The 288,358-nt window shown below is 40.2% G+C and overlaps 2 protein-coding genes and 2 long non-coding RNA genes across 11 annotated transcripts in view; 2 read left to right on the top strand and 2 right to left on the bottom strand.

Annotated features, from left to right (window-relative positions):
- Positions 1-9,952: 9,952 nt before the first annotated feature.
- On the bottom strand, positions 9,953-14,604 carry LOC134295663 (uncharacterized). The gene is made up of 2 exons (XR_010002281.1): positions 14,306-14,604; positions 9,953-10,235 (listed from the first exon to the last, which is right to left on the bottom strand). It is a non-coding gene; the product is annotated as an uncharacterized LOC134295663 (long non-coding RNA).
- A 38,089-nt stretch (positions 14,605-52,693) lies between these two features.
- On the top strand, positions 52,694-158,414 carry traf3 (TNF receptor associated factor 3). 6 transcript variants are annotated; one of them, XM_062968499.1, is made up of 13 exons: positions 52,696-53,143; positions 56,341-56,399; positions 103,469-103,588; positions 112,135-112,383; positions 115,526-115,577; positions 118,460-118,564; positions 120,280-120,447; positions 123,951-124,031; positions 126,963-127,037; positions 138,798-138,890; positions 142,543-142,683; positions 146,282-146,456; positions 148,493-158,414. In XM_062968499.1, exons 4-13 carry the CDS (start codon positions 112,142-112,144, stop codon positions 149,062-149,064), a joined length of 1,704 nt encoding a protein of 567 aa, XP_062824569.1. In that variant the 5' UTR covers positions 52,696-53,143; positions 56,341-56,399; positions 103,469-103,588; positions 112,135-112,141; the 3' UTR covers positions 149,065-158,414. The 6 variants fall into 6 exon arrangements, with proteins under 6 accessions (XP_062824572.1, XP_062824569.1, XP_062824571.1 ...); XM_008115748.3 differs by lacking the exon at positions 52,696-53,143 and adding an exon at positions 53,737-55,833; XM_062968500.1 differs by lacking the exon at positions 52,696-53,143 and adding an exon at positions 53,737-55,074.
- A 28,697-nt stretch (positions 158,415-187,111) lies between these two features.
- On the bottom strand, positions 187,112-192,243 carry LOC134295569 (uncharacterized). Its single transcript, XR_010002197.1, has 2 exons — positions 191,241-192,243; positions 187,112-187,405 (listed from the first exon to the last, which is right to left on the bottom strand). It is a non-coding gene; the product is annotated as an uncharacterized LOC134295569 (long non-coding RNA).
- A 9,240-nt stretch (positions 192,244-201,483) lies between these two features.
- amn (amnion associated transmembrane protein) overlaps positions 201,484-288,358 on the top strand; it is a 129,796-nt gene continuing 42,921 nt past the window's right edge. Inside the window, exons 1-7 of one of the 3 annotated variants that reach the window (XM_062968510.1) lie at positions 201,484-201,584; positions 218,351-218,469; positions 218,558-218,602; positions 272,608-272,695; positions 276,824-277,059; positions 279,304-279,441; positions 284,053-284,161. In XM_062968510.1, coding sequence (XP_062824580.1) covers positions 201,542-201,584; positions 218,351-218,469; positions 218,558-218,602; positions 272,608-272,695; positions 276,824-277,059; positions 279,304-279,441; positions 284,053-284,161 — 778 coding nt within the window. In that variant the 5' untranslated portion in view covers positions 201,484-201,541. Of the gene's footprint in view, positions 201,585-214,486; positions 214,578-218,350; positions 218,470-218,557; positions 218,603-272,607; positions 272,696-276,823; positions 277,060-279,303; positions 279,442-284,052; positions 284,162-288,358 lie in introns of those variants that run through there. The other 2 variants (XM_008115746.3, XM_062968511.1) reach the window with 2 other exon arrangements.

Here is a 288,358-nt window from a genome sequence, read left to right on the forward strand (position 1 = left end):
GTTGAGATCTCCCCATGGCTTTGGAAACCCACTGGGTGACCCTGGATAAGTCCCATACTAAGTATTAAGAGGTCTTGTGATTGGTTCACCTTAGGATTGAAAATGACTTAAAGGCTCACAACAACAAACATCAAATGTCACAAGCCACCCCAAAAGCCCATGGGCATATGCTCCAAGATAACGTAGATGAAAATAATAATAATAATATTTTTAAATTTATACCCCGCCACCATCTCCCTGCGGGGACTCGGGGCAGCTCACATTGTTACAAAAAGTAACAACACAAATAAATTAGCACAATATACACAGATTAAAACACAATAAGGTAATAAAACAAAAGTTAATACAAAAGTTAATACAACAGTAATAATATCAAACAACCACCAATACAATTCAGTCAAACTTCATAGGTGGGGGGACTGCAGCAGCAATATAAAGATACAATCATTAGATTAAAATACCCAGATAAGAGGGACCTAGTAAAATTCAGAATATAATTATAATGAGGCTGGTCATCCAATGGCTGTCTCTCCAAAAATCAAGTCATGTCTGGCCACAATTACAAATGAGAACCCAATGCAGTTATAATATCCTAAGCCCAGTTTATGAGATCGTAACTAATTGCCGTTGTATGCAGAAAAACATATATGGTATGTTTCATATCGGTACCCACCAGAATCTCACCACAAAATGTATGAGTTTGGATGCTTTATAAAATTGCTTGTCAAGTCTCAGGATGCCACTGTACTCTGAGTCTCTAGTTGGAGGAATAAATCTCAGGAGGAGAAGCACTGGGGGGAAATAAAAGTCTGATTTGTATGTGAGATGCTTTGCATAGCCTGGGCACACATTTCTACCTAATTCTTAGCAGTGAACCAAAAAGTCAGTAGTGAGAACTGAGGAGAGAGCTTGAGGTGCAGAAACTAGTCCCAGTTGAAATAAGGCAGGTAGCAGAGCGCCAGGACTGTGAATCCTTGTGTAAATGCTCGACTGGCAACAGTAGGGTTTGGAAGGAGGAGAATGGAAGCAGCTTGTGGAGAAAGCTTATGTCACCAGTCCTGGCCTCTGGTAGTCATCTAGACTTTCAACTCCCTCTTTACAGGATTTGAGAACTAGTGGTCTGAGCTTTGGACTATGACTTTGGAGAGGAGGGTTCAATTCCCTGCTTAGCCATAGCAACCCACTGGGTGACCTAGGACAAGTCACACAATCTCAGCCTCTGCGATAGGAGGCACATCTATACTGACCAAGTGATGTGGCTGAAAATGGCAGAGGAGGAAGTGAATCAAACATGCACCGGGTCACACGTAAACACAAGAACAAGTTGAGACCTGAATGGAGCCGGCCCTAGGTATTTTTCAAGTGTAGGTGAACAGAATTTTGGCACCCCCCCCCCAAACCAATCACTGAAAAATAAAAGTGTTGGATAATAAGGAGGGATTAAGGAAAAGTCTATTAAACATCAAATTACATTAAGATTTTACAAATTAAGCACCAATTTGGCCCCATGTAAGCCACCCCGAGTCCCCTTGGGGAGATGGGGCGGGGTATAAAAATAAAATTATTATTATTATTATTATTATTATTATTATTATTATTATTATTAAACATCATGTTTTACAAGAAATCAACAGAAAAAGCAGTATCAACTGCGCCCCCGTATGTTTTGCGCCCCAAGCGACCGCTTAATTCGCCTTATTGTTGGACCGGCTCTGGACCTGAACAATACTTATGTGCACCAGAGTTCGACTCCCATCAAGTTCCAAGATTTGCAGAATCCGTGGCTTCACATCCATGGAAATTCTGGGGTTTTTCTTCCAGTGGACCTTTAATTGGTTTCGTTGTGTGATGTGGTTTGTATCTACATGTACTGATGTGCATTACAGGCCCTGTTTGGGAGTATCCCATGATTTTACTTATTCCATTTTAAGGACTCTTGTGCATGTTCCAATGAGTGTCTGTGCCTTCAACCCATGTTAAGTGGTCAATGTAGATGTGCCCAGGGTTGCCTTCGGGTCACTATAAGCTGGAAATGTTTGGAGAGCACACTGCAAGAAGGATTAACGTGTGGCTCAGCTGCACACGTTGTTCTTAACCTATCAGGTAGTTTGGCACTTTGAACAAACAAACAGTATGCAAATGAACTCAGTGCTCTGCTTAGACATTTTCAGGCAAGAAGGGGGGGAAGCTGAAATGACATATACACACACTCCTCCGGATGGGAAAATTGTGTTTGTTTTAATAATGACACACAGAGGCAGAGAAATTATGCTGCATCTGGAATCTTCTGTCCAAAACATTTCTCACTTCCCAGTAATGCTGGCCTGATGAATCCCAAAAGTTTAAGGGCATGAAAATGGCATTACTGTATCTGCATTTGGTGTCCTTTTGCATAATCTTGTTTCTTTCTTTTTTTATAAAAAAGCTTGATGCTGTTTTTAATTTAGTTTGGCATTTAGCTTTGACTGTTGCTTTTTTTAATGAAGAGAATGCAAATTGCCTTTGTTTGATAATGTTATTGATTGAATTGTCCCAAGTGAATCTGTATGCTTCCCAGCTCATTAAAGCTTGGACTGCATTGTTCTTTGCACTCTCTCTCTCTCTCTCTATGTGTGTGTGTGTGTGTGTGTTGGGTATATACACATATACATAAACATACCATAGTAAACTTGGTTCCTGAACAGCTTCTGCTGTTGTGTTAGAAGCCCAATACGAATAGCCCTTTGATCTCTATGAATAAAAGGATGAAAATGACTTGATATTTTCATCGAGGCAATTCAGAAATAAAGGCCTGAGTATCAAATCATAGAATATAGTATTTTTTTAAAAGCCCTCCGTTTTTACTTTCTACTCTTTCTTTTCCCATCAAACACTCTATATTTTTCATCTCAAGTGTGGATGGCTCAGAGTCCTGTAAATGGTTTGGACTAAGATGACTACCATAGCAATCCTACAATGAATACATTGTGGTACCATTATTAGGCCAAAATACATTATGCATGTTTTTGAAGCGGGTTTCTTCCTCAGGAATGGATGTAAAAAGTCATTTTAGGGGACGAAATGTGACCAAGAAGGGTCATAGAGCTACATCTTTCTTGAGATGTTAAAGCCAAGTTCAAAATGGTGCTGTTTAAGATGGGGAACTTCAAAGCTTTTGTAATATATGGCCTAAGAAGGTATCAACATAATGTGGTATTTTTATTTTGCTTCATGTTCTGTTTTGTTTATTTAGCTGCATGACCAGCATGCACTGGATCTGAAGATAGTGAGTTCAGCTGCATCAGGGGAATCCTGAACTAAAGGGAACACAAGGACAGGGACTTGCTCGTTTTTGGTAGAATCATCTATATATATAAAAGAGTGATGGCATCAGGGCAGCGGACAAAACAACAAAACTGCAGGCCCCCCAACCTCGAAATTTGACAACACAACCCATCATTCACAGCTCTAGGTTGATACAACAAAAAGAAAAGAAAAATAAAGTCCTAATTACAGGGAGAGGAATAATAGTTTTTATCCAATTGCTGCCAGTTAGAAGGCTAAGCTCCGCCCACTTGAGCAAACCTGAGTAGGTTTGCTAAGCTCCTAGCAAACCTACTCAGCCCAGGGGATAGGAAGACTTAGGCCTCACTTAGGCTTCTTCCACAGATTATCTGATTTTAACTGGATTATATGGCAGTGTAGACTCAAGGCCCTTCCACATCTATATAACCTATTTAGAATCTTATATTATCTGCTTTGGATTATCTTGAGTCCACACTGCCATATAATCCACTTCAGTGTGCATACTAAACATAAAGACAACCATAGAACAGACGTTCAATACCACCACTACCTCAACAATTTCTCACCAACACCACCAGACAACGCCACAGCAACGCGTGGCCGGGCACAGCGAGTAGCATAATATAGTTGAAAGAGACCATCTAGTCCAACCCCTTGCTATGCAGGAAAAGCGCAATCCTCCAAATAAGGGAATACAAGTTGATATTGGCAATCACTGGGACATGTTACCTTTCACTGTGCCTAGGAATGTCTCCAGATGCGTCAGGCTTCTCAAGGAATTCATTGTATTCTGCCTACAAAAGGGCTTGTAGATGCAGCCTAGATTTCAAAGGAACTATATTTGTTTCTAACAATGGAGGGAAAAATACTGCCTTGCCTCCCTTTTGTGTCCGAAATGCCTCGGGGGCAGTGTGGCCTTTATCTTTATCAAACCTCCCTCGCATACTATCTAAACTCAGCTTTAACGTTTCAAGAAAGATGCAGCTCCATGACCCTTCACTGCCACATTTGTTCCCCCTAAAATGCTGAATGAAGACATCAATGAAAATATATGTAATGTATTATTGAAGGCTTTTATGGCCGGAATCACTGGGTTGCTGTGAGTTTTCTGGGCTGTATGGCCATGTTCCAGAAGCATTCTTTCTGATGTTTCACCCACGTCTATTACTTCACAACCTCTGAGAATGCCTGCCATAGATGTGGGTGAAACATCTGGATAGAATATTTCTGGAACATGGTCATACAGCCCAGAAAATTCACAGCAACCTTATTTAATGCATTTTTTTGCCTTTTGGTTGGCCTAATGAAGCTATTGCCCCAATGCATAATTCTCAATTGTTGACCATGCTGGTTGAAATGCAGTTTTACTAGCGCATTAGCCTTTTCTGCCAGAGTGCAGGCACCTCAACAAACTACAAATCCCAGAATTCTACTGAGCTAGGGCAGTTAACAATGGTGTCAAATTGCATTAATTCTACAGTGCAGATGCACCCTTAATTTGGGTAGGTTGTGGTTTTTGGTCAATGGGCTGAACTACCCAGCATGCTGAATCTTATCTCACAAATATGTCTAGCCCTGATGGGGACATCGACACTGACCACTCAAGTCAGTGTGAAACTGGCAAAGAAGGATGCCATTTCAGTGTGCAGATAATTAGATAGGCAGTCCTGGGACCAGCTGGAGGCTTAGATGGTGCTTATGCACACCATAAAGGCTGGTCTCATACCGCTTCCAGGATCTACATAGGATCCATTGGGTTGACAGCTATGGAGAATATGATTTGTTTTATACCTATTTTGTTGTCTTAGATACACATTGTATGCATGTTTTTGCCCCCCCCCCCCGAGCTTGAAAAAGTTACTTTTTGGATCTAAGATCTTTTTAATCAGGTAGGCGTTTAAAGAAGGTTTTTAAGATCAAGTCAGGGGGTGCTGTAGTTTCAGTTTGAATATGTTTTGAATCAGTTTTATGGATTTTAACTGATAATTTTTAATTAATACAAGCCACTTTGAATATCCTTTGAGGAGAGAAAAAGTGGGGTATAATCATCATCATCATCATCATATCTACAACTTTCAAAATCTTCCAGCTAGAGTGGCCACTGTCAATGCTAACTGGGGATCCCCAAACTTAGTCAGGGTGAAATCAAGAAGTGAGGCTTCCAAATTACTATCAGGCCTGAACCACAGCCTCAGCTCTTCATTTATTCCCAAGCACAATTTAAGGTGCCAGGCTTCAAACCTCTAAATAGTTTTTAGGCATCTCATTAAAAGACTAATTTTATTTGTCCAGGGCTTTTTTGGTCTTCTGTTCCATTATTAATCATATAGTCCTGCTGCTGTGCTCTCTATATTTTTATTTATGGTTTTTGTTTTATTTGTTTACTGGGCTTTTAAAGCTCCTGCTAAAGAGCAAGACAGCAAATCCCTAAATGAGTCATTGTTCAAAGCTATTGAATACTAGATCTTTTGGACAGATCCAAAGGGCATTTGCTTCTCATGCCCAGTTTGTAAACTGTATTTTGTTTGGCCCTGTTGCAAATAGAATTTTGGACTTTTCTGGATTACAAATCCCAGAATCCTCACAGCCTCATAGGGCTTGGCTTCCAAACCTTTTATAATTTTAGTTTCCCTTCTCTGGACACGTTCCAGCTTGTTGATATCCTTCTTGAATTGTGGTGCCCGGAACTGGACACAGTATTCCAGGTGAGGAATAGAATGGGACTATGACTTTCTCAATCTTGACACTATACTCCTCTTGATGCAGCCTAGCATCCATATTTGACTGTGGGTTCATTGTTGTTTCATGCTGTCTACGGATCATCCCTCCCACCAGGGATTCCAAGAAGAACAATGTGAACCCAAGATCAGGGATCTGTCCACACTTTACAGTTATATCACTTTGATATCATTTTAAATGTCATGGCTCCTTCCTATGGAATCCTAGAATTTATAATTTGGAATCAGAGTATCTGCAAGAAACCTCTAGTTCAACATTTGAATTATAGCACTAGAACTCTCTATCAGACTATACATTACAGAATAGGATGGAACGATCAGGTTAAAGGGATATGAAATTACTATAAGTTTGTTGTGTGAATACACTGTAGGGCTAGGATTATTTTAATGATATACATATATGTAAGTCATGCTATGCATGCAGGATGAATTATTCAGAGTAATGTGACATACCTTACTCATAATGGCAGAAACAGAATTGCATTTTAGATATCATTGCACAATGACACCAAATCACTAATATGTGTTGCATTATGTTGCTATTCTGTAGCATGTTGGCATAAAGTAACATTGCATATGCATATTTACCCTATCCCGAGGAGATGTTTTATTGCATCCAGGTTTGGATGAACCTAGGTTTAGGGAATTTATTACCAGTGTTTTTTTCATTGCTCTTCCTGGGGTATTCTGGGAGTTATAGTCCTAACATTCTGACTATATCTAAAAAGCTATTCATTGGAATGACTTATACTTGAGTCAGATGTGCTCTCAGCCTTAAGGCAGGGGAGCATTTTACATGTAATATTATTAATAATATTATGATGTAATACAATGTAATAATAATTATAATTCAATATTATAATTTTATATTTATATTACATGCAATATTACTAATAATATTGCAATATAGTCGTGTAATATAATATATTGTATGTATATATACTTGTAAACCGCCTTGAGTCCCCTTCGAGGTGAGAAGGGCGGGATATAAATGTCGCAAATAAATAAATAAATAAACAAACTCTAAAGGCCACATTTGTCTAGTCTACACTCTGATCTCATATAAATTATCTGAATATCAACCAGTGGATCCTTCTTGACCTTCTCTCTATCTCCACCCCGAAGGAGCCAGCTGCTTGGATGTTGCTCCAGGAAAATCAAAATGAGAGCATTGCCCACCCACAAGAATTCTTTCTTTCAGTCCCCACATTTCTAGTATTATAGAACTTTGAAAATTCAGTTAAGCATTTAGAAGACAGTTTGGGTATCGAAAGAGATGGGACATGCATGCACACTAACCAAATGGATGGCGACCACAGCAAATGCAAGATTTCTTTTCATTAATTATTTTCAAAGTCTCATTTGCTGAAGTGCCATAAATTTGGAGAGTGAAAGGGAATTGCATGGTGAGATGGATGTCCTTATCTCCTGCCCAATAACTACTGCCCTGACTAAATGATGCAGAAGAAGGAACACAGAAGGGAAGTTACCAGCCTAACCATTCCTTCCCCATGTTTCCCAGACCATCTCTCTTCATCCTCCTGTGAGGAGCTGAACTTAAGACTTTATTGGGAGACATGAGCCAAGAGAACATGGACGAGGACCAGGCAAGAGAGCTTAACCTTCCTGCAAGCCATTCCTGGATGATGAATATCTAGTTCAAACATCAGTCCAGAGGCTAAACATAGATCTTCAATCCCTTTGCAGTCTGGATGAAAAACAGGCGTCAGCTCTCTAAATTGGGGAAGAAGCTAAAAACATGCTCTATGCATGCAGTAATGAGCATAGACAAGAGGTTCAGACCAGAGCTAAAGCGAATTAATTGCCTATTCTTTTGATCTAACGGAGATGTATGTACCAGCTTGTTTGCTTATCTCTGATCATATCCATCACTCTTCTGGTGTTATCATTAAAAGGCCTGTTGTGTCAAGTTTTGGATAAGGGTTTGTAGTTCTCCCATTTATATGGTTAAGATTAGTTTTTCACTTGCTGTTTTGATACTGCTTTAACATATTTGAGCAGTGACTTTCCTTCTCCTCCATATGATACAGCTGCTATTCAGCTGCAGTCGAGCTCCCCTGCCCCACACCGGACCTAATTAGAGTACAGGATTGCTTGGTAAAATCAGTGTCTTTTGTGCTGACAGGCAAGCAAAGACAGATGATCAGAGCTACAGGCTCTAGAGGAAGCTTGCTCTGAAATGTGAGGGAGAGTGTGACAGAAAGTCATAAATGATGATTCATTTACATACCACTTTGGATGAAGAAGAGAACCTCAGGCAGCACATGTCAAATGAACATCCTGAGAAAAGCACAGGGAACAGCCATCCTATGTGGACAGCATGTGCCCCCATCTAACCTTACCTCTCTCTCCTGCCCTATCTGTCATATGGGCTGTGGTGGCAAAACACTCGCACTGTTTGAACAAGCAGGTAAAATGAATACATTGTTTTTAAGAAGAAAGGTGTTTCCTGGAGGCTTCTGAAAAACAGTGTTGAGCAGTAACCACATGACTTGTTTTCAGTTTTGCTGCACTTAGAGAAGCACTACAGGGTAGTTGATGAAATGTCGGTGGACAGGAAAAAAGTTTTAAAGATGGGCTTAAGCTAACCTTAAAAACTGTGGTATAGACACCAAAAACTGGAAACCCTGGCCCTCAAGCATTCTAACTAGAGGTCAGCTGTTACCAACAGTGTTGTGGAATTCGAAAAGGCATGAATGGAGGGTGAAAGGGAGAAACATGTCAAGAGGAAGGCACATCAAGCCAACCCTTGACGGAATCTCTTTTCTTCTGGAAATCGATGTCCTCATTGCAAAAGAACATGCAGATCCAGAATAGGTCTCTAGAAACACCTACGGACCCACCATCAAGACCCTACACTTGAAAGGCAATCATACTCGGCCATGAGTGAAAGCCTAGGATGATGACCACAGAGTAGTGGTTGAACATTGGACTATGGCTCTGGTTTGATTTCCTAACTGGGACAAGTCACAATCTCATGGAAATCTGAAAAAATCATGCCAAAACTACATCTACAGTTGGTGCTTAATCAAGGACTGCTTGATTCGTGTCTACACCAGCTGCTTAATTGTCTGCGATGCCAGCCACACACACTGAAGCAAGCCCGTTGAAACACCATGTTAGTGTCCTGAAGGTCTAGTTGAGCCACTTCTTTGTTCTCTGTGTTATTGACACCACTCCTTGCCCACCATGAAGCTCTCTGCAAGAGCCTGGCCATTACAGTTGGTCTACTGAGGCCATCATGGAGCACTTGTACAATCAGTAAGGAGAGTATAGGGTGATCTCTCCCCCCTTGCTGATCAAATGGTAATCCTGTTCTGACCTTAGTACAAGTGACTATAATGGCCAAGTTCTTTCAGGGAGCTCCATGACTGGTAAGGAGCAGCAGCGGTGACACGAGGATGACCCATCTCCTTTCTTGATCAGTGCAGGGAAAGAGTGATAGTGGAAGTATGTGTGTGGACAGTTGTCTAGATGGCTGCAAGCTCTGGAGACACTCCAGTGTTTCTTGCAAAATCTGAAGTACAGTATTCTCTGACTTTGCTTAGTGCTGAGTAAAGTCAGGTTAAGGGATAAAAATTCTGGATTCTTACTGGAATCATGTGTTCTGAAGACAGCCAGTGCCAGCTTCAAAGAAAAACTGTGATAGACTTACTATAGGGTCACGGATGCAGTTAAAAGCAGGTTACGCTACCACGTGCCATAGGGTCACCATAAGGCAGAAATAACTTGAAAGCACACAACAAAATGTAGGGTACAGACAATTTCAGAGGAATATGTTTAGATAGAATAATATAAGACCCTCTTCCTCCTCTAATGTGTGTTATGTGATTTCAAATCTGCTAAAATCGTGGGTTCAAGGCCTGAAGTGCCAAGTTCCCAAAGGACCAAATGAGACACAAAGGGGCTGAAGGCAAAATCAGAGACTTTATTCTCAATGGCCAGAGAGGATGTCAGCAGAGACAGCACTGCAAAGAACTGACATATCTCAATGCAAATGGACAGAAATATTTTAGCACTTTGTCAGCAGTTTGAAACAAAAGACTTCTGTTGCCCTGAATGTTGATTGGTCCAGATCGTGGCTGGCTTGGATCTACAGGCTGGTTGACTGGGATGCTCTGCCTGTCATTGGTGCTGATTGGTCCCCAGGTTTGGAAGGAAATATTTGAAGGCTTGTGTTTGTTGATCTGCCTACAAGAGGGGCAAGATTGAAAAGGTGAGGGAAGCAATAATGGGCTGAAATGCGTCATAATATTCCAACTCTGTTTAATAAAATGGGTGTCATTTCAGAGATATAAAGAGGTGTTTAGGATACTGGTCTTATCAGTGGAAGCCCTGGGGGGGGGGGGGGAGTCCGGTTTGCTGACAAGTACAAGGAAGTGTTCACAAGAATAAATCAGATCATATCTGGGAGTAACAGGAAAAAGACCCCTAAGCTTGGACTGGATGACGGAAGGATTTCTTTCTTGCAAACATTACAATTATTTGCTTGCTTGCCTTTTCCATCTTTTACCTAAGGTGAGAACCAAGTGGTTGGAATTCTAGAAGCAGCGATAGCCAAATATATTTCGTTCTCTGAATGTGGAAACAAAAATCGCCAACTGAAAACAAGAGGGAGGTATCAGAAAACTAGCACAAGGGAAGGAGATAAGGAGATCCCAATATTTGCATGAAAAGGGGAAAACAACTCCCCCACCTCCCTGTTTAATGAGGATGGAGCATGCTCAACTGGCGCAGAATGCTTTGAAGAGATGGCGATGAGAACAGGATGTTACTCTCACATTTGAAGTGGCAGCAGCTGCATTTGCATTTGCTTTGAGGGAAAACACCAGGCTTCATTTAGATACAGAATGCCAATATGCATTGTATATGGGCTACATAAATCTTACAGCTGAAAGAAGTGAAATATACTTTGGCTAGAGGCTTGAAGCTTGAATTTTGGACAAATCATTTCAAGCCCATATGTGGCTGCCCATCTCTGCTTGGCATCTCCCAAACATGAGCAGCTGTATGATCATAATTTCTATGGTTTCTTTCTCTCTCTCTCTCTCTCTCTCTCTCTCTCTCTCTCTCTCTCTCGCTCTCTCGCTCTCTCGCTTTATCTATAGGCTTCTCCTACAGATCTAGGTTTTGCTTTGTTTTTTCAGCTGTCTCCCACAGCTTCTCTGCCTGCTCCGTGTCACTGTAGGGATACAATTTGACCAGAAAGCATGCACATATCCTGGTGCATTTAGGTTATCTCTTCTCCAACGCCTGGAATAAAACAAGCCAGCTTCCTTCTATCTCAACCTGGTCTTCTCATGGACATTTCGTTACTTATTATTTATGTATCCTTCAACTCTCCCAATTTGGTATAAAAAATAGTCCCAATTACAGTCAGCCATCTTCACAGGACTTCTGTGAAAGTGAAACCTTGCAAATAAAATAATTACTACTTTTTAACCTTAGAGAACACCTAGTTGATTGGTGTACCTAGAGCAGTGGTTCCCAACCTGTGGTCCGTGGACCACCAGTGGTACCCAAGAACTAAAATATTGTCTGCGGCCTCACCATTACTACACCATTGCAACAAGAGCGACTGGTCTCACGAAACCCTCTTATAACACCAAGGCAAAGGGGTTGCTGGGAGGGGAGAGGCTGAGTACACACGAAAGGTGTGACAACAAGCCTCCTGACTGCTGCATTTCCTCCTCCCTCCCTCCCGCTAAGTGGAACCATTTCATGTGGCGCTTGGAAGCAGGCGCCTTGGTGTCTTAGTTTTTAGGCCTGTTTCTGGGGTTATTTGGGGTGCGGATTCAGAAAATTGCATTGGATAGACCACATCAGCTCTACATTATTAAATATGGTTTTCTGTGGGAGAGCAGATGACAACTACTGGATGGCATATATTCTGTATCAGAAATTAGAGTTGATGTAGTCTATCCAATGCAATTTTCTGAATCAGCACCCCATATAACCAAACCAAATCTAAAGTTGACCAAAAACTGATTTGTAACCCTTTTGGTACTAATGCTGGAGTGTGGTCCCTGGCCAAAGTGGTCCTTGGTCAAGGTGGTCCCTGGTCAAGTGGTCCCTGGTCAAAAAAAAGGTTTGGAACCACTGACCTAGAAATTCCTAGAGAAAACGTTTTTAATCAAATCCGCAAAAATTAAAAATGCTAATGTGGGGGGATAAATATAATTCTTTGAGAGCCCACATTTTCAGCTGGTATTAAATGTACCAGTTTCTATCCTGTTCTCACTTCCCCCTTTCCCCCTTCTTATTTGAATTACAACAAACTGAATTGAAACTACAAAAGTAATCTAGTTGGGTAGGGGGAAGGGGGCAGGTATTCATCCTTTCCAGTAGGCTGAGGCCAAAGCAAACGGTTGCAGCCTTTCTTAGTTTGTGTGTTCTTTCTCATTAATAACCTTTGTCATCCGAGGTGCACATGCTTGGCCACATGTGTCATAGTGTTCAGGTGTGAAATCCTGACGAGTATGTTGTTTCGTTAGCACATATGTGATTTGGACTCCTAGGTGAGCCAGATGAGGTGGAAGGAAGTATGTGTATATTTGTGGACATCTTTAGCCAGCAATTTTTAAAAAATGGCTGTAGTAATTAGCAGCCTCCATTGTGTGAGAAGAGCCATACAGCTGAAGATTACGCTCCCTTTGTTGCATTATGTTACTTACATTTCCTAACATTCTCTTTGCTGTTTATCTGTCATATTTGCAATGCTCCGGAAACAAAAGAAATGAATGCTTTTCTACTCATTTCCAACATTATTACATTTGGTGGGCACTCAAGCAACAGGGTGAAAGTGTAGCAGACCAGCTTTTTAATGCTGTAGTATGTTTATGATTTTACTCCTTGGAGATGTGGGAAAGTCCTTGCAGTAGTTTCAAATAGCTTGGCAGACCTGGAAGACAATAGTCATGTGTGTGGTACCGGTTTCTGCCACTTAATCTGTGTTTTTGTACCGTTTTGGATGGCATAATACAGTAAACCCCCCTCTGGTATGAAAATAACAGTGAAATGAAAGGAAAGTGGCAACAGCAATCATTTCATCACCCGATTTTCAGTGCTCGGCTGCAGGCCCTGGCAGGCTTAGCTGCTTTGGGCCTGCACGCCACAAACGCAGTCTCTTTCCAAGGAGAGTGCACGTGTGGCATTCAGTCCCAAAGCATCTGTGCCTGCCAGTGCCTTTCTGGGCCTGAAAGGTTGTGGAACAAGGCTGCCCGGCAAACGCGATGGAGGGCAAGCCCTGGCAAGCTGTCAGCGAAAGCGGCACATCCAAGCCCTGCGCCAAGGATCCCATCGTGAGTCTGCCTCTACCTCTGATGAAGAGACCTCAAAAGTGGCACAAGGTAGGTTTCCTGATTGAAGGGGGAAATGACACCAAGAAATGGTGGGGGAGCTGGTTAGTTTTTCACCCTGAGCGCAATCCCTCTTCTCTCTTCTATCTCTGTCTTTGGGGATGTCTTCAGCCCCAGACAGGGAGTCCTTTGACCCCATAAAGAGGCAGACCCCATAAAATGCCTCCTTAAAACGCGCACTGGCAAGGGGAGCCTGGGAAATCCACCCATTGCTGCCAATAGAATGAAAATATTTGTATTTTCGGATGTGGAACAAAAGGCTCATTTGGAAAGGCGCCTGTTTTGGGGAGAGGTGCTCAAAAGCGAAAACGAAGCCTTACAAATGAAACAAACAAAAATGGATAGCAATTCTATACAAATACACTAAGACTGGAAGACATTGAAGGAGGGCTGGGTTTTCATGCCTTCGAATATTTTACATATGAAAACTGTGGTCAAGCAACATCAGAGTGTGATCAAGATGGCAAAAGTTATTAATGAGGAAGAGCAAACAAGCCATGAGGGAGTGCAGCAGTTTGCTTTAGTCTGAGGCCTCTTCTACCCTACCATATAAAATCCAGATTATCTACTTTATATGGCAGTGTAGACTCATATAATCCAGTTCAAAGCTAATTATCGTGGATTATCTGATATGTTAATCTGGATTATATGGCAATGTAGAAGGCCTGAGTGTCTACAGGGAAGACCAAGATTTTGCTCTTTCCCTCCTCTCCTCTCCTTCCTACTGTTGCACTTTGAACTCATTTTGAAGCAACTGCAGTAAAAACGAGGACAAGTGGGGAAAGTGGGAGGAAGAAAAGAGAGAAACCCAAACAAATGAAAAAGTGGGAGGATATAGGATTAATCAGGACTGCCCCTGCCAAATTTAACTGAGTTAATCCTGTTGAATGTAGTGGGACTTACTTCAGAGTAGACTTGTCTAGGCTTCGCCTCTGCCAGATTCCATCCAAGAAGCTGCTTTTTTCCCCTTGGCCTGAATTCCTTGGTCATGCTGGGGGAAACCGGTGCATCTATTTTCTTCCGTCAACTGTTGGAGGTCATGGATATTTGTTTATTTTTAAGCAGACTCCCAGGCACCCAGACGTTGTGGTTGTCGGGGGTTTCCACACAATCTCATAAAATATTCTCTCTTTCACTTTCCCCCCTAGAGTTTCCGCCTTGCTCTGCTCCTTGAAGCTGACAGCAGTTTCTGTCATTTATAACAAGACAGATTAAAAACAACAGTAAACTCAATTTTAAAAAGCCAGAGTGTTGGCCATTAAAAAGGAAAAGGATAATGAAACATGTCAACAATCTGAACATATACTTGAAAGTGTTGTCTGGTAGATTCCCTCCTGAAGAATCCCTTATTGTAGACGATTAAATCACACAAAGATAAATTCCACTTCCTAAGTATAAATATGAATTGCTTGAAATAGATATAAATCAGTATTTTTAGGCTGCCGAGTCTGGTGCCACTTACCAATTAATTTCTTATTTTGAGTACAGCAGCTTCCTATTCCTAGGATGGGTATGGACACTATACTTAGAATAAAAGCTGAGTGTTAACAGATCTTAGTTTAGCTGAGTGTCTGTTACAAGCTTTCCAACCCTCTTCCCTAGTCAAATTTATGGTCTAAATCCAAACTATAGTACAAATCATTGAATCAACAGGATTTATTAGTGTTAAGTTACCAAGATCCCATTGACTCAGTTGGATTTTCTCTGACTGAAACTAACAATTAGATTTATTCCTATAGTTACTTTTTGGCTCAAGTCTACTCATAATGAATTAATTCTGAACAGAGTTTGAAAACAGTGGATTACCATGATGGAAGGGGAATTCTGGAAGCTGTAGTTTTTTAAAAAGGAACTTTTCTTAGCTTTGTTCATAGACTTATCAGAGGATTTGCCTTCATCCTATGTCATGATCACAGCATATAACATTCTTGCTAACATTTCACAGATGAAAACTGGGACTTATGGGGCCAAGAAGCACCATCAGAGTGTAGTTAAGATGCCAGAAATTATAAATCAGGAAGAATGCAGAAGCTAGGAACTATATATATTTTTAAATCCTCTAAATCAATATGTTTCACGTATCCATCATATATTACAAAATGTCCTTTGATGTTGTTCACATTCCCAACCATAATAAACCATTGCAAACAGTGTCCCTCTGCTACTAATGGTTCATTTGATTTGGTTTTATATTCTGTTTGACAAACCTCCAGGAGGTCTTAATACCTTAGTCACATCTATTTATCTGTTGTTTTTCTTCTTATGCCAAGGCCCATAGAGGGATTTTCAGGGACAATCTAGGTTTATAACTATTCCTTATTCTCAATACAGAAGGTCTCACAAAATGAATTTTGAAATCTTTGTTAACTCTGAGTTTATCCTACCATTAAGTATCCATGCCAACCAACTTGTTCCCGACTGTATCTTTCCAACTCTAATATTTTTTTTATTTCTCAGCACCACCAATTCTTCCATCCAAACCAAACAGCAAGCTGCAAAATACAATTTCAAACCTAATCCTCCTCTTTCCATTGCATTCTGTAATACCTTGTATTTAACATACAAACTTTGATATATATTTTTGCCGTTGCTTATATGTTACACCAATTGTCAAAACAGGTATTGTCTAAAAGAGGCATATCATTGTAAGTAAACCATTCATTTATATCCCATAGATTATCTCCAACAATGACGGATTTAATTTCTGCCTTCTTAATTTCTCTCCATGTCTTAACATAGTTATTTTGAAACAACATATAATTAATATTCTCGATGCTAATATGTAAGCATTTAACTTTCTGCTCACTTTTAAAATTGGTTTTGTTCACCAGTTTATCAACTTGATCATCTATAGTCATATTCTTCACTAATATTTTTGATCTTTAATCTGCCAATGCACATTTTTTTCAAATTTTCTCTGTTAACACATTTATATCTTCCAAAGAGTTTTCCAAAACATTTACCAAATGCCCTTAACTTCCCAATTTCCTTTTTAAACTCTTATCCCCCAAATTCTGTTATCTTGTCTTATATCTGTGTTCACTACTTCAAGAACCAAAGTAAACAAAAGTGCAGGCAATTGACATTGTTGTCTTGTTCCTTTTTTAATCTTGCAAGGTTTTGTCAATTCGCCATTAACTATTATTTTGTTGTTTCTGTATGATATAGATTAATTTAACCCCTTTCATAAAATTATCTCCAAAGGACCTATCTTCCAGAATTCTAAATACATAGGAAAGTTCAGTTCTAATTGTTCAATCCTTTTTCTGCATCTGAGAAAATCAAATCAGCTTTCTTCTTGTCATGCTGTTCTAAATATTGAAAAGTGGTATGTCAGTTCTTTGGAGTGCCTTCTATCAATCTTTGTTTCATCTGGCCTTCTGGGAAGCTTGACACGCTGGATTTTGAATTTGCGGTTCTTGCAGAAATTGAAATTACACAACAAATAGATTTGATAAAATGAAGGCACCTTCATCTGGAAGCTATCGCCAATAATTCTTGATACAGTAGAGTCTCACTTATCCAAGTCTCGCTTATCCAAGTTTCTGGATTATCCAAGCTATTTTTGTAGTCAATGTTTTCAATATCTCATGATATTTTGGTGCTAAATTCGTAAATGCAGTAGTTACAACAAAACATTACTGCGTATTGAACTGCTTTTCTGTCAAATTTGTTGTATAACATGATGTTTTGGTGCTTAATTTGTAAAATCATAACCTAATTTGATGTTTAATAGGCTTTTCCTTAATCCCTCCTTATTATCCAAGATATTCGCTTATCCAAGCTTCTGCCGGCCCGTTTAGCTTGGATAAGTGAGACTCTACTGTATTTCTTAGGGAGTGAGAACTGAGTGACATAGCACGGGTAATACTTGGAATAACAATGGCAGAAAAACTGGGTTTAATCTAACTCAGGTCAAGACAATCTAATGTCTTGTTCTGAATTCAACTACAGTTCCCATTATTCCTGACTATTAACCATACTGGCAGGGACTTATGAGAGTTAGTGTCCCATGCATCTGGCAAGTACAATACTTTCTTTATCTAACTGAAACACAAGGGAAGCCTGTTTGAACGTCTGCTCTGTAGCAGCAGCCAAGAAATATATTTCATGTAATTTTTAGCCACTTAGAAATTACACTCTTGCATCTGTGAAATTTTATCAAGCAGAGTAGTCTGGGGCTTATTAAAGCTTGGCTTCAGTTCTGATAAAATCCAGCCCACAGTGGCCTACTGTGATATGTCTGTGAAGTACTTGGTGAATGAAATCTTTCTGGCTTTGATATCTGATTGAATTCAATTGGCCCGTCATATCTGCAGATTCTGTATCCAGGGATTCAACCATCCATGGCTTGAAAATGTGTATATAAAATATTTTTCCTAAAACCAGATTTTGATTTTGCCATTTTATATAAGAGACAGTATTTTACTACACCATCTATATAATGTGCATGATTAAGACCTAGTTAACAACAAAACCACTGGGCCAAATCACACCAAATTTGGCCACAATACATCAACGGAAGGATAGACCCCACCACATTTAGGCCCCATCCCCTTCATGTCCTAGCAACCCCTCAGCCACAGTGGCACCCAGGGGACAGGCAGAGTTCTCTTAGACCTCTTCTACACTGCCTATACAATACAGACTATCTGATTCGAACTGGGTTATATGGCAATGTAGACTCTAGGCACTTCCACACAGCTATATAACCCAGAATGCCAAGGTATATAATCCACAGAATCTGCTTTGAACTGGATTATCTTGAGTCCACACTGCCATATAATCCACTTCAGTGTGCATTTTAAACAGCTGTGTAGAAGGAGCCTCATATAATCCAGTTCTAAAAAGATAATATAAGATTATAAATATACATTACAGTCTCACTTATCCAACATAAACGGGCCGGCAGAACGTTGGATAAGCGAATATGTTGGATAATAATAAGGGATTAAACATCAAATTAGGTTATGATTTTACAAATTAAGCACCAAAACATGTTATACAACAAATTTGACAGAAAAAGTAGTTCAATGGACAGTAATGCTATGTAGTAATTACTGTATTTACGAATTTAGCACCAAAATATCACAATGTATTGAAAACATTGACTACAAAAACATTGACTACTAAAAGGACGACTGCGTCGGATAATCGAGAACATTGGATAAGTCAATGTTGGATAAGTGAGATTCTACTGTAATATGAAATAATTACTGTGGTATAATAATACAGAACAATATAATCTCTAAAAATGGGACAGTAAATAAAGAGCAACACTCTGAAAGCAGGGAAATTGGGAATTCCAGAAGGGAAACAATCAGAGCCAGCTAACACTTCCCAACAAAGGATTCCCCCAGGCAGGAAGCAGCCAGGCTTTGAAGCTGCAAGGCCATTAAATGCTAATCAAAGTAGCTAATTGCAGCATTCATACCTGCCACACTGAGACTATTAATTGTTATTCAAACTGGCCAACCAAGGATTCCGCAAGGTAGAAAGCGGCCAGGCTTGCAAGCAGCAAGGCTACTCAATGCTATTCAACCTGGCCCACCAAGATTTCCCCTAGGTGAAAAACCCCCAGGCTTTGAAGCCATGAGGCTACTCAGTCCTATTCAACCTAGCCTAGTAAGGATGTCCTATGTAGAAAGCAGCCAGGCTTTTAAGATTCAAGACTATTCAGTACAATTCAAGTTGGCCAAACAAGCCTGGCTACAAAGGAAGTAGCCAGGCTTCAAAGCGGCTCTTTGATTGAGGGTGCTACTCCAGCTCGCCAAACAAGGATTTCCATAGGTATAACACAGCCAGGCATTGAGGTTGCAAGGCTATTCAGTGCAATTCAACCAGATCAACAAAGGATTAACCTTGGTAGAAGGCGGCCAGGCTTTGAAGCAGCGATACTACTCTGTATCATTGAAGCTGACCAACCAAAGATTCCTCTAGGTAGCAAGCAGCCAGGCTTTGAAGTAGTGAGGCTATTCATTGTAATTCTAACAGCCCCAAAAACTATTCCCCTAGAACGTAAGTACCCAGCCTTCCAAGCAGCCTATTCCATTGTATTCCAGTTCACCAAACAAGGATTCCCATTAGAAGAAAATGGCCAGGCTTTGAAGCTGCAAGGCTATTCACTGCTATTCCACCTGGCCAAAAAAGGATTCCCATAAGCCACAGCAACCCGCGGCCAGGCACAGCTAGTTGTATATAACAGGACTGAGACACCTACAGATTTTGGTATTCAGGGCGGGTCCTGGAACCAAGTCCAAGTGGATACTGAGGGCCTACTGTAGGTGACCAGGAAGTGTCCAGAGTCTCTCCTGGTTGTATTTATGCAGATAATGCTCAAAGTGTGGACAGACCTCTGGGGAAAGTGGCTTGAATTAATTGGGGTTTTTTTTTTTTTACATAGGGGTTAGAATTAAATTAAATTGCATTTTCTACATACGGATTAGAATTAAAATCCAATCAGCCACACACAGGAAAACCAGTGAAACCATCTAGACCCTTTCAATGCCTTTATAATAATTGATCCCTCCTTCCTCGCCCTTCATGTAAATGCTCTCCATTGAAAACATTTCTCAAACCACTGGTTTACAGAGGACTGAGGTCTTAGTCTTGAGTACAATAGACACAAAGGGTTAGCCTGGTGTAGCTACATTTTGCAGGCTTATAAAGGCATCCATGTTGTCCCTAGCGTACTGGAGTGTGACCTCTGAGACACATCATACCCTCCAAATGTCCTGATTTGTCATTTTCAACGACTTTTAAAATGTCCCAGTTTCTCTCTTCTGTGGCCACTTCCCCTCTTTGTTCTGCGTTTACTTCAATTGCTGCAAACTGAGGCCATTTCCACACTGCCCCTATATCCCAAGATCTCATCCCATAGTATCTTCTTATCCCAGATTATCTGGCAGTGGAGACTCATATAATCCAGTTTAAATCAGATAATCTGGGATTAGATTCTGGGATATGGGGCAGTGTAGAAGAGGCCTGAGTTCCAAGTATAGAAGTTGCTTGCATTCAGTTAACATGGGTCCTTCCCAGTCATTAATAACTTTGCTATCACACAATTCTTTTTGTGATCTGTGAAAGGTTGGAACGTATGACACTGCTCAATTTCTAATGTTGTTCTTAGTCCAAAAACCTTTCATCACTCTTGCTGTTCTATACAACAATGGCTTCACAGTTGTAAGGCACAGTGAACACTTTGCCTGCACCATTTCCAATATTAATCCCTTGCAGGAGAGTCTTTGAAAGAGAATTAAGAGAGAAGGGAAAGTTGTGATACGACTGAGATAAGTGAATTCCTGCAGTAAACACATATTGATCTAATTTTTCCCCCATGACTGGGTTCCTCTTCACTTTATGAATGCTGATGCAACATAAATCTCACCATCTTCCACCCCAAATAATCATTTAACACTTAAGTAAAGAGAGCACACTCAAATGTATAACCCTAGCTTGTTTTTATACACAAATAAAATTGCACTAAGCAAACAGCTGAATTGGCTCAGAATTTACCTGATGCCTGCCTTTTAATATTCTTTCCTTTCACAGTTGCTTAATGTAATTTGTATTTACAGGATCTCAAAATTAATTTGGAGTCTTCTTAATCATCTGCTCCTGAGAGCTCTGACACTTGTTTTGCCTTCTGTTAGGGTCAAAAAGAACAACTGCAGCAGAACTGGGGGCCAAATTTCTGCCCTGGGGTGTATACATTGTCCAAACTATTGTGCAAAATGAAAAAATAATGAAACCAGAAGTGTGTATAAAACTACTTCTAGTTTTTTAAAAAATATATAAAACATGGCTCTTTGGTTGTTGGAAAGGGCAAGGTGTGCCTGCAACTGTTTAAAAGTGAAAGTGTTAGAGAACAACTGCTTCTCCTGAAGGGTTTAAAGAAAACTTCCTGGTATTCTTCTTGGGATATCAGGAAGTTTGAAGGACAAAAATGTAAAACCCCTCCCGCTTGGGATCAATAAGGATGCATTTTCCATCTCTATTTGGATTTTTGAATGGAAAGCTTGACTCTGTTGCCAACGAATCCCAGTTTGGCAAGGACCATCCCAATTAACACTGTGTCATCTCACTTTCTTAGCTGCTTTTAAAATGTCCCACTTTCGCTCTCCTCGGACTTTCCCTTTTGTGTCTTCCGTTTACTTCAAATGTAAACTCATTTCAAAATGGAAAAAATAGTTTGCATTTGGTTAGTGAGAGAAGAGGACAAGAGGGGCAGAATCATGCCTTTTCCTGTCGACCCAGGCAAAAGGAAACTTCCACGGCCTCTCCTAGCTTGTGTCTTCCCCCTTTATATCCTCTCAACCACACTTTGATGTTGCTTGGCCACACATGTCCTGCTTTTCATCTAGACCAGGGATGGGCAAAGTATCTGGGATGCAATTATGGTTGTGAAGGACAAATTGAGAACATTGGCCCTTAATAAGAATTCTGTCCCCAGTGAAATTGTACTTCATTCTCCACTGCAGAGAGTGAGACACTGCAAGTCACTCCCAACTTGAACTCTTGTATTCCTTGTATTCCCATTTGCTTTGATGAATTTTCATTAACTTTTATTAACTACTCCTTTTCTTTGGATACCTAAAATCTGGTTGAGAGCCTGCATCAGGGGACGTGTGTGTTTCATGCAGCTACATTTCCATAGCTACATCTCTAAATGATACCTACCAAACCCACCATGTAAGCCTCACCAACAAAACCTTTTCCAGTTTGTCAGAGAAGAATGGGATGAAGCAGCAATAGTTTCTCCATACCTCACAACCTCTGAGGATGCCTGCCATAGATGTGGGCAAAACGTCAGGAGAGAATACTTCTGGAACATGGCCATACAGCCTAGAAAACATAAAACAACCCCAATGTATTCAGTTATTTTCTTTTAACTGCAAGGATGACGCTTGCAGAGAAATCCCAAGGACCCTTTTACGGGTATCTGTTGCAGTGTGCCCAGCTAAAGTAAACAACTGAATATGTTGATGCTGATTTCCTTGCTGTCTGACAACTCAGAAATGGCCATGTTCCAGGGGCTGCATGGCTTATAAGGTGAGCTTGGGTTATTGCATGGTTGGAAGAGAATTTCCAGAAACACAATTAATAAAAAAATAAGTTGTGAAGTTTTAAGGTTGATGTATAATATCATAACATATTAACAGGATGTCAGGCATTATTTCTGAATGCTCCACTGCATCATCACCTTTGTGTCAAATGCACCACCACCTCTGCATCACTGGAGGCTCTCTCAGATACTCACTTGACTATTGTGCCTTCTCCGTTTGGATCTGTATCTCTTCTACTCCCCACCCATGAGGTGTTCCCAGAAGGCAAAGCAACAGCAGACATTTTCAAAATGCTTGGCCACTTTTGAAAAATTCTACCAAACAGAAATTTTAGGTCAAAGAAGGTAGAGCCAAGAAAAGGACATATGAAAACCCTATCCTACTTAGCATGATCAGTGACTTTGCTGAGCTGTGTAATTCTGAGAATTGTCATCCGTCCATCTTCAACGTGAGCACCACAAATAGTGCTTATGGGAACACTGATTTTTGTCACTACCTTGCATGGCCTTCAGCTTGGTGGGCCAGGCTCCATATGAAGTATTATGTCCAGTTTTAGATGGTGCACTGTAAGATGGATGTAGAATAAACAGAGTTTATACAGAAGAAGGTAGCTCAAAATTATGAGATATGGTAGATCAAAAGGTTCAGTCCAGAGAAAAGAAGATGATGAGAAAGCAGGAAAGTGGTCTTCAAGTATTTAAAGAGTTGTAATGTAGAATATATGTTAGCATAAAACAAGAGTTAAAAATTTGGTTATATGCTGATTTGTTTTAATGAACCTGAACAATTCCATTTTGACAATAGCTGACATCTCACCCATAGCTTGTATTTTTTTAGCCCTGTCATTCCTGCTATGCTAGAAATGCTGTTAGCTCAATATTAAGTGCCTAGAAGAATAGTGCCCGGATCTGCTTTAAAAAAGGGTCTGCGGCTTATTCCAACATAATGGCAAGGGCTCCACAGCCATTTTTTTTTGGGCCACAATAAAACAGTGGCTGCCGAAAAATGGCTGCTTTCAGTTTCTTTTGGCTACACGTAGAGTGTGGGAAGAGAGAAGGGAAAGGATCCCAGAAAGAGTGGTTTCTTAAGCCCTTGCCTTAAACCCAGGTCTCCTTGAAAGACAGAAGGGAAAGGATCACAGAAAGGGTGGCTTCCTAAGTCTATGCCTTAAAAATGATGGAAAGGGGAGCCTCCAATGGGCCAGATCTTCCCGGATCTTTCGGTTGCCAAGCAGAAAATGGCTTTTTTCCATTAGCTGATTTTGGGAAGCCCCCAAAAATGGATCTGGGTACCCACCGCATTTTGGATACTGAAAATGGATCACAGTTCAGATGAACTGCACAATCTTAGTGCCTAGTGCCAACGACCAAATGTTATGGCTACATACATTGCCAGATCTTGAAAACATCCTGACAAACAACAACAATCTCTGGCTACATTCTGTGCTGGTCACTTAAGTCTTAGATAAGAACTGTTATGTGCAAGGATGTTTCACAGGAATCTACTCCACATTTGTTGAATGTGGAAACAAACTGTAGTTGATCATGGTTCCATACTACAGTAGCCACTTCAAACATGATGTTATGCACAATATCAACTGGCCTTTATAGTCTTTGTATAGTACTGACAACAATAGCTTTCTTCAACCCAAAGCATGGCAGGGATTTTTTTTTTTAGCATTTGCTAATTTTATCCAAGACAGAAGCCTATGTTGAAGGGCTTTGTTGCTGAAGAACAGAACTGTAATGACCAGATCATTTGGAAAGTGTTTGAGAAGCAAGTTTTTCTTCTTGTTTCTCAAACACAATAGCAAATAGCTCTGGTGTTTTGCCTGTTAGTTGCTATGCCTTTTTCGATGGGTTCCAGCAGACTAAAACTGATGTAGCTTGGTTTGTGAAAAGAAATGAAAATACACTGGTTTTCAGAACCTTTTATTTTGTTTGTTGTACACTTTCTGTTTTTTTCAATTTGTTATAGAAATTGAATGTCACATTGATACATTCTGCCACGTAGTTATAAAACAGCAGATGGCATTTTTAACACAGAGTGATGGTTGCGCGGCATGTTTGTTTGACTTCAGCTACTTGCTGGCAGTTTTCTAATGTGCTGAAGTCTTATCTTGGGGAAAAGATAATCTGTTTAGCTTTGTGGTGGTCCATCTATTGCTCCCCATGGAATTCCATTCCAGCAGTTTTCACCAATTTGCAACAAACTGACAACCTCCTAGGATTTTTGAATGCACATAAATTGTTGTTTCTGATTAATTCTCAGACTTTCAGCGCCATTCACGAGAATTGGGCATACACAAGTGGTCATAACTTCATGAAATAAAATCAAATGTGCATTGAACTTGGGCTGTCCATCATTCATTTCTTGGCCTTGGAAAGAGGTTTCCGAGAACTAGGATACATTGCAATAGCTTATAATAGAACAATCACAGTACATAGAGGTTTACATCTCTACAGGACTTGGTTCCTGGTTCTCTGCTGGGCTGCAACATAACCTGGTCTTTCACTACATTCCTCTCCTTCTGACAAGATTCTTTTCTCAAAGAGGAAATATCATGGCAGCTAGCTCTATACTCATGTACTATATTTCTCGTGTCAGACGCGAATTGAGAATACAGTTATAATGTATTAAAAACCCCACAAAGTTAAAAATGTATTATTATATTAAATTTCCTTTGACCAGAAGCTGGCCACTTGGAGTGCCTCTGATGTCACTGTAGGAAGGTCCTCCATTGTGCATGTGGCATGGCTCAGACTGCATTGTAGTAGGTGGTTGCTGGGATTTATAATTAACCCACAATCAAAAAGCATTCTAAACTCCACCAACGATGGAATTGAACCAAACTTGGCACATAAAACTTCCATGACCAACAGAAAATACTGAAAGGGTTTGATGGACATTGGCCTTGAGTTTTGTAGTTCACCTCCATCCAGAGAGCACTGTGGACTCAAACAATGATGGATCTGGACCAACCCTGGCACAAATAATATACCCAAATGTGAACACTGGTGGAGTTTGGGGAAAATAGACCTTGACATTTGGGAGTTGTAGTTTCTGGGATTTGCAGTTCATCTACAATCAAAGAGCCCCTTGAACCCCACCAATGATAGAATTGGACAAATTGTGCTTTTCCTGTTTCCAAAAAGGAAGAGAAGGACAAATGAAGAGATATTCAGTCTTGGTCTTTGGCGATCCCTCTGATATCCCCTCGTGACCCTCCATAGGGATCCCGACCCCCAGGTTGAGAACTGCTGCTATAGAGGGAGGAAAGGAATTCCAATGTCTGCAGCAACCTAAAATAGGCATACATAGGCATAATGTTAATGTACACCCTGATATTTATTATCCAACAAATTTTGCAGTAGCTTTGAGGGCAGTTTCATGGTACAGAAAGTAGAGGACACAACAAGGAGCCAGCTATTTGGATTTGATCCTAACCAACCAAGATGGACTGGACAATGACGTATATATAGATAGTGTGACCATTGTCCTCTTCAGATTTGTTATGTAGATGATAGGGGAACTTAAAAATAATCAGACACACACTCTGTAATTCAAGAAAGTTGGTTACAGTAAGCTTTGGGTGAGATCCCATGGCTAGAAAGGCTCGAAGGAAAAGGACTTCATAATATATAGAAGTTACTTAAAGGGGGAATTTTGAAGGCACATCCCAATGGGGAAGAAAAGCAATAAAGAAACAGAATGAATATACAGTAGAGTCTCACTTATCCAAGCTAAATGGGCCAGCAGAAGCTTGGATAAGCAAATATCTTGGATAATAAGGAGGGATTAAGAAAAAGCCTATTAAACATCAAATTAGGTTATGATTTTACAAATTAAGCACCAAAACATCATGTTTACAACAAATTTGACAGAAAAAGTAGTTCAATACGCAGTAATGTTATGTTGTAATTACTGTATTTATGAATTTAGCACCAAAATATCATGATATATTGAAAACATTGACTGCAAAAATGGCTTGGATTATCCAGAAGCTTGGATAAGTGAGGCTTGGATAAGTGAGACTCTACTGTAATTTTTTTTCAACTGAACTGATATTATAAAAAGACATGTGAGAAATGGAACTAGGGGAAAATCACTCAAAAGGAATACAAACCAGTACTCAGTTTTGTTTTGTTTTTTTTTGGGGGGGGGGGGGAGACTAGAAAACTAAAGCTAAGAATGAGGGTTGTTTCTGGGTTTTGTTCCTTTTTTTTTTTTTTTTTTTTGGTTAGAGGGCTATATTCTGAGAAAGAGAAAAACCAAGAAAATCATAGATCCACAGCATAGAAAAGAGGCTGAAATTTTAATGGGGGCAGAGAGAAGGCCAAATTGTTCAATACTTTCTTGCCCTTAGCCCATAGAACAAATGATGAAGTATGTGGATTTCATCCTTATGTGTTGTTGAAGGCTTTCATGACCGGAATCACTGGGTTGCTGTGAGTTTTCCGGGCCATACAGCCCGGAAAACTCAAAGCAACCCAACTGCATCCTTATGGTCCCTTTCAACTTGTAAGATGCCGTAATTCTTTGCCTATGTATACCTCTAATAAGACGAGTCCTTTAAGATTCTCTACAGAAAGACAGCAGAAGCCCTTCTTCAGCTCTCACCCCATCCCCAAATGTGAATGCTTGTAGTGGGGCCAGAAAATGGGGTCAAACAGGTGTCATTATAACAGGTGAAAGACTCAAAAGAGTGCCTCACCATCAGCCCAGACAAAACTAGAAAACCCTTTATTAATTTAGTCCATTTACAACAGAGCTTGAAACATCAGCATTTAAAAAAATCAATTTCAGTTCCAAAAATGTTTAAATTAGTTCTGGACATCTTTAAACTGTGAAATTAATCATTGCATGTTAAAGAAACTGTACCAGTTTGCAGGCCAGAGTTTGAGTTCTAGGCACAACCTTGTTAGAGTCTACCCAAGGCCCTCTCTTATAAGCCAAAGTATCCCTGTTATAAGCAAACATTTCCAGGCTTGCAAACCGAGGTTCCTTTCATTAGAAAACCTTCTCAGGCTTTAAATAGCTCCTTATCTCCAATCATTGATCAGGAATAAGGGCAGAAGAGTAACAAATAAAGAGTTGCAGCACACTGTTTGATGTCAAAAAGTTTAATGAGTATGGACCTTAAGTTAAAAGCAAAATGTGAACTTGTTTCCTTCCCTTATTCAACCCCTCTAACAAATTAATATAATACATTATTTTAAATGTGTTATTTATAAGTTCTATGAATAAGTTCTTTCTGGAAAAAAATTCAAGGCATTTTATGATCTGAAATAATGGCGCAGAACTATCATGACAGATGTGAAATAAGGTAATGGTAAGGAAGAAAAAACTAAATAGAGATACTGGGTTTTTCATATCATCATATAATGAAGCTACATCTGGACTAAGAGGAACCTAAAGTATACATTTCTAGGAAGGGGAGAAGCAAAAGGCCAATTGGTCCCAACCAGGCTGATGGTATGGATCTCTTGGGACCTTTCTTATCACACATCTTTAGCACTATGATTTCACTTCGATTGTTGTGAGTCTAATGTGTCAATTCCTCGGATTTGAAGTTAGGGAGTGTTTCATAGAAGTTTATCACATGTGACGGCATATTGTAATTATAGCAGGAAAACAATGTCTTTGCCTTGAACTTATGCCATTACTCCTTTCCCAGTGTGCTCTCAATGGAAAACAGCCTGGATAACAGTTTTTTTAAACAAATAGTCCATCGATGACTTCCTTTGTAAAAGAAATCCTTTTACAAAAGGTCTCCCACCAGGACAGCAGCGGGAAAGGAGCAACGTCAAGTGATAGATCCAAGGCAAAGGTGTTGTTGAACTGCTGTGATTCCGATTTGCTTGACTCATTAAAATCCACAGCCGGAAAGCTGTAGTGCTTCAGCAAAGTGCATCCTGTGAAATTCTGTGGTCTGTAGTTTGATGAGGCACTTTTGTGTGTCCGGAGTGACTTGAGAAACTGCAAGTCTCTTCTGGTGTGAGAGAATTGGCTGTTTGCAAGGACGTTGCCCAGGGGATGCCCTGATGTTTTGATGTTTTACCATCCTTGTGGGAGGCTTCTCTCATGTCCACGCATGGAGCTGGAGTGGATAGAGGGAGCACATCCGCACTCTCCCCGGATTCGAACCGGCAATCTTTAGGTTAGCAACCCAACCTTCAAGTCAGCAGTCCTGCCAGCACAAGGGTTTAACCCATTGCGCCATTGAGGGCTCCTGTGAGAAACACCTAATTGTTTCCTCCCAAAGATACAGCGGTGGGACTCTCCGAAGGAGTGAGGCATACAGCCCTTTCTACCAGCAGAACTATGAGGAGGCCTTGCAGGTTCCTCTGCTGCAGGTGGAATCCGTTCAACGGCATTGACTAAGAAGTAAGTCTTGAGCATTGACTAAAACTATTTAGCTGTTTGTGATTCCTTTATTTTATCGCTTTTAAACTTATTTATTATGCAGTGCTTTTGACACAAAATAAATAAAAGCATTGACTCTCCTTCTCAGGAGGTTTATAAACAGAGGCTGGATGGCCAACAGTCAGGAGTGCTTTGATGACATATTCCAACATGACAGGGGGTTGAATTTGATGGCACTTGTGGTATCTATCAACTCTGTGATTTTGTTCAAGCAAAATAAACTAACATTTGCCATGTGTCATTCAATGGCATCAGATCTTTCAATGTGTATTTTATAGATCTCATTAGGACAATACAGGAAATGTATTTTTGGAAATATCCTCGATCAGCTTTGCTTAGCCAATGTGATGTGGAGCAACATTTGTCACTTCAACGATCAACAGAACCAATTCAGCTAATTCACCTGGCTAGACAGATGGTTGCCACTTTTTCACCCTCCATTCTCTCCTCTCCCCTTTTTTTCTTCTCTTCACTTTCTCATTCATTTCTTTTTCTATACTTTGTAATGTTTCTTTTAAAAAATCCATTAAAATTAGGTATAGGAATATCTCGAGCACGTATCCAAACACAAAGATGCTGTCAAAACTATTGGCCATCTTCATATCATACTTATTCCGGATTCTTTGCTATATCTTCCTTACAGCATTTTTCAAGGGGGAGATTTATTCTCACTACTTAATTTGAAATCTAGTGTCACAGGTGGTTGCCTAAAACAACATACTTGTCATACATCTTTGTTTTCTGGTTGCTGGAGCAGAAACGTTTCTCTGCCTTTCTGTCTGGCCTCTGTCACAGTGGTTGCACTCTATTTACACTGTGAATTGTGAGTGTTGCATTGCCACCATAGTTTATTTTGTTCTACCTCTACTTGAATGTTTCACTTCAGGCTTGTCTACATGTGACATTTCCCCCTCTTATTGTCATTGCTTGGAAAAGAGATGGGTTTTAACTCTTATTGTTTTATATTTGCCTGAGCATCCTTTGAGGTTTCATTGGCTGCTAGCCTAGAGATCCCGGTGTAATGGTTTTGCTTTTGCTGATCTTGATGATTTAACTAGGGCTAGATGTGAGTTCAACTGATGTGATTTCATCTAGCAATTAATATTTCTCCCTTTAATTTGAAGCTGTGTAAAATATTTTCTGCCTTAGGGTTATGCAATGTATGGTCCATAATTGCAACGCAACACCTAAGGCCATTTTTGTAACTCCTCAGACTCTGGGTGAATCCAGAAATAGATACATACAAACATTTTGCATTTTAAAAAAACATGTGGATTTGCCACCTTTGTGTTAAAGATTGATGGGAGCATATAAAGACTGATATAAAAGATCAGAAAATTACAGGCTTTGTTGCAAATTCTTTCTTTGCAAATTTATTTTAGAGATCCATATACAAACCATTTACTCCATAATATTTTCTCTCAGCTTCTGATATGAGCCGACACTTTTTATACCAGCTCTCTGGGTCAGTTTATTTTATCCCAGCAGAAAACTGAAAAGAAGACGAACAAAATCTGGGACTTCTCAATCACTTTGGAACCCTAGTAGAACTATTGCCATTGCTTCTCAGAAAAGTTCTCTTTGATCCCTCATCATATAGTATCTGATCTTTCATATGCTCTTTGAATTGTGCAGGTTCTTTCAAAGGATGTGATGACCCTAGGGGTGTGCCACTATTAACATTTCCCACCTCTTGACATTGTCCCTTAAAATATCCTATTCGTTTTTTCCTTTTCTCCCATTCCTTACATATTTCAGACATCAAGGGACAGGGAGATGCAAGAAAAAGGAACTTCATGGCTGTCATCCTAATTATGTGATGTCACAAACCAGACTTACAACACAAAGTATTGCAATTCGCATTCATTGTCATGGCACTATTACACAACTGCAAATACCACCCAAAAACTTACCTTAGAACAGCGTTTCTCAACCTGGGGATTGAGACCCTGGGAGGTTGAGAGGGGGGGGGGGGCAGAGGGGTCACCAAAGACCAGTATTTTCTGTTGGTCATGAGGCTTCTGTTTGGGAAGTTTGGCCCAATTCTATCATTGATGGGGTTCGAGGGGCTCTCTGATTATAGATGAACTATAAATCCCAGCAACTACAACTCTCAAATGTCAAGGTCTATTTCCCCCAAACTCCACCAGTGCTCACATTTGGACATATTGAGTATTGGTCTAGATCCATCATTGTTTGAGTCCACAGTGCTCTCTGGATGTAGGTGAACTATAACTCCAAAACTCAAGGTCAATGCCCACCAAACCCTTCAGTATTTTCTGTTGATCATGGGAGTTCTGTGTGCCAAGTTTGGTTCAGTTCCATTGTTGGTGGAGTTCAGAATGCTCTTTGATTGTAGGTGAATTATAAATCCTAGCAACTACAACTCCTAAACAACAAAATCATTTTCCCCCAAACCCCAAACCCCACTAGTGGCTGTGGCGCAGGCTGGTGAGCAGCCTACTACAATAAATCACTCTGACCATGAGGTCATGAGTTCGAGGCCAGCCCGTGGCGGGGTGAGCACCCGTCAATTAAAAATAAAAATAAAAAATAGCCCCTGCTCGTTGCTGACCTAACAACCCAAAATATAGTTGCATCTATCAAGTATGAAATAAGGTACCACTTATAAAGTGGGGAGGCAAATTTAACTAATTTAGGACGTTGGATTGAGGAAGTGCGGACACAGTGGATGATGAAGCAGCTGCTCCCCCCTGTGGCCAGAATGGAACATCCCCTCAGGAGAAGGTTAATAATAATAATAATAAAAAAACTTTATTTATATCCCGCCACCATCTCCCCAATGGGGACTCGGGGCGGCTTACATGGGGCCATGCCCAGGACAATACAATATAGCAAAATATAAAAACAACATATCATAATACAATTACAACAATACAAAAAATAATCATGTACAGTACAACACAAAATCAAAAAGCAATATAACAGGGCGGGCCGCATGGACACTCAGTTAAAACTTGGGGTGAGAAAAAGATAAGAATAAAACCACGGGGAGCAGAGACATAAGATAGCAAACAGTCTGGAGGATAGATGATGGGGGGAGTAACAAAAAAGTGTGTAACAGTTACTCTCCGGAAGCACACCAGAAGAGCCATAGAATCATTCTCATTATTAAAAAATAGAATCATTCTCATTATTTTTGGGACAGAGCCCTTTCTGGTTGACTGCCTGTCTGTATGTGAGGTTTAAATCTCAGCCAGTCTGATCATTTAATCTTTCCTCTCAGAAGAACAATTCTAAACAGGCTGAGTTCCTTCAGCAGTTGGACGTTCTGTTTCAGCTTAGCCAAATTTCTGTTGAAGTTGTTTTGCCACCACAAGCACAATATAATATAAACAGTATTTTAAAATCAGTAGGTGATTCTCTCACTTGTTCAATAGGTTGCTAACAATGTTATACTACACAAGCAATACACTGTTCATTCCTAACTACCTGCCAATAGCTTACATTACTTTTTGCATATCACTGCACTAGATCCTGGCATTTTGCCCATGTAGAGGAATCTTTTCCAAGTCGGGTAATCAGAGAGTTTAGTAAACAGGGGTTGGCATAACATTTTTTAGAATAAAAAATAGTGCAGGAAAAGGCTTATAATTGTGTGCATCCTAGTCTGCTGAAGTAGTGTAATATTATGTTAGTTTCTATGCAGTGGACTTTAGCTTGCTATTGACCTATTGTGCCCTTTAGCTGAGCCAACCCTAGACTTATGCTGAGCTCCAACTACATTCTTCTGTAACACAGAATCCCTTAGCAACCTCCCCTCAGTCTCCCATGGAAGTATTCTTGCTTCCTCTGAGAATTTAAAGCCTATCCCCTTCCTAGCCCTACCAATTTTCACTAGAGACTTGGCTAGCTCTGCCTTCAATGATCTTTCAAATGTAGCCCAGTGTTACAGCAGCGAGCGAATACTCTCACCATTATAATCAACACAGTTGCTCTGCCTTGTTTATTGACTAATCTGTTATCTACAAACATCAAGACTGTTGTTGCTTCTGTCTGTGATGAACACATTTATTTGACTGTAACTCTGAAAAATGAACCTTTTCTCGCCCACTAATACAAATTTGGTAGATTGTTAGTAAATCAAGCACACTTTGGCATGTAGTTCAGCTTAGGGTTACTATACATCCTCTTTTTCCAGGACACATACTCTGTTTCAGAGATAATGATTTTTTTAAATGTCTGGGTTTTTGTACAAGATTCTGATAGAAGGAAACAGGTGATCATGTAGTAATTTCTAAGGAGGAGGAAGACAGACATGAGAGTGCAAAGGAAGCCCCCAAAGCAGCCAGCCTGGGCAGTGGGTGTGACTGAGGTACTCATCAATTTTCAACTAGATCAGGGCCATAGATATGAATGGGCTGTCATCCTCCTGCATCCTAAAGGAGAAGCTTGTTAGCATGGAGAACGGTGAAGAAGAGAAAGCTGTTCTCCCACAATGCTGGGATGGAGCCCAGTCTCAGGGAAGATCTTGTCTTGTCTGTTGGACTGACCCAACTAAAGAGCTGAAGGGCTTGATGCAGTCAATCAGTAAATGGCTTCCTATATCAGGAGAAAGGTGGGATATGGTAACCCTAGCCTAAGTCCACTTTCAATCATGAGAAGGAAGGAGGAAAGAATTGGTATATCAGAAGTGGGTGAAGAATCTCGGGTCTTCCATACATATATTTTGAACTTTGTTCCCACCATCTCTGTCACTGGCCATGCTGGGCTTTGATAGTCCCACATAAATCTTGGGCTCAATTTCTTTCTACAGGGAATAATAGAAACATGGAGTTGGAAGGGACCTCATGGGCCAGCAAGTCAAACCGACTACTCTGTGCAAGTTCTCCAGCTAAACCCTCCTTGTAGGTTATAATGAGTATTTTTATGTTGGGCTGAGATGGTTGTATTTCCCAGCACTTCCATCAGATTTTGAGGCAATTATAATTTTAGCTTTCATTTCAGATGATCCTTCTTCTTGATAATTCTCTGCCTTTCCAATTCAACATCTAGCCTATGAGGAAATCTCAGGTCGTGATCTGTTCTCCACCTATTCTCCCATATTTAACCCTTTGCAGAGAAAATATGATCATAATCCTGTTTCTATATTGCATTTTCTCAAACCTCTCTTAGGACTCACACGGCAATGCAAAAATATTCCCTGCACATTGAATACTGTTAGGTTAGAAAGAGGCTTTGAGAAGACATCCCCCGACATAGAGATTTCTATATGTGTTCTCTAGCCTGAAAAAACATCAATTTCTTAGTGTACTCATAGCAGTGGACCCTTGGTATCTGTTGGGCTTTGGTTCCAGGGTCAACTAAACTCCATGGAGACCAAAATCCATGGATGACAAAGTTTGATTATACACTGACATAGTAAAATGGTGTGCCTTATATAAAATGGCAAAATCAAGGTTAGTTTTTTGTATTTTCAAAAATTATTTTCAAGACATGGGTGATGGAATCCCTAGAGGCAGAATCTATGGAAACAAAGAACCATCTCTATGGTAGAAAACAGTCTGAACAAAACTTGGATCACTTCACAATTATTTTGCAAAGTATGTATTTCACTTATGTTTCATATCTATTCTATTAAAATGTACATATTTACTTTGCAATCTTCAGTGTAATTTGCTTGGAAATTATAAATTGAATTTATAATTTTAATAGTCTTGCTGCTAGTAATTCACACAGTAATTTTCACAAGAGAATTGTGGGAAAGAAGCAAGGTACAATTGGATGGGAACTCCAATTCAACATAGGCACAATTCACTCAAAGAAACACACTTAATTCTGTGCCAGCAAATGTTACCTTTTTAGACTATAACTCTTAAAATCCTCCAGTGAGACACTGCTTCAAATAAATGTCAGGTCCATACTGGATTTCAGTATCATTGAGTGCATATGAAAATTTCACCATAAAGAAGGGGTGAGTGGGATTTGAGTGATTCACATTTTAAGATGAATTGACTTCATTCACATAAGCACATAACAGAAATATCCTTTGGATTTTTCACTTTTTCAGTCTTTGTGCTTCTAAATCTTATGAACTCAAAGGTCTTGCAAATAAAAAGTGTGCATTAAATAGAAATGCTTTTGTGCAATGTTTACTCATACTAGCTTTTCATGTAGACTTGAAAATCGTTATCTAACAGATGAGGAAATGGGATAGAATGAATCTGTGTGAGCAAAAATGTGAGTCAGAGATGTATCCAGCTATATTTTAAGGTGGTCTATAGTTGAGCAAAAGCATTTGTGTTTACTGCCTGCCTTTGTTAGACATATTTCGTCCTCTGATCCAGTGACTCCATGGAATATTGTCTCTCTCTACTGCTTCCTATTTGGCCTTCACATTCTTCCACCTCCACTGCTTTCCTCTTCCTATTTGTTGCAAAAAACACAAACAAGATGGTAGAATTATAGAATCATAGAATTGGAAGAGACCACAAGGGCCATCCAATCCAAGCCCCTGCTATACAAGAACACCCAATAAAAGAGCCCCTGACAGATGGCCATCCAGCCACTGCTTAAAAACCTCCAGAGCAGGAGATTCCACCACACTCTGAGGCAGCATATTCCATGGCTGAAGAGCTCATGCCGTCAGGAAGGTTTCCCTAATGTTTAGGTGGAATCTCTTTTCCTGCAATTTGTATCCATTGCTCCTTCTCAATGTGACGTCCTTTCAAACATGTAAACATGGCTATGATGTCCCTCTCAACTTTTTCTTCTCCAGGCTGAACATACCCAGCTCCCTAAGGCATTCCTCATAGGGCTTGGCTTCCAGACCTTTGATTATTTTGGTCACACTTCTCTGATCATGTTTCAGCTTGTCAATATCCTTCTTGACTTGTTGTGCCCAAAACAGGACAGAGTATTCCAGATATTGTCTGACTAATGTAGTACTATTACTTCTTTCATTCTAGACATTATTACTCCTATTGATGCAGCCTAGAATCACATTGGCTTTTTTAGCTGCCGCATCACACTGTGGACTCATGTTTAGTTTGTAGTCTACTAAGACTCCTAGATCCTTTCCATATGTACTGTTTTCAGCCCAGGCGCCAACCATCCTATATTTGTGCATTTCATTTTGATTGTCTAAATACATTTCATTTTTTCTGCCAAAATGTAGTAGTACATTTTCCTCCAGGTTATTGTCTCTTGGCCTTTTGTTAGATTACATAGGTCATTAGGCTTGTCCCTGCATAATGTCCACCTCTCTTAATCAAGCAGGGACAAGCCTAATGACCCCTCCTTCCACTTCTGTCTTTGCAAACTGGATTTGAAGTACAAAAGTAGTTTACTCTCAAATAACTTAGACAAGAGCAAACTTGTGGGTTGTTCTCATTATTAATTTTTGCCATCTAAACCATATCCTGACATTGCTTGGCCACACATGTCTAAGTTCTGTGGGAAAATGGGAGAGCAGGGGTTATCCTGAAAATCCTATGATGAGACAACGGAAAATGAAACAAGATACAGGACTGGTAGATAAAACTCCCAGGTCAGGCAGGACTCCATGGTAAAAGGGAAGAAGAACTGACGTATGCTGCTGCTGCAGCAACATGGGAAGCTTCCCGTGTTGCATACAGATCAACGGGGGAAGCTGAGTGGTGGGTGATGTGGGATGAAGAAACTCCATCTCTTCTGCAAAAACAAGGCTAGGAGCAAAATGTGGCACAGACCATGTACTCTTAATATCAAAAATTAGAATAAAGCTAAAGAACACTAAACTAACATCATACCAAAAAACAACCAGAAGAATATCCTGCAGAATTTAACGATATCAGAATTTAGTACAGAGCTCTGGACTAAAGCCAGGGACACTGTCAGGGAGAAAAGCAAAAAGACACTATTTCTGGCCAACAAGAAAAAGAAGCCTCAATGGATGAGAGATTATATTCCTTACAGAGTTAACTACGGAGATGAGAAATAAAAGTAAAGGTGACAGTATTACAGTCAGAACTCTGAATTTAACTATACTATGACTTGTATGCAGGGACAAAGATAACTACTATAATAATCAGTGCATTGTAATAGAAGTTGACAACAAAAAAGAAAGAACAAGAGACATCTCAACAAAATCCAAGGCAGGAAAAGAAGATTTAAATCAAGAATGGGATGCTTGTATGACTAGCAGGTGAGCACGTTATATGACAAAGTATAAATAGACTGAAGTGTTGTGGCCCAGCCTCCATTTGAGCTGTTAGGTGACCCTGAAGTAAGGCCCATTCAGCCTGTGATTACCCCTGCACCTGCCTTGCTAGAGGTACAGCCAGAGTTTGTCACTGCACCTGCTTTTCAGAGGATTCTGGATTTGGGCCTGAGATGCAACCAGAGTCTGTCCCAGTGGATGCTGGGACTAGACACAGAATGGTTGCAAGGAGACAGTTTGAACTGCATTCCTCTATGTAGTCAAGGCCAGGCCTTCTGATGCCAGATGGACATTCCAGTTCGGATGCTGAAAATGATAACAGGGGAAGGGCTAATGAGCTTGACAGGAGAGGAGCGATAACTCAACACCAGACAGAGAGGGAGTTTGTGCTGCTTTTGAAGCGAACTAATAAACACTATTCTCATGCTTTGAGGCCTTGAATTTCCCTTAAAAAGATCTGCTTTCTCTGACACAGTCAGAGGTGGCAGCATTGCTAATCCAAGAGAGAAAGATCTTTGCTCCATGTTCCTGTGTATTCCTGCAACCGTGTATCTTGCTTCAAGTTCCAGCCTCGCTTCGGCCTGTGAATCCAGTTGACCATTCCAATGACTTTGCCGTTTGGATTTCTATTCTAGCCAAGACCCTCGCCTTGTGTTCCAGCATTGACTTTATACCTTGGACTATCTTGGAGTTTGATCCTGCATTCTAGTCTTGTTTCCTGTGTGTTCATTTGACTCATGCCTTAGAATTAATTTTGTTTGGACTATTCTTGATACCTTTCTTGGGACTAACTTTGATATCCGGTTTGGACTATGTTCTTTGAGTGACTTTTATAGACTCTTGTTTCAAGATTTTCTAGTACTTTGCTCTTGGGGATTTAAACCCATTTTATTGACTCTGAACTTTGATTTTGCTATTGCTTGCATATAACCCTCAATAAACAGTTTGCTTGCTTATATTCTGGGGCTCCAGTGTGGTTTGAGGTGCCTACATAGCCTAGGGGTGCAACATGAAGTACTACATAAAAGAGATTTTTTTTCATGTCAGAAGTGACATAAGAATTGACCTTCTGCAAGGACATTGCTCAGGGAATGCCCAGATGCTTTGATGTTTTATCATCCTGTGGGAGGCTTCTCTCATGTCCCCACTTGGGGTGCTGGAGCTGACAGAGGGAGCTCACCTGCTCTCCCAGAATCGAACCAACAACCTGTCGGTCAGCAGTTCTGGTGGCACAAGGGTTTAACCCATTGCTCCACCAGGGGCTCCAATAAAAGAGTCTAGTCTAGTTCTAACTAAAATCTGTCAACAAGTGTGAAAAACAAGATAGGAAATGCTCTACATAAATGCCAGTTTCCCCCAAAGGAAACCTCAGAGAATGCAGTTACTAGAGAACCATTGCAAGAAAAGTGGTGCACAAAATTCTACAACACCTTTACCATATATGGAGCGAGAAATGCCAAATGTTCAAGCAGGGTTCAGGAAAGACAAAGGCACTAAGGATCATATTTCAAACATAGGTTAGATAATGGAGCACATCAAATAATTTCAAAATAAAATCAGATTGCCTTTTATACTATATCAAGACCTTTTATTGCTTTTTGATCACAAAAAGCCCCCCCCCCCCCCCGAATAGGGACTGTGATCAGGAAATGTGATGTCCCATGGGCCATGGAGTCCTGATCCCAGTGCCATTGTGGCTGATGAGGAGGAAAACAGAGGATTTTTGCCAGCTCACCAAGAGCCGGAATCTTTCCAGATGCCTGATGTTGATGTTTCTTCCTGAGAGCCCATTACGGAAGACCTTGACCAGGCCTTTCCCTCTGCCTCCCCTCCTTTTCCCAGGAAACAGTCCTATGCGGCGGGCAGGAGCGAGAAAGAGCAGGTTTGGAGGAGCTTGAGAATAGCAGCTAAACAAGACGCTAATTAGCCATGTTCCCCTGGGAAACTCTAGGGAGGAACGCATCTGGAGGAAGATGTGTTTCGTTCTCCTTTCCCTTGGGAAAGGAAGCTGGACACCTGCTTTGCAGAGAAATGAAACCGGGATAAAAGTGCCCGACACGTACAATTCCATGCGGAGTCAACAGATCTACTTTGGGAGTGATTTCGTGGTTCCAGCCAAGTGTGGACTTCGCAAAGTCCGCAACTCCAGTTCCTTGCCTTGCCTTGTCTAGCCAATTGTTCAAGAACTATCTTGCCTTGTTTCCAGCCTTGGACCTTGCTCTTAGAATCAAGCCTTGTTTTTAACTTTGTTGTGGACTTACTCTGAACTTTGGAAAGAATTTGGACGTTTCCCCACTCTATTGCTTGTAAATAGAGTGTGTTTCGGTTTGGATTTACAACTTTGGACTCTAATATAAAATATTGGACAATATAATTTTGGACTATTTCTGACCTTTCCTGAAAGGTCTTATATTGGACTATATTTCCTACTTGCTTTTATTATTCTTACACATTTCCTTAATAAAGATATTAGATAGTTTTTGGCCTCCGTGTGTCGATTCTTAGTGCTCTCGTTGCTCTGGGCGTGACAGGAAATCAGAAGCTTGGAAGGATAGCTATGAAAGTCTGCTGGAAAATAGAACAATGTTTGGTAAGGTAGAAGGTAGTAGGAAAAAAGGAAGACTGCATCTCACATGGATAGACTCAATCAAGGAAGCCAAGCTATGGTCCAGATCCTGCAAGATCAGGCTAGGGCTGACGGGATGACTTGGAGGTCTCATTCATAGGCTTGCCAAAAATCAAAGTCAACTTGAAGGCAGCTGACAACAACAATAAAAATATCAGCAATGCCTTCCTCCTTAGGCTTTCAGTCTGAGTGGCATAAGGAAGCCACCCAAGGGAGAAAAGTATGAGGAGAGAAGAGGGGATGATTATTGATTACATCTATCAAAAAAAAATTTAATGGGTTTTTAATGGGCAGATTAATTGGATTTGATGTGTTTTTATTTAAGAATATGTAAATCATAATAAACCATATTTTCTAAACTACCTTATGTCCTGATACTATTTTTAATTATCTCGAACTGTTTTAAACTGATGTAAACACTCTTTTTTAACTTTGGCAAATTAATTAATATTCTTTTAGTCTGTTTAAATTATTTTTCACTGCTTTAAATTTTTCCACATTTTAAACTGATGGTATTGTACACTGCTTGAAATTCCATTAAATAGAGCAGAATCCAAACAAAAAGAATTGAGCTTAAAAAACAAATGGGAGAATGGACAAATCACCAAAGAAAAGCACATATAATCAGTATTTCCAGGAAGAACATGAGAAGGACTATACCTTAGGATAAGTTCAAGCTTCAAGAGAGGTTCAAATCATTTTTTTAAAAAAAGCTTTAAAAATGTTTGCAGCAAGGAGAAGAACAAGGAAATGGTAGGCTTGCTGTGCTGAAAGCCAACATTAGTGTAGCGGTTTGAGTGTTGGATGATGACTCTAGTGACGAGGACTTGACTCCACAGTTGACCATAGCAAGTCACACACTCTCAGCCCCAGAAAACCCTGTTAAAAGTTTGGTTCTCCTTAGGATGACCATAACTTGGAAATGATATGAAGGCACAGAGCAACAGCAACAGCAGCAACAGCAACAACGCTTGAAAGAAGTTTGGTGAGAGGAAGAAGGTGAAATTGCTTAACACCTCCTTTGACTCTCTCTTCTACTGAAAATAGAATAAATGACACAAGGAGAGGGCTACACGCCAAGATAAGTAAACAGGCAATAAGTAAAGAGAGAATACCTCTCAACTTTAAATCACTTGTGGTCCCTATGGCCTTATGAACCACATCCAAAAGTATTAAAAGAACTTGCAGATATAATTTGTGCTTTATCACTGCTCCTGATGAGATTTCCCCAAGTGCCAGGAAATCAATTTTCAATGAGGAAATGAATAATGGAGAATATTCCTTCCACCCCTATGCAATACAGGCATGTCAATGTTAACAAAGCCTTGGGCAAAGAATTCATTTGTACAGTCTTTTTACATACTCACTCCCCTTTTTCTTCTCCTTTGTTAGCTGGAATCCTATTATAGATGTGGGTACCTTCCTGCAACAGTAAAGGTAAAGAGCAGCTGTCTCCCAAATCCCGTTTTAAAAACATGGGCGAATTGCAAAGAAAGAAAAAAAAGGATGGCAGATAAGCCTCCCTCTTCCGTTATACCTTATTTTTGTGTGCTTTCAAGTCATTTCACGGCAATCCTAAGGCAAACCTATCAAGGCGTTTTCTTGGCTATATTTGTTTAGAGGATTTCACTTTGCCTTCCTTTGGGGCTGAAAGAATGTGACTTGCCCAAGGTGGGTTTTGATGGGTGACCAGGGATTAGCAGAATGCAGTTTAACAGCACTTGAACTGCCCTGGCTCAACGATATGGAATCATGGAAGCTGTGGTTTTACAAGGTTTGTAGCCTTCTCTACCAAAGAGTGCTGGTACCCCATCAAACTACAGCTCCAAGGATTCCATAGGATTGAGTCATGGCAGTTTATTTACAGTATTTATACCCTGCCCTTCTCAAGGGGACTCAGAGCGGCTTACAGAACACACATACGGCAAACATTAAATGCTGATTATACTGTTAACAAGAACAGACTACACAAACAGAGGTAAAGGCAGCTTTTCCCATCTTATTTCTGGCATCTTGGAGGCTGTTGTCGACTCTGGTCATGGTGTGTGCGTGGGCACGCTATTGTTCCATCTTCCATGTCGAGGAGCTTTTCCTTCTGATCGATGTCCTTAAGGGCACCTTTTATTATCTCCCTGCTACTCAGATTTCCACTTTCGACCTGCTGGGGCTAACGGCAGTGCTTACCCCAACCCGGGATTGAACTGCTGATCTTTCGATCGGCAGGATTTTTCTATTCAAACCATTATAGCACATGCCAGTTGCGCGTAACATGTTAAAAGAGCATGGATCTATAAATTTGGCTCCCAGAATGGAAATCCTAAGGACATTAGAGATTGGTGAAAAACAAATAATTCCTGGATGTATTTTAGAAAAAGATTTCAAATACTCTCTAGAAGGCCCATAGCCTGGATTTTGATTCGGGGGGGGGGGGGGGCTGAGTCTGAGTGAGAGAAGATTTACCCTAGCAAACCTTTTGTATTGTAATCTCAATACCCTCATGCATATGGGATATATTGAGCATGCTGATCAGATCATGATATGAATAAACATAACAGTTTAAATAATAAATGTAAAGCCTTCTCGCAGACCACCCTAAGAATTTCGGGGGGGGGGGGCTACATGAGAAAGTTCAAAATGTTTTTGTTTACTTATATAAGCCTTTCCTAACTTTTTATATATTCACTAGCTGTGCCCGGCCACACGTTGCTGTGGCGAAGTATGGTGGTATGGGAAATAAAGTATTGAGGAATTGGTGGTAGTTAAAGTAAAGGGTAAAGGTTTTCCCCTGACATTAAGTCCATTATAAATGGGTTATATAGCTGTGTGGAAGGGCCTTGAGTCTGCACTGCCATATAATCCAGTTAAAATCAGATAATCTATTTTATAGGCAGTGTGGAAGAGGCCTAAGTGAGGCCTAACTTTGCCTGTCCCCTGGGCTGAGTGGGTTGCTAGGAGACCAAGTGGGCGGAGCTTAGCCTTCTAACTGGCAGCAATTGGATAAAAACAATTATTCCTCTCCCTCTAATTAGGACTTTATTTTTCTTTTCTTTTTGTTGTATGAATGTAGAGGCATGGATGAGGGGTTGTGCTGCCAAGTTTAGTGTTTCTGGGATGTGTAGTTTTGTTGTTTTGTCCTAGGCCGAAATTTCATTACCCTTTTATATATATAGATATTGTTAGTTTTGAATAAAACAGTTGCTTAAAACATGTTGAAATTGAAATGCTCTTGCTCTTCTTTTCCTGGTGCAGGAACCTATCCTTATTTTTCCCATATTATTTTTCCCATTTTATTTCTATTAAAGAAGTAATGCCCAGAAACACATCTATTTTGTTTTCTGAAACTGCCTAAATTAAGATACTATAGCAGAAATTGAAACATTTATTTTAAAATCCTGATGTTTTGAAAGGGATGTGCCCAGACTTGTTATTTCCCTGCTTGTATGCTTGTTATATCCATCAGGAAAATCCAAAATAGTGGAATGCAAACATAGAAATAATAATATATTCCTAACCAACCACATTGTGGGAAGCAGCACCCGTAAGCCCCCATTTACCTTATGGTGGGTGGGCAAGAGAACTTTATAGAGGTTGAATATTCCTTATCCAGAAATCTGAAATGTTCCAAAATTGTCTGCATGGGTGGCTCAGATAATGAGACCTTTGCTTTCCGATGCACACAATAATTATAAATAGCTTGTATGAAATTACCTATAGGCTATGTGCATCAGGTGCATATTGAACATAAATGAATTTCATGTTTAGACTTGAGTCTCCAAGGTATTTCATTATGTATATGCAAATATTCTAAAAATAATAATAATCCAAAACCCAAAACACTGCTGGTCCCAAGCATTTCGGATAAGGGTTACTCAACATGTAGTATCTTTAAAAAACACACACATTTCTCATATAGTCTACAAAAGCTCAGTCAATGATAAATTGTCTTTAGATACTATAGAACTCTTTGTTGTTTTTGTTGCAAGAATGTTTTCCAGTGGAGTGTTAGAGAGACCACAAGCAGAGATTCAGAGGCGAAAGGAGGGCACGGCATTCAACAAATGTTCAGAAAAGCACTTCTATTGTTACTTCCCAATAGCACTCCAAGCAAGCAAACAGTTGTTAAAGATTGTGTGTGAGACAGTGGAGAACCAGGTTGGTGAACTGGGGGAGAAAGAATGAGTGTGCAAAGTCCTGGATCACCCATTCTTTGATTTCGCCATGCAATGTGATTTTGCTTAAGGCCTCTAACATGTGTTCCTGTATCCATTTATGCTGTGCATTATTAAGTGTTCTTAATATGCTTTTGATCCATGATAAGTTATCTGTGTAGATGTGCCCCGAGGCTGTCGTACTTTGGCCATATTATGAGACAGCTTGCCTCCTTGCTAAAGACAATAATGCTTGGTGAGGTATAAGGCATCAGGAAATGAGAAAGACCGCATGCCAAATGGATGGCCTCATCCACGGAAATCCCTGAATTTGCAAGGGCTGCTGAGGATAGATACTAGGGAGATTTAGAGGTCCTGGACAAATCAGTCTAAGCGTTCTCTAGAAAAGGATGACTAAACTGAAGTTGTCATACTTTACCATGCATGCCTTCCTATAAAAGACCATGATTCTTGATGAGCAGAAGGCAGCAGGAGAAAGAGGAAGACCCCATTCCCAATGGAAAGTTCCTGAGTTTGTAGAGGGTATTGAGAATAAGGGGACGTAGGGCCCATCTACACTACTGTATAATGAAGTTTCAACTATATTGAACTGCATTATATGAGTTGCCATATAATGCAGTTCAATACAGTTAAACTGCATTCTGTGGCAGTGTAGATGGGCCCTTAGAGGTCTCTCCTTCATAGGGTTGCCATAAGTCAGTTACAACAACCACCAAAACTGAAAGTACCCTGGGACTGTTGTACTTTGGCCATATCATGAGACAACATTCTCCTTCTGAAAATTATCATGCTTGGTGCAGTAAAAGTCAGCAGAGAAGAAGATGATATGGTGGGATTTCTTCTGGAGGTTTTTAAGCAGAGACTTGATGGCCATTTGTCAGGAATGCTTTGATCGTGTGTTCCTGCAAGGCAGAATGGGGTTGGACTGTATAGTCCTTGGGGTCTCTTCCAGTGCTGCTATGATGATGATGATGATGATGATGATAATAGATTCTGTATTCCAACATGGCAAAATGGGATTGGACTGGATAGTCCTTGGGGTCTCTTCCAGTGCTATGATTCTATTATTATTGTTGTTGTTGTTCTTGTTGTTATTGTTATTATGATACACTCTCTCAGCCTCCACCCTTCAGCTGCCCGTGTCCATTTGTGATTTGTCTCATAGGCCTCAAGTGTGTTTCTAATGACCTGTTATGAACCCGAAACCTTGCAGGCTGCTTTGAAAAGTGGCCTGAGCAAAGGCAGCTATTGCAAATCAATCCAATTTTTTTATTTGTGTTCCCAAACCTCAATTCCTTTTAAATCTATCCCTCTCTTCTTAGCTCTCCCCTTTACTCAAACCCCCATTCCATTCCTTTTACTATACTCCCACAGCCTCTTTTCTCCTTGCCTAAACCCCCCTTAGCCTGCTATTATTATTATTATTATTATTATTATTATTATTATTATTATTATTATTATCATTATACTTTATTTGTACCCCGCTAGCATCTTCCGAAAGACTCGATGCGGCTTACAAAGGCCAAGGCCTCAACACACAATATAACAATACAAACAAAGGCAAATTAAAAGAATTAAAACAGTATAAACCACAAGCAATAACAATACGCTAAAACACAATAGAGCTGGGCTGGGCCAGAGTAATGGGTACAAGATTAAAAGTGCTGATGTGACAGGTGATATATAAGGCTTATAGGGCAAGTGCAGAGTGCGATATGCGATCTTAATTCTAATAAAGTGCTTATGGGACTTGGTATTGGAGATTTCCTATTAATCTGGGAAGGCACATTGGAACAGCCAGGTCTTCAAGTTCTTTCTGAAGACTGCCAATGTAGGGGCCTGTCTGAGATCCTTGGGGAGGGTGTTCCAGAGTCGGGGGGCCACCACAGAGAAGGCCCTGTCTCGTGTCCCCACCAACCGCGCTTGCGACGCAGGCGGGATCACGAGCAGGGCCTCTCCAGATGACCGAAGTGAACGCGTGGGTTCGTAGACAGAGATGCGGTCACGGAGGTAGGATGGTCCCAAACCGTTCAGGGCTTTGTAGGTAAGCACCTGCACCTTAAATTGGGCTCGGAAAATGGCAGCCAGTGGAGCTCCTTGAACAGGAGGGTTGACCTCTCTCTGTAAGGGGCCCCAGTTAACATCCTGGCTGCCGCTCGTTGGACCAGTTGGAACTTCCAAGCCGTTTTCAAGGGCAGCCCCACGTAGAGCGCATTACAGTAGTCCAGTCTGGAGGTGACCAATGCATGGACCACCCCGGCCAGATCAGCCTTCGCGAGGTACGGTCGCAGTTGGCGCACGAGTCTCAATTGTGCGAAGGCCCTCCCAGACACCGCCGACGCCTGGACCTCCAGCGTAAACAATGAATCCAAGAGGACTCCCAGACTGCGGACCTGTGGCTTCAGGGGGAGTGTAACCCCGTCCAGCACAGGTTGCCACCCTATACCCCGTTCAGGTTTATGATCGACCAGGAGGCCCTCTGTCTTGTCGGGATTGATCTTCAGCTTGTTCCTCCTCATCCAGATAGACACAGTGGCCAGGCACTTGTCCAGCACCCGAGAGGCCTCCTTGGAATTAGGTGGAAAAGAGTAGTAGAGTTATGCGTCATCTGCATAGAGGTGACACCCAACTCCAAAACTCCGGATGACCTCTCCCAGCGGTTTCATGTAGATGTTAAAGAGCATGGGAGACAGAGTAGAACCTTGCGGGACCCCACAGCTCAAAGGCCAGGGGTCCGAGCAGGCGTCTCCCAGCTTCACCATCTGGGATCGACCCTCCAGGAAGGATCGGAGCCACGACAAAACTGTGCCCCCGAGACCCATCCCAGAGAGTCGTCCCAGAAGGATACCATGATTGATGGTATCGAAAGCCGCTGAGATGTCCAAGAGAACCAACAGGGTCACACTCCCCCTGTCCAGCTCTCTACGGAGGTCATCCACCAAGGCGACCAAGGCTGTCTCGGTGCCGTGACCAGGCCTGAAACCAGACTGTGACTGATCTAGGTAATTGATCTAGATCTCTCACACTCTCTCAGCCCCTTTCCTGCACCCCTTCCCCTTTCCTCTTTTATAAACCAAGAGACTGTACTAAAATTCAAAGCTTTAATCAATTTCAATTTCTTTGGTTTCGATTGAGCCTATTGTTGGCTTTCTTTTAATTTATTTAATTAATTTCAATTTCCTTTGGTCTGGTTGGGCCTATTTTTGACTTTCTTTTTTGTTTAATTAATCTAGATTTCTCTGGTCTGATTCCTCTTCTGAGTTTGAATGGGCTTCATTCAAAGTTAATTTTGATCCTTGTCGGTTGTCTTTTTTTGGATTTCTTTAATTGATTTTGATTGTGATTTCCTGCATGGCAGTAAGTTGTATTGGATGGCCCTTGCAGCCTCTTCCTGCTGCAACAACAACAGATTGTGACTTCCTACATGGCAGAATGGAGTTGGATTGCATGGCCCTTTCAGTCTCTTCCAGTGCAATGATTCTAATACTACTACTACTACTAATAATAAATAGATTCTATGTTCCTACATGGCAGAATAGTGTTGGACTAAATTGATCTTGCGGTCTCTTCTAACGCAATGACTCTAATTTTGTTGTTTATTCGTTCAGTCGCTTCAAAATCTTCGTGATCTCATGGGCCAGCCCACGCCAGAGCTCCTGTTGGGTTGCCAGCCCCAGTTCCTTCAAGGTCAAGCTAGTCACTTCAAGATCCATCCATCTTGCCCTTGGTCGGCCCCTCTACCCTTTTCCTTCAATTTTCCCCAGCATCATGATATTCTCCAAGCTTTCCTGTCATTTCATTATGAGGCCAACGTATTTCATCTTTGCCTCTAATATCCCAACCTCCATTGAGCAGTCGGACATTATTTCCTGGAGTACAGGACTGGCTGGTTCTTCTTGCGGTCCAAGACACTCTCAGAATTTTCTTCCAACACCACAGTTCAAAAGCTTTAAATGATTCTAATTAGGATGATGATGATAATAATAATAATAATAATAATAATAATAATAATAATAATAATAATAATAATGATAATAATAATAACAGATTATTGTGTTCCTACATGGCAGAATTGGGTTGAACTGCATGGCCCTTGCAGTATTTTCCAATGCAATGATTCTAATACTACTACTAATACTACTACTACTAATAATAATATATTGTAAAATATTATTATAATATAACTAGAAAAGCTAACACAATAAAAGGATTTAAAGATCGAACTGCAAAGACAAACCAGTAAAGGTGGCTCCAGTGATGCTCGGCACACTGGGTGCAGTGCCTAAAGACCTTGGCCAGCACTTGAAAAGCATCAGCACTGACAAAATTACCATCTGTCAACTGCAAAAGGCCACCCTATTCGGATCTGCATGCATTATTCACCGATACATCACATAGAATCATAGAGTTGGAAGAGACCTCATGGGCCATCCAGTCCAACCCCCTGCCAAGATGTAGGAAATTGCATTCAAAGCACATTGTCCTAGACTTTTGGGAAGTGTCCTACGTGTGATCCAATACAATAGTCAGCATAGTGATCTTGTTTGTTGTGTACTAATCTTGTTGTGTATCAAATAAAAATAATAATCATAGATTGTGAGTTTCTATATGGCAGAATGGTGTTAAACTGCATGGCTCTTGTGGTCTCTTCCAATGCAGATTCTAAGAACAACGACAACAACAACAACAGTAACAATAGATTCTGTGTTCTTACAGGGCAGAATGTAGTTGGACTGGATGGCTCTTGCAGTCTCTTCCAGCAGGATGAATCTAATAATAATAATAATAATAATAATAATAATAATAATAATAATAATAATAATAATAATTATTATTATTCCTACACAGCAGAAAGGGATTTGACTGCATGGCCCTTGTGATTTCTTTCAATGCACATGATTGTAATCATCCTCATCCTCATCATCTGTTTCCAAATGACAGAATCGGCTTGGATGAGTTCCTGCATGGCAGGAAGTTATACTGGACGGCCATTATTCTTATTACTATTATTACTATTATTATATTTATATTTATTTATGCCCTGCTTTATTTCTCCAAAGGGCACTCAAACCCTTTAGGTCTCTTCAAGCAGGATGAATCAAATAATAATTATCATTATAGTTTGCGAGTTCCTACATAGCAGAATGGTGTTGGATTGCATGGCCCTCATGGTCTTTTCCAATGCAGATTCCAACAACAACAACAACAACAGATTCTGTGTTCCAACATGACAGAATGGGGTTGGGCTGGATGGGTCTTGTAGTTTCTTCCAGCAGGAAGAATCTAATAATAATAATAACAATCATCATCATCATCATCATCATAGTTGGAGAGTACCTACAGTACATGGCAGAATGGTGTTGTGCTGCATGACCCTTGCTGTCTCTTCCAATGCCATTTCCAACAACAACAACAACAACAACAACAGATTCTGTGTTCTTACATGGCAGAATAAGGTTGGACTGGATGGCCCTTGCAGTGTCTTCCAGAAAGAAGAATCTATAATAGTATTTTTTTCGTGTCAGGAGTGACTAAAGAAACTGCAATATAATAATAGTTTGCGAGTTCCTATATGGCAGAATGATGTTGGCCTGCATGGCCCTTGCAGTCTCTTCCAAAGCAGATTTCAACAACAACAACAACAACAACAACAACAGTAGACTCTGTGTTCCTACATAATCCTACAGTGTCTTCCAGCAGGAAGAATCTAATAATAATCATCATCATCATCATCATCATCATCATTATACAGTAGTTTGCGGGTTCCTACATGGCAGAATGGTGTTGGGCTGCATGACCTTTGCTGTCTCTTCCAATGCCATTTCCAACAACAATAATAACAACAACAATAACAACAACAGATTCTGTGTTCTTACATGGCAGAATGGGGTTGGACTGGATGGGCCTTGTAGTGTCTTCCAGCAGAAAGAATCTAATAATAATAATAATAATAATAATAATAATAATAATAATAATAAAAACAACGTATGGATTGTCGATGTTGCAATCCCAGGGGACAGCAGGATTGAAGAAAAACAACAGGAAAAGCTGACATGATATGAAGATTTAAAGATCAAATTGCAAAGACTCTGACACAAGCCAGTCAAGGTGGTCCCAGTGGAGATCGGCACACTGGGTGCAGTGCCTAAAGACCTTGGCCTGCATTTAAACACAATCAGCGTTGACAAAATTACCACCTGCCAGCTGCAGAAGGCCACCTTACTGGGATCTGCACGCATTATTCATTGATACATCACACAGTCCTAGACACTTGGGAAGTGTCCGGCGTGTGATCCAGTACAACAGCCAGCAGAGTGTCTGCTGTGGAATCATCTTGTTGTGTTTGAAACAACAACAACAACAACAACAACAACAACAACAACAAGTTTGCAAGTTCCTACATTGCAGAATGGTGTTGGGCTGCATGGCCCTTGCAGTCTCTTCCAATGTAGATTCCAACAACAGCAGCAACAACAACAACAGATTCTGTGTTCCTACATGGCAGAATGGGGTTGGACTGGATGGCCCTTGCAGTGTCTTCCAGCTGGAAGAATCAAATAATGATGACAATAATAATAATAGTAATAATAGTTTGTGTGTTCCCACATGGCAGAATGGTGTTGGGCTGCATGACCCTTGCAGTCTCTTCCAATGCAGATTCTAACAACAACAACAACAACAACAACAACAACAGATTCTGTGTTCCTACATGGCAGAATGGGGTTGGACTGGATGGCCCTCGTAGTGTCTTCCAGCAGGAAGAATCTAATAATAATAATAATAATAATAATAATAATAATAATAATAATGTCAGTAGTGACCTGAGAAGCTGCAATATAATAATAGTTTGCGAGTTCCTACATGGCAGAATGGTGTTGGGCTGCATGACCCTTGCCATCTCTTCCAATGCCATTTCCAACAACAACAACAACAACAACAACTGATTCTATGTTCTTACATGGCAGAATGGGGTTGGACTGGATGGGCCTTGTAGTGTCTTCCAGCAGGAAGAATCAAATAACAACAACAACAGTTTGTGAGTTCCTACATGGCAGAATGGTGTTGGGCTGCATGACCCTTGCCATCTCTTCCAATGCCATTTCCAACAACAACAACAACAACAACAACAACAACAACAAAACAGATTTTGTGTTCCTACATGGCAGAATGGGGTTGGACTGGATGGCCCTCATAGTGTCTTCCAGCAGGAAGAATCTAATAATAATAATAATAATAATAATAATAATAATAATAATAATAACAACAACAATAAGAAGACTCTGGCAGAAACCAGTGCAGGTGGTGATGGGCACACTGGGTGCCGTGCCAAAAGATCTCAGCTGGCATTTGGAAACAATAGACATTGACAAAATTACGATCTGCCAACTGCAAAAGGTCACCCTGCTGGGATCTGCACGCATCATCCGAAAATACATCACAGTCCTAGACACTTGGGAAGTGTTCGACTTGTGATTTTGTGATATGAAATCCAGCATATCTATCTTGTTTGCTGTGTCATAATAAAATAATAATAATAATAATAATAATAGTCAGTAGCGACTTTAGAAGCTGCAATATAGTTTGCGAGTTCCTACATGGCAGAATGGTGTTGGGCTGCATGACCCTTGCAGTCTCTTCCAGTGCGGATTCTAACAACAACAACAACAACAACAGATTCTGTGTTCCTACATGGCAGAATGGGGTTGGACTGGATGGCCCTCGTAGTGTTTTCCAGCAGGAAGAATCTAATAATAACAATAATAATAATAATAATAATAATAATAATAGTGTAAGTAGTGACTTGAGAGACTGCAATATAATAATAGTTTGTGAGTTGGGTTGTTGTATGCAGGGCCATAGCCAGAAAAAAAATTCGGGTTTTTTTTTTGAAAATTTCGGGAGGGGGGGAGTTTAACCCCTAGCACACACCCCTCCCTGCTACAAACCTGTCAATATCTGCTTGAGATAGTGCCTGGAGGCAGGGCCGTAGCCAGAAAAAAATTTCGGGAGGGGTTTTGAAAATTTGGGGGGGGGGGGGGTTTGAACCCCTAGCACACACCTCTCCCCGCTACAAACCTGTCAATATCTGCTTGAAATAGTGCCTGGAGGGACTCTTAATGTTTTGCGTCTCATAGACTTAGCATGGGGATTTGGTTAAAAAGTTAAAATTCATGAATAAACCAGGTTTTTTTTATAACCTGAAAAATTTCGGGGGGGGTGAACCCCTAAAACCGCCCCCTCGCTACAGGCCTGCCTGGAGGGGCTCTTAATGTTTTGTGTCTCATAGACTTAGCATGGGGATTTGGTTAACCAGTTAAAATTCATGAGTAAACCAGGTTTTTTTTATAACCTGAAAAATTTCGGGGGGGGGGGGTTTGAACCCCTAAAACCGCCCCCTCGCTACAGGCCTGGTTGTATGTCTTTCGGGCTGTGTGGCTATGTTCCAGAAGTATTCTCTCCTGACGTTTCGCCCACATCTATGGCAGGCATCCTCAGAGGTTGTGAGTTTGCGAGTTCTTACATGGGAGAATGGTGTTGGGCTGCCTGGCCCTTGCGGTCTTTTCCAACTCGAGGATCCTCTGAGGCTATTTTCCAGGGGGAAAGTCCCTGGGTTTTCAAGGGCTGTTGATGCTGAGGAGGCCAGCGGGGCCTTGAGGTCTCTCTCTCTCCTTCCTAGGGTCGCCATAGGTCAGTCCACAAAAGCAGCAGCAGCAGCAACAACCTCTGAAGCCCCTTGGTTATGAGCCCCGCTGCTGGCGAGGAAGGGAAGGGTTTGAAAAGGCAAGGCAGGGAGCGCGCGCGAGAAAGGCGGGCAGGCGGGCGGGCGGGCGCGCGAGGGGCGGGCAGTCTCCGGGCCCTGCTGCTCCACCTCCTTTGGAGCCAGACGGAGGGCTGAGCCGCAGAAAGCGCCGGCCAGGGCGAGGAAGAGGAGGGCGAGGAGGGAGAGAGAGAGAGAGAGAGAGAGAGAGGGAGGAGAGAAAGAGAGAGAGAAAGAGGAGGCACCGGCGGCGGCGGGGATTTCCAGCCTGGGCTGCGGGAGGGCGGGAGAGGAAGTGCGGGGCGGGGTCGGAGGGGCAGCGCACCAGGGACTTTCCAAGCCGGGGCCAAAGCAAGGCGGCGAAGGCGAAGCGAGGCAGCGGCGGCGGCGTCGTGGGGCTTGGAGCGGCTGCGGGGCGCTTTGGAGGCGGCGGTGCCGGAGGAGAAGGAGGCGAGGGCGGAGGAGGAGGAGGAGGAGGAGGCCGGCGAGGAACCCCTCTCTCCCCCTTCCCCTCCTTTCTTTCCCCCAAAGGAAGAGTTAAGTCCGGGAGGGAGACCGTTTTGGGGGAGGGATTGGAACAAAACGCTGCCTGTTTCTTCCCCAAGGCTGGTGGGGAAAATGCACCTTCTCAAAAAACCTGTATGTGTTGTATGTATGTGTGTGTGTGTGTGGTGCACATTTACGCATTCCTGCATTTCTTGGCCCGGGAAGGGAGGTGTGTGTCTGGTGCGTAATTACGCATTTCTTGCATTTTGCTGCTGGCTGGAGAATGGCTTTGGATTGAGAGAGAGAGAGAGGAATAGGTGGGCTGAATGGAGGGGTTGCATTATTTAGAGTGATTAATAATGCTATTTGCTGGGGAGGTGTGTGTGCTGTGCGTATTTGCACACGCCTGTATCTGTTGGATGGCTGCTGTTGGCATTGCAAGCTGGAGATTGCTTCTGGAGGGGATGGCTGGGTTGCATGAAGGGGCTCAGGCTGTGTGTTATATTATTACTACTGTTATTATATTATTTGGAGGGGGAAGAGGTGTGTGTGGTGCGCAATTACGCATTGCATTTGTTGCTGGCTGCTGTTGGCACTGTTAGCTGGAAACTGGCATTGGAGGAGGAGGTGGGAGGAATGTGAGGTGCATTACTATCATTACAGTAGAGTCTCGCTTATCCAACATAAACGGGCCGGCAGAACGTTGGATAAGCGAATATGTTGGATATGTAAGGTGAGATTAAGGAGAAGCCCACTAAACATCAAATGCAAGGTGAGATTAAGGAGAAGCCCACTAAACATCAAATTAGGTTATGATTTTACAAATTAAGCACCAAAACATCATGTTATACAACAAATTTGACCGAAAAAGTAGTTCAGTATGCAGTAATGCTACGTAGTAATTACTGTATTTGCGAATTTAGCACCAAAATATCACGATGTATTGAAAACATTGACTACAAAAATGCGTTGGATGATCCAGAACGTTGGATAAGCGAATGTTGGATAAGTGAGACTCTACTGTACTATTATTAGAGTTGCTGCGAGCTTTATGGGCTGTATGGCCATATTCTAGAAGCACTCTCTCCTGTCGTTTCTCCCACATCTATAGCAGGCATCCTCAGGTTGTGAGGTCTGTTGGAAACCAGGCAAGGGAGGTTTATATATCTGTGGAAGGTCCAGGATGGGAGAAATAACTCCTATCTGTTGGAGGCTAATGTGAATGCTGCAATTAATCACTTTGATTAGCATTGAAAAGCCATGCAGTTTCAAGGCCTGGCTGATTCCTGCTTGGGGGAATCCTTTGCTAGGAGATGTTAGCTGACCCTGATTGTTTCCTGTCTGGAATTCCCGTTTTCTGAGTGTTCTTTATTCATTGTCCTGATTTAATAGGTTTTTTTTAAAAAAAATACTGGTGCCAGATTTTGTTCATTTTCATGGTTTTCTGCTTTCTGTTGAAATTGTCCACATGCTTGCAGATTTCACTGGCTTCTCTGTGTAGTTGTGAGAGTGGTCCAGCACTTCTGTGTCGTCAAATAATATGCTGTGTCCAGATTGGTCCATCAAGTGCTCTGCTGTGGCCGACTTTTCAGCCAGGCCTTGAAGCTGCAAGGCTTTTCAATGCTAACCAAGGTGATTAATTACGGCATTCACACTTTCCTCCAACAGGCAAGAGTTCTTGCTCCCACCCTGGACCTTCCACAGATACATAAACCTCCCTTGCTTAGTTTCCAACAGATCTCACAACCTCTGAAGATGCCTGCCACAGATGTGGGCGAAATGTCAGGAGAGTAATGCTTCTGGAACATGGCCATACAGCCCGGAAAACTCACAGCAACCCAGTGGTTCTGGCCATGAAAGCCTTCACAACATTATTGATCTTATTTGGAGGGGGACGAGGTGTGTGGTGCGTAATTATGCATTTCATTTGTTTCTGGCTGCTGTTGCCACTGTTAGTTGGAGACTGGCATTGGAGAAGGAGGTGGGTGGAATGGATCATCTAGGTTGGCTCAGGCTGTGAATTGCATTACTATTATTACTATTATATTTATTTGGATCCTGCTTTCATCTCTAGGATGAGAAGCAAAGTTGCATGGAGAGGCTCAGGCTCTGTGTGTTTGTGTGTGTGAGAGGGGGGGGGGGGGTTTGGAGCCATGACTGCTGCAGGAGGTGTGCCATCCATCGTTGCCTTGAAGTCATGTCTTGGAGAGAAGGGGCTGTGATAAAAAATATATATAAGGGGTTGTCTCCTTGTCCTCATGAGGAAGGGGATACAAACCCAGAGAGAGGTCCTCAGGCTCCTGCCAGCTTGTGTGTCCATTTGGAAAGACCAGCAGGGGAAAGGGGTTGGTGCTAGTGCTGGTATTCGCCTCTGTGTGCTTATTTGTGGTCCAAGAATGTGTGGGACCCCCCTTTTCTCCCCATGTCGTGACTCTGCGCAGCTGCTTGCCCCTGCTTGCCTTTGCTGCCCCTCCACGCTTTTGGCTCTTGCTGCTCTGCCATGGCTTCAGTTCCTTGCTGGGGCTGCTGGGGCTCCTCATGCTCCCCTTGCCTCCCTTGTGGCTGCTGGTGCTGGGAGGTGACTGCTTTGCCTTAGTCTCAAGGCTGTTGCTGCTTTTTCTCCCCCCTCGCCTCTGCTTAAAAAACCTTCCTGCTTTAAGAGACAGAAGATCTTGCAAGACCAAACACACACAGGCACAAACCACCCACCCCTCCAGGTGTTGGAGCGTGGAGCTGCTCTGTAAGTCTTTCCGAGACAGAAATGTTGAGGTCTTGTGTCTGTCTGTGGCTGGGGTTGGCTAAGGGAAGCATGCTTTTCCTTTTCATGCTGTGCTGAAAAGGTGTCTTTGCATGCATCTGTGTGTGTGTGTTGTGTGTGTTTGAATGCAGAAATGCTCTCCCTAATTCCTAGCTCCCTCCATATGCAGTCAGTGTGGGCGGAGGGTCGGTTTTAAAGGGGAAGTGTCTGGTCTGGAAGCATATTTGGTGGGGGGTGGGCTGCTTTATTCACTTGTGGAAAACTCTCTTTCATGGTATCAACTTGGCATGTTCCAAAAGCTTGTTTTGCTTGTGAGTGCATGGATGCACGAACAGGTTACATTTTCCCCCATTTCGCTCCATGATAGCTGTGTAAGACAAGGAGTGTTGCGGGTAAAGTATAGGGATGGATGTAGGATAAATATAATGTAGGTTTAGCCATACTGAGAAAACCTTTTGTTTTTCTATTGTATTGTTTATTTTTTCATAGGGATAGGATTGTAGCTGGTCCAGAAGAAGGAGGAGGTTGCTAAAGGGAGCCGCAAGAAGGTAGTACGGCCTTATATTACAAATTTGTTTGCTGCTGTAACCCATCCTGCTTTTAGATGTGCATGCATGGTTGTATTACATCTAGAATGTTGATCCATCTACCGTGCTGTCATGTTGCATTGCTGTCAAAGGGAATTGCTTTAAAAGTTTACACTGAGTCATTCTACTGCAGATAAATCTATTAATTGTTAAAACTGCAACTGCTGTTTAAGCAATAAATAAATGTTTTTATTTGGTTGGTGTATTTGTTCATTCTTAATGAAGCAGGCAGGGAAGCTGCAAATGGATTGGTTGCAAAGATGCATATTTAGATAATGCTAAAGGTATAGTTGAACTGAAAAAAATAATACTGCTGCTTGCCATTCTGGTCATGCCTCAGTACTGGGATATTGCCTGTATGTGATTTGAATCGATTACATAAATTTCTGTCTTTTCAAGTCGCCTAAATCTATTACCACATCTTGTGTAGCGGCAAATTAGATAGAATGTAGAATGCATTGTATGTTTGGGATATTGTTCATTTGCGTAGTGGAGGAGGGGAGAACAGTTGTTGATCTGTAGTGAAAACTGTATCTTGCTCATCCTTATCGGTGCTGTGTTTGTGGAATGTACTATTCAACTCAATTCTGCCTGTTACTGACCTCATTGATTGTATTTTTATTGATATCTTGGAAGTTAGGATTTCACCAATCCTAATGTATGTCCATAAAAGGGAGATAAGTCTTTCTGGCTTATGCTATTGAATACAGTAGCATGAATGGTTTTGAACATGGATTCTGTCACTGGCTATATAGTAAAAATGTTCATCTGAATAGGTACTGGTTGTACATGGACAACAAATGGTTTCATCTTTGTTTGCTAGATCTTTAAGTTTATTTTTCCATCAAGTAGACGTTTCTGTTTCATTGTGGAGGTATAGTTGATGGCTTTGAAACATGATTTGTTTTTTCTATTTAAAAACAAACAAGGTAGTTTTGCAAAGTTATGTTCTGGTTTGAAACATCGGTGGCTAAAATGTACCCATGTGCATTACAGCATAGAGTGCTTATGGCAAAGATGTTCTACGTATGAGGCAACATTACTTTCATGTCTGAATGTGTGATTCCATGATCGTGCTGGGAAGCCCCTGAAAGTACCGGCTAATAATGGAAACAGTGATCTTGCTTGAGGTTAGGCAGCCAAAAGTTATCTTTGTACATAGGTTTTTGCATATGCTATTCAACGTCAAGTTGTACCAAAGCTATATCAGTTTGGTATGTCTGCTAAAGGCATATTACTGAATTGCATCTTGGTTGAATGTACTGCTTGCTACTGAGGCTAATGTATATAATCCTCGTGGGAATTAACCCTAAACTGATTGGGTGCTGAACGATATTAAAAGCCATGGTTTTTCCTGGAATCCAATCTGTAAGAAAATGATATTTCATGGCAGTTTGATGCAAAAATTCTAAGGGTGGATCAGGAGGGCAATTTTCAATGTTCCGAAGGAGGCATTAGAGTCCACAGAAACGCATGCATTAGCGTCATTTCGTTTCCAATGGATATGGAATGTGTCACCAGGCTAAAAGCAAGAACTTTGTGGTTTTTCCCCGGATGCAGTGTGTGCACTCAAGCCTGATCCTATTCCGCCAAAGATCTAGTCCAGAACCCTGTTCCACAGAGTGACAAACCAGATGCATGTGTGAGATCCACAAGCAGAACAAGACGGCAGGAGCCCTTTCTTGCTCTTGTTCCCCAGCAACCAGTGTTCATGATCTTGCTGCCTCTGATCCTGGAGGTCGTATGAAGCTGTCATGATGGCTGGAAGTCATGAATAAAGCCATATCTTCCATGAATTTGTTTGTAGACATTGGCGAATAAAGGCAAAGGTGTTGAATTCCAGATTTTTCACAGAAAGAAAGCATGTGTGATTATGAGAATTCAGGCTATCTGGATATCATGTGAGCTCAGCATTTGTATCCAAATGTACACAGATGGTTTCTACATTGCAGTATAGACAAATGAAGTATGATGAACAGAAACAGCACGCTAAGCATTGGTGGCAATAGGTTGCACTGATCAAAATATGCACATTGAAGTTGCCCATCAGAATATGCTCTTAAGAATTTTGGTTTTAGTTCATTTATTTTTTAAGTTGGATACTTGGATTACAGCTGTTCAGAAAATCAGTGCTAGCTTGTGTAAGTGACAAAGAACATGATTAGCTGATTTTGTAATTTAGCTCCTCAAAACTTGAACCTAACACTTCTTCAAGGGGTCCTATATTGCAAAAAGAGCAGAACAATCAGTTCCCACTTTTATGACAGATTTTATTGGGCCTGTTTCTCATTGAGTATAAAATGAGGATATTGTCCTCATTTTTATATGTATGGCAATGGCAGCAAGAATGCACTTGTTCTGTCTCCAGACCCAGTGGGCAATCACATATGGGCACAATATTCGCATAAGGCCCATTTGTGTGAAGTGTGTGGCATACATGGCTTAAATACCCCCAAACCACAGATCTTATCTGATTTTGGAAGTTATGTCAGCCCAAGTTAGTACTTGAATGGGAAACCATCAATGAATATCAAGTGCAGTAGGCTTTAGTTTGGAGGGGGAAAGCTAGCAAAATCACCTTGCGTATTCCTTGCCTAAGTAAATCCTTTGAAATGAATGGACTTGCCATAAGTGACTTGAAGGCACACATTCCCATATAGTCCTCAGTTGTGTTGCCAACTGGAACTTTATAGAGCTTTAAGCAAATATTCCCAGCTGTGGACATCCAGTGGGCCTATAAGTATGAATTTGCTATGCTTGTTATGCCTATGTTTTTCTGGTACTGTAGTTGAATTAGTTTGAACCAACTTGTGCCTGATGAGAACTATAGATTTTTAGTTAACCTGTGTAGTGTACCTTCAGGATTTCTTCTACAGCCAAATGATTATTCTTTAATTTGAGGAGTTTCCTCACAGGAAAATGTAACACATTTCAATCTTTTGGTAAGAAAGAGTCAAAGGAATATACAATGTTTTGTATTTCAAATTGACAGAAATCTATACATGACTGGTAGACAAGAACATGGAATACCACTTTAATGGAAAAGGTGCCTGGAAGGCATCGGAGATAAGACATTTTCTGGGATATATGGTTCTCTTTCATTCATCCTATACACAGTATGGTCAAGCTGAAGGACCAACAGATTCATATTCTCTATTCTGGAAAGGTATCTGCGGAAGATAGAAGAATCAATGCAATTTAATATCACATTACCTGTCATGATTCAGTGATATGGAATCCTTGGATATACAGTTTGGAGAGGCACCAGCACCCTTTGCAGACAACGGTTAAGACCTTGTGACACTACAGCTCCCATGATTTCATAATCTTGAGCCATGGGAGTTAAAGTGGTGTCAAACTGTATTGATTCTATAATATCAAATGCATCTCAAATTTCCATATCTCATTTTTAATCATAGACCACTGGTTCTCAACCTGTGGGTCCCCAGATGTTTTGGCCTACAGCTCCCAGAAATCCCAGCCAGTTTACCAGCTCATAGGATTTCTGGGAGTTGAAGACGAAAACATCTGGAGACCCACAGGTTGAGAACTACTGCCTTTGACTATACTGCTGAATCTTTTGTTTTTGAAACAAGACTTGTATTAACTTAAAAAATAGAAAACAATGTATTAACTTCTTTGGATAAAATATGTTGTGTTTTTGTTTTAAATATGTGCAGATACTGCAACTAGTTGTAGTAAAACCAGGCAGGAATGTACATAGTTATGTCTATGATCCATGGCTCAGTGCTATGGAATCATGGTAATTTTCCAAGGCCTTTTGCTTTTTCTTCCCAAGAGTGCCGGTGCCTTTACAAACTCAAGCGCCCAGGATTCCATAGCATTGAGCATGGCAGTTAATGTGGTGCTGACCTGCATTAATTCTACAGTGTAGATGCAGCCTAAGATAACCAATGTCTATCTTGTTTAGTGAAGTAGCTCTTGATGACCATTTGTTTTGCAGGAAGACAGCTCTACCTGGGATTCTGAAGGTGTCCTACAGAAGCCTAAGTTGTTTTGCAAATGAACTTGCTATTAAGTCCTGAATCTACTGATATATTGTGGTCATTCTCTACACAAACGTAACATTGTTACTCTGATAAAGGCCTGTGCTGTGCTTGGGCAGCACTGTACTTTGTGTTTATAACTCCACCCCTTAGTGGAAAGTCTTATGCACCTTGTCATCATATGATGCTGCATGATGGGAAGGGGTATTTGTCACAGTGGAATTCTTTTTGGCTTTCCTTATCCGTGGTTTTTTAAAAACTGGATCCACAAGGAAAAGGAAAGCAAAAAAAAAATCCACTATGACAAATACCTCTTCCTATCATGCAGCATCATTTTTTTTTTAAAAAAACTCTGAAATCTTGCTTCATTCATGACTAGCAAGTGTATTCACATATTGCTGTGTAAGCTTTTGAAATCTGAAGGTGAGTGGGTGGATCATCTCATTTGTGTTAATTTTAACTTGCTTCATCCCTAATAATTAGGATTTGTTGTTTATTCGTTCAGTCACTTCTGACTCTTTGTGACTTCATGGACCAACCCACGTCAGAGCTTCCTTTCGGCGGTCACCGCCCCCAGTTCCTTCAAGGTCAAGCCAGTCACTTCAAGGATACCATCCATCCAGCTTGCCCTTGGTCGGCCCCTCTTCCTTTTTCCTTCCATTTTCCCCCACATCATGATATTTTCCAAGCCTTCCTGTCTTCTCATGATGTGACCAAAATACTTCATCTTTGCTTCTAATATCCTTCCCTCCGGTGAGCAACCGGGCATTATTTCCTGGAGGATGGACTACTTGGATCTTCTTGCGGTCCAAGGCACTCTCAGGATTTTCCTCCAACACCACAGTTCAAAAGTATCTATCTTCCTTTGCTCAGCCTTCCTTATGGTCCAGTTCTCACATCCATAGGTTACTATGGGGAATACCATTACTTTAACTATGCAGACCTTCATCGCCAGTGTGATGTCTCTACTCTTCACTATTTTATTGAGGTTGGCCATTGCTGTCCTCCCAAGAAGCAAACCTCTTCTGATTTCCTGGCTGCAGTCTGCATCTACAGTGATCTTCGCACCTAGAAATACAAAGTCTGTCACTGCCTCCATATTTTCTCCCTCTATTTGCCAGTTATCAATCAGTCTGGTTGCCATAATCTTGGTTTTTTTTTATGTTTAATTGCAGCCCGGCTTTTGCGCTTTCTTCTTTCACCTTGGTGATAAGGCTCCTCAGCTCCTCCTCACTTTCAGCCATCAAACTGGTATCATCTGCATATCTAAGGTTGTTAATGTTTCTTCCAGCAATTTTAACTCCAGCCTTGGATTCGTCAAGCCCTGCACGTCGCATGATGTGTTCTGCATACAAGTTGAATAGGTAGGGTGAGAGTATACAGCCCTGCCGTACTCCTTTCCCAATCTTGAACCAGTCTGTTGTTCCGTGGTCTGTTCTTACTGTGGCTACTTGGTCTTTATACATATTTGTCAGGAGGCAGACAAGGTGACTTGGCATCCCCATACCACCAAGAACTTGCCACAATTTATTATGATCCACACATTTGAAGGCTTTAGAATAATCAATAAAGCAGAAATTAGGATGAGTTACAGCAATTTCAATTTTCTTTCTCTGTACCTTGAATTGGACATACAACCCAATATAATTTTTCAGTCCACATCTGAAATGCAAAACCATTCTGGTTTTTGTGAATTCTTATTTTTTCTAGATTATTCTAGTTTACTAGTTTTATCTCTTGCAAATCATCCTGGGTTAAATGTCAATCCATTTTTAGGTTGTGACCTACAGGTTGAGGTTTACTTCTCTCTAAATGGCCTTTAAGGAGTCAGTATAGGCAAAGTCATGCTGTGACCATTGCAGTAAAAGTAACCTGTAGAAATATTGTCATTTAGTCAGTTCTTCATGAAAATTACTTCTGAAACACAACATCACATTTGCTCCCTTCTTACCTGATAGAACTGATAATAAAGTCTACCTTTATGTCATTTATTAATATTTTTAATTTATGTACCACCTTTCTTACAAAGGTGGGTTACAAAAATAAGTTTAAAAACATATCCTGCCCAATGTAAAACAATTAAAATCATATATAATCATCCCTCTATATTTACTGGCTTTTTTAAAATGTCAGGAGCGACTTGAGAAACTGCAAGTCGCTTCTGGTGTGAAAGAATTGGCTGTCTGCAAGGACGTTGCCCAGGGGACATTGCCCAGATGTTTGATGTTCTACCATCCTGTGGGAGGCTTCTCTTATGTCCCTGCATGGGGAGCTGGAGCTGACCGAATGAGCTCATCATGCTCTCCCCGGCTTCAAATCGTTGGTTAGTGCCACCAGGGGCTGGTGTTAGGGGCACAGGACCACAAGAGTGAAAAACTGTGAAGAAATTTCTGAGTTTTTTAAATCTGAGATAACACTTATCTAGCTATTTCTAGGTTCCTCCAGCATGGCTTTATGGTCAACTTCTGCTGGAAGCTAGCCATAGAATCACATTAGAGACGTAGAGCAGTGGTTCTCAACCTGTGGGTCCCAGATGTTTTGGCTTTCAGCTCTCAGAAATCCTAACACTTGGTAGACTAGCTGGGATTTCTGGGAGTTACAAGTCAAAACACTTGGGAACCCACAGGTTGAGAACCACTGACTTAGAGAGTCCTAATTTCTCTAGAAATCTCTTGATTTCCAGCATGACTAGAGGAAGTTGACTGTAGAATCATTCTAGAGAAGATAGACATTCCTAGGAAAAAGATTTTTAATCAAATCCCCCCGAAGCCCAAACTGGAAATGTGGAGGGATGGCTGTAATCATTTTAAAATCATTTGAAAACATAAAAAGATTAAAAGATATGTCAGACATGCCCAATGAAAAGAATGCTTATGCATCAAAAGCTTGCTTAAATAAAAATTGAACCAGGCACTGAGAAGGCTCTCCCTTGTCTCCTCACCAAGGAAGCCTGTGCGAATGATGGGACTAAAGCTAGATCTACACTGCTATATACTTCAGCTTCTGATCCCAGATTATCTGCTTTGAACTGGATTACGATATATGAATCTACTTCCATATAATCCAGTTCAAAGCAGATAATCTGGGATCAGAAACTGGATTAGTGTAGAAGCGGCCTGAGAGAAAGCCTTCCCCATGTAGATTCTGGCAGGTTGGGATAGGGAGGTAAGGTATCTGTATACTGTCAGACGGGCCATGAGGAAGATGCGTCAAGCCAACCCTGGCCGGGTCCGCCTTCCACCTGGAAACCGATGCCCTCATAATGGAAGAACATGCGGGTCAAGAATAGGGCTCAACAGTCATCTACATATCCACCGCCAAGACACTACACTTGGAAGGCCATCATACTCGGACAAGAGATCGCTTAAAGGAAATCAGACTATTCCTCCCTATACTAGATAGTCTGGACCTAAACCATATCCTGGAACTAACAAAGTGCAGATAGATCCTAAAGAACTAGTGATGCTATCTAAAGAGAGTGGAAGTGAGTCCAATAATTAATACCCAGCTTGGGGTATTTGGAAAGTTAGTTTTAGATGCCATATTATTGGAATGAAAGAACTGGATTCGCTTCCGCCCCAGCATATTAATATTAATATTCATTCTTTGAAATGAACTAATGCTGATGCTGAAGCATTGGTTCATTTAAAGACTTCTTTCTTCCAGCAAGCTATCTGCAAACTATATTGTACTACATTAAAACCAACATAATTGTAAGGCAGAATAAAAGTGACACAGGGAGATAAGTATGGAAAAAGGAAGAGCATTCGCTACTTGTTAACCCTTTTGATAAAAGCCCTACAGAAGTACAAGACTTTGCCTTTGTCTAAACCCATCAAAGGCAAAGATACTTCTTAACCATGTACCTGTCTCATCCAATATCATGTATGTCCTTTAAACCACATCGGAAAGAGGATGAAAACTCGCACAGAAGTCTCTGAGGAAGACAACCATCTATAACTCAGGATAAAAAGAAGCAGAAGTGCTTCAGTCTTTCAGGTACTTTCTATATCCCATAACTCATTATCATGGTCAGTCTTTTGTGGCAAAGTACCCAATTACTCTGGGTCTAAATGCCTTAAGGGCACTAGATACTATTTGACCTTAGAAGCTAGACAGCTCAACCCTGCTTAGTACTTGGATGGGAGACCACCAACACTGACCTGGTGCTGTAGGCTATGTTTCAGAGGAAAGAATTGGCAAAACTATTTTTGAGTTTTCCTTGCCTAAGAGAACCCTTTGAAATGTATGGGTCACCATAAGTTGACAAGTGATCTGAAGGCACAAGCACACACTCTTCCTACATGAACTTTTCAGAGAAAAATGTGGAGGTAGCTGAGAAATAAAGAGGAAATTTTCTCCAAAACTAACACAGCATTCAACTTTCAAGGTGATTTGGTTTTCATTCTTGCAGTAAGAAACAAACAAATAGCTGAAGCCAGATTGCGCTCATTTGAAATTAATGTCTGGATTAATTAATATGGATCCTCCAGAATATCAGCAGACCTTGAACTTGTCTGTTTCTGAAGAGCTTCCTCTACACTGACTGTATTAAATATGGCATATCCCAATTAAGATGATTATGAGAAAAGCATCAAAGATGGTCCTCTCTTCAAACACTGAAAGGGCAAGTTTGTCTTTTAAAGAACCCTTTCTTGCAGAGAAAGGCCAAAATTACAATATGAATTTACCCTCATTTTTAAAAGCTGGCACAGTTCTGCCTATTCTGTTGATGATTAAGATTGACAGTTATCAGCTTTTGTGGCATCAATTAAGAATAAAATTATCCAACATATGGTCATAAACCCTCTTATAATTCAGATTTGCAAAAACGGATCCCAAAATTTTCATATGATTCCTGTCTTTTCTGAGGCTGCGTTTGAATTCCGAATATGAACTTATACTGTATGCATTCGTTTGGTTATTGTCAGTCATAGAATCGTAGAATAATAGAGTTGGAAGAGACCATATGGGCCATCTAGTCCAATCCCCTGCCATGCAGGAAAAGCATGCTGTCAATAAACCATTTTTCAAAAACTCAGAGTTCTTTGCTGAACCAAGAAGGTGGTATAGAGGTAGAGATGGGTCTTCTCAGTGCTGTCTTGGACAAGGTCTGATATGGTTTGGAAAAAATGGGAAGGCAGATAGTCCAGTGGACATCTCCTTTTAAGGATGTTGACCAAAATATTAACAAGCTTTAACTGGAAAAGGTATTGTCTTTTCATGTGACACCAGTAGTGTTACCTGGTGTCCAGAGGTGACACTAATGTTCACAATAACATGAGCATCTATAATCTTGTTCCTTTGCATTCCATATATACATTTCTACTGTCTTTGCCTGATGAAGAAGTCTGTGAACTTCAAAAAGGCATAACTGCAGTTACGATTTTCAGATGTAATGTAGTAGTTTGAACATTGGGTTCCAACTCATGGGAAGGCATTGGCTAACCTTGGGAGAGTCACATCATATGTTCAACTTGGGGCCGCCAATAGTTGGAAATGATGGAAGGCACAAAAAAACAAACAAACACCTCTCCCCTGGTACAGTCTTTGAATTTGAGAGAGGAAGTAAAGTGAAGAAGAAGGATGATAACATTTTAGGCAACCAAACAAGAAGCTTCAAGTATGATCCAGTTTCAAGTATTCAAAGGAGAGAAAAAATGAAATAAAGGAGATGGTTGACAGATACTACCCGGTAAATAGGAGACTTCCGTTGTGTTGCAATACATCCTTTGTGGAGCAATAGCTGAATTTTTTCTCGCTTTGTGCATTTCATAGAGTTGTACACTATAGAACAATGTGTACCCCAAGGCTGTTTTTTCAGCCCTCAGTCATTTCCTCCAGTTCACCCTTAGATTGCACCTTTCCTGACAAATTTCTGTTTGTGTGTATATTGCCTTTCTTGGAAACCTGGAGTGGTTACATGCCTTTTAAATAGATCATAGCTCTTTTCCCCTTGATTAACATAAAGTAACCGGTTTTGCATAATCAGAACTGAATGTCAGGTTACATTTGTTTTTGTGTTTTTAATGTAGGGCTTTTTGCAAATTGCATGGCCCTCAGTTCAATCATTGCCAACCCTTATTTAAAGATATCTTGGAGAAGATTGCTTCTTTTAATGCAGCGGGTCTTTGGTATCTGCTGGGCTTTGGTTCCAGAACCACCAGTAGATAAAATATCTGTTGGTGTGCAAATCCTATTATATACAGCCATATATAAAAATGGTGTGCCATATATAAAATGGCAAAATCATTTGTTTTTGAATATATTAACATTTTCAAACCATAGTTAGTTGAATCCATGAATGAAGAATCTGTATATACTGAGGGTCAGCTGTGCTTGGAATTGCTATCTGTAGATTTCTTTTAAGACCACAATCTTAAATTGGCATCCATATTTCAAAAATATTTGACACCAAAATGGAACTGAAGTAAATGAAATGAGAAATTGAGCCCACGGGCCGTCCTGTCTGATAGCACTAAAGAGAAGAAGGTTTTTTGTGTGTGTCAGGAGCGACTTGAGAAACTGCAAGTTGCTTCTGGTGTGAGAGAATTGCCCGTCTGCAAGGATGTTGCCCAGGGGACATTGCCCGGATGTTTTTTTTTTTTTATGTTTTTACTATCCTTGTGGGAGGCTTCTCTCATGTCCCCGCATGGAACTGGAGCTGATAGAGGGAGCTCATCCGCACTCTCCCCGGGTTGGATTCGAACCTGGCAGCCTTCAGGTCAGCAACCCAACCTTCAAGTCACAAGGCTTTAAACCACTACACCACTGGATGTTATTCAAAGAAATGAAAGGAACACCAAGAATGACATGGAAACCAGGATAAAAAAACTGGGAGATGGTAAAAGTAACCAAAAAGTGACATCTTCCTGTTTTCAGAGAACAGTTTTCATAGTGTTTGGCCTTACTCAGAGAGGAGCTCTGATCTTATGCATTTTGCTACGGTTGTGACAGGAACTGAATTGGTGCTTTCTGGGATGGTGTTAGTGGTATAATTGGGTTAATGGCAATCATTCTGATGCAGCTGTTTGGTTATTAGACTAGGCCTCTGGGATATCAGGATTCAATCCCTGGTTAGCTATGGAAACCCATTGGGTGACGTTGGGCAAGTCATAGTCTCTTGATTTCAGAGGAAGGCAATGGCAAACCTACCCTGAACTAATTTTTGCCAGGAAATCCCATGATAGGCTTGCTCTAGTCAGACTAATAGCATGTAGGAGTGCAGCAGCAGCAGCAACAAATTGGGTTAATTGAACAATTTTCATTTTTATAAAAGCACATATTTTGATCCAATAAGTTATTAACAGTTTTCATTTTTGTTAGAATGCAAAGCCATTAATTTCTTTGTTGTTGCTCTTCCCTGCTGCTATATGCCAAGTGTGTGCTGGAACATGTAATTTCACTTAAAAGCTGCTCTGAAGTGGGACATAGTGCAACGTGAACATTTGTACCAATTCCTGCAATATTGCCATTCTTGCTATTGTATGTATCTTAACTTCTCTCCCGCTACTGTAGAAACTAGTAATGATCTCTGGATTCTTTGGTGGCCTTTGTCCTGGTCATAGCAAGAGGTAATAATCTCTCCAACTCTTCTTGGCCTTTACTGAAAGAGACTTTCCATCAAGAAAATAATTACAGAGTGGTATTCATGATTTTAGATTTTTAATGAGCCTGTTGCATGTTCATTGCTTTGAGTAAAAGTACTGTATATGGCTTAATGTTTTCACTATAGAAAGCTCACAATCGGAAAATGTGAATTAGCTGAGGCTTACAATCTGAGAAAACTGTCGAAGTTAAGACTGAGTAGAACCTTGTCTAATAGCTCTTTTGTTTTCTGAGAATTTTTTTAAAAAATCTTAGAGAGTAATTGCATTATGAAATCATCCATCTCTCGTCCTGAAGAAACAAGATTCAGTAGAACATTTATCATTCTGAGAAACTATCACTGGCTATTGTTGATTTGCTTTGTGTTAGAGCCATTTTTAAATACAGCTAGAAGAAGGATCTTTGGAGACAGTCTCTGCAACTGGTTCAACATTGGTTGGAAATGTATATGAGGGTCAAAGCTAATAAACACGGAAGAGTCTAAGAATTTGAGACTTGTCAAACTCAGAAGGTCAATACAGACTATACCATAGGGCCTTTCCAGTTACATTTTATGTGCCATGGCTGTGTCTTGTGGAATTCTGGGCTTTGTAATTTGGCGAAGTAAAGCTCTCTGATCAAGGAATCTAAATCGCTGTCTGTAAACTGCAAACACTTAAAGGCTGCAAATGTTTTAGAATTTCACATTTTGAATCTCTCAGTGTTTCTGTAAAATAATGCCATGATGTCACTAGCGTGATGTGAGGTGGTGTGGATTACTCTGGGTGACACGTTCAGAGAGGGTGAAGGTGTCCAAAATATATGAAATTGTGCCCTTTTCCAGTACAGATTGCCTCTTTAAAGCTCTTTTGCAAAGTCCCTGCATGTACATTGTTCTCCTTGATGCCTGTTAGCTCCCTTTGCACTCCATAGCCCAACTAGAAAAAGGTCCTCTGGGGCTCAGATGTTATAGTAGATAAAGGTTTTCCACTGACATTAAGTCTAGTTGTGTCTGACTCTGGGAGTTGGTGCTCATCTCCATTTCTAAGCTGAAGAGCCAGTGTTGTTCATAGACACCTCCAAGGTCATGTGGCCGGCATGACTGCATGGAGCAGCATTACCTTCCCACCAGAGTGGTACCTATTGATCTACTCACATTTGCATGTTTTCAAACTGCTAGATTGGCAGAAGCTGGGGCTAACAGCAGGAGCTCACTCCGAATTCGAACCGCTGACCTTTCAGTTAGCAAGTTCAACAGCTCAGCACTTTAATCCTCTGCGCCACTTGGAGCTCATGCTGTGGAGCATCATAATAAAGACCTCGTTCTTGATTCCTTCTTCTATCTGCCCCTCCTGCTCTTCCCTTCCATTTGTTGATAGTTGCCAGGGCAAAAGAGTGCTACAGAGAGGGGTGTACAACGTGGGTAGGGGTGATGTGAGGCCCATTATATCAGCTGCTGATTTGGAGTGCAGTGAGAAAGGCCTTTCTGCAAATGGCATTGTATCCCCTCACCTTGATCCTAAAGTGTGGATTTAGATAAAACTTTCACATGCTTGAAATTAGAGGCTGGTGCACACCAGGTTTCCAAATGTGCAGAAAATGTAATACATCTTCCAAGTTGATATACCACCTTCACTTCAGAGCATTTTTTTCCTGCATAGTGGTTTATTTTAGTATGTCCACTCTGGCCCATTATATCAGTGATTTGAAGTTCTTCAGTTGGGTGCCTGAAGTAATGTTTGCATTGAATTCTTTGACAAAAACAAGGCAATGTAGTTTTTAGCAGATTAAAGGCAGCTACTGTGGCTGGGAAACACTATTCATTACTGAAAAGCAGAACTCGGGCATTTATTATCCTATCCACATGGTAGCACACTTAAAGAAGTGAATGTGTGAAGAATTCAGTAAAGTGGTTATCAGGTAATTGAAAAGACTGAGTGAATCATTTGGGAGAAATGCTTTATCCTGTATGGTGAAGTTCCTTAGTAGAAATATTCATGGCAGTGAAGACAATGCTTCCAGTTCTAGCTGCAGAAGCAAGCACACAGGTGAATAGGGAAGATGTTAGTGCAGGAGTCTGGAAAACTGAAAACAGACAAATTCAGAGACTACTGTAGTCTCCATTTTTTTTGCCACATTGTTGAAAATATATTGAGCCTATAGGTCAGGGGTGTAAAACGCATTTTCACCGAGGACCACATCAGCCTCATGGTTCCCTTCAAAGGGCAGTTTTTTAAAATCGTAAGACTATATAAATGTAACTGTTTCCTTTGCATTGAAAGCCTTGCAAGCCTTGCATTTGGCACGTGTGTTGTAGGTGGTTGAATGAAAATGTGTAGCTTCTAGTTCTTTTAAATCGGTGCCTAGCATTGGAAGCTGGAAAATGAGTTTACTTTTCTGCTTAGCAGTAGGCTTGTGCATTTCAGTTGAACTTCTATTCATTTCTGCTGGCTGGATACTAGTAGACACCCATATCCATTTTTGTGCACCTCCCGAAAACAGGCGTGCAACTGGATGGAGTTTTCGGACTGCAGTCAATAAATACCGCTAGATCCAGTCCATTGGTGGCAATGGAGGGGGTTTCCCAGGGTCCTCTTCCCATCATTTTAGGCAATGGCATCATTTGTCCTTATATCCTTAATTAAGACCTGGATTAAAAAGTATTAGAGTTAAAATACCACTCTTTCTGCAGTCCTTTCCCTTTGGTCTGTAGAGGAGACCTGGGTTTAATGTTTCCCTAAAACTGTTTCTACTTTCTACTCTAGAGGAGACAGGCGGCAGCGCATGCTCTGTCTCCCTGCTTTCCCTACATGCAGCTTTCCATTAAGGTATTTTAAGGAGGCTGCACTACAGGCCCTGCCTGGCTTTCCCTCTCTAATGCCTTTTTACTTTGGGTTTAATGCTTCCTTAAAGCTGTTTCTACTTACTACTCTAGAGGAGACAGTTGGTAGTGTGTGCTCTCTCCCTAGACACAGCTTTCTATTAAGGCATTTTAAGGAAGCTTCCCACTGGGAAGGAAGAGCAATGACCTGGAGCTGTCCTCTGGGCTTCCTTTAAAAGGCCCTCTCTTTTCTCTTAATTTGCTTTTACACTGCAGGCCCATCTTTCTCCTTCGAGTTTAGTGCTTTCTTAAAGCTGTTTTTACTTTCTACTCTAGAGGACAGGTAACTAAATTTTCTGAGGTCAGGACGCAACAGTTATCCCAAATAGGGGAGGAGGAGCCGTGTCTGGCTACCACGTGGTCCCATTGTGCACGGGCCCTTGCCGTTACAGCTACCTTATAGAACAGAAGAAGCCGGTTTGGCCGAAGTAAAATAGCTAAAATGGATCTGTGCACAATACTACCTAGTACTTACACCTTGTCTGGCAAAGATAAAGACTTCATATTTCTTGCCAATTTCAATATACAATCTTTGTTTTGTTCCTTTGCCTAGGTTTATATTGTACCTTATTGCCAAAGCCTGAAGAGAGCTAACAGCAAATTTAAAAATAAAAATGCAAACACACTACAGCCAGTTAAAAATCAGCAAATTAAACCAAGAATAAAAGCAGCCAAGGGACACTCAAAGAGAATAACCAAAAACCAGAATAGCAATTAAATGCTTCTAGAACAATATGAATGTTTTTGAACATTAAAGGATGAGAATGACATTATTCCATCATCATGATAAACTTTCATTAGGTTTTGAAAGTTGTTATACAAATTGTTATGCACAGAGCTGGTTATAACCCATAAAGCCCTGTATAGCTCAAGTCCAGGTAATTTGAAGGGCCATATCTGCCTATATGCTTGTGTCCTGAGATCTTCTGTGAAGGTCCTTTCAGCTCTACGTATTTTAACTTTTCTAAGCTGTCTTGAGTTCCAGAATAGAAGGAGGAGGAGGAGGTGGTAAGGATGATTTATTACAGAATCAGTTCCACAATGCAGGTGCTACCATATATAGGTTTCCATAGATGGTGGTTATTTTCCCTAAAACATGTTGTGGGTTGTTGAGATTGTGTGCTTTCAAGTTGCTTTTTACTTATAGCAACCCTAAAGTGGGGTTTTCTAAGGCTGAGAGTGTATGACTTCACCAAGATCACACAGCGTGCTTCCATGGCCATGAGGAGGATCAGACCCTCATCTCCCAAGTCATAATCCAACATTAAACCACTACATTCTGGCAAAAAATTATTCTAATACTTACAGGAATTTCTAAATTAGACCCACTGAATCAATAGCTGAATTGTAAGTCAACAGTTATTCAGTCAACCCCACTAAGTTCAGTCCTGCACATTTATGGGTTTGACCTTTGTGAATGTTCTCTCTAGGAATCTCTAGGCCATCCAATGCAATTCTGTAGTCAGCTTCTGACAGAAGGTGGTCATAGAATCACTCTGAAGGACCTAGAGGTGTTCACTCAAAGTTTTCCCATTTCAATGTGGGTCCTGCGCCCCTAATGCCAGCTAAAGTGTAGGGTATTTAACAGGATCTATTCTGATTTGGACTACCAGTTAGATTTGAGTCTAGGTATGCATGAAAAATATGTCTGTAGAGCAAAATGTTGTTCTGTGGCCATGAAGCCTCTTTTAATCACAAACCACACGCTGTCCAAATTATCCCGTGCAAGAGTTTATTAAAAGCAGAGTATAATAAAAGCTGGATATATGAGAAGCAAGTAAACATACAAAAGGGAATCAAAGTTCAAAAGGTTATTTCAATAGACTCCAAAAGTACAAAAATCCATTCAAAGAAAGTCTTGAAAACAATTCCACTGAGATATTCAAAGACAAGGTACACAAATCCAATGCAGGCAATACTATGCCTCACAAGACTAGGATGTAGGAACAATGTGAAAACTTGAATACATGAATTCCATGGAACCGAGAGCTCTTCCCCTGAATGGAATGTTGCTTTCACAAAAATTATACTAACATGAACCACTTTCTCTAAGTCATTTAGAGGAGTGAATCTGTCTTAATTCTCTGTTTCCTCAATTCGAATCTCTTTGACCTCAACAGAAATTAGTTTCCCACATTTCCCTCAGTCTGAACTTCTGGCAAGTTCCCATGGAAATGGATATCACTTTCACCGTTCTCTTGGGAACTGCCAGGAGATTTGAAACCATCTCTCTCTGGGCCACTTCCAGTCTCCTCTGGGCCCCCTGAATCTCTCTCAGCATCCCCTTCCTCCTCATCTGAACACTCAGATTCTGACCAGGCCACAACACAAAGAAATTCCTTCCTGAACCAATTAACTTCTAGCTTTTCTGCTGTTATTTAATACTAGAATAGCACTAGTGCAGATTTTTACCATTTTAAGCACCTAGACTAAAAACCCCAATTATTTTGTTTTCCTGAATCAACTGTTACTGTAAGTTCCTTACCAGTTGTGCTACTCTTCAAATCTTGATTTCCAGTGCCTTGTTGGTGAACCATCCTTCACATGGAGACTTGGAGGATAATGGAAATGTAGATTTTTTTTTTTTCAGGACTAGAGCATCAGCTGAGTACCAATAGTCTCTAACTGAAATCTTGTTCATTTTGAAGGCTCTCTTGATGGCTCATTCAGCATGCACCTGAGGACAAATATGTGCTTTAAAGCATAAGGTTGAAGGATCTCGTGCCTTGCAGTTCTTCACCTCCCTGAATATATATCATTGACTATTGAGGAAGTAGCTCCCAATGAAGAAAATGGATGTGTATGGTCAGAAATATTTAATGGAATGTGTTCATATGTAGTGACATACATACATGTATATGAAAGTTGATATATATGTAGTTAAGAAAAGAAAGTCATGGACTTTATGAAATCTAGAAACAAGAGGTATCGATGTTCAGATGTGATAGAATTACAACATTTGAACAGGTAAGAAAGTCTTTGAAGTGCCAAGACAGTTTAATATGAATCCAGTGTAGAGTTGGGAAGTGGCCCTTTTCAAGGCACTTTCCTCAACTCCCATCTCTACAGCACACATCCTATTGAGACCCTTAACTTGAACAAGAGGCTAAGCAGTTCAAGTTTTTGGTAGGAGTCCATTTGATCTGCTAGACTAGAGGAATGGAGGATGACACATCCCATGAAAAATAAGCCTTCAATAAAGCCCTGTAAATGAGAAACTCAATAATGTGGATTATAATGGAAGAAACAATTTGAGGACACAACGTTTTCTAGAGGCCATCCCGTGCTCTGTTGTGTGATAGGTACATAAACATTCAAGATAAACAATGTCTGTAGGGAATGTTTCCTGTTTCTGTAGAACAAAGTAGCAGTGTGTATTTTCATTGGATGATGTGTATCCATGTGTCTATCTGACTTACCGCAACCACATGGATTTCATACAGTTTTCTTGGGAAAGGGATGTTCAGAAGTGGTTTTATCAGTGATAGTAATATAAGAAGGGGAGTGATTTCTGATATGATGCAGTTTTCATATTGACGATTTATGCCTGTGCTTATATGTTGCATTTTCAGGATATACCCATTCCATAATGATATATTGTGTGTGTACAGAGTTAACAGATTAATTTGGAAAACACTGAAAGGTTTTTCAAGTGGAAAACGCTAGAGAGATTTGTTGTGTGATATATTGGGTTTTTTTTAAAATGAAAGGTCAACAATACAATCGTATCTGTTCAGTGGTGGTAGACAAGCCTGGTACTGGTTTCAATAATCATATAATTAGATCAAATCTTCTTGCAATATGGAAGAGATACAAAGGTGGTACAGAAAACCCCTTTATGATTACGTCCATTAGAAGTGGTCTTAAGGCCAACATCCAAAGAGGAAATACGATTTTATAGGAATTATCTATTTAAAGAAAATGATCATTGGATCCTAAAAGGGAGGGAAGAACTAGGTATTAGTGATTGGTTTTGGTTATATTAATTACGCAATAGATTTACAAAAGATGCTAAAGTAGGGTTTGAGGAAAAGAAATCTAAATTGGAGTGCATTCTTCATATGGGAAATAAGGATCTAATCTCCAGATTACATAAATACATTCTAGGATCCATTAGAGAGTATCTCTATAAGATATAAGTCCAGAGTTATTAACTAAAATGGACAAAACCCATAGAGGGGTCTGCTGGACATGCAAAAATCAGAAGAGTACTTTTTTCCATGTTTGGTGGTCATGTCCGATAGTATTACAATTTTGGAAAGGGATAATTACAGAAACAAATAACGTGCTCACCAATATGGTTAAGAAAAGCCCAGCAATGTGCCTTCTATGTCTACTCAAAGAAGGTATTTACCAGGAAGATAAAGAAATATCTCAATATAGCTTTGTAGCAGCAAGAATGGTTATAGCAAAATCTTGGAAGGAAGATAAAGAATTACTCATGAAAGATTGGAGAGAAAAATTAATAGATCGCATACAAATGGCCAAGCTGCCTAATGAATTTTGAGGTAAAAGTAATGAAGAATTTTCAAACAAAGAAAAATAAGAAAAAAATAAGGCAAGTGCGAAGAAGCCAGAATGGATGTCCAAAGAACTTCTAACTGGGCTAAGACTCAAAAGAGATATGCACAAGAAGTGGAAAAGGGGAAATCACCAAAGAAGAATTCAAACGAATAGCCAACTCCTGTAGGGAAAAGGTTTGCAAGGCTAAAGCGCAAAATGAGCTCAGCCTTGCTAGGGACATTAAAAACAACAAAAAAGGTTTTTTTGCTTATGTCAGTAGAAAAAGGAAGAACAAGGAGGCGATAGGGCCTCTGTGAGGAGAAGAAGGGGTCATGGGGACAGGGAAAAGGCAGAACTACTTAATGCCTTCTTTGTCTCAGTCTTCTCACAAAAAGAAAGCCATCCTCAACCTCAGCAACATGGAGTGGACGAAGGATTAGGGGAAATGCAACCCCAAATAGGGAAACAAGTCATCCAGGAATACCTGGCCACTCTAAATGAATTTAAGTGCCCAGGGCCAGATCAACTACATCCAAAAGTATTGAAGGAACTAGCTGAGGTTATTTCAGAACCACTGGCAATCATCTTTGAGAGTTCTTGGAGAACGGGAGAAGTCGCAGCAGATTGGAGGTGGGCGAATGTGGTTCCTATCTTCAAGAAGGGAAAAAAGGACGACCCAAACAATTACTGTCAGGTCAACCTCACGTCGATACCAGGCAAGATTCTGGAAAAGATTGTTAAGGAAGTGGTCTGCAAACACTTAGAAACAAATGTGGTCATTGTTAATAGTTAACATGGATTTATCAAAAACAAGTTATGCTAAACTAATCTGATCTCTTTTTGATAGAGTTACAAGCTGGGTTGATAAAGGGAACGCTGTGGCTGTAGCATACCTAGATTTCACTAAGGCCTTCGACAAGGTCCCCCATGACCTTCTGGCAAGCAAACTAGTAAAATGTGGGCTAGACAAAATTACTGTTAGGTGGATCTATAATTTGCTAAGCGAATGAACCCAAAGGGTGCTCACCAATGTATCTTCTTTATCCTGGAAAGAAGTGACAAGTGGAGTGCCGCAGGGTTCCATCCTGGGCCTGGTTCTGTTCAACATCTTTATTAACGACTTAGACGAAGGGTTAGAAGGCACGATCATCAAGTGTGCAGATGACATCAAACTGGGAGGGATAGCTAACACTTCAGAGGTCAGGGGCAGCATTTAAAACGATCTTAACAAACTAGAGAGATGGGCCGAAACTAACAAAATGAAGTTCAACAGGGACAAATGCAAGATATTTCACTTAGGCAGAAAAAAATGGAATGCAAAGATACAGAATGGGGGATGCCTGGCTTGACAGCAGTATGTGTGAAAAAGACCTTGGAGTCCTTGTGGACAACAAGTTAAACACGAGCCAACAATGTGATGCAGCAGCTAAAAAAGCCAATGGGATTTTGGCCTGCATCAATCTGAGTATAGTGTCTAGATCCAGGGAAGTCATGCTCCCCCTCTATTCTGCCTTGGTCAGGCCACACCTGGAATACTGTGTCCAATTCTGGGCACTGCAACTGGAGGGAGATGTTGACAAGCTGGAATGTGTCCAGAGGAGGGCAACTAAAATGATCAAGGGTCTGGAGAACAAGCCCTATGAGGAGCAGCTTAAAGAGCTGGGCATGTTTAGCCTGCAAAAGAGAAGACTGAGAGGAGACGTGATAACCATGTATAAATGTGTGAGCGGAAGTCATAGGGAGGAAGGAGCAAGCTTGTTTACTGCTGCCCTGGAGACTAGAATGCAATGGAACAATGGCTTCAAACTACAGGAAAGGAGATTTCACCTATACATCAGGAAGAACTTCCTCATTATGAGAGCTGTTCAGCAGTGGAACTCTCCCGGCCTATGGTGGAGGCTCCTTCTTTGGAGGCTTTTAAGCAGAGGCTGGATGACCATCTGTCGGGGGTGCTTTGAATGCAAATTCCTGCTTCCTGGCAGAGGGTTGGACTGGATGGCCCATGAGGTCTCTTCCAACTCTATTATTTTGTGATTCTATGAAATGGCAGCTGGCCTTCACATATCTTAGAAAGAAGGCAAAAGCTGACTTTAACGATGCCGCAAGGGAAACTATTAAGGGGACTTACAGGGTAGGTATTATAAGGTATAGCTATCATAATGAGCACGGATGGAAGTCCACTGTGGTGGATGCACGGGTGGTGGGATGGAGGGAATGTGTTGTCTACTATATATGTCTCTGTTTTTGTATGTAGCGTGCTTTGTTTTTTATTAATGTATATCACTGCTTCTCTTTTGTGTTTAAATAAAAATAAAAATGTTATTTAATGGAAAAAGGGGTTAAAAAGACAAGGCTGGAACAGATCCGTCCTTGAGTTCCAATTTGGTTCACTGATTTCTCCAAAAGACTAAAAGACTAATTATGCTTTCATCCAGTGGCCTTCCAGGTTTTTTATGGCATGAGCCTATTTAGAAAGTCAGAAATGCTTCTCCTATGGCTTAGTTACTGGTAGGAAAAACTTTAAGATGAAATATCATGACCGTTTGTATATAACCTTTTTGCTTGCTCACCGCAAAATGTCGACCCCCATGCTCTGATTCTCAGAGTTCAGCTCTTGATCTGATCATTGTTTTTCAGGAGAAGGCCTTAAGGAATCTCTGTAGTTTACATTTTCATTCACAGACACATTTTGGAAGGATGTATTATATGCCCACATTTCTATTCATTTCGTGCCTTTGGGAGTTGCTTTTAATTGTTTCTGCATATTAATAGTAGGCAGTTAAAAATGAAGCTTTGCCAGTTTGTATCCCAGTAGGAAATGCCTGAGCATTGAAAATCCCACTGAAAACAAGATCGGATTTTTAACAAAAAGAGACACTGTATTATATTAATCCATTCTGAATATATCAGGCCAACAGTATCTGCGGGGGATTGGTTCCAGGACCTCCTCCAGATTCCAAAAACGCGCAGGCCCTGTTAAAATGACATAGGGTGAAAGTCAAGATGGGAGAGCCCAAAGAACGTGGTGCGCCAGGTGGTTAGAGCTTGTCACCATTTTTAATAAGGGTTTACTAAGCATCGTTTCAGATAATCAGTCTCTTTGCAAGCCAGTCTACAGCCCCTATTGAAAATGGTGGAAAGCAGCAGTAGAGGAGGTGGTAAGGCCCAACAGTAGCTTACTTCTACCTTGTGAAAGAACCCTGGCACATTGAAGGCAAAAGTGGACAGTTGGCATGCTACCACTGCAGATTCAAAAGTACATTTGTGTACATCTGAATTTAATGGAATCAATCTGTGGACTGCATGCCCACAAATGCAAACCTAGTGCATATGGTAGGATCATGTATTTTGCTGGACTGATTTTTAAAGTTAATAGAGTCTCTGGGTTGTTGTGTGTTTTCCAGGCTGTATGGCCATGTTCCAGAAGTATTCTCTCCTGACGTTTCGCCCACATCTATGGCAGGCATCCTCAGAGGTTGTCCATACCTGTGATCCCAGCCATGAAAGCCATTGACAACAAATAGAGTCTCTCTCTTGCACTGTAAGGGGGAAATTTCCTAATATGAAAAATTTTGAGCATGGCCTGCATTTTATATAAGGGAAGGCTCAAACATTCAGAAAAGGAGGGATGCAGAGTAGTTTGATTTGGTTGCAGTTCAGCACTATTTATGTACCAGAAAGTTCTCATCACATTATGTACACATCATGCATTATCTACTCAGTTAAGAGCAGCCCATGTAAATACATCTATATCCAACACTTTTTTTCAAGAAACTCCAAATATATTAACATGTGGTGAAAAGGTAGTGTACCCAGTGTTTGCTGAAATTGCATACATGATTAGAGCTGGAAAAACTACCTGCACCCATAATCTACCTGTTGCATTTATGTGAAAACTGGGGTTCTGGAAGTCAACTGACAGTACAGAAAGCAGTCCTATTGCAAAAATTCAAATCAATAAAATATAAGTACAAATCCTCCCAAAACAGGAGGCTTTTTTTTTTTCGTGTCAGGAGCAACCGGAGTTGCTTCTGGAGTGAGAGAATTGGCCGTCTGCAAGGACGTTGCCCAGGGGACGCCCGGATGTTTTGATGTTTTTACCATCCTTGTGGGAGGCTTCTCTCATGTCTCCGCATGGAGCTGGAGCTGATAGAGGGAGCTCATCCACACTCTCCCCAGGTGGGATTCGAACCTGGCAGCTTTCAGGTCAGCAACCCAACCTTCAAGTCACTTAGTCCACTACGCCATCTGGGGGCTCCTACAGGAGACTGACAACATGTGATTTCTTTTACAAAATTGACATATGGTTTGGCAGGAAACCACAAAGTGCACTATAGTCAATGGCAAAAGGAATTGAATGGACTGTAATTCAGTAGGATGATCAGAATCATTTTCAGTTTAGTTCCTTTTAGTTTTACTATAATTAGTCAGTTTAATACCCTTGTATTAATTAAAGTCAAGTATATTTAACATGTGTATATGTAATACGTGTATATTGGATTTCATTTGCTGCTATTCAGTAGATTTTAATGATTCATGTTTAAACATTTTATCCATTCCATATATGTTGAACTAATGTTTAAATATTTTTGATGTTAAAAACTTAAAGGGAAAAATAAAAATAACTGATTATTGGTTCCCAGCCTTAGTCTTCTGAAGGATCTTGGGTGGCTCAGTGCTCAATCCCTCCTATCTCCTCTGTTTTATCCAGGTGATGTAACTTGTTCTTGTGGCGTTTTATCCTGTATGTTTCTCTACATCTACTAACAGGAGTCATGCATGATCCAAAGTGTAAGCAGGGGAGAACAGCAGGGTAGTGATAGCAAACAGCAGTTAAGTTCTACATGATACTCTGCAGTCAGGGATCTAAACTTCTGGCAGTAGTCTTATTGATTTTTGTAACATCTACATCTTTCATAACATTTATATTAATACATGGAGTGCTGTTGCTTTAGGCTGAATTGGTTCTTTGGTTCCATTTCCATTAAACTTTCGATGCCTGACGCAAGGGGTCATCTTTACCCTTCAACTTTTTATAATGTGCAAGTAGTGGCATTAACAGTTGCATTTGGATGCTAAACAGATATGCTCCTGGGGGGTTAATTATGAACAAATTCACAATAAAGATTTCAGAGGGCTTCAGATAGGTTTCAGAATTGCTCTAGGCATCTGAATTGCTCTAGTAGATCTGAACCCATTTCTGCTGAAGGCACCTAGAGCTTCAAGTGTTTACCAGATGCATTACTTTCTGTTAGACTATGCCGTTGGGTACCTGCAGGCTGTTCTTTGGACTAAGATGGAATTTTTGATTGTACCCACTTCATTTATTTGCCACAGAGAAAGTGAAAGTGTTTCTTAGTTTGATATAATGGGGATCTTAAATTTGATTTTGCTTGAATACAGTACTCAAATTAAACCCAGATCAAACTAGTGATGGCACCAATTTTTACCAATGGTTGTGGTAATTTGTGCTAGGTTTTGAGTTCTTTCAAGAGCATAGAAAGTGCTCTTTCTGCTTTACTGTTTACATGAGGAGACATGATAGCCATATATAAATATGTGAGGGGAAGTCATAGGGAGGAGGGAGCAAGCTTGTTTTCTGCTGCCCTGGAGATTAGGATGCGGAACAGTGGCTTTAAACTACAGGAAAGGAGGTTCCACCTGAACATCAGAAAGAACTTCCTCACTGTGAGAATTGTTCTGCAGTGTAACTTTCTTCCCCAGACTGAGGTAGAGGCTCCTTTGGAGGCTTTTAAGCAGAGGCTGGATGGCCATCTGTTGGGGGTGCTTTGAATGCGATTTCCTGCTTCTTGGCAGGGGGTTGGACTGGATGGCCCATGAGGTCTCTTCCAACTCTATTATTCTATGATTCTATGGCCATGTAATGTTTGAATCCAAAGGGAAATGCTTCCAACCTTATATATTATGATATGCACATACATATAGTTGGGAGTGTCCTACTTTTTTGTTCAGTGGGATCTACAGTCCTGGGTAAGTGTGTATAAGATGGCAGTCCCTTTCTGTTATGATGTCTGAAGTGGCATTGATAATTGTACTAAAGCCTCCTTTGTCTTATGTTCAATACTAGTTTTTTTTACCAGTAGACATATGTTCCATTTTGGATAATGGAAAACCATTTATGGATATCATTAATTATTTTATCACATTGGATATAGCTTTCCCCACTCTTCTTTCTGTCTGCTGATTGGGAGTTGGAGAAGAGATGTTAGACTGTGCATGATCTCTGGCTTGTGTTTGCCAAAGGTGGCCACAGAATCAGTTGAACACACTTGTAGTTGGGCCAGGGTTTGTGGCATTTGAGAGCAATGAATGAGAGAGCTATCTTGGATTACAATGTTTATGCCCTGTGGTAGTCTTCCACGTACTGACTGACCTGGCCTTTCTTACCTGGTTTTCCTTTAGCTAAGAATGGGTTATCTTCCTGGAGTTTTTTTTTAATTACCTTTCAGACATTTCCTTTGGATAAGATAATTTGGTATCAGTTGGCTAGAGAAGTTTCTCCAACTATGTTGATCTCAAGAGAAATTGTACTATAAATCACACCATCCCCATCCAGCAAGGCAAATTATCATGCTAGTTTAAAATGTTAGGATTTGTTTTCTAACACGTCTTGGGTGATGTAGGTAATGCTAGGTTAGTTGCAGTTTATTTTTAAGCTTTTAAATGAGTTATTCTCAGCATTGGTACTACTGCTACTACTTTACTTTTTTGTCCAGGATTGGGACATTGTGTCTCACGTGATTATCTAAAACAGTGATGACCTGTATGAATGTATAAGCACACTCACCCTCCATTGGACTTTGCTATTTTTAAACCCCCCCCCCCCCAATGTCTACAAGGAGGAAGTGAGTAACTTATTGGTGAATTTTGAATGAATTTTGGGGTCCTGGAAAGCTCTGAAACAGCCTTGGCAATATACTTTCCCCATCCTCAATTTATAAGATGTATTAGTTGGGCAGTGTGATCTTATCCAAAAAATTGATCTGACAGTACTCATTTGTAGACGCTAGTTGAGAAATCATTCTGCAGGGAATCTCAGCACCAGTAGAGTGTGTCCTTGCTCATCCTGAGCAGTTCCTTCATCCTCCTAAAATTTATTATTTTATTAGCTTTGGAATGCCTGCCTTCATCCCATTTGTACTGATTTTAAATATTTTAAAGGAAGGATTTGTGGTCATTTAGGATCTTCGAAACCAGTGGAAAAAGCCCCGCCCTTAGTTTTATAATATAATATGTTTATATCATTTTTAATAATATAATATATTGTATATACATATAATATTAATAATATTATGTTATACAATATAATACTAATATAATATAATAATATTAATTATATGTTATATATTACATATTATGTAATAGTATAGTGGTATAGTTCAATATAGTAATATATAATGCTAATATTGTGTTATGCTAATAATATAATATATTGTATGTACATACAGCTGCTCTGAGTCCCCTTTGGGGTGAGACGGGTGGGATATAAATGTAGTAAATAAATGCAGTAAATAAATAATTAATTTTAGACTTAGGCTCGGCCAAAGTCTGAAATGACTTGAGGGCACACATCAACAACAATCCTAATTAACTTGAATATCTCATTGGCCAGTAGCAGGCCCACACTTTCCATTGAAATCCTGATAGGTTTATGTTGATTAAAATTGTTTTCATTTTTAAAATTGTATTGTTTTTTCGTTGTTGTTGTTGCACTACAAATAAGACATGTGCAGTATGCATAAGAATTTGTTTTTGTTTTTTTTCAAATGATAATTCGGCCCCTCAACAGTCAGAAGGATTGTGGACCGGCCCTCTGCTTCAAAAGTTTGGGGACCCCTGATCTAAAAGCACCCGAGTGGTTGTTGTACTTCCTTCTCCTTGCTGCTATTTATTCTAAAAGTGGAGGCTTTTTCTTAGATCCAAGGGTTTTCAAGAATTCCTGTTTTGCTTTAAATTGTATTTTTGAAAGCTGCTTTTTATCATTTTAAAGCCAGTATTGTTGTCATGTGTTTTGAATTGTTTCCAACTTATGGTAACCCGAAAACGTGGAGGCAGTGACAGACTCTGTATTTCTAGTCGCAAAGATTTCTGAAGACACAGACTGCAGCCAGGAAATCAGAACCCGTTTAATTCTTGGGAGGAGAGCAATGACCAATCTCGATAAAATAGTAAAGATTAGAGGCATCACACTGGCAATGAAGGTCCACATAGTTAAAACAATGGTATTCCCCATAGTAGTCTATGGATGCGAGAGCTGGACCATAAGGAAGGCTGAGCAAAGAAAGATAGATGCTTTTGAACTGTGGTATTGGAGGAAAATTCTGAGATTGCCTTGAACCAAAAGAAGATCCAACCAGTCCATCCTCCAGAAATAATGCCTGACTGCTCACTGGAGGGAAGGATATTAGAGTCAAAAATTAAGTATTTTGGCCACATCATGAGAAGACAGGAAAGCTTAGAAAAGATAATGATGCTGGGGAAAAGGAAGAGAGGCTGACCAAGGGCAAGGTGAATGAATGTTATCCTTGAATTGATTGGTTTGACCTTGGAGGAACTGGGAACTCTGGCATGAGCTGGTCCATAAGGTCATAAAGACTTGGAAGCGACTGAATGAATAAACAACAACAAGGCGACTTTATCATGATTTTTTAAAAGATTTGTTCAGAGAGGTTTGAGGCTGAGAGAATGTAACTTGCTCAAGGTTTCAATGGCCTTGTCTGTGTATGAAATAGTCTCCAGAATTGTAGTATTAGAGCATGGCACATTTGCTGGGGGGGGGGGGGGGGGGGAGAGAGAGAGAGAGAGAGAGAGAGAGAGAGAGAGTGAGTGAGTGAGAAAGAAATGAATCCAAAAGTTATATTTTCCAACTCACTTTATCTCATTTTAAAAAATGCACTTGCTATTTTACTTTGACAACCTAATGGATATTATTGGCAGGACCAGTTACTGTAAGTAGTTTTGCTTATGTACGAAAGCCACATTGAAACGTGATGTGATTTTAAAATTGTTTTTGTGCCCTCTCCCACATATTGCATGGCACATTCCGTGTACAAATCTGTTTTTTAAATCGATGTTAATGTTACTCCCTGTATTTCATAAAATATATATTCATGGAAAATATCACAAAATCATAAAAATAACTATTTAAAATAGCTTGTAACAGATAACAACCTCTAAGGAAAAATGCTGTAGGAGTGTTTCATAGTTGAGCATGATGATATATTAATGCATTGTGTTGATTTAGGCACTAGTTGGCAGCATAGTTATACACACTGATGAAAGGTGCTGTAAATGTGAATGAGTCTGGTGCTGTTTTGCGGTACACTTGGGATTCTGGGGCATTCAGAACTCTGCTAGTGAAAATCATTTTACTATAACTGCTCAGTTGTTGCAGAACTTTGCTTACTGCTGGTGGCACAATGCTATGGGCAACCTCTTTAGTTAGTATTATATATAGTATATGTATGTATGGGTATTTGTGTGTGTGTGTGTGTGTGTGTGTGTGTGTGTATATATATGTATGTATATGTATGTATGTATGTGTGTGTGTGTGTGTATGTATATATATTTCAAGTTGATAGTTGACTAATGGGTACCGTATGAATTTCATAGGGTTGTGAGTACTTCAGTGACCGCAAAGTAAAATTTCAGAATCCAAAATAATTGACTAAAAAACCAACCCATGTCTCTTGCTTTACAGCAACACATGATAGTGTTTGAAAGCCTTTTTTCAAACAGGAGAGAACTTAGAGTGTACATACACTTAGAATTAATGCAGTTTGATACCATTTAACTGGCATGGCTCAATGCTATGGAATCCGTGGAGTTTGGTGAGGCACCACCTCTATTTGGAAGAGAAGGCTAATGATTTGTAAAGCTATAGCTCCCAGGTATACAGACCAAGTAGCCACAGTAAGAGCAGACCACGGAACAACAGACTGGTTCAAGATTGGGAAAGGAGTACGACAGGTCTGTATACTCTCACCCTACCTATGCAGAACAATCATGCGATGTGCAGGGCTTGACGAATCCAAAGCTGGAATTAAAATTGCTGGAAGAAACATTAACAACCTTAGGTATGCAGATGATACCATTCTGATGGCTGAAAGTGAGGAGGAGCTGAGGAGCCTTATCACCAAGGTGAAAGAAGAAAGCGCAAAAGCCGGGCTGCAGTTAAACATCAAGAAAACCAAGATTATGGCAACTAGACTGATTGATTACTGACAAACAGAAGGAGAAAATGTGGAGGCAATGACAGACTTTGTATTTCTAGGCGCGAAGATCACTGCAGATGCAGACTGCAGCCAGGAAATCAGAAGACATCTACTTCTTGGGAGGAGAGCAATGGCCAACCTCGATAAAATAGTGAAAAGCAGAGACATCACACTGGCAACGAAGGTCTGCATAGTTAAAACAATGGTATTCCTAGTAGTAACCTATGGATGCAAGAGCTGGACAATAAGTAAAGGAAGATAGACGCTTTTGAACTTTGGTGCTAGAGGAAAATCCTGAGAGTGCCTTGGACCGCAAGAAGATCCAACCAGTCCATCCTCCAGAAAATAATGCCTGGCTGCTCACTGGAGGGAAGGTTATTAGAGGCAAAGATGAAGTATTTTGGCCACATCATGAGAAGACAGGAAAGCTTGGAGAATATCATGATGCTGGGGAAAATGGAAAGAAAAAGGAAGAGAGGCCGACCAAGGGCAAGATGGATGGATGTTATCCTTGAAGTGACTGGCTTGACCTTGAAGGAGCTAGGGGTGGCGACACCGACGGGGAACTCTGCCGTGGTCTGGTCCATGAGGTCATGAAGAGTTGGAAACGACTGAGTGATTGAAGAGAGAGCGAGCTCCCAGGTTCCATCGAATTGGATCATGGTAGTTAAAGCAGTGTCGAACTGCCTCAATTCTATAGTATATATGCATACTAAGATCTAAAGTCCTGGTTTTGGTGTTAGGAAAAATGGTTTTGGAAAGGCAAAAAATAGTTTGGGAAGTTGGAAAGGGAGACTTGCCACATCCCAGTAAATACCATTGCAAATCAATTTGCAATGTCTTTAAGAATCTGTTTAATTATATGTGTCTACGAAAGTCAGTTTTACTGTAAACTTCTTGTTCCTCAAGTGCCTTTGCATGCTGCTTTGATTGTATACTCACCGAGGAAGACTGCAATGCAGTATTTAGTGTGAGCTGTAGTATATAACTGTTAAAAACTAGAGTCAAGGGTACATTATCACCATGCGTTAGTATATTAAAAAGCTTATTCTGGGCTTAAATTGAGCTGTGCAGCTCACAAAACATGATGGAAATGCGTGTCATGTCTTATTGTGGACATTTGGGGAGGGAGGCAGAATTATTTGTGAAATATTTGGAAAGATTGTTTCTGATTCAGTGGGGTGGTGTTGTCCAGGGGATATCCAGACATGGTGGAAATGTCCTAGAGGACATTTGGGTACATCCTGGAGCATAAAATATATTTCTCATAGCCACATTGGACCCACCTCTATCCTAGACAAGTAAATCTGTGCTGGGTTCTTGCAGAAAGGTTGAATTAATTGCTTTGATTTTACATGAACAACCAAATCCATGAGGGAGTGTGTTCAGGTATCTACAACTCCCTTTTTTGCCCTTCAGAAGCATGGACAATTAAGCTGGGCTACTATGCTTACAGTGCAATGGTTATAGTTGGAAAATTGGCTCAAGATAGTCTTTTAAAAAGCGAATAAAATGAGAAAACTTGCAATATTAAATCTTATATTATAAAGTGGATATGATTTTGCAAAATCAGAATATGCCTCTTTTTAAAAATTACATTCTTGCTTTGATTCTAAGTGCACCATCTTGTTACTTCTTCTGTTTCGGTGGTATTTAACTGAGCACCTTTGACCGTGGAGATTGTGTGTTCACCTGATAAAGGAGTAGTGACCTTGTTATGCACTCTAGGAATCCTGCTGGATAGGGATAATTGTTCTTTCGGTTTGGGTTTCGATATGCTTACGACCAAAAAGAGAAGGAACAATACAAGTGCCCAGTAAACAACTCTCTTCTTGTGCACTCTTCCCTAACTTCATTCAGTATGTGAAGGAGAAAGAAAGACCTATTACCTGAATAATCTCTGTGTACTGGGCAAAATGCAAGAATTGCTTAAACTGGTACAGCTGTAAGTGTGATTTGGAGCCATGGTATTACTAGGGTTCCAGATTGTGAATGAATATATAGCCTACCCTTTTATTAAGTTCAACTAAAGGATGAGAATAATATCAGATTTTTCTCTTCCTTGCTGAGAAACTGTCTTTACACATGTTGAGAAACTGGAGGTGTGCATTTTGTGCATCTTAGGGGGTGCATTTTGTGAATTTTTGTGGAAAAGTTTAACAAACAATCTTTGTAAAAATGCACAGCTGTTACAAAATATTGCTTCTTTTTCTGTTGATCCTTTCTAACAGATTGGGAACATTGTGTTCTTCCCTGTTTTTTAACCACTCCCTCCTATATCATTCATATCTGCATTCTGTGTACATAAGCATCTATGAACTGGTGCTCTGTCTAGAACTTACTTTTGTGTCAATCTTTCTATATGAAAGGTTGACAAAGCACTTCACAGGATTCGCAGTTGTAGATTTCCAGTCTCTGGTTTACCTACTTAAAGCTGGTAGAGCTTCATGGAGGACTTAAATAAGGGCGTTCTTGAAAAATACTCCACAAAATAGTTTTAAAGTATGGCAGTTCTTAGGGGGTTATTTGTTTTTTGTTTTAAAAGGAATTCCCTACTAGAGAGGCATATAGGAATGTTAGCTGCCTTCTTTCAAGCAGCAAGATTGTGTGATTAATTTTGGAGACTTAATTCTTCGCAGATTTGATTAATATGCACTGTCTAGGAGTCTCTAAGTTCTCCACTGTGATTATGATCAACTTCTAACAGAAATGACTGTAGAGTAGGCATGGGCAAATGTCAGCCCTCCAGGTGTTTTGGACTTTAGCTCCCACAATTCCTAACAGTCTACCAGCTGTTAGAAATGGTTGAACTCCAAAACGCCAGGAGGGTCAAAGTTTGCCCATGTCTGCTGTAGACTCACACAGATGGACATTTTTCTAAGAATTTTTAGATCTTCCATTGTGGTTCTGTGGTTGGCTTCTGGCAGAGGTTGACCATAAAGATTCTAGAGATTCTTAAGAGAGGTATTATTCCAGGTAAAAGTTTTTTATTTGCAATTTCCCCATTTTTGTGGGGGTCCTGTTTTCCTAACCCCCACAGAAGTGGAGTGCCTACTGTACTCTCTTTATACATGTTCAAGAATTTTTTATTTTGTTGATTTTTTTCAAAAAATACCAATATTTTGTGGTGCACTTTATTTAGGCATATTAATTGTTTGGAAAGGAAAGGGTAGTAAAGAAATACTCTGAATATATAAAATTACAAATAAGGCTCTTCTATCCAGGCCAATGTCCGTTACTGTGTCCGCAAAGGGAAAGAAGAAGCGGTCACAGTGCCATCTTTCCACAGTTCCAGTAGCAGATGAAGGGCCCCTCTATCCCTACTGCCATCCCTTTTCCTTGTGGTTCATGTCTTCTTACATTGTAAAACTGAGGACAAGTAACTGTTTTTATTACTCTTTCACTTGTCAAGCACCATGTACAGTGTTGGCAAATAAACAGACGATAGTAATACCTGCGTGCACATTGACCTCATGTTATCCTCAGAGGGCAGGGTTTGGTTCCAAAATTACGGATTTTGATATGATCTCTGGATTCATCAAGGATCATTCTGCTCAGGGGGCCATCACTACCATTTTCTCACCCACACATTCAAAAAAGTGCTTTCACCACTCTGCTAGAGTGGTTCCCTTTGTGATAAAAGTTAAGGTACTGTATTTTCACTTATCAGAAAACGGAGCCATCACCCTCTCTGAGTTGAGCAGCAAAAGATGAGAGTGTAGTCTCTCTTGGGAGAACTTCAAACAACCACGGACCCCCTTCTACTTTCTCAGTGCTCCTTTGAAAGGAAGCCCCAATGACCCACTGATGCTCACCCAGGCATTCAAAAAAGCCAGGCACAGTTCCTTTGTCTGATAAAGAGTTCAAGTTCCATTCTTACATTGGCCTGTGAAAAAGTCAATCCAGGTTTTTTTTGGGCTGACTTTTTGATTAACATTTTTAGAGTACAGTCGGTCCTCAGTATCCACAGATTCAATCATCTGTGGCTTGAAATATCCCCCACCACTCATTCCAAAAAAACAAAATTTGATTTTGTCGTTTGCCATTTTATTTTGTTAATGTCTGCAATAGGACTTGAGCATTCCATGGATTTTGGAACCTTTTTTTTATAAGAGTTAAAGTACCGTTGCCATTTTGACCTGTAGAAAAGTTGACACAGGTTTTTTTTTTGAGTTGATTAAAAAAATAGGGTATGTTTAATGGCTTTGTATACTATCATTTAGCATATTTTAAGAGGCGATTGATTATTCCTAATTTGATTTGATGAAAATGAATCCAAGCTGATGATCAAACCAACTCTAAAGCACCAGCGGAATTTCACCCTGAGACTCAAGTCTTATTTTAAAAACAGGTTATTTGAAGAAACCTGGGAATCCTGATTAACACCAGCTAAAATAGATGTAGCTGAGGCAGCGCATTTATTATCGTCTATTCCCTTAGCCTCCACAATGCTGTATGATTGGCAGGATGCAAAATGGCGGATGTCCTCTGGATACCTTTTGATCTGGCAGTTTCCCAGTTAGAAGCTGCTACTTATATGCATCCTGCATATCTTTCACTTCCTTGTATAGCTTGTAATGCCACCAGACAAATCCCCGTCAGCAGAAATCCCCACAGACTTTTAAGTGGCTCTGACTGTATTGCAAGAGCAGCTTAGGGAGGGCTTCATGTTTGATTGCCTTAAAAATTAGGGGAGGAGGGACATTATACGTCCAACGGCTGTCTAATGCATTTTATTTTAAAGTCCCTGGCTTCAAACTTCGGTTGGCAACCAGTACTATTATCCCATTAGTATTTGGTAGCACTGACTCCTGGCCCTGAAGAAGGAATAGGGATTCTATAAATAAAACAGTAGTCTGATTCAATGGCACACTTACCTTTTTTTTTTTAAATGATATTTCTTGAGAGATTTGAAAAGACTTTTTAAAAAAATTACAATTCCCCAAATCCCCCATCTATTAATAATAATAAAAAAAGATTCCGTGCTTTAATTATATGGCAGGAGTATGATTGAGTTGCTTAAGTCCATTAAAAGGATTTTGATTAATTCAGTATACAGATGGGTGAGAATTTTGTGTGCTTTTTTTCTGAGGAGAACTTTTTGAAATGTGCTGATTTCTTTCTAAAATCAGCAGAAGGTACTTGGGATTTTACAAAACTGAGAGAAAGGGAAACTGGCTGGCTGAAATTTTTGTTTGGCCCATTTTAAAAATAATAATAATATAATCATAATTTTATTTTTATACCCTGCCCCATCTCCCCGAGGGGACTCGGGGCGGCTTACATGGGGCCAAGCCCAGACAATAAGCAATATAAAACTCAACAATAAAAACAAATCATAAACAAATAAAATCACATATACCAATAAACAATAAACACACTTTGATAAAAACGTGGGTTGGCTCCTAAAAGGGGTAGTGGGCCAGAAAAGTGCAAATAGTTTTGTAAAGTACAGATTAGGAAAGAAGTAGGTACCAGGGACTATTATCCCATTAAAGTGTTGGAGGAGGCATACACCTAAGACTATATATGGCTAAGGAGTAAAAATCCTATAAAAATAGAATGGATAAAGAGGGCAATCCCAAACTAAGGAAATCAGTTTCCAAAAGCCTGTTGGAAAAAAAGAAGAACTTAATGAACATTCATAAATTTCTTCATTAATGCCATGGAAATGACTTGATTAAAAAAATATCTCAATGTGCTAAAAGCAATACTGGCAGATTTTTATTTATTTATTGTATTTGTGCTTCAGCCTTAAGCCAGAAAGGCTCTCAAGGTGGTTTGCAAATTGTTAATTTGGTACAATACAGGCTACATTTCAGAGGAAGGAATTGTTAAACCCACCTTTGAAAATCTTATGAAATTCATGGGATTGCTATAAGTTGACAGACAACTTGAAGGCAAATAACACATAACAAGGAAAGGCCGCGGTGGAGAGCATTACTGTGTATGCTCACGTATAAATTGGCTTTGTGTATAAGTTGAGAGTAGGTTTTGGGGTCAAAATTATGGATTTTGGTATAACCTGTGTATAAGTTGGCAGTGATTCTGCAGAGAGGGGAAAGCAGCTCTTGGCTGCCACCACCACCATTTCTCCATCAAGTTGTGCAAAAAGGTCAGAAACAGTGGAGAGCGTAGAAGGTGTTGGTGCTTCTTTTCAGTTCTAGGACAGACTAAGCTCTTGCTTTTCAGCACTCTGCTCAGAGAAGGGGATGATTCCTCTTTTTGATAAGGCATAAGGTACAGTACTCACCTTGGCTGTTGGATAAGTCGACCTAGGTTTTTTATTCAGAGAAACAAACATACAATCAAACAAACACATATACAGAAAGACAGATTTCACAAAACAAAAGGACCCCTTATTAAAATACATTTTCTTAATATAAAAAATAAACCCAGAACAACTCTCAAACTCAATCTAAAACAATAATTCTAACCACTACCACTCCATACAACCCTACTAAACATACCCTACACATAGAATAGAAAAAATAATCTATAAGTCTCACACTCTCTTCTCTTGGTTTTCATTTACTGTTCCCTTGAAATATTCTTATATATCCACCCTTCTACTTTGCATGCTTCTACATTCACCTCATCTAAGTCGGAAAACCATCTTCAGTCTTTCTTGAGGTTTGTCAAGGAAATAAATCAACATCGTCAATTTGTCCACCTCAGCTCACATATCTTCAAAAGTCAATTTTCATACATCAAGATACAGGAGTATTTCCATTTCTGGTGAAGACTATTCTCTCTGTCATAATCAAATAGTAGTCTTCCATGTTTTCTCTTTAAGTCAGTGGTTTGCAACCTGTGGGTCCCCAGATGTTCTGGCCTACAACTCCCAGAAATCCCAGCCAGTTTACCAGCTGGTAGGATTTCTGGGACTTGAAGGCCAAAACATTTGGGGACCTACAGGTTGAGAACTACTGCTCTAGGTGATCATCTAACATCCCCAACGAATTAAAACTCTGGTTTTATTGTAATTTTAGTTTTTACAATTCCTTCTGACATTATATGTATTTGACTCCAATATTTCTGAGCCTTTTTACAAGACTACCACATATGATAAAATGACCCAACCGTTTTCTCACAGTTTCCTCCAAGGCCAGAGTAGTTCGTTTGCTATGTTTCCATTACTGCTCCAGAAGATATTCTTCTCAACCTTAACAATCACTTCCTCTCGTATTATATCATAAACCCCCGTGCTTTCTGTAATCAGGTAGCTATCATGGGGGACTAGCATTAGGGGACAAACAAGTGTAAGGTCCTCATGGGCTCATGCAGCTAGTTCCATGGATCTTCACATTTTACTTTGGTTTAATCATTGCTTATTTGTTGTAGCTCTTCCTGCTGAAAATGTGCTTGAGGTTGCAGAGCAAACGTTTCAGGTTTGATCAAATAAGTAACTACCCCTGCTGGTTTAGTAACAAGTCAATATCAGACATCATTATAGTTTCAGTAATAATATTCAATGCATTTCTTAGCCTGTATTTTTGTCCTACTTAGTTCTTGGTCTGGACTGTTTGTGAGTATATAAACTGTGTCCAGAATCCCAAATCCTTCAAAATCCAAAATTGGCCACATGGTGGCTGACGTAGTGACACCTTTACATTCAAATGGTTCAATGCATAATGGTTTCATGCACAAACAGAACACTTCTGGTCCCAAACATTTCTGATAAAGGATATTCGAGTTGTGTAGGCTAAAGAGATGGTGCTGGGAGAGCTCAGTGTCCTTCTCATTCTACCATCCTTATTTAGAGGAGCTAATTTTTCCCTTGCTTTCAGTAATTATCACAGTTTGTGACATCAACAGCAATTACACTAGTTTCTGGCCTTGTATCAAAGTTTTTTGTGTACCTAACAACCAACTTCGCATTAAGGAGCAGTGCAAAATCTATTATACTCAACTGCACATTAGTGATGGAAGCAGAAAGCCAATAATAGAGGCTATGACGGAAGGGGCTGGGCAAGCATTGCAGCCCAGAAAATGGCATGAAGTGGGAAATTATGGGCGAAAAACTATACAAAAATGATGCTTGTCTTTGATACAAGGCAGATAGGGAAAAGATATTGAGAAAAGCTGTAATAGAGATAGGACAGTCAACTAAGGAAACTGAATAGGGTTTTGGGGAGCTGCAAATGATTAAATAGTCAGGGGTTAATATGTGATCTAAATGATTCTTAATAAAATTCTTTTTCTTTATTGTTTTGGGTTTGTTTTTTTTTTGCAATTGTATGTCTTTTATTACTAAGTTTGATAGATCAACAAGATGATAGTGATCAGGATGGAGATAATAATAGTAATAATGTTACCAGCCGTTCGAGGCAGGGAGCAACACAGTCAAAACACATCAGCATAAAATATCTACAATAAAATATATTAAAATACATTAGTATAAAATACAAAGATTACATTACAGTAAGAATAGAATGTAAATTTAAATGCTCTTGTCACAGGTTTTACAACAAATCCAGAAAACAATACACCCAGTTGTCCACGTAGGGGTCACCTTGAGTCACAAGTACTCAAGCCAGAGAGTGATTGAGAGGGAGAAAGGGACAGAGCCAACCTGGAGAGATGATCCATCATAAGGGCATACAAAGTGAGCAGTACATCGTATACGCCACACAAATTCCCTCAGTCCGGTTGACATTTTGCGCCCTGGTAGGTATGAAATATACAGTAAAATGCAGATTCCAAGAGAAATTGAGTGATAGAATGGTATTTTTACTCATTCAAAGGTGTACGTGGGATTTCTGTCCTAATTATGTGGCATTCCAATTTTTGAATCTATAATGAAATAGAATCTTATGCATGTGTCTGTGGCAGTCATAATTCATAAAAGTGCCTTAACGTTTTTGGTTGTTGTCCAAGTTGCAGTTCTGGATTTTAAGTTGAATTTCCCCAACCTAGGGGAAGGGTTCTTTCAAGCAAAAAAAAAAAAAAAAAAAAAAAAAAGAGTGGATAGCCACACTTGTGGAGTCTGAGAATGTGAATCTGTTTGGTTGTCATTTTACTAGGTTGTAATCAAGAGGTGAAAATTCCGTTGTGCGGGGTTCTGGAAACAAAATACAAAGGCTTGCCATAACTCATCAGGAATTTTTTTTTAAAAGGCCACAAAACAAGAGTGGGCTCTCTGAAACGTTGCCTTTAAAAATTCATGAAGCAGCAAATGAAAGGTAATAAAAGAGGATGTGGCTAAGGTACTAATGCTATGATTAAAAAGAGTGGGGAGATGGGGAAAGGATCCAGCAGTCATACGGGTAAGATTGCAAAGTTAAATCAGTGGAGTGGAGGAGACATGAAAGCAGGAGTGCTTTGTAGTGTTGTTAGATGCTATTTATTTATTTATTACTTACAATGTTTGTATCCTGTCCTTCTCACCCAACAGGGGACTTAGGGCGGCTTACAATAAAACACACATTTATAAAAATATAAAATACAGCGCAAATCAATTTAAAGTAGTTAACTAATTAATCACAACAACATTCATAAAATATAATAATAAATAAGCAGATGGGTTCAATCAGGTCTAAAAATACGAGTCTGTCATTTGAGTTCCAGCACACATAATAATAGTTAATGCTGCTATTGTTGTTCAAAGGCCTGGTCCCACAACCAGGTCTTAACTTTCCTACGAAAGGATAAGAGGGAAGGAGCCTGCCTGACTTTGCTAGGGAGGGCGTTCCATAGGCGGGGAGCCACTACTGAAAAGGCCCTGTCTCTCGTCCCTGCCAGCTGCACTTGTGAGGCTTGCGGGAGCAAGAGCAGGGCCTCACCTAAAGATCTTAAACTTCGAGGTGGGTCGTAGTGGGAGACACGTTCGGACAGATAAGCTGTATGTATGTACAATAGAGTCTCACTTATCCAAGCTTCGCTTATCCAAGCTTCTGGATTATCCAAGCCATTTTTGTAATCAATGTTTTCAATATATCGTGATATTTTGGTGCTACATTCATAAATACAGTAATTACAACATAACATTGCTGTGTATGGAACTTTCCTCACCTTTTAACACTACAGCTTCTGACATCTTGTTCATTTGCCATATCTAAATTATAGCCATGTACTGCACTTTCGATCTTTGGTCTACTTTTTCAGCTACACTTGATCTCTTTTATTCTTCATTGACTTAGCTCCACCTAGCATATAGTTTTGTATTTGCAGGCTAAAAAAGGGACAGTTTTGTTTTTCTCAGTGTTCTGCATAGAAGCCTTGTACAGTGAGTGGAATCTTGCTTATCCAACATAAATGGGCTGGCAGAACTTTGGATAAGCGAAAATGTTGGATAATTAGGAGGGACTAAGGAAAAGCCTATTAAATGACAAATTGCGTTATGATTTTACAAATTAAGCACCAAAACATCATGTTTTACAACAAATCGACAGAAAAAGCAGTTCAATACATGGTAACGTTATGTAGCAATTCCTGTATTTACTAATTTAGCACCAAAACATCGCAATGTACTGAAAACATTGACTACAAAAACATTGACTACTAATAGGCAGACTGCGTTGGATAATACAGAACGTTGGATAAGTGGATGAGCGAGACTGTACTGTATTAGGTACTGACTTTGAGCAGTACTGGATAACAAAGGAGGGCTATCTTGATATATGGCTGCTAAGTTTCTTGGGGGAGAGAAAACAGAAAACTAGGAAAGGGCCATGAAATTGCTGTTATTTTTAGGCTTAAAAGGGGGCAGGTAAACAGGACAAACTCTGATTCCTCATAAGATTCCTTTAAAAGGTCTCTAAGAGGGTGCATAAAGCTCTATTTTAGGGTATAAGATATGGATCCAGGCAGCACTGTATATACTACATACTTTTCTATATTAAAAACAAATAAGTCTGAAAAGATGTTATCTGAAGTTATAACAAAAAAGCAGTATTTAAGGATATAAGAGGAAATGTACAGGAAGAAAGTTCCTTATTTGTCATTCAATATAAATAGAGCAGACATGTTGTTTTCTGAAACAGGGGTGTTGCAGATTTCATAAGGTCAATTAGATTTGCTCCTTGACAGAAGTTATTTTCTGTAATTGATAGGGTTGTTCTTCAGTACACAGTCCTTGCTGTGCAATTTTTGGTAACTGGAATGGAAAAATATTCTAGGTTCACACTGGTTAGTCCTAGACAAAATCATATGATCACAGCTATGAGTATTATTGTTTCCACCCCTAATCTATATAATTTAAAATAGTAGGTCACTTTCTCTATTTTAATTTCTGCTTCTCTGCACTGTAAAGAGTATGGTTATAAACTAACTTAGTCCTTTTACTATGTTTTCCACTTCAAAATGGAATATTGATTTTGTTGCTGGAAAGCAAGAAACAGTTCCTAACAAGGAGACCTTTTCAGGTTTTGACTAAATAAACTTGAGTGGATACCCAAGACAGATAAACTTCAGTGCACACTAATGGGGATTTGGTTAATCAGTTAAAATTCATGAATAAAACAGGGTTTTTTTTTTTTTAAAAAAAATCTGAAACCTGTAGCCTCCCCGGCTACAGCCGTGGATAATTGTTTTATTTTAGGAGAATCATAATGTGATATATATTTCAATATATCATATTTATTTCAATGGCCACCTTCAGAAGCTACATAAAACATATAAATATACATTTGAAATTTGAAAGGGCAACACCTAATTATGTAATAAAATACGCATATGAATACTTTGAAGATAGCATGAGAAGACATTAAATAACAAATCCAAAATCCACAACCAGTGATACCTTTATTGGGTCATCCTCAAGGTATAAAATACATTATGCAAGCTTTGAAAACTTCACTGGCTTCTTCACCTGGCAAAGGTGTTAAAAAGCAGAGAACATTGAGAAGACATGACTCCTTAAAAATACAGCAATGCATAGTGAGTTAAAAGAGGAAAAGAGGAAGGAAGCATTAGAGGTGCATAGACTCTATTAAGGAAATCAAAAATTTGCAAAACCTGAGCAGGATTATTGATAATGAGTATATTTGGAGGTCTCTTATTCTTAAGGTTATAATAAGTCGAACTTGACTTGATAGCAGTCAGCAACAAGAGACACGTAATACTGTATATCAAATCATTTATGTTCCAATCATTGTACCCTGTTTAAAGTCTATACACACTGATAGGAGATTTTTGCAGCTAGAAACAGTTTATATAATTATGTATTGTCCTTTTATATGTATATGTATGTTTTTTATGTAACCCCTGAAAAAAAACATAGAAATATATTTGGGCCATAACACACTAGGGGTTTTCTGAAATAAAGCCACCTATTGAGAACTTTGAGATAAGTTTCCAGGTTTTCCTTTGAAAACAACAAAAGCCTTATATAAATTTTCTTCTTTCAAAAATGGTACGAATACTGTAATCTTTCTGACTAAGCTATTATTGATGAGATGAGTCAGTCTTTAAAGGATGTGAATATTGTAAGTCATTTTAAAGTTTGTAACAGTTGAAGCCCAATATGCCAGTTGGGTCCAAAAGCAAATTTTCAGGTAAATTAAACTCAGCATGTTGAATGTGTATCCATCTTTCAGCACAGGTGTGCATCTCTATGTGTACAGTTGCCTTCAGGATGTTTGTTGACTTATGGTGGCCCCATGAATCCCATAGGTTTTTCTTAGCCAAGGAATATTTAGATATGGTTTTGCCACTTCAGTTGTCCAAAACATAGTCTACAGCACCTGGCATTTATTGGTGGTACCCCAGAAGTGTACTAATTAGTACTGACTCTGCTTAGTTTCCAAACTCAAACAGGATCTTTTCTCACTTCTTAAAGCTTTGGAGTTTCCTTACAGAGGAGTCCTGTTATGGTACTTGTAGCAGTAATCAGGTTATGGATCAATGTGGCCAGGCTTAATTTGTCTTCCTTAGAACAGAATGGAATAATTTACACCAATCAGCAACTTTAATCTGTTTCGCATGGAGGAGACCTAGGCTTCCAGCTCTACTCCAGGCTTTAGAAGTTCTCCTGGTCAAAGAATTGCCAAGGCCCCACAGTCATATATGTCAGTAGGGCTATTTATGTAAAAGGAATGAAAAATATTGTAGGTCTATACAAAATGATTGAGCACTCTCCTTTTTGCTCCAAGGCAAGTGCAAGGAAACACACATTAACCTCAGATAAAATCTCTCAGTGTGCTCCTCTCATTGATGCATCCTTTTTGTTTTAAGTGCATTCGTTAGTGGGAGTATTGTAAGCTTAGTATAAACTAGGGGAAGGATCAAGGCTTTCTTTGAAGAATTTCAACTGTTTCATTCCCTAGAACGTACTCATTTCAGTTAAAAATTCTTTTGTTCTTCAAGCCAAAACGTTGAAAGGGAACTTGCTGGTCAGAAGAAAAAAGCCCCACTATATCTGTTGGCATGAACTGTAACCTAAAATGTTCACACTCGGAACATCAAGCCAAGTAATTGGGAGTATTGAAAACTTGCCACTGTACCTGTAGCTCCATACAGTTATATGGCGGGACTAAGTAGGGGAAGGGGGCCTAACCTCTGCCCACAATGTGAATTAAATTTCATTCAAAGGCAATCATTAGAACTAAAATGTGGGATGACATTTTGTGCTCAGCAGCCTCTAGAAAATTATATCCTTCTATTCCCTACTGCCCAGTTGGAGAACCACTGCTAAGACCAATAATTGTGTTTTCAATTAATAAGCTTAAGTTTCCAGAGTAAGCTTTTTGTGATGGACAGTGCCAGAGAAGGAGCAATATTGCTAGATTTGTTTGTTTTTCACAGCAGTGACTGAAGGTGTTCTTCAAAGGGAAAATTGCTGAGGGACAGCAAGAAAAGAAATGTCAACTGTGACAAAAGCTGTGTTGACTACAACAGCTTAAGTCCTCAATAAGGAAGCAGAAACCTCCCATACAAATTTCTTCATTCGGTTTTAGTTAGAAATGCTTTAGAAAGGTTTTGGTAAACTAAAGGAAAAGGGGAACCAGATCTCACAGATGCTTCAATGTGTATTGATATTCAGATAATAAAACTTGACTTTATGTAGACATTGATGACTATAGAAAGGAGGAAACCTGAAGAATCAATAGGCTAAAATACAGGTTTGTAGAACTGAATTTACGCTGAAGGATCATAAAATCTTTAAGGTATTCAGCTATCTCACTTTGGTTCTCGGTTCCAATCTATAACAAGCCACGAAAGTGACTGGGTGATATCAGATCAGTCATTGTCCTTAACATTGAGAAGTCTTGAGAAGTGACATGATAGTCATCTTAAATTCTCTGAAGGGATGATATATAGAAAATGGAGCAGGGTTGTTTTTTGCTGGTCCATTGACTAGAATACAGACCAATGGGTCCAAATTACAAGAAAACAGATTCTACTTCAACATTAGGAGAGACTTTTTTATTGTAAGAGCTATTCCTGATGGAATCAACTGAGGCTGGATCTACACTGCCCTATATCCCAGGATCTGATCCCAGATTATCTGGGTATCCCAGATTATCTGACAGTGTAGACTCATACATTCGGATGCTGGGATATAGGGCAGTGAAGATCCAGCCTAAGGTTCTGAGAAGACATCTGCAAGTTCTTTGATAATCCTTGGTTGCTGTTAATCTGGTCCGGAAGACTTGAATTCATTTAAAGTAACTAGATCTGCAAGTTCCATAACATACAGTAGTGTAGTAAAATGGTGTCCCTTATATAAAATGGCAAAATTAAGGTTTGCTTTTTGAATATTTTTTGCGGTGTGGTGTGTGAATATTTTCAATCTATTGATGGTTGAATCAGTGGATACAGAATCTATGGATATGGAAGACTGCCTGTAATTTACAAGACTTGCCAGGGTTTTTTTTTGCAAGCATTTAATTCAGTCTTGCAAAAGCTAATAACAACAACAACAAACTTTATATACTGCTGTATCAGAGCGGTTAACCCATGGTAAACATTCAATACCAAAATATATCACACAAAATGCAACAAACCAATAATAACATAACATAATAACATATAATAACTAAAACAAGCTAAAACACTTGTTCAGGCTCACTTTTTCAGTTCACAGCATTCTTAAACATAACATCAGGCTTTGCAATTTGCATAGTAGCCTGATGTATCTTTTCATTTTTTTAGTCAAGCAGCGAAGATGCATTTCTTGTGACAGTTTGAGCTGTTTCCCTTACCAAAAGTGGTTCTGACTAAATGTGCAAATAGAGCAAAATTAAGGTATTACATTATTGTGAAACAAGACCCTTTGAACTCAGATTCTACTAGTGTTAAGTGTGATTTTTTCTATTTTGCAGCTTGTAGCTGTTAATTTTGCATTCATGGCCTTGGAAGCATGTCTTCATCATGGACTTTCCCAAAAGATGCTGCGAAACAGATATGCAAAGCAGTGATACTGCACAATCGCATGATCTTGTGATTTCCTTTCATAACCTCCATCCCTCTACCTATCATTCTTGTTCTAGAATTATCGATGTAACTGTGCTGTTAGTAATACTGTGGCCAATTTTTAATTAAAACAAGTCTGTTCTGATATGCTTGCCAAGTACAAAGTACATTTTGGCATCATATTGAAAGCTGTTGTAGACATATACATTTTGCAAGCCTTCTAGTCCCTTTTTCTCAGTGTTCCTATAATGCAAGATGTTTCCAACAAAAATGACAAATACTTGATGCAGATTTCCCTATCTGGAATACCCATCCACCAATCTGTTTCCAATAGAAATTAAAGACTTATGCACCAGGTTTTGAAGGCCTGATAGTTTCCGAGGAGGGAGAGATATGAGATCTGTCATGGTCCTGTTGATGGAAGCCATGTGACTCTGATTTCATTGGAATGGGGAATTAAGTCTGGGGTTATTCAACTTCAAGATGCTATTCAAGATGCTGTAGCTCTATATGGGGGCAATGTTCAATTTATTGTAGGAAGTAGGATTCTAGGATTCATGCATGATTGTGAAGAGTACAGAGTTTGGAACGGTCATTTTTTCAGGGCTACCTTTTTTCCAGGTTCTGGAATACAGATGTTGTGTGAAGCCTTCTTCCTAAACCTATCCCCACTATTCTTCCCTCTTATGCCAGTATCAATAATGAAACGTAACAAGCAGTGATGGAAAAGTGTACATTGGCCTTCTATGCGATGTATATCATGACTAACAAGTACTAGCTAAATTTGAGGAGAGTTGTTAGTGGAGAATATGCTTGGAAACTAAGAGTGAGCTTGAAACTCTAATAGCTGTAAAATTAAATCCATTCTTCTATGACATTTTTGGATGTTGTTGCCCTATTTCATCTTTTTATATAAGATAGTAGCATGTTGAGGCCATCAGAAAGGTCCTTGCATGTATAGGTTATCAATTTTCCAGCAAAACTGCTCTAGCACATCAATCAGCCAGGGACTAGTAACCACATTAGTGCCTATTGACTAAAATTGTGGGGTTTTTCCCCCTTGCCAGTGACCAGCAACTGGCATCTCAGACCAGCACATTAATAGGGATCACCATTTTGAGCAGCATTGTTCTAGCAGTGTATTGCATAGCTTCTCCATCAGCTCAGCCTGAAAATGATGATGATGATGATAATTATATTTATTAATACCCTGCTTTATCTTACCAAAGGAGACTCAAAGCAGCTTGACATAAAAGCATTAGTATACAATTTAAAATATGCAAATATACAAACATTAAAATAGACTTAAATACGAGCAGCACTAAAACATTCACAGTTAAAATCCATCAAAAACATATTCAGAGTTAAAAACCACAGCACCCCCGACTAGATCTTAAACACCTTCAACTTTGAAGGCCTGTCTGAATAAAAAAGTTTTAGTCTGCAAAATCTTTTTATCATTCTATGCAGAATAATATAGACTAGTCGAACTATAGCTTCCTTTGCTCCACTGGAATTGTTGCTTTCGAAAGTTAGAGCAAAATCAGATGGTCTGCTGGTCTCTTCATTCTAGGGCAGTGAAAGATGGTGGGCTGTATCTCAAGCTTCTCTTTTGTTTCAACATTTTTTAGAACCAGTTCCTAGAGTTCCCTGAGTCCCCTCGGGGAGAAGGGCGGGGTAGAAATATTGGAAATAAATAAAATAGAGCTAAGCTACTTCTCTGAGTTAAGAGTCCTCCAATTAAAAAATAACAACAGGGTGCAAAAGTGTTGGCAAATCCTTGCATTCCATTTTCACAGTGTAGTGTTCTTCAAATTAACTTTTATTCTTAGTATGGTGAGGGTCTCTTAGGGATTAGAAATAGACAACAGATTCATGGATTGCGTGTTTGCCTCTAAGGCAGTTGTGTACAGTTGATAACATCAGGAACTCAAGTCAAAAAGAGTCTATTTCATTGTTTTTCGTGATTTCTAAACTTGAATGTCATTTCAGGCTTGATAGGGAAGTGAGTTGATGCAATTTTACCCCCAAATACAGCCTTTACCAAGGTACAATAGATTCTTCCCATTTAGAAATACATTTTCATGACAATGTATGTAATAGATGGCTCTAATTAATTTTTCTTTGCTTGCATGCAAGTCTACAAGATTTTGAAACTCTTCTGATAAAAATATCTATATAGCATTTTAAACCAATAAATATAAAGGATAAGATTGGGGACATTTTAAATTAAGCCTCATAATATCTTGGCAAGATTTCTGTAGTCAATGCAGTACAAAAATAATTATTTAAGGGGAGAGTAATAAGAAATGAGCATACTTGTGAATTTTTATGGGGGATATTCATGTGGTCTGATTGTTTTCTCCACAGAGTGTTCTGTGATTTTATTGTAATTTATGTTATTGTTAAAGCTGTCTGAATTTTGGAAGTGAATATAAATTGGCTTTCTTTTCCCTGTAGGTTGAAGAATCCATATTTCACTGCATCAAGTTGGAACTGCATCACTGTTCATTCTTCTGTTACGTTTTCTTTTCTGTTCAAACATAGATGTCCTTGCCCTTTATCTTTTCCATTTTACAGGTAAGCTGGTAAATGGCAGAAAAACACAACATTAATGTGTGTGTTGTGTGTATGTGTGTGTGCTTTCAAGTTACATGTTGACTTATGGTGACTCCATGAATTTCACAGGGTTTTCTTAGGCAAGAAATACTTAAAGGTGGTTTTGCCAGTTCCTTCTTCTGAAATGAGCTTACAACATGCCAGATATTTGTTGATGACCTCACATCCAAGTACAGGCAGTCCTCAAGTTGCAAATATTTGACTTACAAATGGATGAGACAACAGGAAGTGAGAGAAATATACCCCTCGTAAGGGAAATTCTCTTCTGGAAGAGTTATCTTGGGGAAAAGGTGCCTCCATTGAAGCTTTATCACCAATCCTTGTGCCACATTTCCAAAATCTAATTATCACAGGGACAGAAAGTGAGATGAACAATGGCACAGGCAGCAAAACAAACACCGGGGGGGGGGGGGGTGTTTGTATCTTCGGAACTGTTTGTATTAATCAGACCCTGCCTAGCTTCCAGGATATGATGGGATCTGGTTTCTTTAGGGTATTTAGACCCTAATATTATTAATACTTAGACCTCAACTAGATGTGATATCATTGACATCTTTACACCTGATTGGCTGGCCATGTTTTCTTTAAAAATAAATCCAGAACTTTCTTCCCCATCAAAATGGCAGCCCTTGATTTGAATTGAATCTGTGGCGTGCGGGCCAAACAATTGACCCTTACCTTTGTTGCTTTCTAATTCAGGTCCTCTAACTCCTGATATTGAGTAAGTGTTACAAACCCTAATAATATAGCCATAGTTTTGAGTGAAAAATTTGTTTGTTTTATATATTATCCTTGTGTGGGCTAATGGTGGTAGCTTCCCCTGGAGAAATTTGTTGAAACTTTTTCAGAGTCTGGGGAGGAGCTTTGTGTGGGATAAGAGGTGCCCATCAGAAGTAACTCTTTGGAATTTCTCAGAAGTATACACAGTGCAAAGAAAGAATAACTTATTTTAGATTCTCAATGTTGTCCAACTCTAACCAATTAATCAATTTCATTACAAGATGAGATCAAAGGTATGGCTAACAAACACAGCTTGAAGGCATATAGCTCTGTTTCCCCTGTTGATTGTTCTTTAGCTTCTACGTTAAATAACAGGCTGCTTTTTCGTAAGAATGTAAGAAAAGCCCAGCAGAATTGTCCCAAAGGCATGCTGGGAAATTCACCATTGGGAAGCCCAAAGACATAATATGAGGTCACAACATGCTTATATTTACCAGCAACTTTACCAGCAACTGTGCTGCTTCCTCTGATCTTGAAGGCTCTGAAGATAATATGCTCATCCTCCCAGTGATGAACCTAACCTCCATAAATTGATCTTATTTTCTTCTGAAGCCTTTCAAGCTGCATCAATTTTGGCTAATGGTTGTTAAGAATATAGCATTATTTCTTGCGATCCTTCCAGAGCTGTTATCCCTTCACAGGGAAGGAAACGTTCCAGTCTCCATGTAATTTTTCTCAGTTGAGGTTTTAGCACAGTTGCTTTAAGAAGTTGATCCTTCAGTTCCAAGCATTAGGTTAGCAGTGGTTCACTATTGTTGCAACCTGCTGTTGCAGGGAGTACAAATAGCACTACTTCAACATTAATTTGTTCAAATTAACATGTTAACATGGCCTGCAGGGATATTGTCCTTTTCATTTCAGATAATTATCCCTAGCAGTGTGGACGTTTTGTTATAATGAATATAATCTGTTGGTGAATGTATGATCCCATTGTCCTCATTTTGAGTAATCACATTCTCACATATTTGTATTATTGGGTTGCCAATGTCAGTTCATATCTGTAGAGACTGCAAAGCACATTAATCTGTGGGAAGTCCTCCCTTTTATTTTATTTCATTTTACTTTTACTTTCACCTTGAAATCAAGAATCTAGTATTGCTTTTGGGCATAGTTCCTCATCTCTTGGGCAATATGTCTTGCTTTTTTCTGTCTTCTAGCAAACTCTTTAGGCTGTCAATACTGCTTTCCGTTAAGACCTGGCTCGCAAATATGCTTTCTGGCTGCTGCCAGAAAAATCAATAGCCAATATATGTCATTTCATAAAATGGAACCCTGAGGAGTTGTCTGTTGAGTTGATATGAAACATGGTCTGTCAGAGTACAATCCAGCCTCCTAGTTTACACAAAGCCCTCGTAGACTCTTCTCAAATTTAGTTCGGTGGCCCTGTGACATTTCAAAACACCAACAACATAACATAACTTCTCTAAATAGAACTATTTTATCCCCTTTTTCTATTGTATTGAGTAGCTTTTGCCGTGACGTAAAATGCTGCTATTTGGGGTTTTTTTAATACTAAAATTCTGTTTCTTTCTTTTGAATAGGGCATAGCTATTAAATCTTGAATGCCTGTCCTTTATCTGTCCCTGGCACCTTGTGCTCTCTTAATTTTCCTTAAACCATAAATGATTTCTTCATCACCTTCTCAAATAACCTTCTCTTTCCCAATGTATGCTTTATTCAGGAGTGGTAAAACTTGTTAAGCCCATTCTTATTTCTCATCTCCTCGGGTGAATTCTCAACCACCTCCTGTGATGAGTTCCTAAACCACTCAGTGACCTCTGATCAGACCCAACCTAGATGTAACACACAGTTCTACATGTGTGTGCAAGCTCACTCACCTATCTTTTTTGTGCTTTTCCCCCAATAAGAAGTAAACCTGAATGTTTACAGTAGGGAATAGGAAAATTGAAGAGGATGCTTAAGCCTATCACTTTGATGTGCTTTAGTTTTTTTTAATTGCTAGTGTCATCTCGGAAAAGATAGTTCAAATTGTGAATTTATAATCTGCTACTCAATTCAACCAAGCACGGGTATCAAGATATCAACAGACCTAATCAATCAGTGTAACAGTGATTAAATGTCCAGGCAAAATCAAATAAATTGAATTTCAACAGGGATAGATCATAGAATCATAGAATAGTAGAGTTGGAAGAGACCTCATGGGCCATCCAGTCCAACCCCCTGCCAAGAAGCAGGAAATCGCATTCAAAGCACCCCCGACAGATGGCCATCCAGCCTCTGTTTAAAAGCCTCCAAAGAAGGAGCCTCCACCACAGTCCGGGGAAGAGAGTTCCACTGCCGAACAGCCCTCACAGTGAGGAAGTTCTTCCTAATGTTCAGGTGGAATCTCCTTTCCTGTAGTTTGAAGCCATTGTTCCGTGTCCTAGTCTGCAGGGCAGCAGAAAACAAGCTTGCTCCCTCCTCCCTATGACTTCCCCTCACATATTTGTACATGGCTATTATGTCTCCTCTCAGCCTTCTCTTCTGCAGGCTAAACATGCCCAGTTCTTTAAGCCTCTCCTCATAGGGCTTGTTCTCCAGACCTTTGATCATTTTAGTTGCCCTCCTCTGGACGCTTTCCAGCTTGTCAACATCTCCCTTCAACTGTGGTGTCCAGAATTGGACGCAGTATTCCAGGTGTGGTCTGACCAAGGCAGAATAGAGGGGGAGCATTACTTCCCTGGATCTAGATGCTATACCCCTATTGATGCAGGCCAGAATCCTGTTGGCTTTCTTAGCAGCCGCATCACTCTGCTGGCTCATGTTTAACTTGTTGTCCACAAGGACTCCAAGATTTTTTTCACATGTACTGCTGTCTAGCCAGGTGTCCCCCATTCTGTATCTTTGCATTCCATTTTTTCTGCCGAAGTGAAGTATCTTGCATTTGTCCCTGTTGAACTTCATTTTGTTAGTTTCGGCCCATCTCTCTAGTCTGTCAAGATCGTTTTGAATTCTGTCCTTTCTTCTGGAGTGTTGGCTATCCCTCCCAGTTTGGTATCGTCTGCAAACTTGATGATCATGCTTTCTAACCCTTCGTCTAAGTCATTAATAAAGAATGTTGAACAGAACCGGGCCCAGGACAGAACCCTGCGGCACTCCACTCGTGACTTCTTTCCCTTTGGGTGTAGAGAGCCAGCATGTAGAGAGCCAGCATGGTGTAGTGGTTTGAGTGTTGGACTATGACTCTGGAGACCAGGGTTCAATTCTCCACTCAGCCATGGAAACCCACTGGGTGATTTTGGGCGAATCCCATAACTGTAGCCTCAGAAAACCCCATGATAGGTTTGCCATAAGGTTGCCATAAGTTTGAAATGACTTGAAGGCATATATAACAACAACAGAACTAAATTTTTGAAGGGAAAAAGAAGTGCACAAACGTAAGATAAGAGACACTAGTTAGACAACAATATATGTCAAAAAGGCCACTGAAGTTCTAATAATAACAACAGTAATGTAATAATAATAATAATCATCATCATCATCACACAGTCCTAGACACTTGGGAAGTGTTTGACTTGTGATTTTGTGAAACGAAATCCAGCATATCAATCTAGTTTGCTGTGTCATAATAATAATAATAATAATAATAATAATAATAATAATAATAATAATAATAATAATAGATAGTTTAAATTCAGTTGATAATTTTGTCTTAGAGCCAGTGTGGTACTGTGGTTTGAGTGTTAGCCAAAGACCTCAGAGGACCAGAATTTGAATTCCCACTCAATCATGGAAATATACTGGGTGAGTCACACTTTCTCAAGGAAAGCAATGACAGACCTCTTAATTGTGCTGAGAGGTTCCCATGATAGGTTTGCCATAAGCCAAAGTCAGCTTGAAGGCAGATAATGGGAACAACGCTCTCATCTGAATTTTGTAGATTAGCTCTTACATAAATTCAGTTTATCCAGTGGATCTACTCAGGTTGAAATTAGCGATTCTATGTAACCCAATGATTTTCTTTTATTTCTCAATTTTTAGTAATTTGTAATACAAATGATACAAGAGCACACGTGACTTTTAATCTAATGTGTCTCAAATTGGCCTAAATCAGGAATAAACTTGAATATGAAATTATGCCACTAGGGATCTGTGTGTTAAAAATGCCTCAGTTTAGTATGAGACAAGTCTCAGATGCCTTGTCAATTTAATCTGGTTCTTGCAAAAATGTTCATGCTTCAAATGTCAACTGGTATAAAAAGACAGTTATTTATTTGATTCTAACACCAAGTAGCAATTAAGTTTCATATTTTTATTGGGTAGCTAAGCAATCCTGATTTAGGTGAATTAGGTAAAAGGATTAATCTTAAGTGAGGTTAACCAAATTAAGGAGCCTAATAGAAAGTGTGGGAGGCTGACATATAATTGGGAAGCTGACAGATTTTTTGATGAATCCTACCGGTATCAGAAATGGGGCTGAAAAATGACTGTAGCCAGCATGGAGGATTTGTGGAGCTGTAGCTCAAGTGAGTAGGAGGCTTGAGCAGAGTAGAGATTGATGTGTATAGGTGAACTAAATCATACATTAACCAGTTCCATTGTTTACAGTATTTCTATCCTGTATTTCAATTTAGAACATTTTACCTAGAGCTGTCTTTTATCAATGAAATGGGTATTCTTGCAGATTGAATTCTTTTCGCCACACCTGTTATGGGGTTGATGGAACCTTGGGAGGAAAATCGGGACATCCGTGTTGTTGGATGTTCCAAATTTCAGGTAGTCTGAGCAGAATTCTGCTCACATAATTTTATGTGATGCTTCCAGGCTGTAAAACAATTCTACTGGAGGAGGCTGCCTCTTTCTCTGTTGCCTTTTTGCTATCAGGCAAAACCTATTTTTATTCAGGTGGGCCTTTGTCAACTGACCTCACTTACTTCGGATACAATTTTTTAAATCTAGGGGGTGCTAGATTTACTTTTTTGGTCTAACTGTAAATTTATGCTTTTATTTATGTTAAGCCCTCACTGAATTTTTACTACTTAATTGTAAGTCCATTTTGGGAGGCAAGACAGCATACACACATATATGTGCTGATTTCTGCTCATACTACCAGTAATAATACAGTAGAGTCTCACTTATCCAACATAAAAGGGCCAGCAGAACGTTGGATAAGCGAATACGTTTGATAATAAGGAGAGATTAAGAAAAAGCCTATTAAACATCAATGTGTATGATTTTACAAATTAAGCACCAAAACATCATGTTATACAACAAATAAACATCATGTTATAAAGTAGTTCATTACACATTAATGCTATGTAGTAATTACTGTATTTACGAATTTAGCACCAAAATATCCACAATGCATTGAAAACATTGACTACAAAAATGCGTTGGATAATCCAGAACGTTGGATAAGTGAGACTCTACTGTATAATGTTTTGGAGTAATAGCCCTTTATCTGCTGAAGTTAAATACCAACCAAATGGATCATCCTGTCTCAATATAAATCTTATCCTCCTCCCCCAGATAGCCTGAATAATTTTGTTTTAAATTTTGTTGTATGTTCACACTGTGTTTCGGTCCCTTATAAGCAATGTTTAACATCACTATCTTTACTAATTGTATGAGGTCTTATATTGCTGAAAGAAAGCATAAAATAGATTGCCTTGAAGGGTGTTGCTCTCCATTTTTGAACAGAAGTTGTGGAGTTATCTCTAAGTGCTATAGTTGTGTGTTTCAGCATGGCAGGAAGTTGGACTAAATAGATCTTGTGGCCCCTTTCATTGTATTATTTTAAGTACAGTCCTCCCTCCACTTTTGTGGGGGCTGTGGCTAAAGTCCTATCCAGTAAAACCAAGAATTTGAAAAGAATTGTGTGGGGTGGCACTCCCACAGTCCTACCATGGTCTTAAGGAGAAGAGGAGGAGCTGGTACCATACACTACTTCACTTGCCTTGCAGATTCGGTTCCTTCGGGAATCCTCTCCTTCCATGCCTTGTGTTCCTGGTACCTCCTTCCTTTGCCCAGGTGAAACAGAATTTCATGTCATACGTGAAAAGAAGATGAGTCGAATCTGCAGGATAACTTATGTGATTTGCGGGGCTCATTCCTCTACCCATCTGTGTGCCTTGAGTATCTATCTTGTTACAGGCAAATGAAAGGAGGTATCAGGTGAATCAGAAACGCATGGCATGCCTGCATCCCAAACAGCAACCCTGCTCTCTTCCTGAGGACGGGGCTGCTGTGCGAAGGTGCATATAGCAGCCCCAATCTTGGGAGGTGTGGGTGTTAGACAAGCTTACAAATAATCAAAACCACGAGCATGAAACTTGCAAAAGTGAAGGGATGACTGCATTATCAAATAGTGTTCAGTCAACTGTCTGGCATTCTCACTCCATGCAAAACCCTGGAAGTGGAAAAGGAGGAATCATGTATTAATTCTAAACCAGATTGCCAGAGTGGCTCCACAATCATTTCAAAGAATGGAATATAAATTAATCAAGAAACTTTTATTTATGGAAATCTCATAGTGATGGATGTGGTTGCTCTCCTGTTTTCCCCTTCAAAATCTGATTTGTATTGAAGCTGAGAGTGTTTGCTAGGTTGGAGTCAAAGGGAAGGCATATTGGTGTCAGGAGAAGGATGAGATGGCAGCAAATTTAATTTATGCCCTCTAGCTGTCAGTTGTAAGAAGATCTTGTTATTTTGTCTCTTAGGAGCTGGCCAACCTTGATCTAAGATCAAGGCTTTCTGGGTTGACTGGGATGTAGAAATGGGACGGGAGAGAAGACTAGTGACAGAGTTATTGCACAGACATGTACAAGAGGTAACTGGGTCACATGTTTCTGCAATACTGGTATCTTGACAGCTACTGTATTTCAGTCCCTTAACACCACCGATTTGTAATCAGACAGAAATACAAGACTAGTGATGATATTAAGAGTGGGTTGCCACTAATTGCTTCTCCCTGTCATCAATAATGACTCCAGTTTTGAGAACTTGATGAGATGAACAAGCTAAAATGTTATTATGATCTTTCTATATACAGTAGAGTCTCACTTATCCAACACTTGCTTATCCAACGTTCTGGATTATCCAACACATTTTTGTAGTCAATGTTTTCAATACATCGTGATTTTTGGTGCTAAATTCATAAATACAGTAATTACTACATAGCATTACTGCATATTGAACTACTTTTTCTGTCAAATTTGTTTTATAACATGATGTTTTGGGGCTTAATTTGTAAAATCATAACCTAATTTGATGTTTAATAGGGTTTTCCTTAATGTCTTCTTATTATCCAACATATTCGCTTATCCAACATTCTGCTGGCCCGTTTATGTTGGATAAGTGAGACTACTGTATAAGTTTTTCTGATATTCTTGTGTTTCAGTAACTTTACCTCTGAATTTCATTGAAATGATGAGATTTACAGAACTGTTTGACTAGCCACCCAGCAAAGGAACAAACTGAATAACATCAGGTCAAAACCCTTATATCTTACCTGTCTTATAGGTTACTTCCCATTACATTTGTTGGTTGATGAACCTACATCTGTGAACTTGTTTGTATATAATACAGCGTGCTTCATATTTTTATGTGTTCATTAGTTGTCAAACATGTAGTATCAATTGTCAACATGAAAATATATAGATATCAGGTTCAACAAATCAATTCTTATATGACTCTGAGATATATTAGTCTATATCTCGTTTCAGTCTTCATGCTTCAAACAATTCTGTATTTATATATTGATTAATTTGTATTGTAATATTTACCAGTTGCAACATGGACACAAGCAAGAAAACAGACCCCCCAGTGTCTGTGGAAACAGTTCAACAAAAGGCAAATGTTGAGCGCAGTCCGGTACCATCTGTTTATATACCGGAACAAGGTGGCTACAAAGAGAAATTCGTGAATGCTGTGGAGGACAAATACAAATGTGAAAAGTGTCGTCTCATACTGTGCAATCCAAGGCAAACAGAATGTGGTCATCGATATTGTGAGACCTGTATGAATGCTTTGCTAAGGTTAGTATTCCTTGGTGTTTTTACTGTTATTAAATTTATCTATCTTCCACTTCCTCCACCTTAAACCCATCACCCCCCCCCCCCAAAAAAAACCCCACAAGGCAGCTTATTAATTGAATATGGCACTGCTAAAATATACAAAAAAGTAAGCATTAAAATACAGTTTCTACTGTTGATTGTATTTTAAAAAATTGAAAGCATACAATTAAAAGTAATAAAAAGTAATTAAAAGCAATACAGCTCACTATTAATTGTTTCAGTAATCTCAAAAAAATCATCCTGATCTCAAGTCTGAATCTTGTTATGTTTATATTCTACAGTAAAAAGATGGGGAAAGAATAGCTGTCACACATATAAGATGTCATTTAATTGTATTTCTGATTTGTTACTGATTGTGACACTTGATACATATTTTAAGCATTCTGAGATAGAAGTTGACATTTTCATACCTGCTGGATAGATAGAAACAACAATGTCAGTGTTGTAGAAGTGTGAAAGTAAAACAAAGAGGTGAAGACATCTGACACAAGGACTTTACAACAACCCTCAGCCTTTTGAATAATGGATTTTAATGTTGTTTGAAACAGTTTTTAATTGCCAGCTGTCTCTGTTAAGGTCATTGCACAGCATCTAGTATTTCTGGATCAATTCCTCTAAATACACAAACACCAGGAACATACACGGTATAGGCAAGTGATGCTCCCGTATCTCTGTCTACATTGGTTTGCTCAGAGAAGTTAACTTTTTGAACTACATTATTCCAAATAGCTATGGCGATTTGGGGTCTTATAGTCTTAAATAGTAACTTTTCTAGACTCATTAAAAATAGAGAGCTTTCATTTTGTGAAGTATAGCTGACCAGAGAAAGGAGGGAGAATAAAAAATTTAGGTGGACTAAAAAAATAATAACATTCACTAGTAGGAGCAATTCTTATGAATTAAATTGCTGTCTGCTCTACCTTTCCTGCTGTAAAACATTTGGGTTCTATCAAATAGGAAAGTGTATCATTGTATGCATTTACTAGGCCAAGAATTTATATCCAGAAATTTAAAAATAAACTTAAATAATATGCAATGTGGAAAGCACAAATGTTCTGTGAGGAATTTGCTACTGAAAATCCTCCTCTTGATGTTTTGCATACGGTAGTCTTTTTCTAATATTTCTTTTCAATATTTTCCATTACTGTTACCAATGGGCTTTCCTAAAAATGTTAAAATGAATGAAATATGTGTCATGATGGTGTTGAATTCAGAATTGTAGGTGGAAAGCAGTTGGTGCAAGTCATTCCGTTGTCAATGCCCATATATGCATTAGCATATAACGATTATGCTGTATAGCTTTTTACACTCTGCATGGGTCATCTGAGGATACAGATATGAGAACCACTGAAGACAGCTGAATGGAGATTATGGCTCAGTATGCAGCAGCAGTGTAAAAGAGCAAACAGGATGCTTGAATGCATTTAATAAGGACTAGAAGACAATGACACTAGATCTGGTGTTTGTTCTAATGCAGAATACAATTTCCAGCCTTATCCTCCTTTGAAAAGGAACTCAAAAAAGGGAGATTTTAAAAACCAAGAGAGATGATGCAGATATATGGAACTGTGTTGTTGCTCTTATAATCACCACATTGAGAAGAAGAGGATTAAATTTACTAAAGTAGTCAAGCACTGTAGTTGACATTGCTGATTATGCATAGCATAGTAAAAGCAGTACATGTTGAGAATCCCGTATGTGGAATTACGATATCCAGAATAGTGAAATCTTTGCTTTCTGTTGGTTCAATGTTTGTTTATGTGCAAAATTGTCAAAATATTATATAAAATTATCAGACTATGTGTATATGAAGCACATATGAACGTTGTGTTTAGATCTGGGTCCCATCTCCAAGATGGGGCATTATGTATGTATATGCAAATATTGGTATTCCAAAATCCAAAGCATGAAAGTACATTAAACCTGTAGAATATAACAAAAATTGCTGTTGCACTCTGTACAACAAATGTGCTGAAACAACACACTGCAGAGCAAAAGACAATTTGACAACCTGTGTGTTGGTATCTTGAGAAAGAGCAGAAGTGTTAGATGAATAAAGATTCCCTGATTTTAATGATGATGTCCAGGTGTCAAAATCAAGTGACTTTCTTAGTTGAGAGAATATCGTCCACATATACAGAGCTTGTATGCCCCAAAGGCTAGGCAGAATAAACATATTCCACCCTCACAAAGCCTTTGTATTTCAAACATCAGGTAAGAAGCATATTTCATCTTAAATACTAGATTCAGTTCTAGAAAAGGGATCAAGAGTTAGATTTCAATGGTGAACATGTCCAGAATCAAAAGGATGGGTCTAAAGTACCAATGTTAAAGTAATTAAACCTTTGGAGAGAAGCATTTCACCATTTTAGAATAATGCAGGGAAAGGAGGGCCATAAGAAGACTGGGGAACCATCAAAAGATGATGTTAGGAGGAAGGGATAAAGGCCAGATTCATCCCTATGGCCTGAGGTTCCCTAACCTTGGAGTAGATAAGAGGCTTGCGTTCAGTGTTAGATTTCTCTATACGGATGTTATTGTTATATCCACAACCAGCAAGTAATGGCTTAGTGCACTATTGTATGAAGTGCTGCAACAATGTTGTTGAAAGGACAATGCTCCCAGGTTCCAGGTAGATATGCCTATGATCGAGGTGGGTTAAAGTTGTTTATTTTATGGTATTGCTTGAACAATACAATTAAGTAATGTTAGCAGAAATTTTCATCTTTTAGTTTCTTAAGCTTCCAACAATAACAGTAAATCATTTCATTCCTCTTATGACATTTTAACATTGTTAATAAATATGTAGGCACAAAAAGGGGTAGTAATACACAGTGTAAATGATAAGGCTAAATTAAGTGCTATCCTAGCTAGAGATGACCGATTAAGATGAATGAGACGTCTTGGCCATTTTCAGTGAGTTATGGTTGGATGCAATATCTTCTGTCCTCTTTGTATGTTACTTGATCTCCATGAGCTACAAGATCCCAATGTTTATTGACCATAGAACTCTGTGTGGTTTGCTATCAGCATTTTCTAACATATATGAAATGTTACATCTATGCACTGTTTGGTATAAGATCACATTTTCTCTTTCTTCTAGTTGCACAATTCCAAAATGTACAGCATGTCAAGAAACAATAGTGAAAGAGAAGGTATAGTTTTCCCCCAATTACTTCTTGTGCTCCTATAATAATAGTGACTCTTACTGTGTTGTTTTGCTTTGCAAACTTCATAACATAGATCAAACAGGAAAGTGGCTTTTCTTGTTATGTAAATACATCTTTAGCTTTCTCAGGGTTACTTCAAAATTTTCATGAATACAGTTTTTACAGAATGGCTTTTTCATAATTTGAATGCTTTTGCCTTATGTCACATTTTCCCGTCAAACCACAAGGCATGATATCTTCATCTATTTGAGGATTGCAGATAATATGAAGTTTGGTTAGGTTGCCTTTTTAAAAAGTAACAAACAAATAAACTGAATGTCTTCAGTGAAATAAGACGGAATGACTTTTTATTTTTTTCAGTCTTGCCTAGAGAATTCAAAAGTGTACATACACAGTGACCCATAGATCTTTGTTTTTATCAGTTATTTTTCTGCAAAGTTTTTATATTTGAACTAATTTTTTTATTTCTTCCTGTCAGACTGTACAAACGATACCTTTTCATACTTTAGGCATGCTAAAAGGAATCTTTATACTCAAAAGTCTTTTATATTAACAGTATCAGAAATTTATTTTTTGCTTGTAAGATATGATAAGATTCTTTAAAGAGAGAGACAGTAGGAGCAGGTGGAATCACTTAGTTGAATAGCTTCGACAAGTCCAGAGGTGTACAGATCAGAATAGACAAGGCTGTAACAATAAAGAAATTGGTACAGAAGATCCAAGTAATTACATGTGAATTGGGGTGGGTTAATGGTTGAAAGATTTATGGGTTCCAGTAAAACCAACTTGTGAAAGAGCCACAAAGCCTCCACTATTTAGGCTTGGATAACTTGGATAACTACATTCCACGTGTATTTCAAATTCCTTCTTCCCTCATTATTTCTGAATAATACTAAAACCTCTATATTCTTTCTTTGATAGACTGCTTTATATTTTGAAAGCATGGTTAGGCTTTTTGTGACAAACAGCATTTAGGACATTTTAAAAAATGTTCAAGCATTAAAACATATTAAAAAGAGCACACCTCTTGCATGGCCCTCTATCCCAGTCAGTCAAGGCTGAAGGCCTCTTTAAATAGGAAGGTATTTGCTACAAGCAAAACAATAGCAGAATGTGGTCCAACTGAGCTTCAGAGGGGAGGTCACATAGTCAAGGAGGCTCTCTCCCATGTCTCCATCGGGTGAGCCTGTGAGAGTGGTGGGATGGCAAAAAAAAGCCCTCTCCCAAGTATCATAAGACTTGAGAAGACTTATATGCGCAAATGATGGGCTAATCTGAACCTAAGACTTATAAGGCTTTATATAGGTCATAAACAGCACTTTGAATTGTATGATGGAGAAGCCCAGGAAAGTCCTTGTTTTTCTGTGAAGAACATAAGACTGTGGAAAAAGCCCTGCTAACAGATAACATCAACTCCACTATCCTTTTTCTGGTTGTGACTGACCAGATGCTAAAGAAAGTCATAGACAGAACATGAAAAGAAGCAGTCCTACCCCTTGTTTGCCTTCCAGGAACTAGTATTTAGAGGAACCCATTTTAATCATGTACAGTTATATTTCTGTTCATATCATTAAAGTCAAGCTACTACAAAAGTAAACTGACATATGGCTCAATTTTCTGGATTAAGGAATGTGGCAAGGAAAAAAAAAGCATATGATAATATTTGCACTCCAAAGCTTGAAGGCTGGAGGATTTAGAAATGGTGCTGCTTCTTCTATGCCTAAAGATAAAGCTTAACTGTTTATTCACTGACATTTTGTAACATCTTCATTTGTGGGACAGTTGATTTCTTCCCTCTTTATCTGCTCCCTGTTTCTTAATTAGTCTTGTAACTGAGCTGGTCATTGTTGCGTTCCTGCAAAAAAAAAAAAAAATGTTTACTATACATTGTCACTGCCTTGTTTCATCTCTTCTTTGCTTGGTCACTCATGGCAAATTCTTTCTATTACTATGTATAGATTTTATTACATTATGAAACTGTAGGGCATGTATTGAGAATCTGTCCTCATATGGTATGCTTAAATAAAGTTTTAGCGTTGGGTCTATGTGGTCCAACAACCAAAGGGTTGGATTTGAACCTGGAAGAATCTGTGGTTAGATTTCACAGCTACTATATTCTCATTGGCTTTAATTTCATTTTGAAATAGAAGTGAACTATTGAGATAACTGAAAAACAGTGTTATGATATAAAATGCAGTATGAAGTGATAGGAGCCAATGGTATTAATGCTACATTGTACACCTGGTCTGCTTTAATAACTGAGAATCTCATAGAACATGGTCAATAGCAGCCTTTTGTGTTTGTGATATTAGATCCTTTCCTTCCATTGATTTCTTGGAAGCACTGTTAAAGAATTATGGCTTCACATTGCACTCTAAAATGAAGCTCGTGCCTTTTTGTGCATTAGCTTCTTGCACTTTTATATTGCTAATAAAAAAGCGAATAGTATCAGCAGAGCAAAGAATGCTTAAAATTCAGACAATCTTCAGTCTTTGTATAGACACAGCAGAGAAGAACATGATGTAAATAAAAATGTATTCAGCCCGAGCTATATCAGACATCACAGCAATACTTGTCATCTTGCTGTGTTTGCAGAAATCAAGAGGTTTTTGTTGAGCAGATTTATGGCCTGTCATCCTGTGGTGACAACAGCAGTGACTGCACCAAGAACTGGAATTAGCAGATACTTTTAGATTGTTCTAAAATACTTATTTCTTGTGAAGATGTGTTTTTTATAAAAATTGAAAAGACTAAGTAGTTCAGTAAGCAACTTAGCAATAACACAATCCTTGCAAATATACCAGACAGCATTGGCGTAAAGAGTTGACCCCTTGCTATAACTCTTGTTGAATGTTTCTTAATTCTAGATATTTAAGGATAATTGCTGTCGGAGGGAGCTTCTTGCTCTTCAGATATTCTGCAGAAATGAAAATAAAGGTTGCAGAGAACAACTGACCTTGGGACAATTACTTGTGAGTAGTTTGATAATCTGCGGTGGTTTCCCATTTTACAGAATGGCATGCTTTATGTTGGTTTGTATTACCTGATTCAGAGGTAGATATTATACTAACCAGCAAGTGTAATGAATGTTGGAATATGTAAAGCAGTAAATGACATCTAGATTTGGAATATTCCAAATCTTCACAATATTCTTTGTCTTGGCGAAATATTCATTCGAATAAGGAATTGGTAGTGTTTGTGAGAGTTGTACAGTCACTATCAGTGTGATCCCAACATTTCATTCTCCTGTTTTCTCTTACCTGGTGCAGACCATCTCAGGTCATAGTCCAGCAATTTGCTGTGATTTAGATGGTTGAATAATTCAGTTTTTTATGATTCCAGTACAGACTGTTCCAGTCTGCAGGTTACATGTAAATCAGAATGTAGTAATCATTTGACTGTCATGATCAAAATGTTCCAAATATTCCTGTGCAGATCTTAGCTTACAAAAGTATCAAAAGGCACAAAAGTCATTTCATAGTGTGTAGGGTAAAAGTAAAGGTTTTTCCCTGACATTAATTCCAGTCATGTCCGACTCTGGGGGTTGGTGCTCATCTCCATTTTTAAGCTAAAGAGCCGGCGTTATCCATAGACGCCTCCAAGGTCATGTGACCGGCATGAATGCATGGAGCACTGTTACCTTCCCGCCGAAGCGGCACATATTGATCTTATCACAGTTGCATGTTTTCAACTGCTAGGTTGGCAGACGCTGGGGCTAACAGCGGGAGCTCACCCAGTTCCACAGATTCAAACCACTGACCTTTGGGTCCGCAAATTCAGCAGCTCAGCGTTTTAACCCACTGCGCCATCGGGGGCTCCTATTTCATAGTGTGTTCTTGAAATTAAACTGTTAAAATTACTTAGGCGATCCCTCGTAGTTCGAGGACGATTGTCTTCCATTTCTGGTGTCTTGGGGGTGGGTCTGTAGGTGGCTGAAGAGACCTATTCTTGATCTGCATGTTATACCAGATACACATACACACACACACACACACACACACACACACACTTTCTACAACATTACTTAACGGCATTGAAAAACTAATCAAATACTAATGTAGAAATGGGAAGGAACAATTTTAAACTTCAATGCATACAAAAGTACCAAAGACAGGCCAATTTATCATTTTGTTCTGGTCTGTTCTGCCAGAGATAGTGTAGGGCAATGTCTAATAGAAAACAGGTGTAGATTTCATGGTTATCCTTGGATAGTTGAATGAGTCTATATATTTACACATAAAACATAGAGTAACTGGAATGCTTGGAAGAGAGGAAGATTGTCTGTGTTGTTATCATTTGTGTGGGATATAAATATTTGTTTTCATTTACATTTTTTAAAACATCTTAAGACTTTTCACTTTATAGTCAATGCTGAAGTGTTAGGATTAGCATATAACACTTTCAGACCCATTCTTTTAAAAAGTTTAAATATCTGGTTGGGTAGCAAGTTTTAAGCTCCTCACCACCACCACCACCAGTTTTGAGGTTAAAATGGTGGTAAATGTGTTCTGGAAAAAGCTAACGTGAGAAAGAGGGTGCTTTGAAAGGTTTTTCTTTGTTTCTTGTTCTTGGAAGTCTGCAAGTTATCCTTTAATAGGTTTGGCCAGAATTATATGTGATAATTAAAATAAAGAGGGGTTAAAACAAAAACAACAAAAAACATTTATCTGGAAAATATTTGTTTCAGACACATTTGAGAAATGACTGTCTATTTGAAGAACTACCTTGCCCTCGTGTTGATTGTAAAGAAAAAATCCTGAGAAAAGACTTGCCAGATCATGCAGAAAAGACCTGTAAATACCGGGAAACAACATGTAAATATTGTAAAAGCCAAGTTCCAATTATTATGATACAGGTACGTATTATAACACATCATCATCATCATTATCATCATCTCCTCCTCCTCCTCTGTCTGTCTGTCTGTCTGTCTGTCTATCTATATGTCTATGGTGAAATGAGGAAGTATTTGTGTCAGAAAAGTTTCTGTCATAACCGAGGTCTGTTTAGCATCTTAAGTACCCCAGCTTTCTTAAATCTGTCCCAATCCCTTACCCAAGGGAACATGGTTTCTATGGTCATGCATAGCGACAAACAGTGATTGAAGCAACTGAAGATTCATAAACCAGCTTCAAACTGTGGTTTCAAAACATTATTTGTTACTGATGGTTTTTTTAAATTATTTGTTGCCTCTTTCTGGGTTCAAATATTAAAAGAAACCAGTTAGACTGCATAAAGCATTTGTCTCTTTAACTAGGAAATGTTGCCAGAAAGACACTTGGATTTTACAAAATATTTTCAGCAGATGAAAGGCTGTTCTCTTCTAATTAGAGGAAGCCAGCTGCTTGCTTGGAGGCTTGTCCTTTTGGTCACAAGACTGTCCCCACGTATTTTCTGTCACATGAGGGACTATCATTTTGGTGACTGTCAGGACCCAGGCTGCAGAACACCAATAACCATGCGCAGAGGCCAGACTCTATCTAATATCTTTATTAAAGAAATATATAAAAACAATAAAAACAAGTGAAGAATATAGTTCAGAAGCAGACCTTTCAGATGAGGTCAAATATAGTCTAGAAATGTATTGTCCAATATAAGATATTAGAGTTCAAAGTTTTAATCCACTTGACCGAAACACACACTTTGCCAAGCAATAGTGTGGGGAAATGACAGAGTCTTTAAAGTCCAATGTAGCTTGACAACAAGGCTGGAAAATAAACTTGATTCTTGGCTAGATCAAAGACTTGAAACGAGGCAAACATGAAGCATGAAACAAAGTCCGTGGCAAAACGTGAAACAAGGCAGGCTTGAAACTTGATCCGGGAAGCAAGGAACTGGTTACGAAGTCCACACACGATCTCTCTCCTCAAGCTGATCAATTGACTCCGCAAAGTTCCCCTTGCGACAAACACCTATATCGGGTCTCGTTTTCCCGCCAACAGAACACTTTCCCTAGAGAACGAGAAGCGAAACCCAACTCTGTCCAGATGCATGACTCCTTAGAATTTCCCAAGGAAAGCAGACCTAATCAGCTAGTTGTTTGGCAGCGATTCTCAGGCTCCGGCGATTAGCCTCTCTGACTCCTCTATCTCTAGTATAATTGTCCCTCCGGGAAAACGGGGGGGAGTTCTGCCCAAGGCCTGTTTGGCTGAATTCTTGAGGGCAAACATCCTCCAGGTGGAGAGGCTCCGGCTCTGGCTGAACCGGCGAAAATCCCATGTTTTCCTCTTCGTCTGCCACAATAGTACTAGGAACAGGACTACAAGGCCCATGAGTCATCACAGTGACTCAAAATTAAAATGGAAAAAAGCAAGCATTCATTTTCCTTCTTACAAAAGGGGTTGTATTGGAAACAAAGCTATACAAACTACATGTTTGTGAATGTGTTCGTTCTATTTTAACTCAACTTTGCATGCCCTGGAGAGGAAGAAATTCCCTTTGTGATATGAAGAACTAGTAGTAAATTAATTTTCAATTAAAGGAATATATATTATTTTTCTCAAGAATGCTACTTTAGGGCATTGATTCTCAATGCTCCTATTACATTAACTTAGCAACAGGAGAGAGTGTAATTACCAAATCTCTGTGGCAATGATGGGCAAAATATAGCCCTTTAGGTATCATGCAGCTTTGGGAAAATACCCTCTTGGCTGCAATAATCGTGGGAGGCTTTCTGCAGTATGATGTGCTCTTTTTTACTGTCATTTTTAAACATCAGGAGGATCATGTATTTAGCCTTCTGGAATCCCACAGAGTGGGGGCAGTCCCCCATCTCTGGAAGTTGCCCATTTCTTTATTATGTTAGTGTATGTTAGCTGTTCTTCTTGAATGTACAAGTAAGTTAAGTGATTTTCCCCACTTAATATGGCACTTTGAGTAGCCACACTTTCTGCAATGAATAGCAAATCTGCTTAATAGTAAAAAGGAAGCAGCAGGATCCCGAGAGGTAGTTTGCATCCAGTGCTTGTATTCAAACAAGTCAGACCATCCAATATGTACTTTATAGCCCCCATTGTATTGTAGAGTATCTCTCTCCCAACATCACCATTGGATAAATTCATCTGGTTTTCATTTCAGTGTGAACATAACCTAAATTATACTTCATGTACAGATATTGCCCCCCCCCCCCCCCCCGGTATTTGTGGTGCCGTTTGGGAAAAACACATACAGAAATATATATGATGTGAAAAGTGGGTTCATTTGGAAAATAGTCACAAAAATTCTTGATGCAGTGTGATGTAATAGTTTAAGAGCTGGCCTATGACTCTGGATACCCTCCTTTTGAACCTCCACTCAACTATGAAACCCAATGAGATGACCGGTCACACACTCTCAGCCTCAGGGGGAAAGTAGTGGCAGACCTCTTCTGAACAAATCTTGCCATGAAAACCCTTAGGGTTGCCATAGGTTGGAAATGACTTGTAGGTGCACAACAACAAAATCCCAAATCATACATTTCAAAATGCATATTTTGAAAAATGTGCATTAATGTACCTATGGTATATCTTTTTTAAAAGCCATCAGCAAAAGATAAGGTAGATACAACTGGTGGAAAAATGTGAATACAACCCATTATGTTAAGGAGTGTCAAGGCTTCTTTGCTAATCAAATAATATGATGATGATGTATAGTTTCATGATCACATGGAGTTCTCATAGCTGCTTTATGACAGGGAGCTCTTCGTACATGGAGCTCTTTCCAGTTGTCAAACTTCCAGCACATACATCTTTCAATTTCTTTGTACTGTTCATATTTATTATTTTTTAAAGTATGTACATACAGTATTTCCCTTTTTAATAGGCATTTGGCATAGAGATTGCATCAATAAAGATAAAAATATCAGTGGAAAAACACAGAAAAGTTTAAAAAATAAACAAGGTTGTCCAAATCCCATTGTAGAACTCCCTTTTTTCTCCTGACAAAGCAATTAGTAGAGAAAGACCACATTTGAACACAACCTCACCTGAAAGTATTTCATGCCATTGCAGGAAGCTCTCAGAGGTGGCTTATCCAAAACTTAATGTATTTCCTATGGGCTCTGTGCAAATTATGAAAAATGTAGCTTGAAACTGCAAATAATGCAGATCTGTCAACTAGACATGGAAGCAAGATTGCCTTTGGATAATTATGTTTTATGAGAATAGCGTGCACCTTTATGGATGGTTGTCTGCAGGAAAATAGTGTTTTTGTGCTTTATAGAAGGATGAAGTAAAGAAAATTGTGTCTACATGTTGTTTGGTTCTTAAAGAATTTCATAACCCCACCAAGATGTAGATTATGAAGTGGAATTATTTTAACATTATCTCTGGAAAGTGTTATGGGCTTTCAGATGATAGGATGTGATATTTTCCTGTGCCTTAGAAACATGAAGATGCAGATTGCCCTTGTGTTATGGTTACCTGTCCTCATAAATGCAGCGTTTCAGCACTCCTGAGAAAAGAGGTAAGAGATGTTGTAAAGTCATTCATAACAATTTAAAATATCCTATATTTCTCAGCTTTGAATGTTCTTCTTAGCAATGCTCCATGAGAATTTTGCCAGAAATGCCTTTAATCTCTTTGAGAAGCAAGCAAAAGAAATATTTTGACTGCTGAGATCAATGCCCAATATGTTCTAAAGTGTTGGAATTGTGTTTCAGATTTATAAAACAAAAACAAAAAAAACCCTTTAATGATGGCTTCTATTTTTTCTCCCCTCAGTCTTACTGAAAGCTGAAATTAAAATGTTTCCTTATTGCAGTATCAGAGAGGAAGTGATTGGAACCTTATAACCCTAGCAGCATCTAGGTAACAATTTAGAGCAGTTAGGAAGTCTAAGGCATCACTGCAGTGAACTTAATTTGTGGTTTGAGAGCCTTTAAAACATTAAATAGACAGATGCGAACAACAGAGTTCATAATTGTCAGTATTCTATTTGAACTTGGGAGTGCACTGTCTTGTTTTTTTTAAAAAAAATCCCATTCTAAGATGTTTTGTGTCTGTTATAATATACACAGTGAGAAGCAGTGTGGTCAGAGATCCCGTTTGATGCAATGGTTTGAGGACTCAATGAAACCAGGGTTCAATTCAATCCATATTCGGCCATGGAAACACACTGGGGTGACCTTTGTATTAAACAAAAGCAATGGCAGACCTTTGAATAGACTTGGCTAAGAAAATCATATGACAATGGCACCATACGTCAGAGTCAACTTAAAGTCACAACAGCAACTTAGTGTGCACAATATATCTCCTGCAGCATTCTGTTTGATCTGTGGAACTGTTGTCACCGGGAAGAAAGTTAAGACACATCCATCTCACCATTACAATAAAGGAGGAGTGCCACTTTTTGTATCATGCATTGATAACAATAATGGAAATTATGATAATTATACACTATTTAGAATACAGACTCAGCTGTAGTTGAAATTAAGAATTATGACCACATAACATGTTTATGTTTAGGAATATTGTCATGGGAGAATTGGAGAGTTTGAAATGTAGCTAACTTTCCTGCTTTCAATTCATACCTAAATATTATTTTCCCCACCCCAGCCCACCCCTGAAAATAAGCCTAGATAAATGGAAAAATATCTTTTGGGGAAATGAGAGGAAGGGTTAAATATTCCATTGTCCTGCTCACTAATTCTCCCTTGCAGTTACACCATATGTGACCATATCATGCACATGTGTTTGGGAAAGATAACAGCCAAGGTAGTGAAAACAACAGGAATGAAGTTCATTGAGACTAAATTTGATTTCTGGTATATGAAGAGGCATGTAATTTGCTGCTTATAATGATTACTGCGGTTGATTTTCATTGGTGTTGCATCCTTTAGTTTATTGTTTGGAGGTTGGAGAGAGGACCATAAAAGATGCTAGTTAGATGTTTTTGAAATACAGTGTTAGACAAAATCTGACGACTATACCTCATATATAAATCGAGGGAAGGTTTGGGAACCAAAATTACGGATTTTGATCTGGCCTGTGGATAAGTCAAAGGTTATTCCATGGAGAGGAGAAAGTGCCAGAGGTTTAGGGGAAAGATCAGCATGTTCTCTGATTGTGCTGAAGCTTGGTGAAACTAAGATACATCAGGGAGGTCTTCCGGTGCTTTGAAAAATGTCCTGCTATTTCTTACCTTCCTTTGAGTCCCTAAGCAACTGTGAGAGAACTAGAAAGGGAAGCTTATCAGCAGCTTAATGCCTTGTTTTGCAACAGGATGCATGAGTATTTCCCTCAATGAACTGGCAGGAGGATTTGTGAATGCTCAGACTGAAAGCACGTTTCTTTTTTAGAATGTGTTACTTAATTGTGCAGCCATTGAATAGTAGATTTACCATGCATAAGTCAATCTGCTACATAAAGTGAGTTCAGATTTTGGGACCAGAATGATGGATTTTGATACAAAACATTGATAAATCAAGGATCATTTTGTAGTACAGGGACAGTGCTAGTATTGTCTCAGGCCAATCTGCCCTTGGCCATTGCCACATCCCTGTCCAGGCATTCAGAAACATCATAGGAAATGCCATGGCAGATCACCTAGTTGTAATAGAACCAGCAATAGTGAGAATATGACCAATGCAAGTTTTAAAACTTCTTGTTGTTTATACAAGTACCAATGCTCTCCAGGCTTTGAAATAGGTAACATTCAGTCACATCCCGAAGTGTTTTCTAGAAGGATGAGAACCATAATTTTCTCTGTCTGTCCCTTGGCATTTTTCCTCTTCTAGTCTGTCAATAATTTGCTATGGTCTAATGGTAGCTAGCTTAATTCTCAGAGTGGCAAGTATGAAAGAACTTTCTGCTGCTGAAGTACCACTTATTTCTGTGTGCTGCTTTGATAAATATGGGATCTGTTTGTTTCATGCAGTATCTGTTCTAATTGTCTGTTCTGGTCTATATTGTTATCACTGGAATTTTGCATGACAATGTTTGCTGAAAACAATCAGTCCTGGATTTTAAAAATTGGAATGTTTCTTGGAGAGGGAATGTGCATTATACAGTGAAGCCGTTATCAAAAGTGGTTGGTTCAGTGAGCCATGACAAGTGTCCCTTTTGAAAAATTGGTCTTTTATCTGAAATCAAAGCTGCATGAGAAGCATACTTGAAATCTGTTTGAAACAGATCAAAATGATGATATGAGGTTTCACTGTAAATGTGTCACTTTGCATATACTTTCTATGGGAATGTTGGAATGTTCATGTGCTCACCTGTGTATGTGTGTACCCTCAAATTAAACTGGAGGTAATATGAAAACCTGTTTTTAAAATGAAAGCTAAAACTAAAACAAATACCACAATGCACATCTGTATTGTGTGTCATATATTTTTGAACCTTATTGTGCATACATTTACCATTTTAAAAAACTCACATTTTTTTCCTGTTACAGTTGAATGCCCATTTGTCAGAATGTATTAATGCCCCAAGTACCTGTAGTTTTAAGCGTTATGGCTGCACTTTTCAGGTCAGTATATAATGATTTATATACTTGATGAAATTCTGCAATGTGAAAAATGAATATTATTAATAGCTATCTTAGGCTGGACATGACGTTTCTTCTTATCCTTTAAGAGAAATACATCCAATTGCTTAAGTCATTTAAAACTGTGGATTGATTTATTTTATTCTTTTTGACCTGAGAAATTTAAATGTGTAAAGAAGCACGTTTCTGGAACATGCTAGTGATGTTTCAGGATTTTGTATTCTCTATTAACACAACCAATTTATTTAATTTGAAATATGAAAAACCATTTTAACCCCTCAAGAAGGGAGACTGTGGTTATTTCAAATGTTTCAATTATATGCTTTTTTTCTTTGAAGAAAGTCCCTGCTGCTTGTGTACAGTCAGCCACTAAAAACTGTTGTTGAACATATTCTGTTACTATGCATTTCACTGGGGTACATGCATGCATTTACTCTTTAGTGCAGAGCTTTCAATCAATGTTCCTTGGAGTTTTAGGGTTCTGTTAGAGGTTGCTTAAGGTCACTAATAAAAACTTGTGTTTGCATTGGCCTGAAAATTATTCCAAGGTTTCATCCAAGGGTAAAGATGCTTAGAAAGGCTGTTTTAGTGGGTTGTGCTCATGGAAGTTCAGTATGTTAGCCTAGGATGCACCCTGTAATATTCTTAATTCAAACCTGTCCAAACATTATAGTTATAAACACCACTCTGCAGGAGTCATTGCAGTGATTATTGAAGAAAATGTGCTACCTTGGGTTGTAAATGAATCACCTGCCCTGGGTCCAGCTTCAACCTTCAGCTTCAAGGCTGATGACAGGGAGGCACTTGCAGAGAAAACTATATGGAAACTGGGGTTAAAAATAGAAAGTCCAGTTGTAGAATGACATATATTAAGGACAATAGTTGTCTGGCGCAATCTAGTAAGGAGAATGTCCTTTTAGGGAAATCTGGGAACAGCAAGGTTTTGTCTGTACTTGGTGTTCTTCACTTCTGACCCTGGTAACCACAGGCAGGGACCTAAAGAATCAGTGAGCCTCCTACTTTTCTGCATCCATCTCTTGTGTCTCATCTCAGAGTGACTTGTATAGACATAAAACTTCATCATTCCTATCTTGTTTCATCCTGAACTTTACTCATGGGCCACCACTTTTCAAGACTTACCTGCTCTACAAAGCCAGGCTGGCAGTGAGCCTAACATCATCACTCCTTGCAGCCCCAACGGTCTCGTAATCTAGTGGCAAAGCTGCAGGTCCTCTATGTTAGGAAATGAGAGATGGCTAGAAAATAGCAGTGGAGGCTCCAGGCCATGTGAGTCGGTTCTGGTTTAATGTGTTTGGAAAGGGTAAACCTGTCCACACCTGTGAAAAACACACAAAATTATCAAGCCATAATAAACGTAGGTTACTATTTAAGTGAGGTTGTTTCCCCTTACATACATTACTTTTTTTCACTTCCAGTTTTTTTTTCTACATCTGACTTTCAGATAGAGAAAACCCAGCAAGTGTTTGGCATCATTATCAGGATATGCACAAAGAGCAGTTCTTGTTTTAGGAAGGTTGCTAAAGCAGTATTTCTTAAGTACTAATTTGAATTGCAACCATGATTATTTATTTATTTGCATTTCAAACAACTTTTACAATAAAATAAGACAAAGCAATGAAAGCCCTTTGTGTGCCCATGTTTTTTCTTCGTGTACTCTGTGAATGCACACTAATGGAGAAGCTGCGCCTGCGCAGGTTCCGACGGAAACTCTTCCAAGCTGAAGTTCAAATTTTGGCGGTAACCACGCCCCCCTTCCCAAGGGGCATATAAGGCAGCCCCAGGCGCCCGCTCTCCAGTTCCTTTTTTTCCGCCGCAAGGTTCACTTCGGACTCTTCGCATGTCTACTACTCGTTTCAAGCGTTGCACGCAGTGTGCTGCTAAAATTCCTGACTCGGACGGCCACGCCAAGTGCCTCTTCTGTCTTGGCGAGGCTCATGTGGTCAGTACCTGCCGTTTTTGCCTAGCTCTCACGGCTCAGGCCAGAAAGAACAGAGCCGCTAGGCTTAGAGCGGCGCTCTACGAAAAATCTCTCGCGCCAGAACCGACTCCGTCGACGTCGGGTACGTCGGCGTCCTCAGCTTTGAGAGCTATGTCGGCACCACCAACTAAGCCTCCGGCAGCCAAGGCTTCCTCGGTCTCGTCCAGAGCGTCCAAGACCTCCAGGGCCGCTAAACCGGTCAAACCACCGTGTACTGTGACGACGGCGACCGTGTCGACCCGCTCCGGAAAGGTGGGACCTTCCTCGACGTCGAGCTCTCTGGCTTCGGTGACCTCGATCCGCTCTCGTATCGGTTCCCCTCCGTCCTCCTCTGCTATCAAAATAGCCTTTAAAAGGGCTCACGAGGAGTCTCGTCGAGCGCAATCCGACTCAGCTGTGGTTCCTCCCACACCTGGCAAGTCCTTGAGGGTTGCATCCAAGCAACCGCCGGCGAAGAAACGGCTAACTCAGCGCTCCTCCTCCTCGGCCTCCTCAAAGAAAGTCCCGCCATCTTCCTCGACAACTTCCTCGAGAAGGTCTTCTCCTATTGTACCAGCCCAGAGGCCTAGAGATGTTTCTCAGTCTCCATTGCACCCCCTGTCTGATGGGGAGCTGCAGGACTCACCCCACCACTCTACCCAAACGGTGGTCAGGGTGCCGGTGCCGGAGCCCCTTGCGCCGCCTCGCTCGTCGCGCCAACAGCTCTTCCCTCCCACCTCGACACCGGAGCGTGGCAGACAAACGGCTCGCCTGGCTCGGGCAGCCCAGGCCTCAGCCTCTAAGGACCTTCGGCCTCCGGCCCTCTCTTCCCGCGAGGCCTTGCCTCCTCCCGAGACTGTGCTGTCTTCTCCCCCTCAGTCCCCCCAAGGGGCTGAGGAGGAAGATGCTGATGTCGACCGCCCAGACTCTGTCCTCTCGGCCTCGGTGGTCTCTCTCGGTCTCGACCTCTCTCCTCCCCACGACGCGTATGAGGCGGACCCGCCTTCTCCTACTGACAATGTTCGCGCTTTCGCTGAGCAAATGGTCAGGATGGCCGACGCCCTGGGTTTGGAGATCAAGCAAACCTCCAAAGCAGTGTCTGACCCAGTCTTCAAAAGGGTGCAGGCCCAAGCTCCGCCGGCCACGCTTCTCCCCTTTCTGCCTTATCTGTTGGACGTTATCCAGGCCTCCTGGAAAAACCCTTCCTCCATTCCTCCGACCTCGAAGAGGATCGAGACTTGGTACCGTACCGACGATGATACCCTGGAGTGGCTCAAACACCATCCCGACCCTAACTCCCTGGTCGTTAAGGCCTCTCAATCCTCAGGTCGTCAGTCGAATACTCCGGCCGACAGAGAGGGGAAGCGCTTCGACGCCGTGGGTCGAAAACTTTATTCCGGAGCCCTTTTGCTTTGCCGCATGGCGAATTATGGAGCCTGCATGGGTGCCTACCAACAAATTATCTGGGAGAAGGCGCAGCCCTTCTTCGCTAAGATGTCGGACGAAGACCGCTCCGTCCTCACTACCCTCCAACAGGAGGCAGACTCGCTCGCTCACCACCAAATACAAATGGCGAAGCATACAGGTGATACTGCGGGTAAAATGATTGCCCACGCGATTTCCATTCGCCGCCACGCCTGGCTGAGGTCTTCGGGTCTCTCCTCATCTTCCAGACAGGTCATTGAGGACCTTCCCTTTGACGCGCTCGGACTGTTTCACGCCGGTACCGATGACAAACTCAAGTCTAATCATGACTTTAAAATTCTTGCGTCTAAATGTGGCGACCAACCTCAACCTCAGCGCACTCGCTGGTTCCCGCACCGTTCCCGCCGTTTCCCGCCGCAATCTTTCAGACACCATTCTTTCAGGCGGCCTTCGGGCTCGAACAATCAAGCCCATCACCAACCTCGCCGGGGACCTCATCCGCAAAAGCAACGCGGTCGATCCACCCCTGCTCCTCCGCAGCCTAATCGGCGTACCTGACGCCAACCCCTGCCAAAGCTCCTCGCCCGCTACCGTTGTAGAGCCCACGCTGCCTCGTCCCTTCGGTATCTTTGCAGACCGACTAGCCCCTTTCTACAATCAATGGGACTCTATTACTTCAGATGCATGGGTTCTCCGCATTGTCCAAGACGGCTACGCCTTAGAGTTCATGGACCTCCCTCCTACAGGTCACGTTCTCCACTCAAACCCTTCCCCAGAGATACTGGCCGAAGTCGAAGCGCTACTGGCCAAAGGCGCTATCCGTCCCTCCCCTCCCGAACTGGACCCTTTAAGTTTCTTCTCCAGATACTTTACAGTCCCGAAAAGAGGAGGCGGGCTACGCCCGATTCTGGACTTAAGGGCACTCAATATATTCATCCGCCCCTCCAAATTCAGGATGGTCTCTATTGCCTCTATCCTCCCGATGCTGCAGCGGGGAGACTACTTTGCCTCCATAGACTTACGAGACGCCTACTTCCACGTGGCAATACGAGAGGCGCACAGACGGTTCCTATGCTTCAAAGTTCTCGACCAAACCTACCAGTTTACCGTTTTGCCCTTCGGTCTCGTCACGGCCCCGAGGGTCTTCACCAAGGTTGTCGCCGCCGTAGCGGCCCACCTCAGGCTACATGGCATCACGGTCTTTCCTTATCTGGACGACTGGCTTCTCGTCGGGCCCGACCCGGTTCTTCTCCAAAATCACGTCTCTTTCACGCTGCGTCTTCTAAAATCTCTCGGCCTCCAACTCAATTCCGAGAAGTCAAATCTCTCCCCGTCAACCCGAATCCGGTTCATCGGGGCCCTCTTCGACTCCGTCGCAGAGACTGTGTCACTTCCGTTCGACAGATTCCTGGCTCTCCGCCACCATATCGCCCTTTGTCGATCTGCCCGGAGGGTCAGAGCCCGTGTCATTCAGGTCCTTCTAGGCCACATGGCCTCCACGGTTCTCACGACCCCGTTTGCCAGGCTGCGCCTTCGGACCCTGCAAAGGTGGTTTATAGACACTTTCAAACCGTTCCACCACCACAACTCCAGATACCTGTCGGTACCGTCGTCCGTCCGCCAGTCTCTCTCATGGTGGATGTCTCACCAAAACGTGTGCAAGGGCCTTCCTTTCCATCCAGCCCCGCCATCGCTAACCATAACCACAGACTCCTCCACCTACGCTTGGGGAGCCCACATGAACGGTCTAACGGTTCAAAATCTTTGGTCCCCGTCAGAGAGGGCCAACCACATAAACTTCCTCGAACTTCTCGCCATTCTCAAAGCCCTAAAAGCATTCTCCCCCCTCATCCGCCACAAGTCCATCCTCATTCAATCGGACAATCTAGTAGCAGTATTCTACATCAACAAACAGGGTGGTACGGGTTCGAGGAAACTGATGCTCCTCTCCTCTCGTCTCTGGATTTGGTGCATAGCCCACGGCGTACAGATCTCTGCAATCCACCTACCGGGCGCCCAAAACGGCTTAGCGGATGCCCTCAGCAGGATGACTTCTTCCTCTCACGAATGGAAGCTCAATCCCGAGGTCCTCGACGGTCTGTTCCGCCTCTGGGGGCGCCCTACTCTGGATCTCTTCGCGTCTCCCCACAACGCTCAGCTACCCCGCTACGGAGCGAGGCTCCCCCCGAACTCTTTCCCCGGCTGCCTAGGGGATGCCTTTCTTCTGGACTGGTCGGCGGAGATGCTTTATCTTTTTCCACCGATTCCCCTCATACCGAAAGTTCTCGAAAAACTTCTCTCGATCTCGGTCACGGCGATTCTCATAGCTCCGGCCTGGCCCCGCCAACCGTGGTATCCAGCCCTTCTTCGCCTCTCCAGAGGATCGTTTCACCCTCTGCCTCTCTCGCCGCACCCTCTCTCACGGGAGGACGGCAAAATTCTTCACCCGGACCTTTCTTCCCTTCATCTCACTGCATGGAGGATTCTTACCTAGCCTCTCTTCCGCAGAATCTGCAAGACGTCCTGCGGGCAGCCCATAAGCCGTCTACTACCAAGGCTTATTCCTACAAACTCTCTCGCTTTCATGCCTTCCTTCGATCCCGTAACGTCGACACCTTCCCGACCTCGGTATCGGTGGTCCTCGACTTCCTCATGACTCTCGTCGAGAAGAAACTTTCTCTTGCCTCTATAAAAGCTTATCTCGCAGCTCTTTCCTGGTCTTTTCAGCGCCACGGCCAGCCATCTCTTTTTTCTCACCACCTGATCAAAACCTTTCTCCGGGGCTACAATAACATCTGCCCGCCGTCGCTACCACCTACGCCGGGCTGGAGCCTCGAACTTGTACTTTCTCAACTGTCTTCTGCTCCCTTCGAACCGCTTGCCTCGACCGATCTACGCCTGCTCTCCTGGAAGTTGGCCTTTCTGGTGGCGATCACGTCGGCACGACGGCCATCCGAGCTCGCTGCCCTCAGAGTCGACGAGCCTTATCTTCGTTTCCACCATGACCGCGCTGTTCTTCGCCCGGACATTACCTTTCTTCCTAAGGTGGTGTCAGCCTTCCACCTCAACCAGGACATTGTCTTACCAGCTTTCTTCTCTAACCCCTCCTCTCCTCTCGAGCAAAAACTGCACCTTCTCGACGTTCGGAGAGCACTTCTTTTCTACAGGGACCGTACTAAGGACATTCGTAAGTCACAAAGACTCTTTGTCGCCTATGCCCAGGACAAGTTGGGTAATCCCATCTCTTCCCAAAGACTGTCCCACTGGATCGCTCAGGCCATTGAGTTGGCCTATGTACTAGCCAAGCGACCTCCCCCTCCTTCCATCCGCCCGAGGTCGACTAGGGGCCTCTCGGCGTCGACCGCCTTCCTTAGGGGTATTCCGCTTGACTCCATATGTAAAGCGACTATCTGGTCAAACCCTCTCACGTTTGTCTCTCACTACAGGCTGGACAGTAAGGCCCTTAAAGACTCGGCCTTTGCAAGATCAGTACTCTCATCTTGCCTCTCCTGACTCTCAGACGTTTTTTCTCTTCATATTCACCCACAGGTGACTCTCTATACCTCTCCTTCAAGTTGGACGGGGTTTTTTCCCCATACCTGCCTCTAGGGATATGTTTTTTTCCCATGATTGTATTGAGCAGTTGCTCTGTTGCTTTGTACCGCCTCGTTGGCCCTGGCGGATATGCCAAAGACCAAGATGTGTTTGTCCCTCTCCACCTGGGAGAGCGTTTATATGCACTACGCAATTGTGTATTTTTCTCTATCATGTTTATTGAAAAATTCCTTCCATGTTATGTTCTTCTTCTATGATGCTCATGTTGCATTGCACTGGTCCTTTCGGACAATTTATTGCACTGGTCCCTTGGGACGGTTATTTTTTCTATGTCCTAATAAACATGTGTTTGGACATTCACTGATTGTCGAGTTTGCCTTGTCCCACCATCCGGGACCTTAGCGTGTTAGTCTCCATTAGTGTGCATTCACAGAGTACACGAAGAAAAAGGACAGGTTGCTCACCTGTAACCATGTTTCTTCGAGTGTACTCTGTGAATTCACACAAACCCGCCCTTCCTTCCCCTCTGGCAAACCTCTCCCTTCCTCGTTGCCTTGGCGGCGTAGGAACTGGAGAGCGGGCGCCTGGGGCTGCCTTATATGCCCCTTGGGAAGGGGGGCGTGGTTACCGCCAAAATTTGAACTTCAGCTTGGAAGAGTTTCCGTCGGAACCTGCGCAGGCGCAGCTTCTCCATTAGTGTGAATTCACAGAGTACACTCGAAGAAACATGGTTACAGGTGAGCAACCTGTCCTTATCCCCACCCTTCTCAAAAAAGCATAAGACTTTTAGCAGTAGCTATCTTCAAGACCTGTCCAAAAGGTGCAATTTTTGTGGCTCTAAAGCTGTACTATATTTATAGTATAGTGTGTTACAAGATCAGCAAGGAACGTCGTATAAACTCGTTTCTTCCAAGGGATTCTTTACGTCTTGTGGCAATGGGAATGTAGTGAATTAACTAATGCATACCAAAGTTCATTCAGCCATTTGGGTGCACACGCAACACACTCTGGATAGTAGAAATAGTCTTGTCTTGTTAGCACTGCTTGCTGTTATCTTCACCATTTGTGATTTTTATGTGGTGTTTTTTAATATATGTGTTTGTGTGTGTATATAATTTGACTTATTCAGAGTACATATATTGAAGACAGTGAAAATAATGATTTGCAACTTGGTTTGCATATACAGTAGAGTCTCACTTATCCAACATTCACTTATCCAACATTCTGGATTATCCAACGCATTTTTGTAGTCAATGTTTTCAATATATCATGATATTTTGGTGCGAAATTCATAAATACTGTAATTACAACATAACATTACTGTGTATTGAACTACTTTTTCTGCCAAATTTGTTGTCTAACATGATGTTTTGGTGCTTAATTTGTAAAATCATAACCTAATTTGATGTTTAATAGGCTTCTCCTTAATCTCTCCTTATTATCCAACATATCCGCTTATCCAACGTTCTGCTGGCCCGTTTATGTTGGATAAGTGAGACTCTACTGTACTTTGTTTTGAGAATATGTCATACTATAAAGGCTAGTATGATGAAAATGAATTATAGATGGCGTCTTTATCGTACATACTCTGCATATTAATTGTTCTGTGTGTAATCGTGTGTAGTACTTACACTGATATAAGGTTTACTGTTTACAGAAAAAAAGTGTTAAAATGAATATCCGTAGAGTCGGAAATTTTGCTTTCTGTTGGAACAGTGCTTCCATTCTAAGCTAGATTGCTAAGAAGTGTCATATAAAAGCATCAGTCATGTACATCTTAAACGCTTGAATATACTGAGATTTAATCCACCAAATTATTCTTCTCATGGATTAATAAATAATTTGTCCTCCTTGGGCTTAACTTTTTCCAGTCATAAATATCCCAGCTAGTGTCTCAGCTATTGCTATATCTTGCATAGAATGCAGCATCTTGAGAGTCAAAGTAGGCTATACTTCAAAGACACAGCCAGCAGCTATGCCTCTTTTCTTTTGTTCTTGCTGTATAACAGAGTTTGGAAATAATGTGTTAAAATTAACTACAGTGGTGAGCCCTTAGGACCCGTGGAATTAACCAACCACAGACTGAAAATACAGAAACAGTAAAAGAAATTACTGTTGCTTTTTACTCATAAGTAGCAAGATTTTTTATAAAAACCAATGTGACCTTTTAACACTAATTATACAGATCTTAGTGACCTGTATTGGGACCCTAGTGTACAGAGCAGTGGGCTAAATCATCTGTCCCTGCTACGATCCCAGTCTGGGTTTAATGTCCTGTCCTTGCACATTTTATTGCCTAAAAGAAACCAATTCTTTTAAATCAGGGCTGTAGCCAGCAGGGAGGGGGTGGTTAGGGGCTCAAACCCCCCCCCCCCATTTTTCAGGTTAAAAAAACCCTGGTTTACTCATGAATTTTAGCCGATTAACCAAATCCCCATGAGTGTCCACTGAAATTTATCAATGGAACCTGATTTCTACATTATTTTGCATTATGGAACTATTCTTCATGATTTGCTAAAAAAATGTTTCGAACGCCCCCCCCCCCCCCCGAATTTTTTTCTGGCTATGGCCCTGCTTTTAATTGATTGTTTTTCAAGCATAGCCCCCCCCCCCCCCAGCCTGTATTGGGACTGGAACAATGTACAACATATAACAGCACCTAGCTTTTTGTATGCTGGAGTCCCAGTCCTGATTGAGAATAGGTAAATGTTGGCTGTGCCTTTAAAGTATTATCTCATTTGACCCTGTTATACTGATCCAAAATTGTATTCTCACAGTAGTCAGGTACCTAGGTATCTAGGAAATCTTGAATCAAATCACAAAGGCAATTTTATAGTGCCTTCTCACTTCCCTAGGAGTTTCTCCCAGAGGTAACATACATGCAGTTATCTGTAGCTTTATTCTTTATGAATGCTAAATCTCCCAATCTCCCTCCAAAAGCTGTTTTAAGATGAGGGCCATCAGTACATCTGACAATGAATTCTACCTATGTGTTATCTGGAAAAAGTGCCTCCTTTGTCCTGAATCTCCTGCCAGTCAGCTTCATTGGATAGCCCCCTGTATTCCACTATAGGGAGGGGGAGAGAAAACATTTTCATTTCCACCATACCTAGCATAAAGATAGAAGAGAGCTCAATCATAATAAAGATAGAAGAGGGCTATGTCACACAGGGATTGACCTTATGGTGGACAGCATAATTTTATCTGCATAGTTCCTGCAAAGGAAGATAAGAATGTATAGTTGACATGATGAGTAGTTTAGGACAGGGTTTCTTAATCTTTGTCCACTCTTGATCCCTTTTTACCCAAGACATTTTTACATGACCCCAGGTATATAGGTATATAAAATAGCTATACAAATTGGGCGTTTACTGATAATCAATCTGTATTTGAAAGGTTTGCTAAACAGGCTGACTGTCCTTTCTGTGAAGTATAGCTGAAGCATTTTCTGCAGAGTCCACTGTAAGCACTGCTTGTTGTGAACAGATTTATGTAAACGGGTGGTACTCAGAAAACTTTTATTGTTGCCAAATTTTTCACAACCCTAACATTGATCTAAGGGGGCCTCTTGGTTTTGGGACCCACAGTTTAAGAAGCAATGATCTAGGAGAGGGGAAAGGTTAATAATGGGATATGTGATCCACTGCTGTTTGAATAAATACTCAGCACTGTAGAATAGGCAGGAGATTGCAACTGTGTTCATCCAAAATGTTCTGCTTCCAATTATGGAAATACATACGGATTCATTTCAGGACAAAGGTTGAGTGGATTGACCCTTGTCTGTGGTGATGTCTCTCTTCTTATCCTTTACTTGATTAACGGATGGTCCAGAAACACAGTTTATAGTGAAAAGAAAAATACTTTGGCTTGTTGCTTTTTCTAAAAAAAAATACAGTAGGAATGACTTTACTTATCCTTATTAGAACTCTGATGCTAAGTTTAATTATTAGTCCCAGTGAGAGTAGACCAATAGCAGAAGGATGGTAAATCAACTCATACATAAATCTCGTTTATGTTTTAACTGGGACAAAGAATTGGATATGGCTTCTGATATTGAAGTGTGCTGTTGGTGTTTTTACTAGTACTATAGGTTGAGCATCCCTTACTTGGGAATTTGAAATCATAACCCAAAATTGTCCACATGGGTGACTGAAATAGGGACACCTTTGCTTTCTGATGATTCAGAGTTCACAAAATTTATTTCATGCATGTAATTATTAAAAATATTTTAGACAATTACCTTCTGGCTATGAGTAATAAGTTGTAAATAAAGCATGAATGTGTTTTCGAAGGCTTTCGTGGTTGGAATCAAAGGGTTGTTGTGTGTTTTTTGGGCTGTATGGCCATGTTCCAGAAGCATTCTCTCCTGATGTTTCGCCCACATCTATGGCAGGCATCCTCTGATGCCTTCCAGGAGACAATGCTTCTGGAATATGGCCATACAGCCTGGAAAACACACAACAATCAAACAAAGCAAGAATGATTTTTTTAATGTAGACTTGGGTCGCATCTCCAAGATAACTCATTATGTACGTATATGCAAATAAAGGTATTATAAAATCTGAAATATGGAACACTTCTGGTACTAGTCATTTTGGGTAGGGAATACTCAGCTTGTACTACTACTACTGTTAGTATAATAATAGTTTATAACAGTACAGGTTTTTTTTTTAAAAAAATGCATTGCTAAAATGTATTAAACTGCTTTATGGAAGGTGATTTGCTGTTTTTTGTATAGGCTTGCTTGAGAAATGAAGTTGGCTAAAATATATTCTTTGTCACAGGGAACAAACCAGCAAGTTAAAGCACACGAAACCAGCTCAGCAGTGCAGCATGTAGACTTATTGAAAGAGTGGAGTAATTGTCTAGAAAATAAGGTACACTTACTAACTCACCTTACCCTTTCATTACATTCATGATTTCTAAAACAGGTGAGAGTTTGGAATGGCTGCTAAAATGCTTCTCAGTTTCCAAAAGCAATGAAATAAGTTTGGATCCATGATTTTAAAAAGAAATCCTAAAACAACATCATTTAAAAAATAATTAGTATTCAGATGGGTTTTCATTAGTCAATGGCATCTTCATCTTGCACACATAGCTGACTTATGCTCCATTGGATGCTTCATAGCATGCTCTTTCTCACTTGGATCCTGAAAAAGCCTCATTCATATGGTAGATATGTTTTGTATTAATGTTGTGTGTTGTGCTGTTATAATATAACTCACAACCTTTTCCTTCACCTCCATAAATCCTCTTTTCACCTTCCCCCAAACACACCAATGTCTGCATACAGAGCTAAGGTGGCTTAAACCTCCCCATCCTGCACGGTGAAATCCTATTGTACAGAGATCCCATTCACGCCTTCATGCTGCCCAGCTGACTGATGTGGGAAACTTAACCATATATCACTGCATTCACCATTGTACAGAGAAGCCATTTTGTTGTGGTGGGAGGTTTGATTGAAGGACTGCTACCTTTATACAAATTGAGAGTTTTATAAGCACCCAGGAAACTGTAATTCTCTATATAAGTTACTGTTATTTTAAGGTGTATAAGATTTCTGTTGACTTCAATGCAAGAAGCAGTAGTACACTTTGCTTATCTTAAGTCAGGATGCATGTATGCTATAGAAATAATGCAGTTTGATACCACTTAAGCTGCCATGGCTCAGTGCTATGAAGTCCTGGGCATTGTAGTTTTACAAGGTTTTTAGCCTGTCAATCAGTGCTGGTGCCTCATCAAATTACAGATCCCAGATTCCATAGCATTGCACAATGGCAGTTTAAATGTATCAGATTGTATTAATTCTACAGTGTAGATGCACCCTACATTAAGAACATTGCTGTTTTCATTTCCGACATTTATCTTTTCTAAGTTGAAATATTGGCAATCATAGGGGACTGTTTCAGCTAATTGTTCGTGATATATCTTAAGATGATAAAATTAATTGTGGTTGATATTATCTCTGTTTAATGTCTCGTTAAGCTCATGAAAAGATTAGTCTAAAGGAAGTTTGAGCTGTTTCAACACTGCAGGATTTAACCGTCATTCCTGTTCCCAGCAGACTGTATTTTTGTGAGCTGTATAATCCATCTCTGTGAGCATGGCTGAAGCTCTCAGGCAAGGTTCTTATCATATTCATCCATCTACCATCCTCAAGTTTCTTTGGGGGAAGCCATGACAGTTAAAGCATTGCCAGTCTGATCACAGATTTGTGTTGTGGAGTTTTTCCCCTTTAAATAGTCCCAGAGTTATCACCAAGCAGTGCATAAAATCTTCAGATACAGTAGTCTCTTCAGAAATATTGATTAAACTGGTGGATTCTTTTGGAAGACATTTTATGTGTGCCAATGATAATAATTAGGGCAGGTGCACTTTCCAAATATTAATGATGACAATTCTTATTCTGAACCATGATCTCGTCTCTAATAAAACTTGCTAAGTGATGAAAAAGGTTTTCTTTTTGGCTGACATATAGCATTTTATAAAACCTGAAGTGATATGTGGAGTTTTTTTGGTCTGATTCCTAGGAATAGACTTTTGAAGTAGTAATGAAATTTAACACTACTGCTACTATCCAGTGAAACCGTTGAAATATTAAAAAAGGACCAGATGTATATGTTGCTGTATGAAAGGAACCAGTATTATGGTGGTGTTTGCTCAGATGTTTATTAGGAATAACTTCTAGAATGGGTAAGGGTCCCTACACCTACAAAAATGAAAAAGAAACTAGTTAGTGCTATAGCTTCCTTACCTGCTATATTCAGATTTCACTCAGTCTGTTTTTTCCAGTGCTTCTGGATGCAGCCTTGCTCATAAGTATGTGTGATAATATTAAAAATGTAATTAGAACCCTTTTGGAGTCTTCTGGGCTTCTTTGAGTCTCTCTTAGACTGTTCTGCTACTTATACCTTGAAGAAATATCTAATCTCCTTTTGTGGAGACGTTTGCTCTGTTTGAAACAGATGCTTGTTCCAGGATCCTTGTCTCTTGGGTGCTTGAAATTTCATCTTTCTGTACCTTAAGGCACAAGCGTTCTGTAAGAAAGTGCACAAACACTCAAATACTTTTTTGGTATGCACGAAACTTCAGCACATCATAAAAGTCTAACCAATATCAAAGAATTTAACCCTCTCATCCTAGTGTAGAACATTTTATTCTGTATTCTATTTAAAACCATTGAGAAACAATAGTTATTGGTAGACAGCATTGTGGTCAGGTTCTTTGAGTTAAGTGTTTCCTGTTTTTAGATGGATCCCACTTAGTATTCTATGCTATTATTTCCGTTGCCAGAGCATCCTCTCTAGCTGCTTTCCTTACATTTTTAGATGAACGATGACTGTGTTGTACATGCTCTTCCAGGAGAAGAGGACAGTGTTCGGAGTATGAAATGTTTTAAGGGATAATAAACATTGATGAATGAAACAATCATTAGAGTGGATTCCATGTGATGAATAGTCTTTGAAAGTTCAGTACTTAGTCTGTTGTGAGGTCTAAGAATTTTAAGAGAACAAAAGCAAATGTTTGTCTTATTTTTAGGGTATAACACAGGCATGGACAAACTTTGACCCTCCAGGTGTTTTGGACTTCAACTCCCACAACTCCCAACAGCCTACCGGCTGTTAGAAATTATGGGAATTGAAGTCCAAAACACTTGGAAGACAAAAGTTTGCCCATGCCTGGTATATCATCAATGCATTTCCCATTTTCTTTCATCTTCTTGGTTGAGTGTGTCGCTTTCATTCACAGAAATTATTATGGTCTGCTGTTGGCTTCCTTTCTCCATTTACAAAATCCTTCAAATGTCAAACTTAACCATAGCTTCAGCCGTGACCACAGAAAAAGGAGTGAAACAATTTGATTTTTTTATAGTGAGACTCTTAGCGGGACTTTCTGGTGACTAGTGTAATATATATGTCTATATTGGCCACCATAGTTCATTGTTGAACAGTGGAGTTGCCCTGTCCCCTAGAAATGAGAAATTTTAAATAAATGTGCTATAACTAGAAGTAAGAGTTAGAAGCAGTGCTCTGTGCCGTCTTTATCATATTGACTTTAATCAAGTTGGGATGGAGAGGAAACTGTTCATTTTCACATTCAGGCACAGTTGGAAAGTACTCTTGATGCTACAGGAATAGAAGGAGAAATCAGAAGGCAGAAGTCTTCTCCTTCCACTTACAGCTTCCTGTACCCTTAAAAAGGTTCTTCAAAGGCAGATCTCCTATTAGATATTGTAGGCAGTGTCTTTAGGGGTTCCAGTGGAAAGGACTCCAGATCAGGGATATTGCAGGAGAAGCACATCTCTGATTGCCTCTGCAAGATTCCTATAGTTTTGGGCAATTTCTGACAAAATTAATAGATGAACTATTCTGGATTGATTATGGGAATGGGGAAAATACTGGCTAATTGTGCAAGTTTCATAGCCCTTATGAAACAAATTATCTAGTGTTTTATGGGATATTTCTCCATTGATTAGGAAAGATGCTTGCTTGTGAGTATGGCAAAATAATTGTACTTTTTTGTTATCAGGTGGCCATGCTCCAGAATGAAAGTTTGGAAAAGAACAAGAGTATACAAACCTTACATAATCAAATTTGTAGTTTTGAAATAGAAATAGAGAGACAGAAGGAAATGCTGAGGAGTAATGAATCCAAAATACATCACTTACAGGTAAGATCTTCTCTTTTCCTGTTTAAATAAAATATGATGAAGCCTTTTCTCTTCTTTGATCTTCACTGATGTTTAAAGCCGCAATCCTGAATATATTTACATGAGGAGATCCAATTTTAACTCATTGGGACTTTTTCAAAAAAGTAGCCATGTTAGTGTCTTGCAGTGTAAGAGGGAGGAAGAGAGGGGGAGGAATAAAGCAACATGACAGCACCTTTAAGACAACATAGTTTTTATTTTAGCACGAGCTTTCGTGGATATAAACCCATTTCTTCAGATTCAGATATTAAGGCCTCAGTATAAAGCATATTTATACAGCTGGAGATGGACCCATGGAATCCCAGCAATTTACAAATGGAAAGGAATTACAAACTAGGTTTTAATTTATGAAAGAAAGCAATAGGGGGATTTACGGTGTGAGGCGACCCTACAGTCTCTCCTATGGGGCTGATTCCCAATAGGAATGACTGATGGGTCACACCACACCAACAGTTGCCCACCCTTGCAATGTATTTTCTGTTTAGATTTTTTTAATGTAATTTATATGTACCTTTATATCTATTTTCTCCTGTGTTAAATGGCTCCGACTTTTCTTGTACTGTGGAGAGGATCTCAAAAGACTATTATTACTCATCGAGGAGGAGTTGTGTCATTATATTTGTCTGAAGTCATACATGTCAGTTCTCCTTCCTCTAACACAATTGTGCAATTTTTTGTTCTTAAAACATCTATATATAATAGAAACATTGGGAACAACTGGCACAGACACAATTTGATCCATTTTACTAAAATGAGAACCCATCTCCAATTGGTCTTCACAAAATAGGTTTTTCAGAAGGGCAGGCATAATTCAGTTTAGGCATGGTTATGTACATTAGATGTCAAGTGCTGGAACAGAAAGTCTTGTACAGTAAATGAGTATCACTTGAAAATTGTATAAAAATAGGGAGCTGCTACTGAATTTTCATACGCTGTAATTAATCTCAGTTCCAAATGGGTCAAGTTGATACTTCAGCTTTCTTCCACGACTCAGTAACCTGAAGGAGTCTGCGTTTGTGCTTTCTTCTTGTAAAGGATGGATATATACAGTCAGCTTTCTCAATACATAGTTCCTGCATCCATGAATTCAACCATCCAGCTTGAAAATAATTAAATCCAAAAAGTAAACATTGATTTTGCCTTGACCCCGCAGGGGTCAAGGGGTCCCGCAGGGGTCAATACTGTTTAACATATACATGAAGCCGCTGGGAGAGATCATCCGGAGTTTCGGGGTCCGGTGTCATCTGTACGCAGATGATGTCCAGCTCTGTCACTCCTTCCCACCTGTCACTAAGGAGGCTGTTCAGGTCCTGAACCGGTGTCTGGCCGCTATGTCGGACTGGATGAGGGTGAACAAATTGAAACTTAATCCAGACAAGACAGAGGTCCTCCTGGTCAGTCGCAGGGCTGAACAGGGAATAGGGTTACAGCCTGTGTTGGATGGGGTCGCACTCCCCTTGAAGACACAGGTTCGCAGTCTGGGGGTTCTCCTGGACTCATCGCTGAGCCTGGAGCCTCAGGTCTCGGCGGTGGCCAGGGGAACCTTTGCACAACTCCGCCTTGTGCGCCAGCTGCGCCCGTTCCTTGGGAGGTCTGACTTGGCCACGGTGGTCCACGCTCTGGTTACAGCTCGTTTGGACTACTGCAACGCGCTCTACGTGGGGCTGCCTTTGAAGACGGCTCGGAAGCTCCAACTAGTACAACGGGCGGCAGCCAGACTAATAACAGGAGCGGCTTACAGGGAGCGTACTACTCCCATGCTGAGCCAGCTCCACTGGCTGCCGATATGCTACCGAGCCCAATTCAAAGTGCTGGTTTTGACCTACAAAGCCCTAAATGGTTCTGGCCTATCTTACCTGTCCGAACGTATTTCCCCCTATGAGCCTTCTAGAACTCTTAGATCATCGGGGGAGGCCCTGCTCTCGGTCCCACCAGCCTCGCAGGTAAGGCTGGTGGGCCTTCTCAGGGACAGGGCCTTCTCAGTGGTGGCTCCTCGGCTGTGGAACACCCTCCCCAGCAACATACGGCAGATACCAACTCTCCTAGGCTTCAGGAAAGCCTTAAAGATATGGCTGTGCACACAAGCTTTTAATGAATAAGAACATGGACTTTATATGACCTGTACGAAGACTTGAGGATTCTGGATGAATGGATTTTAATCTTGGACATTCTTAAAATTTTATATAATGTGATTTTATTTTGTAATGGTACCTGTTTTATATGAACTTTTGTTTTGTAGATTGTTTTATATGAATTGTTGTTTTTACATTGTTTTTAGGCATTGAATTTTTGCCTATTTACTGTAAGCCGCTTTGAGTCTCCTCGGAGAGAAAGGCGGGGTAAAAGTGATGCAAATAAATAAATAAATAAATAAATAAATTATAGACCACCATTGTATATAATGGACCTTGGGCATTTACACATTTTCACATCCAAAGGGGTCCTGCAGTCAAGCTCCTGTTGATACTGAGATTCCAGAATCTTCCACAAGGCAGAATCAGGGAGTAAGGAACAATGTGTAATCTATAAAAACAAAGCCTTGGATACTGTACTTCAATTCTTCAGAAAAGTTTGGACCTGCCCCCCTTTTTGTTCAAAATAGAAAACTCTGGATATTTATTGGCTTTCTTTAGATACATTTTGCATTGTCTAAGGCAGTGGCTCTCAACCTATGGATCTCCAGTTTTGGCCTTCAACTTAAACTGGCTGGGATTTCTGGGAGTTGTAGGTTAAAACACTTGGGGACCTCCAGGCCAGCCACTGGTCTAAGGGCTAGAGGGGTTAAATTTGGTCATAGAGCTCATGGGCTTTAATTTGATATTGATCAGAAAATATTTATTGATATCATCCCGTAGAGCAGGGGTTACACTGTTCCCTCATTCAGGATTCTCCCAAGTCCATCTGAGGACATAATGTTTGAAAATAGCCTATACATGTGAGCTCAGATTGCATGGCCAGTTAATAGATTTTATCTGGGAAATTGGCCATGTCTGTTTAATTTCGTGTTCATAACTTATATGCCATCTTTGAATAAAGATCTGTCGATGGCAAAGGTAAAACTAGTGTAGTCTCATTCTTTCCTGCATGTTTGGTTGCATCAATGAGAGACATTATTTGGCTTAATTTGTATCTTCCTGGTCAAATTTGTTAGAAATGGAATAAGAAACTACTTACTCAACAAGGTTAAAACAGATGTGAAATGCCCAGTAGCCATGACTTACCTGATTTAGAAGTTATTTGAATTCAATAGGATTTGCTATTTTCTACTATCTGAAACTAAAAAGAAAATTTGTAGAGGTAGAAAATTAAATCAAGAACAAATATTACATTTGGAACTTCAAATTTGGCTTTGACTAATGTTTCTGTTAGCAAGTATTATTGTTTTTAAATATAAATCATATGGCTATAATTGCTTTTAGCTAACCCTAGACATGTATCTATTTGAAATGGTTCTACAATATCCTTCTTACATCACAGCTAATCTCACTGTATGCCATGTCTGCTGCTTTTCTTGAAATTTTGGTATGATATAATTTTCTGTTGTTTTGTTTCCAAAAAGCGGGTGATAGATAGTCAAGCCGAAAAGCTGAAAGAACTGGACAAAGAGATTCGTCCCTTCCGCCAGAACTGGGAAGAAGCAGACAGTATGAAGAGTAGCGTTGAATCCCTCCAGAACAGAGTGACTGAACTGGAAAGTGTTGATAAGACGGCTGGACAAGGAGCTAGAAATGCAGGTAAAGCTGAAAGGAAGGCAGAGAAGTGACAGGTACTGCCAAAAAATAAATAAATAAATAGACATTCTGAAATGGAACATCTAGCAGGGAGGCATATCTGCATCTTCTCAAGCATTATCTGTTTAGTCATTGCTGCTTGATGCTTACTTTCAGCATGTTCATGACAGGATGGCTATCGTGACATAACAGATGTTTTTGGACTGCAACTCCCAGCAACCCTGGTCAACATGGGTATGGTAAAGCATACTAAAATGTGTAGTTTGGCAACATCTGGAAGGCCATGCACTTCCTATCCCATCTGTTCTAATGGGATTGTATCTAATATTGGACTTTACCTTACATACACACACAGAAGGATCCTTGCACTATCACTATCATCATGATTGGTTTTGGCCACTGAGAGCTTCAGTCTGTTTGTTTCCTCTGTCCATCTTTGAAGCTGTAGGACAACTATTAGGACAGATAAAAGTTATGTAGCATTTATGCAGGCAAAGAGTTCTTCCCTATTTTCCTGTACAGTACAACCCCTATATCTGGGTGGAGGGCTGATACATTTCTGGACTTCAAGTGGATACATAACTCTACAGAAAAGAACAGATGTTACTCAATGGGGTGGATGTGCCAAGCAGAAGATGTATCTTTTACTGGAAACCATGGATAATTGAAACTGCATATATTGATTCCAGGGATATGGGGGTCGTACTGTACAGTATATTATTTTTAGAAGGAGGCAGTAATTCTTCCAAATAAGCGACAGGTCTCCAAATTCTTCCAAATAAGCGACCAAATAAGCGAGAGGGTAAGAACCCTCTTCCAGACGGGTTAAACAATGTCTCAATTCCAAATGCCTAATAATGATTGCTTTCTAAGGAAGAGGGTTGAATCAAACTATAAATGTAATTTTTTTGGAGGTTTAATAATCTCCACATGTACAGTTTGCGGTCGCTTTCATGTGTCGTTCAGAGGAATGTTTCATCTGAGCAGCAGAATGAGATCTGATAACATAAAAAGGTCACTGCCTCATTCAGTGAACAAAGTAATAAAACCACAAATTAACAGTATGACATGGACTTTTCCAAGCGACTCACATAGCTTTGCATTGTTCTAAAGCAAATTAGCATGCAAAATAATTTTTAGCTAAGAGTAACCATCTGTTAATGCACATTATATTGCCTTTTCTAAGTAGACAGCCCATTCATTGTGAAGAACCGCAATGCATGAATTCCAATCCCAGTGCAAAGGTGAGCCTTTTGTCAATGACAGTAGGTTAATTCCACAAGGACAATAAGGCAATTTTATGTTCCCAATTCAAATGGAGGAAAATCCACTGTTGTGTGCTTTATTGGTCAAAAGAGTTGAATCTTTAGTATACCAAGAACCTCAAATTATACTATTCCATTATTAAATTGAGATGGTACATGATATTTACAGTTACTAAATGTATAATACAGCAGTTCTCTGATTCTAAGACATTTATTTTTCCCCATATAAACATCTCTAAAAATGGGGTGTATCTTAGAATCATGAGTATTTTTTCATATATAAAAAATAAAGCTTTTGTTTTGTTGGTGGTTCTGAAATTAATGTTCATCTTACATTCAATGGCATCTTAGAATCATAGAAATAGAGGATACCTTCTCTAATACACATTCAGTTACTTTTGGTTCTTACTCCACACTGTTTTGTTGCAGCTTTAAAGCGTGAATGTTTGTGATGTGAGGGTTTGGAAGGACTCAGATCATTGCGGTCTCAACATTAACAACAAAATCATAGCAAAACACATGATTTCTTATCTCAGTGATTTTCCATGTGGTAACATTCTTGTCATTGACTCAGCAGATGTTTAATAGCACGATGTTCATGCTCAGAAGACAATCTACTTGTATGAACAATAAAGTATAGATTACTGCTGTCAGCTTTCCATTTGTTACTCGTGCTGAGATCTCAGCTACCCAAAGGGGAAAACAAGGAACTCAAGGTAATATCAGTGTATATTAATATTTCGTTGGTTCCCCCCCCCCCCACTTTCTTCTTAGGTCTTCTGGAGTCTCAGTTATCGAGGCACGATCAGATGCTAAGCGTTCATGATATTCGTCTGGCTGACATGGATCTCCGGTTCCAAGTTCTTGAAACAGCGAGTTACAATGGAATATTAATCTGGAAAATCCGAGATTATAAACGTCGGAAGCAAGAGGCCGTCATGGGAAAGACTTTGTCTTTATACAGCCAGCCGTTTTATACTGGATACTTCGGATATAAGATGTGTGCCCGGGTTTACCTCAATGGAGACGGGATGGGCAAAGGGACGCACTTGTCCTTGTTCTTTGTCATAATGAGAGGAGAATACGACGCACTGCTTCCGTGGCCATTCAAGCAGAAAGTCACCCTTATGTTGATGGATCAAGGACCTTCTCGGCGCCATTTAGGAGATGCTTTCAAACCAGACCCCAACAGCAGTAGTTTCAAGAAACCCACTGGAGAAATGAATATTGCTTCTGGCTGCCCAGTCTTTGTTGCACAAACTGTTCTAGAGAATGGAACATATATTAAAGATGATACTATTTTTATTAAAGTCATAGTGGATACATCGGACCTACCAGACCCCTGACATACGCCAGAGAAGGAGATTTCACAGAAGACACCTCCATTTGGGGCTCTTTTTTATATCTGTCTGTCTTCAATGAGAGGTCCCTAAAGCTCAGAGGGACCCTTGTGTTAACAGAAGGAAGAGTTTGAAGGTATAACTTGCATAGGGTCCAATGGCAAACATAGCAACCCATTAAGGAATCATACCATGGTATATTTTCTAAACTAGTAAGAACAAGTCAAATTCTGTCAAGCCACTTAATCCTCATGAGGACAAAGATTACAGTCTGAAAAAAAAGATTTTCATAATTTATTGATAGTTTAATAAGTGGGAAGAAGAAAGACAAAGTAACCTATGCTGAATAAGACTTCTATTCCTTTTTAACTAGAAACAAAAGTAAAAAATTCACACGTGGGTTAGCTAGAAACTGTCAGCATGTTAAGTTTAAAAAAAGAAATTATGAAGTAATGTTGCAGTTAAAGATATATTATTACTTTGGAAATCTAAGTGCAATCTTGTCTGTAATATAGTATATTGTCTATTTTTAAGGCCTCACCTGGTCTCTGTTTTAAAATAATTACTTTGTCAGACCTCGACAAAATGTCCAGATCTTCTTGAAAGCGTCTAAATCAGAGTCATATTTTTGTTTAGAGTTCTATTAATTGCTACAGAAAACATTTTATTTTAAAACTGTTGATAAGACTGATATTTCTTGGAAGAAAAAGATCAAATGCAGGTTATCACTTGTGATATGAAAAGAAACTATTCAACTACTGCTGTTATTTCTCTTTAGAAATGTAAACCTACAATATATGTCGTAGTTAATGACACTATTTCAAAATTAAGAAAAACTAATCACTCATGGATGCTGTGCATCATTATCAGATTTATAATTTTCACCCTAAAATAGGGCATTTGTTGAACTTTGGAGTTCTAAACGGAATCCTGTATGTTTTTAAAGTTCTGCCTCATGCGCTCAGACCAAGCTCTTTAAAATATATATATGTGTATGTGTGTGTGCGTGCGCGCGTGTATATATAAATATATATAATCTATTTTTTGCTAAAGCATAAATGTGCAACATGTTTTTGGTATTTGAGAGGAGGCGTAGTGCTGAGTAATTACCTTTATGGGAAAACTGCTCAATAATCCTCGACTTGGAAGTGACCGCATCTTGCAGAGGACGTCCACAAGGAGGAAGCAGTGTCTTAATGGGAAAATGGTGGCTTGCATGCATTCATGTGCCTTAGCTGTGATGTGCTGCTTTATAACTCATAGCTTTGTATTCAGATTTTAATTTCAGATTCCTGAAATAGTCATTTTAACTGGACTTTAGGCATAACGTGCTGACTGGTCTGTAAAACCCACCGATATTTTGCAGCGTGCCGAAAATCGAAGCCACGTCCTGTGCTTCTGGCTTCGCGGAGAGGCTGTCCATTCAGTCTCATGGAATACTCTTTATTCAGGTGCTATTATTCTTTTGCGCACAATGCTCCTATGGAGCCGGGACTTCTGACAGCACTCCCCTATTTTCAAGGCAATAGGAGAATGGCTGTTGATGCCATGCTTATAGGTAGCAGAGCTAACGTAATTCCAGATGGGCTCAATTTAAAATTGTGAGGAAATATATGGACTGGTAGAATAATTATGGTTGTCTTCTGGCAGACTGACATGTAACCCCTGCAGGGGAAACCCACAGGATCCTCCTATTTAGTTGACTACCTGAGCATTTCCTAGGAAGCATTTTCCAGCCTTTGAGTCATGCTGAGTGCAACTCACAGAATGTGTTGGCTTCCGTTTCAATAGTCCCTTGTGCAGTTAGTCAAATAAAATGGCATAGCTTGACTGTACACCAACCATGTGGGTGCTGCTTCAATTGCATGGGTGCCGTGTAACATGTAGGTGCTCCCCAAGATTGGGCCCGTGGAAAAAGGAATGATGTGCCCTGTTCTTGAGCAACTTTGTTGTAGCCACTTGGCTTTCCACTTAGGTAGGGTATTATAGCCAGAGTTCATGTCTAGGGCTCAGTTGAATGTTCATGTCCCTTGTAGTTAAGTTCCTTGCTCTTGCCATTGTCTTTTATGGCTGTGCCTTCCCACGCAGTGCCTGCCAGAAGTATTTTTCTGTTAATAAATATACAGTGCATGCTGAGTGGTCCTCATGGGTTTTTTCAGGCACCTGCTTGAATTCTGCCTGCTTTTTTCTGGCAGCCAAAGCGTTCAGTAGCAACACGTCTTCCTCTTCTTGCCTTCCATTGTTCAGGTACTGTATGCTCTCTTATGGTACTTTACTGTCAACTGGTACAACTCAATTTTAAGAAGGCACGTGTTCGAATTCTAGCCCTCAATATCAAAGGAAGACTCCCTGCCCAAGGTACCTGCGGTGCAGTTTTATGCAGGCTGATGTAAACCCACCACCTTCTGCTTTAGGAGAAAGAGTTAACTTGATACTATTCCAATAGTCATAAATATAGGCAGCTGAGCTTTTGTATATGCATTACAGAATTTTACTGAAAACAGGATTCCCTAGTGGAAATGTCCAAAGGGCTCACCTCTCCATTGCTAATGTGTCACAGAAATGTTTAACAAATGTGATCTTCTACGAACAGTTTATGTCCTATTTAAATGTGATGCTATGAGAGAATTGTTGTGTTACAAACAAGGCCGTATGCAGTGCAGTATGCCTTTAAAAACAAATCTTATTTTTAAGACACTTGAAAATGTGAATAGAGTAGAATTTCCCTCTAATTTTCTTTCCTGGCTCTCCAAATGATTCACAATTACATAGCACCGTGATACCACTTTATCTGCCATGGCTATATCCTGTGGAAGCCTCTAATTTGTAGTCTGGCCGAGAATTCAAAATACTCCCCCAAAATTGTTAATTCCAGGGTTCATTTATTCATGTATATATTTTTTAAATTAATAGGATGGAACCATGGCAGTTAAAGTGGAATGATAATGCTAAAATGGTTAGACCAGTGGTTCTCAACCTGTGGGTCCCCAGGTGTTTTGGCCTGCAATTCCCAGAAATCCCAACCTAGCTGTTAGGATTTCTGGGAGTTGAAGGCCAAAACATCAGGGGACCCATAGATTGAGAACCACTGGGTTAGAGTGAAAGGACATCAGCTCTTTTAGGGGTATGACAACATTACACAATTAAAGCACTCCTGCCAGATAGCAATCCAGACTGTTTAAAAACTTCCAGGTGGGAAAACTTCACTGCACTCCAAGGTAGTTGTCAAACAGCTCTTACTGTCAAGAAATTTCAATTTTTTAAGTGGAATCTTGTAATTTGAATCCTTTGCTACCTGTGCTGGTTTCTAGAGCTGCAGAAGCCAAGCTTGACCCTCCTCAACATGAGATCCTTTCAAATATTTAAACATGGCTATCGTGTCCCATCTCAGCATTCTCTTCTCCAAGCTAACCAGACCCAGCTCCCTAGGCTTCTCTTCCAGACCTTTTATCATTTGGGTCACCCTTCTCTGGACATGTTCCAGTTTGAATTGGGGTGCACAGGACTGGACACAGTATTCCAAATGAGGTCTGACCAAAGCAGTGGTACTGTTGCTTTCCTCAGTCTAGACCAGTGGTTCTCATTCTGTGGGTCCCCAGGTGTTTACCAGCCGGTTTACCAGTTGTTAGGATTTCTAGGAGTTGAAGGTCAAAACACCTGGGGGCCCAGAGGTTGAGAACCACTGGTCTAGTCACTACTCCTGATGCAGCCTAGAATTACGTTGGCTTTTTAAAGCTAACACACCCTACTGTTGACTCACGTTTAGCTTGAGGTCTGCTAAGACTCCTAAATCCTTTCCATTGTCCTGTTTTCAAGCCAGGTGTCACCCATCCTAAATCTTTACAGTTCATTTTTCTGCCTAAGTGTAGAACCCACAATTCTCCCAGATGGAATTTTGTTAGTGTTTCTGAGCTCTCATCTCTTAAAGTCATTTCTAATTCAGATCCTGCCCTCTGGGGCATCAGTTATCCCTTTCAATTTGGTATCTGCAAATTTGATGAGTATGCTTGCTATTCCATTGTCTAAGTTATTGATAAAGCTAGTGAGATGGTTTCTATAAAAGCAGTTGTGTCTAACTGGGAGATAGAGATGGAAGCAAGAATCCCATTTATTTCTCAGTGTTTATTGTGAATTGGTGGTTTATAAAATAGACATTTCAGTGACACCTTTTGTCTCTCCTTATTTGAGGTTATTGAGTAGTGCAGCCCCTTCTGTTGTTGCACTTGAGATGCACTGAAGGTATTTAGTCTTCTAGTATTTTGTCTTTCAAGGCAGCTGCACAGAATTCATTGTTTGAGTACAAGTTGTGTCCATTGATCTTTGAGGACCTCTTTAACAAAGCACAATATCCATGCTGCTGTTCTTTGTTCCCCATACTAGACGTCCAAGGAGCTTTTGTTTCTTACATGTAACAAAGCACTTTAGTCTGCATATGTGTCTACCTTATGGGGTTATCTTTTTAAAAGTCTCACATCCAAACAGGATTAAACTGTTCCAGTGCCTAAGATCAAAGTGTGATCCTCTTGCATGATTGTGTTTGCATCTGTTGATTTCATTTCAGCTACTGTCGACACCACTGTTTAGGGAAGCTTACGTGCAGCATTGATTTCCAGCCTTATACTGTAACTTTCATTAATCTTGAGTACAATGTAGAGTAAGCCTGGGTGGGAGGGAGGGAAGGTGGACGTATAGCATTACAAGTAATGAAATATAATAGATCTCTCATGGTATAAAGGGAAGATAGGCTCCAGTTGCCCTTTCAAAGCTGGTTTCCCTAAACCTTGGGAAAAAGGAAAATTTTGCCGATATGAAATATTATATGCTTGGCCAGTCATTTCATATTCCAAATAGAGATTTAGCTTAATAATAATAATTTAAAAAACTACAAATTGTTACGGTTGCATTGCTCAAATGCTGCCTGTTTGTCCTGCTTCAATGAGACTTTGAATGTCTTTTTAAATGACTTTTAAAACCTCGCCTGTTTATATTTCCCACCGTGCTGAACAGGCATTTCACTGATAAATCAGCCTTCTACAATATCGATTGTTTGGTGCATATCAAGGCTGGTAAACAGTATTTACTACAGAAGATATTTTCTTCATCTTGGTGATACATTAAAAGTTCCAGTAACACCTGTAGTCTTGATGCCTTCATATACGCAAACTATGCAAAAGTATAAATAGGTACGTAGGTTTTAAAGTAACCTGGAAACTTAATTTCACTTACAAAGTTGATTTCCTAAGTGGCATGTGCCTGTGCTCTTCTGAATGATCTCTTTGTCTCAGAAATTGTCTCCAGCCTGCTGTCTTAGTAGGGAAGAGACCATAGCTCTGAGATAGAACATACATTTTGCATTCAGAAGATGCCATGTTCCATTTCTGACATTTTGGGCTATAAGGTTTAGGTTGCTGTGAAAGGCACCTAACCTGGACCCCCCAATGAGCCACTGCTGTTTAGAACAGCCAATACCAGGTTGATTAAGTAAAGCAGCCTGATGTAAACCCTCTTTTTTGCCTCTCTAGTTAAAAAAAGGAAATGGGAGGAAGAGGGGAATGGCTCATGTGCACAGGCAGCACTTTTCCTATGAAAAGCTTCTGTGCTGAATCCAAGGAGATTCAGGGGTTCCTTTGAAGATAGCCCAAAGAAGACACCATTACAAAACACTGGGGTACACATACACTCTAGTGAATCACGCCTTAGTTTGTGACCAGTTAGGCATTCTGAGGGTTTTGTTGTTTTTTTTGTTATCACGTAACAAAAGAGAAGCTTTAAAATCAAATTCCAGTTGATAAATTGGATATTTACTCCCCCTTGCACATGCTCTGAATGTAAGACTCTTAAAGATATTCCCATATATACTCATTTATAAGTCAATCTTACGTACAAGTCAAGGGCAGGTTTTGTGGCCAAAATTATAGATTTTGATATGACCCGTGGCTAAGTGGAGGGTCATTCCACGGAGAGGGGGAAGTGTCAGTGTCACTTTAGGGATCTGGCTGCCCTTGGCTGCCGCCACTATTTTCCCACTCAGTCATTCGCAAAAGTTAGAAGTGGTGCCGTGATGGAGAAAGTAGAGGGGTTGATACATTTTTTAGATTCTCGTGGAATGGACTAAGCTTTCATCTTTTGCCACTCTGCTCGCCAAAGTGGATGGTTCCACTTTAGTAAAAGTTAAGAATAAGTCGACCCCATATATATATATATATATATATATATATATATATATATATATATATATATATTTTGGGGGGGGTGTCAATTTTTGTTTTCAAATTTCCTGACTTATACATGAGTACATAGGCTAGTATGCTGGCTTAATTGTCTTGGCTGAGGTGGGCCCGGGGGGTGGGGGTGGGGACAACTTTGGCAGATTCAGGAGCCAATTTTCCCAACTCAAGATTTGCAATGGAGTTTGCCTACTCCAAAAATGAGTGATTACAAAACTACAAGTGAGTGGATGTTTGCTTCTAGTTTTGACCACATGCCATGGAAGATCCTGTGCCTTGCTTTGAAGAAAGGTCCAGGAAAGTCCAGGGCTGCAAGAATGGGTAGAGGCACAAGCATCCTGCAATCTGTATGTTGCTCATTCTTTGTTTGGGCAGCGAGATCTCTAAACATATTAATTCAGCTTTGCCTAGTGTGAATTAGACATTGCTGCCGATAAATGCCCATATGGAAATGGATGGAATTTCATAAGGGTGCTGAAAATGTGCGCATGGAATTGTCATCAAAATTTATTCAAAGGGGACAATGCGTAAATTGACAGCCTATAAATGCCTATTAGCTTTCACAATTAACTGTGTTTGGTACTTCTCACTGTTATCAATCCAAAAATAAGTTACTAAAGCCAGTCCGTCTGGGATTTCAGTCTATTTAAAACAGTAACTTGGTGCTTGGTGCATCTTTCCTCTGTGCACTGCTTTACAAATGTCAGTCAAGCCTCAATATAAGGATTATTTATGTACAAACTGAAATTGAATGTTACACGGAGGAACAGTCAGTGTCGGTGCTATATAGGATACACAGGCTCTTACCTCCTTGTGCTACTTTCAAGCCACAGAAACATATTTTTTGATCTCTATCTCAAAGAAAAACCCACTTTACAAATTGTAAAGTTTGTAACTGGCATATCAGCCGCCATGCTTTGGAAACGTATTTGTGATGTGATAACATAGCTATCCCAGTTCCAGTGTCACTTTACATTAGGAACAATTGAGACAAATGGGAAATCCAATATGCATATTCCCATGTGTGCCCAATGATAAAGATAACCTGTGTCTTGGTTTTATAAAAACTTCTGATAAAGCAGTTTCTGTCTGTTCAGTTTGGGAGGATTACGTTTTAAGGGCTTTATCAGAAAAGGCAAATGGGGAAAAATATTTGTAAGTGCATGACTTAATTCTGGTTTGTCAACTTTTGCACTGTGAATATTTTAATTATATACTTTAAAAGAAAATATTGAGGGCTTAACTATTTCTTCCTGCCTTTTAATTCAAAGGTCATTTTCAACATCTTGCATTCATGATATGGCTCCTGCAATTTCTTCCTAAGGGATATATATATAGGATATGTGCATTCATTTTGTGAGAAAGGAGTATTATCGAACTTGCTCAGAAACAATATTTGGGAATTGCTGGGTCTAATGTTTCAGCCCCTGCTCATATACAGCTGGCCCATTCTAACAAAATGATTTACATGCATGTATCCATGAGAATCACTTTTTCAGGAACCATCCCTTGGATGTAAACGATTATGGTGAAGCTGGTATTTTTCATTGAAACCAGTGCTAAATGAAAGAAATTGGAGTGTGTCTATGGATGTAAAGTAGAAGTATCTGTCACTGCTTTGAAGCAGTAATAACCCCACAAAGGGGATCTATCTGTTCAATCCTAAATTATCTTCTAGTGTATTGGCAAGACTATGTAGCTTTTTGTCTTCCACTTCATGATACGTTAGGCAATGATGCTAAATATTAGCTTGAAGTTCTGGAATAATATTTGAGTTTAATTTGCTGGAACAGCTGTTGGTATGCCCAGTTCCAAGCACTGATTTATGAGTTATCAAAGCTTAGGATCAGGCAGGGGGTGTCTTATTTCTTAAGGTTCATGAGAACATTTTACATTTTATAAATATGCAACTTAAACTCTCCCCGACCTTGAATCCCATAATTCATTCAAAATTAAAATCTGGATCCCCCACCCCATATTAGATTAGATTCATCCACCAATTAAGTACAAGAGTGAAGAATAGTTTTTCTACCAGAGAATCAAATTACAATTGCAGTTAACACTTCTGCAAAGACTGTAACTTCTCATAAATGCCAGAATGGGCAGTGAGCTGCCTGATCCACTGGGTTTTTGAGAAAAGCAACCATTGCCATCATAAAAGATCTCATTGCTTGCAAAGAATATTCTGAGCTTTAAATGAAGCTGTTGCTTGTGAACAAAACATTTTTCAGCTATGATAAACCTCTTCCTCTGGCAGAGGAGTTGAATTTTCAGTACTTGTAGAATAGGAAAAATGAATGCTTCTGCCATTGCTGAGGCACCAAGTCATCCTCATAATATTAATTTCCATGTAGCTCTCTAGGACACATATATATATCTATATATCTTCTGCGTTTTGTATAAGAAACATGTTTTTCTCACTGTGATCCAAAAGCTCCTGTAGTTTGGGGATAAATAAGGGATGCTAGGGACACTCCCATTTTGAATGATGAACTTCTGAATCTATCCCTATTTAGGACAAGTAGGATAACCTTTTAACATCCGTAAAATGCCATTAATTCAAGGAGCTGGAAACACAAGCATCCTTTTCCAAGAAGAAATATCTGTTAAATACATCAGTAAACAGGAACTGTGTACAAATCAGTCTGTATAAAACTTGTGTGACTTATTTTTTAATTTCATATTCTTTGGTAAAAGGTACATTGGTTGTGTTCAGTTTTCTGATCCAGAAACAAAGACCAAAGAAGGCCAACCTCATTTGATTGTGTATATTCTGCCTGTCTTAATTATTGATAGCTATAAAGGATACAGTGCAAGTAAGTGAATCTGGTAATCAATGGTTTTTGTATGTTTTTTTAAGGAAAAGGAAACTTTAAAGTGTATAATTTATTGCTCAGCAATACCATGTTGTTAATAACAAATAGCAACATGTCCTAATTTCCCAATAGCATTACTATATGTTGTCCTTCAGTTTGTTGTATTGTTATTTGGTATTTATTTGTGTTTTGAAGGTCTTGCTATATGTGTTTTGTGTTTTGATGCTAATAAATGTAGAATGCAAAACTTTGAAATGCTGAACTGTATTAAAGGGAAAAAATAAACCTGAGTAGGAATCATATTTTTTAATAATCAGAATCGTGTTTTGATTTTTTATTCAGTATTGAGTCACAGTTATGAGAAGCATTTTCTACCAGTTTGTTCTGCGTAAACTTGTTTGCAGGAAGAATTTGAATCCATAACTAAGATGATTTTTGTTGTTGCGCATCTTTGTTTCTGACATATGTCAAATAAGTTTTCTTTCTTTGTCACACTGGCAGACAGCCGCATCCATGTGAGCAACATATGGCTTTCTTTGGACTCCCAGAGTAATTGGCAACTCCCCAAGGCACTCCAAAAATAGTGTATTATTTTCTGACATATTGCTGTTTTAAATGGCTCGTGATTTGCCACCAAATCTAAAGGCAATATCCTATCCTGTTTTTTCACCTAGTTGCCATTGAAATTCAGTTTGCTAGTGAATTCTGATATCATTGCGTGCAGCTTTTAGTATGTCCAGAGAATAGGCAAAATTGTTCCCTGCCCCCTTACCATTACCTTTTCTCCACTCAAGACAGCTCGTAGTACAAACACCCTTTTAAATATCACTTACTGGTTGTTTACACCAAGGCTTAAGCTTTTCCTACTCGGGGGGGGGGGGGGGGGGGGGGCTTTGACCTGAGAAATGTTTACGCAATCCCACGTATATAGGTATATACAATAGATAAAAGTCAAAACATTTTCTGATAAGAAATTAGCACTTGCAAGATTTGCTAAACAGGTTGGTTTTCCTTTTCATGAAGTACAGCTTAAAGCATCTCCTGTGTTCACTGTATACGCTGCACAACATATTTATGTAAATATATAAAACAGCCACTCGGTGATGTTCAGAAAGCTTTTGTTGTTGCCAAATTTTTGTCTTCCCAACATTGACCCAAGGTAGTGGTTCTCAACCTGTGGGTCCCCAGATGTTTTGGCTTTCAGCTCCCAGAAATCCTAACAGTTGGTAAACTGGCTGGGATTGTAGGCCAAAACACCTGGGGACCACAGGTTGACAACCACTGAACTAAGGGGACCCCATTTGGAGTCAGGATCCACATTTAAGAAGCAGTGATCTACACCAGCAAATTAAATCATGCGCAATTGTTCATCCTGTAGCTGCCATGGATTACCACACACAACGCCATATCTACTTGTAAAACTCTGTACTGGCATTGTATTGATAACTATACATTTCCCTTTCCTAAATTCAGTTCAGGGCTGCTTTGTTTCACCATGTAGCCACCCACTCCCCCCAGCTGAGCCTAGCCGTAAATTAGATCAAAAGGGAGATGGGGTAATTGGGACCACACTATTGGGGGGGGGGGGCACAACCAAAATCCCACAAACGGTCTCATTGATGCTGCCAATGCATCCCTGCTGACTTTTCTACCAAGCACTTCCCCAAGTTTCTTGTGTTGAGATCAGAATAAGGTGCCTTGCTATCAATGGTGACAGGTAGCCTGATGGATCTCCCTTACTACTCTGAGCAAATGCTTTGGCAAACAGGATTCTGCTGGGAGGTGTTTGGCAGGGAAGGCAGCAATCGTCTTCTGTGTAACGGGTCCTTTTTGAATTTTACCTGGAAATGGTGTGTAAGGCCATGAAGCTGTTACAAAAATGGAGTCACGTTGAAGGTACACAACAAAAAATCTGCTACTTTGGCAGCCACCTCTCCACAAAAGTCAACATCGACACTGAAATACAACACTGCCTGAGCTCTGCAAGTTCTGCATTTTTCAGAATGAAACCGAGAGTGTTTGATGAGCGAGACATCCGTAGAGATACCAAGGTGCTTGTTTACAAAGCCATTGTCCTCCCAACCCTGCTCTACGCCTGCGAAACGTGGACGGTCTACAGACATCACATTCAGCTGGAGAGTTTCCATCAGCGTTGTCTCAGAAAAATCCTGCAAATCTCTTGGGAAGACAGGCGGACAAATGTCAGCGTGCTCGAGGAAGCAAAGACCACCAGCATTGAAGCGATGCTCCTACGCCATGAACTCTGCTGGACTGGTCACGTTGTTCAAATACCCAATCTCCCAAAGCAGTTGCTCTACTCCAAACTCGAGAACAGGAAATGTAATGTTGGTGGGCAGGAAAAGAGATTTAAAGATGGGCTTAAAAGCCAACCTTAAAAACTGGCATAGACACTGAGAACTGGGAAGCCCTGGTCCTTGAGCGCTCTAATTGGAGATCAGCTGTGACCAGCAGTGCTGCGGAGTTCGAAGAGGCACGAATGGAGGGCTTAAGGGAGAAACGTGCCAAGAGGAAGGCGCATCAAGCCAACCCTGACCGGGACCGCCTTCCACCTGGAAACCAATGTCTTCACTGCGGGAGAACATGCAGATCAAGAATAGGTCTCTTCAGCCATCTACGGACACACCCCCAAGATGGAAAACAATCATCCTTGAACTACGAGGGATCGCCTAAGTAAGTACACAACAATATGAAAATGAGTGAAGACCATGTTTTTCTATTTAAAAAATACCTAGGTAATGCGAAAGTTCTGGGACAGGTGCTTATCAGTGTAAAAGCAAAGTCGACGTGTCTCAAATAAGACTTCTATGCGCCCAGGATGTTTGGAGTTATCACAAATTCATTGTGGAATGAGACCATGGTTGCCATGTCCAGATAACCAGTGAGAAGAAAGATGGTAGAAAATTGTTAAAATATTGAAGTAATTTTGGGTATGCAATCCTCAACATCAATTGCATTTATGTTGAAAGATGTTTCTAACAAGTTAATTTTAAATTACTGTTTTAATTTGTTATACGGACAGTTCCCACGTTACAAACAAAATAGGTCATGTATGTTTGTTCTTAAGTTTAATTGGTATGTAAGTTGGAATGGGTGCATTTTAAAGTGTATCTCCAGCCAAAAACATTTTTTTTTGCTTTGGATAGCATAGGGAATTAACACTTTGTGTTTGCTTTGCTGTTTGTGCCTCAGTTCAGAAGATTTCACCTCACTTTCTGTCCCTGTGATTATTGAAAAATGTGGCTTGTTGTGGAAACAAGGATTGGTGAGGAAGCTTCAGTTGAGATACCCTTTCTATGGCTGGAAACCCTGTTTCTCAACTATCCTGCCAAAAATCCTTATTTTGCTTTCCTTCTTTTATTTTCCCCTTGTCCTCCCACCTTCTTGATCTTACTGGTTCCAACATGGAACCCAGCAAAGGTTCTGAAATTAAGAGCTTCAGAATTCAGTTTCTAGGGAAGATGAGGCACTGGTAATGTGTTGTTTGATACAGAACAAAGAAGACTATACACAGAATAAAAGAAATGTGTATGTGTGTATGTGGCACAGGTGTCCGATCACATAGACAGAGTCCCGACTCCACAAACAGGCTATAGTTCCCACTAAGCAGGAGACACCCATGTCCCTCTCTCGAAAGATATTGCGGGTTATAGAGAGTGCCATGTCTAAGAGCCCTACCAATGTCCTTCACAAACGCCATACTGAAGTTAAGGCTTTCATTTGGGGACAATTTCCTCCTGGATTTTTTGTTTTTCCTCCACCAAAGACACCTCCCAGGGTTCCTTTTTCTTCTATTGGTGTGGAATTTGCATAACTCCGCCCACTGCCCAGACCCAACACAACCAACTTCGCATACTGGCAGGGTTTGGGAGTGGGTGACGTTGGCATCAGGAAGTTATAGTTCACCCGTATTCAGAGAACACTGGACCCGACTGATGACGGATCTGGACCGAACTTGGCACACAGACCCAAGATAGCCAACTGTGCATACTGGTGGAGTTTGGGGAGGATTGACCCATGATTTTGGGAATTGTAGTTACCCCACACTCTTATGCATTTTCTAATGAGAGCATTCATAAAATACAAAAGCAAAGCAAAGTGTTACAAATTACCGAATATTACCTAACAGCAAAAAACAAACAATGCCTTTTTCAAATAACCCAGGCACCACTGGGTCCCTAAACTAGCGATTGCGGCCTGCAGGGACCTCCGCTGAAGTCTGGCCTGCTAGAAAAGGCCAGACAGGCCAGGGCGCACTGGGCGGGAGGCGGGGCACCGTCAGGGCGGTGCCCCGCCTCCCGCCCAGCCTGACGGCGCCCCCCCGGGCCTGCGCCCGAGGCGGCGGCATCAGGTGCCTCAATAGTGGGGCCGGCCCTGTCCATGGGGAATCCTGAAACCAAACCCAAGCAATAGCAAGGATCCACTGTGATTGCACAATCTTGAGAGGTATTAAAAAACCAACTGGCTCATTAATGAATGCATTTTTGGAGGAGAGTTTATAATAACATTCCAATTCAAGCCAATGGTTTTAGTCTAAAATGAATTAACAGTGTCCCCTTTCATTAGCAGGTTATGATCTCAATAAGGTCACTCATTTTAATTAGTTCTGATCATTAAAGGTAGTTACATACTACTTTCAGGTTCATAGGAAATAAGCTTCTGGGTACCATTTAATGGGGAACCACAGAAAGATGGGAGAATTGACCCCCAGTCCTGGTCCCCAATGGCACTCATTGTGGATAAAACATAAAATTAGGTGAGCGTTCATCTATTCTAATAAATTAACACTTATATTACAGGTTAGGAGATCTTTCAAATCTTCTCTTTTGTACTCTGGGCTATATTCTCCAAATCACTTGTCCAGGAAGTTCGCATAAAAATGCTGCAAATATAAGTTGTTCGCATATTCATGATGACGAACGACTTGAGTCGGCTCTGTTATAACCACATTAATTCAACACAAAGACCTTCAGCGTTCTAAGCATGACTGATAAGTTTTAATCTCCCCGTACCTCTGGAATTAAATTCAAGGCTGCATATTTGAAGCTGATACATCTATATTTAGGATACTGACCTTCATCTTGAACATGACGCTTGCTTTGTGTGTTAATAAAGTCTCTGCCTCTGTATGATTGTCCTAAGCCGAATTTGGCAAGGAACGACTACTTTGTCTTGATATCAAAGTGACATTCCACATCAGTTGTGGGAATTAACGTCATGTCTAGTTCAGCCCAGTGACTTGGGTGTATGCATACAGAATGAAATTATATACAACAGAACAAGCAGAAGGCTACCTTGAAAACACGTCATGTTGAATCTCATGCAACATTTCAGAAATCAATTTTCACCCATTTTTACTGAGCCCTTTCTAGCATTCAAGAGTTATAAAATGTTGGAAGTATTTTAGCAACATTACTAGTTATGCATTAGGAACATTTTGTTTTAATACTAGCTTTATTCGTTCCCTCACTTATCTCTGTTGAACTGTATGTTATAAAAAAATAGCAATGACAGCAGCAATTTCAGGTAGTTCTGAAAATCTAGACACATTAAAAGCAATTGCACAAATTCAGAGGATAGTGGGTTAATTTGGGGTGAATCTATACTGAAGAATTAATGAAGTTTGATACCATTTTAACTGCCATGGCTCAATGCTATAAAAGATGTAATATGGTGAGGCACCAGCATTCTTTAACAGAAAAGGCTAAAGACTTTGTAAAACTACAGATGAATCTACACTATAGAATTAATGCAGTTTGGCCCTTAAATTGCCACGGTTCTATGTTAAGAAATTATGGTAGTTATAATTTTACAAGTCCATGGGCCTTCTCTGACCTCACCAACGTATAAATCCCAGGATTCCTTAGGATTCAGCCATGGTAACTAAAGTAGTATCAAACTGCATTAATTCTATAGTGTAGATGCACCTATGAACAAACAGGGGAATGGAGACAGATACAAAACCTGGGACCTCTGGAAGTCTTTAACCATAGAAAGGATGCAGTGAAGAGCAAAATTTAGTAATGATGAAGAACACAAGGAACTGCAGTATTTTAAAAATAGAAAGGATTAGAATTAGGTACTGAATTTGGGGGAAAATTAAATCAATAAACATCATATTGTGTCCTTGCTGCATATTATACAGTAGTGAAGGGACTTGTTCTAAGGTAGTAGTGCGAAATTACCAGCTAAAACAGAGAGTTCAGACAAGGGGAAAGTTCAAAAGGGAAATTTCTAGCACCAAGCAGGCACGGGAGGGGGGATGCAGAAGGGGAAAGGCTGCTGAAAAAAGAAAGTACAGGAAAACTGTTAAGAACTGGCACCAGAAGGGAACAAAAGGAATAGGGATGAGGCACAGATTGAAGAAATTAGCCTGTGCACATGCTCAAGGTGTTGACCATAAAACTGAGCTGCATCTCAGTTTTAGGTGGCACTTTTCCTTTTGTTCACCCAGCAGGATGATTTGATCAAATAAACCTGTTGAATGACCTTGCTTCCAGTGTTTTATTGGTTAAAGAGACTCTGGGTTTTGTGAGTCATTTGGTAATATAGGGCTATGGCAGTACATCCCAACAGTAGGCCCTCAATTTTTGTGGGGATTAAAGGTGTAGGACCCCCATGAAAGTGGGGGGTCCTACACCTCTGCACCCGCAAGCTGCTAGTGGATTTGTGGAAATGGGTGGTGTTCAGAAACCTTTTAGAGCAATGTTGAGGTCTCAAATTGACAATAGTAAAAGGTCTCTGGAAATCCCTTAGTGACTGTTTTAGACATTAAACAAATCTGTTCTGCAATGTTTTCAGTGGACTCTGCAGAAGATGCTTCAGCTGTACTTCATAAAAAGGAAAATCAGCTTGTTTAGCACGTCTTGCAAATGCTGATTAATTCTAAGCAAATGTTTGATTTTTGTACTTATTTTATTTATTACCCAAAGTCACGTAAAATGTTTCTCAGGCCAAAAGGGGTCCCAAATGGAAATATCCAAGAAACCATGCTCTAGGACCCTTCCTTGCTGGTAACAATAGAAAATACAATTGTGCATATGTCAGTACCTGGAGCTAGCAAAATGTAATAGTTTGAGCATTTGACTATGAGTCTGACGCAAAGAACTGAAATTGCCATTCAGCCTTGGAAACAAACACTCAATGACTTTGGACAAATCACACTCTTTCTCAGCATCAGAGGAAGGCAAATATATTCTCCCTCATCAAATCTTGCCAAGAAAACCCCCTGATAGGGATGCCATTAATCAAAAATATTTGAAGGCATACAACAACATATGTTAGTTCTATTTTCAAGGCACAAACTACATAGCATAAGAACACTATTTGTAGCCCTATAAAACTGTCACTGATTGTGGATTTTGTTGTATTTTGCTACACTGTCAAGACTTGAATAGATTTTTTTCTTGGATTTTAAGGTACCAAATTTAGTTGCAATAGAAGAACCCTAAACGAGGGGGAACCAAAGAACTGGGTTTTAACTGTTTTAAGTTTTCTACATTCAACAAAGGCAAAAACCTTTTATTAGGCTACAATGTGGGACAAAGTTTGGTGAATTTTACCTATAGAGCATTTAAATGTTTCTCTAGTACTGTCTTGAGAAACCCAGTGTCTCCTGCTTATGAAAGAACCAGTTAGTTTTACACAGGACAAGAGCAGCTGGACAAGAGAAGTTACTATTCTGTTGCTAAAAGAGTTGAAATTGTATTACCTATCTGTTACTGTATCTAGTACAATAAGAATAGTGGCTTTTGCCTGCATTAAAATCTCTCAAAACCATCTTAACTGACATCTCAGTCAGAATGAAGACCTGTTTTTCTCTTGTATGATTTTTAACATCTTTGCCTGAAGCTTTGAAACTTGCATAATGTATTTTATGCTTTGATGTTGGCCCAATAAAGACATTGCTACTTTTGAGTTTCCTTGTGTTTTGCTGCACAACCAAGATGGATAACCCCGAAAACATCAGCTTCTGATTCTAAAGGGAGGTTGGAAAAATTTAAAATACAAGAACAAGAGCATGTGGAACTCTGACTCCATGGGCACTTGTTTCCAGATATCTTATGTTGGAGAGAGTCTGAAAATGGAAATAATCTCTGATAAGGAAAAAAAAATCAGGAATGGAGTAAAGTGAACATAAAGCAGAAAATCAACACACTTCCCTTCTGTGAATGCCAGAAAGAGTAATGCTGAAAGTGCTTCTATGTCATAAAAATAAAACTTGTTTATCTAATGCCTGACATTTATTCCATGGCAGCACTTGAAATGGTTTAAAGTCTTCCATCCAGCTATTGACTAAATCCAGACTTTCTTAATGACAACAAACTTGCCACCTCATGTGTCTTCACACTATGGAACCGGAGTAAGCAATGTTCCTTATACCAAGGTAATGGATTTTCAGCATATTTCTGTGTTAGGCAATTCACACTCATTCTAAATGTGCAACCTGATGGTATGCTTTTTAATATCCTTTTTTAATACTCTCTTAGTTCTTGCATTATGATGAGATAGGATTCATCTCCTGTTTTTTCTCACCAGTGTTCATTACGCCTTGTGTGCTTTCTACATGCTGCTTTCCATCCTCTGCCTTCTCTTCACTCAGACAGGAACAATCCCCATCTTTTTGGGTTTTAACAGAGATGGATTTTATTCCCTTAATCACTTCTTCCCAGTGATATGCCAATCCCTTGAATGGGACTGGACAGTGAGCGCAAAAGAGCATAAATGTAGCTGAAATAAATTAAAAGCACTTACAAAAATGAAGCCGCACAGGTTGGCTATTGTAAGCGCACAAATCTTTGTAGTGGGGCTCCTGCCAGATGAAAGGAACTGCAGCTGCTATGCTGAATTATAGGCCATGACCTCACAAATGGAACCGAGGGTGGGAAAGAATAAGGTTATGGTCATAATTTCAGTGAATTTCTCCTTTTCATACACCCCACAGCTTCTTGCCCTGCCTCTGAAATCTGCACATTTGCAAAGCCTTTGAGATGTCTTGGAGAAATAAAATATGCACAAATTGATGCAAAGGTTTTAAAGATATAAATGACTAAAATACATTATCTTTGAAAAAATAAGGAGGCAGACATATTAGTCAATTGGGGAAATGAATATGTGAAACTTTTGCTAAAGGTATGTACATTTCTAAACAACAACAACAACAACAACAACAGGTTCTTGAGCTGGAAGGAACTGCCCAATATTCTCTTGGAAAAAGAAAAGAAACTCCTAACTCTGACATCCTGTACCAGGAGATGGAAATAGGTCTCTGTATGTACTTCTCTTGGTTGTTGTTGTTGTTGTTGTTGTTGTTGTTGTTGTTGTTGTTGTTGTAGTTGTTGTTGTTGTTGTTGCAGTTGTAGCTGTTGTTGTGTACATTCAGATTGTTTCCAACCTATGGGCACCCCATCACAGGGGTTTGGCAAAATTTGTTTCTCGGGGGGGGGGGGGGCGGGGATTTTTGCCATTATCTGAAGCTGAGAGTGTGTGACTTGACCAAGATCACTCTATGGGTTTCCATCGCCAACCAGGGATTTGAACCTTGGCCTTCAGAGCCATAGTCTCTAGGGTGAGTTGCAAACTCTCAGGCCCCATCTACACTGCAATATCAAATCCAGATTATCTGCTTTGAACTGGATTATATGAAAGTATAGACTAATATAATCCAGTTAAAAGCAGATAATCTGGATTTTATACGGCAGTGTAGATGGAGCCTCAATCCCAGACAACCCTGTGATAAGTTCACTTTAGGTTTACTATAAGCCAAAATCGATTTCATGGCACACAACAATTTGTGAACCGGTTGCCAGCTAAAGTCTCATACCCCAATACAAAGCAAAAAGAGAACTAGAATTCAGAATATGAAGAAGATAAACTGAAATAAAGATCAAATGATTCATCTCTAAGGTTTCATTTCATATTCATTCACTGACTGTTGGGAGACATCCCATGAAAACAGTGGAGATAATACTGTAATCCCAATAGCTTTAAGAAGAGAGAAAAATGGTCAGAGAGCATAAGGTTGGTGTGACGATATGCTTCATTCATTTATTTATTGGAAACCTTTTCACCCCGTTTCTCAGCTGAAAAGATTTCCACAACAACTGACATAAAATCAGTAAGAAACAAGACATACAAGCTGGAGGCATATAATCTGAAACAATGATTCTCAAACTCTGGTCTTTCAGGCGTTGGACGTTAGCTTCCAGAATCTCTGGCCATTGGCCCAAGTGACCGAGACTGCTGGGAATTCAAGATTTAAATGCCTGGAGGATGAGACCTTGGGAACCAATGGAAGTGAACCACTTAAAACAAATGCTTGGCTCGACAGCAGTACGTGTGAAAAAGACCTTGGAGTCCTCGTGAACAACAAGTTAAACATGAGCCAACAATGTGATGTGGCAGCTAAAAAAGCCAATGCAATTTTGGCATCAATAGGAGTATAGTGACTAGATCCAGGGAAGTCATGCTACCCCTCTCTTCTGCCTTGGTCAGGCCACACCTAGAATCACACTGTGTCCAATTCTGGGCACGACAATCAAAGGGAGATGTTGACAAGCTGGAAAGTGTCCAGAGGAGGGTGACTAAAATGATCAAGGGTCTGGAGAACAAGCCCTATGAGGAGCGGCTTAAAGAGCTGGGCATGTTTAGCCTGCAGAAGAGAAGGCTGAGAGGAGACATGATAGCCATGTATAAATATGTGAGGAGAAGTCATAGGGAAAGCTTGTTTTTTGCTGCCCTGGAGACTAGGACGCGGAACTATAGGAAAGGAGATTCCACCTGAACATCAGGAAGAACTTCCTAACTGTGAGAGCTGTTTGGCAGTGGAACTCTCTGCCCCGGACAGTGCTGGCGGCTCCTTCTTTGGAGGCTTTTAAGCAGAGGCTGGATGGCTATCTGTCGGGGGTGCTTTGAATGAGATTTCTTGCTTTTTGGCAGGGGTTGGACTGGATGGCCCATGAGGTCTCTTCCAACTCTATGATTCTATGATTCTATAATAGGGAAGCAAAGTTTAGGACCACAGGCTCCAATTTCTAAAGCAGATGTGGGTCAGATTTGTTCTCATTTTTGGCTATGCTGGTTAGGGTTCATGGAAGTTGCAATCCAACATCTGGAAAGACATGGAATTTGCAATTCGATATCTTGAAGGACATCTATTCAAGTCAGAGCTGACATTAAGATTCCATTGCCAGATTATTCGTTTTCTGTAGGTACAATGCGGAGGTATTTTCATGATCCTTGCCTCAGGCGTTAAAATGTCTTTGAACAGCTCAACTAAATGCTGACACCAGGCACTCCAGGGATTGTTCCAAATTTAAATTTATTTTACCTCCTGTCGAACAATCTTCTGAAATCCTATAAGCTGACAAACTCCCATATCCACAAAAGTTGATTCAATGTGTTGTTGAAGGCTTTCATGGCCGGGATTGCTGGGTTCTTGTGAGTTTGTTGGACTGGAATATGGCCATACAGCCCGGAAAACTCACAACCCAGAAGTTGAGTTGATTTTTAGAATATGCATAATTATTGTATATTTTTGTTTACGGCTTTTTTGTCACTGCTAACCATTGAGTAGAGCCTGGAAATTCTCTTGAGCTTTTTTATATTTGAAAGTAGAAGTAATGCATGGTTTGTGTTGAAGTGGCAGCTGAAGGAAGGAGAGATGATGATATCATAGCCCTGAAATGATTTTCAGCTGCTGTCAGTTGAGGCCAAATGCATTCATTTTAGCTGTTATTCACAAAGTGGAATTTGCACTGATTATTTCTGTTACCTGGTTCTAGGCAGTATTTTGCAAACCAGTTTAGCTTCAATATGTGGTTTATGACCAATAACAACTGAAGGTACGCCATGCTCTCTGTTAACAAATGCAAGTTCTTAAGTACAAAAAGAAAAGGCATGCATCTTATTGCAAAGTTTCAAATGTCTATGCATGTAAGGATGTCCAGATTGAAACTTCAAATGCTGGTAAAAGTAAGCAGGGTGATCACAACAACCTCCTCTTCCATTTTTCATTGATATCCTGTATTTGTGCCAAGAATGGGACTCATCATGGCTAACAGCATATTTAAAAACAAGACAGATTAAAAGCTATACAGAAAGTATGTATGTGTGTGTGCAAACACAGAGAGACATATGCACATACTTTTGTATAGCTTTTAATCTGTATTTTTTTAAAAATAATTATTATATTTTGAAATCAATTAAAAATTATAAAGGTAAAACAATAATGGCATTAAAGTTTATGTGCAAGGTTTTTGTAGACAAATACATGTACTGTTTAAAATGTATTTATTGTATTATGCTAAATTGATTGTTTTAATTGCCTATGTTTTATTTTTTGTACTATATACGGCATTGAATTTTGCCAGATTGTGAGCCGCCCTGAGTCCCTTTGGGTGAGAAGGGCGGCATAGAAATGATGGAAATAAATAAATAAATAAATGCCATTAAATTCACTGCATAAACCAAAACCTTCATAGCATATCATTATAAATCCATCCCATTCAGTTGTGACACAAGTTTTTCAATTGTTAACAAAAGCAGAGCAAGAAGGGAGCCAACCTAGCCTTCCTGGGGTGGTTCCAAAACTTGGGAGCAAAATGAGCCCGAGAATGTGGTGGAGGAGGGAAAAAATCTCTCCAGAAGATCCTAGATCTCTGGCGGGCTCACATAGCTAACAGTTTGCAATCAACTGAACTTCAACGTTACAACCCTTTAAAACGTCCTGAGTCCCCTTGGGGAGATAGGTGCAGAAAATAAATAAAGTTACATTACATTACATTACATTATATTATCATGAGTGCTCCAATTACCCTGGTCATCTATAGCCTTGCTAATGCTCAGATCTTGCAAACTCAGGGTAGTCATAGCTTACTCGATGATGCCTATCCACTTGGAAGATGGAAGATGGACTGACAGCACTCCCCGTGGCCAGAGTCGAGCACAGCCTCTAGATGCCGGAAATGGGAAAGATGGGAAAAGCCTTTACCTCTGTCTATGTATTGTCTTCCCTTGTTAGTTGTATAACGGCATTAAATGTGTTCTGTAATGCACCCTGAGTCCCCTCAGGGAGACAGAGCGGAATATAAATAAAGTATATTATTATTATTATTATTATTGACACAACAACATTGTATGACACAGCAAACAAGATAGATATGCTGGATTTCGTATCACAAAATCACAAGTCGAACACTTCCCAAGTGTCTAGGACTGTGTGATGTATTTTTGGATGATGTGTGCAGATTATTATTATTATTATTATTATTATTATTATTATTATTATTATTATTATTAATGAATTCTCTCTGTTTTCCTACTGCCTTCTCTTTTGCCAAGCATTATAATATTTCCCAATAAGCTGTGTTGTCTAATGATGTGTGCAACCTACAACACCCACAATTTGTTCATTTAACTTTTAGGGAGAGTTCAGTCCCAGTTCACTTTGGAACCCACTTATTGGTCTTTTCGTCAATTCATAGTATCCATAGAACTCTTTTCCCACATCACCCTTCAAATGAGTTGAATGTCTCCCTAGCAGTTTTTTCCCCCACTGTTCAGCTTTCAACTATACATAGAAACAAGAAATACAATGGTGTGGAAATTGATTTTCTTCCTTTCAGCTAGCCTGAATTCAATTGTCATCACATTTAGAGTGGATGTGTTGTATCAATGGAAATTACTCAGAAGTTAGAACCAAGTGGATTGGTTTTAAGTTATAAAGAGGTAGATTTTGATTCAAATTTAGAAGGAATGTTTTACGAAACAATGGTTTGAGAATGGAAACCCATGTCTAGAAAAACGGTAGAGTTCCCTTCTTGGAACATCATTAAAAAACAGGCAGGATAGCTACCTGCTTGGCATGCTTTAGCGTTGAGTGGGAGTTGGACTTAATCTCCTATGGGGCCCCTTCCAACTCTATGATTCTGAATATCATCAACAACATGATTAATGATGGCCAAGATGTATTAACACACACTACATAACAACAAACTAAAATTTGCTACCTTATCTATGCTCAACAGGGAACCACAATCAATCCCAACGATCTTGCATGTATTCGGCTCCAGCTGGGCATTGTGTTATCTGTTTTAATGCCCACTAGATTTGCAGTTAGAACTAATTTAATTTCCTTGTACAGATCTATCAGCAATGGATTAGGTCTGACTGATATTATCAGAACTTTTACCTTGTTCAAACTGGCTTTGTAACAGGGGTAAACATCTCGTGGTCCTGCGCATGTTTTTGAACTACAGTTTCCAGGATTGCCCACAAGTGGATTGGCTGGTCAGGGATTCTGGGATCTACAGTTCAACAAGAATTGGAATTGACCTCATGGGCCATCCAGTCCAACCACCTGCCAAGGAGCAGGAAACCCACATTCAAAGCACCCCCGACAGATGGCCATCCAACCTTTGCTTAAAAGCCTCCACCATACTCCGGGGCAGAGAGTTTCACTACTGAACAGCTCTCACAACTAGGAAGTTCTTCCTAATGTTCAGGTGAAATCTCCTTTCCTGTAGTTTGAAACCATTGTTCCACATCCTAGTCTTCAGGGCAGCAGAAAACAAGCTTGGTCCCTCCTCCCTATGACTTCTCACATATTTATACATGGCCATCATGTCTCCTCTCAGCCTTCTCTTCTGTAGGCTAAACATGTCCAGCTCTTTGGGCTTTGGGATTTCCACCAGGCCCTCTGTCTTTGTTCTTTGAAGGCAACCAAGATGCAGAAATCAAAGTTTGGCTTTGTTTGCTCTTTTAACTTCATCTACACCATTTCTGTCATCACAATTAACCATGTGTTCACTGTTCTGTGATCTCCTAGTTTTTTTTAGTTACACTTGTACGTTTCATTGTGAGTGAAGTTGTTGTTTGGATTTCAATGAGTGTGAGAATTGGAGTTTACCAGACACACAGCACTGGATGTTGAAGTCAAATAATGTAATACCAGCTGCGTTTCCCTTGTCTGAAATGCTTGAGACCAGAAGTATTTGGGATTTCAGTTCCCCTTCACCATATTTTGAGAAACCTGTGTTTGCAAATACCATACATGCACAATGAGATATCTTGGAGATGGGACTCCAGTTTTTCTATACCATGTTTCATATAGGGCATGGTGGTGGTGGTGCTGGATTGTGTTTTGTTTGTTCTCATAAAGATAAAACTAATAAAATAAATTTCAATAGAGACGTGTAAGGAATTTAAGCAAAAAATAAATAATAAAATGCAGAAATAGAGGATGGATGAGACCTGGAATGATAACAGTACATGTGAAAAAGATCTAGGTGTCTCAGTAGATCATAAGCAAAACATGAGTCAGTAGTGTGATGTGGCAGCTTAAAAAGCCATGCAATTCTAGGCTCATCATCACCATCATCACAGGCTGTCACTCATGGCTGAGAATGACTACATCAATAGGAGCATAGTGCCTAGATCGAAGTAAGTCACAGTCTCATTCTATTCTGCTTTGGTCAGACCTCACCTGGAATACTGTGTCCAGTTCTGGGCACTAAAATTCAAGAAGAATATTGACAAGCTGGAACACGTCCAGAGAAGTGTGATCTAAATGATCAAATCTTTGGAAGCCAATCTCTTTGTGGAACAACCTATGGAACCAGATATGTTTAGCTAGTACAAAGAAGGTTAAGATATGTTCTTTGCTGCTCTAAGGACTAGGACACAGAGCAATTGGTTCGAACTGTATAAGAAGACATTCCACTTCATATTAAGTGGATCTAATTCATCCTGAACACTTAGGTCCTCGCAGCTACTCCAGCCTGTCTGAACTCGACTGGTGACCATCACACAGAGAATCTTTTCATCAGCTGCCCCAAGACTAGAATGACTTGGCAGAAGAGCTCCGGCATTTAAATAAGTTGTTGGAATTTAAAACACATCTGAAGACCTACCCATATTTACTCGAGTCTAATGCACCATCAAATCTAATGCACACATTAATTTTCAAAACCTTGAAACCAAGAAAAGTATTTGCTGATGAATATAATACACAGCAGCAAAAGGTGTACTCTTTGTAATTTGGCCATTACAGTTGCTGCCTGCTTAGAATCCTTTAAAAACAAAATTGTTAGATCACCAAAGCTTCCAGCAATGGAAAATACAACCTTGGGGTGCATGAATCCCCTAACTGTCTTGGTTCAGTGCTATGGGGTCATGGGGGCTGTAGTTTGACAAAGCCTTGAGCCTTCTCTGCCAAAGAGTGTGAATCAAGCTACAAATCCCAAGATTACGTAGCACTGGTCTATGACAATTAATTTACAGGCAACACCCCTGAAATAGGAGCTCCAAGTGCTCCTGAAGCAGCTTCCCCTATTGCTTTGGCTCAGTACTAAGATTATCGTATTTTACGTGACTCTAATGTGCACCCTAATTTTGGCAAGGTAATTTAACAAAAAAAAAGATGAGTGTTAGATTCGAGTAAATACAGTATCTATATTAAGAGCACTATATTTTAATCAATGTTTTATGTATTTTAATATACTGGTATGTATTCTGTAGAAATATGTTTTAATGTGTATTATATGTACAGTAGAGTCTCACTAATCCAAGCTAAACGGGCCAGCAGAAGCTTGGATAAGCGAATATCTTGGATTATAAGGACTGATCAAGGAAAAGCCTATTAAACATCAAATTAGGTTATGATTTTACAAATTAAGCACCAAAACTTCATGTTATACAACAAATTTGACAGAAAAAGTAGTTCAATACACAGTAATGTTATGTTGTAATTACTGTATTTATGAATTTAGCACCAAAATATCACGATATATTGGAAACATTTACTACAAAAATGGCTTGGATTATCCAGAGGCTTGGATAAGCGAGGCTTGGATTAGTGAGACTCTACTGTAATAATTATGTGTTTTTAGCTATGCTGTAACTCGCCTTGCACCACAAGAAGAGATGGGTAAGAAATATTCATTATTATTGGAAAAACTTCCTGATAGTAAGAGCTGTTTGACAATGGAATATATTGTCCTGGATATGGTGAAGTCTCGTTCGGAGGTTTAGAAACAGAGATTGGATGGCCATTAGTCAGAAGTGCCTTGATGGTGTGTAGCACAGAAAAGGACTGGATGGCCTTGTGGTCTCTTCCAATTCTTTGATTCAATGATTCTAAGTTAAACCAAAGTTAGAGCACAGTGGGACCAGGACGTGAGGCTACAAAGAGACCAAGGAGCTGTAAAATGCCAGAAATCCAGGTGTGATTGATACAAGTCCATACCTTACGGACACAAGTCGATACCATACAGGTGCAACACAAGTGTATATCTCCAGCCTTGTGTTTGTCTTGTATCTCTGCCCAACCTCTCTCCTCTCTTCCCAGCCATCCTCTTCCACTTTTGAAGTACAGCAGTTTCTACCTTGACCGCAGGAGTGGACAGATAGCAGCAAAAAGTTTCAGACTTTGGAGTATTTCAGATTTCTGAATAAAAGATGCTCAACCTGTACATGTATTTTCAATTGCTTTTTGTCATAACTATAACACTGACAAACACACATTCTGGTGCCTCAAATATTAGCCCTGTTTCTGCGTATATTTGACTTGCTGATTCCAAAAATGGCACCAGTTTTCCTTTCTCAGCTCTAGTTTTTGAGATACAGAATATATGCCATATAACAGTCTTCATCTGCTTGTCCATAGAAAGCCATGAGAGCCATATCCAAGAAACTAGAGTTGATGTTGTTTATCCAGTGCAACTTTCTGAAAGAAAGAAATTATGTTGGGCTGTGTTATTTTTAATTTAGTTGGACTGGTACACCCTGGAGAGAGATCCTAAAAAGAAAATCTGTAATAATGAAGAATAGAAGAACAAAATTAGACAAGTTTGGTAAAGAATTTTCTCTGCAAGATATAATATCATGGAACATTTGTCTTATTAAGTAAGGGAATACTATGATAATCATTGTGGTCTTTATTATCAAGCCCGCTGAGATGCAGCCAGCTTAATAATAATAGCTGCCAGTTTTAAATGGGCAAAATTAAGTTCTGGCAGTTCTCTCACCCAGTGTAGCAAAGGTTCAGACACTCTCTATTCAGTTTCATCCTTTCTTGTTAAAATGGTTGCCCAATTATGAAGCTGTATGACACCAAATTAGGAGGGATAGCTATACTCCAAAGGACATGATCAGAATTCAAAAGGACCTTAACAGATTAGAGAGCTGGGCCAAAACTAACAAAATTAATTTCAGCCAGGACCAATGTAAGATACTACACCCTAACTTAGGCAGAAAAAAAGAAATGCAAAGATACAAAATAGGCGATGCCTGGCTTGACAACAGTCCATGTGAGAAATATCTTGAAGTCTTTGTGGGCAACAAGTTGAACATGAGCCAAGAGTGTGATGCAGCAGATTAAAAAGCCAATGTGATTTTGGGCTGCATCAAAAGGAGAATAATGTCTAGATCGAGGGAAGTCATGGTGCCTTTGTATTCTGCTTTTGGTTAGACCTCACCTATATCTATCTCTGAGCAGCTGTATGGGAACTTTCCATTCCCATCAAAAGCAGAGCACAGAGCAGATAATGAATCCTCCTTCATACGAGGCAAACATGTTAGGAGGTCATGGTATTTGTCAGAGGAGATCTGAGTATTCTAAAATATACCCAAACAATATTTCTATCCCAGACTATTATCTGACAATTTAGGTCTCTTTCTCTTCTCTTCCTTAACTTCAAAATCACATCAATGAAATGACATTATTGCCATGTAATTTTAAAAATACAGAGGAGTAATTTTGTCCTTCAAACTGGAGAATCAACTCAACAAAACATGCTCCCGTTCTTAGAAATCTTTTTGAAGCACCCCTGGATGTATGTGGAGGTGACAACTTACAACACATGTATGTATGTATCTATGTATGTATCTATATATGTAATAATAATAATAATAATAATAATAATAATAATAATAATCATCATCATCATCATCATCATCAGTACAGGTGGTCCTGGTGGTGATGGGCACACTGGGTGCCATGCCAAAAGATCCCAGCCGGCATTTGGAAACAATAGACATTGACAAAATTACAATCTGCCAACTGCAAAAGGCCACCTTACTGGGATCTGCGCACATCATCCGAAAATACTTCACACAGTCCGAAACACTTGGGAAGTGTTCGATTTGTGATTTTGTGATATGAAATCCAGCATATCTAGTTTGCTGTGTCATACAACGTCGTCGTGTCAAATAATAACAATAATAATAATAATAATAATAATAATAATAATAATAATAATAATAATAATAAATGATCCAATAAGCCCAAATGATCCATTGGAACTTATGCATCAAGTACCACCTGCCAGCAGCAAAGAACTGGTGGGATCACAAACCAGCAAAGGTCGTGGAAAATGAACACGCAAAGATACTGTGGGACTTCCGAATCCAGACTGACAAAGTTCTGGAACACAACACACCAGATATCACAGTTGTGGAAAAGAACAAGGTTTGGATAATTGATGTTGCCATCCCAGGTGACAGTCGCATTGATGAAAAACAACAGGAAAAACTCAGCCGCTATCAGGACCTCAAGATTGAACTTCAAAGACTCTGGCAGAAACCAGTGCAGGTGGTCCCGGTGGTGATGGGCACATTGGGTGCCGTGCCAAAAGATCTCAGCCGGCATTTGGAAACAATAGACATTGACAAAATTACGATCTGCCAACTGCAAAAGGCCACCCTGCTGGGATCTGCACGCATCATCCGAAAATACATCACACAGTCCTAGACACTTGGGAAGTGTTCGACTTGTGGTTTTGTGAAACGAAATCCAGCATGTCTATCTTGTTTGCTGTGTCATACAACATCGTTGTGTCAATAATAATAATAATAATAATAATAATAATAATAATAATAATTTATGTATAGATGCTTTCTCTCCCCAAGGGGAATCAGGGTGGTTTACATACAAAAAAAGGGCAAACATTCAATGTATGTATGCACGACCTCACTTTTCTCCCATGATGGGATCCAGGGGAGTTTACAGTAATTTAAAACAAGATTAAATTAGAACGTTATTTTTTTAAAGTTTATGAATAAATTATATAGTAGAATAGGTAAAAGCTATTTGAAACATAATAATTATTAGTAAAAAAAATACAGCACATCACTTTACACACTTTACACACTCAGCTGCCACATAACTTAAATCAGAAAAATTCAAGAACTTATTTGGACCAATCTGGAAAAGCTTGCAATCTCCTTGCACTATTTTACTATTACTTCAACAAATAGTGCTACTACCAAAGTAACACTATGGTAGTAGCACTATTTCTTTGAGAATGTAAAAGATATCCATTCCATATTAGCATATTTCTGCTTGCAGGCACAGCACTATTGATGTGAAGCAAAAGCCTGATGTGATATTGTCTTGTTAGTTCCCTGTTAGTTCGCCGTGTTAAGACACCTTCTTACCTATGGATACTTTTAGATTTTAGTGTCTAGATTTTTATCGCTTGCCTACCAAATTGCATACAATCCCTCTAAGATTTCCTCTGGATTTTTATTGTATTTTCTTACTCTGGCTGCTTATAATGGTTTTTATTACTGATTGTTTGTTCTTTTTGTCCATTGTATTTTAATATTCTCGTAGGCATCCTCGCGCAATAACGAAATGCAGGTTATAAATTTTTAAATATATTAATGAATAAACACATCTTCATCTGAATTAGCATGGCCAATGGGCAGCGTTCTTATACTGGGCACAAGCCACGTAGAGTGCTCTCACAAGTGCCAATGGTGTGTTTACTGTGTTTCCTTGTTCTCCTGCTGTAATTAAAGCTGTGACATTTACTCAAGTGCCAAGTACAGATGGGGATAGTGTTGCTTGTCCTTCTTAACTGAAATAAAAGCAGAATAGCCCCCTTTAAGTCTTGCCCATTTGGGCCCATGCAGGTGTATTAAATTAAACTTTTATATGTTTTTAACTGCATTGTTCTTCCTTTAAATGATATGACACATTAGGTGCATTATCACTGTAAGAATTAATGTAGTTTGACCTCACTTTGACTGCCATGGCTCAATGCTATGGAATTCTTTGAGTTGTAGTTTCTCAAGGCACCAGCACTCTTTGGCAAAGAAGGCTAAAGATCTTGTAAAACTAGAACCAGGGCCGGCCCTAGGTAATTTTCAAGTGTAAGCGAACAGATTTTTGCCCCCCCCCCCAAACCAATCACTGAAAAATAAAAGCGTTGAATAAGTGAAAATGTTGGATAATAAAAAGCGATTAAGGAAAAGCCTATTAAACATCATATTACATTATGATTTTACAAATTAAGCACCAAAACATCATGTTTTACAACAAATTGACAGAAAAAGCAGCTCAATACATGGTAATGTTATGTAGGAATTACTATATTTGCGAATTTAGCACCAAACATTGAACTGGGATATAGGGCAGTGTGGACACAGATAACCCAGATCAAGGCAGATATTGATATTTTGGGTTATATGGCTGTGTGGAAGAGCCTTGAGGGTCCTTCCACACAGCCATATAACCCAGAATATCAAGGCAGATAATCTACATTATCTGCTTTGAACTGGATTATATAGAAATGTGGACTCAGATAACCCAGATCAAGTCTCCTCCCCGTCAAAGACACCTTCCTAAGCAGGCCTCAACTGCGCCCCCCAAACGATGGTGCCTGAGACAACTGCCTAAATTGCCTTATGGTTGAACAGCCCCTAACTAGAACTCTCAGTATTCCATAGCACTGAGCCACAGCAGCTGAAGTGTTGTTAAACCACATTAATTCTACAATGCAGATGCACTAAAAGACTCCCAGTTTTGCATTATGAATTGAGACTGTTGTGCATCTGAACACTGGCCAGGAAATACCAACATGCTCCAGAACACTTTTGTTAGTGTTCTGTTACATATCTTTGCAATTTACTAAGTTTTTTTTTTTTAGCAAAGTACAGTCAACCCCATACAATTGCTGTGTTTAGGAGCACAAGATCGCCACAAAGGTGGGAGAAGCTAATTCCCCCACTATTTTTTCGAGGAACCACTAACTTCCTTCAGCACAACTATATGGCCAACTTTCTCCAGACAGATTTTAACAAAGAAGCTCTGCTGGGAGGGAGCAATCCTATGGCTAATGAGATCAAGAAGCAGAAGAACATAGAAAGAAGGCAAATTAACGGATATCCTCTCTTTCCCTCTCTATTCTTTTTTGGGGAGGATGAAGAAGGGAAGCTGTACTTTCTTTTTAATAAAACTGTACTGTTCCCAAACATCCAAGAGACCTTTTATCTCTTTGGCTTTGTTGGTGAGGAAATGCATATCTGAAATATAACATCTTGCAGTTCTACTGTATTAATCATTAATTTCTCTTTAGCTGGGTTCTCCCAGGATCCAATCTTTTAAAAGAATGCATTGCGGTAATAATCTGATCCCAATTTTGCTTTGGGGGAAAAAAGATATAAAATTAATCATCCAGGCAAGGGGTTAGTCTAAGTAGTGTAAGGAGGTTTTAAGATGACATGTGTGAAAGTGCGTCAAATTTGCCATTTCACTGCAGATACACACCTGTGCCGCAATTGACTTATTATATATCACTGCCAAGACTCTACACTTGGATAGCAATCATACTCAGCCATGAGTAATAGTCTATGATTGCAAGAATTGACAGTTTATCCCTCTCCTTTTCTTTCTTTTCCTTAATCAACTTCTGATTCATAAGGTACCTTTTCCTCCTATATCACAACTGCACAATTTTCTGGTGAATATTTGGCCCCATTTACACTGCCTTATAGTGCATTTTATGATCATGTAGATGGGGTCTGAGATAAAGGAGTTTATCAAAACTTGTGGAAATCCAAGTAAACAATACCTCCTGGATCATTCTTCTCCACATACTTTATTGACAGCCAGAAAGATTGCAGAAAGTCAGAAACATGTTGGTTCTTCTTCCACATGACTTGTTCTTGTAAGTGGTTAATAATTACAGATTTCATAACGCTTCCCATTAGTTTACTGGGAAAAGATGCAAACCACTTCTAATATCCTGGACACCCTCCTCCCCTAGTCCTCCTCCTCCATTGGTCCTCCAGCCCCAAGAGAGAGTGGTCTTGGGAAAATATTATATATTTTTCTTAAAAGATGAAAAAGCTGTCATGTTTAATGGGGTGTTTTTTTCCTGAAATTAAAGAACTTAGATGATATTGTATTGTCAAAAGCTTTAATGGCCGAAAACCACACAACACTTCAGATGATACACTTTGCTCCCAAGAACTTATTCAGATGGGTACTCTTTGATCCAAGGGACATTTCACTTTCAGTTTGTTAATAAAGTTTGGAACTTCAATGTTTTATTCATCATCACTGTTTGACATCGTTCTTCAGGCTCCCTTACTGAAAATTTAATCGCACACATATATATCTGTCCTACGCGGCTACACCATTTGCATTGTGATCTTGTCAACAAATCACTGTACCTTAACTCTTATAAAAAAGTACCATCTCCTACTCGAAGTAAAGTAGTAAAAGGCAAAAGCATACTCCATTCCAGAAGAACCTAATAGAAGCACCAACCTTCTCAGTGACAGCAACCAGAGGCAGCTAGTCCCAAGGTGGCTTTGGTTTTTTCCCTCCTTACAGAATGATCCTTGACTTATCCAAGTGTCAAATAAAAATCTATAACATTGGCCCCTAAACTTGCCCTTTTTTATTTTATTTTTTATTTTTTTTACAATTTTTTTATTTTTTAAAACACAAAAAATACATACCATAGACATACAAACATTTACAATTCCCACCACCAACATGAGGATTGTTTTCTTTTTACATATTTGTTTCTTTGTGAGACAATCTTTATATCTTTATCTTTATCCATTTCCATCCTATATACTATATAACATTTGTATCTTATTTCTTATGGCTTGATCTCCAGATTGATTCATGATATAGTTCTTTACCCTTGTCCATCTTTCTTCAATTTCTCTTGTTCTATTTTCATTAGTTTTTACAACATTTAGTTTCACATTCATAATTTCAAATTCCATTTGCTCCACCATATATTGGTACCATTTACTTACTGACCATTTGGATTTATCTTTCCACCCTAATACTATTACTGCTTGTGCACATTCAATTATTGCTTCTTTTATTTCCCTTTTATTTCCCATTTCCTCTCTTTTCCCTAATACCACTATTTCCTTTGTTATGACCCACTCATTTCCTAGTATTTGATTTGACTCATTTTGTATAGTCTGCCAAAAATATTGTACATATTCACATTCCCATCCCTAAACTTGCCCTTGACTTATACATGAGGTTGAATTGTATATGAGTATATATGTAATCATCACTCTGCATCCATGGATCTAATTATCCACTACTCAAAAATATATTTAATCTTTTAAAAAAGCAAATACTGATTTTGCTATTTTATATAGGACACACCATATTACTACACCATTGCATACAATGGGGCTTGAGCATTCAGGGATACTAGCATGAATGGGTGGGTCTTGGCACTAAACCTCAGCGGGTACCAAGCATTCACTGTGTATCTTAATTCATTGATTGTCATAATATCAGATCAGAAGCTCAGAGTTCTTCCTGGCTGAAAATCCTTCACCCAGATGCTCTGTGCCCAAACTGATGTAGAGAAGGGCTTATAAATGTTAGAAACAGATAGGCTACGGAAAATAATTACCGTTCTGGAAAGCATGCAATTTTCACACGTGGCTATTGCCTTTGTGTTTCATAGAATGGCTGGTATGAATTCTATGGAGAAAAGGGCAACTGGTTTCTTCTGTCCTTCAATTTATTCAGTTTCACTGTGGGTGGCTGTCTATCTACCAAAATAATAGTACTTTTAAACAATTCATGCCTATTTGTGTCTACATGCTGTATCATTATCTCAGCTCTTCTTTATTTTTTTTGTTTCTGGATTTTTTTACAGATGAGAATCGTAAAATAAAGTGAAGTGGAATAATTCACCTTAAGACAAATGTAGTAGAGAGAATAATAATAGTAACAACAATAACAATAACAATAAAATATTATTCAACTCTAAAAAAAATAGAGTATTTATTTACAGTATTTATATTCCGCCCTTCTCACCCCGAAGGGGACTCAGGGCGGATCACAATGTACACATACAAGGCAAACATTCAATGCCATATGAACAAAGAGACAGACACAGACACAGAGGCAATTTAACCTTCTCCAGTTTCCTGAGGGGATGCTCGATTCCGGCCACAGGTGGAGCAGCTGCTTCATCATCCACTGTGACATCTTGATGGATACTTCCTCATTCCAAACGGCAGTTGGATGATTTTTATGGTGTTGTAAATTAGTTAAATTAGCCTCCCCACATATAAGTGGTACCTACATTTCCTACTTGATAGATGCAACTATCTTTCGGGTTGCTTAGGTCAACAATGAGCAGAGCTATTTTTTATTTTAATGGTCGGGTGCTCACTCCGCCACGGGCTGGCCTTGAACTCATGACCTCTTGGTCATAGTGATTTATTGCAGCTGGCTACTAACCAGCCTGCGCCACAAGCCGGCCCCAGGTTGCCCGTACAGGGGCAGTGAACAGTGTTAACAAACAAGTTGTATTGACTATGTATGATTAGCACTTTGAAGAAAATAGCCACAATACCCCTCAACAAATAAGTAATTTCTTGTTCATAATTTGTCAGTACTTGGAGTCTTCTCTGGGCCAATCAGGGGCTGGAGAGGAGGATTTTAATCTCTTTAAGATTAATAAATAGAGTTCAATACTGTTTGAGTATTAATTATCCAAAATATTTAGGACCAGAAGCGTTTTGGATTCCCTCCCCCCATTTTGGAATATCTAAATTTGCATGCATTTACATAATGAGATATCTTGGAGATGGGAACCAAGTCTAAATCCTTATACACAGAGCCTGAAGATAGTTTTATATACTGTACACTTTTAAAAATAATATTGTGCATGAAACCAAGTCTGCATACACTGAACATTTAGAAAGCAAAGGTGTCTCTACCTGAGCCACCCATGTGGACAATTTTGGGTTTTCAGACATCTGAATTCTGGATAAGGATGTGTTGCTCCAATAATGGGAAGGTCCAGTCCTGGTGTGCCAAAGCTCTGATGTTCCAAACTGAAGACGTGCAGAAATGAATGTCAGATCAGAATTTTTTATTCTTCATTGATCAGAGAAGGATGCCAGGAGAATGTTCCCAGATCTGGCATGTGCCCTTATGGCTGAGCCCACCAGTATTTTATTATGTCACAAAAATTATGTACTTTGCTTCTATTGGCTCAGTGTATACAATTTGTTTCTCATTGGTTTAATGTACATCCATTCTGGAATGTTGGCAAGTGTGATTGGCAGATTGTGTAGGAGGGGTGCGAAACCCTTCGGCGATGGGGTTTTATAGTCTCCTCTCAATGAGGAGTGGCTGATGGGATTCCCAATCTCTTTTAAATGGGATTATTGTATTTGCCAAACACTTGGATGCCGATTGATAGTTTGGCTATTGTTTTTGTCCGGTTGTTTGTTTGGTGGCGGGCTGATCTGGAATTTTCTGTGCCCTGGATGTGAACCTGCTGTTGTTGTGTTGGGAGAAGGATAGGCAGGGCTCAGAGCAGGGATTTCTTGCACCCTTATAGTAGATAGGGTACCGAGTGATCATCTAGTCTAGTGGTTCTCAATCTGTGGGTCCCCAGGTGTTTTGGCCTACAACTCCCAGAAATCCCAGCCAGTTTACCAGCTGTTAGGAATTCTGGGATCCTACACGTTGAGAACCACTGAGCTAGTCGGACCCCAACTTTTGGTTTTTGGACAACAGATGCTCACTCTGTTGTAGATTAAACATATTTTATTTAATGACGCAGTTCTGTGTGGACTCTAGTTTGTAAGCTAAAGTTCCATGTGAAACAGGAAAAGAAAGCAACTTTATATAGTACTAGCTGTGCCCGGCCACGCGTTGCTGTGGCTAGGACTTAATTTTTCTTTTCTTTTTGTTGTATGAACATAGAGGCATGGATGAGAGGTTGTGCTGTCAATTTTCGAGGTTGTGGGGCATTTAGTTTAGTTGTTTTGTCCGGTGCCGTGATTCCATTACCCTTTTATATATATATAGATTCTTACAAAAACAAAGTGGCAGAAACTGAACAAGTATGCATCTATACTGTAGAATTAATGCATTTTGACACTGTTTTAACTTCCCTGGTTCATTGTTATGGAAGCATGGGAGTAGTAGTTTGGTGAAGCATCTGCACTCTTTGATAGAAAAGGTTAAAGACCTTGTAACACTTCAACTCTCATGATTCCATAGCTTTGTGCCATGGCATTTAAAGCAATGTCAAAATGCATTGATTCTGCAGTGTACTCGTAGATGTACTCCGACTAAAGCAAGGGCAGACATAAAAACTCACCAACAAGGAACAATTTGCAAATGGTGTATTTCACACTTGCTCTCTTTTTATCTTATTTTGATGTTCTGGATTTTATCATATCAGCAGAATATGACAAGATATTTGGGGACATGATGTGCAATGTTTTATATACAGTAGAGTCTCGCTTATCCAACGTAAATGGGCCAACAGAACGTTGGATAAGCGAATATGTTGGATAATAAGGAGAGATTAAAGAAAAGCCTATTAAACATCAAATTAGGTTATGATTTTACAAATTAAGCACCAAAACATCATGTTAGACAACAAATTTGACAGAAAAAGTAGTTCAATACACAGTAATGCTATGTAGTAATTACTGTATTTACGAATTTAGCACCAAAATATCACGATGTATTGAAAACATTGACTACAAAAATGCGTTGGATAATCCAGAATGTTGGATAAGCGAGTGTTGGATAAGTGAGACTCTACTGTATAAGTTATGTTGAAATCACTATGAATGTACACATTTTCTGTGTCTAAAATCAAACTGTTTTCTATAATATGGTTTTTTCTGATCTTTCCCTATGATTGGGAAATGCAAACTCCCAATCTGCATTATTTGGGAGTCATAGCAGGAATCAGACACATTTAATCTTTTCTGTTATGCTAAGGTAAATCCCTTCTCTGACTTCGGTACTGTATTTGGAATGGAAGGAATTTTTCTAGTAGCACCAAGAGTTAAAGGATAAAAGAAAATAAATCAAGGAAATGCCAGTTGAAAGAGAAATTCTATTTCGGCAGATGTCAGAATCAAACGAACATATGTATTCTGATGAAAATTACACTATAATTAGCACTTGGGGTGGGTGGGGGGATTTACCTTGGACAGTGAGAATAGAAAAGCCAGAAAAATGTTTAATTTAAGCGGTTGTAGCCCTACCAGATGTGAACAAGAAAGCATTGTTCAGATTGCCTGTACTAGTCCCAACTAATTGCATTCCTTCTTTCTTCAAAAGGGAAGAAAGTGTGAATTGGTTTAATGATTAAGGAGAAGAAATTGCAAGAGGAGAAAGCAATGGAACAATGGGTTCGTTTCTTGCATTTATATGTGTGCCGAGCCTAAAATCTATAAATCCAAGCAAGTATATAGAACCAGTAATGTGGCCTGGGGGAAAAAAACACTGCCCCATTTTTTACAAAGTCTTTTTTTTTTTTTGAAAACGAGAACAAAAGTTGGATTATGGACTGTTTTATAAAGCAATGAACAAAATACAGCACCTGGTATTTATTGGTGATCTCCCACCCAAGTACTAATCAGAGCTGCTGTTACTTAGGGGTCATCTAAACGTATAATACAGTTTCAGACTGTGCAGATGTGGTCTTAGTCCCGCAAAAGAACCTTCAACTTCAAAATATCCTCTATTAAATAACGTGCCAGGATCCAAAATGTCTTTGCCTTATCTCATGTCTTGTCTACCACCTGCACATGGAGAAAGTCAGCATATGGGGGGAAAAATTAGAGATTTCTTAATAGAGGATTGGTTAACTAGAATATGGGCCATAGCTTATCTGAAAAAATTAACATACAAATTAAGATTAGAGAGAGGAGAAATAAAAGAGACTGGAATTGATGCTATATGGAAACCATTTATTGAGTGTCAGAGCAGTAGCAGGTTCAGATCAGGTGAGATTTTGGATAAATGATTTGGAGAAAGGGTGACTAATTATTAATAAAAATAGACAAGTAGAGGAAATTTATGTGCAAGAGGATTGACAGGGAATTAGGTATAAGTCTTTGATTGGAGAAGGGGAGGGAGTGTAGCGCAATGGGTTAAACCCTTGTGCCGCTGAACTGCTGACCTGGAGGTTGGCCGTTCGAATCCGCAAGACGAGGTGATGTCAAGCTCTAGCTCCCGTCAACCTAGCAGTTTGAAAACATACAAATGTGAGTAGATAAATAGGTACCGCTTCTGTGGGAATAGGCAAAGAGACACTCCAAGCAATCTTGCTGGCCACATCTCTGCTTGAAAATGGAGAAAAGCACCTCCCCGGAGCCAGAGATGAGCACTGCCTCCAGAAAGCTGGAAATGAAAGGAGAAGCCTTGCCTTGTTTGTGTTTGTATGTTTCATTGTATTTGACTATAAAGGCATTGAATGTTTGCCTATATTAATGCTGTAATCTGCTCTGAGTCCCCTGGGGGAGAAGGGTGGAATATAAATAAAGTGTATTATTATTATTATTATTATTATTAATTATTAGATGAGATAAAAGCAACATTTTGGGTTATGATTTATATTTGTGCTGTTATATTGTATATTTATTCTATATACAATATATACCGTGTTTCCCCGAAAATAAGACAGTGTCTTATATTAATTTTTGCTCCCAAAGATGCTATAGTTTTTATTTTCAGAGGATGTCTTATTTTTCCATGAAGAAGAATTCATATTTATTGTTGAACAAAAAAATGAACATTTATTATATACAGTACAGTAGTTGTCATCATAAACCAGCATAACCAGACAAAACTATCAAGTATTTCTTGTTACTACCAATATTTCCATGTACAACACTTTATGGTATGTACATTTACCGATCCTGCATGCTCTGGAGTTCTGTTCTGCGGGCATGCTTCCAAACAAAAACTTTGCTAGGTCTTACTTTCGGTGGAGGCCTTATATTTAGCAATTCAGCAAAACTTCTACTAGGTCTTATTTTCAGGGGATGTCTTATTTTAGGGGAAACAGGGTATGCAATACATATGTATTCTTGTATTTCACCACTCTCTAATCTTAATTTTATGTGTATATAAAAATATTCCCTTCTTATCATTGCATTCCAAGCATATTATAGGTAGAACCCTTATAAATTTCAGACCACTTTTCAGGAATCAAATACTATTATGTATATAATTTTATTTTTACAAAACTTTAAACCACATTTTCCCCATTGACCTGTTTAAATGTTATGCCTAATATTCTGAGCCCACTCTGAAAGTGAATAATCGAGCCTCAACCCTGGGGCAGTGTCTATAAAACAGTGAAAATACAGTGTGTACTATTCCATTTTCATAGAAAATAAAATGGAAACACTGTGTGGTCAGAAGCTGGGAAAGTGATATTTCCATGCTCTGCACCTGGTACTTTTGGCATCTGAGCAGGCTCCCCTGGTAATTTCTTTGGCCAAAAACAGTGGCATGCTAATAACATGGGCAAAATCTCTACCTTCCCAAATGTTCGATCTGGATGGTAGTTGGTAGAAATATAATCAGCCTCTCTTTCTGTTCATTAAGTGAATGAAGATCGGGAGTAAAAGCCCCATTACATGACTCATTCCTCATAAAAGTACTAGTACCAACAAATGTGGGGGAAGAAAGTGAATGCGTAATAATGCTTTAGTTTTCCTTTCACATGTTTAACAATGTTTTACAAGACCATTCTATTATTAGCTTAAATTACCTTTTTATACTACAAATGTCAGAATATACCTCACAATCTCTGATGATGCCTGCCATAGATGTAGGCGACACGTCAGGAGAGAATGCTTCTGGAATATGGCCATACAGCCTGGAAAATGCACAACAACCCAGTGATTCCAGCCATTAAAACCTTTCACAACAAAATGCCAGAATCTTACTGCACTTTTAAGAGACTGACCATATGGCCACTGGGCATTTTGATTGTAGGATTTTTGCCATTGTAGTCTCAGAAAGGTCTCAGTTTTGTTCTGAGGTCTGAATATGAAATGACCCTGAGATTGTGAGAAATGATAGACTTGAACATCATTTAATGGCAAGAGCAAGTGATCAGTTATTTAATTTATTATTAGATTTTTTTCTGCTATCATGAACACATATTTTTAAACTTCCCAATTTCTTCAATCCTAAGGCTGGTTCCATGGTGCAAAATAATGCAGTTTGAACTGCATTGTATGGTCTATGTAGATCTATATAATGCAGTGTGAAATGCCTTGAAGTGCATTATATGGTCCTATGCTGAAATATATAATTGAGTTCAAATTACGCTGAATATGTAATGCAGTTCCCCATATAAACATCTTGAAAAATGGGGCCGCGGCTAGCACAGCAAGTTAAACTGCCAGCTACAGAAGAGCTTGTCGACCTGAAGGTTGGCAGTTCAAGCCTCGGGTTGGAGTGAGCTCCTGCAGTCAGCCCCAGTTTCTGCTTACCTAGCAATATGGAAACAACAGTGTGGGTAGATAAATAGGTACCACTTTGGTGGGGAGATAAAGGTAAGGCAAAGGTAAAGCTTTCCCCTGACGTTAAGTCCAGTCATGACCAACTCTGGGGGTTGGTGCTCATCTCCATTTTTAAGCCGAAGAGCCGGCATTGTCCGTAGACACCTCCAAGGTCATGTGGCCGGCATGACTGCATGGAGCACCGTTACCATCCCGCCGGAGCGGTACCTATTGATCTACTCACATTTGCATGATTTTGAACTGCTAGGTTGGCAGGAGCTGGGGCTAACAGCATTCCGCTCCCGGGATTTGAGCCTGGGCCCTTTTGGTCCGCAAGTTCAGCAGCTCAGCACTTTAACACACTGTGCCACCAGGGGCCCCAAAAGGTGTCCTGAAAACATGCTGGCATATCAGATCAGGAAGGCATCCATGGACGGCAAGCTCCTCGGCATGGAAAAAATGAAACACCACCACCTTCCCATGGCTAAGTCAAGCACAGCCTCCTGATGCTGGAGATGAGAAGAAGGAAGCCTTGCCTCTGTTTATGTACGTATGTACTGTCTGTCTTTGTCAATTGTATAAATGACATTGAATATTTGCCATAAATGTATCTGTAATCCGCTCTGTGTCCCCTCAGGCCGGCAGAATGTTGGATAAGCGAATATCTTGGATAATAAGGAAAAGCCTATTAAACATCAAATTAGGTTATGATTTTACAAATTAAGCACCAAAACATCATGTTATACAACAAATTTGACAGAAAAAGTAGTTCAATACGCAGTAATGCTATGTAGTAATTACTGTATTTACTAATTTAGAACCAAAATATCACAATGTATTGAAAACATTGACTGCAAAAACATTGACTACTAAAAGGCAGACTGTGTTGGATAATCCAGAACATTGGATAAGCGAATGTTGGATAAGTGAGACTCTACTGCATTATTATTATTATTATCATCATCATCATCATCATTATTAAAAATGGGGTGTGCCTTAGAAATTAATGTGCTTTTCTTATAAATATATAAATAAAGCTTTGTTTCTGTTGGTAGTACCAAAATTAATGTGTGTTTTACCATTGATGGAAAATGGGAAGCTTGTGGGAGGAAACATCATTTTCTGTTGGAGAAAATGGTGCAGGTTCCTGCCTTCTTTTGCTGGTGCTTCATTTTTAAAAGGGGGTTGTTTGCTTTTCAGGTGGTTATTGATGGCAAATGTCTTACAGCACAAACACTTCTTTCCGGTTGTTTGATTTGCACTTGCAGCCCTCTAGTGGATGCAGAGCTTAGCCATTCACTTCCATTTATTGGCTTTTGTTAAGATTTAGCCTCTTCCTGGAGAACTTCCAGTTAGAGTTGTCAGAGTCAAAACTGGAGACAATTCCCCTTCTTTTAATGGTTGCATAGAAGAGGGAATTTCAGCAGATGTTGCTTGCCGTTCAACCTGGTAACAATCAGTTTTAATTTAGTCTTCTACAGAATGTTTAAAATTACAGAAGCCATCTCCAGTTTTCCTTCTGCCAAACTACACACCAGATTCAACATGTCATACCTACCCATAGTTTCTCAATGCAGTACCTCTTGCCTCTGTTTGAAGCCATTCTTCTTTCCTGAAACCGTTAAAGACCAAAACATTCATTAGGATTAAAATCCACCAATATATATGGATCATCATGAATAAAATAATACTGCATTTTTTTCAGTTCTAAGAAGCACATCTCTAAATTTGGAGTGCATCTTAGAATTGTGAGTGGTTTTTATGTAAATACAGTAGAGTCTCACTTATCCAAGCCTCTGGATTATCCAAGCCATTTTTGTAGTCAATGTTTTCAATATATCGTGATATTTTGTTGCTAAATTTGTAAATACAGTAATTACAACATAACATTACTGAATATTGAACTACTTTTCTGTCAAATTTGTTGTATAACATGATGTTTTGGTGCTTAATTTGTAAAATCATAACCTAATTTGATGTTTAATAGGCTTTTCCTTAATCTCTCCTTATTATCCAAGATATTCGCTTATCCAAGCTTCTGCCGGCCCATTTAGCTTGGATAAGTGAGACTCTACTGTAACGCTTTTTTCTGTTGATGGTATTGAAAGTGAATGTCTTATAATCGCTGACATCTTAGAATTGAAGAAATATGGTAATTTTATCATTGATTTATGTAGTCAGCCCTCTCTGTTTATATATTCTGCAGGGTTTTTACTAATTTATATAATAATCATAATAATCATGATCATAATTTTATTTCTTACCCGCCTCTCCTCACAGCTCAAGATGGGTTACATATTAAAACATATTTCCATAAAATATTCAGTAATAAGGAGACAAAAAGCAAAGGCAATACAAAGATGGCAGATTTTCATAATACACAACACTAAAACTACTATGTCTAACACAACTAAATCTAAGACAGACATTCTAACATAAAACATACCAACTCTAATACACTCATATTAGACACATGATTACTGAAACTATTATATGAACCATATATTCATTTTCCGTTGATTTTTACTCTTTATTATCTTACTCCCTCTAGATAATCTATAACCATGCTTCTACTTTTAATGCCACTCCTCTGATTCATATATCCAACATTTGCTCCCACCACTGTTGTGAAAAAGTAATAAACAGGTTCCAGTCTTTCTTGAAGTTTATCAAAGAGTTCCCCTTGATTAGTATAATAAATTTATTTGCCTCTCAGGTATCCTGAATGGTAAGATTCTTCATTAAATCAAGAAAACTTTGTCTTGGTCTCCTTTAGTCTTTTTATTGGATAGACTGTCCAGTTTGGACAATATCACTCAATTCGAGAGACCGTGTTATCATTTTAGCTATCATAGCCGTATCTAATACGGGAGTTTGTAGTTTGGTGAGACACTAGAGCTTTCTGGCTGAGAATTACATTTTACTTCCTAAACTGTAAATACCAGGATTCCATAGGAGCAAACCATGGCAATTTATAATGGAATAGTGGCAGTATAGGACTGTTGTGTGTGATTTCAGCTTCTGCAAGGACCGTGGGTTCTGTGGCCCAGTATGTTGAGATTCCCAGAAGGCCGAATGAGACACAGGCAAAATCAGAGGTTTATTTTCAATGGCCAAATAGGATGTCAGTGGAGAAACCACTCCAAAGAACTGACATACCACAGTTGTGAACACAGAGCATAAGGTAAAGGTAACGATTTCCCCTGACGTCAAGTCCAGTCGTGACTGACTCTGGGGGTTGGTGCTCATCTCCATTTCTAAGCCGAAGAGCCGGCGTTGTCCATAGACATCTCCAGGTCATGTGGCCGGCATGACTGCATGGAGCGCCGTTACCTTCCCGCCGGAGCGGTACCTATTGATCTACTCACATTTGCATGTTTTCGAACTGCTAGGTTGGCAGGAGATAGGGCTTGACAGACAGGAGCAGAAGCTGGAGCATATTTATTACATTTGACAGCTATTCAAGATACCCGCTCTAGCTCTTGATTGGTTCAGAAACGGTCTGGCTAGGATCCGCTCCTCGGTTGACTGGGGAATTCCCTCCAACATCATTGTTGCTTGGTTCCTGTCATGGTGGGAAATTCAAATAAACTCCCATTGGTTTATTTTGAAATGTATTGATCTGCCTCCAAAGGGGGTGCAATTGCAAGGAATGTGATTAATGATGGGCTTAATGTGCAACTTCTGGTAAAAACAAAAGTGTCAGTCATTGGGTGCTTTAGGGTGATGGTAATCTCATTGGTTGTTGCAAAGGAAGGATCTGGCTTGGGGCATGAACGAGAAACGTTTCCAGATCATTTCAGGTGAAAATAGGAAAGTACCCAGGGCTTTTGATCAAAGTTCATTGCGTGTTTCCCTCCCATCTCCCAGTTCACTGTGTGGGGATTTACCTGCTGAATGTCCCAATGGAGGCTCGTCTCAGAATTCATATAATTTATATAATTCATAATTTGGGGGTCCGATTTTTTGATAACGTGACTACACAGTGTGGTAGGGCCATTAGAGAGGAAATTCTTACAATCTTAATATTTATGATGATTCTCCAATCATCTCTCCCTCTATGCACCGAGCTTTCCAAAACACACACACACACACAACGCTGAATGTATCCATGTAAGTGGATGCAAAGTCTTCCAGTTTTTACAAAGCCTCATATTCAATATAAGCATGCAGTGCAGAGGGCCAAATGTCCTCCCTTTCCAGAAAATTGGCCGCATTGCCAAACTGATGTTATTGCTCACCTGTTGGGAATGTTACGGATTCTCTCTCTGAGAGTGTGTCCTGTTTTGCATTCACAGTAGGAAAACTGTTGAGAGTGTATGAGCTTTTCCTCCTTCTCTGTTTGCTCATATTATAGGTTGCAATCACTTTTCAGCCCTGTCCTACATCACCATCAGCCATGCTGGGTTTTAAAAAAGGAGAAACTGTGTTCATTGGAGAATAACAACAATAATAATCATAATCATAAACCCCATCCCATGGCCAAAGTATAATGTGAAGCAAATTCTGTTAGCCGGTTTCTTTCAAGAACCTTAATTGGAAAAAAGAGACCAATTTGAAGCTATTATTAGTAATTATAAGATAACGGGATTTTTGGAGAAAGGACAAGCACGAATAGATAATGCATAGCGGTTATATAGAATGCTGTCATTTTACAAATAATAAATGAAATCCAATTAATTAAGGCTTAATGATATCTCCCAAACCAATTTCAGAAAAGCACGCTGATAACTGAAGCCTACAACAATGTCCTTTGGAGTAGTTCCATTAGCTTTAATAGGGCTGCTCCGGAGTAAATGAATCATGGATTGCGGTTTTATCATCTGGTTGAAGGACACACAGTGCAGACAAATATAACTTGGGGAAGGGATGCATAACTAACAGTATTTATATTCTTCTGTAAATTTTTCGTTGGTTCTGAGGGGGTGGATTACACGGAATAAAGAAAATCACAATTATTCAGAATTGCATATGACTACTGACTTTCTTGGGAGCCTCCAGTGGCGCAGTGGGTTAAACCGCTGAGCTGCTAAATTTGCTGATAGAAAGATTGTTTGTTTGAATCTGGGGAGTGGGGTGAGCTCCCGCTGTTAGCCCCAGCTTCTGCCAGCCTAGCAGTTCGAAAACATGCAAATGTGAGTAGACCAATAGGTACCGCTCCAGCAGGAAGGTAACGGCACTCCATGCAGTCATGCCAACCATATGACCTTGGAGGTGTCTATGGACAATGTCGGCTCTTCGGCATAGAAATGGAGATGAGCACTAACTCCCAGAGTTGGACATGACTAGACTTACTGTCAGGAGAATACCTTTACCTTTACCTAGTTTTTAGATGCCCCATAGAATTTGAGAATTTGTCTAGTCTTAACTGTAGCAGAAAATAAACCATACCTGCTGCTTTCTGGACTCTGAATTTTAAGCAATAGTCCCACTTAGGTTGACTGAAAGCAGTTTCACATAGGTTAATAGATGCTAATATATTCACACTATCTCAAATTCTTCCTTGCTGTATCTTAAGTACAGATATACTTCAGTTAATGAAGTAGATTTGCTCCTGGGCATTACTTCTTTATCAGAAGATAAAGGAGTTAGAAATAATATGAAAAGAATAGATAGGTTTCCTTCCACATCACGAAAAAAAGAAGAGGGGGTTCAACATTTTCCAGCAAAGTTTATTCAAAACTAACAGTGTGCACCTGTGAAATGAAACAACCAGGCTTCACAACTGCACATAAGAAAACAAACATAAAAATTGAAACAGCTAGAGACCTTCTGAAGGCCTTTTCCAAAACGCATCCCAGGATGATTTTTTTTAAATTTCACCAGCCTCCATTTTTCTTATGATTCCCAGTTTGGAGATCATACATATAAATCAATGCTTTTTAGCTGTCTGTTATTCCTTTTCTGCTCTGTTTTGTAGTTCACCCATGATCAGTAAAAAAAAAAAATGGAAGCAGCTGCTGTTTACGTTACTGGCATACACGCGCACACACACATACACACAGCTACAGTAAAAATAGCTGGAGAAGTTTTAAAATGTCATTTCAACTATATTTTTTGTTTTTAACTTTATATTACAGTTATCACTCATGACACAAATTGTTAATTGTTTTTTTAATTTTTATATTCATATGTATATGTATTTGCCTTGTTTAAAAATTCTATTGTATCATGTCACTGTTTACCACCTTGAGTCTCGATGCAGAGAAAGGCGGGTAAAAATAGTGATGATGATAACAATAACAATCATAATCTGCCAAACTCACTCGTGACGGATGGCCATCTAAGGCCCTATCTACACTGCCATATAAAATCCAAATTATCTGCTTTGAACTGGATTATATGGCAGTGTAGACTAATAAAATCCACTTCAAAGCAGATAATCTGGATTTTATACGGCAGTGTAGATGGGGCCTAAGCCCCTCTTTAAGGGTACTGTATTAGCTCATGTGCATGGTGCAAATTGACACCAACCGCCCAATGCCAATGGAGCTAAAATTATCCCACTTATCAGAGGACAAGGAGAAAGAGGGCCTGGCAAAATGCAAAAGGTTTTGTAAAAATGAGCTTTATTGTCATACGTTGTCTGAACCTATAGAAGGCAAAATGGTTGTCTGCTGAGACACTGGAAGTAGCCCAAGAAAGAAGACAAAAGGAAACAGCGATAGGGGGAGATATGCCCAATTAAATGCACAATTCCTGAGATTAGCCAGAAGAGACAAGGAACTATTTTTAAACAAGCAATGCATGGAAGTGGAAGAAGACAATAGAATAGGAAGGACAAGAGACCTCTTCCAGAAAATCAGAAACATCGGAGGCAAATTTCAGGCAAAAATGGGCATGATCAAAAACAAAAGGTGGCAAGGACCTAACAGAAGCTGAAGAGATCAAGAAAAGGTAGCGAGAATATACAGAAGATCTGTATAGGAAGGATAATAATATAAAGGATAGCTTTGATGGTGTGGTGAATGAATTAGAACCAGACATCCTGAGGAGTGAGGTTGAATGGGCCTTAAGAAGCATTGTTAATAACAAGGCAGCAGGAGACGATAGGATCTCAGCTGAGTTGTTTAAAATCTTGGAAGATGATGCTGTCAAGGTGATGCATGCCATATGCCAGCAAATCAATTTATATCCCCATACCCAAAAAGGGAAACGCTAAAGAATGTTCAAACTTCCATACAGTGGCACTTATTTCCCATGCCAGTAAGGTAATGTTCAAGATCCTGCAAGGAAGACTCCAGCAATACACGGAGCAAGAGTTGCCAGATGTCCAAGCTAGGTTCAGAAAAGGCAGAGGAAAGAGAGACCAAATTGCCAATATCCGCCGGATAATGGAGGAAGGCAGGGAGTTTCAGAAAAACATCTATTTCTGCTTTATTGACTATTCTAAAGCCTTTGACTGTGTGGATCATAATAAACTGTGCCATGTTCTTGGTGGTATAGGGATACCAAGTCACCTTGTATGTCTCCTGAGAAATCTGTATAAAGACCAAGTATCCACAGTAAGAACAGATCACGAAACAACAGACTGGTTCAAGAGTGGGAAAGGAGTGCGGCAGGGCTGCATACTTTCACCCTCCCTATTCAACTTGTACGCAGAACACATAATTTATTTCTCACATTTCTCACATCATGCGATGTGCGGGGCTTGACGATTCCAAGGCCGGAGATAAAATTGCTGGAAGAAACATTAACAACCTCAGGTATACAGATGATACCACTCTGATGGCTGAAAGTGAGGAAGAGCTGAGGAGCCTTATCACCAAGGTGAAAGAAGAAAGTGCAAAAGCTAGGTTGCAATTAAACATTAAAAAAAAACCAAGATTATGGCAACCAGACCGATTGATAACTGAAAATAGAGGGAGAAAATGTGGAGGCAGTGACAGACTTTATATTTCTAAGCACAAAGATCACTGCAGATGCAGACTGCAGCCAGGAAATCAGAAGACGTCTACTTCTTGGGAGGAGAGCAATGGCCAACCTTGATAAAATAGTGAAGAGCAGACATCACACTGGCAACAAAGGTCCGCATAGTCAAAGCAATGGTATTCCCCATAGTAACCTATGGATGCAAGAACTGGACCATAAGGAAGGCTGAGCGAAGGAAGAGAGATGCTTTTGAACTCTGGTGCTGGAGGAAAATCCTGAGAGTGCCTTGGACTGCAAGAAGATCCAACCAGTCCATCCTCCAGGAAATAATGCCTGACTGCTCACTGGAGGGAAGGATATTAGAGGCAAAGATGAAGTATTTTGGCCACATCATGAGAAGACAGGAAAACTTGGAAAATATCATGATACTGGGGAAAATGGAAAGAAAAAGGAAGAGAGGTTGATCAAGGGCAAGATGGATGGATGGTATCCTTGAAGTGACTGGTTTGACCTTCAAGGAACTGGGGGCAGCGGACGGCCGACAGGGAGCTCTGGCGTGGTCTGGTCCATGAGGTCATGAAGAGTCGGGAGATGAATGTGTGAATGAAGAAGAAGATTGTCATAGGTTTTGTTAACTAATGTATGCCTATAGTGCTAGTTTGCCTGTGCTGGATTGGCTGGGACCAAAGCTTAGGGTGCATCTACACTGAAGAATTAATGTGGTTTGACACCATTTTAACTTCCATGGCCCAAAGTATGGTGTCACGGGAAGTGTAGTAGCTTGGTGAGGCGCCACCACTCTTTTGCAAAGAAGGTTGAAGACCTTGTAAAACTACAGTTCCCATAATTCCTTAACATTGGGCTTTGTTTCCAGTCCTTTGTACCATTTTGGTTGCCCTGCTCTGAACACATTCCATCAAACAAAAATGCTCTCAAAACAATATTTGCCACAACAGATAGAAGCCTGTCTGCAATGTCAACTCTAAATAACCAGGTGATAAACAAGGAAGCATCATGCATAGGGATGTGAAAACCTGTCAGTTTCAATTCCCCTGCATATCTCAGAATCCCACCAATATTATTTTTCCATCCAGGTTATAAGACATGCTTTTCCCCCCTCGCCAAACAAAAATGTACATATATTTTGGTATCTAATTTTCCTGATGCACACATCGTAATGCATTAGCTGCATTGACCGAGGTATATTTGTTTCTATTTTTAAATAAATTTATTTGTTTATAATTTACTGAGAGAGAGAGAGAGAGAGAAAGAGAGAAAATAATTTGATGTTCATTACCTCTTCCAAACTATGAGAAATTGAATAATAGAATCTAGAATCATAAAATTAGAAGAAAAACCTCTACATTCATCCAGTACAATCCCATCTTGCCATGTAGGAACACACAATCAAACCACTCCTGGCAGATGGCTATCCAGCTTCTGCTTAAAAACCTCCAGAGAAGGCGACTCCATCATACTCACAGGCAGCATTTTCCACTCATGGAACAGCTCTTACTGTCAGCAAGTTCTTCCTAATGTTTAGATGGAATCTCTTTTCCTGCAATTTGAATCCATTGCCCCATTATGTCCTTCAAAGATTTAAACATGGCTCTCATGTCCCCTTTCAATCTTCTTTTCTCCAAGCTAAACTTACCCAGCTTCCTAAACTGTTCCTTATAGAGCTTGGTTTCCAAACCTTTCATCATATTGCTTTCCCTTTTCTGGACATGTTCCAGATTGTCAATATCTTTCAGAAATTGATACTGTATTTGAGGTGAGGTGAAAAAGAAAGACTTTGCTGGATCTCTCTCTTCCCCCAATTGTTAATTCAAGCTCTGATTAATATTATAAAGTTTAAAATAAAGTGTTTCAGAAAGTTCTAATTGCTCTCTGTTCGTGCTTCCCTTGAACCACCTGTGTGTCTTTGACAGTCCGATCAGCTGTTTTGGGCTTTTATAAAGCGTACATGTGCAGGAGCAGTCTACATATGAGGGGAGGGGAGGAAAACACACATTTTGCATGACTGCAGGGATATACAGAGATGTGAATATGCACAGTTTCTGGACGGAATTGGAATATAAGTGCACCTTTTAAGCATGTGTTTTTGTTTGTTGCAGCGAATCAGTGTGCATTTACTGCTAGCACAGGCATGGGCAAGCTTCGGACCTTAACTCCCACAATTCCTAACAACCTCAGGCCATTTCCTTTTAAGCAGCTGAGGGGGAAAAGGAAGGGGCCTGAGGCTGTTAGGACTTCTGGGAGTTGAAGTCCAAAACACCTGGAGGGCCTAAGTTTGTCCATGTCTGTGCTAGCATCATTTAGTCACAAACACCCCTTTTTACCCGGTAGCTTCCGCATTTTAGGTGTTGTGTAGAAGAGCCCTCAGGTCCAGCCTGTGGTCTGTTGACTCCTAAATTGGGTTGTTGTATGTCTTTCGGGCTGTGTGGCCATGTTCCAGAAGCATTCTCTCCTGACGTTTCGCCCACATCTATGGCAGGCATCCTCAGAGGTTGTGAGGTAACACAGCCCGAAAGACATACAACAACCCTGTGATCCTGGCCATGAAAGCCTTCGACAACACATCGACTCCTAAATTCCTTTCACATGCACTGTTTTCAAGCCAGGTGTCACGGTCACCCCATCCTATACATGTGTCCTTCTGTGAATAGTCCTTCTGTGAATAGACCCAGACTTTCCAACATTGTACAAGTGAAAAACAGGACATGTCTGGCCAAACAACATCCAGGCAAAATGTGCTCAAGGTGGCAATGGTTATTATTAAGGAAGAACACAAAAGCCTGGAAAGGCTGAAGCACTTTGCTTTTTCTGGGGAAGATTTTGCCCTTTCATTTCCTCTCCTGGCTGCTGAGTTAATTTCAGTAACACCAACAGAAAAAAACCAACTCACTCACCCGCCTCTTCTCTCTCTCTCTCTCTCTCTCTCTCTCTCTCTCTCTCTCTATATATATATATATATATATATATATATATATATATATATACACACACACACACACACACACACACACACACAGTAGAGTCTCACTTATCCAAGCCTCGCTTATCCAAGTTTCTGGATTATCCAAGCCATTTTTGTAGTCAATGTTTTCAATATATCATGATATTTTGGGGTTAAATTCATAAATACAGTAATTACAACATAACATTACTGTGTATTGAACTACTTTTTCTGTCAAATTTGTTGTATAACATGATGTTTTGGTGCTTAATTTGTAAAATCATAACCTAATTTGATGTTTAATAGGCTTTTCCTTAATCCCTCCTTATTATCTAACATTTTTGTGAGACTCTACTGTATATATATATATATATATAGAGAGAGAGAGCACCTATGATTCTAAGACTCAATGCAATTTTGAAAATATTTATATGGAAGGCAGGGGAAGTGCATCTTAGAATGAAGAAATAAACTATTAAAGAGAACATTTTAATATTATATATCAAAATGGTGGGTGTTTATATATAGCAGAAATATGAAAAATTATATATTGAAATGGAAAAATTATATATTAAAAATTTCATGCATCCAATGAAATGCCGGTGAAGGACTTGATTGCAGAAATAGTCTCTATGCACTGCTCCGTAGTATAGCAATAAACCTTGGAGATAAACTTAATCCCCCATATGAATGATACAACATAGAAGTGAATGCATAACAGAAATTCCACTGGGAAGAATTTTCTCATTTGTCCCCTCCTAAATCCATTATGGAAAATCTTGCTATCTTATTCAAAGTGCAAAAGGGCATAATCCTTCTTCCTGGCAATTGTAGTTTCCCTTCTCTCCAAGTCTCATTGAATTGAAGTAACAGGAAAAGCCACTCTTTTCGGGTTTCTTCACGCACTAGACTCACAAAGATTACGCATTAGAGACTCCTTGGCATTCCCAAGTGTCATATGATACTAAATGGTCCAAAGTTCACTTGGCGAACAAAAGAGGCTAAGCGTGCAACTGCACACCTGTGAAATGAAGTTTCCACTTTTGTTCTTCGTTTTCCTTTATCTTCTTGGTAAGTAAAATAATGGCGAGCAACACCTAATTGGCTGGAGAAATGAGGGCAAAATTATTTCCTCCTCCGCACCGCAATAATATGCACGGAAGCTATGGATGCGATAGTTCATATCATTTTTATAATTCATGTAGAAAAATTCATTTCCAGGTAGACAAAGAGAAAGTCTTGGAGCGGTGATCTAAATATCCGGCACGTTCACTGCAACTGTGCCTGGGTTTTTCTATTTCTTTCCTATTTCTCCCCCCATGTAAAGCCTGAAGCCATGCACTGTGAGCTGACTTTTGTTGAATATGCATGCCTATTTAACATTCAAAGGCCGGGATTTCTTACTGCAAGAACTGATTAAAGCAGAAGGGAGGGTATATATAGAAATGCAAAATCTGCTTTAAAGTAGCAATATAGATTTCCAAAAGTATTATTATTAGTAGTAGTATTAATACTAGTAATAACTATGGAATAATAATGTTCATAAATGTTTATAATCATAGTACAAGCAAACACAAATCTAACGTCAAAATCAATTTGCGCAGGTCAGATCAACAGCAGTATTATACTGGACTTTGTAGCCTTTTGTTATATGAAATAATGTAATAATTACACAATGCAAAGGAATGAAGTGCAATCAAAGCAAATAAATGTTTCTCTTGGTATAGTATTTTGTTTTAATCATGTCAGAAGCGAATTGAGACAAGTTGCTTCTGATGTGAAAGAATTGGCTGTCTACAGAGACGTTACCTTGGGGATGCCCGGATGTGTTACAATCCTGCTGGGAGGCTTCTCTCATGTCCCCACGTGGGAAGCTAGGGCTGACAGAAGGGAGCTCACCCCGTCTCGCAGATTCGAACTTTCAACCTTCAGGTCAACAGTACAGCTGGCACAAGGGTTTAACACATTGCACCACCGTGGCCCATCATACTTAGCATCTATTTAGTGTCTTTAAAATGCCTAGAGTCCTTGATCTTGTTTTTGCAACAGTCTTATGAGTTGGAAAATTAGTGTCATCTTCATTACAGACATATAGGAAGACAGTTATTTCCATTTGATTGACATTACCAATTGCCTCTGGTGTTTAATGTAGTGGTTTTAACGAATTATTTGATTGAGTTGTGTTACCATTGTTTTATTATTTGTAGTTATTGTATTTATTTATTGCGGGCTGTTTTGGGATTACTTCACTGCAAAGCAGTAGAAACAAATTACTATATGAGTATTTTTTCTACAAATATTTCAAATGTCTGGTATTATACTGTCCAGCATTTCAGAGAGAATGATGATAATGGTGATAATGATTATGGTATGTTTATTTATACCTTGCTTTTCTCTCCACAAAGGAGATTCAAAGCGGCTAGAGTAAAGATTAGCACTAGTTATAGGGAGTAAGTTATTAAAAGAAGAGTTTAGAAACTGTTCTTTTTACTTGAACAATTTCCTTGGTCGGCTTAAAACTCTGTCATGAATTGTTGAAATCAATGCTTACAAAACAAACTGAGAAATGTATGCATTTTCTCTTCATAGTAGAGAATCACATTGTCCAAATGGTCTTTAAAAAATAGTACATGCGAAGATGTTTTTAAAAGGAGCTGGGAAAAGTCTGGGGTTTTTCCCCCTATCAGGGCCAGAGCTTGGAAAACTTATTTCCCAACAGATATTTTTTTGTCATTGTTAAACTCATTCTCTCTATCTGTGTGTCTTATTTGAATGATATCTTCTGAACAATGGCGCTGATGTTTAATGCCATCATAAGGATCCATAGTCATGATGTCACCAGGGCCCATTATCTATGACATCAGCAGGCTCTTAGCAGGACCAACAGTAGCTTCCAAGAAGTGGAATTTCAATAGGGCATCAGGTAATATGATTGAGCTTGCTTTAGCAAGCAATGGAAGTGTGAACTTGGGATTTTATCGCACAAAAGAGCAAAGGTGGCAAACTGGCATAGAAGCAGGGCTGTCACCTATTGCATGACACTGTGCACAACCCATTGTCTGCCCATCACCGTGCTGCAACAAACATCAGCTATTGTTTGTTATTGATGGGCAAAACCCATCAATAGATCCTGATTATACCTATACGATGATCTCCTAATCTGCTCCTGTGCTAGCATTCACAGGGGACAAGATTGCCCTTCTTTCCCAGTCACTTTCCTGTGATTGAAAATGGTTCCAGCCCAGTTTACCTGTCCGCATGTATCTCTACCTGTGAACCATCTCAGAGATTAAGATAATCCAGGGAGGCTCTGCTCTCAGTCCCGCCTCCCTTGCATGTGCGACTTGTGGGAACGAGAGACAGGGCCTTATTTATTTATTTATTTCCAATATTTATATCCCGCCCTTCTCACCCGAAGGGACTCAGGGCGGCTTACAACACTGGCACAATTAGATGCTTATATAAAATCAATCAACAGTACATAAAATCAGTTAAAAACACGAGGAAAGGAATGAGGAAATACAGCCACTAGTGGACAGTGAAGCAACAGCTCCCCCTGTGGCCGGCATCGTGAAGCTGGAAAAAAATGTTAAATACCTCTGTGTCTGCCTATATATGTTGTTTGTCTGTTGGCATTGAATGTTTGCCATATATGTGTTCATTGTAATCCACCCTGAGTCCCCTTTGGGGTGAGAAGGGCGGAATATAAATACTGTAAATAAATAAATAAATAAATAAACAAATACAATATAAAATTACAGTATATAAATTTTAAAATATATGTGCTCAAATCCGTTCATCTGAAAACCTTGTGCCTTTTCCATAGGTCAGTCTGTGTCATCTTTATCGTTTATTCGTTAAAAGCCTGGGCACATAGCTATGTTTTTAGGGCTCTTTTAAAGCCCAAAAGAGTTGGAACTTGTCTGATCTCTTTGGGGAGGGTGTTCCACAGCCGGGGAGCCACCACCGAGAAGGCCCTGTCCCTCGTTCCCACCAGCCGCGTTTGCGACTCAGGCGGGACCGAGAGCAGGGCCTCTCCAGATGATCTTAAGGATCTTGCTGGCTCATAGGAGGAGATACGTTTGGACAAGTAGATTGGGCCAGAACCGTTTAGGGCCTTCTCCGTGGTGACCCCTCAGCCATGGAACTCCCTCCCCAGCAACATTATGTAAGCTGCCTTGAGTCCCCTTTGGGGTAGAAAAAGGCAGGGTAGAAATAGAGCAAATAAATATATAATAAATAAATTGATCTAATTAACTTTATTTGAATTTATTTTAACCTAAACTTTGCTATAATTGCAAAGTTACTTCTAATAAAATAAAAAATAAAACTCTTGGGAGGGTGGAAGTCTCCTGCTACCCAGAAGTATGGTTACAGATCTGCAAAGCATCTCTATAGCTCATCATTCAAAGCACTGTGATAGTGAGGTTTATCATATTGGTCAGTTGCTGCTATGCCTTGTTGCAGGAATGCTACATGATAGAGGCTTCATGCAGTAAAGTCGGACTATTTTCTGCAATGGCCAAACAATCTGATCTGACATAATTTCTTCTATTCCTGCCTGAGGAAATCTCAACTGCATCTCTCCAAAATGCTTGTCATAAAATAAATAGATCTATCTACTATTCCATTTTGAATGTCTACTAGACTTGTGCACAGATCTTTTTTAGCCATTTTCCATCAGCTTCTTCAGCCTCTCTGGATGACCGAAATGGCAAGGGCTCTACCACCATGTTTTTTTCTTTCCCTACTATTTGGGAGTACATGGTGCATGCTTCCTTAACCCCGTTCCTCAAACCCAGGCCCCTTTGAAAGGAAGAAAGGAAATGATCCCAGGAATGGAAAGGTGAGCCTTGTAAGTTCTCATTTGCTGCCAATTGGCCAGATCTTCCTGGATCTTTCTGCTGCCGAGAAGAAAACAGATTTTTCTATTAGCCAATTTTGGTGAGGCTCCCGAAAACGGATCTGGGTACCCAACAAAATTTGGATACCAAAAATGGATCACCCTCTTGCCGAATTGCACAAGCCTATCGTCTACTAGTCAAAAGCTTCTCTTACTAATATGCAGCCTATCTTTTAAACGACTTCAGATGTGTTTTTCATTTCTTCTGTGAATTCCAGTGGATGCTCCCTAGTTTTTTGTTGCTTAGGGCACATTATGTCATTGTTGAGAATTGGCACTGTTGCTTTGCTCTCTAGGGATCTCTTATGTTCAGCTAATTGGAAACTATACAGCTGAAAATGCTCCCTTTTACCCACTATCACTTAATTAACAACAACAAATCACACTATGCCTACTACTTTCTTGCCCTCAGAACGTATCTCAGATAGATGGGGAATTGAAGAAATTCTTTAAAAACTTTTAAAAGTTTTTGTAGAATTCACACTATGTCAGATATTTAAATATAAGATATACGTAAACTGCCTGAGGCCCTAGAGCCAAGAATTTTATTAATTAAACATCTACCATAGTTAGCCAACCAGTGCACTGTAGCTTTAGAAAACATTATTCTTCTTATTATTATTGTGTATTAAATAAGATTAGTACACAGCAAACAAGATCACTATGCTGGCTGTTGTATTGGATCACGCATTGGACACTTCCCAAGTGTCTAGGACTGTGTGATGTATTGGCAAATAATACATGCAGATCCGAGTAGGGTGGCCTTTTGCAGCTGGTAATTTTGTCAGCACCGATAGTTTTTAAATGCTGGCCTAGGTCTTTAGGCATTGCGAGCAGTGTGCCGATCACCATTATTATTATTATTATTATTATTATTATTATTATTATTATTATTATTAATTACCCACCAACATTCCACAGATAAAAACCAGGACACTAAGCTACATCAGTGTGTAATCAAGAAGGCAAAAGTCACGGAGAGGATCAAACATATATATTATCCAATAATCTTAAAGATAATTTGTACAAAAGGATGCTTAGAATTAGCCACCCTCCTCATCCCCCCCCCCCCAAATCAAAAGTGTACAAAGGAACAGATAATACTTTTTGGAAGTGTGAAGTTCATGAAGTTCATACTACCATATGTCACGCAACTATATTTAATCAGAGTAGAGGTGTAGGTTATTGAGAGATGTTGTGTAAAAAAGGTAAAGGTAAAGGTTTTCCCCTGACGTTAAGTCCAGTCATGACCGACTCTGGGGGTTGGTGCTCATCTCCATTTCTAAGCCAAAGAGCCAGCGTTGTCCGTAGACACCTCCAAGGTCATGTGGCCGGCATGACTGCATGGAGCACCGTTACCTTCCTGCCTATTGATCTACTCACATTTGCATGTTTTCGAACTGCTAGGTTGGCAGGAGCTGGAGCAACAGCGGGCGCTCACTCTGCTCCCGGGATTTGAATCTGGGACCTTTTGGTTTGCAAGTTCAGCAGCTCAGCACTTTAACACACTGTGCCACCAGGGGCCCCTGATGTTGTGTAGTTCATGTAAATGCTTGGAAATATTGTGCAAGTACATATATGCTTGTGTGTGTATAAACATTTTCCTGTTAAAAATTGGAACAGAAAATATAAAAATAAAAAAGACAGCAACCATTTTAAATGAAGAAGAATTGATAAGTTAGGAGAGACTGCAGCAGTTTGCTTTTGCCTGAGCTTCCTGGGAAGGATTTTGCCCCGCAATTGAAATTAGGGAGAACAAAGGGAGAAAGAGAAGGGAAGAGAGAGAAACTGGTACATTTTAAAAGCAGCTGAAAAAGTGGGATGGCAAAGGATTTATTTATTATTTACAGTATTGATATTCCACCCTTCTCACTCTGAAGAGGACTTAGGGTAGATCACATATTACGGCAAACATTCAATACCATTATACAGACAGGACAGACAACAGTACAGATTGAGGTATATAGGCATTTCACAACTTCGGCATCCTGGACATTGTGCTTGATTCCGGCCACGGGGAGGGGGGGGTACTGTTACTCTATCCTCCATGTCAAAGAGCCCTGTTCACAGGCTTCCTCCTTGAATATTGCCAGCATTTTTCTGGCATTTCCTTATGGTGCCATTAAAATATCTCTCCCCTTAAGCAATACTTATTTATCAACTCACTGCTGTTTTCAATCTGCTAGGTGTGCTGAAGGTTGGGTGCTTAGCCCTGACCTAGGCTTCGAATGGCCAACCTTTCAATTGGCAAGATTTATTGCAGTTGGTGGTTATCCTGCTGTGCTAAAGCCCAGCCTGCTTTATGGGGACCATCCCTACTAAAATGACACAGCTAAGGCATATTTGCGTACAAGCAGAGCCCTGGTTAGGAACAAGATAGGTTCTGTGGATTTGTTCACAAGTTGAATTTGTAGGCTAGGACAGGTACATTTTTAAAGTGTAATTCCAGTTCAATTGCTGTTTTATTTTTATTTTTGGGTAGCATAGGGAAGGGTTAATATACAGTAGAGTCTCACTTATCCAACGTAAATGGGCCAGCAGAACGTTGGATAAGCGAATATGTTGGATAATAAGAAGGAATTAAGGAAAAGCCTATTAAACATCAAATTAGGTTATGATTTTACAAATTAAGCACCAAAACATCATGTTTAACAACAAATTTGACCTAAAAAGTAGTTCAATATGAAGTAATGCTATGTAGTAATTACTGTATGAATTTAGCACCAACATATCATGATGTATTGAAAACATTGACTACAAAAATGTGTTGGATAATCCAGAACGTTGGATAAGCGAGTGTTGGATAAGTGAGATTCTATAATGTTCATTTCACTATCTGTGCCCCTGTTCAGAAGACTTCACCTCCCTTTCTGTCTCCTATACCTTTAATGATGCCGTGGAAGAGGGAATTTCAGCAGGTGCTTCTTGTTACCTGGTTGCATGACAAGCAACATCTGCTGAAATTCCCTCTTCAACACAACCATTAAAGGTCCAGTTTCTACTCTGGCAATCCTAACCAATGTGCAAGGAAACAAATGAGCTCAGACAGCTCAATGTCCTCAAGGGGTTTTTATCCAGGTTTGCTCAGTTTAGAAGCAGGGTGAGCATCCAGACAGAGTCTAGTGTTGAAATCTTAAACCTGGTCATTAAGCCATTTCTGGGCTTCTGTTTTGAGTCCATTTATTATTACAAATATACACTCCCCTTATATGACTCTTTGCCATCTCATCCCAAGTGAGCTCCTTCCGGAGAAGGCTAGAAAAGGGGGGGGGGGAGTTGATGGTTGCTTAGCAACTGCAGACATGGTCTGGCACGGATGAGTAGCTGAGACTGGCTGGCAATGCCAAACGCTTCCTCTCCCTTTTCAAAATCTCCCCCATCAAATAAAAAGAAAGGGGGCGATAGGGGTAATTTGACCAGAATGTAAATAAATTGATGCCGGGAATCATACAACAGTCTCCCCATATCTTATGATAACTGGAGGCCACCACGGACATTACGTGGGAGGAGAATTCAAATACATAGCTGAGTGGATCTGGAATAGCAGTAAGCAAAGAGATCTTGTAGCACCTTAGAGAGCAACTGAGAGAACAAAGTCAGTAGCAAAAGCTTTCATAGGCATTAAGTCTACTTCCTCAGATGTATGGAGTGAAGACCTTTGTAGTCAAAATGTAGGTGCATCAACACAAGCAGAAAACATAGGAGCTAATGTGAGAGTAGTACTCCACACTGGCTCCGGTGGTGGCTTTCCTGCCTGCCTCCATCCCGCTGTGGTGGTGGGACAGGGTCCTGACCATGCAGTGGGGCCAGTTCAGCTCCACTGTTAGAAATGCAACAATGCTCAGCATTGAAGAGTGAAGAACACCTCATAGTGGGCAGTAGTACTAGTAATAACTATCTATTACTAGTACTACTGCCCACTATGAGGTGTTCTTCACTCTGACCTGAAGCATCCTTCTCCTGTGTCTACCTAGTCTGACCCCTTGCAGTGGTTCTCAACCTGTGGGTCCCCAGATGTTTTGGCCTTCAATTCCCAGAAATCCTAACAGCTGGTAAACTGGCTGGGATTTCTGGGAGTTGTAGGCTAAAACACCTGGAGTGTTTTGATCTAAGAGATGTTTCTCCCCTCTTCCTCCCAAAAGTCCTTTCTCTGCCTTCCAAGATGTAGCTCAGTTACAGTAGCACCCTGAGTAGCTTTCTTGTCTTAGAATGGTGTCTGTACAGTAAAGCTTAGTTTCTTTCTCCAAGGCAGTGTTTCTGTGCTCTTCCAGATGTTTTGGACTTCAGCTTTTGGACTTCCGAACAGCTGGCAAGCTGGCTGAGATTTCTGGGAGCTGAATTCCAAAACACCTGGAGGATCAGAGTTTGAGAAACACTGCTCCAAGGCATTACTGCATTTGCTCCTTAAATCAAGATCTCTAACCCAAGGGTGTCAAACATATTTTCATTGAGGGCCACATCACCCTTATAGTTGCCAATGAATCTGTGGACGGAGAATCTGTGGATATAGAGGGCCAATTATCATTGTTTTACATAGTGGTTGATCCTCTTTAGTTTTTACCCAATTTGGGTCACCAGATGTTACTGAATGACAACACCCATCATTTTTGACTATCCACTATGTGGGCTGGAAATAAAGATAATTGCAACCCAATAGCACTTGTGGTTCTGAGGGCCCACCCAGACAGCCCCTTTAATGCGGGACTTCCCACAATAAAAAGGGGGCTGTCCGGACGAAATTTTTGGAAAACACAAATTAATTTGCCACAAACCAGGAAAACCCTGTTTTGTGGCGAATTTATTTGATAGTGAGCTTATTCCGCGCCTTCCAGGAAGGCACGAGATAAATTCACTACTTTTGCTGTCTGGACTGCAGTCCCAGGGTTTGGGGGGAGGCGGATAGATGTCCTCATGGTTTTCTGGGCTAATTTAGCCCAGTAAACCATGAGGACATCTACCCGCCTCCCCCTAAACCCCCCAAACCCCTTTTAAAAGTTTTAAAAAACTTCCTGGTCTTCCATTACAGAGCTTATGCAGCTCTCCTGGTGCATAGCAATGATCCGCCAGGAGAGCGGGAGGGGGGGAGGAGAAAAATCATAATTGCTACGTGCCAGGAGAGCTGCAGGAACACTGTAATGGAGGCCCAGTAAGTTTTTTAAAACTTTTTAAAGAGGTTTGGGGGGGTTTTGGGGAGTGGGTTACAGTGTCTGGGCACCTACCCCAGAAAGCACGGGCTTTCTGGAGTGTGTGTGGACAGGCACCCAGGAAAATGCGAATGTTCCCGGCAGGGCTTTAGCCAGAAAAAATTTTTTGGGAGGGATTTTGAAAATTTGTGGGGGGGGGGGGGGTTTGAACCCCTGACCCACCTGCCCCCCGGGTTCAGACCTGTCAATATCTGCTTGAGATAGTGCCTGGAGGGATTCTTAATTTTTTTTGCGTCTCATAGACTTAGCATGGGGATTTGGTTAACCAGTTAAAATTAATGAGTAAAGCAATTTTTTTAACTTGAAAAATGGGGGGGGGGGGGGGTTGAACCCCTAACACCGGCTACAGGCCTGGTTCTTGGGATAAATGTCTGTTTGGAAGTGCCCTGAGATTGGAGAAAGGTTAAAGGATGTTTGAAAGTCAGACAGCGTATCTGCAAGCCTTGTATCTAAATTGAAAATCCACTTTCCTGACTAAACAGAACAAATGGCAGTCTTCCAGATGTTCTGCATCACAACTCCCATCAGTTCTAGCCATGATGTCTAATGATGAGGAATACAGAGTTGTAGGCCACATAAAATGACATGGTGGGCCGGATTCAGCACACGGGCCTTGAGTTTAATATGTGTGCTCTAATCACTGAATGCACTCTCATATTGTTGTTGTGGTAGCCACGGGGCTCCAAAGAGCTCCCAGCCATCCTGGGGCACCATTGCTGATGTTTGCAAGGGCATCCATGTAGCCTGGAAGGGGGAGAGAGGCATAAGAGGAGGGCAGCAGAACTGAGATAGGTGCCATCAACTGTCCCTACATCACAGAGTAGAGAAAGCAGTGGGGCTGGTTTCAATTTAGAACCAACCCCACTGTTTGCCGCGTCCCTGAAGTGCAGGTCTGCTTTGGAGCTTCCAGACCACTAACCACAGTAAGCCTTGGTAATTTGTATTGGCTTCCTCGGTTTCCTCAGGGTCACTTCAGACACCAAATTTGTTCAAAAACCAGGGCAGCATGACAGCTTATAGTTACTATACCACATAGACACTAATCAGTTTTAACTGGAACATGAAAATGACACTCACTCAAAAGGAGTGCTGCTGTTACAATTTACAATCCAGGGCATGTCTCTTAAAGGGACACTTCACCCATATTTGCTCTTTCTTGCTTCTTCATTAATCTTCAATTACAAATAATGCCATCACATTTGTGTTTAGCTGTACATAGAATCATACAGTTGGAAGAGGCCACAAGGGCCATTCAATCCAAGCAGGAATAATGCATTTCCTCCCGATTATGTATTTCCCCTCAAAGCACACATTTTAATAGACTTTGTGAACAAAAATATCTGCCCCCACATTTGGATAAGGACAAAAGCTGCTGGGCAATTGCATTAAGGTATGTGCGTTAGTCCAGATTGGTTTGTCTTGGAATATGCATGGATGGCATTTCCCAGCCTCTCAATTTCATCTCATTTTTCACTTTAAATTGTGCAAATTTTCCCGAGGAAGTGTGGATTACATCAACATTCGTTCAGCTTACTGGCCTTTCAGATAATGGAAGAGTGGTATTGCATCTCACCTCAAAATGAAATGCAAAGGGCTGGAAATTCCATATCATATTGGTTTATTTTTTCCTGCTCATTTCTCACTTTTGTTTCTGCTTTTACGGTTTCAGTCTCATTGCCGCTCTTAGCAGCCTAATATGTTCGCATTTTGATACTCACTCGGCTCTGTATTTGTTTTGGTTGTGATTTTATTGATTGCTTTGTGGTCTTATGCTTGTAAACCACCCCCAGAGCATTTATCAGTTGGGAAGTATATAAATGTAATAAGTAGTAAGTCAGCCAATAAGCAAACTAACGAAGTTGCTTTGGTGAGAGCAGGAAGGGAGAACGCACAGAACGAAGGCAGAGAAGAATGCAGGTGAAAAGAAGAAAATTCTGACTAGATGCCTCTCTTAAGCAAATTTTGCATCTCAATCAACTTGCCACCCGTCCAGCTTGTATTAGAGGTGAGAGCCCACGCTGGGTTTCCAGTCCCCAAACTGGGCAAGACAGTCAAGGGCAATTTTTAAAATTCTTTCATGAATAGAGTCTGATTGTAGATTGAACTCAGCTGTTTATTTAATGTTACATTCATTTCCATCACAACCAGAAGAATATCCAACTAAATGAAGGTCTAGCAAGCAAAGTAACCTGGTTTAAGCACTGAGCTAGAAGGGCAGCTACACTGTAGAATTAATGCAGTTTGGCACTTCTTTAACTGCCATGACTCAATATTATTGAATCCTGGGATTTGTCATTTGGTGAGGCACAAGCACTCTTTGGCAGAGAAAGCTAACTGCCTTGTAAAACTACAACTCCCACAATTCCATAGCATCATTTCATGGCAGTTAAAGTGGTGCCAGATTGCATTAATTCTACAGTGTAGATGCACCTTAGGCCTCAGAGGTCCAGGATTTGTATGGTACACATGCAAGCAAACCTTGTCAATAAAACTCTATGAACAGGCCACCATAGATCAGAGTCAACTTGAAGGCATAAAACAATAACAACTGGCAATATACCCACTTCTCCTCATGAGAATGTCTGTTTCTCCTTAATTTTACTAACTTCAAATGGCTTAGTGGGGTGAAGGAAGCAATAAAAGTAAAGGATAACAAATGTCCAAGATTCTCATGTCTTGTTCTCAGTCATTAATCAGAATGAAGATTGCATTCAAGAAATCAGAAGACCATCACTGGGAAGGGCAGCTGTGTTATTTAATGTCCTGATTTTAGAGTTTTTAAATACTGGTAGCCAGATTTTGTTCATTTTCATGGTTTCCTCTATTCTTTTGAAATTGTCCACATGCTTGTTGAAGTCCACATGCCATTGAAATCCACAAGCATGTGGACAATTCAACAGAAAGGAGGAAACCATGAAAATGAACAAAATCTAGCTACCAGTATTTAAAAACTCTAAAATCAGGACAGTAAATAAAGAACGATGCTCAGAAAACAAAGGAATTCCAGACAAGAAAAAATCAGGGCCAGCTAATACCTCCCAACAAAGGATTCCCCCGGGCAGCAAGCAGCCAGGCTTTGAAGTTGCAAGGCTTTTCAATGCTAATCAAGGTGGCACATTGCAACAGTCACACTTGCTTCAAACAGACAACAGTTCTTTCTCCCACCCTGGACATTCCACAGATGTATAAACCCCTCGTTTCTAGTTTCCAGCAGATCTCACAACCTCTGAGGATGCCCATCATAGAGGCGGGCGAAACTTCAGGAGATAATGCTTCTGGAACATAGCCATATAGCCCGGAAAACTCACAACAACCCATTGATTCTGGCCATGAAAACCTTCAACAACACAGTGAAGAAAACTTCTAGGAAGTAAATGGACTCATTTGAAGTGTGGTTCCCTGGATATTCTGGATTGCTAAAAAGACCAGTAAATGAGTCCTATCGCAAATCAAGCTCGAACTCTTCCTAGAAGCCAAGATGACTAACCTGAGGCGGTTGTACTTGGACCATATCATGAGAAGAGAGGACTCACTAGAAAAGACAATTATACTTAGTAAAGTGGAAGCAGTAAGAAGAGAAAGATTGCATTCCAGGTGGATAGACCTTTTTAAAACAATCAGGAAAGCCAGTCTGCAAAAACTGGGGGTTCATTCATAGGGTGGCAATTAGTCAAAGGCAACTTGATGGCAGCGAACAACAACACTTTCTCACTGGATTTCTATCCCTACCAGATTTTAGAGAAGTGTGCTGTAGGAGAGAATGACATATCGCTAGCTTGATTACAATCAGCCCCTGACACATTTATTCAACCTTATTCTTAAAATACATTTGAGTCTGTTTGCCGCGCTCATTTCCAGCAATGAGCCAGAATACTCCAGATCAGAGCCCCCAGCTTTCCTGGGAGCTTCAAGCAGCATTGCACTTCAGAGAGAGCTGGTGGTTTGTGATCAGGAAATGTAAGTAATCTCAGCATTTTTTTTAGTAATATAATGTTTCTTGCCTGCCCAGTTTCATCAATGAATGATGCTAGGGTCCAACAGGGTGAACTTTGCAAGCTATGCTATTTTTCTTTTGTCTCAAGGAGAGAGACTCAAATAATTGGTTTCTTGGCTTGAAGAGGCTCTTTGCGAACCTTGCTCTAATGGAACTGCCACCCACTTCTTCCAGCTGGCTGTTTCTAGCTGTGCCCAGCCATCCACCGTCAGACATTGCCATATAAATGAGCCAAACAAGCCAAAGCAATCTATTTCAAATCTTCTCTCCAACTTGAAAATAAGAGGGAGATGAACATATTATGCACTATTCACACATTCTTTCTGAGTGTATATACAGTATCATAACTCACCCTCTGGAATCTAAGGACTCCGATATGGAGGAGTTGGGTTGGCAGGAGTTCCTGGCTCCAGATAGTGGCTTCTTCCCTGAAGCAGCTGAGGGACCTTCTCCTCAAGAGGACTTGATGGATGATGAAGAGCCAGCCCCATCCGTTGACGTCCAGCAAAGGGAGAAGGTGTCAACATCTCTTCAATAGGAAGCAATGACCAACCAAACACCTAGCATCCAGAGACAGCCATTTATAAATCTCCCAGCAATTCTCATTGTTTGCAACCATTCAACCTATTTGATTGTGTTGTTGGTTTTTGTGTGCTCCTGCACTGGCTACATTTAACCACTATTTAACTTACCTCCTTTTTGGCATCAGTGATCTGGACTACTGGTTTAATGGCTTCTGGATGGGCTGAAATTTTGCCCCTCTGACCTACACTGTCCTATACTCTAGATTATCTGTTTTGAACTGGATTATAGGAGTCTTCACAGCCAGTTAATCTGAGATAAGCAGATAATCCGGAATCAGATCAGATATAGGGCAGTGTAGACCTAGACCTAGCTGTAGCTACTTCCCTTATGTCTTCTACGCTAATCCATGAGGCAGGCCAATCAGCATGGAGACTTGATACGGACATCCTTAGTCACCTTGGAGGTGGGAAAGAGCCCTTACTGCCAGACCACACCACAAGCCAGCCACCTTAGCCCCCTCCCTCATATCAGCATTTGCATTGGCTTCCAACTGATTACCGCAGTTAATATAAGATGCTAGTTCTGACCTTTAAAATTATTTACAGCCAGGGCCCATCATACCTTAGGGACTGTCTCTCCTTCTCCCATCACCGGAGGTCACAACGACCATCCCAACACGACTTACTTTATGTACCGGGTCCTAGAGAAGTGCACTTGGAAAGGATCAGACGCAGAGTTTTTTCTATTTCTGCCCCTGCCTTATGGAATGCCTTGCCCCCCTATATGAGAGCCATGTGGCCTTTTACCCTAGCACTTAAGACCTGGCTCTTTACTAGAGCTTTTGATCTATGTTAATTTTATCAATATTTGTATGTATGTATTTTTATCCTTTACAATTTAGCTTGTAAATCGCCTAGAGCATCTTGGATGGAGGGCGATTAATAAGTAATTACATGATGATGATGATGATGATGATGATGATGATGATGATGATGATATCACAGTAGTGTCCAGGAGCGACACAACTACCTTCTCCTTGGCAATTTGGTCAATAGCCTTCCCTTCCCCCCTATCATCACCCTTGGTGCGATTATGTTCTGGCTAACACCAAGAAGGAGGTAGGTGCTGTGTTGTCTTACGGACACGTTACAGCTCTAAGACAGTGGTTCTCAATCTATGGGTCCCCAGGTGTTTTAGCCTACAATTACCAGAAATCCCAGCCAGTTTACCAGCTGTTAGGATTTCCGGAAGTGGAAGGCCAAAACATCTGAGGACCCACAGGTTGAGAACTACTGCTAAGATCTTCTGGAGAAGTTCTTCCCTCTGTCCCACCACCTTCTCAGTCCCACTGGTGGCAACAAGGGAGAGGGCCTTCTTGGTGACCACTACTCCAAGACCTTCTCTGCTCAGTGAGGCCAGGATGGCCCCAGCCTTCCTCTTCTTCCAGTAGCAGACCAAAACATTTTTGTACCACAAGGCTTTTACATGCTGAGGAAGATTGGGCTTTTAATGCTGTGCAGTGAAAGTATTATATTTCCTGTGGGTTTGTATAATTAATTTTAATGCATTTTAATATTTTAATTATTACTATTTTAACTTAGTAAATATTTTATTTATATTTTTATTGGCTGTGCATTGTTTTTAATTTGTTTGGTTTTAGCATGCTGTTATCCACCTTGGGTCGTACTATCAGGGGAAAGGGGGATATAAATGAATAAAGTAAATAATGAATAAAGTCCATGGTACTAACAGGTCCACTTATTGCACTTATAAAGCACTTTCACCTGAGCATACCTCTCAGGTATCTTTGAAAAGCATTGGCTTTTGCTTGAAGGCAATGAAAGAGACCTTCAGTGACACTGTTTGAACAAAGTATTCTGCCATAAAGTGCTGTAATCAGAAAGTATTATGTTGAAAAGTGTAGTACATCATAATGTATAGGAAGTGGTAAATGCTGATATTTCCATTGACGATATCTGTTACTGGGGCAAGAATCACTGAAGTAGTATTTTCAGACATTTAGTGAAAATTCAAATGTATGGACAGTTTTGTTTAGGCTAGCAAAGAAAATATATTGAGAATAAGAGAAAAAAATGTTGTGTCAGAAGTGAATTGAGAATATACTGCAAGTTGCTTCTGGTGTGAGAGAATTGGCCATCTTACAGAGACATTGCCCAGGGGATGCCCGGATGTGTTAGCATCCTGTGAGAAGTTTTTCTCATGTCCCTGCATGGGAAGCTGGGGCTGACAGATGAGAGCTCACCACATCTCGCGGATATGAACTACTGATCTTTAGATTTTCAGGTCAGCAGTTCAGCTGGCACAAGGGTTTAACCCAGGGGTCCCCAAACTAAGGCCCGGGGGCCGGATGCGGCCCTCCAAGGTCATTTACCTGGCCCCCGCCCTCAGTTTTATAATATAATATTTTTATATAAGTTTTAATAATATAATATATTGTATATACATATAATATTGATAATAATCTTATGTTATACAATATAATACTAATAGTAATACCATATAATAATATTAATTATATGTTATATATTACATATTATATAATAGTATAGTGGTATAGTTCAATATAGTAATATATAATGCTAATATTGTGTTATGCTAATAATATAATATAATATGTACATACAGCTGCTCTGAGTCCCCTTCGGGGTGAGAAGGGCGGGATATAAATGTAGTAAATAAATGCAGTAAATAAATAAATAATTTTAGACTTAGGCTCAACCAAAGTCTGACATGACTTGAAGGCACACAACAACAACAACAATCCTAATTAATTTGACTATCTCATTGGCCAGTAGCAGGCCCACACTTTCCATTGAAATCCTAATAGGTTTATGTTGGTTAAAATTGTTTTCATTTTTAAATATTGTATTGTTCTTTCGTTGTTGTTGTTGCTGTTGCACTACAAATAAGACATGTATAGGAATTCGTTTGTATTTTTTTTTCAAATGATAATTCGGCCCCTCAACAGTCTGAAGGATTGTGGACCGGCCCTCTGCTTAAAAAGTTTGGGGACCCCTGGTTTAACCCATTGCACCACCACAGCTCCATAAAAGAAAATAGCAAGGACTAATACTGTTAAGTATAGTGATTCATTGAGAAGAATAATGGAATCAGGAATATCCTTTTGCTAAAAGTTACATCATCCAAGGCCAAATTCATTGACATTACATTCTACATTTTACCTTTTTAGGAATTTCCAGTGCTGTTTACAAACAATGGATTCCAAACACCAACTTCGAACATATCTCCAATTGGGACCAAGATCGTGTTCCATGTGCCCGCGATGTTATCCTTTTTGACAGCAATGAGGTGCTTGATTTCTTTTTTAAAAAAAATTATTGTCAATAAGTCTAGCAGCTCATAGGACCATATTCTTAACTTCCTTTATTTCTTTCAGGTTGTGTCGGTCTTTGTTCAATCATCACATTCATTGACAAATATGGTAAGCATGATAAGTTGCAACAACCAATGCCAAAAAAAAAATCCTGGGAAAAGATTAGTCTGGGAAAAGACTAGAAATCTAATAGCTGTAGTCAGCTTAATCATGCAGGTTTTGTTGTGTCAGGTTGCTTACATATATGCACACACACAACCCTAGATCTATTTTCAGTGTCTCTTTTTGATCTTTTGAAGAAAGCATTTAGCCTTGGGGCAAGCAGTTTTGCTTCTTGAGAAAAAGCAGCAATTAATATCCAACACATCAATTGTTTTTGCTATTATGTGCCTAAAACAAGGTATATAACACATTATTTTGACATACAAGACAGAAAATCCCTAAAGTACTTCTGCCCCTCCCTGACAACAGTATTATAACAATAACAAATTTAATAATAAACAATTTTTCACCCTTCTGTGATATTTGCAATCTGCTGCCTGAGACGGCTCCTGCACGTTGGTTAGAAAGACATTAAAGTGAGTACTTGTTCACATGATACGTTTTGAAAACCATTGAACTCCAGTACAAAAATAAACTTTATTTCTATTCCAGGACAGATGTTTTTATAGTTTCTTAGTTTCTTAAAAAGCACATCAAGAAAGTTAGCTAAAGTGATGTAGTTTTAGTTGAAAGATTTAAAAAGCCAATGAAATTCTAGGCTGCATCAATGGGTATATAGTGTCTAAATCAGGGGTCCCCAAACTAAGGCCCGGGGGCCGGATGCGGCCCTCCAAGGTCATTTACCTGGCCCCCACCCTCAGTTTTAGACTTAGGCTCACCCAAAGTCTGAAATGACTTGAAGGCACACAACAACAAAAACCCTATTTAACTTGACTATCTCATTGGCCAGAAGCAGGCTCACACTTCCCATTGAAATCCTGAAAGATTTACAGTATGTTAGTTAAAACTGTTTTTATTTTTAAATATTGTATTGTTCTTTCATTTACTAATATTGTGCTATGGTAATAATGTAATATATATATAAGTTTGAGGACCCCTGGTCTAAATCAAGGGAAGCCATAGTCCAACTCTATTCTGCTTTGGTCAGATCTCAGCTGGAATAACAGTGTGTCCAGTTCTGAGCACCACAATTCAAGAGGGATATTGACAAGCTGGAATGTGTCCAGAGAAGGGTGACTATCATGATCACAGGTTTGGAAGCCAAGCCCTAAGGGGAATGGCTGAGGGAGCTGGTTGTTTAGCTCAGAGAACAAAAGGTTGAAGGGTGACATGACAGCCATGATTAAGTATTTGAAAATATTGAGGGGGGAGCAGACTTATTTTCTTCTGTTGCAGAAACTCTGGACTTCATGTGATGGGATCCAGTGGGCTTTGTCTCTGAAGTGTCATAGTGTCATAGGATGGGCAATTTTGCCCATCTGACATGTTCTGTTGAGTTGCCTTGGTTATGTATTCCTGCACGGCAGGGGGTTGGACTGGATGGCCTTTGTGGTCTCGTGCCACTATATGATTTTATGATTTTAAGAAGGAGGGGGTGCAGGAGATGGGCCTGGTTCATTTACAAATGTAGAATTGTACTCTGCCAAACCTTCCAGGGAACTCAACTCCACCTGTTACTGCAATGTAACTGAATGCTGTGCTTTCTTAAGAAATCTTATACAGTACAACTCCCATTCCTCCCCAGTAAAGGAGTTCCATAGCTACAGGGCCACCATTGAGAAGGTCACAACAAAACAAGGTTTCTAATGCCAATTGACTCTTTCTCTATACTGGACAGCTGCGAAGTTTGGCCATGATGCTAGCATGAACTCAAAAGTCTAGTGGCAGAGGCCTCTATAGCAGTGGTTCCCAACTTCTGGTCCTCCAGGTGTTTTGGACTTCAGCTCCCATAGTTCCTAACAGCTGGTAAGTTGGCTGGGATTTCTGACAGTTGAAGTCAAAAATAACTGGAAAACCAAAGGTTGGGAACCACTGCTCTATATAACCTCATTTAAACACAGTTTAAAACATATCATTTAAACACAGGAGGTGCTGTATTGTAAATTTCCAGGTATCCATTGCCACACAATCAGTTTCCATTGATGAAGCAATAAGAAAACTTCCTGGGCAGTTAACTAACAATCATCCTAAGGCAGGAATGGGACCAGGAATTATAATCTTTTCTTGCCTCTGTTTTCTATTTACAGTACAATCCCTATAACCTTGGGGGATATGTTCCTGAACTTAGCATGGAAACAAGAAACTATGAATAATAGAAAACTCACCATAAATTACCATAGAATCATTTTGCAGAATGTAGAAAATTCCTAAAGAGGCATAGGGTGTCAACCTTTGGCTGAAGGATACATAGAATTGTCTGGAAGACCTAGAAAATTCCTAAAGAGAGCTAATTTTGTTAGCTGTAGGTGTGGATACTGGTCTTGTGAGTATATTGAGCAGAGTGTACAGATAGTCCCAAGATTACAAACATCCAATTTACACCCGGTGGCGAAGTGCGTTAAAGCACTGAGCTGGAGACCGAAAGGTCCCAGGTTCAAACCCCGGGAGCAGCGTGAGTGGCCGCTGTTAGCTCCAGCTCCTGCCAACCTAGCAGTTCGAAAACATGCCAATGTGAGTAGATCAATAGGTACCGCTCCGGCGGGAAGGTAATGGCGCTCCATGCAGTCATGCCGGCCACATGACCTTGGAGGTGTCTACGGGCAACTCCGGCTCTTCGGCTTAGAAATGGAGATGAGCACCAACCTCCAGAGTCAGACATGACTGGACTTAACATCAGGGGAAACCTTTACCTTTACATAGTTAATAACAGGGGGTAAGACAACAGGAAGTCAGAGAAATCCATCTCTCGGAAGGGAAAATCTCTCCTGAAAGTTATCATGGGAAAAAGTTGTCTCCACTGAAGATTTCTCACCAGTCCTTGTTCCCACAACAAGCCACATTTTTCAAATTCCAGTCATCACTTATGACCTTAGCATAGCAAAGCAGCAGGTGTGAGGGACGATTCTGTCACCCCATGCGATGCTCTGGCACAGCGATGCATCACGCAGACCATCAGAAGTGTGCTGGCATTGTGTGATGGCAGGTGTAGGGCTCAATCCCCAAAGCAGGCTGGAAGCATCTTGGGATGCTTGATTTGGTCAGTATGATGAAGTCCAGTGAGGTGAAATCGTCTGAACAGGGCTACAGGCAGCAAAACAAACACCACAGTTTACTCTTCCCTATGCTATCCAAAGCTAATGTGTATATATATTTTGGCTGGAATTAGACGTTAATATGTACCTGTTCCGACTTAGATACAAATTCAGCTTATGGAACCTAACTTGTCCGTAACTTGGGGACTGCCTGAAAACCTAAGCATCCATTCACTTTCTAGTAAGAAGCTGAGCTGAGCTCCCTGGTGTGTTTGGCAGGGAACACATCTACATTTGTGAAAGAACGAGGCTACGTGACAGACCGTGTCCCTCTCCGCACCCCATCTGTGTTTTCTTGTTAATGCGTTTCGGCTTCACCCAAGTGCCTGAGTAGAAAGCATCTCCCCGGGATTTGTTGTGCCCCGAGATGACCCTTTCTGACGAAGAACATCATTTTCAACCATAACGCTAAGCCTTTCTTAGAACGTTTAATAGTCTAGTGAGTACACGCTCATGAAACAAAAATATTGGAAAGCAAATAGCTTTTTGTTGCTGCTGTAAACAATACTGTGTCAAAATATCTGCTTTTTTGTTCTCTTCCCTCCGATATCCTCCCCATCTCCCTTCTTCAAATAATATTCATTTTCGGGAACGGCAACTGAGGTTGCTACGGTGATTTGGTTTCCCAGCCATGAATTACAAACCATTCAATTGCTGCATTCAGAACTGTTTACATTCATAGCTGCACCATGCAGTCTGACACGGAAGGACAATCTGCCCCATATTGAGGCCCACTCACTTTGGTCAGCAGCAGAGACATTTGGATGTCTTTTTCTGAAAACTGGCAGTGTGAGGATTTAAACCCAGGTTTTCCTAGTCTTAGAAAAGTACCTTAAACATCAGATTGCATTGGCTTTCCATGCTGTCCCATCCAAATGGCTCTGGGAGACAGATCTCAAAAAAATATCACATTAATATTAAATATTAATATCAAATCAATACAGAATTTATGGTTTGTTATAGTATAGGGTATAAGTATTCGTTAGGATAGGAGTCCCTGGTGGCACAGCGGATTATTCCGTTGAGCTGCTGAACTTGCTGACCAAAAGGGAGTGGAGTGAGCTCCTGCTGTTAGCCCCAGCTTCTGCCAACCTAGCAGTTCGAAAACATTCAAATGTGAGTAAATCAATAGGTATCATTTCTGCGGGAAGGTAACGACGCTCCATACAGTCATGCTGGGCACATGACCTTAGAGATGTCTATGGACAACGCCGGCTCTTCGTTTTAAAAATGGAGATGAGCACCAACCCTTAGATTCGGACACAATACCTTTACAATTAGGCTTATTTTAAAAGAAACTCTCAAGTAACCAGGAACTATATTTATCTGGCACCTACCAATCCCCATGGGTGCTGGTTAACTGAGAATCTACAAGTTTCGGAAATTATTATTTTTTTTTAAGCAGAGAGATGAAAGGGTCATTTGGTTTTAAGTTAGCATAGTTCTTGTAAATACATATGTGTTTTTGCCTCCTTATTGGATGGTCTGTGTGTTTGTGAGTTCATTCATGCAAGTACAGGTGCTGCTGCATCTGTTCAAATAGCCACTGTAATTGTACGTCATAGTTTATTCAAGCTGCTTCAACTGCTAATTAGTTGGGTGTTTTAATAAGACAGCATGCTGAGTTTAGCTGGTCTAAAAGCATCAACAGGAGGAATTTTCCAACTCTGTGTGTATAATTGTTTTAAATGTAGGGAATTATAGGAGAAAGGAGAAAAATGGGTGTCTGTGGGCAGAATGGAGAGGTAGAACATTTGGAAAAATCTTTGCAATTTTTCTACAGTTTTAAAGCAAAACATTTGTGCCTTTGCATAGAAAGTATGTTAATGTTTTCTTATACAAATTTGATATTGTTGGTAAAACAGTTCTATCTCAGCTGAAACATAACACCTGAAGAGAGAATTATGACATAAATACAATGAGTTATTTCCTGCACACTTCTTGAGTTCCTTGGAGTTCTGTGCCTCAAAATCTATATTGTTGTTATTATTAACTAATAATATTGTTTATTATATGGAGCCCCCAGTGGCATAGCGGGTTAAACTGCTGAGCTGCTGAATTTGCTGACTGAGAGGTTGACAGTTCGAATACAGAGAATGGGGTGAGCTCCTGCTGTTAGCCCCAGCTTCTGCCAACTCAGCAGTTTGAAAATATACAAATGTGAGTAGATCGATAGGTATCGCTCCACATGACCTTGGAGGTGTCTATGGACAACTCCAGCTCTTTGGCTTAGAAATAGAGATGAGCACCAACCTCCAGAGTCGGACACAACTAGACTTAATGTCAGGGGGAAAACTTTTACTTACTTATACTTATAGTATAATACAGTAATATATATATATTATATTATTATACTAATATAGTATAGTATTATATTATACTAATATAAGTAAGTAATAGTTATAGTGGATGTCTTACTCCAAGTAGAGGATAATCAGGAGAATAAGTAGAATGAGTTATAAACATCTTATATTTTGGACTGCAGTGTCCAAAATCCTTTATGGTCTCCCTAGTGCGGAGTTTTGGGAAGTTGATATCCAAACAAACAAACAAAAAAACCCCACTTCCACATTCAGGGAAGTTGTGCTCCACCAGCTATGAAATATCCCCATCTGGCATCCTCCGTAATGTCCTTTGGGTTTCAAGAAAACACCTTTTACTTTCTTGGCTCATTTAAAATCATGTAATTCATTTGTTTTATTTAAAAAATAGTTTTATTGCACAGTGTAGTATAGTTGTGTTATCTCAATGTAATTCACATTTTGACTTTCTTTAGTAAGTTATTGTTTTTGCTGTAATTTACTCTCTGGATCTCTCCTTTGTAGTACTATTATTTTTGTAAGTGTGTTGTTTGTTGCTTAATGATGATATTTTTACCGGAATAGTGTGTATAATATACCTCTTTCATTTTGTATCTTGCCCCCCCCCCCCCAAAATGATGCATGTTATTAGTCCTGATAGATAAGACTATGGGCTATTTAGAGAAAAGAGACACTGAGATGCTTTGATCATATCAGTGTTTGCCATAATATTAAAGTTTCCTTGGACAAAGACGAGAGATGAGGTGAAGGATGTGATGTACGGTACCTCATTGAGAACCGTATCATCTCTTTCAGGCCATCTCTGATCTTTTTTCAAGGTCTTGCAGGCTTGTAATATCTCTTACCCACCCATTTATAGTGTACATCCCTTCTCCACCAATCTTGGTTTTGATATATTTAAAGTACAGATTACATTGTAGAGGATGAGAGTAAAATAATATCCTATGTTTGCATAAGATGCACTGTACCTTATGCAATGGTCCATTTTTTCCAAAACAATGTTCCATTTTTTCCAAAATCTTGTTTCCCACAATACTTTTGAGTAGCATTAAGGTAACTGCAAGAGCCAGTGTGGTGTTGGGTTTTGAGCACTAGACTACAATTCTGAAGACCAGGGTTCAAATCCCTGTTTCGCTACAAAACCCACTGGGTGATCTTGGGCAAGTCATATTGTTTTAGCCTCATAGGACATAGGAGCCTCCGGTGGCCTAGGGGATAAAAGCCTCATGACTTGAAGGTTGGGTTGCTGACCTGAAAACTGCCAGGTTCGAATCCCACCTGGGGAGAGCGTGGATGAGCTTCCTCTTTCAGCTCCAGCTCCATGCGGGGACATGAGAGAAGCCTCCCACAAGGATAGTAAAACATCAAAACATCCGGGAGTCCTCTGGGCAACGTCCTTGCAGACGGCCAATTCTCACACTCCAGAAGCAACTCCGGTTGCTCCTGACATAAAAAAAAAAGCCTCATAGGAAGGCAATGTCAAGCTTTTTCTAAACAAATATTGCCAAGAAAACCCCATGATAGGGTCACATTGGGATCACCACAGGTTGGAAACAACTTGAAGGCACACAATGATAATAACAAGGCAGCTGTGACACACACACACCTCTGCTGCAGCCTCTGGTATTCAGAAGTGCTCTGCCTCTGATGAGGGCTATTTCAGTTTCCTATCATGTAGATAATATACTACTTTTCCATGCATTTGTCTAATCCCTTTTCAAAGCCAACTAAGGTAGTGAATTCTAGATTAATACCCAAAGAGAACACTGTGAGCCTGCTTCAGCATAAGAGGGTATAAAGGAACCCAGCAGCACCTTTGAGGCTGGTTGGTGTATTTCTAGCATGAGCTTTCATTGATATCATTTCTCTTCTTCAGCACTGACAGCCCCTTAGATTTTTAAAAATATTACTTTGCTTACTTATCACTGGTTTCAGAGAGAGGAAGTACTGGGAGAGACTATCTTTATAGTTCCTGCTATCACAGCCCTGCCTGAAGAACTTTGTTCATATAATCAGAGCTCGAGTTGAAAGACAGAGGCTGGGAGCAACAGGGGAAAGGTCAGCTCTTTGCCCAGCTGAATACTTGACATTAGAGTAAAAAGGCATATTGAGCTATGGAGTCACTTCTCCTGGTTGTTTATTTATTGCCATACGGATCGTACCTCTAACAGTTCACTACGGAAAACTGGGACATGTGTGGTCAAACAATGTTGGAGTGTGGTTATAGAATCATAGAATAGTAGAGTTGGAAGAGACCTCATGGGCCATCCAGTCCAACCCCCTGCCAAGAAGCATGAAATCGCATTCAAAGCACCCCCGACAGATGGCCATCCAGCCTCTGCTTAAAAGCCTCCAAAGAAGGAGCCTCCACCACAGTCCGAGGCAGAGAGTTCCACTGTCGAACAGCTCTCACAGTCAGGAAGTTCTTCCTGATGTTCAGGTGGAATCTCCTTTCCTGTAGTTTGAAGCCATTGTTCCGTATCCTAGTCTGCAGGGCAGCAGAAAACAAGCTTGCTCCCTCCTCCCTATGACTTCCCCTCATGTATTTGTACATGGCTATCATGTCTCCTCTCAGCCTTCTCTTCTGCAGGCTAATCATGCCCAGTTCGTTAAGCCGCTCCTCATAGGGCTTGTTCTCCAGGCCCTTGATAATTTTACTTGCCCTCCTCTGGACGCTTTCCAGCTTGTCAACATCTCCCTTCAATTGCAGTGCCCAGAATTGGACACAGTATTCCAGGTGTGGTCTGACCAAGGCAGAATAGAGGGGGAGCATGACTTCCCTGGTTGTCAGAGATGGCAAAAGTTATTAGTGAGGAAGAATGCCACCTTTTCCCTAAAGCAGGACCCTAAATTAAAAGAAATCTTACATTTTAAAAGGTTTTTAAAATGTAAAGGGGAAGAACGTTCTGCTTTGGGACAGACTAGTAGAGGGATAACTGATGCTGAAATTTGGAGGATGTCCCATGGAAAGCGAGGGATGCCTGGCAAGCTTTGCTAACCATGGAGGAAAACGAATCAGCAATCAGGAACAGAGAGTCTTACTAGAAAGAAGGCAAACAACAGAGTCTTTATTCAATTTGTGCAAAAAGGACATTCTACAGCACAGGTGCTCCAAAGTACAAAGTGTAAACCATGTTTGCAAAACAGACATTTTAATAAACATACGTTTCCATTCACCACTATGGTCTAATCTTGAAATTTCCCTCCCTCTCCCTTTTTGGCCACTCTGATAAGCCGGTCACTGCCCCCTTGATCTCTGATTGGCTGAGAGGTGGGACCAAGCCGGCTTCTGCTCTGATTGGTGGGATCACTGATGATGCAGCCAGAGATCTCCTCCCCGCTGAACAGGGAAGCTCCAAGGCTCTCAATGGTCTTGGAGAGGTGGTCCGAGGGAGGGAGAGAGCTCCAAGGGCTGTACTTGCCTCTAGGTGTACAATGGTGGAATGTGGTGAACAAAGGGATGTCCAAGAGCCTACTTGACAGGATTATGTAGATGTCACTGTCCACAATGGGAGTTGTTGTCCCAGGCATCGCCCCATGCCAAGAGACAAAAAAGGAGTCCCCAAGATGTATTTACAGTGATCACAGTTTCACCTTTGTCTTGTGGGGTGGCAGATATCTCCAAAGAGGAACTAACATCAGAATCCCTATAAGGTCCAGGAAGGTCTTTTGTCGCAGAGATCATGTCCCATCTCAGGTTCCCATGCTAGGCACAGAAGGTGGAATCTGGAATGACTCAGAAGAGGTTACTAGAGTTCATGGATTCATGTACCTTTTATAGCAATGATAATAAAAAAAATAGTGAAAACGTAGAAATAGAAAATAGACTTGGCGTGTTGCTTTGTGCTAATCATTCATAGAGGGGGAGAGAAAGGGGTGAGTAAGAGGGGTTTTGTCACAGCGAAGCAGCAGCTGGAAGGGCCATTGGTGGTATTTGTTATGTTTTGGCTCCTTCACTCATGCGCAGGCTTGCAGAAAAGAGAATAAGATAGATAATAATAATAATAATAATAATAATAATAATAATAATAATAATAATAATAAACTGAGAGGGAGAAGTGAGGAGAGATACATAGTTGCTAAAGGAAAGGGAAACAGAGTGGCAGGAGTCAAAAGGAGATGCTTTGGATACATTGTGGCCATCTGCCTGGCTTTCTTGTGAAGAAAGGGTCCAGGGATCGAATCTGGGGGACTGCTGCCAGTCTTCTGGGGGGTCCTGAATGGACCTCAAGGAGGGAGGCCGTTTTCAATCCTGCAGGGTCCTCTGTCCTAGGAAAAACTATAAATTACTGGGAATAATTTTATCTTTTATTGGATGTGGGTGTCTGCATTCTTCAATAACATAACCAGCAGATGAAAGTGATTCATCTGCTAACAATCAACATAGTCTGCACTGGTAAGCAAAGGCACATAAAGCCCATCCACTCACCACCCAAAATCAGTATTTTTAAAAAATATTTTTATTGATAAAATATAAGAAACAGGAAGGTATACAGCAATAGATCTAAAGTAGGGACCTTTTTTTGATATCTTATATTATCAACTTCTTCCATCGTCTAATATACAAAAAGGTATTATGATGTTAAAAAAAGGAGAAAAAGAAGAAGAAAATAACTTCTTTTTTTAGTCTAAAACAAAATAATAGAAAAATGAGTATAGAATATGTAGAAATATAAAAGACAGGAAAGTTAAGAAATAGAAAACAGAAAGCCCAATCTAACAACCTCATCACATTGAGATGGGAAAGCATGGGTGACCGTCCTTTTAGCATAGAGAATTGCCCCTCTTATATCATCAGCAGTCCAGTGTCGCGTTCAGCCTTCCCATCACACTCACATGTGGAAACTTGAGAGCTGGCAGTACATTTATCTTACATTCATCACAAGATCAGTACTACTTTTATGTTTTTAATCAGGAGAAACAACAATATCCAAAAACCAAGAGATCCCTTTCCCTACCCAAAGCCCCTTACATTAGAGGAGACTGACACCACTTTAAAACCACTTCTTTTGATGAGATCCTATGGTTCTGCATCAAAGCACAAAGGATAAGAGAGTCTGCGATCCAGGTTAAAACCATTGCTTTCCATGGAATCCTATTGATCGCATTGAACCCCATAGGAGAAAAGAGACTGCTGAAGTGTTGGACAATGGCACAGGACAGGAAACTTTGATCACAACTTTTTTTCAATTGTAAAGATGTGAGTAAACCATAATAAGAGGTAGGAGCTCTGAACATGACTGCTGGCCCATGTTCAGATTTCCCTTCTTCCAGGACATTTCTGCCTCTTTTCAACCCTGGAACATGTGATGAGCTCCATGTCTCTCCATGCTAGAAAAGAGGCTTAGATGTTCTACAGAGTGGAAATTTCTCAATATGATGAAATCAGTTGTTGGAGTTCCTTCGTTTCAGGACACCTCTGCCTCCTTTCAACTGGGGACGGCTATGCATGACAGCTAGAAGTAGTTTAACTCGTGATGAGCTCAGTGTCTCTTCATGTTTGAATAGAGGCTGAAGTGTCCTACAACTGGTAAATTTCTCAATGTGATAAGTTGATAACATTTCCTGCCTTAACACTGCCTTCTTCCTTCTTCATAATCTAAATATCTATTTTTTTTTTTGCCTCATGTCTTCTTACTTCTGGTAGATTAATTTTTCTAGATCCCTTGGATATCATTGGGTATCCTGCTCTTCTTGTCACTAACTCCCCCTTTTTTCTTTTCTTGTTAATCTTACATCTCTGTGATAGTGATTCTCTCTTCTTATCATGTAAAACCCAATGTTTCTATTTTCTTCTCTTCTTTTAAAAAATCAATAAAAGGCTGTCACTCTTCTTCAAATTTGGGAGGGTCTAGCAGTTGTATAAGCATAGCCAATTTATTCATCTCTGCCAGATCCATTATTTTTGTAATCCATAAATCTTGAGTGGGAACTTCTTGTTTCCAGTAATCACAAACAATGAAAAAAGTCAATATTAAAACAGAATGGAATTATCTACAAACGGTAGCATGACAGGGGCAGGAAAGAAGGCTATTCATGGAGGTTTTGTATTAATAAAAAGAAACCCTTTTCAAACTATCTCCAATCAGGAGAAGAAGGGTGACGTTGTGCAGTAAGGAGACATTATCACACAAGGCTTGTATCACAAGTCAAGAGGTCCGCAGCCACAAATTCAAATGATGATGATTGCATGACATTCTTAAGTTACCTCAAAGCTCTTTTCAATTCATTCTCAGGCTGTACTTTTTAATAAATTGGGGAACTCCTGTTTTTAGCCGGTGGAATGTCCTTTTAAAGTGTTTTCAGGTGGTGCAATGAGTGCAAATTGCTGCTGTCGCAAGTTTAGAAGATGCACATAGTTTGGGGAGTTTGTTGTGGGCATCATTTGCAATCACTTTTCTTCCCCATCTCCAAGGCTGGATCTAAATCCAGATTATCTGTTTTGAACTGTATTACATGGCAATGTAGATCAATGGTTCTCAATCTGTGGGTCCCCAGATGTTTTGGCCTTCAACTCCCAGAAATCCTAACAACTCATAAACTGGCTGGGATTTCTGGGAGTTGTAGGCCAAAACACCTGGGGACCCACAGGTTCAGAACCACTGGTGTAAACTCATATAATCAAGTTTAAAGCAAATAATTTGGATTCAGAAATTGGATTATAGGCAGTGTAGATGGAGCTCAAATAGCTTTCTATTCTACACCCTACAATCAGTCCGAGAGAACCTTTGGCTGTAAACCTATAACTTGTCACTTTTTCCTTGTTCCCTTGTTCCTTGAGCTCTTCCAAACTATCAGGCTTAACATTGTTTCAAAAAGTATTCTTTTAAAATATGAGTACTTCTCAAAACCAATGAACAATCTCTCACATGTGACAGAGGGGGTCCCTCTTAAAATAAAGTTGGCTGCAGTCCTATGCTATTTGTTGTCATTCACAGAATAAATACTAGCCTCTAGTTAGCACAGAGCATTCTAAACTATGTGTCATGACACCTTAAGTTGTGTTGTCGAAGGCTTTCATGGCCGGGATCACAGAGTTGTTGTATGTCTTTCGGGCTGTGTGGCCATGTTCCAGAAGCATTCTCTCCTGACGTTTCGCCCACATCTATGGCAGGCATCCTCAGAGGTTGTGAGGTATGGAGAAAACTAAGCAAAGAGGTTAATATATATCTGTGGAAAGTCTAGGGTGAGAGAGGTCAGTGTGAATGTGTAGTTAATCACTTAAATTAACATTGAAAAGCTTATCTGCTGTCTTCTTCCTGCCTCTGGGGCATCCTTTGTTTAGAGTCGTTAACTGCCCTTGGTTGATTCATGTCTGGAAACCCTCTGTTTTCAGAGTATTGCTTTTTATTTACTGTTCTGATTTTTGAGTTTTGTAATACTGGTAGCCAGATTTTGTTCATTTTCATGGTTTCTTCCTTTCTGTTGAAGTTGTCCACATGCTTGTGGATTTCAATGGCTTCTCTGTGTAGTCTGACATGATAGTTGTTAGAATGGTCCAGCATTTTTGTGTTCTCAAATAGTATTCTGTGTCCAGGCTGGTTCATCAAATGCTCTGCTATGGCTGATTTCTCTGGTTGAATTAGTCTGCAGTGCCTTTCATGTTCTTTGACTCTTGTTTGGGCGCTGCGTTTGGTGGTCCCTATGTAGACTTGTCCACAGCTGCATGGTATCCGGTAGACTCCTGCAGAAGAGAGAGGATCCCTCTTGTCCTTCGCTGACCGTAGCATTTGTTGGATTTTCTTCGTGGGTTTGTAGATAGTTTGTAGGTTGTGCTTCTTCATCAGCTTCCCTATGCGGTCAGTAGTTCCCTTGATGTATGGTAAGTACACCTTTCCTCTGGGTGGATCTTTGTCTTGACTCTCATGGCTTGTTCTTGGCCTTGCAGCTCTTCTGATGTCTGTGGTGGAGTATCCATTGGCCTGTAGAGCCCAGTTTAGGTGGTTGAGTTCACCTTGGAGGAGGTGAGGTTCGCAGATTCTTTGTGCACGGTCTGTCAGGGCTTTGATTGTGCTCCTTTTTTGACTTGGGTGATGGTTGGAGTTTTCATCATTCTTCCAGCTGACAAGGGGAATGCCACAGTAATCATGGAAACAAAACAATACAAAGAAAAAATCAGACAACTTCTAGATCCCACAATTTACAAGAAACTGAAACAAGACCCCACTAACAAAATCACCAGAAAAACGAACACTCTAATCAAGAACTCCTCCATTAACTTTGACATACGCCAACAGCTGTGCAAATCAGAAGCCCTCCCACCCAGGCTTTACGGACTCCCCAAAATCCACAAGGACTCCATCCCACTCAGACCCATTGTAAGTGCCATTGGATCGCCGACTTACAACCTGGCAAAATTTCTGGCTACACAGCTACAAACCCACATTGGGCTCACTGCACATTATATCAAGGACTCTACACACTTTATAGAAAAGATCAGCAACCTCAATCTAAGCACCAAGGACATCCTGATCAGCTTTGATGTGGTGTCCCTTTTTACCAAAGTCCCAGTAGCTGACACCCTCACACTAATCAAACAAAACTTCCCAGAAGACATCACAGCCCTGTTTCACCATTGCCTCACCACTAGCTACTTTCAGTGGGACACTGGATTCTATGAACAGAAGGATGGAGTGGCCATGGGGAGCCCTCTCAGCCCAGTAGTAGCAAATTTCTATATGGAATACTTTGAAAAACAGGCCCTAGAAACAGCACCAAAAAAGCCAACTGTTTGGTTCAGATACGTGGATGACACCTTCACGATTTGGAGCCATGGAGAGGAAGAACTCAGCAAGTTCCTGGACCATCTTAACAGCATCCACCCAAACATCCAATTCACCATGGAAAAAGAAAAGGAAGGAAAACTGCCATTTCTAGATGTTCTGGTCATCCGCAAACCCAATCAACAATTGGGCCACACAGTTTACAGAAAACCTACACACACAGATAGATACCTTCATAAAAACTCCAACCATCACCCAAGTCAAAAAAGGAGCACAATCAAAGCCCTGACAGACCGTGCACAAAGAATCTGCGAACCTCACCTCCTCCAAGGTGAACTCAACCACCTAAACTGGGCTCTACAGGCCAATGGATACTCCACCACAGACATCAGAAGAGCTGCAAGGCCAAGAACAAGCCATGAGAGTCAAGACAAAGATCCACCCAGAGGAAAGGTGTACTTACCATACATCAAGGGAACTACTGACCGCATAGGGAAGCTGATGAAGAAGCACAACCTACAAACTATCTACAAACCCACGAAGAAAATCCAACAAATGCTACGGTCAGCGAAGGACAAGAGGGATCCTCTCTCTTCTGCAGGAGTCTACCGGATACCATGCAGCTGTGGACAAGTCTACATAGGGACCACCAAACGCAGCGCCCAAACAAGAGTCAAAGAACATGAAAGGCACTGCAGACTAATTCAACCAGAGAAATCAGCCATAGCAGAGCATTTGATGAACCAGCCTGGACACAGAATACTATTTGAGAACACAAAAATGCTGGACCATTCTAACAACTATCATGTCAGACTACACAGAGAAGCCATTGAAATCCACAAGCATGTGGACAACTTCAACAGAAAGGAAGAAACCATGAAAATGAACAAAATCTGGCTACCAGTATTACAAAACTCAAAAATCAGAACAGTAAATAAAAAGCAATACTCTGAAAACAGAGGGTTTCCAGACATGAATCAACCAAGGGCAGTTAACGACTCTAAACAAAGGATGCCCCAGAGGCAGGAAGAAGACAGCAGATAAGCTTTTCAATGTTAATTTAAGTGATTAACTACACATTCACACTGACCTCTCTCACCCTAGACTTTCCACAGATATATATTAACCTCTTTGCTTAGTTTTCTCCATACCTCACAACCTCTGAGGATGCCTGCCATAGATGTGGGCGAAACGTCAGGAGAGAATGCTTCTGGAACATGGCCACACAGCCCGAAAGACATACAACAACACCTTAAGTTGTTGGGTGCAGTGCTTAGGTGTGTCGCGTAAACATAATGATAAATCTGTCTGTGTAGAATAAGCAATAGAAAAGGAAGATTATGGGATATGTTGTGTCCCCATACATTTTGCTATTACAATTTATGTATGTATCCATATCCCTTATAGGGAGTTGGTTTAACCCAGGCATGGGCAAACTTTCTAACTTGGGGGCTGTATGGCAGGCCAGAGTGGGGTGGTGGGGCAGGAGGGAGTTCTCCCCAAGTCCCCTTGCTTCCTGGAGGATTGGCTTCCCAGAGAGAAAGGAAGTTTTTCCCTCCTGTTACACCCACCTCTCACTTTCACTCTCTTTCTTTCTGCAACACACTAATATGCACACATCTCTTCCCTTGGAGGCTCAGCCTTTTGTGTAAAGGCTGAGCCTCCAAGGGAAGAGATGTGTGCATATTAGTGTGTTGTGGAAAGAAAGAGAGTATGGGAAGGGAAAGGGATCTGTTTGAGATGGAGGTGAGGGAGAAAGCTGAGAGGCAGCTGAAGAGATGAGATCTCTCTCTCCCCCCTCCCTCTTCCTCTTCTTTTTCGGAGGCAATTGGGAGGGGAAAGTGAAGGAAAGACCGGAAACGTCTGAATCCCAAAAGGGTTGGCCTTGGTCAGGATGAGATGTTGGACGGGAGATAATAGATGTATTCATTGACCCCGTATTACCTACTGAAGATATATAATCTTAGAAACCTAAAGTTGGAAAAGACCCCCCAAGGGCCATCCAGTCCAACTCTCTGCCAAAGCACTCCCGATAGACATTCTCTGCTGAAAAGCCTCCAGAGAAGGAGACTCCACCACACTCCCAGGCAACCTATGGCACTCTCCAACAGCTCTTACTCTCAGGAAGTTCTTCCTAATCTTTTCAGTCGAATTTCTTTCCCTGCCATTTGAAAGCATTGCTCCCTTGGCTGATCTAAATGGCCAACATACAAAGACTTACTAATAAAAGGCTCAACAACCTTGAAATCTTGCCCTCGAAAAATATTGCCCTGGTAGCAAAAAGCTCCATGGTTGGCATTCCCACTTCACTGAGATGAGCCTGGAGACAAAGGGCACTTCTATTCTGATAATTTCTTTTGAGCCGGGCTGGCATGGTGAACACTGGATTGGTACCAGGATGTTTTTGACCACATGTGTTAAATGTAAGGTCCTCGGCCGATTTGATACCATGCCGATAAAGAGAAACATGGCCTCCTGTGGGGGAACAACAGAAAAGAAACATCGTGTGATCAGCCCCAACTTATGGCACTATTATCCCGATACAATTGCGATTTGCCTGCATTGTGTGGTAAAGCCCTAAGCCTCCTGCTTAGGAAAGATCGTGACTTGCTAACAAGTATCAGGGAAGAGGGAAAACTATTGAACTTGTATTATGTCTCAGTCTTCTCCCCCAAGATGCACTATGTTCAAACTGTGATAAGAAGTACAAAAGACAAAATAGGCAGAAGGTACACATCAACAGGACCTGGACAAGTTATTGAGGAGATGGTCACTGTTTTCCTCACCTAAAAATAGCCAGATGCAAAAGATGAATGAAGATGAGACATACAGATATTACATCAGATTTTATGCATTTTTGTGTTCTTAACTCTATGCACCGGCATTGAAAAAAACCAATATGTCATGTTCAAATTATGGATCATTCATATAATATGAAGGTTAGTTCATAATAAGTCTGTCAGAAACTGAGGAGATAGATCTCACTCCACTTGTTCACAAATGGCTGCATTTTTTCAGACAATAGAACAAATTGAGCAATCAAGAAAACAAAGAAAAGCATTTCCAGTGCCTCTCTTTTTAGGAAAAATAAAAAAATTGAGGTCGAGGCTGTGACCTCACCAAGAGCAGATCATTCTTAACCAATCCAGCTAGTTCCAGGGTATAATAAGCTGCTTTAACAATAGCAACAGTTGATTCTCTGATAGACAGTTACATGAAAGAAAAGCTCAGATTATACATTTGTTTTTGGGAACTGCTACACAGAGCTCAACAGATACAGTACTTATGATATAAGACTCTAACACAAAACATAAAAACCTGCGGCAGTATTTGAGGAAAGAGCTGGTGCTTAATTTTTGTACCTAGAGACTACATTTACTGAAATCATCTCCACCAGAAGTATAACAATTGATAGAAAACAATTTAACAGGTAATTAAGAGAGGTTTAATTTCTCAGTGTGCCCATATGGTCTAGGGATCATAAGAAGCTGCCTTAGTCTGAAGCAGATCATGGATCCATATTGTCGATACAGTAGAGTCTCACTTATCCAACACTCACTTATCCAACATTCTGGATTATCCAACGCATTTTTGTAGTCAATGTTTTCAATACATCGTGATATTTTGGTGCCAAATTCGTAAATACAGTAATTACTACGTAGCATTACTGCATATTGAACTACTTTTTCTACCAAATTTGTGGTAAAACATGATGTTTTGGTGCTTAATTTGTAAAATCATAACCAAATTTGATGTTTAATAGGCTTCTCCTTAATCTCTCCTTATTATCCAACATATTCGCTTATCCAACTTTCTGCCAGCCCCTTTATGTTAGATAAGTGAGACTCTACTGTACTTTAATGTCAGAGGACATACTTTGCTTACACAAGGTCCCTGGTTCAACACCTGACATCTCAAGATAGGTTTATGAAAGACCCCTCTCTGTTGATGTATCTACATTGTAGAGTTAATGTAGTTTGACATTACTTTAATTGTCATGGTTCAATGCTATGGAATACTAGGATTTGTAGTTTAGTGCAGCATTAGCACTCTGGCATAGAAAATTAAAGACTGTACCTCCCATAATTTTGTAGAGCTATGGCAGTTAAAGAAGTGTCAATCTGCATTTATTCAGCAGTGTAGACAATACTAGACAGGGGTCTTTCATAGTCCTATTGGGAGAGATCAGGGGTTAAACTCTTATCTGAAAACCCAAATCCAAAAGTTTGAGACATTGAAAATGGGGTTCAGATTGAAGATTTCCTGATGCTGCTACCTGATATCAGAAGCTGGAAGCCTTGCATGGTTTCTCTCCTTTTCACAAACATGACAATAGACACAGATCACATATAGAGCACAAGAACTTCCTTGACAACTAGACACCAGGCAACACTTGGGGCAGTGCAATTATTCAAAACATTGGCCAGCTGCTGATCATTCAGGGACATTATAAATCTCATCTAAAATAATCCAAAAGCTAGGTGTGTGTGTGTGAAATGGCAGAAATCAGATCGGTTTTTGGTTCCATTTTTGATACCCCCCATTCTGTTTTCAGGAAAATTTGGGAAATTGGGAGGGTGGGGGTTGATCCGTAATTCAAAATATGGAGATCTGTTTTTGTTCCAAGAAGGTTCGGTCCATGGGGAAAATGACGAGGCTCGTCTTTCCATCATATTTATGGCTACCAGGATGAGACTTGACGCAATTGTAGGACACGTTTACAACTGCAAGTCTTCCAAGTTTCAAATCATTTTGCTATTCCACTGATTTTTGGGAAGTTTTTAAAGTTTTTACTAATAACATTTTTTAAAAAAATTATAAGGGTTTCTGGGATTTGAAGTCCAAACCAGTGTGCGCCACAAGAGGAGAATGAGCAGAACCAGGCCTGCAATTGGCTGGGAAATGTGATGTAGCCTTTGTAGTTGTGCTTGCTGTCACTCAGCCCCATCACCCCTACCATGGAGAGATTACTGCTTGTGCTTGCAACATAAACAAACGATCAGAATACTAACGGTGTAAAATAAGCCAGAATCAACAAATCTTTCCTGAATTTAGCCTAAAGATTCCAGTAAGGCTTCAGTGGGGGTCCTTCAATTAATATTTGGCAGTTTGGCTGATGGATTGACAACATTATCCAAATTCTGAATTGATCTCTGGAATTCCACACATCCCTACTGAAAGCCCATCATAACAACCCAGCCCTCACTGTCCCATTTAGGCGGGAACAGAAAAACCCATCACTTGAGGGCCATTGAACCCAGATAGCCCATCAGCAACCATTGTCATTGGCTGACACCCATTTCCTTGCCCAGAAAACCCCCAACTGCAGAAGGGGTACTGATACTAGCCAACAACAAATTCAGTATTTACAAATAAAGCTTTATTAAAATTGCCGCCATACACAACCCACCAATCACAGCTGTAAAACATGACAACAGTGAATGTACATCAAACCAAAGAGAAAACAGGTTGTAACTTTGTGCCACTGGATTGGTCCCATGATGTTTTTGACCACACGTATTAAACGCAAGGCCCTCGGCCGAATCCAGCCCACCACATCATTTTAAGTGGTCCATGGGGCCACAAAGTCCATTATTTTTGAAAGACCATAAAATACTGCTAGCCAAGAAAGGAAAGACAAGTCAGACCTGGGACTCTCTCCCCTGGCAGACTTCCTTGATCAAGAAGCAAAAAATCGATCTCCGATCCTCCCCTCATCTCTGCATGTCTTGATTGGGAAACATTGAAGCTGGCACACTGAGAAGCGGACCTGTTTTGGTGGCAACAGAACCAGGGACCTTGTGTATGCAAAGCACTGACATTAAAGTCCTTCCTAAATAGGTTGCAAATGGTTTGAAGCCCTTACAAAAATTCTAAAATCAAGAAGCAAAAGTAGGGTGAGGATGCAAAGCACAAGCAACAATACTTTGTTCTGAGGGTCCTTCATGCACTTAAAAAAAGAGATTCGGCTTTCCTTTTTGCTTTGCAGCATGCTAAGATCTATGCGGCGATGCTGCCTTATCTCTCTTATGCTAAAAGAAAGATTACGTGTACAGGATGGGAAAGATGTTGGTCTCCCTTTCATCCATTCCCGTATCTCAGTTTCAGAAATTAGATTTACTTGGGCAACTGTTGGGGACTGAGAGCCACGCCGGATATAGGCTCTTAATGAAAACCCGGTAGGAGAGCATAGAATTTCCAGGGCTGTTTAAATATTTAATGCCATGCTTCCTTGTTGAAAATGTGAGGGATGAACAAGTCAGCTGGGAAGCAAACTCTAGCAGCTTGTTCCTTTCCCCCAGTTTCTATTAGATTGCTGCTTGCAGCTGGTTTATGGGCGCTGTTAAAACAGGAGCAAGATTAATACCGGATAAGGTGGCGTGGGTTTGGAAGTCGTGCATTGTGTGGACATGCAGAGGTTTTTAAAAGGCTTGCAAAGGAGACGGGATCCTGAGGAGACTTCAAAGTAGCACTGCGCTGCTATGAGCTCCCTCCTTGTTTATCCTTGGAAATGGAATGATTTCCTGATTCGGGATTCTAGCCCAATATAGTGGAGCATCTGTTCTCTCGCATTTATGATAACCAGAAACCATTACAAAAGTCACAGCAATCTCCAGCTGTAGTGACTTTGTATAAGGGCACACACAAAATGAAGGGGTAGGCAAAGCAAGGTCACTTCACCGGTGTGTATATTCAAGCTTGTTGGTTTTATCCAATTTGCTGTTTAATACATTTTAGAAGAGCAGAAGTTATGGAATAGCAATGAGAATATTTTATACAAAAACATAGTTGCACTCTTTCACCTACCATGCAGGGATTAGGATGACTTAATTTAAAAAATATTTTATTTTTATTGAAAAATACAATGTATTAAATTATTACATTTCAAATCGATTCTTCATCCTAAATTATCCTTCCTCCTAGCCTAACTTCCCCAAATACAGAAAGAAATTGCTATCCTGTCAGTCTTCCTACCATTTTTCTTCTGTACCAATATACACTATTATTAATACTCTTTATGACATTCACCAGCTATTAATTGAAAATTTCACATGTTCATTAGAAGGCTTAAATCCAGTGTTCCTTTGACAAATAAAACTCAAAACGGCTTCCATGTGCTATCAAATGTCTTCTTGCTATGATTTTGGATGTCACATAATTCAGCTTCTTGTGTATTTATTTATTTATTCACAGTATTTATATTTCGCTCTTCTCACCCCGAAGGGGTGATCACAGAACATATATATATATATATATGGCAAACATTCAATGCCATTTTTATAGACAGACAAGACATATATATATATATATATATATAGGCTTTTTCCCATCTTCAGGTTTCTTGGAGACTTGTGCTCGATTCCGGCTCGATCTCCCTACTGACGTTTTGTTCATAATTTCCTCCTTTTTGATTGATCGCTGGCATTTCCTTTTATGAGTGCCTTAATACCTCTCCGCTTTTAAGCAGTCCCTATTTATCAACTTACATTTTGCTTCCGAATTGTTAGATATGTGAACGCTGGGCTAAAGGTCAGGAGCTCACCCTGACCCAGGTTTCAAACTGTCAACCTCTTGACTGACAAGATTTATTGCAGCTGTTGGTTAATCTGCTGTGCTAAAGCCCGGCCCAGTGTAAGATCTTGTATCGATATTATGCGTTACCTGGAGAAGTTATGTATCCCTCTTTAGTAGTCATTGATGGCCCTAACCTCCACAAATTAATTGAATGCCTCTTTAAAGCTCCCAAACAAACGATGATCCCTAAATCATATGGCAATGAATTAATTAGAACATTTATGCATCTTGTAAATCAAAGGTTTGCACAGTGTGGCACCCCAAAACTCCCAAAGGTAAAAGAAAATTACCCTAAAGTGTCCCTCAAATGTCCCCATTTTACTCCCATTCTTCCCTCCTGGCACTGTTTAGTAGAGGCCTTAAAGAAACATGCAGAAATAGCTTGGGAAGCCCCAAAACATAATAAAATGACCCCATGAACTCAAGTGGATTTCAAAGGCATTTGGGGGCAAAAAATGTTTCATTTTTTGTTTGGTTGGGGTTTTTTTGGTTGTATAGAATAGTGTTGTATGTCCCTCCATGATTTCTTGGGGTTTATGTGATCCTCTCACAATTGCCCACCCCAATGTGAATCATAACTATGTACATGGTGACAGAAGCAATTGATCTGAAGATGTAAGTATAGTTACATTTTTATACAAAATATAGATCATGAAAAATTATGAATTATTATGAATTATTCTTAAAGAAATTGGTGTTACATTTGATTGTCCTGATGCATAACTTGTACTCAGGACAGGAGGCTAATGTTAGGACAAAATATGGAGAAAGATACAGTTTCTAGTATCAAAGGGGTCAGATAAGGCTGCGTTTTATCACACTCTCTGTCTAATTTCTACACTGAACGTATCATATGTAAAACAGATTAGATCCAGAAGAAGTAGGCATGGAAATTGGAGGATGGAACATCTAAAATTTAAGATGTGCAGATAACAGGACTGAAAACATTTACTGAAGAAATTGGAGTCAGAAAGTTCAGACAGATTTACAGTTGAACACAAAGAAAAGAAAAATAATGGCTATACAAGATTTGTATAACTTTAACATAGATGATGAAGATACTGAAACAGTTCAAGATTTTCCATACTCAGTCATTAATCAGAGTGAAGACAGAGCTCAAGAAATCAGACAAAGACTAGGCTTGAAAGGACAGCCGTGAAGGAACTAGACAAGATTCTGATGTGTCAAAATATATCATTTAATACTAAAGCTAGGATTGTGAAAGCTGGGAAGTGAAGAAAGTGGCTAGGAAGAAAATCAACTCATTTGAGACGTGACACTGAAAGAGAGTTCTGCAGATACCATGGACTGCTAAAAAGATCAATAAATGGTTCCTCGAGCAAATCAAGCCTGAACTCTCCCTAGAATGACTAAACAGAGACTGTGAGACACGACTCACTAAAAATGACAATAATGCTTGATAAAGGCAGGAGGCAATAGGAAAAGAGGAAGACTGCTTTCCAGGTGGTGAATCAGCTCAGCCAGACCAGAGCAGGGCAATTGAGGACTTGGACTTCTCTCGTTTATTGGGTCACTATAAGTCATAGTTAACTTGGAAGCTTTTAATAACATAAATAGTTTCACCAATATTCTTTCTTAAACTGTCAATGAAATTTGAAGGCTGTGCATGCTTTGGACATTCATTGAGCACATGCCTTTTATGTCCAAAGGACCATTGTGTGCCAGTCCACACAATCGTTCCTCTGTTATGGTGTTCTTTAAAGGGGTCTTCATGCTTCTTCTGAGAGGATCTCCAAGTGAGTGGTGCAGAATATTTGCCTATCTGATCCTCTTGCTATGAATCTGTATCTGACTTCAGTCAAGGCTCACTCCATCAGATCTTATGCTTTCTAATTGGCGCTAGAATAATGTATAAAACTTTGCTTTGGAATTCAGGCTGGTTGGCAGAGAGGTGGCTCTTGAAATGCCAGCTGGTCTCCAGAATAGTAGTTCCTAATCAACTGAAATGTTCTGCTCAGATCCTAAGGATCTTGAATGCTCCTTCTTTTTCCTCTTTGTGGCATTTCTTTGCCTGAAGTTTGTAAAGCTGCCACATGGTCTCAGTCCTTGATTTGTATATTAAAGCTCTGGGGCTAGAGAGGATGCAGGGTTAGAAACAGGATATTATAGTCTTTATTTCTGTGATTGGTCCCACCACCAATTGTAACTTTTGTATTACACGTTATGTGAGACACAGAGACCATAAGAAAGAAGCATTAGTTGCTTACCAACTGTGGTTCTTCAAGTGGCCATCTGTGCCCTCACACAGTCTGCCATACATCCCCTTTTTCTATGGTCCAGTATTCTGTACTTCTAGAGGATTAAACATTGAGTGAAGAGCAGATTGGCAGGCTAGCATATCCATGTTCTGTTAGCTAAGGCTGCTCTTGTATTGGAACATTCCCTTCCCCGTTTTGTGAGGGCACAGATGACCACCTGAAGAACCGCAGTTAGAGGTAACTAACCTGCTCTTTTCCTGCAAACCAGCTATGTTCTAGAGCAGTGGTTCTCAATCTGTGAGTCCCCTGTTGTTTTGGCCAACAACTCCCAGAAATCCCAGCCAGTTTACCAACTGATAGGATTTCTGGGAGTTGAAGGCCAAAACATCTGGGGACCCACAGGTTGAGAACCACTGTTCTATAGCTTGGCAGAAGTCTCTTGGGTCAACTGAAGTTTCGGAGAACTCATCAAAGTGAACTCAGATGTGCAGAGAATGGATTAGAGTAATCCAAATGGGATTGTAACCAAAGTATGTCTCACTGCAGCCAAATCAGACGTCTCCAGGATGGATGGAGCTGTCTTGTTCAGTTGGAGAACACTATCGTTTAGCACCAACCTGTGCCCTGATCTGCTTTTCAACAAGTCTGCCACTTGTTTGGGAATGTGACTGCACTTGTGTTGTTGTTGGGTGTGTTGGCCCACTGCGCGTTGTTTCCTAAAGGAACAGCTGTGGATCTGGGCAGGAAGCAGACTGCATTGGATAATGCAGAATGTTGGATAAGTGAAGGTTGGATAAACGAGACTCTACTGTATGATATAAATATTGTACTTTGTTCTCATACATTAAAATAAAAAAGATTTTGAAATATTTTGTGCTTGTGAAATACATTTATAAGAGTTCTGCATTTTACTGATTCTTTGTATTTTATGCGAAACTTTTGTGAAGGTCTTTCCTGTGCAAAACACTCTTCTGTGGTTCAAAATATGTCTTTTGCCAAACCTCCCCAAAAACATTTTTGCACAAAATGGAATGTTGATAGCTATGGTTGCTGCAGATGAGATTTTTAAAAACCAGTGGCCTTTTTGTTCTCATTCAGAGGTAAAAAGTCTCACAGTGCTTGATTATTTTTGGCTGGAATGTCTCGAAAAGCATTTTTGTTCACATTTAGGGCAAAATATTCTTTATATAACTATTATACAATGGCTTTTAAGAGGGAACATTGTTTCACAAAAAAGCTGTTCAGAAAAGAAAAAAAATGTACTTTTTGTGTGAAGCTAATAACTAGTCTTAGCCTGGCATTGTAGGGCATGGCAGTATTCAGGAATCTAAACCAGTTTGGTAGAACAAGTACTATATGGCCACTGTGTTTGTCATTACTGAAGAGAAAGTCTTGCAGATGTAAACATGAGAAAGAAAGCCATTCTAGTCATTCAGGCATCAATTCATAATGGGGTGGGGTGGATGAAGATTGCCTTTGTACAGCAGATTGGGTGGTGAGAGATAGTCATAGCAACTCCTCCTTCAGGCAACAGAGAATTTGGAGTTGCTAGTTTCAGTTCCAAGAGTTTTTGAGGGAAACCTGCACCCCCAATTAGTAGATTGTGACCTCCTTCTTAGATATGGATAAAAGACAACGTTCTCTGTGGCTTTGGTTCTGTTCTGAAGTCTTTCCTGGAGCCCACTGGATCGTAACTTGGATAGGGGATGAGCGGGTGGCCATAGAGTTGATGTGCAATGGAGAATGAAGAACTTCTCATTCTCAGCAAATCTGGTGATCTAAGCATGATGACTCGCATCTTCAGGGGCTGGTGTTTCACTGTATCTTGGCTATTTATGCTGTGAAATAGAAAGAAAACAGATGAGTCAGAGTGCTGCTGGGAAAAGGCCGAAGGTAACAATGTGTAACAAGAGTTTGGGTTCCCAACGGTTTCTTTTTAGTTTCCTAATTGGTATAAGAAGAATGTACAAAACTTTGCTTCAGGATTGAAGCTGGTGGATCTTGAAATGCCATCCGGTCTCCAGGGAAGCAGTTCCTAACCAATTGAAATGTTCTGCTCAAGTCCTAAGGACCTTGAATGCCCCTTCTTTTTCTCTTTCCATTTCTTTTAAAATAGCAAATATACTATCTAAAAACAGAAGTGAGAAATATCTTATGAGGATTCACCTTATGATCCTGTAGAACAGCATAAAAATCTGAAGATGTCTGGAGGGCAAAGGAGTATACTAACCCCTAGGCTGACATGCACATATTCGTCAAATGTCCCAATTTGGCTGGGACAGTCCCAATAATCTCTTGTCCCATGTTTCAGCCACTTTTAAAATGTCCTGGGTTTTCTCCCTTATTTGTACTTTCCCCTTTTATCGTTGGCATACTTCAACTGAAAACATAAGATGAGGTCCTCCAGAACGGTGGGAATACACTGCTGTAATGAGACACAGCCATTGCTGTTGAATTGTGACAATGTGTCTCATTGGGTTGCTGTGAATTTTCTGGGCTATATGGCCATGTTTCAGAAGCATAAGGAGATAATGCTTCTGGAACATGGCCATACAGCCCGGAAAACTCACAGCAACCCAGTAATTCTTGTCATGAAAGCCTTCAACAACACAATGTGACTCATTTCATCCATATACGAGGGTTGAATGAAAAGTAATGCCTCCACCTTCGTAACTCCTCAACAGTACTGGTATGCGGCAGGCACTGGCTTGTTCAGTAGACTCTCCTCTACAGTTCCATTTGGCAGGAAGCCTTAGCATTGAATGGTTGTGTTGTTAAAGTGCGAAGTATGGAACCCTGCACAGACGGTCAGTCAATGCGACTTAAGCAACGTGCAGTCATTGAATTCTTGACAACAGAAGAATTCACCCCAAAGGAGATTCATCAGATAATGCAAGCTGTTTATGGTGATTGTGTTGATGTGAGTACTGTGCGTCGGTGGGCGAGTAAGTTTAAAGATGTTGAGGTGGGAACATCTGACTTGTGTGACAAAGAGTTGGACGTCCTGTGACAGCAACCACTGAGTTTCACAAGCAAAAGGTTGACAGATTGATTCAGGACGATCGTCATATCGCTCAGAAAGAATTTTCAAGCATAATTGGCATTTCAGAAGAATGTATGGGTCACATTATTGCTTTGCTTGGCTATCGGAAGATCTCTGCACTATGGGTACTGTGAGATGCTGGTTGCGGAAACAGAGTATCGACTTCTTCGGCGATGGCTTCAGAAAACTTGTTCATCGTTGGCAGAAATGTATCCAATTGTCTGGTGATTATGTGGAAAAGTGAAGAGTGGTAGTTAAAGAGCACATTCTAAGGATTATTTCTGCGTTTGATTTATTAAAATATTCCCATCCAAACCGAAGTAATGAAGGTGGAGGCATTACTTTTCATTCAACTTTATCTTCATCGTTTTGTAGGACATTGTCAATGAGTCCAAGGTATCCTCACAATGAGCATTGGACTCACAGCGCAATGGCCATGCTGGTGGCTCTGCTTGCCCAGTGGTCCCTAATGGTATAGCTAGGTAGCTACTCCCTCTAGAGAATTATTAACATTGTATAACTTTAGTGTATCATACATTGGTTTATAATGACATAACGTCCCAACAGGATGACAGAATAGTTTGGACTTAGTAGAAAAGAAAGAAGGAAAGAGGCAAAATCTTGCCCTTCCCAGTAAGCTCAGGTAAAAGCAGGTTGCTACAACCTCTCTTAGCTTCCTCAGTAAAAACTTTTGTCATCTAAGCCACACTGCGATGTTGCTTGGCCACATGTGTCCTGGTCCCAATCTGCAAAATGTTAGAGAAGTTGCATACATTTTCCCCTTCCTCAATCTTGCGAGCATGTCAGAGGAATGAGAGGGCATTGGATTCAGCAGAAGCAATCTTATTTAAATGCATCTTGGAATGCCATCTGTAATGGGATGAGGGACATTCATACCATTAGGATCTGATGACAGAGATGGTCTATGCCAAGGAAGAGGTACTTATCACCCTCCGTAGGGTTTCTCTTGTATTATGTAGTATTTTGGCAGAAATTCTATACAGCACTTTGCTAACAGTCTCTTATGTTCGTGGAGCACACTTCTGTTCAAGTTGTGTAGTAAAGCCAGGCTGGCAAAGTCTTTATGGCTGAGAAAAGAAGACTGTTGGCTTCAAACAGCCCTTTATCTCCAGTGCTGGTTTGGAGGGGCAGAATAATAGAATCATAGAATTGGAAGCGGCCATCTAGTCCAACCCCTTGCCAAGCAGGAAAAGCACAATAAAAACATCCCCGACAGATGGCCATCCAGTCTCTGTTTAAAAGCATCCACCACACCCTGAGTTGGAGAGTTCCACTGCTGAACAGCTCTTCTTAAAGTCAAGAAGTTCTTCCTAATGTTGTTCAAATGGAATCTCCTTTCCTGTAATCTGAACCCATTGCTCTGCATTCTGCATTCTAGTCTCCGGGGTAGCAGAAAACAAGCCTGCTCCCTCTTCCTTATGACAGCCTTTCAAATATTCCTCAGAACTAGAATGCCCTGAATGTCACACAAAATCAGCTTTCTGAGAGCACTTTTAATTATCAGGATGTCCCACCAGTCTGATGTAAAGATATATCATTGACTATTGAATGCAGGTTCATTCCTGTCACAGCGTTTCCGATTTATCGTTGAGAAAGCTGGACTGTGAAAGAGTTGTCAGGAAGATAATCCAGTCATTTGAAATGTGATGCTGGAAGAGACCATGGACACCCAAAAGCTATATCAATGGGTTCTAGATCAAATCAAGCCTGAACTCTTAATAGAAGTAGAGATGACTAAAATGAGATGATTATACTTTGCATATAAGAAAACATGATTCATTAGAAAAGATGGCAATACGAGGCAAAGTGGAAGGTAGTAGGAAAAGAGGAAGACTACATCTTGTAAGGATAGATTCAGTACTATATTACATGAACTTGTTATTCTATCACATTATTGTTGATGGGGATATATATCAGGTTGAGCACTTTTGATTTGGCATGGCTCTTCATTTGTGCAATTGTGCCGATTTGGCAATGTGTGGTCTTGTGATAATACTTCCATATATCCTCCTAATCCTGCCTTCACATGCACTTACATGTTCTGTGAGGTTTTTAAAATTTTTTAAAGTACTGTAACTTTGCAATTCCGGCTTTGAAAAACAACAAGGGTGGGGGAGAAAAGAGGAGAACTTCTTTGTTACCCTGTTTCCCTCAAAATAAGACCTAGTAGAGGTTTTGTTGAATTGCTAAATATAAGGTCTCCCCAAAAGTAAAACCTAGCAAAGTTTTTGTCTGGAAGCATGCCCGCCAAACAGAACACCAGAGCATGCAGAATTGGTAAATGTATGTACCATAGATAGTTGTACATGGAAATAATGGTAGCTGCAATGCCTACTTTGTGTAATAAAGTCCTCAGTCAAGGACGGCCTAAGTTTGTAAGACCACAGCAGGATTGCTAGTAACAGGATGTCTTGGAGATCTCTCATTCATAGGTTCACCATCAGTTGAAGCCCAACTGCTTGTAATTAGCAACAATAACACAGAGAAACACATATGGAAGAGTGGAGTTGGCTCAGCAATGGACCTCAGGAATCAGTCTCCTTGCCTTTGTGGCACTGTGCCACCTTCCACTATACTGTATGGTGGAGTTACATAACAGAACCTTGGCTTTATTATTTCGCAGCACATTATTCTGTCTCTGCAAAGGATATGGTTGCGTATACAAAAAGTGTGCTCTTCCCCTTTTTTGTCATGGGTTGCTTAAAAAAACAGTGAGCATATAAATATAGAGCATTGCTGTTCCAAACCCTTCCTTCCTTGAGCCTGATCAATACATCATTTAGCAGCAGTGCTTCCAGCAAAACGACCATCAATTCCACTATTGGCAATAGCCCAGCGTCAAGATGATTGCTCCATCAGGTTGGGTAAGGATAAATGACAGCCAGAAGCTGGTTCAAGCTGCCTAATGGTCTATATTTCCAAGTGTGCTTTTGTGGTGTTGCAGGAAGTTTTCAGAGGCATTCAAAGCAAGGCAAAAGCAAAGCAAAATGAAGAGACATTCTAAAAAAATAAAATGAAATGAAAGCATTTGCTTTTAGAGCTAAGCGAAGTAGTAAGTAACCCTAACAAGGTGTGATTGGTACATTTATGTGCCTTCTGCATTGGCTAGATAAATACAGGTTAATGTGTATTACTTGAAGTGAAAAGTGCTGGAACAATAAAGGGAAGGTGACATTAGCTTTAGTTTTGGGGAAACTAGAAAGGGAAAATGTTTTGGATCCAGTTTTATAATTGTAAAATTTAAAGTGCTGCTGTTCATTATCACACCCAAGTACCAATTCTAGGGCAAAGAGTCTCTAAATACAAGTCTTAGGAGAACACAACCAAGGGGAGTGTTGCTCTTATGAGCACATCTACTCTGTAGAATTAATGCAGTTGCACACCATGGCTCAAACTGCATTAATTCTACAGTGTAGATGCACCCTAGATTTGCCAGAGGCATCTGGAAGGCCAATGTAGTTCAGAACACTGGATTAGCCAGATCCTTTGCCTTGCGGATATATACCCCATATTGTATAAAACATATGGGAGAGTAGCCATGCTTTGAAGATGATGGGAATTATAGCTAAATGCTTCAACAAGGCACAAGGCTGGAAGAAAGTGCTATAGGTTTCGTGACTCAGTAGAATGAATGAATGAATAAATGAATGATTCAAGAATGGTCCTGATTAATCTCTTGTCATCCAACTTTTTCAACTGCTTTCAAAATGTCCCAGCTTTCCCCCCTTGTTGTCATCTTATTTCAGTAGGTGTAAACAAAGTTCAAAATATGTGTTGTCGAAGGCTTTCATGGCTGTAATCACTGGGTTGCTGTGAGTTTTCTGGGCTGAATAGCCATGTTCCAGAAGCATTCTTTCCTGATGTTTTGCCTGCATCTATGGCAGTCATCCTCAGAGGTTGTGAGGACATAAGAGAGGAGAATAGAGAGTGTTATCTTCCCTTTCCCTGTAGACTCAGGTAAAAACAAACTGCTGCAGCCTCTTCAAGCTCATGCATTCTTTCTCATTAATATTTTATTCCATCTATAGAAGCTATGGTCTAGGTGAAACTACAACAAATACTGAACATTTTCAGCAACTTCGTCATTTAAATTGGTTCAGGTATACGCTCGCTCTGTGCAATAATGTTTTTAATGAGTGACATGTTTAAATGTATTGTTTTTTCTTATTTGGAATTTTTATTTTAAGGAATATGTTATTGTCATTTTATACCTTTGATATTAGTGAAGTAGTTGTGGCATTGAATGTTTGCCGTTTGTATGTTAACCGCCCTGAGTCCCTCTGGGGAGAGAGGCAGGTCTATAAATAATAATAATAATAATTATTATTATTATTATTGACACAACGACATTGCATGACACAGCAAACAAGATAGATATGCTGGATTTCGTATCACAAAATCACAAGTCGAACACTTCCCAAGCGTTTAGGACTGTGTGATGTATTTTTGGATATGCGCACAGATCCCAGTAGGGTGGCCTTTTGCAGTTGGCAGATCGTAATTTTGTCAATGTCTATTGTTTCCAAATGCTGGCTGAGATCTTTTGGCACGGCACCCAATGTGCCGATTACCACTGGGACCACCTGCACTGGTTTCTGCCAGAGTCTTTGAAGTTCAATCTTGAGGTCCTGATAGCAGCTGAGTTTTTCCTCTTGTTTTTCATCAATCTGACTGTCACCTGGTATGGTGACATCAATAATCCAAACTTTTTTCTTTCCACAACTGTGATGTCTGGTATGTTGTGTTCCAGAACTTTGTCAGTCTGGATTCGGAAGTCCCATAATATCTTTGTGTGTTCATTTTCCATTACCTTTGTGATCCCACCAATTCTTTACTGCTGGGAGGTGTTATTTGAGGCATAAGTTCCAATGAATCATTTGGGCCACATAGTTGTGCCTCTGTTTGTAGTCAGTCTGTGCGATTTTCTTACAGCAGCTGAGGATATGATCAATGGTTTTGTCAGCTTCCTTGCACAGTCTGCAAACGAAACCATTGATCATATCCTCAGCTGCTGTAAGATATTATTATTATTATTATTATTATTATTATTATTATTATTATTATTATTATCATCATCTTGACTATATTCTATTGTTGTTAGACTATGTATGTCTTGGTTTTCATCTGTAAAACATTGGAGGGTATAATGTAGAAAACAAAAACCCACAAGAAGCGCTGACTTCTCACAAAACATTTTGCACTGGGTGGGTACAGATGCTCAGTTGCAAAATATAGCTCCTATCGGTTGAGAATGACACATAGTTCAGTGCACGTAGTGAAGCCAGTTGCATCTCACCAGGCAGCTTCTGCTGAATTGAATTGCCCGCAGTTGCCTTTTTCGGCCTTATTGTCCATCTGGCATAAAGAGCACCGAGTTCTTTGCTCCTATAAAATTGCAGGCATCAAGACTGAGGTGATCTAACACTGAGTGATTGGCTCTTGGAGATTATGCATCTCATCAACACAGGACATTGCAGGCCAAATTCACGTGGAGTGGGTCAGACACTATCTCTGACTGAAAATATAGGGGTTGAACAAAGACTAAAATTCCCAATTCACATGATGCTCACTGACATCCAAAATCCTGATAACCATTCCCATCAGCAGTTTTTCCCATGTGCAATTACAGTAGAAATTTAAATTGTGTCTGATTGCTGTTGCTCCGTTCAGGATTTGTGTTTTGACTCGTTTTGCTCCCTTCTCATAGAGGTGACATTCTGCCTTATTAGCAAGTCCTGACTTCTTTCATTCTCCCAGCCACTTTGTCAGCCCTGTTTTCTGTTCCGGTGAATGTGCATGCAGCACCCCATACATCAGGAACTGACATTTGGAAGTATCAGCACCTTCTGGCTATTACCATGCTTCTCAGGGAAGAAATCTCTTCATTGTCTTTCAGAAGAAATTGGGATTACATGTTCCTCCATTGGCTGTTGAAATCAGCATGTGTGGATCCTTATGTGTCCCTCGCCGCCGCCCCCCCCCCCCAGGTTTTGTTTTTATTTTGTCTTTACAGTGGATGGATGAAGCCCTAGAAATATTTTCTAAGCACTGATTGGATAAGTTTCATTGGACTAACTGGGCTTGCCTTTGAGTAGACATATACTGGATTGTGCTACCAGAATTTCTAAAAAGTGAGATAGAGAAAATATACAGCCGGCCTCTACATTTGTGGGTTTGTGTAACACCCCTAGGCAGCGCGAACACTGGGAACCAACACGGAGGCCAATATACAATCTAATATCTTTATTAAAGCAATAAAAGTTTCAAACAAATATAAGCAGAGTAGATAGTCAATCAGTTGACCTTTTAGAAAAGATCAGTAATAGTCCAAAGAAAGAAAGTTATATGTCCAATATTACAGTCCAAAGTCCAAAATCCAATAACCGAAACACACTCAAAACTAATGGAAGTTTGAGTGGGGAAAAGAGCAAAGTTCCTTAGGAAAGCACTTGAAATAATAGTCCAGAAACAGGGTTCAAGGCAAGGCAAGGCAAATCGTGGTGGATCTGAAACGCAGTCCAAACTTGGCAAGGGACGAGACGCTACACTCGGTCTACTTGAGAGTAAGCGCGCCAACGGACCGCTTAGAAACACAGGATCAAGAGACAATGTATTCTTCCGTTAGAAGTCCAGTTGACACCGCAACAAAGATTCTCTGCACAGAACTTTTATTGAAGTCCAAAAGCTTCCCCCAAGCAGGTGCATCTCTCCCCAAAAGTTCCCAAGAGAACGAGCTGCTAACAACGAGACGCCAGATGCCTGCCTCCTCAAATCTTCCCAGGAGAACTGACTTAGCCACAATCTCCTCGCTCCGCTAATCTCACACTTCTCCTTAAACTTTGTCTTCAAGAGCTGTTTGGAAAGTAGCCCTTCTATCAAATTCTAAACTCTCCGGCGAGACATCAAAGGTACCTGAGACATCACAGTTTGATTATTTTTGGATTTGATTAATATGTTCTGTCTAGGCATTTCTCTCTCCTCCAGCACAACAATATGGGCAACTTCCACTTGAAATTGCATTGGAAGACCTAAAGATTCCTTGACAGAAAACTCTATGCATTTGTAGGACTTTCAGTGCAATTTTTGGACAGTTTCTGGCACAAGCTGACCTAGAGGTTCCTAGAAAGGTGTGTGTTATTTACCTAGGAGAACACCTTTCTAGGAATTTCTAGGTTTGTTTAATTTGTGTTTTTTCCACTTTCATGACAGTCCTGCACCCCTATTCTGTATTTATTCATTTACTTAATTTTATCCTGCCTTTCTCCTGATATAGGGACTCAAAATTTTTCTCTCTCAATATCAGGTTGATAAGGCATCTACAGCTTGGGTGTCATAGCTATGGAGGGAAAGGGTTAGCAACATCAATAGTAGTCCATTCCCAGAGTTATTGTACGGGTTTATTAACATTTTAACCATTTCCATTTTGAAAGGAACAAAACAAGCCAAAAAGCACATGAAAAATTATATACTGTATTAGAGGCACAAAGCAAACATTTCCAAGAAGTATTATGAATTGCTTCCACAGTTTAAAATGAAATTTAGTGGTACAGTTTAAACCTAAAATAAAGCAGGAACATTTCCTACTGAGAGACATATACATTTGCTGCACATGGTTTTACCCACTGCATTCTTTATAGACATTAGACCTCATCAGATTCAGGATCTTTCCCATTTCTACACACTTTAAAAACATTTAAAAGATGGAGTCCTACAGAGCCCATCATACGACACACAACTACTTCCGTCTGTTCTTCATGGGAGTCTTAAAAATGTGTTTAAAGTGTGTAGAAACTGACGTTTTAGGAGTCGGGTAGCAATCGTCTTCAGAGCTTGTGATTAGCACAGAAACAGATAAAGGCACTTAAAGGCCTTTACCTGAATCTTTGACTCAGATTACTCTGTGTTAAATCGTTTTAATGATGTTAAATAATAATAATAATAATAATAATAATAATAATAATAATAATAATAGGCCACCCTACTGGGATCTGCGTGCATCATCCGAAAATACATCACACAGTCCTAAACACTTGGGAAGTGTTCGACTTGTGATTTTGTGATACGAAATCCAGCATATCTATCTTGTTTGCTGTGTCATACAATGTCGTTGTGTCAATAATAATAATAATAATAATAATAATAATAATAATAATAATAATCTTTATTTATACTCACCATCATCTCCCATAGGGACTTGGTGCGGCTTAAAGAGTGACCATGCCTGTGGCAAGTCTCAAAATTAGCCTTGATGCTCCATTTTTCACAGTACTAAAATGGGTATGATAATTTTTTAAAGAAATTTCTTCTTCATGAATTGCACAATTTTCATATACAGTAGAGTCTCACTTGGCCAACATAAACGGGCCGGCAGAATGTTGGATAAGCGAATATGTTGGATAATAAGGAGGGATTAAGGAAAAGCCTATTAAGCATCACATTAGGTTATGATTTTACAAATTAAGCACCAAAACATCATGTTATACAACAAGTTTGACAGAAAAAGTAGTTCAATATGCAGTAATGTTATGTAGTAATTACTGTATTTACGAATTTAGCACCAAAATATCATGATGTATTGAAAACATTGAGTACAAAAATGTGTTGGATAATCCAGAACGTTGGATAAGCAAGTGTTGGATAAGTGAGACTCTTCTGTATTGACATTTCACTGTTGCTACCTCCCCCCTCACACACACACACACACACACATGTTTTTTAGACCTAGGTTTCTGACTTCTGCAATTGGGAAGTTTTCCTTAAAAAATAGAGGAAGAATGCAGAATGGGCAGGGACTATACTTGTCTGTGTGATAGCAGAGGATTACAGTAGAAATGGTCAAAAGACATTGCGTGTGATGGAATTGAAAATTTTATCAGCTTTCCTGAAAAACAGAATGGAGCCAAATGCTGTGATAAGAGGATGATTCCCCGTTTCCTCCCACACCATGGAATGAGGTCTATGATGAAAAATTGTTCCCAAGAAGAAGATCTTCTGTTTGCTTCTAGTTCTCTGATGACATTGAAATTTCCTCAGTATGAAGCTGCTAATTTTTCAATTATTTCGTGAGTGGTGCAGCTTACAATATATGGCAGCCATGGGCAAACTTGGGCCCTCCAGGTGTTTTGGACTTCAACTCCCACCATTCCTAACAGCCTCAGGCCCCTTCCTTTTCCCCCTCAGCCGCTTAAGCGGCTGAGGGGGGAAAAGGAAAGGGCCTGAGGCTGTTAGGAATGGTGGGAGTTGAAGTCCAAAACACCTGGAGGGCCCAAGTTTGCCCATGCCTGATGTATGGTCATTCCTTTTCACAGGATCGTATGAGCTGTGTCTGTTCTTATTCAGTAAAGGTCCTTAAACCTCACTGTGAAATGGACATCTCTCAGTTTATTATTGTCTTTAGTAGGAGCCTCTGGTGGCCTAGGAGATAAAAGCCTTGTGACTTGAAGGTTGGGTTGCTGACCTGAAAGCTGCCAGGTTTGAATCCTACCCGGGGAGAGCATGGATGAGCTCCCTCTATCAGCTCCAGCTCCATGCGGGGACATGAGAGAACCCTCCCACAAGGATGGTAAAACATCAAAACATCCAGGCGTCCCCTGGGCAACATCCTTGCAGACAGCCAATTCTCTCACTCCAGAAGCAACTCCGGTTGCTCCTGACACCAAAAAAAATGTCTTTAGTGTTCCTAGCCTCATCCACATTTTGGAGGCTGGCTCGCTGGCTGACTCAAGTGAGCATAGCTACACTCATGGGATTTTGAGGGAACGCTTCTAATCTCCAGAGAATGAGCAGCAACAACATTACTGCTTGATCAAGCTAGCAGAAGATTAAAATCTCTCCTAGCTCACTTGTGAAGGAGAGACAAAAATATCTCATAGCTTCTGTTTACATACTGATTAAAATATCTATAAATATGGTTATCTATTCTCTTCTTATCTACGATATTTTGCACACAATCTGGTTGCTACTTGCAACTAGAATTGTGTTGTTGGTGTGCCTTATGGCAACCCCAGCATGAACCTATCACTGGGTTTTCTTGGCAAGATTTGTTCCTATTGCCTTCCTTGAATGCCAGAAGTGTGTGACTTGCCCAAGGTCATCATATGTGTTTCCATGGCTGAGGGGAGATGGAACCATGAGTTTTAGTCCAAAAATTACAAATTACAAAGTATAGTAAAAGCATTGAAGACAGGAGCATGCATACTCACAAACTAGGAGAGTTTATGTAAGAGAGTTTGTGAGTATGCATGCTCCTGTCTTCAATGCTTTTACTATACTTTGTAATTTGTAATTTTTATCCTGTACAAGTGTTTCTAGCCACTCGTATGTATTCCCTGTAGGTCCACTCCGTCATTGATAATGACACATTGAAATTATATACTCGAAGAACGAAATTGACTACTCTAGGTTCTCCATACCTGCATAACCACCACCTGAGGAAGACTACACAGTCGAAACCGGTCGTGGATGGTGACTAACCTTGGACTTGTTTAAAACATTGGATTTCATAAAAGGATTCATTTACTTGGACGTTTAAATTTGGACTCACAATTAGTGACTTATACAGTCCTCCATGTGGAACATGAACTCTGGTGGGCATTGGACCCACAAACTCTGAATATAGAGTTTTCTATATACTTTCTATGAATGTATGTGTGTTGGTAACACATGTATTATATTTTGGTTTAATTACTGTTTTATAGTTCATATTATTGGATTACATTTCTGTAGTGGCCTCTTGCCTGTGCATTTCAGGGAATCCTTTCTTTGTACTGTTTCAGCTACCCATGTGGACAATGAGGGATTTTGGAGTATTTTGAATTTTGTAATTCTGGATGAAGTATACTCAACCTGTAGTTACATATTGTTGGCCTGAACCCCACATATAACAGACTTAATCTGTATTAACACTTCATAGGATATTTACACTCTCTAATAGTGGCATTCTAATTGTTGAACAGCTTTTTCACTTGAGGATCATCTTTATTGTTTTTTTGGCTCCAAGTAAAAGTTCCTTTAAAAAAAATTACCCTAGACATTGATGTTTGAAATTAACTTTTTAAAATGCATTGTGGATTTTTTTGTTCTGTTTCTTTCCATTTTAAATCCATATTTTAATTGTTTTATTTTAAGCACAATTAAGTGTCCACCTGGACTCTTAGGTGGCAGCAGAGCCAAATAATAATAATAATAATAATAATAATAATAATAATAATAATAATAATAATAATAATAATCCAAACAAAGTATGGATTGTCGATGTGGCAATCCCAGGTGATAGCAGAATTGAAGAGAAACAACTAGAAAAGCTGGCACAGTATGAGGATTTAAAGATCGAATTGCAAAGACTGTGGCACAAGCCAGTCAAGGTGGTCCCAGTGGTGATCGGCACACTGGGTGCAGTGCCTCAAGACCTTGGCCTGCACCTGAACACAATCGGCGCTGACAAAATTACCACCTGCCAACTGTAGAAGGCCACCTTACTGGGATCTGCACACATTATTTGCAGATACATCACACAGCCCTAGACACTAGAAGTGTCCGACATGTGATCCAGTACAACAGCCAGCAGAGTGCCTGCTGTGGACTCATTTTGTTGTGTTTCAAATAATAATAATAATAAATCTTTATTTATATCCCGCTTTTCTCCCTCATGGGACCCAAAGCAACTTACAACATATTAAAATCACATAAATAACAATTAGAGCACACCAATAATATAACCATAATAAGATAAACTGATTAAGAAAAACAACAAGTAGTACCAGCTACGGACTTTTCTGGATATGCCTTGGTTGCATCATGTCTAGACTACTGCAATGTGCTCATTATCTTTAATATCTACAAAGTTTAGTTGGTGTAAAATGGAGCAGCTAGGCCGCTAATTGGGGCACAGTAACAAGATCGTATTATCCTGATACCAAAAGAGTTGTACTGGTAGATAACAACTTGGCTATCTAATGAGCCATTTCTCTCACTATGAACGGTTCAGATCTGAAGATCTTTAGGAGGTGGGTTGCTCCCAGACTGTGGCATGGAAATGAAATCAATTCCCGCTCTTGTGTTTCAGAAGGCAGTAAAGACTTATCTTTCAGTCTGTCCTTGTAGATTGCTTTCATTCTTATGATTCAAAATTCTAATATTGTTTGTTGTCTCAGACCCTAATTGTTTCTTAGTCATTGATCCTCAGTAATTGCTCCAGGAGGCTATAAAAATCTACAATCACTTCAGTAGTCTTTTACATTGTCCTTTATGCTGTACTAATATGCGAGGGAAGCTAATAAAGCTGCTGTTGAGTTGACTTTACCTTATGATAACCCTATGAAGTAGAGACATTCAATTCATCCTATCCTCAACACTAGGCTCACTAGAAAAGACAATAATGCTTGGTAAGGCAAGCAGAAAAGAAAGACCACATTCCATATGGATAGACTTATCCCAGAAAGCCTTGAATCTGGAAGATCTGGGCAGAGCTGTTGATGATCAAATCTCATTTATGGGGTCATTGCAGGTCAAAGTTGACTTGACAGCAGCTAACCACCGCCACCACAAAGTTTGGTTGCTGTTATTTATGGTTTGTATTTAAATGACATTTGCTATGCTGCTTTTTAGTTAATTGGCTTTCGTTCTTTTTAAGGGCATGCACCTGTAAATGTTTTGAATTACGGTAAATGTATCAACTTAGTTATTGTAGCTAATAAATAGACCTAACATCCTCCATGAAATTGGCTAATCTCCTTTCAAAGCTGTCTAAACAGGTAGTTGTTCCCTTGACTAAATGTTGCATAAGTTATGTTCCACTAAAGAAAGTAAAATTATGTGGCCATTTATTTATGAGTCAGAATGTGCGTATGTGTTTTTAACTACAGTAGAGTCTCACTTATCCAACATTTGCTTATCCAATGTTCTGGATTATCCAACACAGTCTGCCTCCCGCCCGGATCCATAGCTGTTTCTCTAGGTAGCAAGGACTGAACTTTTTACAGATTTAATTTCTGATAATGTTGTTACTGTAAGTTCATTTTATGCAATTCTATCTTTATTTGTAGTCCATTTGTTAGTAGCCAATGTTTTTGTAGTCAGTGTTTTCAATATATTGCAATGTTTTGGTGCTAAATTCGTAAATATAGTAATTACTACAGAAATTACAGTAATTACTACATTAATACAGTAATTACTACAATTACTACTACTAAGTACTGAATTGTTCGACTTGTTGTAAAACATGATGTTTTGGTGCTTAATTTGTAAAATCATAACGTATTTTGACGTTTAATAGGCTTTTCCTTAATCCCTCCTTATTATCCAACATGTTCACTTATCTAATGTTGTGCCGGCCCGTTTATGTTGGATACTGTATGTTGTAACGTGCCTTGAGCCATGAGGAGAGGCGGGAAAGAAATAAAATTATTGTTATTATTATTTATTTATCATATCAGAAGCAAATCCGAGGGTACAGTTGAAATGTACTGTATTTAGAAACACAAAGTTAAAAACTTGGCATTACGTATACTAAATGTCCTTTGACCACAAACTAGCCACTTGGGAGTGCCTCTGGTGTTGCTGCTAGAAGGTTCTCTGTTGTGTATGTGGCAGGGCTGAGACCTCATTGAAGTAATGAGCATGTCACAGACTCCACTTTGTAGTCCCATTCCTGAAGATTAGCTCTTCATCTCATGGGGACAGAGCACAGTCTGTTCAGTGCCTGCCATGTCGCCCAATCTTCTGCTACCAGAAGCGACTTGCATCATCATCATTATTATCATCATCATCATCATCATCATCATCATCATCATCATCATCATCATCATCAGGGTAGAAAACATTTGTAACCCCCAATCCATCACAAACAAATGTTAGAGAAAGCCAAAAGTTCAGATTTGTCCATCCCTTCTTGATTTGTCTATTTTAGACATTTGTATGAATCAGCCTTTCAGTTCTTTACAAAATCGAAGAGGAATTTGCTGATGGTGCAGGTTCTTTGTGATAAATTGAATAATCCTGGCATTCTGTTTTGGCAAAATATGTTCAGATGGATTGTCCAATGGGATTCTAATTGTTGAAAATAATTCCATTTTACCTGAAGTTAGTTTTCTAGCAGCTGTGCAAGCAAGACATCATGTTTCAACAAGATCAGAAAAGTTACGCATTACAGCTCCCCAAATCCCCCAGACAACATGGTTGGTGGCTATTTTCTTTATGCCAACTGTCCATTAAGCAATTGATTCCAGGTATTTACTTTAGTGAAGCTAGCAATAGCATTTAGGCCCCTGAAGTAACTTTTTCCCAACTCTGAAGATTACTGTTACCAAGCAACAAAAGAGCTCTATGGAGGAGAAAATGGTAAAAAACAAGATTATTTTGTGTTTCTTAAAAGTAAAAACTATAAAAGCAGCACTTTCATTTAGGCGTAATTATTGAGAATATGCAATTACATTTTCTATATGTTTAAAGTAAAATACATAAAATATTTATACATTGCAGTTAGATCTGTGCATATCTTCTGCATAGCAATTAACTCCAATTAATAATATTCATCAAAGTTTTTCAAAGACTAATTCAGAATTAAAAATAGGGAGGCATCTGTAGAATTTTACAGTGAAACTGAAGACAAGATTAATTGAGAAAGTCTGGATAGAATAAAATAATAGATTACAAATAGCATAGGCAAAAGGCCATGTATAAATATGTGAGGGGAAGTCATAGGGAAGAAGGAGCAAGCTTGTTTTCTGCTGTCCTGGAGACTAGGACATGGAACTTTAAACTACAGGAAAGGAGATTCCACCTGAACATTTATTTATACATGGCTATGATGTCTCCTCTCAGCCTTCTCTTTTGCAGGCTAAACATGCCCAGGTCTTTAAGCCGCTCCTCATAGGGCTTGTTCTCCAGACCCTTGATCATTTTAGTTGCTCTCCTATGGACACATTCCAGCTTGTCAACATCTCCCTTCAACTGCGGTGCCCAGAACTGGACACAGTATTCCAGGTGTGGTCTGACCAAGGCAAATTAGAGGGGTAGCATGACTTCCCTGGATCTATACGCTATACTCCTATTGATGCTGGCCAAAATCCCATTGGCTTTTTTAGCTGCCACATCACATTGTTGGCTCATGTTTAACTTGTTGTCCATGAGGACTTCGAGGTCTTTTTTGTTGTGGTAATCTCTGAGCAGTTAGACTCAATTTAACCCTCTCTGGGGGAGATTCCACCAAAAATGCAGCAGAGTAGCAAAAGCAAAAGCTTTCAAATGCAACAGTTACTTACACGGGGCGAGCAAAGAGAAGCCTTTCAGCTTAGGATGCCAATCGATTGCAGAGTCTCAGTAAAAGTTCAAAAAAGTTCAGGTAAAAAGAACTCCATTGTAGATAAAAAGGCTTGGGGGCTGTCTAGTCTATTCTAGACTGGTTTCTAAGGAAAAATAAGAAAGGAAAAATAACAAACATCTAAATAGTTACATCTTGCCAGGAGAGACAGCAAGACGCTGCTTGTTAGCTAGAAGAACAAAAGGAGAAGAATGAACCAAAATGGTTCCAACCTCATGGTCCAAAACTATCAAAATCACACGTACTGCTGTTGAGCCAAGCATCCTCCATTTTTGCATTCCATTTTTTCTGCCAAAGTGAAATATCTTGAAGATCAGGCTCCTCTTTGATCCAGGGGTATCACTGGGCCTATTAATTTTCAAATACAGCAACCTCTGCACTGACCACATTATGCAGTGTGAAGGTAGCTTCAATCTGTGGTGGTTGTACTATGCAATCTGTTGAAGTGCTCTGAAGCACACCTTAACTTAAACTGACGAAAGCTAAGTTAGTGGAAAGTCTGGAGTATGGCATTAAATATTCTGCAGCATAGATGCAATGTAAACCACATTGCATGGCGAAATCGGCTGCATAGAATGTGAAGCGCACTGTGGAACCCCAATATGGTGATGCGCATCGTAATATTCAGAAGGGTGTGTGTGTTTGATGAAAAATGCTCAAGGGCATGGCTGGGCAGCAGGTGGCCAACTGACCTACCTGGGATAGGTAAACTTCCATGGTAAATGTAATCACCATCTGGCCTCGAACCTGTGTAAATGGTCTGTGTAAATGGGACTTTGGTCTAGTTTGGGATAGCTTAATTTGGCCCTAGTTTTTTAGCCATTCTCATATATTTGGATATGAATTAAGCTGCCTATATCATGGTGCTTATATTAAAATTAAGGAAATAATATTTTAAAGAATTTTACAATTTAAAGTATATGTTTTTTTTTGCACCAAGCTCTGGTTTGCAGAGTTGTTATGAAGGACAAAGTAGATCTCACAGGTTTGATGTCTTCCCAAATCTGCAGCAGTGGATTTATTTTGTCTCACTTGTGTTTCAAAGAAATTCAAATTGTTTGGAGCCTGGGGCATGGCTTGGGGTCAGACTCTCTGTTACATTAATGGCATTGCTAGCAGCTAAATCAAGGATTAAAAAGAAAAGTAATCTTAGGCCTGGAGTTTCCTGATGTTCACAGGTACTTCAGCTCATGGGGTGGCAGGAGAGGTTTAATAATTCCCAACTCAGCTGCAATTCAAATTCATTTCTGTCCCCTCGTCCCCCCTCACTTGCTAATTCTAGTGCCAGTTGGTGCCAATGCCAACTGCAATGCAGTGGGAAGCTGATTAATCAGGATCAAAACCTTCCCTTTCAACATGCTGTGTTCCTGTGAGGAAAAAATCCTCAGCACAGCACAGGATTGCATTTTTAAAATCCTCCGACACAGTGACTAGTCATGCAATTAATACAGCATATATTTTGAGTGTTCCTTTTGTATATTAGGATGGGGCTGCATAGATATATTTATTTTTCCAAATGTTCAATGCTGCAGGGAAATCAAAAATCTAGTCTGAGAATCTTTCTTACAATCTCTGATGTGCAGTTGCAATACCAGTAATAACTTTTTCAGAAACTTGGAGCCATAGTTACCTGGCTTTCATTAATTCTGTCCCGTAAAAGTCTTCGACCAAAATGAATTTTTATGGAAATTTTTTGTACTGCCTCAAAAACTTGCTGAATCTTTTTTGACCAAGGGTCATAAACTATAACCACCAGAGGCACTCTTAAAATTCATAGTTTTCCTTTCCCAATTCACTCTCTTGGACTTTGCTTTGAATATTGACTGGATCTTATCTTTGCCCACTTTGCTTCTGAAATAAAAAGAATGATGTCCTTAAGTTACTTTCGATCACTGAACGATCAATCTGCAAACCTACAACCCTTAATCTAGTACAGTCGTCTATCCACATTCACTGAGGTTAGTGGCGCAAGACCCAGTGGACATGAAAAACCACAGGTATAGAAATTATGGTGAACTCTAATGTGTGCCTATCACATGGGCTTCTTGACAAGATTTACAAATGGGTTCCCTTTCTCTTCCTTTGAGCCTAAGGACTTTATCACATTGGAATATGCTCTGTTTCTGAGACTCTTTGAACACAATTCTAAATGGGTCCTATCCCATGACATTTGTTCTCTTCTTCGGTAATCCATTAGAATCCATCTGCAAAATGTCGCAGAAACAGAATAACTGCACATGGAATTTTAACTATGTTATTTATTTATTACGATTGTATATGTTGCTTAGGCGGTGTTTTTACATGTGATCAGAAAATCAGTATTGTCAAAAATTTAAGTATCATAATAATCAGGTGTGATGGGGCCAGTATGCATCCCATCTCAATACAGTATGCATTTGGTCCTTAAAAATACAGGATGCATACTGATATAAACAGATGGAAATAAGGTCCTTAGAGAGTGTGGCTTGTCCATACATTTTCTTGGTTGAGCAAAGATATAAACCTTCCAATGTATTCCAATGCTCATTTCACTATGTCACAATGGTTTTCCAATAGAGGTGTGTGTGTGTGTGTGTGTGTTTGGATAGTTGGGTGGGTGGAAGGATAGATAGATAGATAGATAGATAGATAGATAGATAGATAGATAGATAGATAGATAGATAGATAGATAGATAGATAGATAGATAGGCAGGCAGGCAGGCAGGCAGGCAGGCAGGCAGGCAGGCAGGCAGGCAGGCAGGCAGGCAGGCAGGCAGGCAGATTGACATATACATATATACAGAGAGGGTGAGGGAGCAATGTTCCAACCACTATCTTAAGCCCTACTTGCCATGTTATTTCTTTTTACTCCCTGAACATTTATTTTGAGGAAGAATAATTTTCTTATTAGGAGCCAAAGTGCACCAGAATGTGTCTGATCCTGGAAGACAGGCAGGGTCGGCCTTGGTTAATATTTGGATGGGAGACCTCCAATGAATCTCACATGCTGTAGGCTATATTTCAGAGGAAGTAACTTGCAGAGCCACTGCTGAGTGTCCTTTGCCCAAGAAAATCCTATAAAATTCATGAGGTCGCCCTAAGTTGACCAGCAACTTGAAGGCACATACACACACATGAGTTTCTTGTTGCTCTTGCCTGTCAGCGAGGGGCAGGAGGGTGAGTCCCTTTCCGAAGTCATAAAGAATCTGAGCAGGTCTCTCCCTCCCTTTGCCTCTTCTCCCTGAAGCTTTGGCTATAAATCACAGGAAGGCATATTCTCCCTGAAACGCTGGGTCAGTGTCACAGTGTCCTGCACAGAGATTTATGAGCCCCTGCCAGGGCTCCAACTATGGACAGCCAACAGAAGGATGCTGACAGCTCAGTGTATCTTAAGACTTCTCAGGAGGAAAACGTAAAACATATTGCTGTGGTAAATACTCGTCAGTCAGCATGATGGTGTAAAAAAAGAAAGAAAAAGGTATTGATAAATAAGGATGAGGTGAAATCAGCTGGCCAAAGCTGAGTCTTGTGTTATTAGTGTTGCTGAAGTCTCAGACCCTCCCGGTGTGCTACAGCCCCCAATCAATCCAAGGAAACACACAGGAGTCAAAGGCAGGAAACCTACAGAACCTATCTTGTGTTGTCAAAGGCTTTCATGGCCAGAATTGCAGGGTTGTTGTGTGTTTTCTGGGCTGTAGGGCCATGTTCCAGAAGTATTCTCGCTTGATATTTTGCCCACATCTATGGCAGGCATCCTCAGAGGTTGTGAGGTATATATGGGGTGTGTGTATATACCTCATATATACCTCACAACCTCTGAAGATGCCTGCCATAGATGTGGGCGAAATGTCAGGAGAGAATACTTCTGGAACATGGCCATACAGTCCAGAAAGCACACAACAACCCTAGAACCTATCTTGTTTGTAACATGGGGACTGCCTGTACATATAACTTTGAGTGGAAATGGTTTGATATCCTATGCTACACTTGCAGATTCATAATCTGGAGTTACGGATCTATATTCCATCATGCTCTACATTCAGTATTCAGTCATGGCAAGCAATGGAGGTCTGTTCAACTGGAAATTGAGGCACAACAAGATGATGTTTCCAACCCACTCCTGCCAGCGATCTCCTGTGGGACAATTAGTAGCAGGACCCCTATTGCGACTGGAGATAAAGGTCAGAAGGGGATGGAAACATCATTCTGCTCATGATCTAATTTCATTTGGAATGGCTGCTGTTTGTTGAAGTAATTTGGGGGGATCAGTCTGAACGATGAGACATAATTGTGCATTCATAACTATGGACTTTATTGCATGAGGCAGGCAAACTGGCATTGCAGCTGGACATTTGTTGACACTCTTTATTGCACATTGTCATGTGCATCCTGTTACTGGTCTCCTCCCTCCCCAGAGTGATTATCTGATCCCTAGCTATTAACTGGTAAAAGTTGTCAGTAGCTCCAAATCCTGTGATGTTCATTTCACCTCTCTTGGTGAAATGAATCTTTTCTGCTTCTGTGCCACCAGTAAAGTGACATCAGGGGGAGGGATTCTTCTCTTCTCCCCCTCGCTACTCCCAAGCTGTTTTCCATTACTTATATATTGTGTAGTTATATTTGCCCTTTTTGTTTTTAAAAGATGGAATTGCACAATTATTTTAAAATTAAGCCAATATATTAGTGTGGGATGGTGGGCTTATAAGGGTGTGTGGAAGTACAATCATGGGAGCATGAATTGTCGAATTGTTGCAATTATGCAATTGAAGAAAAGTCCAGTATTGAAGATGCTCAGCCTGGTATATTTCTGCAATCAATGATCACATGGCTGTAGTGGAACAGCAGGTTCATGTGATAAAATCCAATATTTCTGGTGTAAGATCTCAACACATATATTCATGTATCAGTGTCTATCTAAACCCCAACCTTCCTCCAAGTGCCATGACAAATGTATCTAAGCACATGGCAAAGAGCATTTTCAATGGTGACACCTTGACTGTGTAGAGAGATTTATCTGGGTCATATGTTGCAGCCTTTTAGGTAATTAGTATATATTAGTATATTATTAGTATTAGGTATTAGTATATTAGTATATACAGTAGAGTCTCACTAATCCAAGCCTCGCTTATCCAAGCCTCTGGATAATCCAAGCCATTTTTGTAGTCAATGTTTTCAATATATCGTGATATTTTGGTGCTAAATTCGTAAATACAGTAATTACAACATAACATTACTGCGTATTGAACTACTTTTTCTGTCAAATTTATTGTATAACATGAAGTTTTGGTGCTTAATTTGTAAAATCATAACCTAATTTGATGTTTAATAGGCTTTTCCTTAATCCCTCCTTATTATCCAAGTTATGTGCTTATCCAAGCTTCTGCTGGCCCGTTTAGCTTGGATAAGTGAGACTCTACTGTATATTCATTCATTCCAAGCATATTGCTGTTAGTGCATTTAGATTGTAATGCTTTTCTATTTTTTCTGGCTGAATTTTCTTTGTTGTTATATGCTGTGGGACATTGACATTCTGCTGCTGGTGTTCAGTTCTCACTAAGTAAGGTTGTGTATCTTTGGAAGGATAACATATTCCCATCTGTGATCTAACAGATAGATTTAACACTTGAAACATTTGAAAAAGTGATTCATCGACTTAATTTACAAATGAACTTGTATTCAAATATTTGGTCTGCTATACTGAAATCTATGAGTAATGATTTCACTTTTTAATAAAATATCTATCTTCTGTATTGATGTAGTAAGATCATGATATTTAACTGGGTGCCTTAAAATGTCATTTTCATGTGCATAATTAAGAGTATTTAAATTGATTTCTTAAAAAGGTTGCCAAGGATCAGCTGAGTCAATGGTAGACCAGCTGTGTTGAATCCAAACCTCACCCAACCTAGCAATATTAGACATAATTCAGGTTAAGATTATGCTGGCATTAACACTTGTTCCTCTGAGTTGAGGGCTGTTTGGATCTGGCATGTTTGGGTCAGTTCTCTGTCCCCTCCCTCCCTCCCTCTGCCCTCTTTCTGCTCCTTTTATTTGGTTTGTCTACTAATGATGTCAGCGAGAAGACTTGTAATATCTGTGGATTCAATCATTCATAGCTTTAAAATAGTTTTTAAAATCCCAAAAGCATTTTGCCATTTTTTATAAGGGACATAATATTACTACACCAGTGTATATAAAGGGACTTGAGTATCGACAGATTTTGATATCCACAGAGATGGCCTAGAACCAAACCCCTTCTTCTTCTTCTTCTTCTTCTTCTTCTTCTTCTTCTTCTTCTTCTTCTTCTTCTTCTTCTTCTTCTTCTTCTTCTTCTTCATTCGGTCAGTCGTTTCCGACTCTTCGTGGCCTCGTGGACCAGTCCACGCCAGAACTCCCTGTCGGCCGTTGCCGCACCCAGTTCCTTCAAGTTCATGCCAGTAACTTCAAGAATACCGTCCATCCATCTTGCCCTTGGTCGGCCTCTCTTCCTTTTTCCTTCCATTTTCCCCAACATTATGGTCTTTTCCAAACTTTCCTGTCTTCTCATGATGTGGCCAAAATATTTCAACTTTGCCTCCAATATCCTTTCCTCCAGTGAGCAGTTGGGCATTATTTCCTGGAGGATGGACTGGTTGGATCTTCTTGCGGTCTAAGGCACTCTCAGGATTTTCCTCCAGCACCAGAGTACAAAAGTGTCTATCTTCCTTCGCTCAGCCTTCCTTATGGTCCAGCTCTCGCTACCACAGGTTACTATGGGGAATACCATTGCTTTGACTATGCGGACCTTTGTTGCCAGTGTGATGTCTCTGCTTTTCACTGTTTTGTTGAGGTTGGCCATTGCTCTCCTCCCAAGAAGTAAATGTCTTCTGATTTCCTGGCTGCAGTCCCAAACCCCAGCAGATAGCAAATCCCCACTGTGACGGCAGAGTTCTGTGTTAGTTGATCTATGAGATCAGTCAAGAGTATGGGGTCATCCTGGCATACAGGCAGTTCAAGTGGCAATAGGCCAGTTCAGCTTTTGCCTATTAGCAAACCCTGACAACTGGAAAATTTTTGATTTGAGAATATTACAATGTTGTGGGTGAATGATCACCAAAGGTACATGTGTCAAACAGAAGGCCAGGGGCCCGAATCCAGCCCACCATGTCATTTAATGTGGCACTCCAAATCCTGGGCTACATCTCCTGTATTTCTCGTCTAGAGCTGATGGGGAAGTTGTGATATATGCCCTTCCACACAGCCATATAAACCAGAATATCAAGGCAGAAAATCCCACAATATCTGCTTTGAACTGGGTTATCTGAGTCCATACTGCCATATATTCCAGTTCAAAGCAGATAATGTGGGATTTTATTTGACTATGTGGAACGAGCCACAGTCACATCAGGAAAGCTGCAGTTTGTTCTGTTTAGTCAGGAGAGTGGGGTTTGGATTTGGATACAAAGCCTGTGGATATGATGTCTGACTTTAAAAAGCCTTTTAGCCTTTCCCCAACCTCAGAGCCACAAGGGATGCTGGATTGCAATTCCCATTATCTCCAGTCCACATGGTGGATAATCAAAAGAGATGGGAGTTGTCATCAATAACATAAAATAATTATAATTGGCCCTCTGTCCATGGATTCTCCATCCATGGATTCAACAGCCCTTTGACGGCAACCACAAGGCTGATGTAGCCCTTGATGAGAATGTGTTAGATATCTTTGACCTAAGGTTTTGCGAACTAAACTGAAAGAGACAGATCCAGAGTTATACTGTGCAGAACTCTTGTGCTGAATAAAAGAACAGACTAAGGAGATAAGCTTTTATTGTTTCCTTGATTTTGCATTGTAATGTATATTATTATCTATTGTATTGTTCACTGTGTTGTGATGTGTTGTTCTTTTATATGCTGTTATATTGTATTGTTCTGGGGACGGCCCCATGTAAACCGCCCCGAGTCCCTGTTGGGGAGATGGTGGCGGGGAATAAATAAAGTTTTATTATTATTATTTTATTATAAGCCTCAGGTATCCTCTTTTCCCCTTCAACCCTAGTGTCTCTTAAAAAGACTGCTCTGAAACCGTCTGGAACAGTATAAGGGATAAAAGGGGCTACATGGAGAAGGAGCACCCGTGGCCTCCTTGCCTTTTTTTCTGATGGGAAGTTTAGAAAAGCAATGCCTTTTGAAGGAGTGCTTCTGTGCATGCAATGACTAGTCTCGATCCAATCCAATCCTATGGATCCATCTACACTTTCATATAATGCAGCTTGAAACGGCATCATATGGTCAGTGTAGTCTCATATAATGCAGTTTATAATCTCCCACCCTGCACAGATGCTGTTTAGGTGCTTCTGGGAGCTGTAGTTTGAGAAACAGACTTTCCCAAACATCAATGAGAAGGTCTATAGCCTATCTCCCCTAGACTTGGTAGCTATTGGCTACTGGCACATCACTTATCCTTAAATTCCCTTCCTCTGTCCTCATTTATCCCCAGAAGAAAAAGGAAATCGTGCTGCCTTCTACTAGGAGGCAGCTCTGTCAAACTGCTGCCACCTTCCGGTAAGAGCGGGTGAGCATGCCTACAGAGCAAGGGCAAGTCAAAATAGATGGAAAGTAATTAACTAGATAACGGTACAATCTGCCTCCCCCAGCCTTCTCCCCTTTCCAGTTCTAATCCCAGAGGTATGGTTTAGTGCGAAGAGCCTTGGAGGAGGATCCATATTAAAAAGGCCGCCTTCCTCTGAGAGGCACCTTAATCAATGCTGGGAGAGCTAAAAGGCACTCAGTCTTGCTTATGGCAGCCGAAAGGACTCAAGGTCCAACGTTACCTCCAATCAGCGCCGTTACACGCAGGCTTGATTGCGAACGGGTTCTTTCCTTTCCCCTTTTTTTCTGCACCACTCCCCAAGTGCTTCCAGCATTGCAGAACAGCATGCTCCAGTGATGCAGTCTGTGACATGCGAGTTGGACAGCTCTGGCACGACGCAAGCGGAGCAGAACGGAGCAGGGAATGATTTTGGCTCGGCAGATTGAAATCTCTTAAAAAATGCATAGGGGAAAATGACATCAAAAAGAAATATTGCTATCTTAAGAGTGCTTATTTGTTCTTTGCTTTTATTGTTTTCGGCTTGTGTGTAAGTGTGTGTGAAAGAGATGAACCAGGGCAAAAGTAGGTTTGAATCCCACTTATTAAGGTCAATGGTGGGTTATGGGTTGAAATGGAGGGGGAAGCATTCTCTCCATTTGGTTCACAAGCCCCCTCTGCTTTGGTAAATCAGTCTCTCTCATAGAGTGCCCCTACATTGTAGAATTAATGCAGTTTGACTACACCTTACCAATGCTATAGAATATTGGGAGATCTAATTTTTCAAGGTCTGTCAAAGGGTGTTGATGCCTCACCAAACTACAAATCTTAGGATTCAGTAGCATTCAGTCATGGCAGTTAAAGTAGTGTCAAACAGCATTAATTCTAGAGTGTAGATGCTCCCATACGTATTGCTTATTAGCAAGACATACTCTCCACCTTCAACCAGCCGCCCACATTTACGATGTCCTGAGTGTCTCACTGCGAAAGACAAATGTGCAAACAGATAATCATCACAAAGTTTACTTCAGCCCTGGTTAGTCCTTGGATGGAAAACCACAAACAAATACCAAGGGCAGTAGGCTACATTTCAGAGGAAGGAACTGACAAAACCACTTCTGAGTATTCCCTGACTAAGAAAATCTTATGAAAAATCCATGGGATCACCATGAGTAAGGAGGAGACTTAAAGGCCCATACAAAGAATTGGTTATGACTACCATAGGATGTCATACTTCAGATGTATTATCAGATGACATGACTCATTAGAAAAGACAGTAATGCTTGGTAAAGCGGAGGGCAGTCGGAAAAGAGGGAGACTGCATTACAGTGAGTTTGATTCAATCAAGGAAAGTCCTGAGTAGACCTAAGGAGGGCAGTTGATAGAGCTCATCATAAGTCAAAGTCAACTTGATAGCAAATAGAAGCAGCAACAAAAATGTATTATAACATAAGCTCCCATGGTTTTCAATCTTCATCCCTTTACATATTTAGAAGTTCAGTCCCAGTTAATATGGCCAGTGACTCTGTGAGCTGCAGGCCAAAACATCTGAAGTGCCATAGGCAGAGAACTTCTTAGGCTGGATCTACACTGCCATATAATGCACTTTGGAATTGCATTATATGGTTAGTGTAGACCCATTTAATGCAGTTTAACAGTATTAAACTACATTATATGGGTCTACATGGACCGTATAATGTAGTTTAAAACAGTATGATATGGCAATAAAGATCCAGTCTAATGACCTCTTCACATGTCTGCCGGCGGTTGTGCTTCTCTTTGCTGCAACGCGTGGGGAATCCAGTGACCTTCGCCTCGCCTTGCCCACCAAGGGGGCGATCACATGGGGGAAACGCGTGGTGCGAACAGATTCAGAGGAAAACTGTGTGCATAAAATACAGTTAGTGATGATTATACTGGCAGGAATTCTGCTTGCTCATTCTCTATTAGAATGGGACCATTCAATCAATTGTTGAATTGTGAATCAATACATTGCAGTCATTGCATGCTTTTAAGTTATTTCTGACTTATGATGACCTTGAGATGACTCTATCATGAGTCTTCTTGGCATGATTTGTACTTCCTTTGCCTTCCCTTGAAGCTATGAGAGTGTCTTGCTCAGGGCCACCCAAAGTGGAGATACTAGCCCTAGTTGCCAAGTGTCCTGTTCCAACATTGGAGATACTAACTCTATTTGCTAAGTGTCCTATTCCAACATTTAAACTTCTACACCAGCGCTTTCCAAACATTACATGTTGGTGACACATGTTTTAGTCATGCATCACTTTACGAACCAGTAATCCAGTTTTACTGGCAAAGCAATGTTTAAACCAACTTCTTTTAGGACATATGGACACAGACATAAATTATAATAATGAAATGTATGGGAATACAATGTATCTCATCAAAACTTTTCATTTATTTTTTTTAAAATATATATGATTTATTACTTATTTCACATAAACTCAGAGGTTTCTTGTTACGTTCATGCGACACACCTACACACTGCAGCTGACACACTAATATGTTGCAAGACACAGTTTGGAAAGCTCTACCCTACACCATGTTAGCTCTCCATCTTATACAACTAATTAGAAATGCTTAGGGTTAAACATGGCTCCACCAAGTCTAAGACATGTGGAATACACACACACACACACACACACACACACACACACACACACACACACAGCCCCTGATCTTGCCCTAAGATTCCTCCCATTTCTCTGAGAACGAGAGAAAAGAGTCCAGATCCTGAGCCCCACAACAAAATCTGGGAATTGTGCCTATGAGCCATGTGCAACATTGAGACGGGCCTAGGCAAGTGCTGCAGTCTAAGAAAAGCATCATTATTACTAAACATGTACTCCTGGAATGGTTAACCTCAGTGGGTTTTGAGGCCAATTTTCTGCCTCTAAGATTGTGCAGAATACAGCGTAACCCTTGTATATACAGAACGGGATGTCTATAGATAGTAAGCACTGTGTCTCAATGTTGTTGATATTACTCACATACCAGCCTGGCTCTCCCCACCCCTGCCTTAGAAGTTTTGTTAACATTTCTCCCTTTTGTTTGTTTTCCTTTGCTGCTTAGTACATGCCACTGAATGGAGAATTCATTATGGCCCCAGGTGCTGGGTTTGCAGCCTTCGATGGCAGCTCCAATCCAGGATGTGAGACAGGTATTGTACTCAAACTGCCGTTAATTAGTCATGCAAATTTTGCACTCTGAGAATACGCTTCAGTTATGCTGCAGCTCGCTTGAGTCATTCTCTCCGTCATAATTAACTTTTCCCCAGAGCCCACCAAAGTTTGGAAATTACAGTCAGAGCTTTCCTTTTCATAATGGGTTTGGGGAGAGAAAAAGAAGGGGGAAATGATAAACACTGGTTGCGTACATTACTCCAGAACTGTCTCCTGTGGAGCTTCCATTGAAATGAATTGTGTTCCGTTCTTGCCAAAGTTGCATTCATTTCAGGGCAACTCACCCAAGGGATTTTCCCGGTGGAATTATGCTCATTCTTTGCCATTTACATTGTATGTCTAATACAAATGCAGTGAAACTGCCATCGGCAGTCTCTAAGCGTGCCTCTAAAGCAGGGAGGGGAAAAGTGTGGTCCAAAGGACTCCATTTTGCTACCCCTAAAGAAACCCCAATGTCCCCACACTTCCCCCATATAAAAAATATTTGCCTGGCAGTATATTTTTAGCCCGATAGCCCACAATCATAATCAGGGTCTTCAGAAGACACAAGCTCACCATACTGAAAAAAATAGTCAAAAATGAAACCATCATATTAAGGAGAACGAATGTTGAAAATGCTCCTTTGCCCCTGTCACAGTTAAAAATATCTCCTAAGCTATCCACAGTGTTGCCTTTGAAACAATGGGGAGAAGATAAGCAGTGGCTTTTTTTCTCTCAATTGACTCAGCACTATATTTTCATTTAGTGTATATAATATAGCCAAATTACATCAGAGTATGGTCAAGATAGCAAAAGTTATCTGTGACTAAAACATACAGGTTAAGAGAGGTTGTAGCAATTTGCTTTTGCTTGTTCCTACTGGGAAGAGCAAGATTCCACTCTTTTCTCTAACTTTCTGCTAAGTTAACTGAATGCAGTGTACTTTGAACTCCATTTGCAGCAATTGAAGTAAGCCAGGAACAAAATGAGAGAACAAGAGAAAATCTGGCATCTGAAAAGGTGGGACAACAGAGGATTAATTGGCACTATCCCTGTCAAATCATAATAATTGGAGGGTATATATATTGTGGAGAGTAAATCAGGTAAAAGATGGGTTGGGAGGGGACGGAGGAGGGATGTCACCATTCCACCTGATTGAACTTTCCAATAAGCTTTCCTGATTGGGAATCTGCTAAAAGCTAAACTAGCAGGAGGTGCTTCACAACTGATCTTGCACACCTAATGCTATATTGTAGTTCTTTGGATATGGGAGATGCAGACAAGGGGCACCCCTCCCCCAATGGAATTGATCAGGAAATTCAGTTCTCATGCAGCTTTTCTTGGGTACAGGCCCGTAGCCAGGGCCGGCCCTAGGTAATTTTCAAGTGTAAGCAAGCAGTATTTTTGCCCCCCCCCCCCAAACCAATCACTGAAACAAAAAGGTAGAAGGTAGAGGTGAATGGAATCTGTGTGTGTGTGTGTGTGTGTGTGTGTGTGTATCTTATATATACAGTACATACACATACAAAAAATGTGGAGAATATGTGGCAAGATAGATAGGTAGGGAGCCACGGTGGAGGACCCTTCCCGGGAGCAAGGCCTAATAATAATAATAATAATAATAATAATAATCCCAGCAGCAAAGAACTGGTGGGATCACAAACCTGCAAAAGTATTGGAAAATGAGCACGCAAAGATACTGTGGGACTTCCGAATCCAGACTGACAAAATTCTGGAACACAACACACCAGACATCACAGTTGTGGAAAAGAAAAAGGTTTGGATCATTGATGTTGCCATCCCAGGTGACAGTCGCATTGACAAAAAACAACAGGAAAAACTCAGCCGCTATCAGGACCTCAAGATTGAACTTCAAAGACTCTGGCAGAAACCAGTGCAGGTGATGGGCACACTAGGTGCCGTGCCAAAAGAGCTCAGTGACATTTGGAAACAATAGACATTGACAAAATTACGATCTGCCAACTGCAAAAGGCCACCCTGCTGGGATCTGCATGCATCATCCGAAAATACATCACACAGTCCTAGACACTTGGGAAGTGTTCGACTTGTGATTTTGTGATATGAAATCCAGCATATCTATCTTGTTTGCTGTGTCATAATAAAATAATAATAATAATAATAAATCATCCTAACAAAGGATTCCCCCAGACAGGAAGCAGCCAAGCTTTGAAGCTGAAAGTCTATTCAATGCTAATCAAGGTGGGCAATTGAAACATTCACACCTGCCCCCAACAGAGAAGAGTTCTTTCTTTCGTTATCCCAATATCCCCATGCACATGGGATATATTGAGCATGGTGATCAGATCATGATATGAATAAACATAATAGTTTACATAATAAATGTAAGGCCTTCTCACGGACCACCCTGAGAATTTGGGGGGGGGGGCTGAAGCCCCTCAAGCCCCCCCCCCCCCCCCAGCTACATGCCTGCTTGCCTACATATGGAACTCCTGATTAATGGGATGATGAAGTTTTCTTTGGAGACTGGAAAAAGTATTGTGGTCCCATGCAATCTAAGTTGACCAGGGACCAGACCTCATTTTTATTCAAAGGCCCTTGTGGTCTTTGACTCTAATGAGGATGCAAGATTTTCTGCAAATGCATGACAGCTACATTAATATTAAACAGGAAGAAGGCTGTTAATGAATTAAATATGAATTTCAGTAATACACTCTGTGCTGCGGCCCCTGTGTATTGTTTATTTTTGTATTAAATTCCCCAGCAGAGGAACTGCGGGGTGTACTTTGTGGACAGCATGTTTACAGTGGCACTGGAAAAGAGTTGTGGCTAGGGGAAAACCCAATGGCTAATACAGTGCTAGTACATGAGTTGTATTTACTGCCATTTGTGGTGTCCCATGGGCTTATTTCATATTATATTGGGGGGAGGGGGTCTTCTCCAGATTTTACTAAACTCATGTGTCATTCTCTTAATTAAGACTGTATGTGTGTGTGTGTGTGTGTGTGTGTGTGTGTGTGTATGTATATATATATATATATATATATATATATATATATATATATATATATATAAAATCTCTCAAATCCAGCAATCAGCAGGGGGGCAGGAACTAATACCTATGGCATGGGTGGGCATTGTGTGAGATGTGAATTACATTCTCAACGTTTGATCTCTCAGAGGTTTTGGACTTCAGGTCTCAGGATCCCTGGCCATACTGGTGGAGGCTTCTGAGAATTGGAGTACAAAAGGCCCGGGCTGTGGCGCAGGCGGGAGAGCAAGCCAGCTGCAATTAACTGCAATGAATCACTCTGACCAGGAGGTCATGTGTTCGAGGCCCCTCGAAGCCTATGTTTGTTTGTCTTTGTTCTATGTTAAAAGGCATTGAATGTTTGCCTATATGTGTAATGTGATCCACCCTGAGTCCCCTTCGGGGTGAGAAGGGCAGAATATAAATACTGTAAATAATAAATAAATAAATAAATAAATAAATAAAGATCAAAGGTTCAGAACCTCAGATTTAAAGTACCATATACTCCACACCTTAAGCACAATGGTTAGTGTATTCCCAAGCCTTTCTCCATACTCCATAGCTCCCTCTCTACAATTCTGGGGTGATTTAGCTCAAAAGAAGGTGAGCAACTCTAGAGAAGCACATTTGACCTTAAAACTCCTGAAACCAGTAACTAAACCTGAAGGTTATCACTGGAAGTGACTTCCAGTTGCAATTTGGGCCAATTTTGGTTCTGAAAATGGTGCGGTGAACTCTGCTGTAGCAGGGAGGATTGACCTCTGTGTTCACCATGGCTGCCCACTCCTGATCTATGGGGACAAAGCAGGAATGGGTTTGTGTGGCTGTTTTCTAGGTTGCTACAGTAGAGAAGTAAATAAGCTGAAGAAGGCATTAAGACTGATGTTTCCTACTTCTAGCTTTGTACTTTTGGGGGGTGGGGGGTGTCTGATGGTTCATGATAGACAACTGGACACAGTCCTGGAGCAATTTTTACTTCTTGAGGTATAGGTCACTCTGCAATGCCTTGGCAGATGCCAACTCAGCTTGCAGTTCTGCTGATTTCCATGTAGCAGTAGCTCCCCTTGTGATCAGATATCTCTGTTCTAACACCATCTTCAACTTTTTGTTTTATTAGCTTCGAGAGCCACATTCTCCACGGCACAGAATTACCAATGGTATGACCCCACACTGTGGCATGGTGCAACCTCCTTGGAAAACCTTGATCAGGAGAAATACATCTTCTCTGTAGATGAAGAACGTGTCCCATGCCAGTACGACGATGTTATTTTTCCACCTGAGACATCCTTCCGAGTGAACATTGCATCGTCTGAGCAAATGATACAGCTTAGGAGCATTTCTATAATGGGGCAGGTAAAATTGGATATATGTGAGAACAACAACAACAATAACAAAAGATCATATTTAAAGATCGGCAGCTTCCTCCCTATTTATAATGGATTACCTGGGACTATTGCCACCAACCGCACTGAATATACCCAATCATATTAAATTTTGGCAGCTCAGCAAAATTGGCCCTGTCAAGGCCTTTCCTCTCCCTTCTATTGATTTTTTCAATCTTTAAAATGAATCTGAACTGAACATCCTTTAAATAGACATTGTGTTCTGTAAAACAGACTCTTCTGGACTAGACAATTATAGCATTATAATTCCGTTTTAATGGTCATGGTTCCATCCTATTGAATCCTGGGATTTGCAGTTTAGGGATGAATATTTGGAAGTCTTAGCCAGAGGGTAACAACAACAACAACAACAACAACAACACTTTCTTTATAGACTGCCCTATCTCTCTGGAGGGACTCAGAGTGGTTTCCAACACATATGGCAAACATTCAATGCCAACAAAGAGAAGTATAACAGATTACGTCAAAAACATGACATATCACAGAAAATAGAACAGTCATTACTATCAATTTAATACCAAATAGGAATTAAGAGGTTTCTCATGTGCCCCCAGACTGTAAACCCATGATTCTATAGAATGCAACCTTTTTTTTTTCATGTCAAGAGCAACCAGAGTTGCTTCTGGAGTGAGAGAATTGGCCGTCTGCAAGGACGTTGCCCAGGGGATGGCCGGATGTTTTGATGTTTTACCATCCTTGCGGGAGGCTTCTCTCATGTCCCCACATGGAGCTGGAGCTGATAGAGGGAGCTCATCACGCTCTCCCCGGGTGGGATTCGAACCTGGCAGCTTTCAGGTCAGCAACCCAACCTTCAAGTCACAAGGCTTTTTATCCCCTAGGCCACCGGAGGCTCCAGGATACAACTATAGCGGTTTAAGTGGAATCATAGTGCTATAACTTTGAAGTGTGAAAGAATTCGGGGGGAAATACCACCTGCACATAGAAAGGACTCCAAATTCAAACTTCTTTCATTTCTAGTTATAGAAGCTCAGATTCCTGGAAACAAATCCTTGTTAGATACTTGGAAAAGTCACTCCGCATTAGAACAGTTGTGGATAGTATCTGGAGTTTGAGGAGCTATATCCAAACCGCTGGGAGATGCAGCCACTTTCCCTTGAAAACTAAGTGTGCATTTCTCAAATAACTTGTTTTAAAACATACATGTGCTTTCAGGAGGCTTCTGAGAATTTAATGTTGCTTGTAAACAAGGCATATGGAAAGTGCTCATTTTGTTTTAAAGCAACTATGGTGGCCAGGGGACAGTTTTCCATCCTCTAGGCATGCCCTCCACACTCAAATCACTCCATTTTATTTCAGAGCCTATCTCAAAATCATTTGATGTTGAATTGCTGTGAGTTTTCCGGGCTGTATGATCATGTTCCAGAAGCATTCTCTCCTGAATGCTTCTGAAACATGGCCATAGGGCCCGGAAAACTCACAGCAACCTAGTGATTCTGGCCATGAAAGCCTTCGACAACACAATGTTTGATGTTGTTTCCATTTTGAGATGGATTCAAGAGGTATTTTGCAGGGGTGAGATTCTGGGAGAATTTTGGGAATTTTTCACATTGTGGGGTGAAAAGTGCCTAAAAATCATGCATTAAAGAAATGGGGATGGTGTGAAGTCAAAAAATGTCGAAGGTTATGGAAATGTGAGGTCTAGGGCATACAGTTGATCTGTGGGTCACATATTCCCCACCTTTTCTTGAAAGAAAAAATGATGTTTCAAATAGCAAAACAACATTATCTCCTTCTGAGGAGATGGCTAAATCAGAACACGCTCGAGGACGAGGCTTTTGGGATGAGAACCACACATGGCTCACAGACCCATCACAGTCGCAGCCCTGCAGCAATGTATTAGGAATACCACTGTTCTGACTCAGCAGCTGAAATATAAAAGTCTCCTTACTTCAGGCAGCCTTCACATACAATTTGGAGCTCAAATGACTGCTCTATATAAGGGCTTGTTTATGTGAATCAAGCCTGGGGCCATTGTTATTTCCTGTACAAGGCCACCAACCTGCCCTTTCCTGCTTCAAAAACAAGTGGCTGCCATTCCCGAATTATACTGTGTGCTACCTTGGGGAAACAGGACCTGTTTGAATTAAAACATTTTTAATAATTCAGACTAGTTATTGCCACCTATATCTCTGTGTTTTGTTTCCTTTTCTTCCCAATCCTTGGTGGGACTTAGAAGTTCACCAGCGACAACCGCCTGGAAGAATATATGCAGAGCCCTTCTGCACAGCTCCAATTTCATGGACAAGGGACATTCCGGTTGTCAAACGTCAGATGCCCAGACAAATCAGGCTGTGAATGCGGAAACACTGCAGTAAGTTCTTCCTTCTAGCAGACCTTGAGGCTTCAACTTAAATCTGGAAAAAACATTTTTCTCTTGACGGCTATATTCTACAATCTTCTAGGGCCTCTACTGGCTGCAGGCTAAAGCAATGAGTGGGCAAAGCTAGAGTTAAATGTGTTTCTGTCCTCCTACTCCCTTCTTTGTTAACCCTTCTCTTTCTTTACTCTTCTATCCCCTTCCTCATTGCCACACTTCCCTTCCTCTCCTCTCTGCCGCACACTTCCTTCTTTTCTCTGTTTTTTATTTGTTTGCTTATTTGTTTGTCTGTTTACAGTATTTATATTCCGCCCTTCTCACTCCGAAGGGGACTCAGGACGGATCACAGAGCACATATACGGCAATATGACAATGACAAGACAGACAACAGATAGAGTTATCTGTAGGCTTTCCCATCTTTCGGCATCTTTGGAGGCTGTGTTCAGTTCTGACCACCGGGGGATGCTGTCGCTCCATCTCCCTGCCAAAGAGCTTTCTTTGTTTGTAAACTTCCTCCTTTTCCTGATCAAACGTTGAGCCTAAATACCTCCTTCTTTAATGTGGTTCTTATTTACTCACATTTGTTTTCAAACTGCTAGGTAGGCAGAAGCTTGAGTAAAGGCCAGGAACTCACCCTGACCTGGGCTTTGAACTCTCAGCCTTCTGGTTGGCAAAATTTATTGCAACTTGGGGATTAGCCTGCTGTGCTAAAGCCTGGCCCTCATTCCTCTCTCCACCACCTCTCTGACATTTCCTTCTTTTCTAACCCCTCTGCTACCCCTCCTCAGGGCTCCATAACAATACACTGTTGTAGTGCTGTGACTCCACTGAAACTGCAATGGCAACATATCATGGGATCCTGGGATTTGCAGTTTTTCATACCATCGCTCTCTGTCTTTCTCTCCTTTTGTCTCTCCAACCCATCTCTCTCCTTCTCCCTCTCCTTTCTCCTTTTTCCCTTTCCCCTTTCTGCCAACCCGTTCTCCTCTCCCTCCTCTTCTTCTTCCTTCCACTCTATATCTCCCCCCTCTTTCATCCTATATATCTATAACTCTCCCATATCTACTCATCCTCTATCTTTCTTCCCTTCTCCCTCTCTCCCAACCCATCCCTCTCTCTCCTTCTTCCTTCCTCTATATCCCTCTCCCATCTTTTTCCCTATTACAGGGAAAACCAGCTGATTCCCAATCCATCTAAAACAGAGATGTGTGCTTTTCACCTTAAGAACAGACAAGCATCTCGACTTCTGAGAATTACCTGGGAAGGAATCCCACTGAAGCATTGCAGCTCACCAAAATACTTTAGGGTTACCCTGGGCCGTGCTCTGACCTACAAGAAGCACTGTTTGCATATCAAGCAAAAAGTGGATGCTAGAAACAATATTATACGAAAGCTGACTGGCACAACCCGGGGATCACAACCAGATAGAGTGAAGACAATCTGCCCTTGTGCTTTGTTGCACTGCTGCTGAATATGCATGCCCAGTGTGGGATACATCCCACCATACATCCCACCATCTTAAAACAGTGGATGTGGCTCTTAATGAGACATACCGCATTATCACAGGATGTCTACTCCCTACACCACTGGAGAAATTACACTGCTTAGATGGTATTGTACCACCTGACATCCACAGCCATGAAAGGTCCAAGCCAGTGACATCTCCGGCCCATCCCCATTCAGATATCAGCCAGTACGCCAATGCCTTAAATCAAGAAATAGTTTTCTAAGATCTACAGAGATACTTGCAGGAACATCTCAGCAAATGAGAGTCTAAAAGTGGCAGACTAAAACCCGGAAGCTCAAGCCATGGCTGATACCAAATGAGAGGCTCCCTCCTGGGCACAGAGAAGATTGGGTGACTTGGAATCATAGAGGTTTCCCCTGACGTTAAGTCCAGTCATGTCTGACTCTGGGGTTTGGTGCTCATCTCCATTTCTAAGCCGAAGAGCCAGCGTTGTCCATAGACACCTCCAAGGTCATGTGGCCGGCATGACTGCATGGAGCACCGTTACCTTCCCGCCAGAGCGGTACCTATTGATCTACTCACATTGGCATGTTTTCGAACTGCTAGGAATCATAGAGCTGGAAGAGATCTCATGAGCCATCCCGTCCAACCCCCTGCCAAGAAGCAGGAAATCACATTCAAAGCACTCCTGACAGATGACCATCCAGCCGCTGCTTAAAAGCCTCCAAAGAAGGAGCTTCCACCACAGTCCGGGGCAGAGAATTCCACTGCCGAACAGCCCTCACAGTGGAAGGTGCTGAACAGACTGCGTTCTGGCACCACAAGATGCAAATCCAACTTTAAGAAATGGGGCCACAAAGTGGAGTCTACAACATGCAAGTGTGGAGAAGAGCAAACCACAGACCATCTATTACAATGCAATCTGAGCCCTGCCATGGACCTTCTTATATCAACACCAAAGGCACTCCAAGTGGCCAGTTACTGGTCAAAGGACATTTAGTATAATGCCAAGTTGTTAACTTTGCTTGTGTTTTAGATACATTATTACAACTGTATCCTTGGTTCACTTTTGATATGTTCAATATTTTTATCGCATCATCTCTTTCCTCCTTTCTCCCTTTTTGCCACCCCTTCTCCTTGTCTCTCAACAATGTCTTGCTTTCTCATTCCCTTTTTCTCCTCCTTTTCTTTCTCTCCTCCCCTTCTCTTTCTTCTTCCCTTTCTGCCACATTATTCCTTTCTCTCTCTTTTTTTTCCTCCTCTGCCACCACATCTCTCTCTTATCTTCTCTCACTTCCCTGCTCCTCTTCTCTCTCTCCCGCCCAACTAACTCACTGTCTGTCACTTCATCTCTCTCTCTCTCTTCTCTCTCTCACTCACACACAGACCTTCACTATTACTCTCATTTTCCTCCCTCCTGGATTCACTTTCTTTCAGACTTACCTGTTGAACAAAAGGGTAGACCAAAGATCTGTACCAACCGCTTGTAAAGATATTTTGAACTTGGACTAGGAACACCTGTTGTTGAGCCTGCTCTAAGATCTGTTATCAACAGGAGGACTGAAAGAGATTGAGCAGCTAATTAAAAGACCCCATGTGAGCACAGTTACTACTGCTAAACTAATTAAGCTAATTTAATTAGAAGAGTTCACAAAGATAAGCATCTGTGTACCCAGTCGAGCCTTCTTGGGCAGTCCTACTCAAAGTGATGGTGTATGGACTGACTGGTCTGTGAATTATCAGCTGCTAGTCCATGTAGAAACAGTTTGTAGCCAATAGACACAAATGTGACAGTGGTCCCTACCACATTGTGGGGCAGACGGTGTGGTACCAATTTATTTATTTATTTCACTTATATACCACTTTTTTCACTCCTGGGAGGACTCAAAGCGGTTCCACAACATAGTTAATGGCAAAGATTCAATGTCTTACAACTACGTAAAAGAAACATTGCAAGTCTAAAAAAGAGGGCAGGCAGACCATAGTACAGGGTAGGGTGAGAAATTTTGAACCTTCAGTAGTCTTTGGCACTTAATTGTCATATCACTTTGAAACTAGTTTAACTTCTGTGGTGTCTGTAATCCCAGGATTTGCGGGTTGGGTGAGAAGGTATTTCAAATTCACAGCCAGGGACATGTAATAATAATAATAATAATAATAATAATAATAATAATAATAATAATAATAATAATTTTATTTTTGTACCCCGCCACCATCTCCCCAGAGGGACTCGGGGCGGCTTACAGATATAAAACCAGCATACAGTATATGGTTTTACAAAAACACACAAGTAAATTTAAAAGGCATTAAAAATCACGATCATTATAAAACACATGACAAACACAGCAATAAAAACATAAAATGAGCGGGGCAAAGTGCACTGAGTGGAACTTGTAAACAAGAAGGAAGATTAAGGTGCTACAACGTCATGGGAAGAGCCTATAGTGTGTCATCAACCTACAAATCCCAGCAATGGCAATTAAAACAGTATCAATGTGTTATACTTGTTTAGTGGGGAAAAGACCAGAGTTTTTGATTACTGTTCTCAGAATTGCTTACCATTGAGTGGGTCTGGCCGGACCAGCAGTGTCAATGGGAACATCCAAGGTAAGGTGACTATCCAGTGGGGCCAAACAAGTCTGAGCTGAAGTTTGGACTCTATTCTGCTGCCATTGCAGAATAGAGATGGGCAATATAGGTGTCGCTGGGACCAGTCAGGAGTAATGTTTCTTCAGATCAGCCTCAGATTTATAGTTATTTATATGTAGATGAGTTCTACAGCTACTTCCCTAGATGGTCTACAAAAGTCTATGCAACCAATTTCATTCTCTCGATATCTAAGGCGTAACATGATCCCTTTGCATACTAATATTCCAGATTGATAGAGATATACCCTTGAAGGAGACTTGTGTCAGGACTTGGAAATGTTACAGTACTGGATTGCAACTTCCAGAATTCCCCAGATAATGGCCATATTGTCTCAGGGATTCTGGAAGTCACATTGCAAAAAAAGAAGAAGGTAATTAGGCTCGGAGTGGGATAGCAGTTTGTGACAAAGCTTTGTGGGATAGTCTTGAAGATATCAGACAGTCTAGTCAGTTGTGGAGGCCTCATTTAGTTACCTGTTTCTTTTCAAGGACCATGACAGAATCTGTGCGGCCTTGCTCCAGAATTCTGGAAATCAATGCCCAGTGGCTACATGCAAGGATCCACTGAAGCCAGTCGGTCATTGTTGCGAAATATGTGGTGAGTGAAGTTGTAGTACTGGTATAACCATGGCTTAGGGACTCTCTAACCTTTGTGGGGCTGATGGGCACAGATGAAACTTTGAGAGTGATGGCGGTTGGTCTTTCAAAACAAAGCACTCAGCTGCAGTCATCTAGCATTTATATTATGAGAATACCTCTTAGCTTCATTCATGAATTTTATTGAGAGCCTCTGCTTTCTTTTGCAGCATGCAAGGCACTGCTTTGAAGTAGTGTTCCGGTTATTTCTTTCTGTTAATTAAAAACAAAACTGAATTAAAACTAAAATCAGAGGCGCAGCGGGTTAAACCGCTGAGCTGCTGAACTTGCTGTCTAAAAGGTCGGCAGTTTGAATCCGGGGAGTGGGGTAAGCTCCCATTGTTAGCCCCAGCTTCTGCCAACGTAACAGTTCAAAAACATGCAAATGTGAGTAGATCAATAAGTATCGCTCTGGCGGGAAGGTAATGGCATTCCATGAAGTCATGCTGGCCACATGACCTGAAGGTGTCTACGGACAATGCTGGCTCTTTGGCTAAGAAATGGAGGCGAGCACCAACCCCCAGAGTCGAACTTGACTAGATTTGATGTCGGGGGAAACCTTTACCAGAAGAAAGAAGACTGTCAGGCACCAAGAGAGTTGCCCATAGGTAGAGTGTATCCATCCTGCAAATTCTGGACATCAGGATCAGGTTCTTTGGATAAATGAAAAAGGCCAGTGAGTCTTAAGTTTCCTTCAAAGAATCTGACCACAGTGTCCAGAATTTGCAGGATGGATACACTCTACCTATGGGCATCTTGAGGAGATGTTGGAAGTATTCTTCTAGGTCCCATATGCAAATGAAAGTGAGATTAGAGTTTCAGCCTCAGAATAAGGGATGGTCAACCTGTACTATAATTTGGTTCTTTCCCAATTATTGTATAGCTGTGTTTGCCCCGTTCTAAAAGGTTGAAGTTTTCCTCCAGAAGCTTTGGTACTGACTGTAAGAGTCTAGACTTCAAATACATTGGTATTTTTGGCCCTGTTCTTATGACCCACAAACCAGTGGACTGTGGACCTCTAGAACTTCTCCGAAATTTAATTTGAATCTCATAATTTTTGCCCTCTCCAGTCTGGTTTGAAGCCCAAACCTCAAGGTTTCCAACAGACTAGAATGAAAAAACCTGATTATGACTATTCTTGTGCCCACAACAATAGCCCGAATAGCTGGAAGATGAGCTTCAGCAGGTGGAAGCTTGTCACATTGTGGAGATAAAGCATTATCACCTGCTGACCCCCAGGCCCCCGGTGCATTGTCTATACCTCTTCCTGATAATTATAATTTCAGGCTGTGTAAAAGTCATCATCAATTACTGCACTCTTTTAGCTCATTTTTAAAAATTGCCAGGGTACAGCTGCTAGGAACTCATTCCAGTCCACAGATGGGAATGAAGCTAACTAAAGGCAACATTAATAGACCTAAATTGAAATGCAATTTAAAATGAAAAATGTGGCCAACAGGTTAGTGACATTTCTTTCTCCTTTATCATGTGGTTTTCGTCTGTTGGTTTACCTGTGAGGCAAATACAGGATCCCCGTTCATACGGTGTTTTTAATTTCTAATTACCATACGAAAACTAAATGCTCTAGGGAAGCACCATCTGTTGCTTAGGCAAGTCTTTTAAACAATTAAAATAACATTTTCCAAAACCCCTGTGTTTTGTTTTGTTTTTCCTGGGCAGACTAAACAACTAATACAGACCCAAAGGGTACATAAAGCAGACGAGTCCATCAATTTAGTGTCTTAAGACTTAAAGCAACACCTGGAAATGTTCCTTTTTTGGACTATAGCTCCCAAAATCCTGCAGCCAGCAGAACCATGAGAGACATAGAGCTCTTACACGCAGCCATATAACCCATAATATCAAGGCAGATATGGCACAATATTTGCTTTGAACTGGGTTATCTGAGTCCACACTGCCATTTAATCCAGTTCAATGTGGAATTTATATAGTTGTGTCGAAGGGGCCTCTGAGAGCTGTAGTCCAAAAAACTACTTTTTTCCCAAGCTCTGACCAGACTTTCTAAAACTTGAGCAATCCTGCACCCACCAATTGTGCTCCAAGACAATTGGAAAACATATCTATCTGTGGCTGATAAATATGCTTACTCTATCAGATGAATTTATTCCAAATGCAGTGGTTCATTTTTTTTACAGAATCCGGAAGAAGGAACAATGAGGTGATAGGAAGGTAGCCATGAATATAAATGAGAGGCAGAAGCAGTATGAAAACTGAATATGATCTTGGAATGTGAGAGGGAAAGAGAGAAGCTACAGAAAAGGGGTGACCAACTGCTGGAGGTTTGAAGTCTTCCTTCCAAGTCCTAAAAGCCCTGGAAGGAAAGAACAGATACGTTGGTTGTTCACAAAATGAAGCATCCAACAGATGGTCATGAAATGAACTATGGACATCATCACATTAGATCAGTGGTTCCCAAACTTTGGGCCTCCAGGTGTTTTGGACTTCAGCTCCCACAGTTCCTATCAGCTAGTCAGCTGGCTGGGATTTCTGGGAGTTGGAGTCCAAAACACCTGCAGGCTCAAAGGTTGGGAACCACTGAAAATCCCCTGTCCTACGACATTTCCTCGACGCTGCCGGCACGGAGCCCACGAGATCTCATCCCACAAAGCACATCTACTTCTAGCAGGGCTCCATTCCAGCTGTGTTGAGGAAGTGTGGTAGGAGGGGGAAACCTGAACACGGGAGACTACCTATGTTCAGGTAGAGAATCATGAGCACAACGTGGGATCATGCCAGAAAGCTACAGAAGAGTGTGATGGGCAATGCGAGATGCGAGGCGACAGATCTGCTCTACTGCCCAATGATTTTGTCAGGACTTGTAAGTTGCAAAACATTTCCTTAAGTGATAACAGGATCCGTGTCTCAGGCCTAATCACAGGTGTCATTGTAATTGGGGTGTGGTAGTCACTGCCAGTGCTGAGACTGTAGTATATAGGTTGTAGTAACCCTGTGTTAGGGAGCCTCTGGTGGCTCAGTGTGTTAAAGCGCTGAGCTGCTGAACTTGCAGACCGAAAGGTCCCAGGTTCAAATCCGGGGAGCAGAGTGAGCGCCAACTGTTGCTCCAGCTTCTGCCAACCTAGCACTTCGAAAACATGCCAATGTGAGTAGATCAATAGGTACCGCTCCGGCAGGAAGGTAACGGCGTTCCATGCAGTCATGCCGGCCACATGACCTTGGAGGTGTCTACAGACAACGCTGGCTCTTTGGCTTAGAAATGGAGATAATCACCAACCCCCAGAGTTGGACACGACTGGACTTAACGTCAGGGGAAACCTTTACCTTTACTAACCCTGTGTTAAGTTTGATGAGGGTAGGAGGTTGGTGGATGAAGAGAGAATAGAGAGTTTGTTGTACATACTGTCTATACTGTTTGTACTATTGCTGCAGCCGAAGAAAGAAAAGCTTTCCAGTTGGAACAAACAGCTTTGTTTCTATGTTCTTATTGTTCCTGAAGAGACCACTTCACAGCAAGAAGATATTTGGCTCCTTAACAGGAGTGAAAAGTCCCTTCTGCTGTACATCAGGGAATTTCAAACTGTTTTGAACTCCTGACAGAGTTGCCCCACTGCCCCCCACATCAAGGACCTCAGTGTGATGAAGTCCTTAGTTCTATTAATATTGATCTAACTACAGAAGAGTCTCACTTATCCAAGCTAAACGGGCCGGCAGAACCTTGGATAAGTGAATATCTTGGATAATAAGGATGTATTAAGGAAAAGCCTATTAAACATCAAATTAGGTTATGATTTTACAAATTAAGCACCAAAACATCATGTTATACAACAAATTTGACAGAAAAAGTAGTTCAATATGCAGTAATGTTATGTTGTAATTATTGTATTTACGAATTTAGCACCAAAATATCACGATATATTGAAAACATTGAATAAAAAAATGCATTGGATAATCCAGAACCTTGGATAAGTGAGACTCTACTGTAGAAGAAAAATGAGTCTAAGAGCACATCCACACTGAGCGTTTAATGTGGATGGCAGCTGAATCAGCTCAATGGTGATCAAACTAATGGGTAATGTGAGGCAAGGCTACTGTAACATGGCCTCAAACTGCATTAACTAAAGACAGGGATAGCTCCAAATTCCTTCCCATAATTTGAAGGAACCCACAAATTGGGCCTATG

The sequence above is a fragment of the Anolis carolinensis genome, chromosome 1 (assembly GCF_035594765.1).
Source record: "Anolis carolinensis isolate JA03-04 chromosome 1, rAnoCar3.1.pri, whole genome shotgun sequence".
Lineage (NCBI taxonomy): Eukaryota > Metazoa > Chordata > Lepidosauria > Squamata > Dactyloidae > Anolis > Anolis carolinensis.

Coding starts and splice junctions, on each gene's coding strand:
- traf3 (XM_062968502.1), top strand. CDS start 112,142: ATGGACACAAGCAAGAAAACAGACCCCCCAGTGTCTGTGGAAACAGTT. Junction 115,578..118,459: donor AAACAATAGTGAAAGAGAAG/GTATAGTTTTCC, acceptor TCTTAATTCTAG/ATATTTAAGGATAATTGCTG. Junction 142,684..146,281: donor CCAAAATACATCACTTACAG/GTAAGATCTTCT, acceptor GTTTCCAAAAAG/CGGGTGATAGATAGTCAAGC.